Source organism: Crassostrea angulata, chromosome 6 (assembly GCF_025612915.1).
Source record: "Crassostrea angulata isolate pt1a10 chromosome 6, ASM2561291v2, whole genome shotgun sequence".
Lineage (NCBI taxonomy): Eukaryota > Metazoa > Mollusca > Bivalvia > Ostreida > Ostreidae > Magallana > Magallana angulata.
The window spans coordinates 8,189,108-8,477,465 of record NC_069116.1 but is presented as its reverse complement, the minus strand read 5'-3'; the positions used below and the strand labels follow the sequence as shown (position 1 = coordinate 8,477,465).

The 288,358-nt window shown below is 34.1% G+C and overlaps 16 protein-coding genes, 1 non-coding gene and 2 pseudogenes across 29 annotated transcripts; 7 read left to right on the top strand and 12 right to left on the bottom strand.

Moving 5' to 3' along the window:
* The first annotated feature begins 8,056 nt into the window (after positions 1–8,056).
* LOC128190907 (G-protein coupled receptor dmsr-1-like) lies at positions 8,057–30,007 on the top strand. Of its 3 annotated transcripts, none has more exons than XM_052863149.1 (2): positions 8,057–8,279; positions 24,592–30,007. In XM_052863149.1, the coding sequence occupies exon 2, from the start codon at positions 24,599–24,601 to the stop codon at positions 25,766–25,768; it is 1,170 nt and encodes a 389-aa protein (XP_052719109.1). In that variant the 5' UTR covers positions 8,057–8,279; positions 24,592–24,598; the 3' UTR covers positions 25,769–30,007. The 3 variants fall into 3 exon arrangements, with proteins under 3 accessions (XP_052719109.1, XP_052719110.1, XP_052719108.1); XM_052863150.1 differs by lacking the exon at positions 8,057–8,279 and adding an exon at positions 15,233–15,511; XM_052863148.1 differs by lacking the exon at positions 8,057–8,279 and adding an exon at positions 20,653–20,886.
* A 6,806-nt stretch (positions 30,008–36,813) lies between these two features.
* Positions 36,814–54,835, top strand: LOC128186626 (G-protein coupled receptor dmsr-1-like). Of its 3 annotated transcripts, XM_052856455.1 has the most exons (3): positions 36,814–36,947; positions 44,337–44,690; positions 53,490–54,835. In XM_052856455.1, exon 3 carries the CDS (start codon positions 53,506–53,508, stop codon positions 54,571–54,573), a length of 1,068 nt encoding a protein of 355 aa, XP_052712415.1. In that variant the 5' UTR covers positions 36,814–36,947; positions 44,337–44,690; positions 53,490–53,505; the 3' UTR covers positions 54,574–54,835. The 3 variants fall into 3 exon arrangements, with proteins under 3 accessions (XP_052712415.1, XP_052712418.1, XP_052712416.1); XM_052856458.1 differs by lacking the exon at positions 44,337–44,690; XM_052856456.1 differs by lacking the exons at positions 36,814–36,947; positions 44,337–44,690 and adding an exon at positions 52,239–52,615.
* Positions 54,836–64,320: 9,485 nt separating this feature from the next.
* LOC128186527 (uncharacterized) lies at positions 64,321–66,298 on the bottom strand. The gene is made up of 4 exons (XM_052856320.1): positions 65,525–66,298; positions 65,074–65,261; positions 64,567–64,720; positions 64,321–64,459 (listed from the first exon to the last, which is right to left on the bottom strand). Exons 1-4 carry the CDS (start codon positions 66,109–66,111, stop codon positions 64,321–64,323), a joined length of 1,068 nt encoding a protein of 355 aa, XP_052712280.1. The 5' UTR covers positions 66,112–66,298.
* A 505-nt stretch (positions 66,299–66,803) lies between these two features.
* Positions 66,804–88,803, bottom strand: LOC128188535 (uncharacterized). 2 transcript variants are annotated; one of them, XM_052859641.1, is made up of 4 exons: positions 88,681–88,803; positions 74,672–74,932; positions 73,470–73,625; positions 66,804–66,989 (listed from the first exon to the last, which is right to left on the bottom strand). In XM_052859641.1, the coding sequence occupies exons 1-4, from the start codon at positions 88,730–88,732 to the stop codon at positions 66,916–66,918; spliced, it is 543 nt and encodes a 180-aa protein (XP_052715601.1). In that variant the 5' UTR covers positions 88,733–88,803; the 3' UTR covers positions 66,804–66,915. The 2 variants fall into 2 exon arrangements, with proteins under 2 accessions (XP_052715601.1, XP_052715600.1); XM_052859640.1 differs by lacking the exon at positions 88,681–88,803 and adding an exon at positions 75,213–75,582.
* A 16-nt stretch (positions 88,804–88,819) lies between these two features.
* Positions 88,820–90,129, top strand: LOC128188536 (uncharacterized). The gene is made up of 3 exons (XM_052859642.1): positions 88,820–88,960; positions 89,143–89,258; positions 89,460–90,129. The coding sequence occupies exons 1-3, from the start codon at positions 88,820–88,822 to the stop codon at positions 89,575–89,577; spliced, it is 375 nt and encodes a 124-aa protein (XP_052715602.1). The 3' UTR covers positions 89,578–90,129.
* Positions 90,130–90,158: 29 nt separating this feature from the next.
* LOC128188534 (uncharacterized) lies at positions 90,159–92,609 on the bottom strand (annotated as a pseudogene).
* Positions 92,610–92,796: 187 nt separating this feature from the next.
* On the bottom strand, positions 92,797–108,996 carry LOC128188537 (uncharacterized). The gene is made up of 24 exons (XM_052859643.1): positions 108,746–108,996; positions 108,349–108,494; positions 108,155–108,247; positions 107,668–107,824; positions 107,480–107,519; positions 106,935–107,093; positions 106,761–106,816; positions 106,536–106,673; positions 106,140–106,311; positions 105,945–106,052; positions 104,903–105,118; positions 104,611–104,818; positions 103,855–103,962; positions 96,934–97,135; positions 96,610–96,687; positions 95,555–95,594; positions 95,238–95,396; positions 94,715–94,770; positions 94,457–94,594; positions 93,882–94,053; positions 93,688–93,795; positions 93,385–93,600; positions 93,067–93,274; positions 92,797–92,984 (listed from the first exon to the last, which is right to left on the bottom strand). The coding sequence occupies exons 1-24, from the start codon at positions 108,958–108,960 to the stop codon at positions 92,950–92,952; spliced, it is 3,228 nt and encodes a 1,075-aa protein (XP_052715603.1). The 5' UTR covers positions 108,961–108,996; the 3' UTR covers positions 92,797–92,949.
* Positions 108,997–116,400: 7,404 nt separating this feature from the next.
* LOC128188267 (uncharacterized) lies at positions 116,401–121,474 on the bottom strand (annotated as a pseudogene).
* Positions 121,475–127,093: 5,619 nt separating this feature from the next.
* On the bottom strand, positions 127,094–140,191 carry LOC128188264 (uncharacterized). Of its 2 annotated transcripts, XM_052859220.1 has the most exons (16): positions 138,344–138,446; positions 136,120–136,203; positions 134,577–135,176; positions 132,575–132,776; positions 131,897–132,042; positions 131,308–131,400; positions 131,017–131,173; positions 130,743–130,782; positions 130,205–130,363; positions 129,787–129,842; positions 129,550–129,687; positions 129,062–129,233; positions 128,373–128,480; positions 127,945–128,160; positions 127,353–127,560; positions 127,094–127,243 (listed from the first exon to the last, which is right to left on the bottom strand). In XM_052859220.1, the coding sequence occupies exons 1-16, from the start codon at positions 138,444–138,446 to the stop codon at positions 127,206–127,208; spliced, it is 2,520 nt and encodes an 839-aa protein (XP_052715180.1). In that variant the 3' UTR covers positions 127,094–127,205. The 2 variants fall into 2 exon arrangements, with proteins under 2 accessions (XP_052715180.1, XP_052715179.1); XM_052859219.1 differs by lacking the exons at positions 127,094–127,243; positions 127,353–127,560; positions 127,945–128,160; ... (8 more) ...; positions 131,897–132,042; positions 132,575–132,776 and adding exons at positions 138,508–139,929; positions 140,048–140,191 and having other exon boundaries at positions 133,541–135,176; positions 138,344–138,409.
* A 234-nt stretch (positions 140,192–140,425) lies between these two features.
* LOC128188265 (proline-serine-threonine phosphatase-interacting protein 2-like) lies at positions 140,426–151,695 on the top strand. 4 transcript variants are annotated; one of them, XM_052859221.1, is made up of 14 exons: positions 140,426–140,802; positions 141,151–141,251; positions 141,546–141,620; positions 141,896–142,037; positions 143,499–143,561; positions 144,563–144,667; positions 144,771–144,816; positions 146,675–146,754; positions 147,199–147,297; positions 147,431–147,527; positions 147,725–147,880; positions 148,310–148,378; positions 149,166–149,236; positions 150,827–151,695. In XM_052859221.1, the coding sequence occupies exons 1-14, from the start codon at positions 140,767–140,769 to the stop codon at positions 150,971–150,973; spliced, it is 1,287 nt and encodes a 428-aa protein (XP_052715181.1). In that variant the 5' UTR covers positions 140,426–140,766; the 3' UTR covers positions 150,974–151,695. The 4 variants fall into 4 exon arrangements, with proteins under 4 accessions (XP_052715181.1, XP_052715182.1, XP_052715183.1 ...); XM_052859223.1 differs by lacking the exon at positions 149,166–149,236 and adding an exon at positions 148,946–148,971 and having other exon boundaries at positions 140,429–140,802; positions 150,827–150,966; XM_052859222.1 differs by lacking the exon at positions 148,310–148,378 and having other exon boundaries at positions 140,427–140,802.
* Positions 151,696–152,415: 720 nt separating this feature from the next.
* On the bottom strand, positions 152,416–161,599 carry LOC128189273 (rab5 GDP/GTP exchange factor-like). 2 transcript variants are annotated; one of them, XM_052860826.1, is made up of 7 exons: positions 161,497–161,599; positions 159,933–160,136; positions 157,123–157,247; positions 154,583–154,843; positions 154,115–154,339; positions 153,643–153,899; positions 152,416–153,447 (listed from the first exon to the last, which is right to left on the bottom strand). In XM_052860826.1, the coding sequence occupies exons 2-7, from the start codon at positions 160,121–160,123 to the stop codon at positions 152,983–152,985; spliced, it is 1,524 nt and encodes a 507-aa protein (XP_052716786.1). In that variant the 5' UTR covers positions 160,124–160,136; positions 161,497–161,599; the 3' UTR covers positions 152,416–152,982. The 2 variants fall into 2 exon arrangements, with proteins under 2 accessions (XP_052716786.1, XP_052716787.1); XM_052860827.1 differs by lacking the exons at positions 157,123–157,247; positions 159,933–160,136; positions 161,497–161,599 and adding an exon at positions 156,195–156,613.
* Positions 161,600–161,709: 110 nt separating this feature from the next.
* Positions 161,710–163,476, top strand: LOC128189275 (uncharacterized). The gene is made up of 5 exons (XM_052860830.1): positions 161,710–161,918; positions 162,010–162,115; positions 162,362–162,457; positions 162,568–162,630; positions 162,724–163,476. Exons 1-5 carry the CDS (start codon positions 161,818–161,820, stop codon positions 162,826–162,828), a joined length of 471 nt encoding a protein of 156 aa, XP_052716790.1. The 5' UTR covers positions 161,710–161,817; the 3' UTR covers positions 162,829–163,476.
* An 89-nt stretch (positions 163,477–163,565) lies between these two features.
* On the bottom strand, positions 163,566–197,340 carry LOC128189274 (CDP-diacylglycerol--inositol 3-phosphatidyltransferase-like). The gene is made up of 7 exons (XM_052860829.1): positions 197,330–197,340; positions 169,044–169,170; positions 166,634–166,768; positions 166,231–166,384; positions 165,955–166,036; positions 165,626–165,707; positions 163,566–164,959 (listed from the first exon to the last, which is right to left on the bottom strand). Exons 2-7 carry the CDS (start codon positions 169,081–169,083, stop codon positions 164,808–164,810), a joined length of 645 nt encoding a protein of 214 aa, XP_052716789.1. The 5' UTR covers positions 169,084–169,170; positions 197,330–197,340; the 3' UTR covers positions 163,566–164,807.
* On the top strand, positions 185,738–210,015 carry LOC128189272 (dentin sialophosphoprotein-like). 2 transcript variants are annotated; one of them, XM_052860824.1, is made up of 6 exons: positions 185,738–186,052; positions 189,271–190,381; positions 203,411–206,131; positions 206,440–206,472; positions 207,170–208,246; positions 208,415–210,015. In XM_052860824.1, exons 1-5 carry the CDS (start codon positions 185,915–185,917, stop codon positions 207,202–207,204), a joined length of 4,038 nt encoding a protein of 1,345 aa, XP_052716784.1. In that variant the 5' UTR covers positions 185,738–185,914; the 3' UTR covers positions 207,205–208,246; positions 208,415–210,015. The 2 variants fall into 2 exon arrangements, with proteins under 2 accessions (XP_052716784.1, XP_052716785.1); XM_052860825.1 differs by having other exon boundaries at positions 185,911–186,444.
* A 1,912-nt stretch (positions 210,016–211,927) lies between these two features.
* Positions 211,928–225,151, bottom strand: LOC128188609 (PHD finger protein 12-like). The gene is made up of 15 exons (XM_052859776.1): positions 224,925–225,151; positions 224,378–224,559; positions 223,025–223,106; positions 221,188–221,419; positions 220,824–220,938; positions 219,092–219,224; positions 218,664–218,834; positions 218,405–218,545; positions 217,130–217,862; positions 216,861–216,998; positions 216,367–216,507; positions 216,078–216,173; positions 215,755–215,837; positions 215,015–215,236; positions 211,928–213,482 (listed from the first exon to the last, which is right to left on the bottom strand). Exons 1-15 carry the CDS (start codon positions 224,970–224,972, stop codon positions 213,258–213,260), a joined length of 2,742 nt encoding a protein of 913 aa, XP_052715736.1. The 5' UTR covers positions 224,973–225,151; the 3' UTR covers positions 211,928–213,257.
* A 1,629-nt stretch (positions 225,152–226,780) lies between these two features.
* Positions 226,781–232,912, bottom strand: LOC128190498 (protein pelota-like). Its single transcript, XM_052862572.1, has 12 exons — positions 232,748–232,912; positions 232,332–232,424; positions 231,961–232,111; positions 231,587–231,677; positions 231,157–231,320; positions 229,677–229,737; positions 229,374–229,414; positions 228,984–229,104; positions 227,954–228,074; positions 227,798–227,869; positions 227,561–227,667; positions 226,781–227,175 (listed from the first exon to the last, which is right to left on the bottom strand). Exons 1-12 carry the CDS (start codon positions 232,786–232,788, stop codon positions 227,093–227,095), a joined length of 1,146 nt encoding a protein of 381 aa, XP_052718532.1. The 5' UTR covers positions 232,789–232,912; the 3' UTR covers positions 226,781–227,092.
* Positions 232,913–236,103: 3,191 nt separating this feature from the next.
* On the bottom strand, positions 236,104–247,465 carry LOC128190432 (PR domain zinc finger protein 14-like). Of its 2 annotated transcripts, none has more exons than XM_052862476.1 (10): positions 247,357–247,465; positions 244,183–244,451; positions 243,986–244,090; positions 243,556–243,716; positions 243,198–243,468; positions 241,617–241,746; positions 241,312–241,438; positions 237,182–237,292; positions 236,762–236,924; positions 236,104–236,622 (listed from the first exon to the last, which is right to left on the bottom strand). In XM_052862476.1, the coding sequence occupies exons 1-10, from the start codon at positions 247,404–247,406 to the stop codon at positions 236,543–236,545; spliced, it is 1,467 nt and encodes a 488-aa protein (XP_052718436.1). In that variant the 5' UTR covers positions 247,407–247,465; the 3' UTR covers positions 236,104–236,542. The 2 variants fall into 2 exon arrangements, with proteins under 2 accessions (XP_052718436.1, XP_052718437.1); XM_052862477.1 differs by lacking the exon at positions 247,357–247,465 and adding an exon at positions 245,946–246,003.
* Positions 247,466–261,322: 13,857 nt separating this feature from the next.
* Positions 261,323–277,135, bottom strand: LOC128188519 (uncharacterized). Its single transcript, XM_052859620.1, has 18 exons — positions 276,835–277,135; positions 276,094–276,362; positions 273,502–275,686; positions 272,789–273,409; positions 271,262–271,428; positions 269,043–269,264; positions 267,575–267,623; positions 267,121–267,282; positions 266,256–266,309; positions 266,072–266,119; positions 265,881–265,945; positions 265,678–265,761; positions 265,088–265,432; positions 264,132–264,742; positions 263,800–263,933; positions 263,542–263,625; positions 263,095–263,148; positions 261,323–262,441 (listed from the first exon to the last, which is right to left on the bottom strand). The coding sequence occupies exons 2-18, from the start codon at positions 276,330–276,332 to the stop codon at positions 262,346–262,348; spliced, it is 5,220 nt and encodes a 1,739-aa protein (XP_052715580.1). The 5' UTR covers positions 276,333–276,362; positions 276,835–277,135; the 3' UTR covers positions 261,323–262,345.
* An 8,080-nt stretch (positions 277,136–285,215) lies between these two features.
* On the top strand, positions 285,216–285,287 carry Trnah-gug (transfer RNA histidin (anticodon GUG)). Its single transcript has one exon. It is a non-coding gene; the product is annotated as a tRNA-His (tRNA).
* Positions 285,288–288,358: the final 3,071 nt, after the last annotated feature.

Here is a 288,358-nt window from a genome sequence, read left to right as displayed (position 1 = left end):
GCTTAAATTTTTGGTAAATACAAGAAAAATCATGTTTTAAACAACAATTTTCAATGAAATACGAAGGATAAAAGTAACAAATCTCGGAGTTTTGTCCATTTTTGACAAATGAAATATCTAGAATACGTACAGTTTCTCCAAAAACGGCATTAAACAAGCTCTTGAACTCCTCTATAAAATGATGTCAAATTGAATGTAGGCACCGGGATTACTTTTCCCGTGATTAAATATAGAATGTCAAAATGTTTTTTTATTTTTTACATAATTCCTTTAAAGGGTAAAATACGGGAAAAGATTCATCAAATCAATTATGACGTCATAATGGTTCTAGCACCAAAAAGACAATCTGGAATCATTTACTAGATCTTATTCTTAATGTTATTTTGCTAGCCCTGTTTTTGTGAGTTCTGAAGCCTACTCTGTTGCATGTTGCACTGTTACATGCAGTTGTTGAATTAGGATACAAGAGTATGGGCAGCGGAAAGGGCAAAAAATACATTTTTACAAAATCAACGATAAACTAAATTCAGCAATCTAAAATAATATTATCAATGACCATAAATGCAAAACCAACAGTCTTCTTTGCAAAATAAATGTACATAAAAATCAACCAAAGGTATTTAAATACAAATCAAACACAAAAAGTAAAACCAACAGACATAAATGTAAAACGAACATACATCAACATGAAACAAGCGGACGCACAAATAAACGCCAGATGGCGTTTTTTGGGAAGCAATATACGTCATCGATTATTGGAATCCGGGATGGTTTGCACCTATTCTGTTTCGCCCTGAGATGTTTCCCACGTCAATGTTTCGCACCTGCCTCGGAGCAAAACATCTGACTGTAATATAATGTAATGTAATGGAGTGTTGATGTAATTAGAAATGTACATGCATAGATCTATTTTGGGGACCATTTAATTACATAAATTACCGGTATCTGCTTGAACTTTACATTACCCAACTGCATCCACTATTTAACTACGATTTTTACCAGTTTTATTCTTATAGCAAAGGTGGGGTTAAATATTATTTCCATTCCCATTTATTTATTATGATTTATTTAAAATTATAAATAATATTTTAATGACCTGTTTATACTCGTACATTTGTTCCAAATTTCATATTCGGATGAAAACATATGTATAATCAATTATTGTACAGTCTTATATAAAAAAAAAAAAAGTCATTTATTTGTTACCCATAAACATGATGATATACAAATATCTGAAAAAAACATTTTTAAAATGCTACAAGACATATGTACATTGTGAATTAAAATCAAGTGCATGTATCAGAATACTTCAAGCTTATCGACACATAGGCTTCGGAACCAGGGGGGGGGAGGCTTTTTGCAAAGTTAGACCTAACCATTAGGTACATAGCAGAATAGACGGTTCAGCCCCCCCCCCCCCACTTTTTCTCGCAGGAAATATAATTGTTCCTTAATGTACCTTGAACGATTGAGAAGTTGGAGTCTTAGGCATACTAGCCCACCCCCACCCCCCACCACGGATTAAGATTTTCATGATTTGGGGGAAAATAATTTTTAATGTAGGTTAGATTTTTTCTTTTGGAAGTATAGGTTTACTCCCCCCACCCTTACCCCCCCCCCCCTCCCCCACGGATTAGGATTTTTATGATTTTGGGAATTAGTTTTTTCTCTCTCAATATTTCTGAGGATCAGTCCCCCCCCCCCCCCCCCCCCCACTTTCAATTTGCTTCCGACGCCAGTGCGACATGAATACTGCCATGCCTTAAATTTTCTTCAAACTACTTGTACAGACAATGCATAAGACTGTAGGAAAATAAATCAAACTTCGTTATAGAAAACATTGTATGCATTAATTAATGCATATTTGGTGATAACAATTTAAACAAAATGTTTATTTTATGACTTTCCGTTTCCGTCAGGCTATGGCACATCTATATAGATATTTATAGCAAACCAAATTTTCACGCCTCTATTCACGTACAATTTGTCAGTCATTTGTTGCATTTCGTATCACTTTAATTTTACTGGGTGGAAGTAATGCAAAATTTACAACTTGACATCTTTGTAAATTTTGTATTTACTGCCATCCGGTAAATAAACAATTTATAGAATAAAAAAAAGTCGGATAGAAATAAAAATTTTAACGAGTTTGACTTTTTCCATAAGAATAAGACTGGCAATAGGCGTAGTTTAAAAAATGGATACAGGGGAGGGGGGGGGGGGGTGGGTAATGTAAAGTTCAAGCTGATAATTTATGTAATTAAATGATCCCCAAAACAATCTAGAGCTATGCTAACAATATAATATTTTACATTTGTAATTAACATTCCCAAATTTTTCATCATAAAAATACAGGTAATTCTCAAGTGAATGACAGGCTATAAATGTTATAACAACACAGTTCACACCTCTTGTTCTGGACCATAAAAAACGACATGGCTTAATAAAATTAGTAAATAAAAATCCTAATCAAGCAAGAACGCTCTCTTAATTGGCGGTGCATGCATAAAGACAAGCACTGTTTCAATAGGTTTTAAAAAAAAACCCATATTTCAATTCTTGTATAGGTAATAATTAATTTCAGAGGAATGATAATACGAGAAAAATATCTAAATACAGTGAGATGTTTCGCTCCGAGGCAGGTGCGAAACATCTCAGGGCGAAACAGAATAGGTGCAAACCATCCCGGATTCCAATAATCGATGACGTATATTGCTTCCCAAAAAACGCCACCTGGCGTTTATTTGTGCGTCCGCTTGTTTCATGTTGATGTATGTTCGTTTTACATTTATGTCTGTTGGTTTTACTTTTTGTGTTTGATTTGTATTTAAATACCTTTGGTTGATTTTTATGTACATTTATTTTGCAAAGAAGACTGTTGGTTTTGCATTTATGGTCATTGATAATATTATTTTAGATTGTTGAATTTAGTTTATCGTTGATTTTGTAAAAATGTATTTTTTGCCCTTTCCGCTGCCCATACAAGAGGACACACAAAATTTTTTAACTATCCTCCCACCAAGTATTTGATAGTTTATTTCCAATCCAATTACAGCGACGACATTGTGGGTCCCAAAAGGGGGGGGGGGGTCTTCGGTGGTGGGTTTTGGTTTATTTAGAGTGATGCCGACTGGAAATAATTCCTCGCCATTGTGTGTTTGTTTGATGTATGTTACAGTGTCAGTCAGTAGAGACCATTGGATGGATTATCATTATTATTACTAATTAATGTAGATCTGTTGATTGTGATCGTGCCTGAGAGTGAGTAGTGTCATGTTGTAATTTTGAATTTACTGGGTGGGTGTAAATACAAAATTTACAACATGACAACTGTCATAGGATAGGTACCTTCACCATACGATATTGATTCAAACGCCCGACCCAAAATGCGTACTTTATAAGTACACTATGTAAACATATTATGAAAACTTAGCTATTGATTTGCAGGTCATTGGTTTGAAACAATATGGGGCTTCAGCATTTTATAATTCTTTTTAAAATACATTCAACGGGAAAATATTGTACAGTAAAAAAATTTTTTTTTTGGGGGGGGGGGGGGGGGGGGGAGGAGGGGCGGTTATCTCCTGAAGCAACTGTGGTTACGTTCACTAACATTGATTTTTTAAGGTTGCATCAGATGTAAATTCCTGTACAACATCACAAAATCAAAGCGCGTAATAGACTTAAGATATATTACAATGTTTCTGGTAATTGGTTGAATGGACTCAAGTCTAATAATTCCTTTGTCAAATCTATAGATGGAATTCTCTTGCGCATCGTTGATGTGACGTCATATATATATGTCATGTTGTAAATTTTGAATTTACTGGGTGGATATTGTAAATTTTGTATTTACAACCTTAAGCATGATAAGTAGCTGAACATTCACCATAACTGTTTTGACGATTTGTCATTGACTGTGATATCCGATGGGAAATGCACTTGTCTAATTGATTGGTTTCAAATAACTCTTTTAAAAAAGTGTTGATAATCCTGTTAGATATTTTTCAGCTAATTTAAAGTGGTACGCGACATTTTGAAATATCAATGTGGATGAGAATATATCATATTTTAATAATAGTTATCTGATTAAAATTTTCAAATTGTAGATTTACAAATCCGAATATGATTCTTTAATTGTACCGCTACGTTATCAAATATCACAATTCTGAAAGGAAAAGTATATAACTGTATTAAATAAATTTATTAAATAATAAATATTTCGTAAGAAAGTGCTTAAAATAATTATGAAGGTGTTTCTTACCTCCTTAATTGCAGTGGAATAAGTTAGAAATGTGTTATATTGTTCACGATTTACTCTTGATAGAATTTATTGTTGATTATTGTCCTATCAGATTGTAATCAGTTGACAAATTGGTGTATAATAGCAAGGAATACACCTTAAATTCCCAATTCTAACCATTCTTTAATGTGTCCGTCACATCGGCAGGAATCCACGGCCACTAACCGAAATTGGCCGCAGGTCTCCGATAATTTCTTCTCCAATATTGTTGCCATCCCAATACATGTATCGACAATGTTAACTTTATATTATCATAACTGTTATCTATCATTTTGATTTAAACAATGCTACGTTGTATAAATTAATGTACTTTGTATGATAAAATGGTCAGAACCGTAAAAATGTAAAGCCATATAAAGTTTTAGAGTACATGTAGAACCATTTTAACAAAAGCTTGGACTTTCAGTAGGGCGCAGCTCTCTATTTCTTGTGTCAAAACAAGTTAAAAATGACGCGGTTTCAAGCGAAATATACACCGATTGCGTAGTCAGACAAATCTTGTTGATTTCATAGAGCCACGGCTGAGTGGCCAGCAATGAAATAGACAGGCCTACGTCACATTACTGTTTGACACAACTTTCCAGTCCAAGTCCAAGCTCTTGTTAAAATGGTTCTATTTGTAGCGGCTCCCTTGCAAATCTTGTACTTAGATTTTTCTGCAAAAGGCCAGTGGTAACATTCATCAATGATTACATTTTTTTTAATTTCTGTCTACTTGAACCAGCTTCTCCCTGTCTTGTATTTTTTTGTGTAGGTTATTTACAAAAGCTTTACCCAATTCAGTCAATGATACATCACCTGAATTTCGCACAAGAAGAGTAAAATTGAATTTATTTTGCATGAGTTCCACATGAAATTCAAACATAAATTCACGTGGAATTTCCTCGCAAATTTCTCACATAAATTTCATGTGAAGTCTTCACCGAATTATTAGGTATTTGACAATTTGTGTGAAAAATTTCATACAATGTTGGTGTTCTTTAGCTTGAAAACTTTGAGATAATTGCAGACATGTGTAGAATAATTTGCCATAATCATGTTTTATGCGGGTATGTTAATCAATACTTACAAAAAACCCCACGACTAAGCAGAATATGTAACCTTGTGACAATTGCCTAAGAATACACCGACATGCCGTGCATTGTGCTGCAATGGTTGAAGAGATCTTCCGTGTCTTCTTGTACGTCAAACAGACCTCCGTCGGTGTCTGCTGTTGTTCCGATGCTGACGAAAGTTGAGAGGAAAATGGAGACAACCGCAGCGTCCTGGATAGGTCCTTCCGGAAACTTCGAGGACACGGGACTGATTGCCACTGCAGAGAAACCTCTTCCAATCCACAGAGATGAATTACGTGATGTACAAAGTGCAACCATTTACTACAATGCAGCAGCACGGTATCTCTAGGGAGGGAAACAATTGACTCTATAGTTTCTAATTAAATTGGTTGATATTTTATTTTCATAACAGTTCGCTTTCAGAATCGGAACGACAAACTCTGAATAATTTAGCAGAATCTGGATATCAGCTTTTATTTTATTGCTGACTAAGATCGGGTAGCGTACAATTTTCACATTAATGATACGCCGACATGCCGGATTGTTCAGACAGTGAAGTTTTTAGAATCCAATATTACGTTTTATTAGGTGACATGGAGATTTATTGTTGGATGATTATTCGGTAGACGCATTTTCATTGAATGGTTGGCTTCAATTGCTGCACAGAGACTCCTCATCCCACGTGTACATCTTTCTTCGATATAATATCTCCATGTCATGTAAAAATAATTATTTTTAAAGTTTATATAACATAAGTTAGCGAATGTTGTGCCGTTTCTGTAACGTTGCATGTATAATTCATACCTAGTCTATGTCATATCTTAATCGAATAAAACACACGTATGCTCGTCTGTCAACGTTTGTGAGAAATCAAAATCCACTTTACACAAGCATGATTTCATTGCAAATGAAGTTTTCTGTGGGCTTTTAGTAAAGAAATGTGTCAATCAAACAAAAAATAACATCGTCTTTACCCATCATGGATATATTTTTTACATAGTTGTATGTATTTAAGAAATAAACAATGTTATTAAGTGAACTTGGCGTTATGAATAGCAATTGTTCTGCTGGCATATTCCATGATGCGCCTAAGAATTTGACTCATCTTTGCTGGCGCAACTAAGCCAAAATATGTTGGAGCAACCTTCGTTGATTTGAGCCATTGATCTGAATACAGGGTGTTGCACGTCCTTCGGATCTGTATCATGGGGGACAGTGATACTTGTCAACTCCATAAACTCTGTTAGAAATTTCAGCAGCATTCCGATTGCTGCAAATTCTCTAGAGTACGACATCATTTAATGACACACACTGAAAGTGATGACTGTATGGATTGATTCCTACCAATGGTGCAGCCCATAATCTAATTAACAATCGCTGTTCACCATCACCTTTTCCAAGACCAACACTGTAATTTGGAGCATTATCCTTTTGCTACTATCAGTCCTCGCCCAAGGCAATATTTTACAGGCCATATACTCACCCAAACCTCACACGGAACGCCGAGCGTTGTACTAACTACGGCCTCAAGTTTGCCAACATACTAAAAGCAAAGCTTGAAAACTTTCGGAAGTGTTAGCGCATCATTGCATTGTATGCGAACATTCTCTGCATACAATAATCAATTGTCATAAAACAATTCTTATATAATTTCTGCAAGTATGAAGCATTCAGGTTGTTTATCTTGTCAACTTTGCCAAAACAACAAAAATATCTTACCATTATCAATGCTTCACTATAACTAGAACTAAGAGGGAACAACAATAGCTGCTGTTTTAAATGAGGAGACTCTTACAAAATCGATTTCTATGTCAAGGACCACATAAATCTATCTGCTTTTAATACAATATAACTCTCATGGGTAATTTTTTTCTAAACTCGAGGACATAAAAATAAGTAATAACTTTATCAATATCATTTATTGAGAGAAATCGTCATTGCCATAATTTCATCAACTACTTTTTACTCTAGAGTTGATTTTTATATAATGCACTTATCAAATCACAATGAGATTTGTTATGCAAGATAAGATGCCGATGTCCCACATTACAGAATAGTACAGTGAATTTCGAATGATCGCAAACGACGTCCTACAAACCTTCAAGTACAATGAAGCCTAAATCCAATCGTCTAAGACTACGAATAAAGAATTTTACATGATGGTACTGACTTTTAATTATCATAGTGTTTTATAACCTGCGTAGAACTATTCAAACACCATAACCGCCAATCTTCTGATGAATACGATCACGAACCATTGATGCATATCATATATAAAACGGATCGGCTCCAACCTTGGTTTACGTGAGCCAAAATTGGTTCATTTATCTAGGGGTCAATCATTCTGTTTTTACGTAACTTTATGTACTTTATTTACATGTTCCATTTAATATAGACATGAATACAAAAACAAGTTTGTCAGTTCCTGATTTCTGAAATTAAAGAGTGCAGTTGTAATAAAGAAGTATATATATATATATATATATATATATATATATATATATATATATATATATATATATATATATATATATATATATATATATATATATATATATATATGTGTGTGTGTGTGTGTGTGTGTGTGTGTGTGTGTGTGTGTGTGTGTGTGTGTGTGTGTGTGTGTGTGTGTGTGTGTGTTTATATAATTTGAGTTTTAGGAACCAACGTGTTGATCAAAAAACGTTGCCCGCGTAACTACAAGGTGTATTAGATTCCAAGGTGACGCCGGAGTGGAATGGTTCTGGAATGAATGGATTGATCCAAGTTGTGATATTTACTGGAAAATGGTCCGGAGACAATTAATGTTTGAACATCTGATGGAGGCCATCGGGGCGTCATCTTTACCGTTGGATTCCATCATGTTCTTTACCATACTAACTGAGCGTTACGCAGTTTCAATGATTCTGGCAAAACAACAGGTAAGATTTGTGTTCTTCTAGATTTTAAAGGTATGAAATCATTGTGTTTCCCTAGTGATTTGTTATTAACGATTGTTCTTGCATCGGAGATTGGTTTATAATTAGTATCTTGGTCATCATAACAATTAATCAACTAAAAACACCCACTTGTATTCAGTGACTGCTCCTTTCAGGAATTTTTTTTTTTATTAATGATGACATTATGAAAACTGAAATTATTTCTTTAAAGTATATATGTCTAGATATGAAATGAAATTCCAATACAAGTAGTTTTTAATGAACGTAACTTAGTAAAGACATTTTTTACAATACTAGTATATGAATTACGAATGTCCACTAAATAAGCAAACTTCCTTTTTATGTACTAAGTTAAAAATAATCTAGGAGTTGGCTCACCGTAAGGGATATAATGTATTTTATTATTTTCATTCACAAGGAAAAAGCGATTGCGGTTTAACAAAAAAAATTGATCCACTGACTGCAATGAATTTGATGATAGAGAAATAGAAGCTGACCTTCTAATGGCATGCGATGTTTGTCTTTGTTAATTGTGATCACAACAAAGCTTTATCAGCCGATAGTCTTGAACCGTTATTGATCCAACGCTGTTTCGTTTCTAGGGTGTCCATTCTGATACATTGTCAGGAAAGATCTCGGCGAATCCGTTCCCATTAGAACTTGATATAAAATGGCACGACATATACTGCTTTCTTTTTCAAATGATTAATGAATTCTTTGACCCGAAATCTAATTTCTGCAACATTTATTGTTTTTTTGTCAATAGCGCATTCATATTTTGAAGCCCTTGAGCACACCCCGTTATGAATGTCAGGTTTTGGTGTGTGGCATTTATCAGAATATACCGTAATGTCAGAGTACTGGGGGTAAACATAAAAAATAAGTTAATTCATTATGAGATTGATCTTTCTATCAGGCAAGTATTTGGTTTTTTTTTTTAAATATGTGATTCTTAGTTGCCAAAGACAAAAACATGGCGATCATACTAAGCACGTGGGGTTATTTGTCTCAAAAATACCCCCTGCCTGTTTCCCCCTATTTTACCCTCTTTCTCAATTCATCTTATGCATTTAACAAATGCAACACATTTCTGTTTGTCCGTTTGTCGATTTATGAGAAATGAAGGCACAATAATTTCTGTTATTCGCAGTGTGCTGTAGTATTGCAAAACAAAAGGAAACACACGCCAATTTCAGATTTTTTGTGACAGCAAACTTGTATTTTGTAATTGTTCACGATATACAGACTTCAATACCTACCACAGAACATGAATAATAAAAGGTATTTTAAATATAATAAGATACAAAGCACCTAAGGACTTCTTTCATCGCCTTTGACGACCATGAGTTATCGCCAAGAGCGACGTCCTGTCGCGAGTCTATTCAATATTCCTCAAATGACATAAATTGTGTTAAGTTTCACTGTTCTTTCGTTTATTCTTTAAGACACCGTAAGTCCTTCGGGACAACACAAGATAACATCGAGAAACGCAATTTCACAAATAATTCAGACAAAGGATAGGATGGAGCGAACAAAACAAGTGTTGGCTTCGATCTTTCCTGTAGCCACGCTGAACCCATGGGGAAGCGACGAATTTGTTCCATCACGTAAATTCTTTGAAACCAAAACTTTTAACCAATTCAAATAAAGTCCCAGGTTCTAGTGTCCCAACAAATTAAGAACTATGCAACATTAGAGTTCTCCTTCATACATTTTTTTCATATTTTAATATTTTTTCTCTCTATTAATAATTACCAATATATACATGCAAATGTTTGTTTATTCACCAATCAAGGACCCTCAGGGGGCATATACATTAAAACAATAATATAATCACGATTATAACAAATAATGGTTCAAATGTGGAAAGAATGTTCATTATCAATTAAACACTTATTTGAAAATTCCTCTCATATTGCTTGTTATTACAAAGACAGCGAGTTTCAGTCAAAGAAGATTTTATATCTCCTTTTGATTTGATGATGGTTGGCTGAAATATATTGAATCGACTAAATATACAGCATAAAGGAACATTTCTGGATTTTTAGATAATTACTCCTCCCCTCCCAATTCCTTTGAAGATGTGACGATTGTTGTTGATCGCAAACTTGTGTCATGAAATGTTTGAATTCGTATTCGAAAAACTCTCGGAGAGCGCCGACCTTTTTTTAATGAAGGAGCATTTTTTACCCAGGATTCCACTGGGTTTAATAGTGTTCTGCTGTACACCGTAATAAGAAACAAATTTTACATCGTTCTTTACTATCTTTTAATTTTTTTTATTATCGCAAACAAACATGCAGCCCTTCACTTGCAATGATTTATAAATGATTTTGTTTTGTTCAATGAATCTTATCCAATTAACCCTGTTAGTTACTCTTGTTCCCCGCCGATACATTGAACGGGAAACGCGCTTTCCTGGAATTAATTTTTACATCTGTCAATTTTCACTTCTGATTAAAACTGAAAGTCAAGAGGGAAAACATTCATTTTAAAATTCCTAAAATTGCAAACGATGTGAGATTCAAGTGGTTATTGCATCACTGAATTGCAAAGAAATTCAATTGGATTGCAGCAAATCTAAATCCATTGAACAGTTTTAGTGTGACCTCTTCAACCATAGAGACTTTGACTATGGTACAACGGCCGAGAGTGCAATGAAAGGACGTTCCATTATTGAAAAGTATTAACTTACCCATCCCCCTCCCCTATTTTCTCCTCCTACGAGTTATAATATATGATGTTACAGTACAGATGAAACAATTTCGACAATACCTGAGTCCTCCAACAAAGAATTGCACACACACACACACACACACACACACACACACACACACACACACACACACACACACACACATATATATATATATATATATATATATATATATATATATATATATATATATATATATATATATATATATATAAATGGGGAGTTAAACTGCACGTGTACGCGTAGAAATTTCATAATTTCAAAAATTCAAAAATCACGGTAGGGTCAAGAAGAACTATTCCCTGCGTCACTGACGTGTTTACACATTCCGTTTAGCACTCTGACCGTGTAAAAAATGAAAGCAGAAACAACAACAGTATATTTTTCAAACAAACATTTGTTCACGTTTTATTTTTACCAATGATGAACTGAATTACAATACACAGAATACATTGCAGGGAAATCAATCATTTCTGATTTCTATGGGGAAATATATCCCAAAGCAACACAAACCCTATTTATCATCTCTTGGACTTTTAGCTCAGTTTTCTGTAAATTAAATACAAGTCTAAATTTTAAAGGATTGATGGTTTGTAAACATAATTATATGTATTTTTCTGACTTCATAAATATTTATTATACCTCTGGTTATTTTTCACCATATAAGAGTAATTCGATATATTGCGCTGATTCCCTGAGAATCGCCGTACACAGACTGATTCCCTGCAAAAAGCTGCGTCAGTTCGATAAACTGATATACACCCATTCGGAACACTGAGTTATTTCTTTTGACCATAGAAAAAAAATTGAAATATTCCGAAAAAATTCATGAATATTCATAACCATACCATTGAATTCTAGTTGCAACGTCCTTTTTGATTGGCTATACGTCTTCACTTTTTTCTTATAGCATAACTTGCCTACGTCACAGTACATCGTGCATGCAATTTAATTAATTTATTTTGACGTTATAACTTGTTGGACTCACGAAGAATTATATTAATTTGAACTTTTCCTGATTGTTTGTTTGTATCGGTATAATAAAACAGTTAAAGTATATCACTGAGGGAGTCAGCAAGACTCCAGTTCCCCTCAAGCTATCCTACTCCCTCGGCCTCTCCTCGGGAAATAGACTTGCTCTCGGGGAACTGGAATCTTGCTGAGTCCCTCAATTCAATGGTATACTTTAATTGTATAATATACTGACCTATACCACTATACCATGTAATTTACTCTAAGGTCCCACTGAAACAACCCTTCACTAAAATTTCATAATTTGTCTTGTTCTTTATTGGCTATAGTCAATTCCTCAGACTAGGATTTGTCAATGTAAAGGTTAAATGGTTTATGAGTTCATAATTTAATTCTGGTTGTAACGCGCTTTCTGATTGGCTAAAAAAATATTTTATATCGTATAAAGAATGTTGCCTACGTCATAGTAAGACTAACGTCAAAAACGTATCGCCTGACGTTACGTTTGAATTTTGCACAAGTTTACGTCATTTTAAAGGTCAAATGACCGTTTTTATCTACAATGAAGAGTAAAAAAATTAAATTATAAGCAATGAATTCAATATTTATTAGTTTTATACGATATAAAATGGTTTGAAACAGTTTACGCTTTTTTACAAACCGCTTCGGGGTTTATAAAGCGTAAACTGCCCCAAACCATTTTATATCGTATAAAAACAAATAAATTTTGAATTCATTCCTTAATTCAAGAGCCCATTCTTAACCTTGATAATACATATCAATGGCTTGGCGGTATCTCACTGCATTCCAATTTATTGACCCGATTGCATTTTTCACACAGAATCAGCAATTGTTTTCAAACCTTTGACATTTACATTGTGGCGATTAGGGTGCAGGTAGGTTGTTTTTATAAGAACACTTTTAAGTTTACCATCAAAAATCTTTTAAACTATATTTTGACGTCACCAATGACGTGAATCATCCCATCGTTGTTTTCTCTGGGAGATTTTGGGTGTTTTGGGTGTTTAAAATGTTTGATCACAAAAACACGTCACGATGATATGCTTTTGTGTGCGTCATCAAACCGGCAATTCAATACAATAGAGGGCATAAAACCCAAATTTGTGAAATTATCTATATCGTTATACGCTACGTGGTATAAAAATACTACTATTCACCAACAAAATAATAAGTGCATTGTGTGAAATGTTTCCAAAAGCTCAGATTGTTTTAATTCTCAAAACAACTGAAGGGGGCGGGTCCATGCCCCAAGTGTCTGTGCTTGATACAAGCTTTTTCAACTACATGGAAAATGACACAGAAATGTGAAGGACCAACGTTGAAAGTGATTTTGAGCGGTGTGTCTTTTGTTACATGCGGACAGTAATGCATTTGGGGGTGCATAAACGTGTTTCAAACCTCTGTTCACACCCGATAGAATGACACCCAACGATGTCACGCACGGCAAAGACCAGGCACATTGTCATTAACCTAATGCAAATCGGCATGGAAGATCAACATTCAGCGTTATGCATGATTTATATTTATTAAATAACTGAGGGATGTATAGTAATTGATATTTCCAATTGTTTGAATGTGCCCTTAATATCTGACTATGATTGGTATTTGCCGTCAATCTTATTGATGGTCAAATATCAGGCGATATCATTTCGTGCAAGGACGGGCGCCAGCGAATCTAGCCGGGATCGTCAATTATCAGTAGTCGGATAATGCGTTTCGTGTGTTCTCTTCGCTGCTCAATTTCACATCAAATCGCATGTTTCTCGAGTATCACAATGTTATATTGCTAATCTTTTTTTAGGAAATACAAATATTCGGATTATGATTCCCCGGAGGACAGTGCAGTAGGCTGTAAAAAACTTGGATACATAAGCTATATAAAAAAATATGATACAGAGATACAGAAATATGATACAGAGATAATAAATGATCGTCTAAATCCATGGTCTTGAGTCTGCATACAGCTAAGTTGCAACAATGTCCTCTAGCAGACTCTGAGATTAGAGCTAGCGCTGAAAAAGCCTTAAATCCTGTAATCAATGTTAACATCCTGTTCCTAAAGCAACGAACATTAACTTTTTTCGAAACTACAGTGAGAAGTATTACAATCGTAACACTGAGTTTGTCCGTGTACCACCATTGACCCAATGAGGCGATATGGAGAGGGAATAAATAAATATCTTCCTCTTTTCGGGGCCCTATTCATATTTTGCTACATGACACGATTGCCTTCCAAGCACAGTAATAGCGCTTTTTTTATTCATTGTCGTAGTACATGCGAGGATGTAGATGGGGAGGGGAGGTTTTTAAATATATTTTGTTTTCCTTTACGTCAAACTAATGACATTAAAAGAACTTATGAGAATAATGACAAATTATGTAGTTTATTTACGTAGTCAGTTTTTTTTAAAAAAAGATTACTGTTTTCCGCCTAAAACTATTCTCCTAAGACTTCAAATAACTTAACGACATTAAGAACAATATATATATATATATATATATATATATATATATATATATATATATATATATATATATATATATATATATTAGAAAAAATTAATTAAATTGTTTGTACATTCTGTTTACTTTCTGATTGACCTTCACAATGAACAAAAATGAAGTATGCTTTTTTCTTGATACATTTGAAAAAAAAGGGTGTTTAAAAAAACGTAATTTGTTAACCAAAAACAAATCATCGGGATGATAATGTGTATATACTTGATGTTCCGGTGCTATGCTAATAAGGATAAAAAAAAGATAACAGATAACGAAGTCATGAACGTAATCGAATATTCTTTTACAATCCAATATTCTTAAAATTGGATTGTCTGATCCTCAACAAATATTGAGTCGCAAACATTCCGTAGAACTTTGGGCTAAAATAGCAAAAATGCTTTTAGTTTGAAACGAAAAAATATATATATGGAAACAAACAAATGTATTGTATTTCTGCTCTAAAATGCTGCTAGACGGACGCTTTTCTGGTTAAACAAAACCAAACAAGGCCATTAAAGTTTCAAATTCCAAAGTGGTAGATAGCAAGTAAAATAATAAATCGATAAATATTATTTAATTACACGAATAAAAAGTAAATTATATCTTTAATTTATCAATATTATCAAGGTCTTTCACATGTTCCAAAAGACCCCCATCATTTTGTAATTATTTCAATTAATACGCCTACTCTGAACTTTATATTTGTTAAAATCGATGTGTAAATAGAGTTCTCGATTTTTCCCATGAGACTTCCCCGAGCTGTGATTTCATAAATGACAAAGGCGACACATCTTTAACTGAAATCGAAACGTTAATTATGGCGTCGTAGATACCAACAGAACCTTTCGGCACATCAATTTTCTGGTATCATCATTTCTGGTATCATCAATTCATAGGATACCTTTGTAAGTAGATTCAGTGTGTTAGTTGACATAACAAGTTACTCAAAAGTTTTGATAGAAACTTTGTGGATATTTCTCTAACAAGGATCTAAACTCTTGTACATGTAAGTAATAATCATTTTAGTTAGAGTGCAGGAGAGAGAGAGAGAGAGAGAGAGAGAGAGAGAGAGAGAGAGAGAGAGAGAGAGAGAGAGAGAGAGAGAGAGAGGATTTGCGTCTTTTCTGACACTTGCCCTCGATGTATTGAACATTGAATGTTTGGAAAACCTTTTTATATATCTTACTTGCAAAGCCACTTAACGGCGATCCTTTTCATTCTTTCTGTTTTCCCAAAGCGAAGTCCCTCTTGGCTGCAATAGGTATTCCCTCAGTGTATCAAATACATTAGAAAAAAGAAATTAAGTAGTTTATGCATTGATATAATTCATTAATACATTATATCTCTACTCTCAGTTGTAATTCATAAAGAAACCGATATAAAAACAACCTTTTCGTAAAAATGCGATTTTCGAATTTTGTTTAACTTTTGAAAACTACTTTCAAATACTAATTATTTAGCTAAGGGAATGTCAACTTTGATTCATGTAATTTTACATCCTTCATTGATGTCCTTTCTGTACGTATGCTGTGGACGGGATTAATTCTTCATTGATCAAAAAACTTAGGCCACATTGAGAGAACGAAATACACGAAATACACGGATTTGCACGGGCTGACTTTAAAGTAATTGTACATTTAGCAACCAACCACAGTAATCTTTACGTGCATGTGTTGTGGGACATTTGGTTGTTTCTTCTGTATAACGTTCTGGTGGAAAATAATAACAATGCATGTGTTGTGCATTTGGTCCTTTCTTCTGTATAACGCTCTGATCGACAATAATAACAATGCATGTGTTGTGCATTTGGTCCTTTCTTCTGTATAACGTTCTGATCGACAATAATAACAATGCATGTGTTGTGCATTTGGTCCTTTCTTCTGTATAACGCTCTGATCGACAATAATAACAATGCATGTGTTGTGCATTTGGTCCTTTCTTCTGTATAACGCTCTGATCGACAATAATAACAATGCATGTGTTGTGCATTTGGTCCTTTCTTCTGTATAACGCTCTGATCGACAATAATAACAATGCATGTGTTGTGCATTTGGTCCTTTCTTCTGTATAACGCTCTGATCGACAATAATAACAATGCATGTGTTGTGCGACATTTGGTTGTTTCTTCTGTATAACGTTCTGGTGGAAAATAATAACAATGCATGTGTTGTGCATTTGGTCCTTTCTTCTGTATAACGCTCTGATCGACAATAATAACAATGCATGTATTGTGGGACATTTGGTTGTTTCTTCTGTATAACGTTCTGGTGGACAATAATAACAATGCATGTATTTTGGGACATTTTGGTTGTTTCTTCTGTATAACGTTCTGATCGACAATAATAACAATGCATGTATTGTGGGACATTTGGTTGTTTCTTCTGTATAACGTTCTGATCGACCATAATAACAATGCATAACTAGAGATGACCATTTCACCATATTTTTAAAGTGGCAGTGGTTTACCACTTGAAGATGACTCTGAAAATTTCAGCTCTCAGGGTAGGAGCCCTTGATGTTTCAGGGCCCGATGATTAAAGCCCCATTATAATGATTGAATAGTGTTCTACATGTATAAGTAGGGACCCGAATCTCAAATTCTAGAGATGACCAATTAACCATATTTTCACAGTGATAGTGGTATACCACTAGTATATGACACCGAAAATTTAAGCCCCCATGCAGGGTAGGAGCCTTTGTTGTTTTCGAGCCCGATGTTTGAAATCCAATTATAAAGAATATGTATTTTTTGGGGCCCCATATCTAAAAAACTATAGATGACCACATGAACATATTTATAGGTCATTTAAAAGTAAACACATCATTTAAAAATACACAATCTCTTATATATTTCTTTATCAAAATGATTGAAAATTACGTTTTATTCTGCTGCTTTTTTTAAAAATTTACGAACAAAATTTTTAAAAAAGGTACGCGGGTAAAATTCATAATTCTTTAAAACATTTAATCAATTCATAAGATGACTAATGATATAATAAATAATTAGATAAATAAATCAATGAACTTTTATTCATAAAAGGAGAAACCGAAAATCAAAAATAAATAACCAACCTAAGCGCATATACGACTTTTTTACTTGTTTGTTGATTAGAAGAACAAGCTTATATTTAAAAAAAGTCAGCTCATCACAATATATGTGTTGGTTGTTTTTTGTTTTTGTTTTGTTTTTTTAATTACCCTTGTTTAATTGTTCGAAGAAATAATATGGTACACAAGTAAATCTTTATTGCAAAAATATGAAACAAATAGTATAAATTTTTTAGGTAATTGAATCGTATATCTTGATTTATATAGCATCGTTTTCAAAATTGTATATTTATAAATCACGTTGCAAACTTAAAAGTGGAAAAATTAGCAAATAGTGAGTGACAATATAAACATAAAGTTAGTTAAGGCTCCATTTCACATTTTCCAAAGTAACCAGCAAAGATACCGACATTGTTCTAGTTGTGAAGACATTTCATTGATTTTTAAAATGTTTACATCATAATATCTCGCGTTTCGTGGAAATGTGCTTTAAAATATGAATATGCGTAGCTTTATAAACGAAATCGGAAATGGTAAACACTAACTTTACACATGCTTTTAATACATAATCAAAATACCCCTTAACCATGATTTAGAACCCCATCAATCAAAGTAAAACTAAAACATTTCAGTTTCTCATCATATCATTGCATTCTGTCTCCCGTTTGATATTTAGAAGAAGAAATATAGAATTGTTTTTAAAATCGTCAATTCTAACGGTATTAATTTAAAATTGATAGCCTTTTGGACGAAGGGAGTAATACATTTCCACTTTTTATTCCATTCCTCTACAAAATTAAGTCAAGATTAGTCAGTTTGTTCCCTGGGAGAAGCTTATACATTGATGGTAATACATTGGAAAATTAAATTTCCAAACCGGCGTATTTTCACTCAAATGTGTTCTCACGTGTTCATAACGTCGAAGTCAAAACTGTAGATAAGCATCGATTAGATGAAAAAAGATTCGAGGTATTCCGAAATCCGTGTAAAAGGTGTTCCAAAAAGGGGTGAGAACAGGTGAAATAAACGATGATGACACATGCATGTTATGAAGGCGCATGCCTTAGTTCATATTTGGGGTTGAAAAACCATGTACTTTATTCTATGTATTAATAAATGCCATAATTATCCTTTTTTGTGAGAAATTAATATCATCAGTTATTGCAAATTATTGTCACGAATGGTACGCAATAAACATGGCCGGAAAGTAGAAATGGGGGAAAATCCACTATACAGTAGGTTTTCCGTGGGGGTAATCTGGCTATAAAAAGGGGGAAAGCCCACTATATAGTCAGCTTTCCGTGGGGGAAAAACTGCTATATAGCCATTTTTCCGGGGGGAAAGATGGCTAGGGGGAAAAGGCACTATATAACACCGGCTATTGACGAAAAGAACATATTTTTTATTGGCTCAATTATTTCTAATAAATAACCTATTGATCTAAGTAACCTAACAAACGAATTTTAAAAAAGTGATCATTATAAGGTGAATATATCTTCGCGTAGATCACTGGATTGAAAACAAACGCCAGCTTTACACTATGCCAATATCAAATTTATTCTATAAAATCTATCAATTCAACGAGCATGTACTTCATTTTCATTAACGCATACAGATTTTTTTGAAGATCGTATGAAATTGTAAAAGCATGTCGTTTATTCGAATAGCCTAGGCTATATGATTAAGAAAACATTCTAACTTTTCAAAAAATAGGACTGCATAACGAGACCAAAATCGGCGTTCTCAAGAGAAATTGTCACAAAATTGTTGAACCAAACGGCAAAATTGAAAATAAAAAAAAAATTCCCTGATTAATCCTGCGTATGGATAGAGACAAAACATCTACAACTCAGTAGCTCCCGGAAGCACTGTTAATCCTAATCAAGACCGCACAAAGCCCAAATGTAAAGTGTTTATCCCCAAAATCATTCCCACTTAATTCTCGATCTGATTGCGACACAAAAATCGTGGAATTGTGTAAATATTTTGCCAAAAAAACCTACGTTCTTTGACATTATTTTTCTGTCGTGTTCGGTCAGATACAATCATGGATTAGGAAGTGAAAGCTAGGTCTTTCACGCTGATTGCATAACAATCCAAACGCGATCAGTGTGTACAATTTAGGAGTTCGAGAGATTTTTCAACATGGCGTTCAACAAAAGCTCACAGATTTCCATTTGTTCTATGATTGGTAGAATATTATTGAAAAATAAATTTAAAACATATTACAGAGTTCAACTACTGTTTAACCGAGTTCGATTTACTGGATATATTGATTAGGTAGAACGCAACTAGAAAGAACAGACAGAGCAGGGGTTATCTTTTATAGTCACATAAGGACAGATCAATTTTAATCAAGGGTGTATCGAAGTACATGTATACGTAGTTAGGGAAATGGAGAAAACACCGGTTTAATACTTTAGTGCACAGGTGACGTCACGATTTGAAGGAACTTCCTGTTATCCTCAGGATATTGCTGTAAGATTGATTGAACATCGTAAGATGATTAATTTAGCGCATAAAACGCATGATATTTTGCAAACAACCTTTTTCCATTGTAATTTCCTTGAAATTGTCAAGCAGTTTACGCTCGTGAAAATGGACCATATCATTGTTCTTGTTAGAAAATGGATGGGGAAAAGAGACAAACACGGGTTAGATTCCGGGCTATACGTTAAATTCATCATCTGTCTTACAAAATAGCTCACACAGCATAACGCCTTGGTATCTGGACTGCTATCATTCAAATATTATATATGAACGTTTATTTCTAAACGTATAATCAATGTGTATTTTACATAAGATTAATGAATAACAACGAAAGCTGATTTCTGTAGTTCCACTATTTTTTTTATTATTATTTATAACTTAAAAAAATACGATAAAAATATTTTTTATTATTTATGATTGAAAAGAATAAGAAATAAAATTAAAATTAAATAATTTTAAAAAGGTGACCACAAAAGAGGAGCCCGGCCCCCACCCCCTCTAAATCCGCCAGTTATTTCAATTTATCATTCTTTCATTAGTTATTCAACAACAAAAATCGATTTCTAATCGGAGTTCTTATATGCAACATCTCTATGTTTTGGCGTGTAAGTTTGTGCGGGATTCGAAGTATTCATTACCGCCTCCCCTCCAAACTAACTTTTTATTATTAATTCGGTGAGTGAGTTACATTTAATTCGTGTACTCCTCTTATGATAATTGTTTGAGCCAATTGTCACCGAGATATCGATTTCAACCGTTTGGCTGTGTAGTTGGTCGAATCTAAGGCTATATAATGCTGGGATGTTTTTACCAGATGCAAACTCTAAGCTAATCGTCGTTAAGGTAGGTATATCACTTAAGATTAGAACATCCATTATTATTAGTTTATAGAAAACTCTTTGAGAAATAGGATTCAAAATAAATTCCCCAAGTATGCGGAGTTTGGTAAATAATCAGTTTAATGGAGGGTTTTAAATTTTAAATTCGATGATGATCATTTTTGTTGGCATAAGCATTATAATACACGTAATAGTGTAATATGTGAATAATGTATGTACATGGGTAATTTCCGATCTTAAGCCTTCATTTTGACTGGCATGGGTTTATAGTATGTTTCAGTGGAATCAAAAATAACCTGAATAAGTATTCTATTGATCTGCTTGATTGATGTTTGTTGAGATGTGGGCCAAAGATGATAAGGTAAATTTTTTATCGGAATTTCTAGCATGTCAATATTTTGAAAGTTTTGGGGGCTTTTATTTTAATAAAAAGTCCGTTTTGCAGTATTGTACTTTTGTTAACGTTTTATTGAAGAACGTGTTATGTTCTGACGTTTAAACATACATGTAGCATCAGCATGATAACATGTCCGCCTCAACTAATGTAAATTGAAGCTCATTTAATTGATCAGTTCACTTAGGTTTCGTTCTATCTTGTGCAGATTTGGCGAAATAATTTATCATTTAATGCATTTTACCATTAACAAGCGCAAGTTTGATGCTTGATGATTACAGAAGCATCAATATAGTACTAACATTTGATGAAACTTCATTGAATTCACACTATTCATGGGGTAGCTATGATTGATTGGAGAACACATCAAATATTGGTAAATATTTTTAAAATAGTTATTGTGAAGACACTCGCAGACAGGTTAATTTGGTCCTTTTGTTTAGAAAAGACACTCCGAGCTCGCTATGGAAGTCTAAACAAATAAACCAGCACCTACAGCATTGGGTGTCTACCTCTCCAAGTCTGTGTGTTTCTTCTTTAAGAAAAAAGAGAGAATAAAAATCAAATGTAGAAAGTGTGGTCGTCAACATACCAGTCACATTATCCTGAGTTTAAATATTATTTTGTAAAAGAACAAATCCCAAAATCTTTATTTCCTTTTCCCATGAGAATAGAATTGGTAAAAGACCATGCATTCCATTTCATGTGAATAGTTTGAGGAACTTGGTAAATAACTTAAACGTCGATCCGACCTTTGTTTTCTAAACCTTTTTAAATTGCATTCAGACGTGGATGATATTCATACATAGATTAATGGAAATTACAAAATTAAAACAGTTATTTTACACTAAAGGAAGTGCTATTAACTTGATTATTTATCAAAGATTATGGATCAAGAGACATCAAATTATTTAGTTACTAAAATCCGTATGGTTTCAAGCCAAATTGTATGAATTATGGAAACACTTTTCAATATATACATGTATTCTCTGCGAGAAGAGAAAAGTATAACCCAAATTAAGACACAAACGAGCCCAGTTTAATGGTATGACGCTGTATTGCTGCATTTTTTGTATTTTTTAAAAATCCTAAAATTTAGGACGAAGCCAGAATTCCGAATAACCGCATTCTACTGGAGTCACAGAGTCGTCAATGTTGGTGATTCCAATCATTTATCTCCCCTTACCACTGATAAAACTGTGAAGCCTTGCCCTGGAAGTTCCGCTATTAATGACTAATTTACAACAAAACGCCAAATTATATTACTAATCTCCGATAAATCCACGAACGAAGATTGAATGCACCGGGTATCGGTCCATTGGATCAAAAAACACATAATTTACGCGACTGCTCAGTCCCTTACTCCAAGTGGAAAGCAATTTCGGGGCTTATTTTCTATTCTTTGTTAGCGAAATTGGAAGCATCATTATTAAATTAGCAACAGAAAAATAGCCATACGAATAAATGACATGTTGGTGATTATTTCATCAGTCGTGAAAAAGACGGGTGGAAGGCACGGTAAAGGTCAACAGGAAATGGTAAAGGTCAACAGGAAGTGGATACCCAATAACCGTCCCTTTTAGGCCTGCGTTCAAGCGTTAACAGTTTATTATGTATGAGAAGTGTGTTAACTGTGATTAAAGCTGCATGGTCCGATTTTTTTGTTATTACAGAATAAAAATTTTTTTCTACACAAACCATTTATCTTAGAAAGCTATGGACTTTCTCCTATTTACATCAGCAGAATCAGCCTCCTTTCAAAGTTAGAAATATTCAAAGTAAATAAAAATAATTTCTTTTTGGGCAAACGAAATCACAAACCAAAATGCATCACGGGAATGTTTAGAAAAGGAAACCGTTTGGTTTCGTCTCCCGAATAATTGGGGTTATTCAACCCGCATGCTATGCATCGATTGCAAAGAAAGCAAACTTCAGAAATATTTGCAATTTGTCTGATCATTTCCATCTTTATTTAAAGCGATGTCAAAGTCGTAATACAACCATACCTGTTTCGTCGTCAGGGGTGAACTTTAACATGAGGCGAAATAACGCGGTACCCTTTTGTGTCGTTTGTTTGTTAGCAAATTTTGTACGTATTTTTCTTCATTGAAATCTGGCTTAATTGACTGGGAAAACTACTGCAAAGTCTATTACTATACAGATACGAAGCATAAACATCGTTTGAAAGCGTGCATAAAATTTGATATAAAATCGGACCAAGCAGCTTTAAAAAGTTGTCAAAAACTGAAATCTTACTTGATTGAAGAAGTGTCAAGTTTTATATAATTTAAATATGTTCAACCTTTGAACTTTATTTTTTTTAATGCTATATTAATTTCTCCTTCTCAATTTCGTCTTCTCGAAATAGACAAACTTTTTAATGTCCTTTTCTGCGAAAAAGAAAAGAACGTTCAACACAGCATTCCAATAGGATTTTGAATGAATATATTGAGTTCATATCTCTGATGAATATGAAGTAGACTTGAGTATACATGGCAACATCTTGACCTGATATTTTATCTGATTGAAGTATTTCACTCAATTTTGAATCTATCATTTGTGGCAGCTGTTCAAATATCGAGAACCCCAAAACTCAATATTCACTAATCATCAGTTCTGAGTAGTCTATTTACTGCAAACCAAACAGTTTCATTTGTACATTAGTGAGGCCTACCCTTTGTTGATTAAGCTGCAATATCCGGTGTATGACTTTAAGGAATTAGTTATCATTCTTTGATTATTATGAAATGATCAAATACGGTCGGAGTGATCGAATCCAATAAAGCCCGAAGGTCTTTATGATACATTTGATTAGCCCAGACCGTATTTAATCACTTCCTAGTATTCAAAAAGTGATTCCTTATTACTTATATATAATTTTCAGCAATTGTACGATAAAATATTAAGATAGTCATTGATGAAATGTATTGGACTATACATTACAAAATCGATTAGTAGTTTTTATCACAGACAAAGACACTGGAAAATGTAAATATTTGTAATTGATTTACTTTCACTCAACATTTCGTTATTTAATTTAAAGGCGTGTATTTTCCTCATTTAATCAAATGTTTTTCCTGCTCACAAGTTATCGTTGCTTTGAATATTAATAATGTTATGAAGTATCAAATCATGAAAATGAATTAAATAAAAGCCTCTTTCTGTGTTATCATTTTCTATGGTCTAAAATCATTTTTCATTAGTGCTCAAGGTGTCATTGAAACCAACTTTTATTTGAATCGATCGTTGCATTTGTGGACTTGTGCATATTAGTTAAACATCACTTATTGACATTATACTTGTGTTCTTTTCCAGTTCTGACATGGATAACGCAACGAATTCCTGTCTGCTTAGCAGACAATGCGATGACCAGGTTGGCTTACATGCTTACGCATGCGTTGTCAACAGGATTTATGGATACCTGATCCTAGTTCTCGGTTGTTTTGGCATTCCTACTAACATTGTAAATATTGCCATCCTTACCCACAAATCAATGCGCTCACCCGTCAACAACATCCTGACAGGGATTGCTATAAGCGACCTCATCACCATGGTAATCATTGTTCCTTATGGAGTCCATTTTTACATCACTAACGGCCTTGACATTACAGAGAATAAATACACATACGAGTGGTCCTTGTTTTTAGAGATATACGCCATGGTTACCATCACTACACAAACAGTGTCGATTTGGCTTGGAGTTTGTTTGTCCTTTTTTCGCTATATTTACATTAAAACCATGGGTTGTGGGCGCTATAACATTGATACAAAGACGTCATGTATCCTTGTAATATTCATTTTTTTGATAATAATTGCTGTATTTACTCCTGTTTACAATTCTGCTTCAATCAAAAGTATGTCGTGTGTAGACGAAGTAAGAAATACAACGGTTAGCTACTACCGAATCGCGCCTTTAATGAGCAGTGATTTTTTAACGCATGCTTATTCCATGTGGATATATGTCATTATAGGAAAATGGATTCCTTGTTTTCTTATAACCTTATTTGGAGGATGTCTCCTTCATTCCCTACAAGAAAACACACGACGGACCATACATCTGCACGGTTCTCACGCCACCTCGCGGCTCCAGCAGCACCGCCGGACAACCACCATGTTGTTGATTATCATTCTAATGTACATAGTGGCTTCTCTTCCACAGAGTATTTTACTCATCATAGCTTTCGCCGACAAAACATTTTTTGAAAATGAGTATGCCCTTCTAGGAGATAGCATCGACATTCTTTCCATGATTAACAACTCCATTAACTTTGTCCTGTATTGTGCAATGAGCCGACAGTTTAGGGACCTTCTCCGGCAATGTGTATGCCAATACTTCGCCCTGCCCCAACAGGATGCAAAGAGCTACAACACCGCTAGTCATCTTTTGTCCCAGAATAACTTACACAGCAAAGTGTTTGCGATGAACGAAATAAAAAAACAGGACAGTCCTCTTCTTGACAGACTCAGTAAACCAGTGGAAAAAGGCTTCTAATAAATGTGCCACATTTTTTTTCATATGCATACACATTATATTTTTATATAGTATTAATTGATTGTTGGACTTTTCCCCAAACATTAGTGTGTGTGTGTGTGGAGGGGGGGGGGTTATAATGATGTATTATGTACATAAAAAGTATTGCTGTCAGATGTATCGAAGACGGTGAAAATCTAAGTGCGTTATCAACTTTAGAAGAAAATAAAGGAACGATTCTAGAGAAGGTATCATAAGATACAGATAAGTCGTAATATGGAGCCCAACATACGGAGAAGTGCTGAATTTTTAGTTTATCGCCAATATCTGTATATGTGACATACTAGTTTTATCAAGAGGAATGTAAAACAGCTTAGAAACAATAAATATTGAGTCAATGGATCAGTCATGATTTGACGTTACCAAATCAGATAGACAAATTTGGAATATTTTAAAATCCTTGTAAACTAGACAATAAATTCAGAGTGAAGCAATACTATAGCCTTGTCCTTAACAATACCCGTGTTATAAGTGATTTCGGCAAATCAAGTACTGAGGGAGAGTCGATTTGATAAGAACAATATTTATTGTGAACAAAACATAAAAAAGAGTTCACAGCAGGAACTGCTCATACTTTAGGAGAACGAGAACATTTCCCGTGGGAGAAGGCAGAGAGACAAGGAATTGTGTTTCAGTGTAGTAAGATAATCTCCTCAGAACTAAGGTCGTGAATTTGTTATGAGACTCGACGGGGCTTTACGTTTTGCGTCGTATCTTTGTCAAAAGTCTGCATAATTTAACTTCCGGGCTAGACTAGTTTGTGTCACTGGTTGGCTACGATTTTATTGACTTGCAAACCATTGACTGTTTAGAGTCGTCGGGCCTTTGTCATCATTTGAAAACAAAAACAAATACATTTACTTTCATTTACGAGTTTTGGCATGGAAACACGAAACCCGCAATTCAGTTTTATAACCCCCTGAAAACTGGGTTACATTCTGCGCATCCGACCATCGTCGGATCCCCGTTTCAGTGAAATAAAAGCTATGGCGATATTGAATCGAACATTGGCAATAAAGAAGATTGGTTGTAACGGTGATACTTATTTTTTAAATATATAAATTATTTGCTGTATATTGATGTAACGCAGGAATAAGTTTCCAACCCAGGCTCGAAAACTTTAATAGGATGTGCGTAAGTTTTGTCATTACGTGTAAGAAGTAAACTGTTATTTAGGCTGCGAATGTTTCCTTGTAGAAAATTTCATTGGTAAGCCCGAATTCCTGAGAAATGTCCATTATTGCTAAAGGATTTGTAATCTGACGCTTTTGAAGAATATACCCTTTTAATTTCTTTACTTTGAATGCAGATCGGCTTCATATTTGAGGCTTGATATTTATACTGTTACAACTAGAATGTTTATGCAAAAGAAATGCTAATGCTTGAGTTAGGACATTAATGAAATTAGGCTTTACAACAGTGAAATTTTAACAAAAGCACATTTCCAATTGTTTAAGTATAATGTAACTACAAACTGAAATGCTTCTAGACCTCTAGACCATAAACTTGTACATTTTCGATATATACACAATCCATTAAAATAGAAGGGGATTTTGACACACGTAGTTAAACATTTAATTGTTGGAGACTATGTCTCGGTGATTGCCAGAGCGACTGTGGTATCCTCCGCTCCCTGGGGATCTGTCCAGGCTGCTCATATCTAGAACTATGCAACAACGAGACGATAACGAGACAAAAACGAGACATTGAACGAGTCTTGGGAATGGGTACACACTCGGAAAGAATTGAATTAATATTGAATGAAATTTACTATCGACTGCAGACGCGCCTTAACTTTAGGATTCAGATTATTTTTCAATTTTTAAGGATTTATTTATAAATAAATCACACCCACAATAAAACAGGTATGCGTTGTATGCAGTTCCGTGTGCATGCACGTATAGAAAAAGGATGCCATGTTTAAATGACATTGCGGAATATGGGTAATACAAGTCGTAATCAATAATATGCATAGCATAGGCAGTTTAAGAGCTGACTATCCCTTGAGTATTCAAAAGGTTAACACTCAGCTTCTCACCTTAAACAATTAAAAAAAAAAAGAATACCGTGTGAGGAGCTTGCACCGTACGGGTACTTATTTAGTTTTTAACAGCAGATCAACATATTTTACCACATGGATCTTTTGATTTGTCTCTTTTTTTTACGCAATGCAATTGCCGTTATTTATCAAATCATTATAAAATAGATAACATAACTTTTATTCCTTACATGTAATTTCCGTTCTTTTAGTCAACTTTTTTACTGGTGTTTGGGGCGCACTCAGTACCATGAAAAGATGCTATCACAGTTAGATTTATGAAAAATAGGAGGTCAGAAAGAGGCGAGGTTCCAATACAAAACCGTTGGTCTTTTTCTCCACACTGAAATTCAAAATAGCATATTCCTGAATCCTCTTATCAAAGTAGTATTGTCCTTAATTGCGAAAGGGTGATGTGCTTGCGAAGAAACTGTTTCGTTACAATTAAACGATAGTCGACATACATGTATGAATGATGTACATATTATAGGCCGAAAAACTGGTATACACTGTACCTTTATCTCAAGTAATGACATGTCAGAAAGTTCTATGTTGCCCCAATCGGCAATTAATCTGTAATGTACATTAAATATTAACTAACAGATCTTGTCTGCAATGTTTTTTTTAGAAATATCGCATAAACCAATCAGGGAGTTGATACAGAAATGAAATAAAATATGATTAATTGTAATACAGGAAACGCATCAGCATTATTAGCATTCTGTACTCTGACGTACACCTACACGTGCGACTACCAGTAGGCACTAATGTGAGTACGGCACAAAATATTTCCTCCACACGGACCTAGTGGACTTTATGGAGTTGTATAATTGATGAGGCGCCCCTCCTGAGAGAGGAGAGTCTTTGATGTATTTCAGGAGGATGCAAGGGTTTTCATCACTGAAGTATTTGTTGTAAAATGCTTTATTCTACTACTGCGTTTTCATACAGAGAAATAATTCCATAGAACTAACGGTCTTTGTTTGCAATCGGAGTACTATTTATATTTCATGCTCAAGATGGTTATGATAGTTTTAAGCGAATAATGTTCTATAGACTTTATTGGGTTTTCTGTCGGACCGAAAACGCATTGATACAGATATTATAAATCATAATTATGGTTATCAAAATGGATAATATACAAAACATCTTCAAGCGATGACAGTTTTACAGTTATCCACAAATGTATCAAATCCCAAAGTGTAAGCATGTTTTGCGGGAAAAATACTCTTACCGACCTCCCTTCAGTAACATGCCCTATTTAACAAAGCCCGGGCCGGGTCTCTCCTTGAGTCCTACTAACATGCAGAACTTTGCTCTCTCTTGAGGCAGTCACGGCATGTATGCACTGAGCAGTGGGTCCCTGATGCCTTAAACACCAAGTTGTCGCAAATATCAAGATTGATGAGCTATTTTTTAAAAAAAGAATGGGAAATTAAGTTTTAAAAAATATTACTCAAACTAGATTTTTATACTTGCTGCATCTCGACATTTTTTAAATATCTGAAATAAACTGAAATACTAGTAAATGTTTGTGTTGATACTTTATCGCTCCTAATGTTATTTGACATTAAGACTACGATTAAATTTTGCTTGATGCTTGATCCGAAGACCTAAACTGACAAGTGATACCGCCTGTGACCTAGAGTAAGTTAATTATCGACCAGCTCACTGGTGATCAGTATCATACCGCATCTAAACAGTAAGAGAGATAATCTAGTCAAAGAATCAGATAACATCGGAGAGAATTTGTCCTGAGATGACTTCTTTCAATGCTTTAAACATTCTTGTGATTTTGTTTATGATTAAATGCGCAAAAATCTGTTAAGAATTTGTTAAGGAATATTCTACTCAATAGGAGGTTTTTTGGTTTTTTTTACAAACATTTTGTATATTCTAAATAGCGTGAGAGCTCATCAAGGAAATGTTCTTTCTAGTCTTACAGATTTGCACCTTGATTGGTTTTTTGGCTTTTATATATTATGATTCAAAGTCCGTTTCCACTGCATTCGGTCATCTTGTGATAAAAGGTACATTTGTATTTAAAAAAAATAAAAATAGATGTCCATCAAATTGCAACAACTATAAAAACTTAAAATATGATGGTATATATAATACTGATTTGTGATTGTTGATGTTCATTTTAATAAAAGATAGTTTTCAAACTATTTTCAAATTATCAAAATTAACTATTATTAATAATAAATCAAATTCATTTTATATGCGAACGTTTAAAACGTGTGTGTGTGTGTTTTATTATTTTGTCTTGCCATTAGATATTAAGAGAATAAAATAAGCTGGAATTAGGTTTGTCACTTTATTTTATCATTACTATTTCAAGTTGATTTTTTCGATTTAACAGATTTATGAAAGAAAATAACAAAGCAATATATAAATGATAAGCTCAATAAAAATTTGTGAAAAATACGGTATCGGAGAGTAACGCACGAAGTCGATATTAGTTACAAATCTTATCACTGCATCTACCGCTCTTCATTTCCTGAATAATTCCATAAAGATCAGGCATCATTTGGTCCACACCAATAACAAACCTAACGAACCAGCGCCATTGCTTGGCTAACCTTATTTACTTGTTTAGGGATTGGAAAGAAACCATTTTGAAAAGAAAACAATTTTGGCTGGAAATGTACCGTATGCGTTTTTGAAATGACTGTCGACACAACAATATAAATATAATCGATTGAATTACCATAATGTTTTGACTATATTTAATTTCGTTCCTTCATTTAGATATGCAAAATACTAGCATAACTTCCTACAAATACCAGATGAGTAATAAAACTGAACCTTGGGATCTCAAACGCCAATAACTTGAATACCATCAATATATCTCGAAAGAAGTTGGAAGTCCAAACTATTGCTTTACAAACGTATGTTTGCTTTTGTTTCTCGAACTTTCATCTCAGTCCCAGGGAATTTTAGATAACAAATTCTCATTGAAAATAAGCCGTAGCCTATTGTTTTGGTGAGAAATTTGGAGATTTTTTCAAAATCATTCGATGTTAAAATAGCCGCTAATTAAACAAAAAAAAACTATTAAACTCTATTATTTTATTTCGATACTTAGATAATGGTATTATATACGTCCAAAAAATTATTTTAAATGTTGAAGATCAAATGACTTCATTCAATGCTTTAAACATTATTGAGGTTTTGTTTGTGATTCTGTGTGACAAAATGTAAGAATTTGTTAAGGAATATTCTACTCCATATAGGAGGTTTTTGTACAAACAGAGTAAGAGTTAACCAAGGAAATGTTCTTTTAAGTCTTACATATTTGAACAATGATTGGTTTCTTGGGTTTTATACATTACGATTCAAAGTACGTTTCCACTGCACTCGGTCATCTTGTGATAAAAGGTACATGTGCGATTTTTAACCCCCCCCCCCCCCCCAAAAAAAAAAAGTTATCCATTTAATTGCAACAACTTTAAAAACTTAAAATATAATGGTATATATAATACTGATTTATGATTGTTGATGTTCATATCATGCTCAAATCATGTTTGCATTATATTTGCATTATTCATAAAAAACTGAAATAACCTCACATATCGAAAAAGACCGTTTTCCCCATTGGCACTAAATTGTACAAGTTATTTTCAAACAGTACTTTCAAAATGTTTTGAATTCCAGAAATTCAAGTTATATTTAATCCGATTATCAACTGCCTCCTTTCTGCTCGGTTACATTATGTAGAAATCAATAAATAAAGATCGTTGTAATTAAAAATACCAAAATTGAATTAACGTAATAACGGGATCTTCTCTCGTAATTACGAGATAAAGAAATTTATGTGGCCCTGTTCGTCTTTCGTAAAATTTTTTATTAAGGAAATACTAAATTATCTAAATAAAAGAAGGCATATAAAATTTGATTTTTAATTGTAAGGGGGCTAAGAACTACTCTCTGATTCCAGGAAAACCCCACCGACCTCTTATAGCTTGACTAATTTCATAATGAAACTAGTCTTCATTACAGATGTTTGATGAATAAAACTTTAATAATGTATGTAGATTTATTACCAGGTATTTATATCGCAAAAACGAGATATCTAACGAGATGATTAGAATGAAGATAATGAAGTCGTTATAACGAGATTTTTAGTCACAATTACGGTAATATCGTGTTAATAATTAATTATGATTCAATATCTTGTCCAGTCAATCCGGGTTTTGTAAATAAGCATCTTCGGTTGATTAAAGCAGAGTCTACATTAATATACTCTGATATTAAAATTAACAAACGCCAAAACCCTATGGAAGTCTGTATTGATTAACAGAGCCGGTGATTGCATTGACATATTCCACTTAAACCTTCACATTATCTTTAATTTTATCCTCCAGATACAACTTTCTATCGAACATACAATTTGAATACAAATACTACACAGTGTAGTAACTCTCTAGGACAGAGAACTGCTGAGGGTGAAACAGTTGAGCTGTCCCACGGGACATCACGTCAACAGTGTTTGGTGAAAGGCCATTGGCCCCTTACAATGGATCATATATAGTTCATGATGCCAAATGTCCCAAAACAGATCGAGATTCCACAGATAGCATAGATATACCAAAGACTGACATAGATAAACTAATGTCAAGAGTCATGTATTTTCCTATTATATATATATATATATATATATATATATATATATATATATATATATATATATATATATATATATTTAAAATATGTCATACAATGAATAAATACAGAAGGGTTTAGGTCAAACGTCATTTATATAAAGACATTGTTAATGTTCAATGAATTGTTTCACTTTTATCTATTTATACCATAATATACTTTATACTTTGATTTTGAAACGAAAACAATACATTAAAGAATAAAAATATAAAGACAGTGCAATAATTGAAAAAACCAAAACAAAATCATTATATAAATTCAACCATAATACTCGAAAAAATAATAAAGCAAGACTCTTCTTTATAACGATTACCCCATATAAAAGCAAATAAAGAAAAAAAAGCATATACCTCATACTTTAAGGGCTATGGCGAACGAACACTGCCTTCGTAGTCAAAGCATTTCATCCTTAGTTAAACATTTTTAAATTATACATAAGAATGTGTGCTAAGAGCAGAAAGGTAATGGACTGAATGACTTTTATCGGGCGATAGTCGAATACTCGTTCATTTATTTTAAAATGTGTGTTTTTATTCTGCTGTCACATACACCGTATCTTAACCATAATAAACATTTAAAAACTTATGATAATACACACTATATATGTATTTGATTTCAAATAAATTGAAAAGCGTTTTACCTAGATATCTGTTAGCTAATGTCTTAGCTTTTCCCTTTTCTTGTGAAGCTTACACGTTATTGAGCTCAATTAATTTTTATAGTCAGATTACCCCCACGGAAAACTTACTATATAGTGGATTTCCCCCTTTTTTACATTCTCGTCATGTTTATGGCGGACCATTGGTGGCAATAATTTGCAATAACTGATATGATATTAATTTTTCATGATAAAGAATAATTATGGCATTTATTAATACATAGAATAAAATAAAGACCAATCTTGACTTAATTTTGTAGAGGAAGGGAAGAAGAAGTAAAAATGTATCGCTACCTTAGTCCAAAAGGCTATCAATTTTAAATTAATACCGTTAGAATTGACGATCTTATATATAATTATATATTTCTACTTCTAAATATCAAATGAGAGACAGGGTGCTATGATACGATGAGAAACTGAAATGTTTTACTTTGATTGATGGGGTTCTAAATCGTATGTAAGGGGTATTATAATTGATCATGTATAAAAAAGCACGTGTTGGCGATATTTGAGATTTTTTGAGATTTTTTATAATTCTCTTTTGATTGCAATTTTCTTGCATGTTAACATAGTTATGTTGCATGTTTACATAACTATCTTGCATGTCAACATATTTATCTTGCATGTCGACATATTTGATAGAAAAATAACTTGCATACAAGAGCAGATATATGCCACCATAATAACGAGTAATCGACTTAGAAAATTTTAGTCGATGTGACCGAGCGATAGTCGAGTGCTCGAGTACTCGTTGACATCCTTAGTCATAATGGTTTAATCAAGCGATTTATGAAAAAAAAAGCAGGTATGGTATTATTTTGACCGAGTAAAGCCTTATCTATGAAAACAACAAACATGTTTTAGTTAGATGCTTTTACTTTACGATTGGCCATCTTTGCAAGCAAAAAGATTACTCATGACATTCATTATTGTTACCCATTACACCCGCAGTCAGTGTAATTTAACTATTTTTTTTAAATTCTAGCAAACAGGAAACTAAAGGAGAATGAGAGCAAATATATAAAACTAGGTTACATTTAGCTAGTTCATTTCATTGTTAACGTTGATCGTTTAAATACATCAAATGAAGCCTTTAGTTGCTCTTCTCTCATTTTGACACTAATAGTTAGTCATGAATCATTGGTCCATTGTGAGACCTTACATGAATTCAAAGTGACATTCATCCGAGTATTAAGAACTGATAAGGAACATTTCCTAATGGAAAAGAATTGTCACTTCTCCGGCCTGTCGGGTCTCATTTACATCCCGGCAAATCATTTCTTATGGAAACGAGATACTTGCATTCATATTCTGAGAAACGGCATAAAATAAAATTAAAACATTGAAATTAGAAAGACTTAAATTTGATAGATTGAGAATCTAATGCAGAAAATGGTTTCGTGACGACAATACGCCAGAATGACACAATTGTATAAACTACACTATTCATTGTTCCTTTTTTTCAAAAACAATATTGCCTTTGACTTAATAATTGTTCATGGTGGGCCAATGGTCAAAACATTTACTTTGAGTGCAGAAGATGGTGGATTCAAATCAAACAGAGGTAAACCGCACAGACGCCTTAATATTCTTTCGCCAAGCAATAAAAGTTGTTGATCATCGTGATAAGCATTGGTGGCTAATTTGAAAAAAAAAATATCACTGCTCAATAGCTCTGAGCACCAAGCAAAGTTCAAACTCTGTATTCCTGTAACAACATATGCTGACGTAATTATTAAATTGAGATTGAACGTTTTTACACAATAACACTGATCAGTCAATAGATAAATCAGTTAGTAAACGCACAAATACCTTGTTAACTGCTGTTTTGGGTATTTTATTCTATGATATTTGCTTCAAGTGCAACTCAATTTACTATTAAATGGATCCATCAGTTGCATTTGTAGCTATTTTAATATGCATTGATTCTTTCAGTCACACTTTGGGTATTCTATTCTTCATGGACTGGTCGGTACAAATCAGTTTAATCACTTACATGTGTACTTTGTTTCTTTGCTTATAAAACAACACTTATTGTTCATTTAAAAGAAAACAAAACTTGACAGTGGTCTTTCAAATACAAATCTCGTACACACTACAAGAAATAAGGTGATTATTATGATAATTACATAATGATATGCTTTGGTCAACCTTTATAAAACACAATACGATTTGCTGTTTGTATATTTCAAATTTTATTTAATCAAAAAAAAGTTGACCCATAAATTGATTATTTTTTTCTTTTTCATGCAATCATTATCTGATTAAGGTGTAAAACTTGTCTGTCGTAGAGAAAATAATATTTACTTTTCTCTTCATATAATTATACAATGTCGAAGTAGGAAGGGTAAAGTTCAGAGTCAAAGTTATGGAGAAGGCTTACATAGGCGTTGCCTGCTGCCTCATCCATTTATGTAAATATATATTTGCTTAAAAATCTGTTCAAATCAAATCAAAATTCAGAGTCCTTACCAAGTAAGACTGAAAATAAAGATGACCCCCACATTTTTGATAAATAGAGTGATATAGGATTATCCCGAATTCAGCAATAGAAATAGCGAATTAATTATAATTGATTGGTTATAAACAACTTTGAGTGTTTCTACATGTCTATTTATATAAGGAATAAGGAATCATTCTTTGAGTATTATGAGGTGATAATTTTGGTCGGGGCGTGATCAAACCAAATGAAGCCCGAAGGGCTTTATGATAGATTTGATCACGCTCTGACCGAAATTATCACCTCATAATATTCAAAGAATGATTCCTTATTACTAATATTTATATAATTTAAAACCATCGTACGATTAAATATTTAAATATATATAAGCAAACCCCGCTGGCGCCTCAATTTGGCTTTATGAGTTATATAGTACAAAATCGATACGTAGTGTTATCACAGGCAAAGACACTGGAAAATGTAAATATATGAGAATAACTATCTTCATGTATTTTATAGTATATACCAATCGAGTGGTACGAAGAGAAAGAAACAGTCATGGTAAAGATTATTCATTAACATGTAATATTGGTGATAAACAAATGAATGTGAGATAAATGCACCATTACCGACAAGTCAGCTTATACATGTACTTTCAACACTCAATAACCATGTACTACTTTTGACCTCGTCACTGTTTTCACCTGAAATTACCTCAACAAGACGGCTAATGTCCATATCCGTGAACAACCGAACAATGTCTGACGTAAATTCAGTTAATTATTCAACAACAACATTGTTGTTGCTTTATTTAATCTATTTAGACAGGATAATCAACACCTCGGTTACTCTGTTACAATAAAAATTGACAACACTTTCCCTATAACTAAGTTTTTATAACTGAAAAACGACCTATGCAACATCGTTCAAAAAATAAATTTAAAATTTATTTTAGATTTTTAATCTAGAGAAATAAACAATAAAAGGTAACCTGATCAATAAAACACAACTAAAAGATGAGATTTTCATATTTGTGTTTAAACAAATACTTAACAGTCTTTGAAATATCATTTGGACCATGGCAAAATCGATTAATCTTTGCAATTAGTTTTTTTTTTGCTTCTCGGCTTATCTTAAAGAATTTTCAATAATCCAACATCATAAAGTGTAGGTACACTCGATGGACCCTCTACCGTTGTTCCTCTCGATAGCGCCCCGGTACGATGGAGCTTCCAAGCGAAGCTGCGATTCCGTGCCGTATTGATCTTGAGAGACATAAATAAGCCAAGAGATGATCAGCAGTCAGCAGCTTAATATCAGCCGGAGCCCGACAGATACGGTAAGCTCTTAAATACCTATATCAGAACCTTGCACATTCTCGCGCTTAATTGAGGTACAGACCCCCAGCAAAATAGTAACTAAACGCAGTCTATTAACTATGGTGTCAAAGCTGAAGAGCCGTGAATTCCTTTTACTTTTGTTTTATTTCGTTAACTGCTTTTTGTGCGCATTAATAATTTTAATTAGTTATTGGAAACATAGAACCTACTTTTGAATATGCCTACTTAGAAAGACCGCTTTTATGAAAATGTGCAAGCTTAGTTATAGAAATACAAAATTGAAGTAGTTTTAACTTGTTAGCCGTTTTATAAGTAATTATTTTTTAAGAACAAATTAATTTTGTTGTACATATGGTCAGGAAGTCCTATTTATATAACTTTTGGTGGCAAAGCAAAAGGAGGATTTTACTAGGTATACAACACAAAGGGAAACAAAACGTGCCCCCCGAAAATTGTAAGGATAGAACCTCCAAATTTTAAAACTCCAAATTTTTTACTGCATTTCTTTTTATAATCTTTACAGTGTGCCTACGCTGATTATCATAGCTCTGAGTCATTTTAGCCATAAAAAATAGTATATCATATTTTGTCACGTGTGAACGGATTTGTATTGTTTTACAGAAATATTCAAGTGTTGTATTACAAAATGATATTTCTTATGTCTAGTGTATCAATGTTTCATGCTTCCGTTAATTGATAACGGTTCCGTTTTCTGATACATAATTGAACCTTTACAAATTACGGAGCAAAGATCTTCTCTAAACACTATTCGACATTGCAGCTCTAAAATGATGTTACTTGAAGATTTTGGTGTTCTACAACAGTTTGTTGATAAGTCGCTAGAATAGATAAAAATCAGTGACCCAAATCGGTATTACATTTAGTTTTAACAATTCATTTTACTTCATTTCCTCTCAAGAGATAGGATGTCAGGTGACGAAACCCGAAAATGACAATAAAATAGTGATATGTATATTATTACTTATTTCTGTAAACAGTCAGTAACAAATCTAATAAGTGTTTTGTTTTACGTCCGCCATGTTGCCGTATAAATTTTGACGCCCGCCGTGTAAAGAATTTTATAAGACAATCACGTGACGCGATTCATCCAATGGCGTGAGACATTTTAGTCCGAGGCAAAACAAATTCTAACAACATGTTCGCACAATCTTTAATTTATATTTGGAAAAAACTGTTGTCTATGCAAGTTCTATCTAAAAAAAAAAATTAGACTCAGTATTGTCTCATAATCAAAACCGGCCTTCGAGGGCTCAATCGTCTCAGATACGGATTGAAGCTGACGTTAGGTAGATTGTTATTATGTTGTCACAACATTTACATTATACAAATTATTTGGTTATTTAAAACTTGCTTTAAGTTGTTTTTTTATATCTTCAATAGAGAGAAATTTATGTTGATGTAAATGATGCCTTTTTTTATTTGCTTTCCTTTGTATATAAATAACAATTTGATTTGAACTTGCAACTTAAGAACGAAAAACAACAAACAAAAACAACAACAAAAAAAACCCAAAAACAAATAAACAAAAAAAAAAAAAATAAACAAACAAAACAAACAAACGGTTCAAAACAAAATAAAAAGGCAGTGCATTTGTTAAATAAAAAAATTCCATTACAGATTCATTTTAGTTAAAGATATTAAGTTTATGTAACACATCAACCGCTGCGCTTCATGTTGAAAAAAAATGACAATGCACAATTATATTCGAAGATCGACAGTTTCATATTATAAACATGCATTTATGTGCATTCATTGTGGTTGTTCTGTTTTAATTTGAATGCTTGATTTAACACGTTATACTATATTTAAAATGAACTTTACAGTTAGAAAGTTGAATTTTCCATGTTTGTTTACTTTCTTCTGGTTGTTTGTTTTTAGTTTGCATCAAATTTAAATTAATTTCTTGGAGAAAAATAGGAATTTTATTTGCGTTAAGTTGAAAACATAAGCTGCAACAATAGAACCAAAACTTTAGGAAAAGCGTTTAAAGACGATTTGAAAAACTCCCAGATGAATACAAATATTTTTTTGATTGATTTTGGACATCAATTGTAACAATAGGAGGGATCAGAATAGCTAAAACGATAGCATTCCCACCTCAAAGTCTCCTCCAAGTGTCATGCTTATGAATAAATTGTTGAGTTAATAGCCTTGCCATTGTCGCTCATCCATACGGGTCACGTGCTTGCTTGTACACGAGCAGTGAACTCTTGCTGTAGTGAAGATCTTAAATTTTGCTTTCTCCGTAAGCATACACTATGTATTATTTCTAAAGAGCAGTGCAATAATATAATAATATTTGCTAGAATAGCGTTTGTTTTCATCTAAGAATTTAATTCTCTGCAAAATTGGAAGAAAGAGATGAATTATTGGAGCAGCAGAAGATCTATTCAACCCTACTTGACCATGTTCATTGTTTAGCTTTATGGGAAGAGTTGAAATAAATATCTAAACTCTAGAGAGACATTGACCTGCAGTCTAGTGCGCTGCAAACTGCTCTATAATGCACGCATTTGCATTATTGATGTAAATCGCTATAGACAGCTTTAGCTGAAAGTCCTTTTTTTTAACTATTCAAATCAGGACGTTTTGAAATCTTTGATTTGACTGAGTTTCTATATGAGAGAGAGAGAGAGAGAGAGAGAGAGAGAGAGAGAGAGAGAGAGAGAGATTGGGTCAGATGAGCAGTTGTATACCAATATATCAATACAAAACATGAACATGCTTTTAATGTTATGAACAAACCCTGTTTAACGTCTATCAGGACCAAAGGAATTTTTGAATAGTACTGATTTGATTTATTAAAACGGGGGTTTTCTTGCATGTCCTTTGCACTTTCTATATAGAACACTGGCACTAATGTGTGTAAACCGATAATTTTAATTTCCTGGGCGAGTCTTATTTCATACCGCGATAACGCATGGCTGGTATTATGTTATTTAAGGAATTAAGAATTGATAACAAAACCCTAGAACATTAATGAGCTATCGAAAACACTGTAGCAACATTTGAACCCAAACAGTCAAATAAATGTACATTCGCTGATAAAGATTTAAATGTAGTAAACAGTTTTCTTTTTCCATTTTAAGGCTTCCGTTTTATTAAGATGAGATATTCTTAAGGCAAACTATGTCGTTTATTTCTACTATCTTGCTCATATTTATAAAATTCTGTGAATGTATATAAAGCACAAAATGGAAACACACAATATTAAAAGGAGTAACGCACCACCAATAGCCTATCAAATGTCAACTGCATCTAATATTTATGACCTTTCTGTTCCGAACAAGATGAAACGTAAACATCAAAGACAAGTACGATCTTGCAGTACGATTGTTTGCATTTTTGTCTTAAGTTTGATTTTTTTGGAGATGGGTTCGTTTCTTTTATTATTCTGCATTTGGCTAAAAATAGAATTGGGTTGTTACTAAAAATAGAAACAAATGAGGAAATTTCAAAATGTATTTTTTAGATCCTGCAACACCATAGATCTTAAATATACAAAGTAAAATGAAAAATATTATGTACCCTCCTGGACGATTTTTAAGATTTTGGATGTTTTTTTCTGAGACAAGCTCTTAATTGTACATGCACTTCACTAATTTTATAAATTTTTAAATCATACGAAAATATCCATGCTTGATTTACAAACATATAATATTATTTCTATATCAGAGAAAATGAGTGAATGAATGAATAAAAGAGTGTTCGATCCAACCTGACCTTATTCTATAAGCAAGGTCAGCTATCGACATTTCATGGGAAGGCGATGCAAATGAAGAGCTACACTGTACGTCTAGTGAGAAGGAACCAATTCCCTTTCATTTGCGTGCATTGAAAGCTTAAGCAATCTTCATTTAAGACTGGATTACATTTAACCAAGCACCCACTCGCGGGACCATTCAGTAGTGGCGATCTCACAAAGTCTCCCCTGGCCTGGTGAATGCATTATTTTATAAGCAACCGAATTGATATGTAACTCAATGCAAATTTACATCTTCTGTGAATAGCTGCCTAAATAAATAAGCATGGGGATTTCATGATCAAATTAAAAAAAAAAACTCTTTACATCATTCCTGTTACCCAAGTTATCAAATGTATTTATAAAATACATTTGATTTTTTGTTTTTTTTTTTCTTTACAAATTTCACATTTAAATTCAACCGCGTGATGAAATTGTTTTTTGTTTCTGACTCATTTAAAGAATAATTTAACGCCATGAAATTAATCCAGCATAAACGTGGTCACGTACTTATACTTTGAATTACTTACAACAAAGGAGATGATAGATCGAGAGATTAGGTGAAATAGAAAGAGGCAAATGAAAATACATTGAATCAGATCAAAAACGTTATAAGTGCAAGTAAAGAAAATATGATTTCGATGTAATGACCAAATTTTAAATTAAAGCAAACTTGGACATGTACTGTTTCTTCCGGTGTTCTTGCATCGATGTGATAAAAAGTCAATTACAAAGGGATGTGTCAGAATATTGATTGATTTTGCTAAATCTATTTTTTAGTATGTCTTTGTTGGAATCCTTACTCGGTGAAATTTTGATAAACTAAAGAACACACGAATCTGCAACATGTTTAATATATTTGTGATCAGATAGGCAAATACCAAAGGTATGTCTTAAAATTTTATTTCGTGTTGATATATTGACAATCCGTACATACATGTACATGTATGTACATGTTTTGGCGGTAAATGATCTGGTATGATATGAAGTACTTGCTCTCTCAGTTCCCCGTTTTTACTAATTCGTGGAAGTCAATGATTTATTCTCACCCCCAGGTAACGCTAATTAACGGTTGAAGATTTTTCATCAAACGACAGCGTATGATATTCAAAGTCATTAATTAATCATTGTTTTCAAGTCGCTGCAGGTTTTTTCTGATCTCTATTTCATTATCATTTAATGGATCTAATCTTCTCAGCTGATGGCCTTAAGTTTATTGCCAAAATATTCTTCGATAAACACGAAGAGTTCAATGTTCAGTTTTATACCGATGTTGTTAAGCAGTTTTCCCCCATAGTAGAGTACCTGCTATATAGTAGCATTTCCCCCCGATGGGAAAAGATACTACATACATGATTGTTTCCCCCCGTGGTAAGGTTTCTCCATCACGTTTTTTGGTTGGGATTTCATAAGAATTATTGAAGGAAACTTAGTAAGGATAACAATCAATGTTTTACACCCTGGGTTGCAATTATATATATTTGCATACCTCTGTACAAGTTGAGTATCATTTTGCCAATATATTATTTTTATAGACAATGTTATAAATTAAACATACGTATCACAGAATACATAGAAATTAATTTTAGGTAAATATTTGATAAATTACATGACTTGACAAGATACACATCATATCATATTTTTGATAGATAACTCGTTTATATTTTCATGTGGAAAACTTTATCCAGCTTTATTCTAGTGTTCCAATCTCCAAACCGGCATACTTTCAAAGCTCAAAACTCGTGTTCTCTCTCTCTCTCTCTCTCTCTCTCTCAACCGTTGTATAAAATATAAACTTATATGCAAGACATTTGCTTGAACAAATGGCCGATTCATACGATTCTTATATCAGAATCTTACTTTTGTTCATAATACAATAGTACTGTAAACAATTTTATTCATCCCTAAAAATTATGTCTGCCTTAAAGCTTAAGAATGTTACACAATGATAAGACAGTAACTGATCATTTTCATAGTGAATAAATGCATGTACTTTTGCTTTTTAATTTTGGTTAGAGGTGGGTTGATCCCACTGTCAGGCCTAATAAATCAGTTCCAATTAGAACTCAAGTACATTTTTTGCGAGTGCATTACATTTTGTCACAGGAGAGGCGAGGCAACGGTACATAAATCAAATTCCCATTGACTATACAGAGATTGATATTGGGCACAGGATAACAAAACAAAACCACATTGGTTCTATTGTCGCTTTCATTTTCAGCTAAATGATGTGATCTTTGTCCTAGATGTGTTGTGTTTGCTAAATCTCTAGATAAATATCCATCTTATGGTTATAGCAAAGAGGATGGTATATCCATTTCCCCTGAGACTCGAACTAATAACCTATCTAGAATAAGAGATATCTATTCTGTGATGTTTGTACACCCGTCAGTTAATTCTGAATTAACCGCCCCACGTAGTTCTAGGCTAACATGACGTATGGCCCAATCAAAACAGCGTCAATGTGACATCGAGTGTTTACATGAAGTTCGTGTTTGTAGTAATATAGGTGGGCGAATATCATCATTAAGTTTACGATAATGGACAGGGAAAGACCAAATCAAAACAAAAAGATAGTTTGTCCAAAAAATTTAATAATGAATAATCTTACTTTGTGTTGCATACCTCAGGCACGTAGCATCGTTTTTGAAAGTGGGGGGCCAGACGCATCCCAAAATATCTTGACAAGCAAAAAAAAAAAAAATAAATAAAATAAAAGGAAATATAAATTTTTCCCAAAATCTTCAAAATCCTAATCCGTGGGGTGGGGGGGGGGGCTGGTGTAGTATATCATTTCAATTTCCTTATTTCTATATAAATTTTTTACATACTCCCACAAAAGTGGGGGGGGGGGGGCAACTCCATGATTATGTAAATGGCCCCCCTGATGCTACGTGCCTGTACCTGTAGCGAAAGAATATATAAGCAAGGAGCTGACTAGATACAAAAGACCATTTTCCATACAAAAGACTTGCGCGGATCTAGTACATTTTTTCCACTCAACCAAAAAAAACCCCAAAATAAGCCTCGGACCTCCCTTGCAAACACAATTATCCCTCCGACCTCCCTCCCCCCCCACCTCCTTAGGAAAAATTCTAAATCCGCACATTAAAAAAACTTATTGACTTTGCCATCATTTTGTCACCCGATATAATTACTATAGAAAACGCATTTAGTTTTATATGAGTGCTGTGCTTAATTGTGATTGTTTAAGATGATTTTTGATTGAATTTCAATCGCTAAATTCAATAATTTTGTGTGTTATCATGGACAGATGAAATAAATTATATTTGCATTCCGTGTTTCTTATAGCTGATATCTCGATAATCAAATCACGGCTAAAAGGATTGGTTTTGTTAGTTACTGTAGCATTATGAACAAGAATAATTTTTTCCTTAAGAAATAGAGAATCAACCTCATGCACGTTGAAAGTAATGTAAGTAAACCGAGGAATATGATACTCGGCCGGGTTGTGACGTCACTAGCTCATATAGCTGCTTTTGAGTTGTTTGGATACATGTTCTGGCTATAACAGCTACTTCCCCAGATTATAAGTCTTAACCTTACCATTGACAGCGTAAGTTCATGTATTCATCTTACGGTTATTGTGTATTTTTAATTTTAGACTGACAGCTCTGGAAACTAGCCTCCAGTAAATTGGAATACTGGTTTATTTCCTATAATCTGAACTGATTCTGGATTTTCCTGGCGGAAATTTGATGGAAAAACTATCCACAATAATCTAATCTCAAACACAATTTTAGTCCTCCTTTCCATATTTTAGTTGACAGTGATAAATTCCCTGTTGTATCTACGTGAACACCAAGGGAGAAATTCAATAAAACGTCTGAAATTGAATCCACCGATACTGGCAAAGAAATCATTGCGCATCCAATAGACGTGTCCTGCATTCTTAGTGTTTTTATTTTGACAAGTATGCAGTTTTCGTGAGGATACCATTACTTCTCTTGGAAATTTGGTGAGTTGTGAACATTTAATTATTTTCCATTTTTCAGTTCCGCACCAAAGGGTTGCTTTTGAATTCCTTGGTATCGATCAATTTACATTGAAACTGAATTTGAATTAATTCTTGGTGAGCTATTCCCCGCGTAGCTAAAGTCATCAAGTAACTTAAGTTAACGGCCAAAAACAAGAGAATGTAAGTTGTAAATTCTACAACCATGGCAAAAGACCACCTTAACTATGTCAGACAGGATTAAATACACGGTATATCTCTGAAACTTAAAACAAATTTTGAAATTAACTAATTTTAAAAAAATCCCAGATCTTTGAATTCGAGATTTCAATATGTTTAACATTGAAGTCTACATTAATTCCTCTTAAAGGGGTATGGTCACGATTTTGGTCAAATTCTATTTTTTTTTGTTTTTAGTATAATTTACAATGCTTTGGGAATTTCTAATGATCAAATGAAATTTGAGAGTCAGTCGTAAAGTTATTAGCAAGATACAGGACCCAAAACTCTTTGTCATGTAAACAAGGCTCGTGCCCTGTTTTGTTTCGTAGGTTCAATAAACATGTACAAGTAAAAATCTTTTTCAGCCTGATTTGTCTATATTCTCACTCATTTTAAGCATAAATTAACAGTTCCTAACGTTTAATACATTCATTCTAGGTCTAAAATTGTAATTTTCACTTCAACATTCATAATGTAAAAAAAAAGCTTTGTTTACATAGCAAAGAATTGCAAGCTTTGAAACTTGCTTTTTGGTTGCCTTTTAAAAATTCCTTACTAAAGCATTGTAAACATTAAAATCGTAAATATAATTTTTGACCAAAAATTTTAAGCACCTACACACGATATGCGATCATTTTTATGCTAAATTTACCGTCTTTATATTCATCTCCTTCTTAGATATCTTGTTTACTTAATAATAGCTTTTGGCCAAAAATAGCAAATCTAAATGTTTAAGGCAGACATGGATAATTTGTTGACTAACCAGTCTCCATTAATACGATAGAATATATTATATCTTTTTTTATACAACAGTTAGTTTATAGGTCAAAGAAGGTTGGGAGACAACAAATCAACAATCCAGATTTATATACGACTCTTTCAGTCGTAAACTAGTTCATGTATATGATTTAAAAAAACCATAAAGTACAGCTTGGATAATTAAATATTTTCCTTTAAAAGAGCTATATTTCTATTGCAGGAGAAAAAGATTAGCCCAATTTGCCATGATGACTAACCAGTTCTTTTTAAATCACTGTGTCGCCTGTTTAAGTATTAAACCCAAAGAAATGCGCAATTGCAATTATGTAAAAAAAAAAATTGTTTTGTAGTTAGTTTATAGTACTAGAGCCATTAAACCGTTTGCAGCATTATCGAAAACTAGAATAGTTTATTTTGTTTTTTGATTTCTCACATCATTAATTATTGAAAGTTTGCATTGCATTTGATAGGTATTTGTTTTCATCTAGCGAGAATTAAATGTTCTGATACAGATAAATCAGAATGCATCGCTGCTGCAGCTCAAAAATAGCAGGTGCCAGTAGGCTGATAGCGCATCTCATGTAAATCCAATCATCATTTTTGTTTGAAAGTGTTATGAGGTTAGACAGATAGTACACTTGAAAGAAAACAACTCACTGAACATTGCAAAATGACGTTCTCCGATTTCTCGTAACGACTCTTTTATGGATCAGAATAGGAACTAATTGTCATTATTAGACAAGACCATTAAGTAATTTGTCACGCGGTCTTTGTTCATTGATAGTGTCTGTCTGTAACCAACGTCACAATTAGGTGATGCAAATGTCCTTAAGTGTCACAGAGCGAGAGAGGCTTGGACCAGACAGAAATAATATTGTGGATTCTTATGAGACTCCCAACCTGAAGATAAATGCTTACCGAAAGAAACCAATTTTCACAGTCTCCGAACCCAGACAGATAATCGTCAAACTCTATAATAACCAACTCATTTTCTATTTAACGTGAACAAATTCAACTCATATAGGATCTGAATTATCGAAAGTATTTTGGAATTTATTGGACAGATTCCTTTTGATGCATCTTGTTCATGATTCCAAGGTCAGTGTTGTTTATGGCGAAGGGAATAGTATCGAAGAACTATGATAAATTCTATTAGATGGATACGTACTTGCTCATTGAATATCGTCAACACGTTCAACTTAGACATTTTTTTAAAATAAGTAAATAAATACAGTGCCCCTTTCTGACTGGTTTGTTTTTGGTTACTGGATATATGCAGTAACAGAGATTACCAAATCGTCTATCTGAAGTGTGGTTTGTTGAGCATACTAGTAGTTATTGTTAATTTCCCTACTCTAAAAAACCATGAAACACCAAAGAAAAAAGCGTTGTTTCAAATGCATTGATAAATATGATGTGTATATCCCGGGTGATGTTTTGTTACACTGATTTTGTTATTGGTAATCTAGCGTCTACCTTGTGTCTTAAATGTTAGGTCTGGTATGTTTTGCAATTAATTTTGAAATGAAATTGCAGACAAACGTGACCTTACTGTGGTATATTCAAGTCCAGATGATGATGAGATACATGTAAGGTCGAACTGCACAATTGTATTTAATGAAGGAGGCCATGCTACGCAATCAAGCAGATATTGTATACTTTGTAATAAGCCGCCATTCCCGCACGGTGGGACTTGTGTGTGTGTGCAGACACAGATGCTTCCAAAGGCTTAGCATTTTGAGACTGGAGATGATGTTGTGGAATGATTGGAGTACTTTGCAAGACTGTGTCCTGTCGTGACTGGCTGCTTGCCGGAACCTGGCCCACTGCTTAAGAGAAATTGAGTCAGCTACTATATTGTCCTTATCAGCTGTATAAAATACGCGACACAAAATATTTTATTTCATGGAAGCTAGTACAAAACTCGCAGAGGATTCATTACCCACCCTGATTTTGATGTGAGCTTATTTAGAATAGCAACAATTGCTTGATTATCTATGTGATGAATTCTTTTTTTTAATTTCTTAACCTGTTACCCAATAAGCTGATCGCAAGAACTTCAGGTACTTATTCGATGACAGTCATGTCTTTCAACGCCGAACAAGCTATAGAGGCCCAACTTTGTGACCAACGGTAAAAACACAATTCACCATTGAAATATGCACCACAAATGAAGTGAGATGACCCTGAACTAAATGTTTAAAAATATATGTCATTATCAGTCCACTACCGATTCAAAAAATATACGGCCCTATTAAACGACTCTAGAAAACTAAACCACATGTGTAAGTCGAGTAATTCTAATTTGATAATTATAAAGTATTTGTTAGAGTGTTTCCTTGCGTTGAACAAGGAGATGTTGTAAAGTCTCCTGCAACTTTTTCAAAACCTAGCTCCAAATGGTATAACAGTTGTTGAACCTTAAGATATCTTTTGCAATTGGAACACCAAATTTTTGTATTCACTTTGAAAAGCTATCATGATATCTCGGCAAGATTCAGCATCCCTCCCGGAAAATATAAAATCGTCAAGATAGTGGTGAATCGTTGTAAGTTTTGATTTTTGCATCGAAACCCACTGTAAAAATGTTGAAAACTCTTTAAAAACCATGAATGAAATTGCACAACCAATTGGTAAAAATTTGTCTATATAATAATTGCCAAAAAATTTAAAGCCAAGAGGATGAAGATCAAAATCCCCAGGGAATATTGGGAGGAGCCTAATTGCGGATTTTATATCTCACTTTCCTAAAATGCACCCTTTCCGAGTTTTGCAATAATGTGTATTACATCATCGAATGAAATGTATTGTACAGGAGTTTCATTGGTATCTATGAATGAATTTACAGAATTTAACTTTGGAAAACAGAGGTGAATAATCAGCAGGTTACTTTAAGTGGGGACTATTAATTTAGCTCTGTCCGCTTGTTCGTCTATATGTCATTCTGTTTGTGAATTATCAGATAGGTTTAACAAACCAACGTGTACGCGTACGTGTACGTATAAAAAGGAAAATATGTGCATTACGTCATCAGTTGGTAAAATGACAAATGTACCCGATTGAACATACGTGTAAATTGCAAAGAACCTGTTAGGTCGAACTTGTACCTTCTGTTTCCCTGTTGGCTATTTATTTTAACAAATATGTTTATTTTTCTTAAGCCCGAATATTTAATGCGAATACTGATATCATCAAACAGAAATTTTCATTAAAATTTAATATGTTATACGAGTTTTAATACACGTATATCTTCATCCAAAACATGCAATGGCTGTGATATTTTATTAATCTGTGATCAATAAAAATATACATATATAAACAATCATGTATAATAAAAAAAGCACCTGCAGAATTCTCAATTTTCGACTGTGACTAAAATTCTCAGCGTAGTAGGAGAGGATATCTAGAATTACATTAAAACATTTACATGTACAGGCACACGTTACAACTGCTAAACAAGAAAAGTAATGTGAGCCGGTGTTATATAGTGCCGTTTCCCACTAGCCATCTTTCCCCCCGGAAATATGGCTATATAGCAGTTCTTCCCCCCCCCCCCCCCCCGGAAAAATGGCTATATAGCAGTTTTCCCCCCCGGAAAAATGGCTATATAGCAGTTTTTCCCCCACGGAAAGCTGACTATATAGTGGCTTTCCCCCTTTTTATAGCCAGATTACCCCCACGGAAAACCTACTATATAGTGGATTTTCCCCCATTTTTACTTTCCGGCCATGTTTATTGCGGACCATTCGTGACAATAATTTGCAATAACTGATATGATATTAATTTCTCACAAAAAAGGATAATTATGGCATTTATTAATACATACAATAAATTACATGGTTTTTCAACCCCAAATATGAACTAAGGCATGCGCCTTCATAACATGCATGCGTCATCATCGTTTATTTCACCTGTTCTCACCCCTTTTTGGAACACCTTTTCACGGATTTCGGAATACCTCGAATGTTTTTCATCTAATCGATGCTTATCTACAAGAACACTTTTTAGTGAAAATACGCCGGTTTGCAATTGGAAATTTAATTTTCCAATGTATTACCATCAATGTATAAGTTTTTCCCAGGGAACTAACTGACCAATCTTGACTTAATGTTGTAGAGGAAGGGAATAAAAAGTGGAAATGGATTACTCTCTTTGTCCAAAAGGCTACCAATTTTAAATTAATACCGTTAGAATTGACGATCTTAAAAACAATTACATGTATATAGTTCTTCTAAATATCAAACGGGAGAGAGGATGCAATGATATGATGAGAAACTGAAATGTTTTAGTTTTACTTTGATTGATGGGGTTCTAAATCATGGTTAAGGGGTATTTTAATTATGTATTAAAAGCATTTGTAAAGTTAGTGTTTACCATTTCGTTTTAAAGATACGTATATTCATATTTTTAAGCACATTTCTACGAAACGCGAGATATTATGTTGTAAACAATTTAAAAAACATTGAAATGTCTTCACAACCAGAACAATGTCGGTATCTTTGCTGGTTACTTTGGAAAATGTGAAATGGAGCCTTAACTAACTTTATGTTTATATTGTGACTCACTATTTGCAAATTTTTCCACTTTTAAGTTTGCAGCGTGATTTATAAATATACAATTTTGAAAACGATGCTATATAAATCAAGATATATGATTCAATTACCTAAAAAATGTATACTATTTGTTTCATATTTTTGCAATAAAGATTTACTTGTGTACCATATTATTTCTTTGAACAATTAAACAAGGGTAATTAAAAACAAAAACAACCAACACATATATTGTGATGAGCTGACTTTTTTTTTAAATATAAGCTTTTTCTTCTAATCAACTAACAAGTAAAAAAGTCGTATATATGCGCTTAGGTTGGTTATCTATTTTTGATTTTCGGTTTCTCCTTTTATGAATAAAAGTTCATTGATTTATTTATCTAATTATTTATTATATCATTAGTCATCTTATGAATTGATTAAATGATTTGAAGAATAATGAATTTTACCTGCGTACCTTTTTAAAAAAATTTGTTCGTAAATTTAAAAAAAGCAGAAGAATTAAACGTAATTTTCAATCATTTTGATAAAGAAATATATGAGTGATTGTGTATTTTTAAATGATATTTTTACTTTTAAATGACCGTAAAAATATGTTCATGTGGTCATCTATAGTTTTTGAGATATGGGGCCCTAAAACATACATATTCTTTATAATTGGATTTCATACATCGGGCTCGAAACCAACAAAGGCTCCTACCCTGCATGGGGGCTTAAATTTTCGGTGTCATCTACTAGTGGTATACCACTATCACTGTGAAAATATGGTTAATTGGTCATCTCTAGAATTTGAGATTCGGGTCCACACTTATAGAACACTTCAATCATATGGGGTTTTAAACATCGGGCCCTGAAACATCAAGGGCCCCTACCCTGAGGGCTGAAATTTTCATCTTTAAGTAGTAAACCACTGCCACTATAAAAATATGGTGATATGGTCATCTCTAGTTTATGAGACATTGGACCCTAAAGAATATGCACTATAATTATTATAATAGGATTTTAAAAATCGGGCTCTGAAACATTGGAAACAAAATTTCTCTAAAACAGAGGTTTAGCCTGGATGAAATTTTCACGAATAGACAAACAGTCTGATAAATTTATCAAGAAATTCTTAAAACATTCTGGTTTAATACAATTTCAGAACACAGAATTATGCATATAAGTGTATAACTTGTAAATCCTTTTTCGATGAATTACCTAAATTAAGTTCTAGTTGTAATTCCGTTACACACATGTTCAACTTTCAGCATTGTCTATAAAAATAATAAATCGGCAAAACGAAACTTAACCTGTACAGATGAATGCCGATATCGAGTATGCAACCTGGGAGTGTAGAAACATTGATTTTAATCCTTACTGGATTTCCATAAATATTTTTTATAAAATCTGAACCAAAAACGTGAGGGAGAAACCCTACTATGGGGGAAAAGCTACTATATAGTAGCTTTTCCCCCCGGGGGGAAAGGCTACTATATAGTAGGTTTTCCGGGGGGAAAAGCTACTATGGGGGAAAAACTGCTATACAACACCGGTACGCGTAGTTCTAAATTGTAACTTGCACGTACAAGTAAGCGTACCCGTTGGTCTGCTAAATCTCTTTATTATAAATTTTACAGCGAACTTTAAAATGAAAAAAATCCTGAACACTACTTACTTTTTATTTCTAGAATGATAAAGTATACAACCCCCTTCCTCTTCTTTTGCGGGAGATAACTAAACGTTCACAACAACAAAAAAAGACACAAAATCATTGAATAAGTCCATTAAGTTATGTTCCAATATGATTTCGTTTCGCACTTAATAGTTATTTTAAATATGGCATGTAAACCTTCCATCAGTAAACTTTTTTGATATTTCTATTCAAAATCTTTATTCAATAAAAGACTTTTTCTATTTTACAAGTTAATGGGTTTTTGTTTTTACAGAAAGATCATACTCGATAAAAAATCGTTCTGATCACAAAATATGTCAATTTCAGACCTGTCAATATCTTCTCAGTTTCAGCCGCTGTAGATTTCGACCAATCGATAAACGGGGCATGTATATTTCAGTCTGGCTGTTTCTATAGAGCTATGAATTAACTATAAGTTTTCGTAGGAAATAGAGGGAATAATACTTGGTACATGTAAATATATTGTGTTCAAGTACACGATTATCTGAAAAACACTATAAAATGAGCCCTTCTATTTGAATATCAACTTGATGGCATTAATATGTATCTTATTTTTATGAATTATAATGTACATTTCCATTGTGATATCGCTATTGTTTCCGTTATAGATGAATAAACAGTTAGAACCCCAAGCCGTTTACCTGTGTTTGACTTTTCAATGTCTTCCGGAAAGGTGGATTGTTATTTCGAGCTCGTAAATAAGTTGTGATATTTTAGATGCGGTAAGGCGATATATATTAATATTTTCCGCGGTACGGAGATTAGCAGAAAATAATTGTCTTGTTGATTCGAGTAGAAAATTGTATCCAATGAAATTCATAGTTACGAGTCACGTGGTGACGAGTGTATGATTGGTGTTCGAATAGCACGAGAAATCAGTTCTAGCCCGTCTTCTTACAAAGACGCATCAAATTTACATCAATAAAAAATTACTTTTTATTTTTTATTACACTATAATTTAGAAGCTTAAAAATTTTCATATTTTTGTTGTAAAGTCCCTGCACTACCCTTGAGACGGCGCGCATTTGCGACTTTGACATGGTTTGGGACACAGGTTTCCAGAGATTTTTCTATTTAATAGTTTTTTTATTTCTGGTTTTTTCTGGCCGGTCACGTCGTCGATGAAAGGTTCAAATATTTGTTTAAAAAAGGGTGAGGCAGTGATTTTTTATATTACAGTATATGTACATGATACAATTTTGTATTGTTCAGCTTAAAATAAACTTCCGGCTCCCCCGTATGCATTCTGGGCTAGTCGGCAAATATATATTTGCTTGTCATTTTTGTAAGAATAGATAAGACTATATGTTGCAAGTGAAAGCAACTGTATTTGAGACATTTTATAAAGTAGCTCTCATTAGCTTAACAAATGACATATTTTCAATGGACACTTTATGAAAAGTATTAATTTTTGGTCATATATCCATGTATCTTGTTTTTTTCATACAGGTAACGGATATTTTCATATAATAATGTTCTTTCCTCATTTCATCCTACTCTTGGAGTAAAGTAAGGACAATACTTTAGTCATCATTTATTCGTATTTCGTACCAATTAAAGGAAATTTAAACCATTGTATTTGTTTTACTCATGCAGATTAGCTTGAAAAGTCATGGAATCAAACTTGACCAACCTGACCAATCACATTAAAGATCAATGTGAGAACCAGACCGGACTCTACGCCTACGCATGCTTCTACTACGGCGTCCATGACTACCTAAGCGTGATTCTCTGTTGTTTCGGAATTCCCGCCAATATTGTCAACATCATTATCCTGACCCGGAAGTCGATGAGGACCCCAATCAATATCATCCTGACAGGAATCGCTGTATCGGACATGCTTACAATGCTATCGTATCTTGTTTATGCCATTCACTTCCGGATTGTTTACGGAATAAACGACGAGCATGGAAAGTATACATATGGATGGAGTATGTTCTTGGCGTTTCACATTTGCCTGACTCTCACCACCTACACGATTTCTATCTGGCTGGGTGTGTGCATGTCTGTGGTCAGGTACATGTACATCTCCACCTTGGGGAACCGGCCACCGGGGACAGACGACAGGCGCTCGTGCATTCTCGTTGTCGTCGTGTTTCTACTGTCCATTATAGCCTACACCCCACAGTACGCCTTCATGTCAGTCCACCCAGTGAGTCCGAACTCGACCGAGGTATATCGAATAAAGAGCATCGACATCCGATCGAAGGATCGCTCGCCTCTAGAAACTGCTTTTGTTTGGATATTTATAGTTGTTGGGAAATGGATTCCAAGTATTTTGATAATTGTTTTTGGAATCCTTCTGGTATGCACTTTGCATAAAAGCAAGAAAAGAACTGAAAAATTAAAAGGCGCTCAAACGAAAGCGAGGCTCAAGCAGCATACGCGAACAACAGTTATGCTTCTAGTTATTATTCTTATGTACATTATTTCCGAACTTCCTCAGACGGTTGTATTAGTTGAAGGTGTGGCTAGTGACGACTTCCTGAACTATATATTGCTAGGAGACACCATCGACATGGTCTGTTTGATCAACAACTCAGTGAATATCATCCTATACTGTGCGATGAGTAAACAATTTCGGGATATGCTGTGGGCAAGTTTATGCTGTATATTTCATATTTCTGACCCTAAGAAATACAGATCCGTGCAGACGACTATCACTAACGCTAGTCCGTGAGATCAGCTGATCAACGAATCTAAAATAATACGCTCACAGGAGCCTGTAGCGAATTGTTGCGTGTCGTTAATCCGAGTCAACCCAGTGGCGCGTATCTATTACAGTATTGCCTAGACATGTATCCAACGTAGAGTTATATGGTGAAAAGTTATGTGTTTGTAAATCTAGCAAATGTGGTTTTATTGTTTGTGTATTAAGATGACAACTAAGACTTTATTGTTAAGAATACAATAAACATAAAGTATATGACCATATATCGATAGTTTAGTTTCGTTATGCATGATTTTGCATTGTCGTAAACACAAGTCTTAAACACGCAACTATAGAAAATCTGGGGCTCGTAACATAAAGCATGCTAAGATTTTGACTTAAGTAGGGTCATAAGTAGGACTTAGGCGGAATCTTAGGACCTACATAAGTCCTGCTTAAGTATGTCTTATATCGTAACATAAAGCAAACTTAGCAATGTCTTAGCTAAGTCATGTTTATGTTAAAAAGTAAAAACGTATTTTTCATTTCTTTGGTCGAATTTGAATGTATTGGTTTTTATAGATACACGTGCATGACATCTTTGATATTAGATGGGGTAGATGTAAATGTACAGACACAACAGTCAAGGTGGCATGAGTATATATATGTGCCTAAAATTTTTAAAAAAACTCAAAGCGATGGATCTCGGACAATACTGGTATATTCAGTCATTGTTGTTGCTTGTTTGTTTTGACGAATATTCACTATTTTAGTCGTTCTCGAAGACTGCCTGTGGCGTAATATTGCGATGCCTTAGAACTTGATATAATTATATAGTGGATTTCTTTTTATCTTTTGTTCTACCTCTTACCTCGCCAATAAAGCAATTCACATAATCTGGGTATAATTCCTTCATTAAGTCGATAAATTGAAATGAGGCAATCGTCGTCTTTAAAATCGCTTAGGGTTTTTCTGTATTTGAACGTCCTTTTTTTAGTTTCTCAAGTTTCGCGAGTTTATATATGCAGTTACTTCTTGTAAACCGACTATTACGTGTTTACAACCTATCTAGCAGTCCACTTGCATACTACCGGTTTATGGAAAATGTGACAGATTATTATGACCACTATTAATATTTATATCAATAAAATCAAAAATTTTATATTGGTGAATATTAAGATATTCATTCTGTGTAAATATCATAATGTGATTAATACTCTGTAATCATATGCTGAATTTAAATAATTAATAACAATAAAACACTTCTAAATGTGTGAAAACAATACTTAAGACATACTTAAGTCACCTCTACCGGCCGCCTAAGTTTTGAGTAAATTGTCTTAGCTAAGCACTCTTCTAGTTACGGACTTAAGTCTAAGAATGTACATAAGTCCTACTTAAGCACTGTCTTAGACTTAAGTACCCTTTATGTTACGAGCCCCTGGTGCCTAATTCAGCTCACCATAATGTCAGCACATTATTAGCTCTTCGATATATGTTATCCTAACACCATTTGAAATCAATCTCAGTCATTAGTATATAGTTACTATAGTTTTCAGCAATAACCGAGAAATTTGAAGCTTTTTTATTCTGAAAGACTTTTGTTAGTCAAATTTGCTTCAGAAAAACAATTTGTTTTCATATATTATATTACACAAAGCTAAAGATTTCAAAATGAACAACTCAAATTGGTTTATAAAATGTATCTTTGCAAAATTTTTCCAAACACCTTCATCACATTTATGTAAAAAATTTACTAAAATTTTTAAAAATAATGAGTAGCAGAAAATAAAAAAGAAAACATTTGCATCTAATTATTGAGGTAGAAAGATGCCAGTATGCTCAGGAGGTTTGAAAATATGAGAATACCTTGAACAAATGTCATTTTAGTCATCAATAAATATGAAGCTATGACAACTATACATGCTCATATATTGATTTTCTTACATGAATAATTTTTTTACCGTTATTAAATAATTTAGGTGTTATGTAAACATCAGCATTATTAGTCCCCTAGCGGTTTTCACCGGAGGGGACTATAGCTTTCCTCTGCGTCCGTCACTCCGTCTGTCTGTCCGTCCGTCCGTCTGTCTGCCCCACTTCAGTTTTCCACACTTTTTTTCTTTATGCGTTTGAGGAATATTATGAAATTTGCTGAATAGCTTCAAAATGTCAAACTACTGATCAAGTTTACACTTTTGTAGCGTCTGGTTGACATATTTTCGAGAATTTTTTTTTTTATATTCCAATTTTTTAATGTTCGGGTTCGATTTTCTGCATAACAGTGCATTGTTTTCACAATTTCCACAAACCGGTAGGGGACGTGTATTGCTTATGCAATACTCTCAGAATGCTTGTTTATTTTGTATCAATTTTGTATCAATAAAACGTGAATATTGTAAAGACGAGAATTCAGAAGGGCACAATGTCTAGAGTGAGTTATTAGATGTTACATGGAATCCCGCAATGCAGATTTACTGATATACGGCAACCCTCGTACATGATATGTGCTATGATAACGTTTTCCACAATTAAATAAAAAAATAAATAAAAGATGATTGAATATAGACATATCCTTTCTTTAAAAAACGCAAACAAAATATATTAATTTCTTCAGCAAATAACAGAATGCAGTTTTAACTGTTATATTTTAGGTATGAAATAAACTTATACGGACAAAGATTAGTAAGTAAAAAGTATAATTCCCTTTTAAGCTGTTTTTTTTTTTTAATAGAAAGCTTGATATGTTGAAGAGGATCCACATTTTTAACATTTTACCGAGTTTTTGATATAGATTTCCAAACAAAAAAGTGAAGCAAATAGAGATCATCTGCATACTGAATGACTTTGGTTAAATAGAAGCAATACCAGACATTAAGTAAACGGCATTTATTTTACAAAAGAGCTGCAAATCAAAGAAAATGCTGTGTACACTGTTCCCCGAGTAAACACGGCAATGTCAAACTCGATAAATAATGAGGAATCCCCATACTGCAGATGCTATAATGAATATTAGATAATAGACCTAACCAAGAGGAATAAAATCAAATTAGTTACCGAATTTCTCCCTCACTTGCAAAGTTTGCTCACCTCCCGCTGTCCCGAATCAATGCAAGCGCTGGGTTCCTGATCAAAATCATTGTGATGGTAAGTAAATAATTCCCGACCTCATCATGGTTTTCATTAGATCTCTCAACATCGTAATTTTATTTTCATGGAGAAGCCAACTCTGTAATGTAAAGTGTTTCATAGAAGTTATCGTAATATATTTGTTTATATTTTCAGAGAAAACAAGTATTACTGTAATAGATAGGGCGAAAACAGTTAAAAGATAGCTTCTTGTATTTTTGACGTCTTTAAATCAAGCCTTTATAAAAAGGATGACGGGTTTTCCCCCCAAAGAAAGCAATGTTTATTGACCACTAATTAATCTATAAATCTTAATCTAAAAACGAAAGTTTGACAAAATATTTCTACTTCAACTTTCTACATTCTACTGGTTTGACTTCTTTCAAAATGCTGTTGACATTTTATTTTACACAGGGCAGATATTTCCTTTAAAAGTGTTATGTTCATTATAGTTATATATTTACATTTTCCTTCCCAGTGTCTTTGCCTGTGATAACACTACGCATCGATTTTGTACTATATAACTCATAAAGCAAAATTGAGGCGCCAGCGGGGTTTGCTTATTTATATTTAATTATTTATTCGTAAGATGGTATAAAATTATATAAACATAAGTAATAAGGAATCATTCTTTGAATATTATGAGGTGATAATTTCGGTCGGGGCGTGATCAAATCTATCATAAAGCCCTTCGGGCTTTATTGGATTTGATCACGCCCCGACCGAAATTAACACCTCATAATACTCAAAGAATGATTCCTTTTTCCTTATTTATATCATATAGGATAAAAAACACTTTATTTATTCCATTCTGTGAATAATTTCAACGATATCAACAAAGCAATGATATCGGGCGTCAAAAGTTGTATTGGAAATGCTAGATTGACCTGAGGCAGCAGTAAATGAGCTTTGTCTTGCAAGAGAACATTTACTACCCTTACCGTTACCGTTGACAAATGTACGAAAATGAGTAAAGTAATTTACTTTTAAAGAAAAATAATTCGCACGTAAGAATGTTATGATATTAATTACTATGATATTTCGTATCAACTTATAACTTGCAAATACAGTTTTGACTATAATGTCGTATATATGAGAGAATGATGTGAAACGTGTATGTTTTTTTTATGTCGAAGGAATCCTATGTAGTCGATAGAAATATTGATTTATTTTATATAAAATGTGAACTAGAGAGTTATTTTAAAAAATTGGCTTTTCACTTTTCATGGGTCTATACCATGCTTAATTTAGAGTAACTATAATAAAGAATTGTTTGAAGTAAGGCCATCTTGTATATTTGAGGGTACAAATGTAAAAATTTCTTGATCTGGCTTGTTTCTGCCCGAATCGCATACAAGAACAGAACAAGGTCTTTTTGATCACGTAGAACAACTGTAGAACAGCGCAGACTTATTTCGAAGATTTAAAAATCTGAAAAAAAGAAAGGGGTGCATTAGTGCCCTCTCTACAATCGCTTGTTGCGAAAAGGTTTAATCTTGCACATTAATGCTGTTACTTTACTCAAAAAGGGTACCATATATTTATAAGTCGGCAAGGATCTATTTTTAGAACAAGAAAAATGCAGTCTATACGAAGGACTTCTGTGTCTATGGAGGAACATTGGCGTTATATTTTCACAGAGAAAAATAAATATCAATTCAAAACAATCTGTGTTGAAGGTAACAGATATCGACATATACCAGTTTGATTGGTTTTATTTTCAGTTCTAAAAGTATAAATCAAAGAAAATTTTCGTAGAAGTGGGGTAGGGGTCCAAAAACTTAATTGTCTTAATTAAAAAATATACACATTTTTTCAATGAAAATATACCTTTAATGTATCTCCATAGACACAGACAAATATGTCTCGGGAGAAATGATTGTTTCCGAGACCCATTTTAAGAATAGGGCACCCTATTTGGAGACAAAGTCACAACTTAAATAAGCAAACTTGGACATTTTTCCTCGACAGATGGTTGTAGAGTGGACATTAATGACCACCTTTCATATTTTTGAAACTTGAATTCAAATCCGTAGCTGCGCAGTTTTAAGTGAATAAAGAAAGCATTGTTTGGTTCATGCAAACATAATTTGTATAAAAAAAACATGTAGAACCTCATATTTTTGACAACAGTTTTTTCGGTCTTGTGCAGAAACAAGCCAGTTCAAGAAATGTTTACACTTTTTCCCTCAAATGTACAAGATGGCTGCACATCCCTCTTAAGCCTTTTTTTTTAAAATATAAAATCATCATTCAAATATGATATTTCCTTTTTTTATCAACATTTAGATTTTTAGTCTAAACTGCCCCATGACTACTTTGATGATACATTGTTCAATATGTGTTATGAAATATTTTCACTTTTATCTTATGTATTTCTGTGAAAAATTGCAACGCTCAACTGTAAAATACAATTTTTAAGCAAATACATGTATGTAAAGTTTTTGAATTAGTATTTTTTTATACAAATATATAGTCATATATTCATTTCGAGTAGTAAAAGAGCGAAGTAGGGACTACATGGGAATATTGATTTGCATAAAAATGTTGTGTCCAAAATTCTCAAATAAAGCAAAATTATTTCAAAATGATTTCTTTTATTTTTTCTATGATAATTTGTTTTTCTTACTTTGGATAGCAAGCCAAAGTAATGAAAATAGAGAGAAGTCATGGATGGAAACAAAACACCCATCTGGACTGTTAAGCTACTCCTTTGGTTTAATTTATTTGTTACCCAAATGACAAACATATCTGAAGAATATAACGAATTAAATCAATTCACGAATAGGTTTATTCATGAAACATGTATACAATCCACATCATGCTCTCACGCACGCACATATCATCAGCATGACCATTTTCCTGTGCTTAATCCCTGGATAATACTCTCAAACAATACACACAAAGAACCATAACTCTTACTCACATCATAATCATATATTCATACACAAACAGTTACTTCCCTTAGATCATATAAACATACTACAATAGTCCAATCCACACTTACGATACATAAGCGGCTACGTGCTCATGTCAAAGGTCATTGGGGAAAAGTCGCTTACGCTATTGCGGATACATAACTTCAAGAAAAAGATATTTCGGAAGATTTTAACGTAACCATGCACCGGTATGTATTTTAATTAAACTTTGTAGACATTTTTCACATTTTATCAACCACAAATAGTTCCAAAAAGTATTAATATGCATTCTATAATAACGGTAACGTTATATGTTGTACTTGATTATCAATTTGATATATTCAACTTTCAAGTTCAGGTTGATTACAACTGCTTATCAGCTGCTTATACGTATATAATTAAGTGCAGTACATGTATTAAAACAAATTCACCGTTTCCGGTGTTTTTTAAATTAATTCCCCAGGTTCTTTATGATTTGATATTGTGTTGTTTGGGCTTACTTTTAAATTTAGATTTTAGGCCTATAGGAAAAAAACCAAAAACAAAATATTACCGGGATAACAATTGGAAATTCCTGTTAAGTATAAAATAGAATGGAAGAAATGAAATGACTAAATGAATTATGACAAAACAAACAGTGGGGAACACAAGTGTAATCGTTTTTCTAGGTATCTTGTTATGTTTATTGCCTACTGCATTATTAATTATCATATTTTCCTATTCTTTTTCAAAATATTTCAAGTCTCTTGGTGACGGGTATGAGTTGATAATGCCATTGAGTGTTTTCTTTTGTTATTTACTTTTGTTTGCAATGAGTGCCAAAAAAGTTGCGCGAAGAAACTGTGCAATGCCAGGCTGTATAAACAGCTGGTACTATATTGAGCAGTGGATGAAAAAAACATGCATTATCCATAACACACACTTTGGTACGGGATGTTGCATCTGTGAGCCCCCTTTTAGACTTATACCATTTCCAACAGAGAGAAAAGACCCAGATGCTAGGCTCAAGTGGACAAAAATTGTCAATAGAAAAGTAGCTGGAGGGAATTGGTTACCAAACCAAGACTCAAGAATTTGTTCTGTCCATTTCGTTGATGGAGAGCCTACCCAATTACATCCTTATCCCTCTTTAAACCTCGGGTATATTCCGGACAACACTCTAAAACCTAGACCACCACCAAAGGAAAGAGAGCCTTATGTACCGGCGAAGAAAATCAAACAGGAGTTTCTTCCATCAGCTGATACCTGCAGCTTGGATCATGTTTACTCTAAGCCTGCTGATTCATCACCATCTGAGATTGAGAAAGATATCCTAATTAATGAACTTCAGCGGGAATTGAAAAGTGTTAAATTAGAAAATATGTCTTTGAAAATTCAAATCAACAAAAACAAAAACAAAAGCTTTAAAAGTTTGTGTACTGTTTCAAATGTTTTAAAAAGCGACAAAAAGGTTAAGTTTTATACAGGTATCCCAACACTTCAGTCCTTTAATGATATTTTCACAGTCCTGCAGAACAAAATTAGAAATATGAAGCACTGGAAAGGACCAAAAAGGTTGTGCAACCCCCTTAGCTATAAAAGAATTGTCAGCAAATCTAGGAAGTTGACAATGAAGGCAGAATTTATTTTGACCATGATGAAACTAAGATTAGGCTTGCTGTTGGAGGATCTTGCAGATCGCTTTGGAATTTCTTCCTCTTTAGCTTCCAATATCTTCACCACCTGGGTGAAGGTATTGTCTCAAACTCTTGGTGCCCTTGTTTTCAATCCTCCAAAAGAGGTGGTACGGTCAAACTTACCTCCGACTTTTCAGAATCCCAAATTTAATGAAGTAAGGCATATAATTGATTGCTCCGAAATTTTTCTTGAAAGGCCTTCGGATCTGAATGTGGCAGCCAAAACTTGGAGCGACTATAAACACCACCACACAGGCAAATTCTTAGTCAGCATTAATCCATCAGGCATGATTAACTTCATTTCTGAATGTTGGGGGGGTAGAGTTAGCGACAAAGTTATTACCAATCAAAGTGGCTTTTTAGATGTTGTTGAACCTTATGATACTGTCTTAGCAGACCGGGGTTTCCCCATCAGGGAGGAGCTGACATTGAAAAGAGCAAGGTTGCTTATTCCACCTGGTAGAAATGGTGTCAACCAAATGACCAAGTCAGATGTCATTCTTACCAAGCAAATTGCAAACAAAAGAATTTACATTGAACAAGCAATTAGGCGCATGAAATTTTTCAGAATTCTTAAATATGAAGTCCCAATATCTCTCATGCATCATTTGGATGATATCATTAGATCTATTGCAGGAGTTTGCAACCTTTACCCTCCTTTACCTTCTTACACAAAACAGTGAAAATTTTGTTAGGTGACAACCCAATGGCAACCCAATGGCTATGTTTATTTATATTGTTAATTGTTATAAACTTCCAAACAAAATCTAACATGCATACAATTTGTGGTTTCCTGTCAATACATTTCCATTTATTTCATACACATAGTTTAACTCATTATAGTCTGGTAACAGTCATGTCTAGACTTGAAAATCTCATTTTGAACATGCTGAATAAGGGAACACCACATAGAGATATATAACATAAATACGTTGGAGAATTTAACAAAAGAATCAACATCACACAGAAACATGTTATGATAACTGCTGCCTATCAGCATGCAACAAGATTAATAATCACATAATTAAATAATAAAGTTTCACATGTGAAACACATATTCACATGTACAGGTATTGTATGAATATTCATCAGATAAATATTTCAAGAACAAATCAATACTGATTGACAAACAAGATTAACATTTAGGACAAATCCATTTTTGCACATTTTTCAAGTTTGCCTTTGTCATTTTCACACATGGAAAGTGGAACCATAATTTGCAGTTGTCACATTGAATACTCTGAGCTTTGTAAGAATGGACAGTTTCTTGCACAACGTTGTTACATATTGGACAAAAATAAACACTTCCATCAACAAAACTCTCACCACTATCAGTCTCCATTGGCTCCTCCTCTCTCTCAACACTCAAACAATCTTTCACTTTTCTTGTTTTAATTTCAGGAACAATGTAACTCTTAAAAAATTTATCAAGATCAAACAACAACTCTTTGTAGTACTTGTCGTCAAATGTAATTCGCTCACAAAATATTCCATTGCAAGTATACACAAAAAAGTCACACCATGGACGACCAGTAATTCCCATTTGTCCTTGTACTTGAGCAAAATATGAATGATTGTGATTCAAAGAGAGTTGACAATTTTGAAAATTCAAACATGCTGGTAAATGACAAGTACAAAAATCTGTACAATCATTGCATTTTGATATCATGGGACACTTAAATTCTGCTACCCCATTTCCACAACAAGAACAAGAAACAAGTAAGTCAGGAGTAGCAGCTAAATAGGGCCGTACTGGGTCAATAAAAATACCGCATTCTGATACAATAACATTTCTGTGATTTTTTTTCATAAAAGAAACATATTCAGTCCTAGCAATAGGTTCCATCTCACGGCCATGTTTTAGAGGCTTAAGGTTAGGGTTGACAGATGTGTATCCCATTATATTACAAAGTAATGGTTTAACTACTGTTTCACTTCTATTATATTCAATTTTACACTGAACAGAGTGAAAATTTGATGATGTGATTCTACCTTTCCTTAAATTATGCCATGTACTGTTTGCATGCTGACCCATAGTAGCTTTGTTAAGTGCCTCAACAGTTTCCTGCCTCAGATTGTGAGCTATACTTGGGCCTTCTAGTCCATCCATGACCATTTTCTCTAGCATATACTTCTGTATGTTGACGGGCTCTTCTGTTCTGATTTTCACTTCTTCTTTTGGTATATCTATACCTATATTTTAATACATTATAGACTAAATTTTTATGCATACATAAAAATCAATTTGAAGTTATAAAAAAATTAGGTTAGATATTGCATTAAGGGGAACAGTTAATTACCATTTAGAAATAATGGTACCTTTAAAAACACATGCATTTGGTATCGAATTTCTTATCGCATCTGTTATGTCCTTTAAACAGTCCTTGGTTGTATTACCGGTATGTACTGGGTTAAACTCCTTCTTAATTGTTGATACAAGGGAACGCTTTTTGCCTGAAAGAGGAGGAAAATTAGATTTATATAATGCTGTAAAAATCATGCAACCAAATTAAGAGTTATTGAATTCGCATGGGTTTTTTTTTTATCAATGTTTATTTTTTTCAAATTTAAATTTGTTACATTAGTATGTTAAATATGATTGTATTCAGTTATATGTACAACATGTATTACACATGTTTATGTAAGTTATAGCAAAATATATATTGAAAACTATTTTCCCAGGACATGAATGAATTTAATAAAATTTAAATGTGTGTTAAATTTATTGTGGAGCAGTTTTTTTTTAGTCTGTCTGATTACATACAATATATTCATTTTGAAGAAACAATACTTGAAACAAATAGTACCACAAGTCAATGAATGAACTGGCTTTGACACTTCAAGTTCTTTTAGTTTTGAAGGTGGCGCTCTGGTGGACTTGAAAGCGGGCACAGTCCAAGAGCAGGGTAAAGAAGTGCATGCTGAGACTCCTAAGCGATGAGCTGTCTCAATGCGGAAAAGAACAGAAACAACATGGACACAGGGGGATCCTAACCTAAACAAAATTAAATTTGAATCCAAATAAAATGCTCGAAAACAATAAAATAAGCAAGCATTCTGAAAACATGATATCAATACAGAGGCAAATCTTGCCTGTTGCAACAAAAAGGCAAAATGGGTTATGTGCATACTATTTGCATTATAGAAATTTGTAAACAGGTTTGATTATACACATAAATCTACATATAGGACCTGATAACAACCAAATAAATTAAGAGTCTTTAATTATATATAATAACTTTACTTGGGCCTACTTACCCTGCTGTGCATGTACAATATGATGACCTGATGGTCCCTGTCTCTTTCTCAACGCATATCCATATCTTATGGGGATCGTCTTTAATGTGCTGTGAAGGGATGCAATCTGAACGAACCAGGCACACGGTTGATTCCTTGGAGATCTGGTGATGAAATATCTCCCCAGTGTGGCCCGCATCAACAAATGACTGTCCTTTACCTAATTTATATTGTTGGAGGAACTTGGTTATGTTAAAGTTGGTGTCACAAACACCGGCATATTCAATAATGTCACTCAGATAAACGGGTGGCCAGCTTTTCATCCCATCACGTTCATCTGCCCAGTTCTTGTGAAGAGTAAATGGATCTGGTATAGTGGTCCCGTTAACATTCAGTAAATTTTGATAATCGAACTGTCTGACCTTAACATTTTCCGCTGCCGATGGTATTTCTGGAATTTTCATTACATGTGCTGAATAACATAAAGCCGCAAGTTCTTGCTTGGCTTTGTCCTTCGCAAGTCCGCGTTTTCCAAGATATTCACGTAAAGCCTCCGTTTTCCAGGTCAAAAATGCATCAAAAGTTAAAGTTTGATCACTTGTATCCATGGTGTAAACAATTTATACAAATATATAAGATAAAAAGCTGATGTAAATATGTAGACACTCAAAAAATCCTAAACTGGCTATAGCACTCGGTATCGAAACTCTAAGGACGCCATTTGTAAACAACTCGGGTTTTCCCCTTTGACCTTTGACACCGACGCCATATTGGTTATATGACGTAAGTGTGGATTGGACTCCCTCATCTACTGTGTAGTTGATTGTGAACTAGCAATTGAGCATCTATTTGCCAGAGAGACTGGTTTGTCGTTTATGTTTTCCAGCCAGATCTACAGCGTGCAGCCTTAGAATGCCATTGACATAACAGTTAAAACTTTAATCCAGGGTTATCTCTCTTAGACTCACAGAAAAAAATTATTTATAAACTTTGTATAGATAATTAGAATATATAAGTCAATTGGTCACTGCAAGTTGCCAGTTGAATCTTAAGGTAAAATTCTTTAGTTTGCTTTTTGTAGAGCATCGAAGGATATCTCTTTCTAATTCGCAGCAAGATCCTTTATGGTCAGTTAGCATGTAAATCGTTGCAATATTTCAGCTCTATTACTCTATTTATAATTTCTTTTGCTAGTGTATGATTCTTAAATGCTATTTATTTTTACAAATATTTCAAAGAAAAGAAATACAATTCAATTTTCTTTGAATTTCTTTTTAAAAGGTTAATAATAAATAAAACAAATATTAAAACATTTTTATTTCTTCAAACATAAATACTCAAACAATCTGATAATAACAAGACATACATAAATAAAACTGTCAATGAATCTATTGTTTGTTCTTCAGTTCTCGCTACTGAATCCATACCACCAGTAAGACTAATAACGTGAGGAACGAAAGCTCTATCCTACAGCTTGAGGAGTTGGCTGAAAAAATAAAGATAAAAGATTGGTCATACAAGATATATACAAAAAGGGAAACCTTTACACACCCTTGTAAACCATGGCAAAAAGTGTACTATCCACCCCAATGATCTAATTTGAATAAAATAATCTAAATGGAAGATTTTAGGCAAATAAAGTGAAAAAATACAGGCTATAAGAAAAAGGAAAGTCAGAGACCAACGGCCACGATCGGGAGTGAAAAGAGATTTGATTGGCAAGTTGAAAAATGATAACAGAAAACAAATGGAAGACAAAGTCAAAGACCTGCACGCATGTTTACAAATATTTCATAAGATTTTTCTTTCCAAAGGCAAATCTTACGAAATATTATGTCAATCCTAATTCAAACTTAAAAAACAAAGTCATGTTAGGAGTATGCTAAACTATGATATCTTAAAACATTATTACAAAGAGATACACAACGCCTAAAGTCTATTGAAAAGGTTTCAAGTAGTTGTTATATATGTGGAAACGATAAGAATGGTCTAGTCAATATAAAGATAATTCATGTGTGTAAAAACTAAAAATGAAATGTTTTTATTCTTGATGCAGAGAGTATTAACTAAAATACTTGTATATTCAGTACTTTTCTAAACTGAGTTATACATGCATTTGTTGATATCACATTTATTACATTCAGATCTTAAAATATATTCCATATGATTGTTATATTTGATAAGAAACTTGAAAAGAAATTTTCTTGGTTCAGGCGGTCATACTTCCGCAGTGATTGTTAACACTGAAAGGGAACTATACTTGATTATAAAAAACATATAATTTCGCATAAGTATCAGGCTTAAAAATAAATCTAACAAAAACAAAAATGGTTTGAATTGGTAGCAAAACATTTTCAAAGGATGTATTTCATCATTCACAATGGAAACTTAGTTGGAACAATTTAAATTTTGAGCTTCTATGTATCAAATTTTCAGTTACATTAGATGATATGGAAGAATTAAATTATTTACCAAAATTATCTGCAATTAGGAAATTGATAAATCAATGGTAGTTAGGAAAATTAACTCCAATTGGTCGAATTACGATAATCAAGACACTAATAATACTTAAGTTAAATCATTTAATACTAGCATTACCCAACCCAAAAACTGAATACCTAAAAACTTTTGAACATGATATTTTTTATTTCCTATGGGGCTGTAAAGTTCATAAAGTAAAGAAAAGAACAATCATATAAGATTATAATCATGGGGGTCTCAAAATGGTTGATTATGGAAAGTTAATCACAGCACTCAAAGCTACTTGGATGAGAAGACTAATTAGAACTAACACAAAATGGGTAAAGCTTTTAGAATCAATTTTGAAAATTAGTATCTCTGATATATAGAGAAATGGTCCAGATCATTTGTACCTTCTATGTAAAAATTTAGAAAATTCATTTTGGAAAGAAGTGCTCCTCAGCTTGTTAAAAATAATTGAGCAAACTCCACTTAGTAAACCCCAAATTATAAATGATAATATATGGCACAATCCCAAAATCACCGTAGACAATAGATCAATATTTATCAAAAGTTATATTAATAAAGAATTTATTTTTGTTAGTGATCTACTTAATATAGATGGAACGTTCATAAACTTTAATGAATTGAAACACATTAATCCAAAGACAAATTCTATAGAGTATGCAAGTTTAAGAACTGCAGTTACAACCAGACTGTATACACAAGATATACACTAACCAAACTTACAAAACACAATACAATATGGAACAACAATCCCTAATCATATTCTATTGTTTATTAATACATGTATAGGTTGTAAACCCATGTACAACATACTATTAGACAAAAAAAAAAGAAATATGTACATCTATATCTAAATGGAGAGAAAATGGTTACAATTATTCACAAACTTCTTGGAATAAAATTTTTGAACTCCCTTTTAAGTGTACACAGGAATCAAAACTACATTGGCTGCAATATCAAATACTTCATAGGATTATTCCTATAAATAAATATCTTTTTAATATAAAAAAGCAGAGTCTGCTGTATGCACCTTTTGTAAAACAGATGAAGAAAGTATTAGTCATTTATTTTATGAATGTTATATAGTAAAAAATTGTACTATTAAGTAGAAATAGCTTAAAGATTATGTAATATGTTTCTACAAATGCTCCAATCACCTATTATATCATATATGTACATATGTGAAATGAATAACCGAATAAAAACAAGAGGCCCATGGGGCCACATCCTCACCTGGGCAACAATGTGCGTTCAAAAGATATTGTGCCATATGGTCCCTCGGTAGAATAACAAAAAATAAATATTGTAAAGTATTCGAATTTTACACTTATTTTTGCATACACGTAATCTTTGACATTGTACCTTCATTAAATACTATTTCTTACCAGAATAAGAAAATCCTACACAAGATATAAAACTAAACATTTGGTAGGGGTACACAGTTAAGTTGTTAAGTTCCAATTCCCTATATTTCGTTCTGCCCCCCCCCCCCCCCCCACTTTGTAAAGCGATCAAAATATATGAGAGCATATAGGTACATTTTTTTCATCAACTACTTACTAGTTATTGTATTTTAAAAATAAATATAATAGTTATTGTTTTTTATTTAAAATATCCTACATGTATAGATGTGAAGAAGAAAATTGTACCTCAACATTCAAAAAGAAGATGGGGGAATAAGATGGCGCAAATGCCCATTCGGTTTAGTAGTGAAATACAATTTAAAATTAATTTTTCCCCAATTAAATCTATTCAAATATATTATAATACAACTTTGCAAAAGCAAAATTTCTAACTATAGTCAGTTTTTATTATATTTAACAAAAATTAAGAAAAAAAAATATTGTCGGAAATTTTGGTGGTATCGAACCCGTAACATAGATATATACGGTTAGCTTATGCCAGGTACTCTAACCACTGAGCCATTTCAGACACAACAAAGGCGGCTTTTTAAATATTATGTATGACTAAGGTCACGAATTACCGGACTTGTATTATTTTTTCAATACGTTCAGTTGTTGGGATACAAAATGATATTTTTAATGTATAGTGGGTCATCTCTCCACGTTTTTGTTGATTGAAATCGTTTTGTTTTCCATTAGACTATGAGAAAAATAACAGACCCACTCTATAAAAGAAAATGCCTTGAAGTTCTAAAAATGACAATATTTGCAGGTTTTGATACGTATACGCCAGTTTATCAACATATTCCAAGTATTGAACATACCTACAGGTTACAAATCAATGATTCGTTAAATATATATTGTTTTAAATGATTTAAAAAACCCATCAGATTTGTTGATACTTTAATTTTTTAGTTGCCTGTCCGACCGCGTATGGGCATTTTACACGCCTTATCCACCCATCTTCTTTATATGTCTTCTCCATTATAATTAAATGACTGTAATTTACTTCGCGTACAAACCAGGATAATTTTCCGCTGTGATATTATCTAGGAATAGCAATAATTACTTTATCCCCGCAACAGAAATGTGTCAGAACTATGGAAACTGTTTTAAAGATGTCGTTTTTATTTACTCGTGTCTGAAAAACTATCAAAATTGATGTAGATTTCACATTATTTTTTGTATAAAGAGGGGGCCCCAGAGAGTAGGTATATACATAATATCTTTTAATTTGTTTGTACAAGTATTTAACATACTCTAATTCATATAGAATTTCTAATGTTCAACCAAAATTTCAGCGTCAATCGTAGAATTATAAGCAAGATACAGAGCTCACAGTTCGCCTAGGTTTGAGTCATATTTTGTTTATTAGTTTATTACATTCAGCTTAAGATTTTTAACTTGGTATTTCCTATTCAGCATTTAAAATGGAAAAAAAGAATGGCCTAAGATTTTTAATTCTTTTATTCACTCAAGACCAGTTCACTGGTATTTGAGGTTCAAAATCATTTTATACATATGTACACAAACACAGTCAAGGATCACATGTACAGAAGGAGTAATAATGGCGAAAAAAGGTTAAGTTTACAATTCAATAAGTTGTTAAAGTTGGTTTCTGGAAGAACAGACTTTGAAAATTTTCTTAATAAGTATTGACATTTTTTTTTTACTTTTTTAATCTTTACTTTTTAAGATCTGTGTACAAACATAGAATTGTGAGCAAATCTCTGTATCTTGCTTATAATTCGAAGCTTAACACTCAAATATGGTTTGTAAATAGAAATTGTAAACAATTAAACACACGAAACATGCACTATAACAAATAAAGAACACAATTTATTTTTTCGAAATGATTCATATATATACATGTATATACTTAATATTTCCGTCAACGATATCAAACTCTATTTAAACTGAATAAACTCGAGAAAATGCCGAGCATCTAAACAAAACCTATTGCATTAATCTACCATTACGCAAAAGATAATGCCGAATTACCGATAGAATGAATTGTATTTCAGTACTTTTTTGATACATCAGATTTTGCTTAATTTGCGCAGGTAAACAGTTAACTGTTTGATTTACCGAAGTCTCTGTTTGATTTGATACGTAAAAATCACGAAATACAGACGACAGTTCCCAGGTTACAAAGCATAAATAATAAAAACGAAACGAAAATCAGAACAAGGTAACACCAACGTCATGTGTGAAAACTGTCAACGCATTGAAATACTTAGCCTCAATTTACTTCACAAAATCGGCAACAATATATTTTGCATGTTCAAAAATTTCCCTTCATACGCGAACTGTTGCACAACAAGCAAATTCATCACAGTCAGATCGACCCTTTTTCGTCATGGCTGCTTTAAACAAAGAACCTCGTTTTAGAAGTAGGCCTATGGAATACGAGTCTTGGTAAAATGGGTATGCAAACCCGGGCCGTGGCCAATTAAAAGCCGGGGCAGATCGGCAATCGTCAATTCCAAATACGCATTATTTTGCAGCAATATTTACAGCGAATACAAATATACTGGTCCATCAAATATCCTGAAATTTTAATGAGATTGGCAGATTATGAACTGCCAATCTTTTGTTTTGCCCAGGCCAAGTCTTGCCTACCCATTTTACCGGATGCCGAACCCGAAGTTATTAACCTGATTGAATCACGCCTTTCCTTTATTATTATTTTCGTAATAACTCAGATTTGAAACAGAATTAGCACTTAATTTTTGCAATTTACATTTTCCTTCCCATAAGGATAATCTATGCTAAACTACGTTGAATTGGATTCAGTAGTTCTTGAGAAGAAGATTTTTAAAAATGCACCCCCCCCCTTTTCTACAGTTTCAAGGTTTTCTCCGCTTTGAATATAGATCGGACTTTTATTTCTGCAATTTATATTCGCCTTCCCATAAGGATGCTTTGTGCCAAATTTAATTGAAATTGGATAAGCGGTTTTGGAGAAGAAGTTCAAAATGTAAAAAGTTTACAGACGGACAGACAGACGGACAGACGGACGGACGGACGACGGACAAAATGTGATCAGAATAGCTCACTTGAGCTTTTAGCTCAGGTGAGCTAAAAACATATACTAGATATATGACGCCAAAAAAGGCATTCCACTAGGATCAATGTATTCTGTCATAAATTAAAAAAATATCGTTTGAAAAGAATATTCGAGTAAATAATGTATTTGTTTTACTCATGTATGCAGGTGAAGAAAACTGTATACAAGATTTCAGTACATAGACCGAACAAATCTGTGGAACATCCTAAATTAAAACTAAGGCATATCTAAATACTATCTTATAATAATTTAATTCTGATTGTAACACCTCATTTGATTGGAGGAACAAATTTATTTATATCGTATAACATAACTTGCCTACGTCACAATCCGACGCGCGTGCGAAACGTATTAATCCGCTTGACGTTACGTTTAAATTTTGTGCAAATTAACATCTTTCAACTAAATAATGGGCCTTATTTTCTGATTTTAGTAATAGAACATTACATTATAAGGAATAAATTTAATTTTTATCTAATAGTAGTATAATGGAATATCTTTATACATTTGTCTTTTTTTTAATCTTTTTTTTTTCATTATGAGTACAGGTAACGGTGTATATTAGCGTATGTCATAACCCTTTAGGATATTTGTAAAACGTGTAATATAAGTCATTCTCAAAAAGTAATCTAAAATGCATGTACACCTTAAGAAGAAAAATAGGAGTTGCAAAACACTGTTCAAAATAAAAGAAACCAAAACAATTTATTTAGCAGCAGTACCAGCTTTTAGATCAATAGTCGCAATTTCTTTGTTATAACACGAATACCTATCAATGTTTCGCTGAAAACAGTGATTGTAGCTAGATTAACATTCCGCACGAACAACACTGTAAAATAATGGTAATACAAAGCTGCTTCGGTCCCGCCCCAAAAGGAATTTACTGACTTTGTTAAAACTACGTTAGGTCAAATACACACCATGTACCTAATACAACATGCAACTATTTAGTAACAATACTTTCAACTGTATTCAAACATGAAGGTTCCCCTGTTATAATACGTACCATACTGACAAATGTACCCATACATCCAAAATGTTCTTGTACAGTCTGCGGACGTCAGAGTCGGCTCACCAGTCGACAGTGACAAGAGAACGCATGCGCCGGGTGGGAGCTCAGACTGGCTCTGGATACTACTTATTGGTATGGTCACGTCTTGGCCTATAAAAAGTAACTGTCACTATTATATTATTTATATTTTTAATTTTTTTTGTCTAATTAAATATATCTAGAATGCCCACAGTCTCTCAAAAAACGGCATTTAACAAGCTCTTGACTTCTTCTTTAAAATGATATCAAATTAAATATAGGTACGGGGATTACTTTTCCCGTGATTAGATATACATGTAGAATGTCAAAATATTGTTTTATTTTCTACATATTTCCTTTAAAGCCGTAAAATACGGGAAAAGATTCATCAAATCAATTATGACGCTCAAGATCTAGTAAATGATTGTATTTTACAAATCTGTAGGCATCTTTCGTCTACTAGATCTTGACGTTAAAATATATGATGGTGCTAAATAATAATAGTTTTGTATATTTTGATATTATGAAGAGAATGTATGAGAATTGTATATATTGATATTATGAAAAGAATGTATGAGAATTATACATATTGATAATATGAAGAGAATGTATGAGAATTGTTATATATTGATATTATGAAGAGAATGTATGAAAATTGTATATATTGATATTATGAAGAGAATGTATGAGAATACAATCTTGATATCCGTCCTTGTCCTAAATAGTATTTCCGAAGTGAAATGATAGTAAAAAAATGACGAAAAATTTGATATTTCGATTTTTTTTTTATCTTGATTACATGAACATGTAATCAAATTTACCCGTGACAAGTTGAAAACCTGATAAGACTCCTTCCTTAGAAATACAAACATTTTAGACTTTGGAATCTAAATGTACCGAAAGTAATATGTCATTTGCAATTATCACAGTTATTTGTAAGGTCTTGACGAGGCAAATAATATTATTATTTGATATTTTTCTTGTGCAATTTATATATATAAACATTGAAATTCTTTTTGGATGTTTAATACTGGCTATAAAAGTAATGGTTGTCGCAGAAAAAATGACAAACTCGTCTAATGATGGTTATTCACGTGTACGAAAGAGAGCATGTTATTGTTAAAGTGAGCATTTCTCTATAACATTTCCATTCACTCAAAGTTGAACAATAACAATACCATTATTAGATAAAATACGCCCTCTAGTGTTGTTCATTCCGAGCCAAAAAACACTGCTGCTGATCATTCCGGATTCATGCTCTGTTTTTACTTTATTCCCGACTGTTGTCAGACTAGCACTGGTCGGTAGAACCCCCAAGATTCCTCCGCCGGAAGTACACTTCTCCGAGGCAGTCTGTCGTGGCACACTCTCAGAGACTATCTGGTAGCAGGATGCCTCGTATGGAACCAGAACCCCTGCTGTTATCCCGTCAGCACATCCTAAACATAGAGAACAAATGCAATGGTGTTCTTTAGATGACACATTCCGTAGGCGTCTCTTTCTCCCAAATCATATTTATATGATAGGTAAAAAGAGGACGGATATCTAAGAGTTTTTATGATAAAACAATTAAAAAACAACTTCAGATTGAGTAAAGTAATGCAAAATTATGCTCTTCTATAGCTAGTGTTACTTTAAATAATGCTCTCTTATTTAATGATTCGTTCTTTCCTAAAAAAAAAAAAAGTATGTCATAAATAAAATATTGTAAAATGTTACCCAGGCTTTTGATAACACAGTCCAAAAAACATAAAAGAAATACAGGCATCCAATCCATCGTGCTTTTTCTGTACATAGTTAAGCAAGTATGTCTTAATGATGACTCTTGATGCAAGAGTATGTAGTGTCAGAGGAAGTGCGATGATTCGGATAACCTCTCCTCCTCCTCAAGCGACATCCCGACAACTCAATTATACGTCATACTGCTTTAACGTGACTGGTTGAATGGACGGGTGACAAACCTTACATTTTTTTTAATTGTTGTGAAACTAACACGGATCAATGCTGGTTCATAATATAAAAAAACTGGTTTAAACATTGTTTTACTTCGTTTCTTCTTTCAAGTTATTAAATCAGCGATCTGTTGAGCGAAATATTTTTGCAAGGAAGTAAAACTTGCTGTATCAATGGACTTGAAATTTTGATTTGAAATGCATAAAAAAAATCAAATCTCGTGCTCCTTTTTTCTTTCCCTTTCCATATATGCTTGATTTACTTCCGTGAAATCTTGAATCAAGCGAGTCAGTGAGGGAGGAACCTTAACCCTCTGAGTAATCGGTCTAACAAGCCTGCGTTTGACCCATCGACCCTTTGAATTGGTCTCATACAACATTGACTAAGGAAAACATACTTTGTCATGCAGTACTTATCATTCCTTTCACGTTTGTTAATACTCTTCATTACATGATTGTTTCAACAACCTCTTTAAACTTTGTCACAATTCGCGTGTCCTTCGTGATGTTTTGTATGCATTATCGTCTGACGACCATTTGATTTTATTCAACATAAAATTGAGCAGTTTTATTTTCTGTTGCATTTAGGTTTAAAGAGGATATATAAATTTATTAACAATACTGTCTTTTACTACTTTTACTGTGAGTTAATTAGTCATGAACTCATGGACAATTTTTAATTGGCAATGAGTCCATGACTAATTAACTCATCGAAAATTAAAAATTGTTAATTAGTAAAAGACAACACGTTTAAAATGTATTATAACATGATTACAGATACATTTTCAGTGTTGTTTCAATAATAAATTTGCAAATTAAATATTGTTGCACGTGTTCAACAGCATTTCGATATTTGCAACAAAAAACCTTTTGCCACACTTCCGAGAATATAACATAAGGAAAAACGTAATATGGTGGAAAGTAAACAGCGGAAAAACACAATCATGTCATCGTGTAACAGTCAGCGTTGAATACATATTGATCATCTCATCATTGAACAAGTAACACTGTAGGCAAGTGTGATTTTCTCTAGTGTTTAATCATTGTTGATACTGTTATTTAGACTGGAGCAAGTGATCCCCATTTTCATCCGTTTAATGATAAGTCAAAGAACCATGATGTTTAAGATATCAAAAACTGCCTGCACTGTTCTTTTGTTTCACTTATTTTATATTTGTTTATTAGATATGGATTGACTTGTGTGTTGTACAGTGTCAATTTCTTTTGTAATTTTTTTTCGAGAAACAAAACTGAAAAATTAAATCGATCGAAATGGAAATTAAATTTATGTTATATATGTTATATATTTATATATGATGGAAAAGAAACATTTACCTGTCCATCAGAGAAGACTAGACAGTGCTTAACATAATTCCGTTTTTAATTAAGGAATGAATTCAATATTTATTAGTTTTATACGATATATCATGGTTTGGAACAGTTTACGCTTTTTTATAAACCGCTCAATCCAAGAGCGAGAAAGTTCATCAGCATCCGCATTTCGCAGAACTAGACACAAACACATGAAATAACCTTCCACAAAGGTTTTTTCTTCAATCATGGGGTCTCTATTAGATGCTACTATTAGTGCAAATGGGGAACGTATCAGGTATTAAGGTTTTGATTTTGATATCTTAGGGTACCTGTACCTTCATGAATTTCGTATAGCCCTAGAATAAATTTTGATTGAGTTTTTAATAAAATGTTTTGTTATTCTTTATTCTTTATATCTTATCATTGTCAAAATAATTAGAATTACGAACCGTATAATACAAACACTTGCCTTGGGCGTTAGAAATTTGACTAGTAATACTAGACTCATCTGAAAGCAAAATTGGAAACGGCAGGGTCGCCTTAATATCTTGTATCAGATGAAACGTGAACTTAGCAATACTAAAACCACGTACCAAATGCTTATTTAAAAAAGTAGTTTTCAACAAACCTGTCAGATGAACTGTTAAAAATGTTTTCCTGGTTGGTCTAATGAGAGAGTTTCCTGGTGGATAACATGTCCGTCCCGTTTAATATCTAGGACGTAGTCATCAAAGAAACAAGTGGTGACCAGGTGTGTATACGAACTTATTGTGACGGAAAAATCCGTCGTCCGGGTTTTTCTTTCATCAAGATCAAGTTACACCTGTCCTGCTGCATTTGGATTAAACGGAAATATAAAAACGATGATAATAATCAAATGTCCTCTAAAATTTCCGTTGAAACAATCAGCTTATGAAGCTTAAGTTTCATGTGGATAGAATCTTAATTTGCATGTTCTGTTCGGAGGTGGAAATATTTTGTCATTGTATTTGTAGCATAAAATTTTGTCCTTCAAATTAAACAGCTTGACAAGTGATTTGTTCATTGCTCCATCCCAGAAACCCCAAAGCATTAAATCCTGACTAAAAAAAGAGTCATGAGCTTTTCCAGCGCGACAGCGTTTTTATTGGCTTCATTTTTCGACACAGTCAGCTCCATTATTTTATTCTAGCTGGTACTGTTATATTTTTCCTTAATTGATGCTTCAGAAACATTCTAGTCATATTTAATTTAAATCACAGAATGTGATCAAGGAAATCTTTACCTCAACCAAGTCTGTGTTTACGTTTTTGGTAGCGAAATGACCTTGAAATTCCAACAAAGGAGACTAACATACCCATACTGAGTAGTTGTATGAGTTGGTTTTGAGTTGCCTACGGTAGAAACTACACCCGATTCAGTCATCTATAGATATTGTTTTAATGAACTGCTATGTACAATCTCCTTCTCAAATTTACTGTCGTGCTTTGAGAGTGAGTGGCAACGCTGTATTCAGTAATAGTTTAACTTCAGGCTCCTGACTATGGATCCACTGAACATTCTGGCGGTTATATCAGGGTCACCGGCGTGTCGCTAAATTGGTTCTTTTAATGTACATCACAGTGTTTCGACCTTCAGTTATATGGAATACGTTATAAATGTTAATACTTGCCATGAGTTTGACGGCGCTAACGGTATCCCCTTTCTCGCAATATTAACGTGTCATCTTTAGAAACAGTAACAAAGCTATCCAGACTCCTTAAAGGGTACCTGAAGCCCAGCCGATGTGAAACATATGTCAAAGAGTTTATTTACCAAAATTTAATGCAAAAAACAGCATCGAAATCGATGCAGAAACAACGGAGTTACGCCGCTTCAAAGTTGCTATTTTCACCTGCTTTGGGAAATCTAATCAAGAGAAAACGGAATTAGGCGATAACGATAACGAGCATTCAGCGGAAGTGACGTCACGAGGTCAACAGGAGGGAAATTTCCTTACAAAGCTCTACGAATTGAATTCGATTTTTCAGCCAAAATGATTGATATAGGTCTGATCTTTTGATGTATCTAGTTATTTTCAGTATTGTAGATTTACAAATTTGTATCCGTAATTATTTTATTACAGTCAGATTTCTTTTTAAAGGATTTTAAAATTCGCTATTCTCGTCGCCTTTGGACCGATGAATACGATATCTTAAAACGATTTATGTTCATTATTCATTTTTTGATTACATAATATTCTTTCACACACTAGTGATCCGAGACAATGACACAGGTAAACAGGTAAACTAACGAAGCCACTGCTCCAGACACACGTGTATATGGGGTATGTATACACATGGTACACGAGTCTGGTGAACAAAGAGAGGGTTTCACACCTCTAGACTGGTAAATTGAATGTGTATAATTAGCTACTCAATTGTTAAAAGATAAAACAGAAAAATAAATTAGACTGTGAAAAATCAAGCATTTGTAAGCTAAAACATGTGTACAGTCCGTCAATCAGTGATTAAAGAATCATGCACGAGACTATCAAATAGTAAAACTAATGTTCGAAGTAAATGCCTTTATTGTTACTTATCTAATCACTTAAATAATGACCAAATTTACAATTCAACAATTTAAACCTTTTTTATGTGATGAAGTAATTATTTCGGTAGTAATTACGTTGATCTTAATTTCTTATTTGATAAAGTGCAACTTTCTTTCGAGCGCTATGGTCAGCAATTTTAACGCTTTAACTCCTTATAGCTTTAATTGTTATACTGACAACGAATCATTATGAAATCTGAATAAACTTGAACATTTTGACGAAGGATGTCAATAATGTAACATGAAATTCCATTTTCGTATTTTAAAAGAATACGAGAAAGACCTAATCATGCAGCCATATTGGACTTTCGCCTTGATCCGTTTTTAATCCCGTGTTTGTTTGTTAAAGAATGCATACTATTTTGATTGTTATTGGTCCGATATCAATATTATTGAATATAATCGGGCGACATCATTTGTAATTTTATGCCTTATACGAGGAATAGACCCTGCGTTACCTTTTAAGAAATATGAATTATCAAATGAATATTATTGATCAGTTAATAACGGAAAAAATCATTCGAAAGAATGACAATATTAAGAAAATATGTTTCTTTCAACAACAGTGCTTTGATTAATTGTCATTTTTGCTACATATGCTGTGCAATCAATAAAAACGTGGAAAGATGACCCACTATACTCAAAAATTATCATTTTGTATCCCAACAATTGAACGTTTTGAAAAAATAATACAAGTCCGGTAGTTCGTGGCCTTAGTCACACATTATATTTAAAAAGCCCATTTTGTTGTGTCTGAAATGGCTCAGTGGTTAGAGTACCTGGCATAAGCTAACCTTATATATCTAGGGTTTTTATGTTACGGGTTCGATACCACCAAAATTTCCAACAATATTTTTTTTCTTATTTTTTTGTTAAATATATTAACAAGAGGCCCATGGGCCACATCGCTCACCTGAGGAACAAAAGGTATGATAAAATCAGTTTAATGGAGTCATAATACAAACTATCTGGACAATGTACAATAATACATGTACATCCTGTATAAATAAAATCCATTTTCCCCGGGATATTCTTATGTTTATAATCAGTCCCTTTTCTAACAGGATGATTTTATAGTCATATCATATGTTGAGTATTGCAGTTCTCAAAAAGATCCTTAACAATAGTTTATATACGGGATATAAACGTACATCAAACTCTGAACCTTCTCGGGAGGCCAAAGAATTGTCCTGGGGCCAAAGTCTTAACAATTATAAAGAATCATCTGGCTGATTAGTTTCTGAGAAGATTTTTAAAGATTTACCCTATATATTCCTTTGTTAAACTTGGACCCCCATTGTGGCCCCACCCTACCCCTGGGGATCATGATTTTCACAACTTTGAATCTACACTACCTGAGGATGCTTTCACACAAGTTTCAGCTTTCCTGGCTGATTAGTTTCTGAGAAGAAGATTTTTAAAGATTTACTCTGTGTATTCCTATGTAAAACATCGGCCTCCCATTGTGGCCCCCACCGTACCCCAGGGGTCATGATTTTCACAGCTTTGAATCAACACTACCTGAGGATCCTTCCATACAAGTGTCAGCTTTCCTGGCCGATTAGTTTCTGAGAAGAAGATTTTTTAAGATTTACTTTATATATTCATATGTTAAACTTCGACCCCCCATTGTGGACCCACCCTACCCCCGGGGGTCATAATTTTCACAACTTTGAATGTACACTACATGAGGATGCTTCCACACAAGTGTCAGCTTTCCTTGCCAATTAGTTTCTGAGAAGAAGATTTTTAAAGATTTACTCTATATATTCCTATGTAAAACTTCGATCCTTCATTGTGGCCCCGCCCTACTTCCGGGGGTCATGATTTTCACAAATTTGTATTTACATTACCTGATGATGCTTTCACACAAGTTTCAGCTTTCATGGCTGATTAGTTTCTGAGAAGAAGATTTTTAAAGATTTACTCTATATATTCCTATATTAAACTTCGACCCCCCATTGTGGCCCCAACCTTAGGTGAGCTAAAAAGGTTAAGTTTACAATACAATAAGTTGTGAAAGTTGGTTTCTGGAAGAACAGACTTTGAAAATTTTCTTAATAAATGTTGACATTTTTTTACTTTTTTAATCTTTAGTTTTTAAGATCTGTGTACAAACATAGAATTGTGAGCATTGTGAGAATCTGTGTATCTTGCTTACAATTCGAAGCTTAACACTCAAATATGGTGAGTAAATAGAAATTGTAAACAATTAAACACAAGAAACATGCACTACATGTATAACAAATAAAGAACACAATTTATTTTTTTCGAAATGAATCATATATATACATGTATATACCTACATATTTCCGTCAGCGATATCAAACTCTATTTAAACTGAATAAACTCGAGAAAATGCCGAGCTATTGCATTAATCTTCCATTACGCAAAAGATAATGCCGAATTACCGATAGAATGAATTGTATTTCAGTACCCCTACATCAGATTTTGCTTAATTTGCGCAGGAAAACAGTTAACTGTTTGATTTACCGAAGTCTCTGTTTGATTTGATACGTAAAAATCACGAAATACAGACGATAGTTTCCAGTTACAAAGCATAGATAATGAAAACGAAACGAAAATCAGAACAAGCTAACACCAACGGCATGTGTGAAAACTGTCAACGCATTGAAATATTTAGCCTCAATTTACTTCACAAAATCGGCACCAATATATTTTGCATGTTTCAAAATTTCCCTTCATACACGAACTGTTGCACAACAAGCAAATTCATCATAGTCAGATCGACCCTTTTTCGTATAATGTCATTGCTGCTTTAAACAAAGAACCTCGTTTTAGAAGTATGGAATCATTTTACCGGATGCCGAACCCGAAGCTATTAAACTGATTGAAACACGCCTTTCCTTTATTATTATTTTCGTAATAACTCAGATTTGACACAAAATTACCCCTTAATTTTTGCAATTTATATTTTCCTTCCCATAAGGATAATTTATGCTAAACTACGTTGAATTTGCCCCGGTAGTTCTTGAGAAGAAGATTTTTAAAAATGCACCCCCCTTTTTCTACAGTTTCAAGGTTTTCTCCGCTTTAAATACAGATCGGACTTTTATTTCTGCAATTTATATTCGCCCTCCCATAAGGATGCTTTGTGCCAAATTTGGTTGAAATTGGATAAGCGGTTTTAGAGAAGAAGTTCAAAATGTAAAAAGTTTACAGACGGACAGACGGACGGACGGACAGACGGACGACGGACAAAATGTGATCAGAATAGCTCACTTGAGCTTTCAGCTCAGGTGAGCTAAAAACTGACTATAGTTAGAAATTTTGCTTTTGTAAAGTTGTATTATGATATATTTGAATAGATTTAATTGGGGAAAATAAATTCAAAGGTGTATTTCACTACTAAACCGAATGGGCATTTGCGCCATCATATTCCCCCATCTTCTTTACTATGAGGAATATAAAATACATTTCAGAACGAGAGAGAGCAAGCGAGCGAGTTAATCAGAGGGGTCCATTTCATCCAGTTTTTATTGAGCCTATCCATCTCACGTCTTCCCTTTGCACAGAATTGTAATACTTAATATAATTTTTTACATCATTTATAAGGGCGTTTACTGTTAGTTGATTTTCTGGCCTCTACTTCTGTATTTGTATTATTTCACATAATGAGCACTATATTGAACATATTTGACATTACACCTTCTAAAATATCAAAATTGAAAATTAAATGTGTTATCGTCAACGTCTTTTCTAATTCTTTTTGAGTTGCGAATTTTAACAAATTCTTCTAGTAATTATCGTACCTTTAGATAATCTCTGAAGAAGTGATATATTGTTTCCTCATGGATTCATAGATTAATATCTATTTTACTAATTTGTTTATGGTTAATATAATTGTTGATTCTGTAATCATTGAAATAATTTCGAGTCTGGGGTAATAGTAAAAAGGTAGACAAAAGCTTGTAACCTATTGCTTTTCAGTAATAACAAAATGCTTGCTCCATTTTCCTTTCTTGTAATTTTGGTGTTACATTAGTCTCTTATAATACAATGTATATCAGACATCGGGTTTGAAGCCATTTTGTTAAAACAAAGGTTTAAAAGTTTCATTTCGTATGATGTTGTGTCCTCTTAAATCTGACAATACAGCTTGTATTACTTACATACATGTATATGTGAATAATAATTAATTTGAATATTAAATTTCAGGTAGGAGTCTTTTCTGGTTTTCGACTTGTCAAACGTAAATCTGATAAATTTTACATTAAATCAAGATGAAAGGAAATTAAAATAGTATATTTTTCTTTCTTTTTTACTATAATACAACTTGGCATAGAAAAAGTAATCAATGTTTAGAATATAACAAGGACTATATTTTTGGCGTAATATTGGCGTAGGAAAATATCACATGTTTCGCAATTCAGAATTGCTGCAGATTAATGAGTTTGTTTTAGCATTTTAAAAACAATAACATCGATGTGGGATTTTTTTTTCTAATGTGAACTAATGATATGATACTTGGTTTTCAGAATAAGTTTTAAAAATATGATTTGCCTATCAAATTACAATTTCATAAGCTTTTTAAAGCGCCAATTCTATGCATTGATTTTTGTGAAAAAAATCACGAAAATCAGTTTTTCACTCTTAAAATGGTCAATATATTAGCTTTTCTGTGAATTCATATCTTTATATAAAGTCTTCATAATACATAAAAATCAGAAATATTTTATTATTGGAAGCATAAAAAAATAATCAAAATTTCTTCAAAATTTGAGAAAATTAGAGGAAATACGGGCTAAGCAATATCAATTTTAGTAGAAATATTTATTCCAATTTAGTAGAATAAGCTGATATAAAATTTTGATATTCTATCATTTCATTGAAGAATAGAATCTTCAAATCTTACACAAATGTCTACAAAACTACGAAGAGCTACAGCTATTTTATCATCCTTTACGTTGAGGAAAAAGGTATTGACCTTGGCCTGACCTTTATGCGAAAACAAAAAGGTCAAATTTGATTAAACTGATAGAATCATTTGGTAATATGATCCGTTTGGCTGTGTCAAAATTTCATGAATTTCTTATTATAAGAAGTATGTTTGATAACGAGAAGACTCCTTCCTTCAATTTTCAAACGTTTTCATTGTCATCGAATAAGTCTATTACGCATCGTACTCCTTTGAGATACCAAGCTTTATTAAAAAGGACTCTGATTTCCTTTTTGAATTTATTATTGTTTTGCAATAGCTTGCAATTGTAGTCCCGCCGAGATTAACCAATCGATTTATCACAAATTTCTTTCAAAGCTGTGATGACTTCTTTCCAAAATTAATTTCTGTAATTTTCCTGCATTTCCAACATACACTCTTATCCTGTATTTAATGGCTTTTCTATGTTAATGGTATTCTCCAATAATGTTTTCCATTTTCAATTATTATCCTTAGTTAATCTCCTTTTAAGTAGACTTCAGTTCTTAAATATAGGAATTTAATGAAACCATCCTTAACCCACCATGTTTATGCTTTAAAGAAAACACTGGTCTTTTAACTTTATTACATTTTCAATAAACAAAACTGAGTATAATATTATTTAATTATTCCCGCATTTTCTAAAGAAAGTTCGGGTATATTGTTGTTACCCTGTTCCGTCCGTCCGTCTGTCCGTCCGTCTGTCCGTCCGTCCGTCTGTCACGTTTTACTTTCTCAAACTGCTCTTACATCTTATAAACCAGCAAACCGAACTCTTGGAGTTTGATTTGGGTTGTCATGTTGTTTTGTAAAAAGGTTTAAAAAATTCTAATTCTAAAATTCAGTAAGTAAGTAAAGTAGTCCTGGGGGTCAAATAATTGGTAAAAAAATGACGTTTTTCACAAAAAATCTTCTTCCTCGAACTCCTCTTACAATTTCAACAGTAAACAAATCATCTCTTGAAATATGTTTTAGGGTATTATATAGATGCGCAATAAGGTTTAGGAATTTTCAATTTTGTCCTGGGGGTTATTTAATGGCTGAAAAATTGATACAAAAACTGGTTTCAAAACGTCATTTTTTTTTTTGCAGTAGCCAAATAATCTTCTAGAATATGATAAGGGGTGTCATATTGAAGTGTGATCCGGTTCCAGAATTTGTTTTTATTAAGGGGATTAGATGGCAACAAAAAGTGACGTTATTTTGCAAAAAAAGTATGGTTCCCAGAACTCCTCTTAAAAAGTCATCTCTTGGGATATAATTGGGGCTGTCCTATAGATGTGCAATAAGGTTTTAAAAATTTTAATTTCATCCAGGGAGTCAAATAGTAGCAAAAAATTGACGTTCATCAATCCCAAAAAAAACCATAGATCCTAGAACTCCTCTTATGATGTAATGGATAGACACATCATATCTTGGGATATGATAGGGACTGTTCTATAGATGTGCATTACGGTTAAAAAAAAATTAAATTTAACCCTGAGGCCCATTACCTCAAACCATTTTATGCCCTTTAAGGATCAAGAAAATATATGTTAAGGGGTGGGGTGGGGATCTCAACCGTTTTCGAGATATTTGTGCACTTCCTGTTCAAGGTGGGTCACGACCACCCCTGGGGCCCATGACCTACATACAGTTTGATGCCCCTTGACACAAGGAACAAGAATATATATGGTTTAGGGGTCATGATTATAACAGTTTCTGAGATATATTGTAATTTCCAATTCCTAGGGGGTGGGGATGACCCCAGGGGTCAGATCTAATAAACCCTATATATATATATATATATATATATATATATATATATATATATATATATATATATATATATATATATATATATATATATATATATATATATATATATATATTGCCAGTAACAGTCAATATATGATTATGAAAACCCTATATTATTATCTTTGTCCGTTTTCAAGTTACCATTTACGATTGAGTCTACGATTCTTCCTACAAGCCCCCCCCCCCGAAAAGTGGCTGTCTAACCCAAAATGAGAAAAATCAAACCAGGGTGCACAACTAGATATGGAGGCCAAATGTATCCTAGAGTTTTTTACAATTCTGTTCAGCCGTCTCTGAGAAACAATTTAATAGCGGGAAAGAAGAAAAAGAAGATGAAGTATAATAATACATGCAATAAGAACCTTACAAAAACAATAAGTCTCCAAATTATTTCATTCAGGAGACTTAAGAATAAAGATTAAATAGAGATAGGATCATAAAGCATCAATAATTCAAAGATAATTGACAATTTCTGATTCTAAGGGGGTCAGGATGACCCCTAATAGGGTCATAACTTACATGCCATAATGATCTCATGTGCCATGATCTAAGGAGGAATACTATCTTTGGATTAAGGTGGGGATCTCAATGGTTTTTATGATATTTGATAATTTCAGGAAGAGCACTTGGGATCATGACCTACATACCATCTGAAATGCCTTGAACAAAGAAACAATAATATATGTTCATGATATATGATTCAATTTAAAAACCCAGATATAGATCAATAATATATGTTTTGTAATGCTTCCTATGTATATATACATGTATTAGTTTGTGTTTTGGTCTTCAAGTCATGTTCATGACTGTAGTATGGCTTAGTCTTATTTTAAATTACATTAAGAAATTATTGTCAAATATATGACTTGGAACTCCCACCCCCAAACAAACTCAAATATAAACTGTTGCCCATCCCTTTTATTGTTGAATGATCTTTTAAAATAAAAATATAAATTGGGGTCTAAAAAGTTTGATAAACTGGTAAAAATGTTATTCTTAAAAACAATTTTATTACACCTTGCATAATTGACAATGATCTATTGAGATATGATCAGAAGTCATATTTCTACCTTGGGATCAATAACTAATTTTCATTGACAAGTTAAAATTAATAACAATAAATGATTCAAATTATAAATGTTTATATTCCACATCCACCCCCCCCCCCCCCCACCCCACCAATCAAACCTGGTTCTAAAGATTCAGTCTTCTTACATTCTTACATGTGTACAGTAGCAATTTCTTGATTGCTTTTTCTCTCCTAATGCACATTAACATTTTGGAAATTGCTTAATTCACTTTTTATGATTTAGAAACAAAATGTTATATGCATGTGTATTCGCCTATTTGGGGCATTTGTAAAGTCTCCTTAACAAAGCAGTGTCATCATTAGGCTATGAATTACCCACATGGATCAAACACTACATACGAATAAGATAAAATACTTTATCATATCTAGTTTAAGAATGTCAGGGTGTCTCCAAGGGGGCATAACTTATATACAACTTAATGCGCAATGACACAGGGAGCAAGAATAAATTATATGGTTTAGGAATGAGGATCTCAGAAGTTAACAAAATATACAGTGTATCATCATTTTCTATTTCATAAAGGGAAGGGGGTTTAAAGACAACACCTGGGGGTCTTGTAGCTTTACACCATTTGATGCATCATAATGACATTAGAAGATATTTTGTATTTTCCTGTTTCATGGGGTCAGAACAAACCCATAAAGTCATGTCCTACATTGTATTTGATGCATTATAATACATTAAGAAAGAAATACTCCTTCCTTCATTTCTATTATAACTCATATAAAAATGAGACTCTACACTTACTTACATGTAATACACAAATTTAATAAGTAATTATTTATAAAGGGTCAATATTGGGTCAACTCAATAGTGTAAGTCTGACAAATTAAAAAATAAATTTTGCAATTAAAATGTCAGAAACTTTAAAAATGCGATATGATAGGTAACGATGATAAGCTTATTAAAAGGGGCATGGTCACGATTTTTCTCAAATTCAATTTTACTGTTTTATTATTTACAATGCTTTGGGAATGTATTTCTAATAATCATGTGAAATTTGAGAGTCAGGCGTAGAGTTTTGAGCCAGATCCAAGGCTCACAATTCTTTGTCATGAAAACAAGGTTCGTTCCTTGTCTTTGTTTACGTAGGTTCAATATACCAGTAAAATATCTTTTTGAGGCTGATTTGTCTATCTTCTTTTTCATTTTAAGCAAAAATAAACAGTATCTAACGTTTAACACAATCTCAGGTCTAAAACTGGAATTTTCACTTCAACATTTAAAATGTAAACAAATGCTTTGTTTATATAGCAAAGAATTATAAGCTCTACTCACTTATCATCTTTTAATATTTAAAGGGGCATGGTCACGATTTTGATCAAAAATTATTTGTCAGATTTTAATGTTTACAATATTTCAGTAAGGCATTTTAATAGGCAACTAAAATTTGAGTATCGTCCGTTGAGTTATAATACAGTATGCTGTCAAAGGGAGATCAATTATTTAGAAAGTGAAAGTAATACTTATGTATGCTGGCGTCTCATTATATTGTGCTGCTAAAAAACATGTATTATGCTTACCTATATTGGTCAACATCAGAATGATAATCCAATATCCGCGTTTCGAGTTCATCCTGAACAACGTTTTTTTCGTTGTTTAATCTCGCCAGGTCAAAAATGTTCAGCAAGTAAACTTCCGGTTTTACGGCGTCTCATAACTATGACAGAACGAATTCATTTTTACGGGTTTCAAGTACCAGATCTAAAGAAGTATCTGCAAGACAGGGGTATAAGTTGCAGTATAGGCAAGAAAATAGATCTTGTGCGCTTGTGTGAGCTTGCAGAGGAACTTCGTCTGGAGGTAATCGTTCGTTCACTGAAGCCTGATTAAAAGCTAATTTTGACATTCGTAGTCAGAGCGACGAAAATAATAGTACCTATCATACATTTTATAAATAATTCAAATTCATATTTTTCATGGATTTTTGTTGTGTAGTATAACCGGGTTAAACACATAATCATTCTGTGCAATGATGGCTTTAGGTTTTGACATCTGCAAATGACGAAGAAGAGTACTCTGTGTTTGATGCAAGGCGTAGGACGGTGGCAGTGGGGAACAACAAAATTATTTTAGACCCTGTAAATGCCGTGACCGAGTGGTAAGACTTTTATTTACACACTTTTTATAAAATTGTTTCTATTGACCATGTTGACAAAGCTTACTAGTATTTATACATCAAACTTAACAAAATGGGGTTAACACACACTTAAACCCACTTTAGTTTTCACAAAGTGAACTGAGCATTTTCATAGCATTGGAAATTTAAATACTATCTATATAGTGTATACTACTTTTGCAGGAGTAAGGATTTGGTCAGTGGACCACACTTTGAATCGTGTGATGTGCTGGTATACTTAATGAGATGGTGTGGGTGGACTCACGAACGACTAGGACTTTATAAGCAGGATAATGGGTGACATACCTACCAATGCTTATAAGTATTATGTTGTTTCTAGGAGCTAAATGTCTGAGACTGAGCAGTTGGATTTCTTGGTTTCTTAATGAAAAATTCACTACAGTCAATAATATAATTTACATTTGGAAACTTAGCTCTGAAAAATGAAGGCATGAATTTTATCATTACATTTCTGGAAGGCCATTTCAATAATGGTTTGAATATTGTAAACATGAAATTGATCCAGGTGGCGAAGACTTGAGAAACTCTGAAGGTGTTTACGCCAAATAAATCTGCCATGACAAATGTAGTCAAAGCTAGTCGCAATCTGACTAGAGTTAAAACAAACTCCTGAAACCTGCTGAGCTTCCTTTTTGGGCCTGACTTTGTATTTAGACTGTCTTTCTGATATTTTTTCTTTACAGCACTCCCTTGTCCTGACCAATACTTCAATGTTGGTGAAGCCTTTTCGAAGTTATCTTAATAGAGAGGAAAATTATTTATAAGAAAATGTTACCTTATTATAGAACATTAGATTATGATTAAGTTTTGTGATATATTAAATAATAAACTACGATCAACTTTTTTTCATGTTGTAAAAAAAAAAAAAATAAGTATTAACATTTTCAATATCACTGAATTTATTATGCACCAGTCCATACCATATACACCATTTAGGATTTTCTTCGATGGTAGTCCAGTATACATTTGTACATTTTTGTCATCTTTCACAACTTTGTTGACAAAAAATTCTCTCATGAGTTTCTCAGGATCCTCGGGTTTGGTTGATTTCTCCTCCAGAACCTTGATATCTGCAGTAGTGAGTGTTGTTTGGATTTCTATATCTCTGGTTGACATGTCATTACTGCAAAAGCTGCCACTGATGTAACAGTGTTCCATTTCTACATGAGTACCTACAGTATATTTTCAATGTAAGTTTTTGTGTAATAAGCTTACCTCTATTTAAAAAGCCAGAATCTAAAAAAAATGTTATTTTTTCAAATCAAAATTTTCACCTGTGACAGAAAGAGATCCAACTGTTGGACACTCATGATCAGTCACTTCAATTTCTTGATTAACTGGCCAACTTCCATTCAATTCTCCACTGACTCCAGCAACAAACAATGAATTATCATTATTAATCTGTGATTGCAGAAAAATAATAATACTTAAATTAAAAAATAAATGAAATCATGCTTTCAAAAGTACATTTTAATTAATCAGAAATGCTAGTATTTTTATTGATCTACAATGAAAAATATTTGTGCACAAGTTTTGCTACTTAATTTTATATAAGCAAATAATCTTACATACAAGTACACTTTCACTGGCAGCCAGGGAATCCACTGGGGGAGGAACTGAGATTTCAAACTGAGTGTCGTTTACCATACACTGATCCCTCTTAGATATTGAAGTCGTTGAACGCATCTAAATATAACAAATTATAAGCAATCAAGACCAGCATGTGTGTCTCTAAATTGTAAATACTCAACACCTTATTAAAATGTTCAAAGCTCAAACAGTTCTCAATTTTGTGTTTAATCCTACAATATATCATAAATAATTAGCATTTTCCATCTAATTTGATGCAGGTTTTTAGACTTTATATCTTGATATTAACACAAGCCACTCGATATACATCCATGAAATTGATGAATCATGATACCAACGTTTGGATGTTTTAGCAATCAAAACCAAAACAAACCTTCAGACTTTCCTTAAAATTATTATATGCAAAGAGCTCTGGGTATGGATGATTTTCTGTTGGTCTGCCTTCCTTAAAATGAAGATAGCATACTCTGTGGTTTCTCTTTGGCTCGTAATTTTCTCTTCTCAAGAGGTCCAGCAAGCGTTTTCTTAGTGCAGGCGCTTTTTTCTGGGTTGGAAAGGGGTAAAATCTTACATCTTTCATGTAACCATATCTTCCTCTTTTTTCTCATCAGAATTACATTCCTCCGCAACACGAAAATAGGATTTTGTTTCAGACAACATTTGGTAACTATTGTAAACAATTTTTACCAGAAGTAAGCCTGCTAAACATTTTCTGTAAATCACGTGATCGGTGCGATAAAAAGCAAATAAAACCGGACGTTCCGGATGAACTCGAAACGTGACTATTAAAGCACAATAATGAAATCCTTTAGCTGATCATCACAAAAGAAATGTTTATGCATGTTAACTAATCCTTTTCTGCATATGGAAAACACATGTACATGTATACGTGAAACCCATCTTATCGAAGAGCTGGGTAAAACTAGTACCCGCTAATGAGACCTGCAGACCTGTGTTGTGTACGTAACTTCAGACAAAGATCAGTTATTTGTAACATGCATGTATTTTTATGACCTATTCTTCAAAACCCCTTGCACTATTTTATTAGGTAAATAACAGCTTTATGGTGGTGAAGGACACCTGCATATTGTGATGTATACTTCCTATTGAAATAAACAATAACGTATAAATATAATATTTACCCCCAAAATAATGTTACCTAACATTGAATCGCAATAGGTTAGAACGTCTACATGTCTGTAAGAGCATTGGTGTCCAAGGTGTATGTTTGGTAATTTTACTATTGATATAAATGAATTTTCATGGGGAGGGGGGAGGGGGAGGTCTGGACCCCTCACTCCCACCCCTTATCTAAATCTGTGCACACGATGATGTACATGTAGGCTCACAGAAGCAAATATAAAGCCGGCAACCGCAACCTACATAAATCACGAAAAATAGCTATCGGCACGAACAATTGATATTGTCAAATATTCGGCACCATTTTGTTGATTCTATTCAGTGCTTTTTATCTGGGCCGTACATAATACTACCAAAATGTTTACTATTAAAACCAAAATTAAAATAATTCTTCGTCATTGGATTGTATACGCTTTCCTAATGTATATTTAGTACCCATCCTATACAGCTCTAATTTTGTTTTGTAGACCATTTTGAATCTACATTAATATGAGTAATAACTGTAAATACTTGTAATTCTAATATAGATTTTCTCCTGAGGAAGAAGGACGACGACGGTCTTAATTCAGCTATGTAGAATATCAAATCAAAAGACTTAAGCTTTCATTACGAAAAGCATTTGTGTAAAAACAGTACTAGTAATTGTATCAAACACTTTGGTAATTAATACGCTTACTTTTTATTCTGGTATTTTTTATGCAAAGCAAAATTTAAGTTAGAAATTATGTGGATGTACACAATGGGACTATAAAAAGACAAAAGGCAACGATCAAAATGAGTTTCGCGATAAGCAAGAAAAAACTTTAGTTTTCGGTATAAAAGCCTTTAATGTATAATTGAAAAGTACCAATAATCCCTTCCATTTCTATATTGCCGTTACCTACTGCACTAGGTACAATGGTTTGCGTTTGTATAACTAGTCTCAACCAAACGCAACATGGGAAACGTCATGATCACCTACAATTTATCGCACAAATGATGATACTTCATAAAGGTTGGCTAAATTTGAAATAATTGAACAGTGGATTTTTCAACAAACCTGTCAGATGAACCGTTACATGTTTTCCTGATTGGTCCACTGAGAACGGTTCCTGGTGGATAACATGGTCATCTCGTTTAACATTGAGTACGTAGTCACCAAGGAAACCAGTGGTGCTCAGGTGTGTATGCGGACTGATTGTTTGGGAATAATCCGTTTTCCACGACTTTTCAACAAGATCAAGGTAAACCTGTCCTGCTGCATTTGGCTTTAATTAGATCATACCTTGCAAATTTTGTAATGAAACAAGCTTAAGCAGTTCATAAAGATGAGTTGCTCTATTTGTAATAGATTTTCTAATAAGATACAAGTATTTACCGTTAGATTTGGTCCTTCAAATAGCTTGGCTGGTGCATTATGAATTGCGCCATCCCAGAAACCCCAGAGCATGATGCCCTCTACTGCCGGATGACTGAAGAAAAGAGTCATTAGATTTTCCAGAGCGACAGCTTTTTTGTTGGCATCATTTTCCGACACAGTCAGCTCCGTTATCCAAATCTTGAGTCCGGCCTCAGCCACCTTGTCTAGCCTGTACTGCAATATTGTTTCTCAATTAACCTTTCCAAAATGGTTTTATCATCAGTTATACTAGAAACCCATACATGATTAAAGGATATTTACCTTAACTACATCGATGTTTATATCGCTGCTATGAAAATGACCTTGAATTCCAACAAAAGAGACCGGAATACTCATATTGAGTAGTTGTAAGGCTTGGTTTCGAGTTGCCTGTAGAAAAAATCAAAGTTTAGTAATCTATTGAAGATTTGTCTTTTACATTACTGTTATTGATTTCCATCCGTTAAAGATTTTACCGTTGTACACTGCGAGTTGGTAATGACGTTGTATTCATTAATGAAGAGTTTAACTCCAGGTTCTTGACTATGAATCCACTGGAACATTTTGGCGGTTATGTCGGGGTCACCTGTGTGCCTCTCAAAATAGTCGCCATGTTGGTTTTCATTATTCACATCCCAATGCTCCAGTCTATAAAATCATCGCGATAAAAAACACGTTGCATTTGCAAACTGCATAGTATTAAACCCACAAATGTCGTTAAGAATTTAATACTGAGGACTCATTATGATTCATGGTGGCTCAATTTTCATGGTATTCGTTGATTAACCTTCCCCACGAATTTGCATCTTCGACGAAAAAATATTTTGTAAGAGTTAGTTTTTTCAATAAACAAAATACCAACAGGTCCACGATATTACATTCCCACGAATAAGCAAAACACCCACAATCCACGAAAATTGACCCCCACCTCAAATTTAAATGATTTTACAGTTATGGACTTTAGGGAAACACAACTATTTCTATCTATGTATCTAATTGTATATATCTATTTATCTAATTTTTATATATCTATCCTTCCTTTCTTTCTTACGTTCCTCTGGTATGGCTGATGACTTGCTGAACATGAAGTTTCATTTCTGTGATGTATTCGGCTGGAGTCATCCCCTGAAGCCATGCTGGAGAATGTCCATCTACCCCCCAGAACATGTTGTGTCCCCGAATTTTGATTCTATTTTAAATCAAAGATTACGTTTATGTTAAGAAATGAAGAACATTAGAATTAAAAGCATATATTCTGTTTAAGTGTCGTCGGAAAGTCTATTATGTAATACTTTATAAGACATCTTACCCATGAGCATGAAGAACTTTAATAGCATTGACAGGTCTGTCAAAGTTGATATGACCCTGCAATGTAAATATCGATGATTCAAAAATATTTTGTCAGCCTATACTTTTAGATGTGTCTGATTTACATTGATTTTGTGTTGCCCTGCGCAAACTGTACCAATATTAATTTGTGAAATTTTCATGTCTCTTAAAATAAACATATGTGTAGCGTTAAGTTATTCTTTTTTCTTAGGTTATAGTATCCCTGATATGTTTTGTTTAACTTTTTTTTTAATTCATATTTATTTCTTGCATAATGTGAACAAAAAAAAAATTGTTTAAGGGTTCTAATTCTATACATAAGTAGAACCTGCAGTTTCTATTTGGGCAGTACGAAAAAAATTATATCGAGTGGCAACCAGTACACAGATTGTTGCTTATCTTCATTTTTTATGTACTTTGAACAATCAGACAGTAGAAATTCAGTAGTCTTCAATCATCTTTTATAACCGATACGGTGGACAGAAAGTAACAATAACTTTTACCTTTGTCCACTCCATGAGCCGCCATTTTAGGGCGTTGACAATGACAGCCCACTCAAAGTGTTTGTAAACGAAGTCTTGATAAGCCACCTGGTGTGTGTCTGTCATCATTGAAGCTACAACTCCTGCACCAAACCCAAAGCTGTGTTTTTGTTGCTTCAACTGTAATTAATGTGGGTTTTTTTTTAGGATTAATCGTTTTAAGTGTCTAAATACAATGAGTATCTACTTCAAAGTTCGTTATTTATGAAACAATGTTTATTTATTTAAAGTGAGATTTATAGATACAGTATTCGAATAAAAAACTATTTTCCTCTTACCTCTATACTTATTCCGGTAGCGGAAGCTCCGTTTGCCAGTCTTCGAATTAACAAATCAGTTTAATGACAATTTAAAATCGAGGAAAATTGAATTTCGTTACAAATTAATTTAAGCCTCACCTGACTGTAATGGGCGCTTTCCTTAAAGAGTTAATCCGTGCATGAGCCTCCGATTTCCAGTTGCTATTGGTCGATATTTTTTGCAAACTAGAAAAATCTTGAAGATAATTGACTGTTGCGTTGTGGACCTGGACGTATAAGTATGCACTGGTCGTACCTGTCTCAGAAATAATTTAAATTTCCTACATGTTCAAACATATTCAGATGTTTTAAAAAGTCAATATGGAATTATGGAAAAGAGTAATGTAATGGATAACAACCATTTCATAACATGAATGTCTTGGTGATATTATAAAGGAGTAAAGAATCGTTAATGAGTATGCCTGGAAATTTTCCAATCTTCGCTGTTGAATTTTTTGCATTGAGGTTACTGAAAAACATTAAGTTATAGAGACTTCTTTGTTAAAGAAAACATTTATTCTCCGATATAAAAGATTGTTGGTATTTTGCACACATTTAGTATTAGTAAATCAATAATATTATTGATAATTATAGAATATTTACTTTATTTCGTGAAAGATAAAAGCACTTAGTTGGTTAGAAAGGGTTGTCCGTCTGTTTGACTAGGTATTGTCCTGCTTTATGACAATTCGAAACTGTAATATCAATAAAACTTCATAAGAGTAAAAACGGTTTTGAACAAATGCTTAAGTATTGGAATTTACCATCAGGTGTAAGAAAATCTCCCCCGACCTCAGTCCAACCAAACTTTTCCTGTTGCATATGTATTTGACCGACTGTTGCAAATTTCGGGTGACCTGCACAAAAATACAGTGTGGTGCTTTTTAGTATTTTCCTTTTCCTTGAAATTTAATTTCGCAAACTTAAGTAATACTGCGAAAATATCAATCTTTGTTCACTTCAAACCATTAACAGTAAGATGAGCCATCAATTCCACAGTAATGTATGAGACCCCTGGCGGCATGTTTAGTAACCGGATGTAAGCCTTAGCAGCGTACCATTGTCCACCCTCCAGAACAACGCTCTGTCTAACTCCTGACCAATCATGGTGTCTTTTTTCGATCAAGGAAATGGAAAATAACTACATTTGAATGATTGAACAAAGTTAAACCAAATTATGCAATCATTGAACCAAACTGACCTTATCCTTGTTGGAACACAACGAGGTAATGATTACTAGTAATCATTGTTATCAATTTTTTTTAGTGTTGTGAACATATATTTTTTCTCTGCATTTTATCTTGCACAAGAATGCTGTTGATTAATAGGGGAAATAAAAATGAAATTATTGATATTACCTGTTGGAAATCATCACACACTGACTCCCGTGATATTTTTTCTCGGTATGCACTGTCATTCTACAGTCGCTGCAATGCCAGTTGCCGCTAAAAGAGGAACTTTCAAAATCTGCATTTTTCAATAATTCTACTTCAGCTTTGCTGGGAAATAAAACTCCAAGAAACACAGAAAATGTGATGACCAGCCGCATGTTCGCACGTCCTAGTCTACGATTCAACAAGATTACATTTAACGGTGCCTTATAAACCGTAGTTATGTCATGCAAGTCCGATTCCTAGGTCAAAATCTTTGGACATGACGAAAGTAAGACATAGTGACATTTTCTACAGAAACTGTAATCATTGTTATGTAAATGATTGCTGTTGTTTTCATATCTGTTGTATAATAAAAATGCATAATGCCAAAAAAAAATATTATATGACATGTAATCATTCTTTGTAAAATTGCTATGATGTGAAAACCGAAACCTGTAGTGAACACCATATAGTTCGATTGAAACAACCGATTTCTTTTATGCAAAAATCAATTTGTAGCTATCTTTTTCAAGAATCGACAACAACAGTTTCCATTGAGCAAATTTTATAAACTTTTGCAGATCTGGTTAATTATTTGAACATTATATTAGCTGCAATGATTAAAAGGTGCATGAAATAGCTTAATTTATGACGACGTTATATTCATTTCACTTCGTTGAATGTAACTGCAAGTTTTCAGTAGAATCTGAAGATAAAATTTCAGTTCCTTTATGCGTTGAATCAATTATTCCAATCGTGACTCAAGCTAAAAATAGTGTCCTAGAATATAACTTTAGTTCTTAGTATTGTAGTACTATTGTGTTATAGAGTGCTGGTAGAAAGCTAAAACGTGTAGAACGTGTACAAAGCGCAATGGGGGGGGGGGGGTATAAATATATGTAAACTTTTTTAAAAATAACTTAAAGAATTATTAGTTGAAGGTGTGAACCTTTTTAGGTTAATACTGGCAAAGCAAAGTTTCATTTCATTTCTTGCATATTGGTCAACAATCATTCATTTTCCTTTAATAGATAATATCAATATTGTTAAATGTTAAGTATATAAATATAAATCTTTTAAAGTCTACAATTAATAATAACATGTATCGGTTACTTATGAGTTTAAGGCCCAAATCTTGGAAGACAACGATTTTTTTCAAGTTCAAGTTCAAGTTCATTTATTTCACTCATAACATATAATGTTACACGAGGTGGCGAAAAATTATATACAAAAGTATAAGAAAAGCAGGATTTACAAAAAGAAACAGAATAAAGTAAACAATGAATTTGTTATAGTTGTTACGTAGGATGACCGACCAAATCAAATATTTTTCTAATTAAAGTACACATTTTCATAAGTATTACATGATTTGAAGATTACATAAGTGTTCTAGATTTTAAGATGTTTGGGTTTTTTAAGATAATAATTACTAAACAATTTTTTTCTTACATGTGACAGTGCACTACATTCTAAAACATATTGAAATTCATCGCCAATTTGATTGGCTTCACATAAGCCTCATTTGCGGTCTTCACGTGGAGTATTGTTCCACCTACCAATTTCTATAGGGAGGTGATGGTTTGTAGTTCTATATTTAACAAACAAGTTTCTTAATTTTCGTGAAAGTATTAATAAATAGTCTTCACAACAAAAATTACATTTAAAAATACGATATATAGCACCTTTTGACGAACTGTCTAATTCACTATTCCATTTTTGGACAAATTGATCTTTACGATTTTGTTTGACAATATTTTCTAACCATTTTACGCTAACAGGATTTTGCTGGTGCCATACAAAGGATAAGCCACAGCTATCAAGAATGTTTTTTATACAAACTAGCCACTTATTATTGATTTCACCTCTAATGTAACAACTGTAAAGATACATATACATACTTTTACATAACTTATTCTCCTGGCATAACATCATCTTTGCCCAAAATCCAATCATTCTCGTATAAAGTGTTATATATAATGGAAAACGACCTGTCTCCCCATAAACCATAAAACTGGGGGTACTACTTTTCAAGTTAAGTTTGTGTTTAAGAAACCTTAAATGTACACGCTCGATAACAACAATATTTTCGTAACCCCATATTTCACAAGAGTATAGTAAAACTGGTAAAACAACCTTGTCAAATAAGTCTAATTGAATATCAAAGGACATGTCAAAATATCTTATTTTTCTAATAATGCCATACATAGCTTTCTGGGATCGAGTACACAAGTGTTTCTTGGCTTTACAAAAAGAGCCAGATCGGGAAAATAATATTCCTAGGTAGTTATACTCTTTAACTAATTCTAATTTATCATTATTGTACATAAATGAGCACTTAGGAGCAGGTCCTTTGGAGAATATCATAACTTTAGGTTTTTTTCACATTAACTGTAAGTTTCCAGTATCTACAATATATACAAAATTCGTCAAGCGCATGTTGTAAATCTTGAGCCGATTCTGTTAGTATGACAGTGTCGTCAGCATAAAACAAAATAAAAAGGTTACTGTAAACAAGCAACTCTTCTTCTAAATCATTTGTGATACTACTTAACCCATTGACATTTCTCTCGTTCAAAAAGTTTTCTATATCGTTGATATACATGGAAAATAGAAAAGGTGATAAATTTTCTCCTTGACGTACACCAAGGTTACAAAAGAGTGAAGTTTCATCATTCAATTTTACTTTTGACTTGATACCGTTGTACATGTTTTTTAAGAACGTAAGGCATTTGCCAGTTAAACCACTTTTATGAATTTTAAACCATAAACCCTCACGCCACACAGTGTCAAATGCTTGCTTAAAATCAATAAAAGCACAAAACAGTTTCTTTTTACCATGCATTAAAGTATGTGACAAAAAATGCAATAATATAATGTTTTCAAGAGTAGAATATCCTTTCCTAAATCCAGACTGACAACCACTAATTAAGTTTAAATCATGAGAATACATTTCAAGTCGACTGCTTAAAACGCTTGTAAAAAGTTTTCCAAGACAGCTTAACAAAGTGATAGGTCTGTAATTCTCCGGTTGTGTTGGGTCACCTTTATTTTTTACACTGGTTTAACTATACCAATTAACCATTCATCAGTATGTATCGTGAATAATATTAAACAACATCACATATAGAGGTAAAAATATACATGTAACAATAGTTGATACAATATGTTCATTCAATACTTGATCACAACCCGGAGATTTATTGTTTTTTAACTTTTTAACTGCGGAGAGGATTTCTTCCTCGGTAATAGTACTATCAAGAAACTCACAACTAGTTTCCTCACACTCAAAACTTGGTTGCTCCATATTATAACTATCGTTGCGTTCAGTTTCATTCATACTACGCAAGATATGATACATATCATCAATATTGACAGAGCATTTACTATCTTGATCCGATTGATTTAAAATTTTCCAGAAGTCCCTACCATTTTTACTGCGAAGATTTTTTAATTTCTGTGATAAATTGGCCTTGTAATCTTTAATACATCGGTCTAGAGTTGTCCAAAATAAATAAATCAAGAACGCTGTACTCACAAGTTGGCCTTATAATTGGTTCGGGGTCGTGATTGGACAAATATAGATCTACTATTTATCAAGATAATTGTATTCAGTTAAAAATATTCTTTGAAAAAGTTTTCCAAAAGGTCTTAGAGATAGAAAAAGTTGTAATGTAATTGTTTATAAAAAAAAAAAGATCATACTTTAAACGTATATAAGCATTTTACACTAAATAATCTACATTAAAGCTTTTTTAGTCCGACGAAAGTTGGTTCTGAAAATTTTCGCGAGATTAGCAATATCCCGTTTTGGGGACGAATTGTTTCAAATAAAATCATATTTACTTTGATATTTACATTTACAGTATACACAACATAAACAGATAAACACTTAAGTATTTTAGTCAAATATAAATATGTACGAGGGTCAATCAAAAAATACGAAGACAATGTGGCTGTCTATCATATATTTCTCATGAAAGTTATACTTTGCAGATAAATCTGTGCACCAACACTTATGTTATTGATATGCGAAGTTTGAGTCCATTTGATGAGACGGTATTTTTGTTACCCCTTTTTAAAAACAACATGTTTTGTCACCACGGCGCACGGTAACGTTCAAAACATGACGTCAAGATTAAACACGCACAGTTCATAGATATACCCCATCTTTATATCACGCTTAGTCTCTTGTGCCTTTCTCCTTACAATTTAAAAATGGCACTGAACCACTTAACATCTTATTTGCACACATTTGTTCGAGAATCATAAGTTAGTTCTTCAAAGTTTTCATTTTCTAACCGTGTATCTCTTAGTTTGCAGTAAGGATAACACTGAACGTCGGTTTACGTTACTTATTTTTTGACCAAATATTTACAGATACTCTACTCTCTTTCGGACTGTTTTATATTCAAAATACAATTACCACCACCCCCACAAAATTTATTACAGTTAAACACAAACTTGCAAATAATTGTTGACTTATTTTTTGCACCATTGAGCATTTTTACAGCTTGTATCGGCTTTTTCCTGAGTTAAATCCATTTTGTTTGTACTTCTCGTTGCGCCGTGACGTCCGGCGTCGTCGATGTTTTTGGTCAATTCTAAAGAGGACTATCTGTCTTTAGTTACTAATATCTGTTCGACAAATCAATACATCCCGTCATTATTTGGTACATACAATACCATGACTATACGTAATATGAGGTTTCAATATTATTAGGTTTTTAGCCCAATTTAAAGAGATATAACTTTCAACATTATAGGGTTTATTGTAGACATAACACAAATTTTGACCGTGCGCCGTGACCTCATTTTTGCAGGATTAGATTCAAAATAATTCTTACATATAAATGAATTTATCAACTTTTTTTCTTGCAAATTGTTTGAAACTATTGCTAAATTATGTCTATCAAATTTAGTAATGATATGACGTTAAGTAACATAGCTATGACAAAAGTCTTCGTATTTTTTGATTGACCCTCGTATGTTGAAATTACATAAACATTTGAGCAGTTCTTCAGCACTTGTAATAATGAACAATTTACGTCTTTACGTTAGAAAATAATCGTAAATGTTTCTTTTGAAAAGGGTTTGTCTGTTTGTTAAAGTTTGCATTTTATTAACAGAATGCAGTAAATCTTGAACGTCTTCTCTTGCAAAATATGAATTCTTAAAAAAATATTTTACAAAAACGGTACCGATTTATATCATTTTCATTTGTTAAACAACTGCATAACGATATGCAATGGAATAAACCAAATCATTGTATTGATCAGTCTTTCTTCGCGATTAAACAATGACGTCCATGAGAGTAGAGCATGCTTCACCGCGGAATTTAACACCTAATTATCTACATGTAGAGCTATCTTTCTTTCTTCAGCAAAAAATCACATTACAATTTTTTAAAAGACTTGTTTATGCTCTTTCTACTTATGCATTTAGTTAATCTACTAAATTTCAAGGAGTGGAAATATGATTTCTAAATAATTTAACTTCTTTCAAATAAAACATTTTATTATTTTTAAAATATTCTTCGAGAAGCATTTAACTAATTACCCTTTGTAATGGTGGATCGTTTACTATTATTCTAACGGTACTTGTGAGCTGTTGTTGCCCTAAGTCATGACGTCAGGCATATTTTAGGTTTGTAAGTTGCATTTTTTGAAACAGTGCAAGCAATGGGAGCTACCAATATCAATATTTTTCATAAATAGAAAATACGATGTATTTTTAGTGTGTTTTTAAATTTGTATCTAACGAAAATGCTATTTGGGATGTAATAAGCATTGGTGAGCAAGAGTTTTTAAGTAAAAAGGAGAGATAATTTAAAGCATCGGGGATCCTTCTGTTGAAAGGTAAAGCAGTACTATAATGTATACGTATCAATAGAATGGAGGGGTCCAAAAATGGGTCACTTGTTTAAAAAAAAACTCTCCTATACTGTTGAAGAGCTACACAAGAGTTGACACTACTCTGGAACAGTGTACATGCAGCTTTGTTATAATAAAATAAATTCCGATTACTCTTGCAGTATGAAAAACCTTTGCTTGAAAATGACAGAAAGGCATTTGTTTTTCCTTTCCGCTTTCATGCTTAACAATAATTTGATACTTTCCTAAATAATCAGGATTATTTGTTTTTATATCAAATAGTCTATTTTAATGAGACACTCTGTATATTCGGAAATAATTCGAGTTAACCATTGGCTTATCCGGAAGCCCCTGCAAAAACCCTATAGTTTCATTGAATCTTAGCACCCACCCACACATCCCCCATTTTTTTTTAACTACTTCAAACTTAAATATCTTTATCTGTTTTTAACATATATTGGTGCCTTTGGTTTCTTTCTCGTTTTTCTTTTCTTAAATTTTGACAGGTCATCGAGTAACAAATCGAGAGCAAACTGGAAATCCGCTAGAAGACCAGAAAAATAGCCAGACAGGATGACAAGCAGCTCGGTGTCATCTGGACTTATGTTCAACAGTTTATCTTTGTTCAAGAGATTTTAAACCTTTTACTTGTACATGTTCCTTTTCTTGTCGTATCATATTTTTAGGGTGATGGGGACTGGAGAGTCCGCAGTGGTATGTGTTGACACTTTCTGCTCCAAAACCCGGGTGTCTTCCCCACTTGCTTTTAAAGCTAGGGGCTAGTACATAAGATAAATCATTCAATATGGTTTAAAAAAGGCAAAGTTATGACACAGTTAACTATGCCATGTTGTTACAATGTAATATTGATTTTTTTTGTATAGTGGGGCCTACATTGGGTATAGCTGGGGCCACATCAGTGAGGGGATGCTACAGGCTGGTGCATGTAATAATTGGTTGATAAAGTAGCCTTTGTCATGCTAAGTTCTAAACCATGTTGCACTGCAGGAGACAGGGTGAGAAGAGCAGGTCTCACTACCCTCCTTAGAACGCTGGGGGTCGTTCAGGTTCGGGCACTGATGCTTCATACTCGGCCAACAATATGTCCCTACATGGGTAGGTAAACTGGCGCACTGGTCGGCTCCTAGTTACCCCACAAAAATCATTATGCGGCCAACATCCACCAATTGTTTGTAATAGCGGAGTAATAAATATTTTTCATACTTTTTATTGTTAAGTTCTATTTTATAATTCCTGAATTTTGCCAGGCTCTATCTTTCAAGCAAATATAACGTATCGTGCTGGATTAGCTTGGTGAATTCAATAATTAATGAATTAAATTGAATGGAAATAATATATATGCCATAAAATTAGAGGAAAAAATACTTCAACTTTTGAATCTGCGTGTTCCGTTTATGAATTTATGAACAGCAGTTTAAATTATGATTTCTTTCTTTAAAAAAAGATTGAAACATACCCTCCATGAAATATTCCTTAGTCAGACAAGCTTTCTGGAAAGCTATTATTCGTAGTGGTGAATCGTTTACCTTTATTTTTATCTGTACTTGCGGTCAATATTTTAACGCAATGAAATAAATTGGCGTATAAACTTTATCTACTGTTTTATGCAATCCAAACAAATAACAATACATATTCCTACATATCAGCCAAACACAATATGAGATACGTGATGGTGGTCACCTTGAAATAAACAAAAAATAGTCAATTGTTTAGATATAAGCAAAAACGGTATTGTTTGAAATCAAATTATATATTTTACTTTGATGCTAACCTGTTAGATGCACTGTGAGGTCTTTCCCTGAGGAGTCTACTGTAAAATTTTCCTGGTGAATGACGTGTCCATTTTGACGGACGTGCATGACGTAATCTCCTTTGAACATTGTTACATTTACCGGGTGGTCTTGGTCTAACCTATGCTTGATGTGAGAACGCCATGATCCTTGGACCAGATCTAAATATTTTTGACCAGCTGCATTTGGCTACAAAGATAAACATAAGATATACAAAGTTTTCAACTACACAATTTCGACGTTTTCAACAGCTATTGGCTGCATAAGAGCTACCGTAATTCCCGGGCCGTTAAACAAAGCCTCGTTTTGATGCCAGTTGGATCCGTCCCAGAAGTGCCATAGAATGACCCCTTCTACCGCGGGGTGACTGAAGAACATGGTAAGCAGGTTTTCAAGAGCCGCCGCCTTCTTGTGTTCATCTGCCGCGTCCACCGTCAGTTCTGTGGCCCAGATCTTCAAGCCCGCCTCCGCCACCTTGTCTAGCCTGTACTGTGACGACACAAAAGTGCATAATCAGAGTAAAATGGCTCTAAATATAAAATGTCAGAACAGGAGCTAATTTTTTAAATGAAACTTGGACTGGTTAAAATAGTAAAAATAAAGTCATAAATGAACCCCTTAGATTACCATCATTTTTTAAATTGTATTTTGATGTTTTATTTGCACATATATACATTTGAAACTTTTTTACTTTTAATTTTGATCCAAATGCCATAAATTCCGAAATGTTACATCAAAATGTCAACCTTTTCCCGCATTTTTGGAATGTGCATAAAACTGCTTATCTTACATATATGTAAGTTATTTTTTATTTCAAATTCAGGCTTGAACAAACAAAATATTTATTCATCTAAGACTTATAATTAAAAGACAAAATTTTGCTTATTCAAAGCTGTGCGCTTTATTTCCCATTCGTAAAATAAAATAAAAATGCATATTTTTGACTGATTTTGATTTTATTCTAAAACCTGATGACATAAACTGTCAGTAGGTGAAATTAAATAAGATGGATAGATGAAAAGGATATCTTATACCAACTCTTCTTCAAAATACTGAAATCTGAAATATTTTAAAAATGTTGAATCATTGCGGCTAATTTTGACTCTTATCGTATATAGTCCTTTAGTGGAAGAAATCATCAATCAAAAGGAAATTTTTATCAGAGGCTTTGATGTTCCAGCATTATTCTTTTTTATGTAAAATTAAGTTTAAGAGTTATTCAATGCACGGTTAACAGATTATCAAAATCGATGTACGCATTTTGTCGTGGGTTAACTGATGTCGTTTTGTATTTACATCTGGACAGAGTGGTTACCTTTAAAACATCGATGTCAATATCTGTGGTGTAGAAATGGCTTTGTAGACCAATGTTCCCTATCGGCACCTGGCTTTTTATGAAATTCTGTGCCTGATTTTTTATCGCCTGAAAAAAATAAAAGATTTTAATATGGATTTGCCTGCAGTATCTTCGCCAGTTTACTTTAGACAAGCATGAAGTGTTTGTTCTGACCGTGGTCATGGTGGACACCGGAAGGACTGAGTAGTCATTGAGGAAGAGCTTAATGCTGGGATCAATGGAGTGAATCCACTGGAACATCTTGTGGGTAATGTCCGGGTCCGTCGTGTGACGCTCAAAGAAATCCCCGTGTAGATTCTCGTTGTTCACGTCCCAGTGGAGGAGTCTGTAAAATCCGAAAGAGTGCAACCTTCTTTTGAATCTCAAAACAAAAGTGTAGGGCATTGCTTTTTCTGACTGTTAGATTTTTAAGTACTTTCTGGCCAAGGTTTGGGGTCCGCTCTGACATTACAGGCATTACATGTACCCGTCGTGATTGATAGCATTTTTGCAAATCATGATACATGGAATTACCTACTTCATTATAGAATTACACGACAGCTTACTTACTTGCCCTGTGTATGAGACATGATATCTCGGACATGTGCCTGCATTTCGTGGACGATGTTTGATGGAGACATCGCTGGTATCCAAGAGGGCACAAACTTATCCTTACCCCAGAACATATTGTGTCCCCGCATGTTTATTCTGTGGAAAATGGGATGGATATTTTTATTCTGTATATACATCTTTACAGCAATACATTTGAAGCAAAACAAGTATATTGAAGCATACCCATGTGATTCAAGAAGTTGAATAGCGTTCAAAGCTAGCGTGTAATTGGTGTGTCCCTAAAGGTAACCATAAGAATACTTTTTAGGAGATAATTCGGTAGATGGATAAAGAATGTTTGTCAAAAACGATTTCTACGTTCTTTTACGCAAATCTGACAGCAAGTAGTTTGCTTACCCTTATATGTTCCACTCCTTTCCATTTTAGTTTATTTGCAATAACGGCCCATTCAAAATTCTTGAGGACAAAATCAGTGTATGCTTGATAAGAAGGGTGTCCCAAGTGGTCTGCATGCACGGCTGTTCCGAACGGAAACGAACTTTTTTGTTGCATAAGCTGTTTGCAAAAAATTTTAAACACTTTTTTACAGATAGATCAAGTGCAAAATCAGTATCAAATTGAATACATGTTTACTGGGATTTTTTTTTACTTCGATGAACATTAATTTGTCGTCATTCGAATCAATGATGAAATCCACAAAAACTAGTGTTAAACGAATATTGATGAAACAGTAAATCAGCGCTGGTAAATACAAATTCAATTCTATATTTAATTTTCAGATGCTTCTGTCATATTGTTTATATGCACTTAATAATTCTTTCTTTTTCTATAAACTATCACTGGGTTTAATTATTCACCTGTTTATTAAACTCTATAATGCAAACTTCGGGATTTTGAAGTTTTAGTTATCTAACTTTTCATTTTAACTTTTTTATATTTACCTCAACATACACCCCATGCGCGGATTGGCCAGGCGCCAATCTACAATACATCATAATGATGACGTGATACTACAGTTTATATCAATTGTCAATTTTCTGCAACAGCGAATATATAACACTTTGAAGATCAGTTTACGAAAATATCAACGCCTCCTTTTTATACATTAATTTGATTTTTTTTAACCGACTTGACAGTGACTGGTGCTTTCCGGAGAGTTTGTATGCGGTGGTGTGCTTTAGAGGACCAATGAGGGTCATGTGGTAAAATTTGGAGGCTCGCCGAGTCCATGAGGAAATCAATATCTACATCCACAATCTCAAGAAAAACTGTTGCCGAAGTTGTTCCTACAACAATTATAGTCTATGACCTACCTTTTTAATGATAGTACAGTTTGTAGAATTAATGATAATCAACTTGTAATTGCCATTCAAAGTTGTCATTCTTAAACTTTGCTTCACTCATTTAGCAAATTAACAATCACTTTTTCAATCTCTTTCCCGCAATGATGTGAAATATACATAGAATGACCAAGATTTATTTTTTTTTCTCTCATTAATATTTTAACCATATAAACGTTATTATATAAAACAATTAATCGTACAGTATTATCATACACATATAATTCTACAAGGACGATAAATGTTAAAATAAAGTTCATTAAGTTCGTTATTTACCATTCGGAGCATGAAAATCGCCACTTATTTCTGTCCAACCAAATTTCAACTGCTGCATAGGCTGTTCGGCAACTTTCTGATAGACCGTTTTACCTGAAATTGCAAAAGTAATATTTTCACGTTAACCCGTTCGTTAAAATGTAGAAATAAGATATGATATATTCACATAATAGTATCATTCATTGCTTATTTACCGTTTGTTTGTAAGTTGACTCGAAGAAAAACAGTAGTATACATTGTTCCGGGGTGAATGTTAAGAAGTTTGAAATATGCTTTTACGATGTAGTTCTGTTCTGGCGAAATAGAAACCTTTTGGTGAGGACTCGAAATACTGTGTGATCTAAATTTGAATGATATAATAAGTCAAGCCAGCAATAATTAAAAAGAAAACATTTTGTATGCATATAAGATACAAATCTTGTTATCCGATATGTTGATTCTCGATTAAATTATAGCAAAAAGGCAAGCCAGGTTTAATTTAAAATTTTTAAAAAATCCAAGCGCTAGTTTTTGTGATGATCAGATTTTGTATTGTGAATACATTTCATTTGGTGATTAAAAATAAGTTGAATAGTTTTGAGTGCACTTTACCTGTGTGTTACTTTGACTGAGCGAGTCCCCTGATAAACATCGGCGGTGTAGCTAGTAATGCTGCAGTCCTTGCAAAACCAGTTTCCATGGAAAGAAGAACTTTCAAAATCACCGTTTTGTAGCAATTCATTCTGAGCACTGGTTACACTAATCAGAAGTATGCTCACTATAACTGACGGTACAGGTAGCTTCATGTTCGGTTTTCTGAATACCATGTATGTGCTAAATGTCAGAAACTCGCATAATATAGATAAGGCACCACAATACGTTTAGTCCAGTTTAGTTATACATGAATTCAATATGAGACATGTTCTTCACGTTTTCCTTAAATACCGAGTGATTTTGCAATGATATTGGCGGGGGAGGGGGGATCTGAAATTTTTTTTCTCAACTTGTGGTGTAGACGCAATACTTTTTTTTAATAAATAAACAAATATAATAATAGTTAAAAATAATAACTATAATATTAAACTTAAAAACTGACACGTTGTCAGACTAAAAGATAAAAAGAACCCTAAAGAATTCAAACACCGGTTGTTTATTCCATCAGATTCGTTAACTCTCAAACAATTGAATTTTACTCTGTTTGCAGTTACAAAGACGCATCTATTATAATTATAACACAACGCATGCTAATGTTTCTAGTGAAACTACCGTTTAAAACTATTAATACCTGCATATATGTGCTTTAAATTCAAATTGACACACATTCATTATCTGTTTATAAGTGAATATTGATTTGTTTTATTCGAATTAGAATTAAACCTTGAAACAAAAAAAAAATCCCAATTCATACGTTATTTAATTTATGTATAATCATTTTGGTTCTTCATTACAGATACTCAATAAAATGATTCATTATCTAATCTTTGGAGTAACCACAGGCATCTGCCTTAATAATTTTTTTTCTCATAATTACAAAAATACCCTGAAACTTATAATACACAAGAAACCCATCGCCGCCATCTTGGATTTATTTCAAAATGTCACATCATAAGATTAGGTGTTAAAACACCAATCATCGGAAGACTATGATGATCGCAAATCAATTTTACCGATGAGTTAAAGCAAAAATTTCACCTGATGTGACAATTTGAAATTAATCCAAGATGGCGGCGATGGGTACCTTGACGTGTATCATTAGGTATAGGGTATTTATTTTTAAAATAAAAAAAAAATAGATGCTGTCATTAGACAGTAATACCCGCACCAAGTGTTTGCCCCTAAATAACACTGTTTTGTACCAGTTTAATTAAAGATGAAGGCCACATGCAAGCTCCGGTAATACATTTAAAAATGATAATTTTCATAACTGCATGAAGGATGAGATCCCTTCCCATATGATAATACACATAAGCAGCACTTTATGTGCAATTTGGGGGAACTGTTTGCAGTGAATTTTCCGGTAATCAATAATCTTAACATTTCATGTCATAGAAAGTATAATGGTCTATATAATTATTACAAACAAAATTAAAAATTAAATTATGCCCCCTCTCCCCGTGGCGGTTGCCGGTTTTAGATTTGCTTCTGTGTGCCTACATGTACATCATCGTGTGCACAGATTTAGAGAAGGGGTGGGAGTGAGGGGCCCAGACCCCCCTCCCCATGAAAATTCATTTATATCAATTGTAAAATTACCAAAAATACACCTTGGACATGAAAACGCTCTAACCCATTGCGCTTCAATGTTAGGTAACATTATTTGGGGGGTAAATATTTAATTAATATTTAATATACTTAATTCTTTATCTCAACAGGAAGTATACATCACAATATGCAGGTGTCCTGCACCACCTTAAATTAAAGTAGCTGTTATTTACCTAACAAAATAGTGCAAGTGGATTTGAAGAATAGGTCATAAAAGTTTATGCATGTTACAAATAACTGATCTTTGTCTGATGTTACGTACACAACACAGGTCGACCTGCAGGTCTCATTAGCGGGTACTAGTTTTACCCAGCTCTTCGATAAGATCGCCCGGTTCACGTGTTTACATACATGTCTGTATTTTCCATATGCAGAAAAGGATTAGTTAAGATCAGCTAAAGGAATTCATCATTGTGTTTTAATTGGATTATCATTATGATGTTGACCAATATAGGTAAGCATAATACATGTGTAGTAGCAGTAGCACAATATAATGAGATGCTAGCATACATAAGTTCTACTTTCACTTTCTAAATGTGATCTCCCTTTGACAGCTTGCATACTGTATCATCATCTTTTAATATTTAAATAAGCTTATCATCGTTACCTATCCTATCGCATTTGTAAAGTTTCTGTCATTTTAGTTGCAAAGGTTATTTTTTTCATTTGTCAGACTTGCACTATTGAGTTGACCCCATATTGACCCTGTATAAACAATTTCTTATTAAATTTGTGTATTACATGTAAGTAAGTGTAGACACTTATCATTTTTATATGAGTTGTAATAGGAAGGAAGGAGTAATTCTTTTTTAATGTATTATAATGCATCAAATACAATGTAGGTCATGACCTTATGGGACTGTTCTGACCCCACGAAACAGGAAAATACAAAATATCTTATAATGTCATTATGATGCATCAAATGGTGTAAAGTACACTTATGACCCCCAGGTGTTGTCTTTAACCCCCTACCCCCCCCCCCCCCCCCACCCCCGCCTTTATGAAATATATAGGAAATGATGATACACTGTATATTTTGTTAACTTCTGAGATCTGAGATCCTCATCCCTAAACCATATAATTTATTCTTGCTCTTTGTGTCATTGCGCATAAAATTGTATATAGATTATGCCCCGTTGGAGACACCCTGACATTCTAGAACTAGAAATGATAAAGTATTTTATCTTATTCATATGTTACAGTAGTGTTTGATCCATGTAGGTAATTCCTAGCCTAATGATGTCACTGCTTTGTTTAGGAGACTTTACAATAGGCGAATACACATGCATATAACTTTTGTTTATAAATCTTAAAAATTGAATTAAGCAATTTCCAAAACGTTAATCTGCATCAGGAGAGAAAAAGCAATCAAGAAATGATTTAAAATTTGCTATTGTACACATGTAAGAATGTATTAAGAAGACTGAATCTTTAGAACCAGGTTATATTTGGGGGGGGGGATGTGGAGTATAAACATTTATAATTTGAATCATTTATTGTTATTAATTTTAACTTGTCAATGAATACTAGTTATAGTGATCCCATGGTAGAAATATGACCTCTGGTCATATCTCAATAGATCATTTGTCAAATATGCAAGGTGTAATGTAATTTTTTTTAAGAATAACATTTTTTACCGGTTTATAAATGTTTTAAGACACCCAAATTATATTTTGATTTAATAGATCATTCGACAACTGGGGGGGGGGGGGGGGGGGAGCTTATATTTGAGTTTTGGGGGTGGGGATTCCAAGTCATATATTTGACAATTTCTTAATGTAATTTAAAATAAGACTAAGCCATACTACAGTCATGAACATGAATAGTATAGAACAAAACACAAACTTATACATGTATATATACATAGGAAGTATTACAAAACATAGATGATTGATCTATATCTGGGTTCTTAAATTGAATCATATATGATGTACATATTATATTATTGTTTCTTTGTTCAAGGCATTTCAGATGGTATGTAGGTCATGATCCCAAGTGCTCTTCCTGAAATTATCAAATATCATAAAAACCACTGAGATCCCCACCTTAATCAAAAGATATTATTCCTCCTTAGGTCATGGCGCATTAGATCATTATGGCATGTAAGTCATGACCCTAAGGGGTCATCCTGACCCCCTTAGAATCAGAAATTGTCAATTATCTTTAAATTATTGATGTTTGATGATCCTATCCCTATTTAATCTTTATTATTAAAGTCTCCCGAATGAAATTTGGAGACTTATTGTTTTTGTACGGTTCTTAATACATGTATTATTATTCTTCGTCTTCTTCTTTTTCTTCTTTCCCGCTCTGAACTTGTTTCTCAGAGACGGCTGAACAGAATTGTACAAAACTCTAGGATATGATAGGCCTGCATATCTAGTTGTGCATCCTGGTTTGATTTTTCTCATTTTGGGTTAGACAACCACTTTTTTTTTGGGGGGGGGGTGTCTCAAAAGGGTGTGGGGTCTAACATTGAACCTTAAAGGAAGAATCGTAGACTCTATTGAAAATGGTAACTTGAAAACGGACAAAGATAATAATATAGGGTTTTCATAATCATATATTGACTGTTACTGGCAATATATAGGGTTTATTAGATCTGACCCCTGGGGTCATCCCCACCCCCCAGGAATTTGAAATTGCCATATATCTCAGAAACTGTTATTATCATGACCCCTAAACCATTTATATTCATGTTTCTGATGTCAAGGGGCAGCAAATGTTATGTAGGCCATGGGCCCTGTGGGTGGTCCTGACCCCCTCAAACAGCAAGTCCCTTAATATCTTCAAAACAGTTGAGATCCCCACACTTAAACCATATATATTCTTGTTCCTTGTGTCAAGGGGCATCAAACGGTATGTAGGTCATGGGCCCCGGGGGTGGTCATGACCCCCCTCGAACAGGAAGTGCAAGAATATCTCGAAAACGGTTGAGATCCCCACCCCTTAACCATATATATTCTTGATCCTTAAAGGGCATCAAAAGGAATGTAAGTAATGGGCCTCAGGGTTAAATTTAATTTTTCAAAACCGTAATGCACATCTATGGAACAGTTCCTATCATATCCCAAGATATGATGTGTCCATTAAATCATAAAAGGAATTCTAGGATCTATGGTTTTTTTAGTAATAAACGTCAATTTTTTGCTACTTTTGACTCCCTTGATGAAATTTAAATTTCTAAAACCTTACTGCACATCTATAGAACAGTCCCTATCATATCCCAAGATACATGTATGATGTGTCTATCCATTAAATCATAAGAGGAGCTCATGGATCTATGGGGTTTTTTTAGTGATAAACATCAATTTTCTACTACTAGCTACTATTTGACTCCCTGGATGAAAGGACTATGTGCGGTTTTACACATTTTTTGCCCCCAAAATCAAAGTTTTATAAAGCGCTTTAAAAATAAGGGTGAAGATAGTTAGAATCATATTAAAAATAAGGGTGCAAAAGGTTATCACCACAGTGACGTCGTAGTGTAGAAATGACGTCATGAAGATTGCCTAATTTTGATAAATTTATGTTTTTAGGCAAAACATGGGTGTTTTCCGATGATTTTTCGACTGGGAAACATTGAGCGCAGGTTTGCTCAAGTACCATTTTTTAGAATAATGTGTATAATTACCTGAAGAAAAACATATGTTAAAATCTTACTTGAGCAGACTTGCGCTCTATACTTCCGAATGCAAAATATAAAGCAAAAATGAGAATATTTTCATCTGTTTGCAAATTTGCGGGAATAAGGTCATAAAGTTGACGTCATAGAGAAATAGCCAATGAGCAATTGTGGTTAAAATCAAGATTAAAGTGATAGGCGTCCACTGTACAATGATTTATGAAGACTTAATTTTTATACGACACAATTTAAAAATTGGTTAAAATTGGGGGCAGATATTAGACCATACCGCACATAGTCCTTTAAATTTTTAAAACCTTATTGCACATCTATAGGACAGCCCCAATTATATATCCCAAGAGATGACGTAGCTACTCCAAAAGTTGTAAGAGGAGTTCTGGGAACCATACTTCTTTTGCAAAAAAACGTCATTTTTTGTTGCCCACTGATCCCCTTAATAAAAAAAAATTCTGGAACCTGATCACACCTCAATATGACACCCCATTTATATTCTACAAGATCATTTGGCTACTGCCCAAAAAAAGGACGTTTTTGAAACCAGTTTTTTTTTTTTAAAAAACGTCATTTTTCAGCCATTAAATGACCCCCAGGACAAAATTGAAAATTCCAAAACCTTTTTGCGCATCTATAGGATACCCTAAAACATATTCCAAAAGATTATTTGTCTACTGTTGAAAACGTAGGAGGAGTTCGAGGAAGAAGGTTTTTTGTGAAAAAACGTCATTTTTTACCAATTATTTGACCCCCAGGACTAACAGAGAATTTTTGAAACCTTTTTACAAAACAACATGATACCCCAAATCAAACTCCAAGAGTTCAGTTTGCTGGTTTATAAGATGTAAGAGAAGTTTGAGAAAGTAAAACGTGACAGACGGACGGACGGACGGACGGAACAGAGTAACAACAATATACCCGAACTTTCTTTAGAAAGTGCGGGTATAATTATACTGTAAGGTGTGAGAGTAATATTCTTCATTCTATTCGTATTGTCAATGATCTTATGTATAGAAATCGTACATTATGCACAAAAGTAACAGAACATAAAAGGTATTATCATTTAATACAATATTTACATTTGAAATGTTACAAAGAAGTTTTCTTTTAACCAAATGTAATATGCGATACGTCTTGATGATCATCTGACGAAAGAAAACAGTATGTAAAACATCTATTAAAATTAACAGGACATCCTTAAACTTCATAATATATGTCACTTAATTTTATAACTCTACGATGATTTTTCGACTGGGAAACATTGAGCGCAGGTTTGCTCAAGTACCATTTTTTAGAATAATGTGTATAATTACCTGAAGAAAAACATATGTTAAAATCTTACTTGAGCAGACTTGCGCTCTATACTTCCGAATGCAAAATATAAAGCAAAAATGAGAATATTTTCATCTGTTTGCAAATTTGCGGGAATAAGGTCATAAAGTTGACGTCATAGAGAAATAGCCAATGAGCAATTGTGGTTAAAATCAAGATTAAAGTGATAGGCGTCCACTGTACAATGATTTATGAAGACTTAATTTTTATACATGATTTAAAAATTGGTTAAAATTGGGGGCAGATATTAGACCATACCGCACATAGTCCTTTAAATTTTTAAAACATTATTGCACATCTATAGGACAGCCCCAATTATATCCCAAGAGATGACGTAGCTACTCCAAAAGTTGTAAGAGGAGTTCTGGGAACCATACTTCTTTTGCAAAAAAACGTCATTTTTTGTTGCCCACTGATCCCCTTAATAAAAAAAAAATTCTGGAACCTGATCACACCTCAATATGACACCCCCAATTACATTCTACAAGATCATTTGGCAACTGCCCAAAAAAAATGACGTTTTTGAAACCAGTTTTTTTTTTTAAGTCTTTTTTTCAGCCATTAAATGACCCCCAGGACAAAATTGAAAATTCCGAAACCTTATTGCGCATCTATAGGATACCCTAAAACATATTCCAAAAGATTATTTGTCTACTGTTGAAAACGTAGGAGGAGTTCGAGGAAGAAGGTTTTTTGTGAAAAAACGTCATTTTTTACCAATTATTTGACCCCCAGGACTAACAGAGAATTTTTGAAACCTTTTTACAAAACAACATGATACCCCAAATCAAACTCCAAGAGTTCAGTTTGCTGGTTTATAAGATGTAAGAGAAGTTTGAGAAAGTAAAACGTGACAGACGGACGGACGGACGGACGGACGGAACAGAGTAACAACAATATACCCGAACTTTCTTTAGAAAGTGCGGGTATAATTATACTGTAAGGTGTGAGAGTAATATTCTTCATTCTATTCGTATTGTCAATGATCTTATGTATAGAAATCGTACATTATGCACAAAAGTAACAGAACATAAAAGGTATTATTATTTAATACAATATTTACATTTGAAATGTTAAAAAGTAGTTTTCTTTTAACCAAATGTAATATGCGATACGTCTTGATGATCATCTGACGAAAGAAAACAGTATGTAAAACATCTATTAAAATTAACAGAACATCCTTAAACTTAATATATATCACTTAATTTTATAACTCTATAGGAAGACAAGTAAAATAATTCTTACTAGTTAGATTAATGATGATATCATTCGCTGTAATATCCAAACTAAAATGTTCCTGGTGTATAAGATGGCTGTTTTTCTTAATGTTCAGAAGATAGTCTCCCTTAAAGGCATGTGTTTGTACGACGTGGCCGGGTTGAATGTTGTGAGTGAAGTATGTTTTCCACGTTTTATGGAAAGATCGAGATATTTCTGTCCAGCAGCATTCGGCTAAAACAAAATAAAATTTGGATATAATGCAGCAATATAATACTGATTATCATTCTTGGAATGCATTGTACTTTGCAATTTATTACTAAACTGTAATATTTGCTCCAGTAAATAGAGCGTCATCTTTGTGCCAAATCTTTTGATCACAGAATTCCCAGAGCAGGATGCCTTCTACCGCAGGATGACAACAGGGTCATGACCTTCTCCAGGTTTGCCGCTTTCCTGTTATTGTCTGTGTCACTAAGAGTGAACTCTGTAATCCACAATTTTAATCCAGACTCTGTAATTTTATCCAGGCGGTACTGAAAATTAAATAAGAATGTTCCTTATATGAGTCTTCGAAAATTTGGCCAGTGTATCGATGATTCCTTTAAAATCGTGCCTGTGGTCCTGTATAATCTTCAATTTAAAGAGACTAGATGGTCAACACATTACCCATTAGATCTACTTAACATTTTAAGATAGCAATTGTTTAGGCATAAACTATTACTGTGTAAATTAAAAATCCATCTATTTTACCTTTTAAATTTGGGTATTTCGATCCTTTTATTTCTTTAAAAAAATCTTCTTTTAAAAGAGACAAATACAGTCTTATAAAGGCCACAACCACTGAGCCCTTTTACGGGCAAATTATGAATGGTCAAAAATATACCAGTGTGTTCTTGCTGAAATGTGCATCAATGTCTACAGAATCAAAAATGAAGATATATTACCTTAAGAACATCCATGTCTATGTCATGTGTGTAGAAATGACCCTCAAGCCTAAGTCCATAAACTGGTATCCCGTCATTTTTGAAACGCAGAGCTTGGGTTTTTATACCCCTGTCAAAAAATCAAGTATTCGAATTGCAATTAAAGTTAAGCAAGCTGTGATTCTGTAGGTCTCGGTCTGAAAACCTTGGATGGACGACCTGGCAGCTACATTCCGTAGATGTTAAAAAATGCAATTTTTGGTGCTAATTTATGCGCTACATTTGGACTGACCTTCAGCTACCGTAAACCTAGAATAGTTATATTTGCATTTGTTTCCTTATATGAGCATATAGAATAACAATAACGTTCAATTCTCTGTGAACTTTTTCATTATGTCACAATCATTACCGTATGCGCTTATCGTTTGAAGAATGGGTTTTCACAACCATAAAAACACAGTAATTTTGAGGATTCTAATCAATTTGCATTTTCAAACGTAAATATAAGTCATAAACTGCATTGTTAAAAAGTTCAACGGGATATGCACTTAGTTGGTACGTGATCAAATCTTCTGAAATGCCCCTCGGGCTTCCCAGGATTTGATCACATCACCAAGTTCATCGGTGAACTTTTTAACTTGTTGTTTATTTCATAATTAAACCAAAAACTGAAGATTTATGAAATATAATAAAACATATTTGATAAAATATGTAAAATTTTGCATTCATGAAATTATGTCCTTTTACAATACATTTATCTTAATTTAATTTAAGGTAAAGGATAAATAATGAAATATAGATAATGCACGTGTGAAAGGGTGAAGTATAACGGTAGAAGCATCTGTCAATTCATCTTCTCCGTGATGTCCGGGTCCCCGGTGTGGCGCTCATACCAATCCCCGTGAAGATCCTCATTGTTAACGTCCCAGTGCTCCAAACCCCTCATGGAAATTAACTCAAACTACAGCTTACTATTTCTTTATACACTGGTGTTTTGACTGAATATAACGTCCAGTTTTCTTTTTCTTTTTTTCCCTTTTTATCTTCATTTTATTATTAATGAGAGCAAGTTTGTAAATTTAAGGAATGATAAATATTTCAGTGCAGAAAAATTGTAAATTGGAGAAATGATAAAAACAGAATTGGTCATACTTACTTTCCTGTTGTCCTTGAGATGACCTCATGTACGTGTTTTTTCATTGATGCTAATAATTCAGAGCGTGATTTTCCTTTTAGCCACTGAGGAACAAATTGGTCAACGCCCCAGAACATGTTGTGTCCGCGAACTTTAAGTCTTCAAAACAAAGAATCCTAACGTTTGTATAGATTGGAGACGTGTGCTGAACAAGGTGATCAAGTATGGACGGAAATAATCGAAGCCAAGGGGGGTTAGTATAGATTTGATCACACCCAACTGTATTTGATCACCTCATTATAATCAAAGAAAGATTACTTATTCTTTATATTTATATTATGTTTACCTACTGTACGAATAAATATTGAAATGATCATTGATGAAATGTATTGGACATTACACTACAAAATCGATTTGTAGTGTTATCACAGACCATGACACCCGTAAATGTAAATATATTGGTATAACTTACCCATGAGATCGCAATGCAGATACAGCGTTCATTGGCAGATCAAAGTTGATATGGTTATAAAGAAAATAAGAAAAGGTCACTTTTAAAAATTCGTAACGTGTTTACTTGGCATTTTTTGACGTCCCGTGAAGATATTGACGGTGAATGTTCACAGGCAGACGTTTTTAGTACATAAGTAATACTTGTTAGACCAACTAATAAACATAAACCCGAACCTCTGTCCATTCCATTTGCCTCCATTTGAGTGCGTTTACCAACACAGCCCATTCAAAATTATTGTTAACAAATTCTTGATACGTCTTCTGTGATGGGTCATTCATATACGAGGCATACACAGCTGACACAAACGCGAAGGCCCGTTTTTGTTAAACAAGCTACGTACAACATAAAACCACAATAAACTATTAATTCGACAAAAATATTAATAGCTCCAACCTTTTGCTTGATGTCATTTACATTATTAAATATATTGATCACAGATAATGGTTTCATCATTAGCGGCTAACTGACAATACACAAATTATGTTAGATTCTAACCTCAATGGCTATCCCGTGTTCATTTACTCCTTCATGAAGTCTGGGTTCAATGTAAAGATCATATCAATCAAAAATATATATTATAACGTTTTCTTTCTGATTGCCGAGGATCTTACTTTTATTAAAGCTTATGTAACCCTAAAAAAATGATTACTATCTATTCAAACTTTCAAATACATCACATGTTACATGTACGTATTAAAAAAGACAAGGTAAATTAATAAGCAACAGTAAAAAAAATATGAATAAATGTGAACTTAAAAATGTTATCCCATGATGTGTTTGACCCACTTGAACGAAACGGGGGCCTTCCGGAGAGTGTCGATTCTGTGGGTGGCATCTGAGAGCCAGTGGGGATTGTGTGGCAGCTCCATAGCACTAGCAGCGTCCAACAGGAAGTTGACCTCCGTGTCCGGTATCTCTAAATATATTCCAGCGTTGGTAGTGTCCATTTCTTCTTGTAAGAAAATCAAAAACATAATCGTTGTTTTGTTTTTTAAAATGTGTCATAAACATACCATTTGGAACATGAAAATCGCCACTTATCTCGGTCCATCCATATTTTAACCGTTGCAATGGCATGTTGGCAATAACAGGGTGATGATGATGTCCTGTTGTAAATAAAAATCACACCAATATCTTTTACCTATTAAAAATTGCTATTCTATATACTCAATGATCTATATGCTACGAACGGTTCGTTTCAGTGGGGAGTTATAATAGTGAGTACCATTCACAGTGAGATCCAGAATCATAATAACCTTTGCGTATGCATGTCCCGTAGGAAGGTTAAGGAGCTTAAAATGGATGCTGACCACGTAGTTCTTCCCGGGATTGACAGGAAATGTTTGGCGGGGGGACGACCAGGAGTGGTGTCTGCACAAAGATAGGTGAATCTGAATGAATTGATTACGTTTCAATAATACACATTATTTTGTGTATGGTGTTTATGTAATTGCCTGTTTCTTTTATGCTAGACATAAGGTTCTATATTGCATTCTTATATGTTGCCTGAAAATGTGTACGTATGTCTGCCTTTATGTGTACATAAGATATATTGCATATCATAAGTAAAGGAATAATTGTACTAAAATAGTGTATTTAACCTTTGAAAAGAACTGTAAATATGGTTATTTTGATAAGTTTATTAGAAAATATTAATACAAATGTTTGATGATATAAGTGATTAAGAAAATAAATTAAATATTTTATAATTACTTTAATATAATTATGGAATTATTTTTATAATGAATAAACGTTATTATAATGTTATTGTTTCTGTGAAACCAGTTTGTATAGTGGAGGTTTCTACTTGGACGCTGTTCGGTATTTTGTTTATTTTTCCGGTTGTGTTCTTTTAGGAAACATCTGCAGTTTGAACGCCTTTAGCCAAGCCTTTGCTTTCAGGATAACCTAACTAAAAACCTCTTGAAATTCATATTTATTGAACATGTTCACGATTAGTTTTATTGTTTAATGGTGCAAATTATCGCTAGTGATAGAGAGAAAGGTTCAACAGACATACAGAAAGAGTTCTCACCTGTTAGAGACCATAAGGTACGACTTCCATGGTAAGTGTCGTCTGTCCGTGATGTCAGTTTGCAGTCAATGGGAACCCAGTTACTGGAAAAAGAGGTGCTCTCAAAATCAGCATTTTGGAACAAGTTAGTCGCAGAATTGGTCTTTTTAGCTAAAACAAGAAACAACACTATACTGAAGAGGCGCCGCATTTTCACACAGTGTGATATGTCGTATAAATGTATCCTTATATGACTTTTCGCCTCTAGATAAGAAAATATGACCTTAAAACACATGGGCTTGGATTTTTAGGCTACACAATTGCTGTAATATAGAAGTTTCATAGTACTCAGGATTTGAGGGGTTTTTCAAATAGGCAAATTTTAATATCCTACGTTTAAAAATGTTTTAAATAGGTAAATAAACAATGTTATGAAAATATTGAATTTGATTTTCATGTTCATATATAAATTCAAATGGTGAGAAAAAAAAAGTATGTCCTTAACTTTAATGACACTTGAAAAAAATCTGAAATTTTCTAAAAATAACTGCAGTTGCTATGGAAATTTTCAAAAAGTATGAATTTCTGTGTGATTTTTTCCGCAACTTAATTTTCCATAGCAACAACACTTCTCTGTTACATAACAAAGGTTTTTCTGGTGTATTATGAAAATATAGATATATCTTTACAAGTTCCAACTAAAACAATTGCAAATGATTCTAAAATCAGAAATGAAAGCATATCAAAATAATCTTCAATTTCTCAGTTTTTCTTAATTTTTGGCCTTGTTGCCATAGCAACGGATGTCAATTTTCATGATAAAATATATATTGCATGGACATTGAAATGGATGTAAAAATTTAACAGTTTCCCATTTGGGATTATTAATAAACCGCAGAAAACTGATTTCAAAAATTTGTAACGGTTTCCATGGTAACATTTTAAAAGTGTTGGTTTCTCCATCAATTTTCTTATATAATTAAATAATTGAAAATAGGACAAAGGCTGTTTTATGTCTTTGATAGTTTATATTTCAAAGTCATTGTTTATTTAACATTAAGCTGGTACTTAAAAAAAGGAAAAATGTATGAAAATTTCAAGGTTTTTTGCAAGAGCTATTACCTGTGTGACTCATGTTGACCCACGTAAGGAATACATTATTTCAAATAGTCACGTGGGTTCTATTCAGGAAGATTTTTGGCAAATGTGCTCACTGTAAAACACTGACACGGTCTCCTGTAAAGTGCGAAACGAAATCGAAACGAAACGAAATCAAACGAAACGAAACGAAACCAATCGATTCAAAGCAAAACCAAACGAAACGAAACCAGAAATCGAAACGAAACGAAACGGAATTTAAACTAATATCAATTTTGACTACATAAAAGTGAAAATAAATTCATTGAAATAAATTTTTAAACCATAAAATTTTACTACCTGTATGTTTCAGATTGCTGCTGTTCATTTTTAAGCCGATTATCCGAAATTTGCAAAAATTATATAATTATGTAAATAAGTGATGTACATTCCTATACCTTTTAATGTTTCTGGTTTGTTTCATTAAGTTGAGAGAGAGAGAGAGAGGGAGAGAGAGAGATGCCTTAAAACTTTTCAGCGACATCACATAGCAAAATATATACGCAAGTTTGGGAGAAAGAGAGAGATATGATGATGATGATGATCCTGAAGGGGACATTCTAACAACAATTTTCTTTCTATCGATTTTAATTATTGTAAAAATGAAACGATCGAATACAATGTGATTTAGAGCATACTGGTTGGTTACCAGTTTCTAACATCATTATAATAAGAATTGTTTTAATATGTGTAGCATGAATTTGGACGTCGTAATTTGACAAAATTTACTTGCAATATAAAGAGGTTTTTACCTGTGTATTACCTTAAATCAAACATAATCCCCTCTTTCTCTCCCTTTCACACGCATCACATTATATTTGATTCATTTTTACAATATTTCATATCAATATAAAAAAATCGTGTGGTTGGAATGTCTACGTAAATACTGTAAACGTACTATAGTTAGGGTGTTCAATATTTGGCGGAATATAATTTTTCAACAAGTTAGCATGGATTTGATTTAGCGCATTTCTGAATTTTCATTTTTTTTTTCTACTTTTATATTTAACATTTGGCTATCTACTTGATTTTGCGGACGCCGTTTTCCGCCTAAATCGCAAAATAGAATACAAAGCCAAATGACTTAAGACAGTTTTTATATACGTTTACAGTATAATCATTTTTATATTGCAAGTTAATTTTGACAAATTACGACGTCCAAATGCATTATATACATATTAAAACAATTCTTATTATATGTTAGAAACTGGTAACCAACCAGTATGCTCTAAATCACATTGTATTAGATCGTTTCATTTTTACAATATTTCAAATCGATAGAAAGAAAATTGTTGATAGAATGTCCCTTTCAGTTTCATCATCATCATCATCATCATCATATATCCCTTTCTCTCTCTTTCTTTATCTCTCTCCAAAACTTGCGTATATACTTTGCTATGTGATGTTGCTGATAAGTTTTAAGGCATCTCTCTCTCTCTCTCTCTCTCTCTCTCTCTCTCTCTCTCTAAACGTCTGAATATCATTTAATGAAACAAATCAGAAACATTAAAAGGTATAGGAATGTACATCACTTATTAACATAATGATATAATTTTTTGCAAATTTCGGATAATCGGCTTTAAATTTACAGCGGCAATCTGAAACATACAGGTAGTTATTATATTTTATGGTTTAAAACTTTATTTCAATGAATTTATTTTCACTTTTATGTAGTCAAAATTGATTTTATTTTTGTTTAAATTCCGTTTCGTTTAGTTTCGGTCTCTGGTTTCGTTTCGTTCGGTTTTGTTTCGTTTCGATTGGTTTCGTTTCGTTTCGATTGGTTTCGTTTCGTTCGATTTCGTTTCGTTTCGATTTCGTTTCGCACTTTACAGGCGCCCTGTATGGCCAGGAATGCTTGTTTGATCACTATGTTTAAATTCAATTTTAAAGCTTTATTCGATATTTTTTTCGACATAAAATAATGCATATAGCATTATTCAGCAAACGCGCCAAATGATCCACTGGCAGAATAATTTCGATTTAAATGTCACTCCCCTCGGATTTTCCGTATTTAGAATGTTTATAGGTTTTTAAAAATCCTCAATTGTTTACAATGTTTGCTAATTTTGGTGAAATTGAATCAGAAGTATCCATCAGTGCCTAAATATTACGTAAAAAAGCAATTTTATTGATATTTTCTACATAAAAACGGCACTGAAAAGGGTCCATTTTCTATAGCTTAAGTGCACTCGTTCTTTGAATATGTGCGCAGTGTGGGTTTTTTTTAAATATGTTAGGACATCATAGTTTATCCAAGACTTTTAGATGTACTTCATCTGATTTTCAGCTCTGACACAAAACTTCAAATTTTTCATCTCATTTTACTCACATAATTAATTTAAAACTCTTTAAAATACATTGTATTTAAAACTAGATGATAACCCGCGCGAGCGCAGGAGTTAACACTTAAAAAATTAATGACATAATGCAATATTAATGTTGAATCATATTTTTTCCCGTATATATTGTGTCCGAATTTTCTTAAAGAGACAGTACGGCACATCTTTACAAAAAACCGACTTGAAAAAAATTTCCGATCGGGTTCTGTATTTTTGTGCTACTCATAAATGTATAAACTTTCAGAAAATTACAAAGTTCTCCATTAAATAAATCTAATTATTTCATTAAAATTAATAATTACGTATAACCTATCACATAAATACAATTGCAACATGTTACGGGGTCAGCCTTCTATACTATCAAGCATGCGTATTTACTGTAAACAAAACACATGCATGGCTAGCAAAGATTCTCCTGGACATGTTTGTTGATAAAAATATGTCTTTTCTACTTCTCACAGGTAATAGTTGTTCAAATTTTTTAAAATAACCACAATTATTATTTTGAAAGCATGTATTTTGCGTGCTTATCATAGGAGCTGATTTATTGTTCCTCGTTGAAATACCAAAGCTGTAAGCAGGTACTCTGATGCAGGCGTTTTGTAGTTTATTTGCAAAATGTCTAAATTTATAAGTATATAGATTTATTCATCAAACCTTTCTTCATCTTCATCACTTTGATTTTGTATTTACTTCAACACATACCCTATGCTCTAAATGTGCATGTGCCTATCCACATTATAGTGACAAAGTGATATTTTTTGTCCAGTTCTTATCTTATTTTACTAAAATATCAATGTCTTGCTGTATTTTTGTTACAAAAATGCTTATAAAAGGGGCTTTGTTTTTAAACCGACTTACATTGACATGTACCTTCCTAAAAGTTGAAATTCCTTGGTGTGCTTCGCAGGACCAGACGGGGTGTCATATGGGTAAATTCTATACGGAAAACCGTAGCCGATGTTGTTCAAACAACAAGCATTGGCTAGGACCAATTTTTCTGATATAGTTTGTGGAACTCATGATAAACGACATGTACTTACCACCAAATTTAAACTTACAGGGTTTACTTCACTCATTTAGCGAAGTAACAATAACGGTATGAAACTCTTCTCTGTCCCGATCTAAAATATATATACATATAATGACCAAGAGTAGCAAGACCCTGAACATTAATGTATAAAAAATAAATTCATTATTAACAATTGGTGGATGATAATCTCCACTTATTTCTGTCCAACCAAATATCGGCTGCTGCATCAGTTGCTCAGCAAGTTTCTGATAGACTGTTTTACCCTGTGTTGTGGTCATTTTTTATTTTAACCTGTTGGTAAAAATGTAGAAATAAGATTTAAAATATTTAAATGATAGTCCCATTCAGTTTTTGTGATGATTAGATTTTGTATTGTGAATACATTTCATTTCATGATTAAAAATAAGTTGAATAGTTTTAAGCTTACTTTTCCTGTAAGTGACTTTGACTGAGCGAGTCCCCTGATAAACATCGGCGGTGTAGCTAGTAATGCTGCAGTCCTTGCAAAACCAGTTTCCATGGAAAGAAGAACTTTCAAAATCACCGTTTTGTAGCAATTCATACTGAGCACTGGTTACACTTATCACAAATACGCTCTTTATACCTGACTGTACCTGTAGCACTTTGTTTTATTTTCAAGGAATACACGATATAATAACAATGTGTCGTACACCAGAGATACAATCAATATAGATAAGGCAACACCATAAATGCATTATAGACCAATGTGAAACTTGTCCTTCACATCTCATGTTATGTTCCGGAAATACCGAGTGAAACTAAACTGTTATATCAGGATGAGTCAACGAATTTTTTAAATCGGTGTTGTTGATGTTGTATTATTTTAATAATAAGATAGTTACTTGAATTTTTTTTTACTTCTTTTACTATAACCAGAATAAAAGTTCAAAAATATTAAAATGATGTTTGATCTAAAACCCAACATATTTAAGGACTTTAAAACGTAAAGCTATAGGGAAGTTACGCCAGATGTCAGTTTCGTAAGATTTGTTTGACCTCTAACATTGATAGTTCCTTCCTCGGTTTGTAGCTATAAAGGGGTTTCTGTAATAAATACAAAAATTGCTAATATTTCTAATCAAACTTCGCTTTAAAACCATCAGAATGGTTATTTACCGGTACATCTGTAGTTGAAATTAAATTGCCACAAATATCTGTTTATGAGTGAAGAGGATTTATCTACTCGAACGTCAAAACAAAAACATTCTTATTTGTAAAGATGTGATACACTGTAGATAATCTTCCTTTGTTTTATATGATAAATGCATAAACTGTAGATCAAGTATCTCCACTGAATGTTAAAGAAACATAGCTCAATGTATGATGAGAGCTATTCTCTAATGAACTCTAGTATTTGCACCTCATCTCTTACAACAGGAAAAGAACAGAAAATGAATTATTTAATAAATCATTTGGAAAATAATTCATTCCATATAATTATATCTTTCAATTTATTAAATATTCTACACATTCAATTGAAGTTGAATGCTGTTTTCTTTTAACCAAATGAAATATGGGATACATCTTGATGATCGTCTGAAAATGAAATTGTGAAAAATGCACCAACAAGCAAAATGAACAAAGAATAACTTTTACAATATATAACATAACTGTATAATTTTACATGAAGAGCTTTAACTCTTACTGGTAAGATTAATGATGATATCCTTCGCTGTACTATCCAAACTAAAGTGTTCCTGGTGTATAAGATGGCCGTTTTTCTTAATGTTTAGAAGATAGTCTCCCTTAAAGGCGTGTGTTTGTATGGTGTTGCCGGGTTGAATGTTGTGAGTGAAGTATGTTTTCCACGTTTTATGGAAGAGATCGAGATATTTCTGTCCAGCAGCATTTGCCTAATACAACATAAAATTTCGATGTAATACGTCAACAACATACTTTTATATCATTCTTTAGAACTACATGTAATGCATTGTATTTCGTTGTTCTTAAACCAAATACAATTTCGTTGGGATTTAATTTCGTCATATCATATCCTTGGGTTAAAACTTCGTCATATATTAAATTTCGTTGAAAAATACTGCCAACAAAATGAAAAAATGACAATAACAAACCGTCAACCATCTCAAAAATCCATAAAACGAAATACAAATTCAAAGCAGAGCAGCACGGATCTCCAAAGAGATAGCGGTATGATCAGGTGCCTAGAAGGAGTTAGCATCTCTGCTATCGAAATGAAATCCTCAACGAATATTTATGCTTCTACAGTATGACTCAACTGTAATATTTGTTCCAGTAAATAGAGCGTTATCTTTGTGCCAAATCTTTTGATCCCAGAATCCCCACAACAGGATGCCCTCTACCGCAGGATGACTGAACAACAGGGTCATGACCTTCTCGAGGTTTGCCGCTTTCCTGTTATTGTCTGTGTCACTAAGAGTGAACTCTGTAATCCACAATTTTAATCCAGACTCGGCAACTTTATCCAGGCGGTACTGAAAATGGAACAAAAATATGTTCCTTACATGATTTTTCGAATATTTGGTCAATTTATCGTGATTCGTTTGAAATTGTTCCTATGGTGCAGTAAAATCTTCAACCTGAGGTGTAATTTATCAAAAAATCTTTAAGTGCGTTCTTGAGGGCGTCAGTGTCTAATGTGAAATTTACGAAAGTTCAGCCATTAAATTTAATGAAGGTCTGTTACCTTAAGGACATCCATGTCAATATTGTGTGAGGAGAAATGTCCCTGAAGCCCAAGTCCATAAACTGGTACCCCGTCTTTTTTAAAACGCGCAGCTTGGACTTTCAGAGCCTTGAAAGAACATCTCGAGTTTCGCATATAATTAAGATTAACTAAGATCAATGAATCAAATTCAAAAGATTTATGATATATTATTAAGTAAAAAAAAATAAAACATATCCCATACAATATAGCTTGGCGCTTTCATAAAATGCTGTCTTTTTGGCAATTCATTTAATTTATGTAAATTTGAGGTAAAGGATCAAAAGTGCACAAATACTGGCAAGTTATTCTTTAAGAATCTATTTAATGATAGTCTGTTAAAATAACCAACATGCAATGTATAGTGCATTTGTTTTGTGGAATGGTGGTTAACAATAAATGAATGAATAATTGCATAATTTTTTTCAGTAAACAAATCAGATTTTGATTAAAAAGGAGACGGTAATTTTAAAATAGTCAGTTTACCCCTCTACGATCAAAATACGTTGAAACTTTCTTGTGGTTGGAATTTGAAAAAAATATGAGGAAGGTTTGACACTTATGAGTTAACAATTACCCCCCTTTAAACCACAATACGAACGTGAATTAAATTATTAATAAGATAGTTAACAAGTTGCAATGAGCGTGCCATTGGTAAAGTTTGAGCAAACCGTGGTTTCCGCTGAGCTGGTGATGACTTGGTAGTCGTTCAAGAACAACTTGACGCCTGGCTCCTGGTTGTGGATCCACTGAAACATCTTCTCCGTGATGTCCGGATCCCCGGAGTGGCGCTCATACCAATCCCCGTGAAGATTCTCGTTGTTCACGTCCCAGTGCTCTAATCTTGTCATTCAAATTAACTACGACTATAAGTTTCTATTTCTTTATACACTTGTCCTGCAAATTAACTCCGAATTTAGCTTACTATTTCTTGATACACTTGTCGTGCAGATTAATTCCGAATAAAACTCAATATTTCTTTATACACTTGTTATACAAGTTAACTCCGATTAAAGCTTACTATTTCTATATACACTGGTGTTTTGACAGAATATACGCCTCCATTAAAAATGTCATGGTTGTATTGCTAATTGATAAATTTCTGTAAAAAGTAATTATAAATTGGGACAATGATATATATGTGGTGGTCAACACTTACTTTCCAGTGGTCCTTGAGATGACCTCATGTACGTGATTTTTCATAGATGCTAATAATTCAGAGCTTGATTTTGCTTTCAGCCACTGAGGAACAAACTGGTCAACGCCCCAGAACATGTTGTGTCCGCGAACTTTGATTCTTTAAAACAAAGAAGAGTGAGTCATAATGTTTGTATGAGTTGGAGACGTTTTTTGAGTTTGTTCAGCGTATCTTGTAATCATTTGTTAACTAACTTACCCATGAGATTGCAATGCAGCTATAGCATTCATTGGCCGATCATAGTTGATATTGTTCTAAAAAAGACAACGAAATCACTTTCAAAGTTCATCACCTGGTGTTTTTTGTTGTTGTTTTTTTGACGTCCCTACGAGATAACTGATTGAATGTTCACTTGCTGGCGTAAATGATCATTTTCTTAAATCATGCGTGTTGCATTATCGTAGATTCATAATAAAACGTAAGGAATAATATTAATATCCGCGTAAAATCGCAAGAAGCACATCTTCGCGGATTTTTATATCTTGCTTTTATTATTCGAACAGATGAAAACTATATGAAACTATGAAAAAAAATCGGCCTCCGCAATTTCATGTTATTGCAATTTGATGCAAAACGTTTGAATAGTATCAAGACCAATGAATATACATAAACGAACCTCTGTCCATTCCATTTGTCTCCATTTCAGTGCGTTTTCCAACACAGCCCATTCAAAGTTATTGTAGACAAAGTCTTGGTAGGTCCTCTGTGATTGATCCGTCATATAGGATGCCGATACAGCCGTCCCAAACGCGAAAGCCCGCTTCTGTTGAACAAGCTACATACAACAGAAACAAACATAAAACTGAGAGTACTAAAGCCACATAGCTTCTTTCCTTTTGATTGATGTAATTGTTAAACAAAGTTGATTTTGGATCCAGGGCTGAATTTTACAAAAGAACTAACGACAAAGTCGTATATATTTACAGTCTTGTAGAATGATTTTAATGAACAAAATTTATATAAAACCATTTGTTTACAACTATTTCAATTCCCATAATTATTTTTTACAGCCACAAGAATGAAACATTGATTAGTTTGTAATTGATTAGAATTCATTAATTTGGTCGTACGTCGTAGGTTCTTTTGTAAAATGCGGTCCAGAGGTTTATAATTGACATCTTATTAACATTGGAAGGATTACATTGGAGTCTAACCTCAATGGATATTCCGTGTACGTTTACCCCTTGAGGAAGTCTGGGTTCAATGTAAAGATCACAAGAATAGAGTATAAATCATAACTTTTTTTTTTAAAATTCCGAGTATCTTACTTCTTTTAAGCTCATGTAACAATATTTTTAATTCAAACTTTGAATTACATTACAAGTAAGATAGTAAAAAAGTCAAAGATATTTAAGATAATAAGCAACAGTTTAAACATATTAATAAAGGTGAACTTAAAACAGCTATTCCATGATGTGTTTGACCCACTTGAATGAGACAGGGGCCTTCCGGAGAGTGTTGATTCTGTGAGAGGCATCTGAGAGCCAATGTGGATTGTGTGAGAGTTCCACAGCACTGGCAGCGTCCAACAGGAAGTTGACCTCTGTGTCTTGTATCTGTATATACACCGCGGCAGTGGTAGCCCCTTCAAATCATTTACACTTCCAGTTGTAAATTATTTAAACGTCCTTCTTTTTTGTTAAAAAGCTTCGAATTATCTTTTCGGTCTTTTTTATTGGAGAAAGGGGGGGGGGTAATAATGTTTCACTTTAATCTTACCATTTTGGGCATGAAAATTGCCGCTTATCTCGGTCCATCCATACTTCAACTGTTGCAATGGCATGTTGGCCAAAACAGTGTAATGAGGATGCCCTGTTGTAAAATACATACAGAGGAATATAGTATACTCACGTTAAAATATTAATGGACATTATCGCGCAACCGAAAAAAATTTGCCTAATTCTTCATCCATTGGAATTTGCTATACTATAGACCAATCCACACACCATCTTTGAAGAAAAACCCATAGATTTTTCACAGTAGCCTTCGTAGTATAGATGTTTGTTACTTTCTCATTTGAAGTTAAAAGTCAAGTCTGTTTTCCTTTTGATTTTGATTTCCACAGGATGGAACAACCCACAGATCGAAGGAATAAATTTAATTCAGAGAGATTTCATCACCGGAAACCCAAGTATTTTGTTGCATAAAGAAGGGAAAAGTTGATTTTTCTCTTCTCACCTTTTGGTTGACCCCGCAAAGGGAAGCAACTTTAGTAAAGTATGGATTGGACTATACACATATTGACCAAATGTAAAGAAAGTTGAGCGTTTTATTGACAAAAATTGATAATGGTTATAAAAAGGAATACCGTTAACAGAGAGAGCCAGCATCATAGAAACCTTTGCGTATGCATGTCCGGTAGGAAGGTTTAGGAGCTTGAACTGCATGCTAACCACGTAGTTCTTCCCGGGAGTAACAGCAAATGTTTGGCGGGGGGACGACCAAGGGTGATGTCTGCACAAAGACAGGTGTATCAGAATGAATTGATTAGGTTTCAATATTATACAATATTGTGTGTATGGTCTTTCTTCTGTCTTTATTATATTGTGTTTGTTGTGCTGGAATATTGGTTCTATGTTGCATTCTTTGAGTTTGTCTGTAAATTTGTACGTATGTCTGTTTGTACCTCTACAGTAAATGTATATGAGGAGTAAAGGAATTTTTGTAATATAGTATCAAAAATACAACTTATTTAATTATTTAATGCAACATATTAAACTAAACTTTTTTTTTAAACTGTAATTATGGTTATTTTGACAGGTCTAATGAATAATGATTTAATAATTCAAGTGATGGTTTACAACAACAAATATAAATAAAAAACTAAGTTCATATATAAATATTATAATACATAAAACTTTAAACGTTATCATAATGTCAGATTTAAAATAAGATTTGAACATGTACACGATTAGTTACATTTTTCAATGGTACATAATATTGAAAGTGAAAGAAGGTACAACAGAAGAACAGAAAGAGTTCTCACCTGTTAGAAACCATAAGGCTACGACTTCCATGGTAAGTGTCGTCTGTCCGTGACGTCAGTTTGCAGTCAATGGGAACCCAGTTACTGGAAAAAGAGGTGCTCTCAAAATCAGCATTTTGGAACAACTCGGTTGCAGCATTGGTCTTTTCAGCCAAAATGGGAAACAAAACTATGCTGAAGAGGCACCACATTGTCAGGCAGTCTGATATGTCCCAAAATGGTCTTATATAATATATATAGCCAATAGATAAAATATGACCTCAAAAGACAGGGGTCAGGAGTCGATGGCAGCACTGATTATTCAAGTAAAACGTAGTTATTATAGCATTGAATCATGATTTTTTGAAGTATACACTCTCATAACTGCAGCGGTGTGTGCATACAAATTGAGTAACGCGCGTTAGCGCGTTATGAAAATTTGTATGCACACACCGCTGCAGTTATGAGAGTGTATACTTCAAAAAATCATGATTTAATGCTTATATTTACATTTTTTTTAACTTCTTGCCTTGTCTGCAAATGTGATTCATACCTTAAAATTCCTATCTTATCCTAAGGGTAAGTTAATATTAATGGAAGAGCCACAGTAACAGCCATAAGCGTGAACTTTGATTTTAGCTTGTGACGTTGCAGATTACAGCGTTCAACGTTTGTGACGTCATAATAAAACTCGTCAATTTGACCTTTGACTACTTGTTGCATTTAGAGGCATTTAAACATCACGGAATTTAATGGAAAAACACAGTAGAATGTAAATATAATATTGTAGAGAAGGATCTTAGATAACTCCACTTCAAGATTTCCTTTACTCAGGATAAACAAAGAGATATGCAAAGTTGAATATCCTATGTCAAAGATTGTTTTAAAAACGAAAAAAAAAACACAGTTTTATAAAATCAAATTTATACTGAAACAGAGAATGAAATCTTTAACATCGATGTATATGACTTATATTTGCATGTGAGAGAGACAAATCGTCCAGAATTATTAACATAATCGTGTATTTAGGTTAACAATAATGCAACCGTGAAACGATAAGCGCGTGTAATAATCATTGTGTAGTTATCAAAAAGTTCACACAGATTTGAATGTATTCGCTATTCCAAAGGTTAATATAAGGACACATAGTTGCAAATGTATATATATTGTTATGTTGTCGTGTGTGAGTGTTCGTTTACTAGTATTTCATTTAATATCACTTTTGAAGTTTCCATATTGAGTAAGGTAGTCATGTATTTGATATATAGTTCATTGTGTTTATCGAGCAACATTAAAAATATCGGACGTTAAATCCTGTTATGTTTTCCGCACAAAAATATTATTCCTCTTGTCTCATGGGAATTTTCACAATTTCCTGTCCATTCTTTGATGGAAAATGTTTTCCCTCTGTAGATGGATCATATTAAGAATTGTTTCCTTTTAACTTTCATCCGATTTTACATCCTTTTTGGGGTATGATAATTATAATGGAATTCAATGACTGCTGTTGGATAAAAGAAAATGTTCATATTTGTCTGTCATTTTTGTCATGGGAAGAAAAGTAAATCATTATTATATGTTTTAAATTTGAAATCTTCGTTTCTAAAATATAACCATTTTTAATGTTAATTTTTTGAGTTACAATCATTTTGCAGTACCATATTGTTCATGTTTGACATTTTATATGTAATTATATAATTCACTGCAAGTGTTGATGTAATATGAATAAACGTCAGCTGCTCCCAATAAGGTAGTCTCGGTAACAGCACATTTGTTGAGTGTGTTTGTTTTCTCAAACGCAAGTGAATATTATACCGTTACTATTGAACAGTTTTGAAAAAATTTTCATAATGCCAAGTTTTTCTCCTTTAAAAATCAATTAAATTTGATTAATGGTTTTTGATCTATTTTTCAACATTAAAATGCAATGCATACAAAACATCAATAATAGTCATGATAAACAATAATGCTTGTGTTTTTCATATCGGTAAAAGATGAACAGGCATATAGTTTATTTCTTGACCAGTTTTTATCTTTAACTCAACGGTAATCTTTTCGGAAGGATTAACACAAAATGCTGGCCATAAAGGTTTATCAAACATGACGTCATTGAACTGTGCGATGAGGTCAGCTTCGGTACAGTCCACTAAAGATATGCAAGCGTTTGTGTCGTCGAGAAATATCCCAATAACCTTGTGCAAGGATGAGTTTCTGGTTACCAAACCAACAGGTAGATGACCAACCAGATCTAAGTGGTCCCAGCTCTCGATACACACCTGGTGACATTTTTCACAGAAAACTACAGAAAAGCTCCATCCAAACTTGTGGTGCCGCTGGGTGGTAGTAAACTCGGACAAGTCTTCGTTAGTAATGATGACGTCACATATGACATCATTCAAACAGAGATCTTTCCAGATGTCATACTTTATCTCCACCTCAAAGTAGGCTGCACACGGGGAAAAGAAACTAATTGACCCTGCAGCACCATTGTAAACGCTTCCCTTGTTTGTAAGTGTCGTGTGATACTGAGATAGAGCGGTAGTTGTGTTAGAAATAATCCTCTTGCATCCAGAAATATAGCAGTTCTTGTGTAGAGTCGATTCGTCAAGGTGAAAAGGAGGACCTGTCAATGACCAAAAAAAATACAAATGAGAGAAGCCAAGAGCAAACTAGACCACTATTTCAAGTACGTGTAATGGTTCAAAAGTAATGTCAAAATTGCATTGCGCTTCTCATGGGTGTTGTACTACAGAAAATCGTGTATCAAAAGCTTGATTACGTATTGTAGATGAGCGGTTCTTCAATTCCCCTAAGGCCTGGAGAGACGTTAGTCAAAATTTCAGTCAGTATTGAAATGATTGTTCATCATAAAATGATTAACAACGTTATATGAAGGCACTTTTAATAGCATTTCAATTTTGTTTACCATAAAGAGACAAAGGCAAAGTACAATTTTTGAACTAAAATCTAAAAGTCTAAAGTCTAAAATTGCTTCTTGATCCTGGGCCCTGTAAGAAATATAGAAATTGGGAAGTGTTCTCAAAGTTGTGGATGACTCTTGTGGGAGAGAAGTAAATAGGGGGATCGTAGTGTTTTTCTATGTTTTATGAAAGTCTGTGCTTCGCTAATAAATAAGTTTGATAATTATAAGAACATATAGCCAAATGAAATTAAAGCTAGGTTTGGACGCCATCAACGATGTTATAATTCTAAGTTCATGATATATTGTGGAGCCTACGATTAAACTTATCGCACAGTAAAATAACCTTTCTTTACAGTTTTATTGAACGCGAAAAAGAGTAAAGATTTCTTCAATTAATTTGATAACTGTTGTGAATAAAGCAATATGACATTTTTGTAAAAAAACGAAATTATCAACTTAATGATTAATGACTTTGGCATTATGAACAGAACGCCAGCGAATCCAGAAAGGACGTTACCCCAACCTCTTTAAAATAAGTTATCAAAGTGCATTTCTTTATGCCGATTTTTAACGATTTTATCGCATGTGTGGCATTACTTTTGGATTAACCCTCGTATTAAGGTTTGATGCGTGTGTCTCTTACATGTAAAGGTCATGCGACATCGCTCTGATCTTGTCGAAGACAAGCTAAAGGGTCTTCTTGGCGAGGCCAAAGGTTTCATGTCTCCTACAAAAACAAAATAGGTAGTTAAATTGACCTGATTTTTTGACTGCAAATGAAGAAACATTGTTGATTTTTAATTTTATAGAAATTTAGATCAGGATACGTAAGTTTAGTTTTAATCAGAATCGGTCAAATTTTGAAAATTAGCAGTATTTCTAAAAAACAAAAAATCGCCAATTCGATTCAATTTCTTTTTTTTTAAATGATCGTTTTATATTTCTTTTCTATAAGACACGTCTCTTTAAAAGATTTTATTCATAGGTTTGAAAAATATGAAACAAAGATGTTTTTTTTTATTTTCATAAATAATTTTGATCAAAAAATTTAAAATGTCTTATTAATTATTGGCTTTACTGGACATGATTTATTAGATGCTAATACATGTATCACGCATTTATTCACACTAAATTTCAATCTCTTCAGTGTGTTACAACCAAACCAGATTTTCCACTTTCTTAATAAAGAATACAAAAAAATTGTTAAAATAATAAAGAGCATGTTTGACCTTCGAAATCATGTTTTAGAAATGATACTTTAACGATCAATAAAATAAAATTGCGGTGTAGCATTCCACCTCAGAAATAAATATGGCAAAACTTTAACTTCTATGAGCAACAGGACAGTTCCTGTGTATTGAGCTTATACATTAACTTTAAGGTGGCAGGGGACAGTTTTTTTTTAATACAATTCATTGTAGCCAAGGGATGCATGTCTTCCGAACTCTGTAACTAGAATTTCCTCAGGTCCCATTCAGCACAAATACCTTTAATTCGCTCTTTATAAGGCCAATCACACATTTCTGAGGAAAATTACTAGTCAAAACCTGTAAAATTCTCTACATACTGGTTTTTAGATTTGAGATTTTAACCATTTCATATTCTGCTTATTTTTCATGATTTCTCAGCTTTTTAGACCTCCCCCAGCTAATTCCCTGCAGAGGGTTGACCTTCCGTACCGCGTGCATATTGCACTATCACATGTCAGAAACTTACCGGTGTATAGTTTACATTGTTATACTTTCATGTTAAATACTGAAATCTGATTGGTTAAGACGCAGTTAATAATATTTTCTATTACCCTCAGCGTTAGCAACGCACTTAGCAACGGGTAATATTAAAAAATGTTACATGCGCGAAAATTATGCGCGTACGGTTCGTTGTAGAATTCACGTTATTCCTATATAAGAGCGTAAAATTTTCTTAAAAATTAAGACATTCAGTATAACAAAATAAATAGTGCCTGTTTGGGAGGATAACAGTTGAAATTGACACCCCTCGGAAACCATTGTCAACCTCCGCTTCGCGTCGGTTGACAATGGTTTTCTCGGGGTATCAATTTCAACTGTTACCCTCCCAAACAGGCACTATTTATATAATGTCCCATCCACCTACTTTTCGTGTTATTTTACCTCCCGTCTGTAACTTGCAATATCACTGTGTAAAGTCAACACAACAGTCATAGCCGCAGGTTTCGCATTTTACTTCTGCTTCTCATGTACCTAACATATGGGGCCTACATGTTGCATATTAATTTCAACAAGAGACACCCCTCTAACTTATGATAATCATTAAAAATCATTTCATGAATTTTAGCAACACTCATAAGCCTTCAAGTACAGCAACTCTCAATTTTACAAAAATATTGACTGTCCCTTGCTACCTTTATCCGAAACTGTCCCTCGCTACCTAAGGTGGAATAACACATCATCACAACATGGATGACCTCTGATCGAAACGAGATTTCGTTTTACTGAAAGGATTTTATCGGCGGTAATATATAACTTACTCCATAGCCGAGTGAGTGTCGGACTTGTGATCCGTATATCCCGAGTTCGAATCCCACAGGGGCTTCTGTTGTTACTGAATTGAATTTTTTTTAAATTCATTTTTTATCCCTTATTTGACTTGTGTACAGTTTATTCATCATTACTTCTTTCATAATAAGATAATTTACTGTTTATTTGAGTTACTTTTTCCAGGTGTTTTCTCTCCTTAAGTGTATGAAATATCTCATTATGCAGAGTATTGATGTCATATTGTACATTTACATCCACAGACCCAGTAAATTCAATATAACACTAGTATATACTAACAGTTTGACAAACCGGACAGTCTATAAGGATTTACTTCAAATAAATACAGACCTTGTGATCGCACTAAATCAGGAACGGGACTTTTCATGGCATCATTGCAGGAATCATAACCATCTTCTGCAAGAACAACAAAATCAGAATGATGAAAAAACATGATTTCGAAAGGAAAGTCGTTCAGATTGTAGCGACATTTCTTTTCCAACTGTTAAACCAACCTGAAGTGAAGTGGAATCTCTCCATGATTTCCAGCTGTTGATTGTGAATATAGAACGGTCGTCCAAGAATGAAAACCTCCACATTGTAGATGCCAGCCAACTCAACGCGGAAACCTGTCCTCAGGCTCCCGTCCTCCTCCAGTTGACAAGGGTAGAGAGACCGGGTCAACTTCTCGGTGGGATCGACCAGACAAATTTGGACATCAATAGCTTCTTCTTGTGTGAGTTCATGGTGAGGGTTAAACAGTTGTAGTCGAATTTCAAATGTTTCGTCAACGTAACTTAGGTTTGGAACAGTCATTTTTGTAAAAGGTGCGAACGCATTTGAAAACACGATTAAACCCAGTTCGTTAATTAGTTCTTCAAAATCTTCAATCATATTTTGAAACGAAAATCGAATGGTTGGGTTTGTGCACGGAAGGCAACCATGATCCTCATTTAAAAGTGTTAAAAACTGTTTGCGAATGATGGGTTCAAGACAAAGAAATTCGGGCTTATTTCCATTTTCTAATAAACTTTTCAGATAATTTTTGCCATCTTCTATAACATTCCTACGCATCTGAAAGCCCTTCTCCTGTTTTCTAAGGAGCTCTCTTTTATCTTCCTGAACTGACTTAATGGAATTTTGGACATCTGACTTCCTTTTCTCCAGCAGCTTGATCAAAAAATCATACGTCCTTTCGGCATCTTTCATAGCATTATTTGCCATTTTGTCAACAACTATAGTTTCTTCTTCAATCAATCTTATTGCTTCATCAACTCTCTCCTTTTGCTGCTGCAGATCTGTTTCAATAGTTTTTATGTTTTTTAAACGTAAATCAAAAACGGTATCGATTTTAAGCACTCTATGGCTATGTTCTATGTGGGAAATTACACAAGAAGGACACAGACATAGCTCGCAATTCTTATCTGTGCAGTAGAATTTGATTAGTTCAGTAGTATGGCCGGGGACGCTGCATTTAATGGTGCTGTTCACGTAATATTGTAGCTTTGCATACTCTTCAATAGAAAGGACACTATGATCCTTGTATTTCTTGTACTTTCTGTGAATTTGCAGGCAATCCGGACAAAGGTTATCCAAGCAGTCCGTACAGCGGTGTGTGGCGCTGCACTCTTCGTCGCAGAAATCACAGCAGACATCCGACAGAGTTTCCGGATTTTGCAAAACCCGCCCCAACTTCACCGGATCTTTGGGAAAAGTAGTGACGTCATTATCCGGGGTTTTGTGAGTCGTTTTACACTCTGGACATGTCAGAGATTCATCGAACACGAGCTCGCACAGACAGTCTAAGCAGACGTCATGTAGGCATGGCAACAGACGTGGCTGGTGATCCTCGTCATTATACACGTGATTACAGCGCCGACAGGTGACTGAGAAAACCTGGGATTCTAAATTCTTTATCGCGTTTTCTGCTGACATATCTGTAATGTATTTCACGGAAAATGAGGATATTAACATTAACAAGATTTCTGAGGACGTCATTAACATATCTTTGATAAATTTAAGCGATTAATTGGTGCAATCATTTATAATACTCACTTGTTGAACAAATTTCCCACAATAAAACATCCTCTAGATAAAATTAACGTCGACTCCAAGTTTATAAGAACAGACAAACAATAATTTTACCAATGACAACGTGTACAATTGTGTCTTGTTTAAAATTTTATGCATGACAATGGGCCCTATATCTTTATTTAATTCTCTATAAAGCAATTATCGGCCGCGGTATCGCATTCATTACATCTATTATGCATAGGTGTAGCTGGGCAGTGTATTACTGATACGGGTGGTATTTAAATATACACGTTCTGGAATCCAGGAGCGGATCCGGAGATTTATCCCGAGTCTTTAACCAGGAAGCGGTTTCATTTCTTAGTTTAAATACGCGTCGAGCAATCTTAATTTTTTTTAAGAAGTGCTTGCATCAACAGACAACTTAATTCATTTTACTCGCGGGGGAAACACAGCGTTAATTTAATTGGAAGGAAGTTAAATTTAGTCTAATGTGAACTCTGGCCGTGGACCCTGTATCGTGGGGAAAGCACAGCCACCTAAAAGATAAAAAACTTTATCAATGAACACCGCGATCTTCAAAGGCCCTGTTTTATACTTCCTGGATTTTAGAAGTTTTACATACACTTATCTATTTTGACAGTTCTTGGTTGTTGCCTTTTTTATTGAGGTCGTGTTGTTTTTAGGGGCGTGTGTCGGATGTGCATTTCACGTGTAATTGAATTTAAGGGGAGAGTTTAAACATGACCAGAACAACCCAGTACGTCGACGCTTTTTGGGTAAGTGTTGAAACTGGTTTTCTTTTTATTCCTTTTAAAACCTGACGGTTTTCTTTAAAAGTAGACGGCGCGGTATAAAAATATCTCAATGTATGGTGAAGTCTGTGTACAGGTATGCATAGCGGAATGATAAATGGCTGGTTTCACTTTAATTTTCTTTGTTCTCTCGTCTAATTATTTCTGACGGCGACATAGAGGCGTTCAATTATTCTGAACAATATTAGACATAACATTTTATGTAATGTTTATGTACTTTTGTTTACTATATTTTATCAAAGAAATATGTACAAAGTACACGAACTTTAACACCTACATTCCGTGAGAACCCTGTTCGCCGTTGTTTTGTAGGAGCCCGATTTCACCAATACCAAGGGCTTAGATATATTGACCAAGAGAAACAAAGATATCAGAAAAGTGTCCAAAGAGCTAGAGGAGTACTACAAGGAAAGGTGAGAGTCCTCTCTCTCTGGGTCCCTGGCACAAAAACGTATAACGGGGTCAGGGATTTCCGTGTTAAACAACACGATTAGAGGAAAAGATACAATTTCTATGTTCTAATTAACTCACCTGGGTGACATAGCCGCGTTCTCGTTTAGAAATGTTGTGTTCTTTTATTAATTTGTGTTCTTTTTGACGTGGACTTTTATATTTATATTTTTTTGGGGGGGGAGGGGGGGAGCAATGTCATATGAGCATGAACATGACATTGTCCCGTTCAACTTTTTGTTGCAATAACATTGCAGGGCTAAAGCCGAGCAGGTCTATAGCAAGGCGATACAGGCCTTGGTCCGGAAACTCGAGGGAAAGGAAGAAATAGGGTAAGGCATGAAGAAGAACACGGTCTATCTTCAGTAAGGAAAACACCAATGATCACTATTCACTTACACATGCACATGCACAAAATCTCGTAGGGATAAGAATATAAGTTTGCAACATTAGAATTCAAAGTGAATTCAAAGTGAAATAAATGTATGCAACTTTTATAGAACTTGCAAGGTTGTTTGTAGTTATATTTTATAAATAAAATAAAAATTCATGGATATATAAAACATTAAATTCTATAATGGTGTTTCACCTCACATTTGTTTTTCAGAGACCTTGGTAAGGCACTAAGAGAATTGAAAATACAAACAGAGCGGATAGCAAGATCCCATGAGGAGGCGGGCAACAGTTTCCAAGTGTTGTACAATGAACTTAACAAGTTCAATGACGAACAGAAGGCCATCAAGCAGCAGGTGCTCGTTATGTAGTGTAACTGTCTAGTATGTAGTATAACTGTCCGTTTAGTGTAATCGCCCATTTAGTGTAACCGTCCATGGAGTGTAACTGCCCATGTAGTGTAAGACTAGTGTTCATGTAGTGTAACTTTCTATGTGGAATTGTTCCAAATTCTGAAGTAAAACTGTCCATTTTGAGTTGTTCCAAGTTCTGTAGTGTAACTGTCTATTCTAATGTTGAGCTATCCATGTGAAATTCTTTCTCAAGTTCTGTTGTGTAAGGGTTCATATTGAATTGTTCCTAATTCGTTGTGGAATTATCTATGTGGAATTGTTCTCAAGTCTGTTGTTTAATTATCCATGTTCAGGTTTAGTGTAACTATACATGTTTACTGGTTTCGAGTCCATCTGAACCATTTCACTGTTATATTAGCTTCTCCCATGAAGGCATATACTAGGATACTCGCTACTTCCGCAAACAGATCTCATCTCATCTTATTAGTAAGATGTTTAGCAAAATAACAAAATCTCAGTTTGTGTTTACATGTACCCACGTAGATAATTCAAAATTTACAACATGACAGGTTGGAGGAAATCAAAATGATTCCCTATGTATGTTGAAATAACAATGTCACACTGCAGAAAACACATCTTGTACAAAATGTTGCTAAATTTGTGTCAGTTTAAAAGGTTCCGAATGATACATAGTTTGTTTGCTGGTCAGGTGTCCCCATGACACAGTTTTATTTTAAAGGAAAGCAAAAGGTTCTTTGGTGTTTTATCATGGGCTAGTCATAGAGGCGCTATATTGGTATTGGTAATAAAAAAATTGCCAGGTTTTTTTTTTATTTTGAGGTATTGAGGCCACTTGAACAGCATCATGTTATTCTGTCGCGAAGATACTACTTATCATTATGAAAGTTTACAATTTTCATTATAAAAAAAAATGAATTCAACAAGGTCTATTGCTTAAAAGTACTTTAGTATAACTTTAAATATAAAGCTGTTCTTTTAACCGACGGGACAGAGTTAACTATTACCTTACTTTAGTTTTTAAAAAAAAAAATTTTAAAGGGATATTTGTTAGACCAGTTTTAACACCAATGAAATATTGAATACGCATGAAATTAAAATGTTTCAACATTCAGCACACGTCTCTCAATTTGAAGAGTCAAACTATAGGTGGAAATAAGAACTTGAGTACTACAATTACAGCCATTCATGTGGATGAACACTTGAATTCATCTGTGCAGTATACTTACATTTGTATTTATGTGCTTAAGTCTGCAGTCGGTACTTGGAGATTAGAAATGAATTTTATGATTGTACTTATCACCAAAACAAGGCAAAAACAGGGGCTGTATAAAAGGGATCATTGTCGTTAACGTTACCTCTTTGTGGGGGTGATGTGATGGTGATTATATTTCAACATTTACCTTTAGTTCTAGCGATAATATTGATCATATCTATTGTTTTCAGATCGAGGATAGGACTAAGTCTAGCCAAACTGACAAGATACAGAAATACAAAACATGCGTGTCGGTGAGTGAGCGAGGAACTTCTGCTCTCGGTTTGAATAGAATTGATTTTTCCTCTTACTTTGTAAGTTTAAAAAAAACTCAAACTAATTGAATAGAGAAACACTTAAAACTTATAAAAAGAATATAACTGAAGTTTATAGGGTAAACAAACCAGCTATATTTCCCGTTTATTTACATGAATTATGGACAATTTCATAATTCGATTTTATTCAACTTAAAAAAGGATGTTCATTTAATTGCATCAGACATTAGACACGCAGAATGTGTTGCTATCTGATTTGTGTATCAACAAAAACCGAGACGGTAGCTGGCCTATCTTGCGCAAAATAATGATTTTTTTTTTTTTTTATATCAGAACGCGGTAGTAGAATAAGATACTAGTACTTGTCAGCAATCATAAACATTGTACATATATATATATATATATATATATATATATATATATATATATATATATATATATATATATATATATATATATATATATATATATATATACACACACACACACACACACACACACACACACACACACACACACACAAATGTATATACTTACTAGTAACTGCAGACATTGCCAATGTCCTTAATGTTTTTTTAAATACACTTTTTCTATTTTTTTATTTATTTTTTTTTTCTTCATATTAGAATTCTTTTTTATCTTGAAAGCATACAAAACATAATTATTAAAACATTCATTTGGATCACACATTTTTTAAAAGTTATAAATAATGCGTGTTCTAAATTTTCTTCAACAAATGTGTTTGAAAATTGTTTGAAAATTTGTTATTTAAAATTGCAAAAATATAATAAGTTCAGTTGTTGCGATATACTTTAAATTTGCAAAGTGTTTTAATAGAGGTTATTCATCATCTCAACACAAATCATCTGTGTTACTGTTTACGTATGTATGCTTGTAATAAATATTTAACTTTTGTTTTAAAAACAAGCATTGCATCTTTAGTGCAAGGTGAATCAATTGCTGCATCGTTTTGTCTCTAGTGTAAAGAGAAATACATAAGCAAGTGTAAAGAGAAAGAAGCGGCAGAGGAAGCGTTTAACCAGGCGCGCCAGAGTGTTCAGATCACCTCAAAGGACCTCAGCAAGGTGCGTGCCGCAGATTATGACTGCATTCTGCCCTCACTAAAGCTCTATAGATGAAATGTTATTTAGATTTCCTAACGTTCTTATTTTTGTTTGCATATGACAGGCCAGTAAGGCAAAAGAGAAGGCGGACGATGCCCAACAACAAGCAGGTATCTATTATTCATTTCTTGTCGATTTAGGCATTCTCCTTCCGGCGGTCCGCCGGGGGGGGGGGGGGGTGTTTGGACTTAGTCAGTTCATAACTTAGTCTATTAATAAGTATTTCAATTTATCTTAATCATTTTGAGACCAAATGGTTAAAAGCCGACTGTCTCTATTTCTGTTAATGGTACTCCACCCCTCTCTTTTTTCCCATAAGCGGAAAACGGCTTAAATTTATCTGAATTCGATGTTTTTACCTTTTTTATCCGAATTTTTAAATTTGTTTTTTATCGTACTTTCCAGTCAAATTTTATTTAGATGAAAATGATATCAATCATTGCCTAATTATTGCTTTATGGCTGGGTATTTTATTTGAAGCGATTATCCTATGAAATTTACAGGATTTGTCAGTACTTTTAAAACTTTGATCGGGTTTAAAATGTAAGTTTGTTATATTCAATTGGAATTCATCCATTGTGATTTATGGTATAAGTACCATACTACAATATGAAGTGGGTTTTGTGAGCGTATATTGTATTAGTTTATTGATGGATCTATATAATTGCCACATGAATTTTGTTTAAGCGTCAACAGTTTCAGTCTTTGTTTGGTTTGCTCACCCGATGATTGAAGCGAGCATTGTCCTTCATCTTTAACGGTATTCTGGATGAGAATGGCGGATAATCGTTACAAAATACTCTGTAAGAGTATATAGAGGATTCAAGTCCAAAATTGTTTAAAGTTCTCTGTCATCAAATTTCATGATACAAGTGTTCGTATTTACCAAAGTACAACTGTATAATGGTAATTTGCCATACAACTTCCTGTATTTGGTAGCTCACCTGAGCTCAAAGCTCAAGTGAGCTTTTCTGACAAAATTTTGTCTGTCGTCCGTCTGTCTGTCCGTCCGTCTGCCCGTAAACTTACTTAGGAATATATAGAGAAAACCCTTTAAAAATCTTCTTCTAAAAAACCATTTGCTTAGAAAAGCTGTAACTTTAGTAAAAGCAACCTCAGATAACGTGGATTCAAATTCGTTGAAATCAAAATCTCGAGGAGTAGAATGGACACATTGGGGATCCAATTTTACAAAGGAAAACATTTTTATTACTGTTTAGTAACTGTTTTAGTTACTGCTTCTACTGTCAGATCCAAACTATTATCGTTATTGCTTCTACTGTCAGATCCAAACTATTATCCCCCCCCCTACGTGCCTGTTATTGCTTCTACTGTCAGATACAAACTATTATCGTTATTGCTTCTACTGTCAGATACAAACTATTATCGTTATTGTCTCTACCGTCAGATACAAACTATTGTCGTTATTGCTTCCACCGTCAGATACAAACTATTATCGTCATTGCCTCTACTGTCAGATACAAACTATTATCGTTATTGCCTCTACCGTCAGATACAAACTATTGTCATTATTGCTTCCACCGTCAGATACAAACTATTATCGTCATTGCCTCTACTGTCAGATACAAACTATTATCGTCATTGCCTCTACTGTCAGATACAAACTATTATCGTTATTGCCTCTACCGTCAGATACAAACTATTGTCGTTATTGCTTCCACCGTCAGATACAAACTATTATCGTCTTTGCTTCTACTGTCAGATACAAACTATTATCGGTATTGCCTCTACTGTCAGATATAAACTATTATCGTTATGGCTTCTACCGTCAGATACAAACTATTATCGGCATTGCTTCTACACTCTGATACAAACTATTATCGTTATTGCCTCTACTGTCAGATACAAAATTTTATCGTCATTGCCTCTACTGTCAGATACAAACTTTTATCGTTATTGCTCCTACTGTAAGATGCAAACTATCATCGTAATTGCTTCTACTGTCAGATGCAAACTATAAGAGCTCGGTGCAGGCCTTGGAAATTTCCAGGAAGTCCTGGGAGAAGGAGATGGAGGACGCCTGCAATGTAAGTAGTTCGCTCTATAAGTGGCTCTGTCTATATATAGGGCGGTTAAAGACGCTTGCAATAAACATTGTTATGAGTAAAGAGATTTTTTTAACTATCCGTTCAAGCCGGAAGAAAATGACGATTTTTTGTTCATAGAAAAAGAAATAAATCAGTTTGACAGATTTATTTGATAATGATTTGAAGATTATGTAATATACCAGACTGACTCATGACTTATGAAGTTTTGCCCCATAACAGGATAACTTAAGACTGTACATAGTGTGTTTATGATATTAATATTCACATAAATGTAAGACATAACATGTTTTTATTGATAAAATAAGTTTTAATGTCTCACTACCCCCTCAAACAAAATTTGGACACTAAATTTGATTACTAGACTATAGGAAATTATTAATGTTGTATATTGATGAACTACTCTTTCTTTTGATAATCTAACAGAATTTCCAGCGCCTCGAGGAGCAGAGGATTGACTTCTTCAGAGACAGTGTTTGGAAGTGTACTAATGTGGACTCTAAGGCCTGTGTAGACCACGACGAGGTGATGTCATGGTGACATAACACACGTCGCCGCTACTTTGTGTATTAATGTCATATATTAAAATGATGATATCAGATTCATGTACAATTACATGACACGTACATTGTACATTGATGTCAACATATCATTGCAGTGCGCTGAAGCTGTCCGTAATGTGTTGCAATATTGTGATATTTCCAAAGACCTACAAGAATTTATTGATAACAACAAATTATCTGGGAAACGGCCAGGTCTGTATACAGAGTTAATTCTCAAAGTAACTTCACGTGTGAAATTTGAAATTCCTGGGTGCTGCAGTTAGACTCCATCTTAAAGCTGTCAGATTGTTAATTGCGCATTCACGCCTCCGTAGAAAATGCACCCTCTGCAAACATTTGTAGACGTAGATGGGGTAATTTGTTAATATTAATGTTTATACATTATTAAGAGCAAATACTGTACGAGGACTATGACAGACGATCGAACCAAGGACCACTCTCCCGAACTCAGTCGCAGCGCCCCCCTCAACCAATCCCACCGGTGCAACATCCAAGAATCCCCCCGCCAAGACCCGCAGAGGGGCCACTTATATCATTTGATGAAGGTACAATAGGTGGTAGAGGTTGCATATAGTCTATAATCTATTTATTTATCTAAAAGGATACATGTATATCATTTCTTTGTATCGTTTAGCAAAAAGCACACGTGCTTGAGGACAAGACCCCCCCCCCTTCCTTTTCCATTCTTCTCTATATAGAAGGTCTGGTTTTTGTGTAAATATTTTTTTTAGTAGTTTTATGCAAGGAATGTATAAATCAGATTAGAAATATGTCATAAGGGATAATTCAGGGGGGGGGGGGGGGTGGAAGGAGAAAAGGCCTGGGGATCTATACTTGGGGCGAGCATTGGAAGGGGGTTCAGTCCTGTCTTTAAGCGCACATGGCAAGAAAAACAAATTAAGCATTAGTTTGGTATGCTTTTACTAACAGACTATTTACATTTGCCTTTTTTCTTCCCGTGCACGACCATGTAGCTGATGAAACTTACGCGCTGGCAAGAGCAATACCCAACGACGAGTATTCCTATGCTCGTGTGTTCCCAGGTAAAAATGGTGATGCTCCGCTAACAGTGCTTATTTTCCTGGGCTTTACGCTTATCTAAAATCGACTAACTCTTTAATGTCAGGCATATAGCATCGTTTTTGAAAGGGGGCAACATCATCCAAAAAGTCTTGACAAGCAAAAGCAAAAAAAGAAAATAAAAAAAGCAAATTCTCTAATCCCCTGAATCTTAAAAAAACCTAATCCGTCGAAGGGGGAAAAGAATTCCATTTCTTTTCATTTCTTATATGATCCCCCCAAAAGGTGGGAGAGCTCCACTATAATTCAAATTTATAAATGTAATTTAAAGAAAAATGTCTGCTGCGAGAAAAGTTGTGGGGGCAGCCCCCCTCCCACCCGCGCGAATGCTTCGTGCCTGAATGTAATGTCATATATTAGAGACGGGTCTAATTAATACATTTTAGGTCTATAATTACTGTAATAAAGAAGTACTTTGAAATTTTGAAAAAGACACGTAACACAATTTTAAGAATGACATGATAAAGACTATTTCATTGGTTTAGACATTAAAATAGAATTTTGTAAAAACCGTTTGTTGTTTTTTACAGCATCATTTAAGTAAAGCAAATTTCGGGTACGAATTCTGATTATTTCATCACTATGCTTTTTAAATGCACTTGAATACTTGTTTTTCTTTCCATATATTAACTCTCTGCATGGTTATAAACAAAAAATCAGTTGTTTTGTTCTTTCATGTTTCCTGAACTTTGTCAGTTTTTTTCTACCATCTGATGCATGCTGTCTTTTTCCGGTCACCTATCTAAATAGAACCTACGCCTTTCGGACCGGGCCTAACCATCGGATCTCAAGTTAATGTTCTCAAGTCCTACCACGCCAAGGTAATAATAATGAGTCTGTTTTCCTTGGCATCTAGAATAGTGCACAATGGATGAGTCTGGTTGTTCCAACCTTTTTTTCACATAAGAGATTTTTTTTCTTTTCAAACTATTTGCCTTCAAGAAGGAGGAAAATATAAGATGAACAGATTTTTTACAGTGAATACGATAGGGTTTTACCTCCTTAGGGCAATAAAGCTTAAGGGTCTGCACTTTCTATGAAAATGAACACAGAATATCACGGTTTGTTTTCATCAATGCGTATTGGTTTAGGTCTACCAGTAAGAACAAACTGCATCGCAAAATACCAGTAGATTGGTCCACTACTTTAATAGGCGAATTGTTTTAGAATCAACGTGAAAAAGCTAAATACCTGTTCTGTTTTCTATGAGGTGAATTTGTTTGTACATTTACTTTCTTAATTAATGCGGAAAATATTTTTTCAACTCGTAATATCTTATGTAATGAATTTTAATTGCGGAGATACATGACTTTTACTTTCTACAACGCAAAGTAGCACATTCTACAAGCTCAAGAATGCTGTCATTTGTTTTACTTTCTACCCTGGGGAATGGCTTGCGTTAATTTACTGTCTGTATCGTGTATCGGCGAGATGTTGCTTTACTTTCTACAATGCGAACAAAAAAGTTTGTTTTACTCTTTGCAAGTAAAGTTTAAGTTTTTCATTCTATATCGCGGATCAATTAAATAACTTTTTTCTTTGTTAATGCACAGTAGCTTATGTAATATTAAATTATTTTCTACAATGCGGACCAGGCAATGTTTTGTGGGTTTGGTGGGTGGAAGTCTTTTTATTTTCGTTTTCATTGGGAGTTGGGGAATTTTTGTATTTTTGGGAAGGGGGGGGGGGGGTAATTTTTGTTTGTTTTGTTTATTTATTTATTTTTGTTTCGTTTTGTTTGTTGTTTTTGGTTTGGGGTTTTTATTTTTGGATGCTTTCAACAAGATACATTTTACTCTACAACTTGGAGGTACTTATATTTAACTAATTATGACGCGAAGGAGCTTATATTCCACTCTCTTCGCTAAAATGCTAAATTAGATGATGTAGGTTTTACAGTTTGCCTCCTGCGAAAAATCTTCGTCATTTATATAGTATTCAGAGGAATAATTTAACACCAGGAAGCCACTTGTAGAAACAACTAGGAAATACAGTATTTGAGTTCAGTTACTTATTTTTAACACATTACTCTTAGATGTTTATCTCGTAATTCCACAAACTCTTTATCAATATGGAGTATTTTACGTATATGAATAGATATAACAGTTATGTTAACATTTTAAATAGATATATACTTGTATGTCCTAAAGAAGAATTAATTAACAATATTTTATTTATTTTTTTTTTTTTTTTTGGTTTTTTTTTTATTCGTACTTCAATTTTTGATAGAATTTGGGTGAAATAGATTGAGATTCGAACAACTGCGAACTCTTAAATTATTTACTGCATCTGCATGGTTTTATTTTTTTCGTGTATTTAACGAACTGCCTTTAAGATTGACAGTTTTAGAATGGGCGCCAGCTACACTGTTAGTATTACAGAACGCCTGATTAACTGTGATCCCCTTTCAGGGTCCGTCTGAGCTGACGGTTGAGACTGGGCAGAAAGTGGAGTTTATGAGGGAGATGAAGGGAGGGATGACCCAGGTCAAAGTGGGTGAGAGGTGTGGCCTGATCCCCACGGCCTGCATACGGATGGGGACCACCACCTACCTGTAATATACTTGTAGATTACCTGTACACAGATCGTACTTTTCTGGTTACTTTCTTTTCATTATTAAGTGCACATTTTTATGCATGTTGTGACATGAGAGAGAGAGAGAGAGAGAGAGAGAGAGAGAGAGAGAGAGAGAGAGAGTTAATACAAGCATGAAATGAGAGAAAGAGAATCAGTCAAATCAGTCAATTACAAGCATGAAATGAATAAATATTTTTTAATGTATATTTACGACGCCTTCCGTGTCCAAAAATTGCAATAGTTTTGCAAGGTGCTTTACAACGTATATAACATACAGAGTCAATAATCGTTTTCATTCTGTTTAATTTGTTTTCCCTGATTTATATTTTATTCGTTAGTGTATTTGTGTGCCTGGTTATTTTTATTTACGCGTGTCTTTAGCGGAAGTTCAATTATCGTTTGGGTTTCCGCTGTGTCTCAACAGTATAAATGTATTTTTAAAATTCACACTTGGTTTTATGTTCACATACTTATTATGAACCTAAGATACCGATATAAGCACAGTTTTTTCTTGTTGATATTTATGTTAAAAGAATTAGTTTTTAGAATACATTTATTGCACATCAAACGCTTGTTATTTAATATCCTTATTTGTTTGTATGTCTGTTTGTGTATAAACTGTCTGTCAGTCTTTGTTAACAGGGTAGACGGTTAGAAAACTTACATGAGATTAATTTAATTAAATAAACATACATGTATTATGTTACACAACGCCACTCTGTGTTATTTATTTATGTAACATTTTTTAATGTTACCCGTTGCCAAGTGCGTTGCTAACGCTGAGGGTAATAGTAAATATTATTAACTGCGTCTTAACCAATCAGATTTCAGTATTTAACATGAAAGTATAACAAAATAAAACATGTTCAAATCAAATCGTTGAATATTAATAACATCACTAAATTTTTGCTCATATTTAAGGCTTTACACATTTTTCCCAAAGAAATTGAAAGTTTATTTAATAAAATAAAATAGTAAATATATGAAAAATATACACATTATTTTTTGGTTCGGCAAACTGGGAGACAAACCCAAATTCTTCTCATATCAAGAATATGTACTCATGACGATATAATTGGGTCAAATCCAAACTATAATACAAAGGCTACTGAATTTTTACGTAAAAAACAAGTCTTTGATATGAACAAAAACATTTGGATGTCCTTCAATAAAAGCACTATAGAACCTTGGTAAGGATCATATGTCCTTTGATTTGGCAGTTTCAGCTAAGAGTTGCTCCCTTAACTGATGGCAAAAGCCAATTTATATATACGAAATGTGAGTATATGTACCTATTGGGAGCAAATATTAAGATTTTCACCAACAATTATAAAACACGTTAATAAGAATTTGGCCTTTTACGATCACTGGAAAGTTTGACAATTATTTCATATAAAATACTTTGAAAAAAAAGAAGACCAAAATTGTTATTATTTTTATTGAGTCCTTCTCATTATAACAAGTAAACAGATATTATTCTAATACTAAGCATACAGATCACACGCACATACACATACATACACCATTTGTTGATTTACACACATACAGTGCTTCACACAGTGCACTCTTTAAAAAAAACACAATACGTATGTAAAACTCCATTATTCTGTAACTGCGTACTGCATTTTAAAATTAAATTAAATAAAAAATAAGTAATATGTTTACAAATAACAAAATAAATACAAATGAAAACCAGTGGATTAAAGCACTATCCCTGCCACTCCCATTACTATCTAAATTTCTCTTTTACATATATTTCCGTTTCATTTTACTTGTTCAACACATATACTATCTCTTTACCATCATTACAGATTTTTGCTTTGCTAAAAAGGGGGCCTTTTTAGGTCTGCAGCACAATTTGGCTTAAATAGCTTTTAACAAATTCAAACAAATAAATAATTTCTCCTTCATTCATACAAAGTTTCATCCCTTACATTCTTGTGTTACAAAAATGCTATGAATCATGATCCAGTTAGCAGGTGTGAGAGAGTTATGTCTCCTGGCCAGAGACATCAGAGGAGGCGGGAGCTGCCTCCTCACTGGCCCCCAGTCCAACCACCGCCTGTGCCTTTGTTGGCATCAGTGGCTCTGGAAGAAGCGGCGTAGGAAGATTTGTCATGTTCTCTGTATCTGCATCAATGTCTATTTTCATTTTCCGCGGCCTCAACGCCCAGGGATTCTTCTCTAGAACAACCTGCACTTCCTGCCTGAAACTGTCTTTAAACTCGATCATGTCCTGCTGAAGCTGCAGCGTGTCGGCCATCACTTTCTCCTGTCGTTGTCGGAGCTCGGACAGAGTTCGTAGGTTCTCCCACATGATGCGCAGACCCTCACATGTATTGTCTTGTCCGGCCTGGGGAGGAATGGCCTCCCCTGACATGTAGCGATCGTACTCCTGTTGTGTCAGATTTAAAGACTCTGCATTGATTCCCTCAATGAAAGATACAGCACAGCACTGTTCAAAAGAAAAAAGCTTCATGTAAATATTGGTATATAAATTCTTTTTTGTGTTATGGGTTTTTTCAATTATATAGATCTGCTTGATGAATTTTTTTTCCTCCCTTTTTTTTGAAAGAAAACTATTACTGAAAAATTCAAATATTTTTTTCTACGCAAAAAAAAATAAAAGATATAGGATTTTTGAGCTTACCAAGTTTGTGAAGTAGTATCCTGCTTCTCCACTCATCAGCCGACTTGGATTGGCAAACCTTGTAATGTACTGAATGTTTGACTGAAGCAAAGGTGGGTTGGCCTTCAGAACAATGAAGATTAATGCTGGTAGGAAATCGTCTGCATTTGCTGGTCCAGTTTTGGAATGACGGAGGATTTCAAAAATATTCTTACAACATCGGGTGACACAGTCCAACTTGTCTGGGGGAGACTTCTTTGAGTTCATCTCGATTATTTCTGAAATATGAAATTCACAATGTAAAACTCTATATATACCGGTACATGTTTGCAGACACTTAACTAAAGGTACATGTATTTCCTTTATACATGTAAACTCTACTTAAATATTTCTTGGCAAATGTTATCATTCTTAAATCTGCTACAAGATTGTGTTCTGATGCCAACTATACACCTTGTAACATAGGCTTGTGTTGGATGTACGATGTAGCTACCTGTGATGGCACGGTCAACGAGCTGCCGTACTTCATCCTCATTGTCGTTGATGGGTGTATCCAACTGCTGAGCTGTGACCCAGTGAAGCCCACGAATACGGTCCTGGATCTGGAGGTCCTTCTGCTCATCCTCATTACTCTGACAGAATACCATGGAGTAGACTCGTACCATCACATACTTCTCTATGTAGTCTAACAGCTTCTCCGACATCTCTGGGCTCTGACCTACAAAGTGGGTGTCAAAGGTCAACATCTCATACACAATGACCCACTATAATGACTGTAACTTATTTTTTATTAATCAAGACTTATGAAGGAGGTTGGAGATTCCTTAAGTCAAGTGTCTCAGCGAATTTCCAGTGACATACTTGAATGATGTTTTAGTCTTATACTTTATAGTAGATTATTCATTATTCTATAAGCATTGGAAACCTGAAATATATATATATGTTATGGGCACACACTAACCTTTGTAAGTATTGTGTGAATTCATCCTATCAGACATGTTCTGGTAGAAGTCCTGAATCATCTCGGACAGTTCCTCCACTGAAGCGTCCGCATACTGACTCAGTTTGTCCACTATGGCTTTGGTGTGCTTGGATACATCAACAGCCACGTTTTTGCGAAGAGACTTCAGGTAGTCGGCAAACTCTGTTCCAAGCTGCTGGGTTTCCAAGCTGACACGTTTGATTTCTTTACGAGGGGGTGTGTTTTCCTGAATGGGGGAATCTGGAATTCATAGAAAAGCTTTTAGTCTTGCAGTTTGCTATGGAAAATATTGAAAAACTTTCATAAACCAATTATTCTACAGTATATATATAACTTTCGAAAAAATTGAATGGGAAAGTATTTAGTGATAAGTTTAAAATTCAACTTTTCCAAAAGGAACCAGTTATACTTGTATCAGTTTGTATTTTCCTGGACCCTTCAATTACATATTTGATTATTTATACATCAGTACCAGTAATTGCAGTTACTTAGTCACCACCTCTACAGCTGAAGCATATAAATCCTTAAATTAATTGGTTCTCAAAAGACTTACAAGATCATAAAAAGAATGCATAATAAATTCATTTCATAAAGAAAATTTGGAAAGAAAAAGGATTGATTATAACAATAGTTTTTCTTTTTAATTATTCTTTGCCCCTGGCAATGCAATGCACAATCCTGTTTGATTGTGTCACACAGATTAAGGATGCCCTAACACATGCCATTGATCTTTGGACAGTGTGGAGAGGGGGATTATCTGATTACAGGTTTTATTTTTTAAATCAGTTTGATCTGGTTTAGACCTAACAAGTGCAGTCAACATCTGTAAAATTTGGTGCATATGGCACTCTTAACTTGTAACAGGTCAATTAATACCATTCTATAGTCATTGTCAAGTTTTACTCAAAGGGTTAAATCACAAAAATGTTTATCTATCAACCAGCTTTGTGTTTATTTAAAAAAAAATTACCTGACAAAAATCGGAACCAATAAGTACTGTATGTACTTAGTACATGAAATATGTGTTTAAAGGTCAGTACCAGTACATATGGACTGTGACATAGATAAGTCACTTAGGAATGCAGGTAACCCACTGATCACTCAGATAAACAATACACAGACACATTAACCCAGTTCTCTCCCTTCATTAAGTGTTGTATAATTCTGGCCTTAGGTGTTCAAGCCTTGCAGAGTAATGACAATGCCAGGAAAAAAAAGATTGCATCACCCAACATTGCAATTTCATGTACCAAAACTGTATAAAAGGAAGTCGTAAACTTATATAATGTGGAAAAGCCCATTAAAACAATGGAAGTCTATAAACACAAATTTAATTTAAGTAATGTTGTAATTTTGGGATTTGCAATAATAATTAAGACATATTAAGACACATGTAAAATTCTAAAAAAAAAAAAAAAAAACCAAAAAAAACATCCTTCTCCAGATTACCGAAATAAGTACTTTTAATATGAGAAACATTTTAAATAACTGTAGTTTAAAAGAAGTTTATTAATATTTTCCTTCTAAAAATATGAATCAAGTAAATATCTGATCCATTGATAATTTATTTTGAAACCAGCATTTAACTTACCCCTGTAGCAAACTTTCCCATTCACTGTTTTCACATCAATAACCACAAATTCATCATCAAAATCATCATGTATTCTCATCACAAAGTTCTCTTTCAATTTCACATTGAGTTGTGTAAATACATTTTCCAAAGTCATGGCTACACATTGGCACTGGTAAAATATCTAACACAACTGGCCCAAATATCCACTATCAATTCATCAATAATGTCCAATCAATAATGACCTCTCTCAAAACAGACTAGACACATGCCACTCTCAATTTTGTAACAAAGGGAATAATTATTTTCAAATTTCCTGTAAAATAGTGTAATTATCACTAATACAAGTAGGCAGCCAACCACTGAGTACTGTCATGATGCAATCACTGCTGGCTTGGACAGGTGACACAAAGCTCTGGGCATGTGCTGGGTCATGTGACTTTGTTTGTAAACACCGAGGCTGTTACTAAACATATAATTTTGACAGAACAAAGGAAGACAACTCTTGAATGCAATCTGTCACCACTTCACAGGTGAATGACTATCTATCAAATTAAGTGAATTATGCCTGCATGATATCAAAGTTTTAGTATCTGAGGGGCCCTGCTATATGTATATTTTTACTAATGTGAAGTTTAATTTGAATATTGATTATAAAAATAAGGACTAACATTTATCTATTATTGGTAACTTACTTCACTGATGAAAATTCATTGATAAAGACTTTTTTAACCAGATTTTATTATTGATCTAACCAATTAACCAACCTTGAAACATTAAAAGTGAGTGATCTCACAAAACAATCTAAAATTAATCAAAGTGATATATCCAGTGCTTTTGTACTTTTTTTGCTAGATGGAAGAAAATGGAGTTCTGGTTTTCTCAACTATCAAAAACAAAATCCATAATCATTTTAACTTTGAAATTTAATTCCTTTTCCCATACTGACCTTTTGTTGGAGTTTTCCTGAATATGGATTTGACAGTGTGAGATCTTTTGTTGAACTGCAGCGATTTCTTCTCGGTGAACTTGGAGAAGAGGGGGGTACTGGCCTCTTCTGTCTCCCCCATCGGCCTGTCAACAACAAAGTTACCATCAAAACTACTCAGCATCAGGTCATTACTTCAGAAAGGACACACAGTTATAGTTATGAACTTTGCAACGATTTCTCAAATTTGTTTAAATATCTGTAATTCATTTTAGTTCTTTACAAATCTGTGATCAAATGTTGTATAATTTGTAAAGAAGAGTATTCAGATTCTATACAGCATAAAGCTTGCAACTTTATATACACTCTAAATGGTCTTACCTATAACAAATAAGATACTTCAATATACTCTCTTTTTAATTACATACTTGCCAACCTCCAACATGTGAAAATCTGGTCATGACCAGATTTTGAAAGTAAAAAATCTGGTCATAGCGCGTAACGACATTCACGACATATTTACCATGCATTTCATAGGTATATACAATAGAAATATGTGTTAAAACTTATGTGTAATACTTTATTGCAGAGAAGCATTTTAACTAACAGTTGCTGATTTTGAATTTTGTAAAGTGACCTGACACAGAAAATGGTAGGTTGTGTTCAGCTAAAAAAAAATGCAAAAAGATTTTCTGCTACATTAACCTTGCTTTTGAACTCTGTAAATGATGGCTTGAAAGTTGTAAGTGACTTGGAACACTTTTGTGTATTAAAAAGCATTCTATACATGACTTATGGTTTTTGAATGTTTAGGCAGATCATTTTGGGCACAAAATCCAATATTCAAATGTGCGTTACATAGAACACAAAATCCTCGTTTTGTACTCGATTACTTTGTTTTACCTATGGGAATTCATTTTCCCAGATATGTTGATAGGTACAAAAATATCGTTTTCTTTTTGTTGGTTTTGATTCCGCTGGCCCTGATGAAGACCTTTTCTTATTGGAAGCCATCACGCTTAATGATTTAAACCTTCGCTTAGTCAAAACAACTCACGATAATAATTACACTTAATGTGTCTGTTAATTATAGCCATCGGCATTGTTTACGCGTTACGTAAATCCAAGCTCAGCTTGGGTTCATAACTGGAAGTCAAACGCGCAACATAATTTACGAACCAAATCCGGAAATCGGGAGATTTTCAAAATCGGGTGAAAAGCATGACCCGCCGGGTCATAAAAAATAATCGGGTGAAGGGTTGAAAAATCGGGTGTGACCCGACGAAATCGGGTCAGTTGGCAAGTATGTAATTATGATGATAAACTATACTCAATTGAAACTATAATAAACAATAGTCTACTGTATTTTAAAAATACCTCCATACTCTATTCTCTCTTATTGCTCCCCCTAAACAGAACGTGTCAGCATGAGTTAATACATTTGACGATGTGCTCGTGCAATCAATACTAAGTTGCAAACTTGAATTTCGGGACAAGTGAAATATCAATCCCCTCCACAGTACAAAGACCTCTGATTAATCTCACTTACTCCTCCATTACTCATCCTACTGACACTGTAATACTAGACATGGTACTTCAGGGGGGTCAATTTCTTAGGAGTTTATTGTATGTTCTTCAATGACTAATCTATAACATCCAATTGCCAAGCTTACAGACATGGAAGTGTAACTTAACACCACCTGATGATGACAGCAGTATACTTTTTTCAACAACCTTTCTCCATGCAGCAGCAGTATACTTTTTTCAACAACCTTTCTCCATGCAGCAGATTTGATTTTTCTCAGAGGTAGTGGGATTCTTTTAATCATGAATAAAATTCTTAAGTTTTAAATGGGGCCTTGATTTTTACCCTTTTAAGCAAATGTTATTTACTTATTCATAGGATTCAATAGCTAGAGTAAATCTATTACTGGTGATAATAAACTTGTGCAATGGTGCTTAAAATCAAACTGGTTATGTTATTCAATAGTTTATCAATTGTGTATCTGTTCAAATGAAACTAACTTTTTTTTTAAAAGCTTGCTCATAATCTTAACAATTCCTATCCAAAAAGAAGTTATATAAACTTACTTAGTAAGGTGTTTATCTACAAGTTAAAATAAGTTTATAGGTAACAATGACTGAATTTTATAACTCCCAAAGAATAACATCAATAAGAATGTTGGAGAAGAGCAAGAAACAATTTCATCGGCAAACCCCAAAAATATGCAAGTATATTCAAGATATTGATATCATAAAGACTATAATTATATATATTTAATGGATCTCCTCATCCCTCTCCCTAGATGTGAGCTGTGCTTTCCCTATAAAGTACTGCGTGTCACTTCCCTGAGTCACCCTTTGGACCAGCTGTCTCCCTGCATCCCTCTACATAACATGTCTTATATTGATTTGACACCTTTATTCTAAACCTTGTCCTACCTGACTCACAACATCCATGTCTAATTATAGATGCTGACTTCTAAAGCCTAACAACAACGATTTCACGACTTCGTATCAATCATGATTTATTTAAAAAGAGTCCCCTCCAGTCTTCTTTTTACAGTTTTCTTTTTGAAAATTTTACCTTAAATCTTGACTGAGTCTTTGTATCTAAATGCACATAATTTTAGAAACTCTGGAAGCATTATTGTGGTGGAGTGAATGAACATTACATTCCTCCAAATCATGTAGAGTCTCCAATAGAGTGCGTAAAAAAAATTCAAGAGGTATTTATAAAGTAAAATGCGATGCGAGGATATCTTGGGACAGAGTATACACTAAAGCCATTTTCTCACCTGCATGCATGTACACCTTTGCTGTTTTCTCACCTGTGCTGTTGTTCATCATGCTGAGCCTGGGCCTGCTTAGCCGCTTGGTAAACCTCTCTGTAACACTTGGAACAAAACCCCTGCCATGCTGGGTTACCATAGAAACCACAGCCATTTTTACACAAAAGGTCCGACTCATCAACATGAAAGTGATGGCTGCCCTTCTTGGCAGATTTCTTGTTTGTACTCATTCTGGGAGTTGCTCTGTAAAACAGAATTATGTCATAGAAAGCCAAATTAGCAACTTCTCAATGATTACTGCCCATATATCTTTTTTTATAAAATATTTTAAATCATTACATCACTGACCTGCCATGCATCATTCATTTGATAATTTGGTTTTCAATTATCATGTCTTTATAGTTGTTACATATCAATATCAGACTAATTTGTCATTTTTTTATTCGTTAAAAACTGACATGGGTAGGTCTAAACATACAGAGACAATTGTATGATAGATGAGTTGTGCTAAGGCAATCCTAAAATGAAACTTGTTTTGTGCAAAAGTGTCAATTTTTATGAAATAAATTATTTAATTTCATTTGAATTCATATGTTGTATATACTGGTAGTTAATATATACTGCATACTGGGAAATATTCGCCCCTGTTTATTTCCCCCCTTTCGTCCTCGTTTTCAGCAGATAAATTTAAGACTTTTCGTGTATAATTTCATTTGAATTTATATGTTGTATATATACTGGTAGTTAATATATACTGCATACTGGGAAATATTCGCCCCTGTTTTATTTTCCCCACTCTCGTCCTCATTTTCAGCAGACAAATTTAAGACTTTTCATGTATAATTTTTTGTGTTGATATTCAAATGACCTAAAAATGCACTGGCGAGAAATGGTACTTGGCGAGAACTTGTCGAATGCCAGTACTAAGAGTACACAGAAAATGAAGAACTAAAGGGTAGATTTTACTTCAGAAATTTCACTAACCTTTAAAAAATATTCTTAAGGTACCTCAGGGGACATTTGGTACTGATAATCAACATAAAATGGGTTGCTTGGCGTGAAATTGCCTGCATTCTGTATTTCTGTACATGTGCTCTTAGCGCTTCAGATTGTCCTTTATTTCAAACTTGCATAACATTATTACAGTGCCAAAAAGGCACTGGAAAAATATTAGAGACCATTACTTAAATCGATGGCTTCTTAAAATCCAGCAAGATAAAATATAGCAGTTAAAATCTAATTCACACTGAAAGTAAAAACACCATTTGATTCTGGATTGAAAATCAATTATTGAAGCCATATCCTGTGCATGTCACTGACACTTACGTAATAGGCTATGTATTGCAGATAAAGAAAACATGGAACCCGTTACAAGGGACGTGTATACTACAATAAAGGTCTCTGATATCAGCAACAATTTATGTTACATGTCAATAAGCAAACTAACTCTTCACCTAATCGCGTAGAGTCCATGTAAATGTACGAAAGTATCTGTCAGCCTGATTGTCTGTCAGCTCACAACTGTGAAAGGGCGACACCAGTAATTGTTTTTCATAAAAATCATGGACCATATCATCTTAAATAAATACTTTTATCTACTTACACTTAGACAGGCAAAAAATCATATTAATCAATTGTGGTCATATGATGTTCAGTCCTCCTGGTTTCTTCTTACTCCATTGTGAACTAAATAGTTTCGAATTTGAACCCGTGCAATTATTTTCAAAACCATGAATATAAGAAATTGTACCTTCAAATAATCTTGTAATATTTATTTTATGAAATATATAATCAAGAGGTCAATAAGCACGCCAGATATATCAAATTCAAATTTATACGAAACTAACAAAGCAGAATGTAAACAAAACGGGGGCGTGTCTTGTAAACAAACGCACGTTATCTCGTAAAGGCCAAAACAGTCAAAATGGTTTCGTTGTCTTCTTTGTTGCAGTCACCTGTACAAGCAATTCTCCGACCTGCAATGTGGCTCCCTTTCATAAAAAATCTTCACAGCTACAAAGAAGTGTAGGTTTCATATATAAAACACACGATTCATATATAGTTTTCATACCTAGTCGATCAATTTGTAATGCTGTATTGAAATCTCCAATTTTAGGTGGGTGCATGAGAAAGAGAATGCAGAAATCTTGAAAACCATAATAAACTCTCTAGAATTATTACAGAATGAAGACAAAAAAGGCACTGTCTATGATATTCATAAGGTTTGTTTGAAAATCATCTGCTAACCAAACAACTTGTGTTTTCTATTAGCAAGTCAAGGTGTGAGGTATATTCACTTTAGAGAAGTGGACCCGATAAAAACACACATTATATAAAATAACAACCCATCACAAATTGCACAAAAGGTTTTGTCAATTTTTCACTTTGTCAAATAACACTAAGTTTTTCATTATTAAGATTTGATGTCTAGGGTGTAACACGACAGTTTATCAGAATTTACATTACAGGTAAGCCAAGACTCAACTTTCCTGAGGATTTTTGTCTTCACCTGGGCTGAGTGGTTAGATGTGATGGAATTCACAGTCCACAAGGACACAGTTGAAGTAAGACAATGGACTTCATTAAACAAAAAAATATTAAAATATTGTACACATGAACTACCAGATAGAGGTCTTCATTTTATTCTGGCCTATTTTTTGTTTGCATTTTACAGGCATGCTCCTTTTCATCTGGCCTGTTTCCACTTTTTATCCCTTTCACTAGTATTGTTAATTGTGTAAGTACAATTTGAACTTTTAAGTTTATCAATACTGTGACAATAATTCAATTACAATTAATCCCTTTAATATTCATTTTACAATTTTGTCAGGTTTTGTTTTGGGTACCCTTCCTGGATAACGGACTGAACAAAAACAGGATTGCCTCTTTAAGGACACTACTAAAGACATATATAAAGGAGTTCAAAGCATCCTGATGTTTTCTTTTTAACTAATTGCATGAAATAAACTTGGGCATTAATTTGATAAAACCATTTTACTTTTTGTAATGTTGTCTTTTAAAAACTATAGAATTTAACAACTAGGTAACAGTCAATATATTGAATACAGCTTTGTATCTGACATACACATATTCGCCTCACTGGTTTGTTAGCTGAATTTATTCATTAATGTGCCTCAATGTTCAAAGATTTGTAACAGGTTGGGAGAAAAAATGAAGGACCAGACCAGGATTTGAACCCTGGCCCCCTGAATCTCTAGTCCATCTGGCACTGTACTTAAGCTGGTCTGACCATTACATTCCTCCTCCCTTAAATGATCTTCACCATTAAAGATCACCATCTCCAGGCCCTTCTCCCTGGCAGGAGTAAACCTGTCAGTTCAAAGGGTTGGTCACGGCATCAAATGCAATTGGTTTGGAGAATTTGAAATAAAGACGGACTAGTCAGGGATATGAACCCTGCCCCCCCCCTTAATCTCTAGTAATGTGCTCTCTCTGGTGTCTGGCACTGGTATTAGAACCAATCTGACCATCACAGATGAAAGTTTCTGGATTAGTACAAGGATAACACCCAATCTGATAAGAGAGAATATACAAAAACTTGTACAAATGATTAACTGCTGGTAATAAAGTGTTTATGCATTCAGGGAGACGACAAGAACAGTACTTTATGTAGGTTCCACTCTCAGTCCTAGATTTATAAAACAAACTCTGTAAATTTACAACTGTATTGCACAATGCACCTACAAAATACAACACATTAACTACTCGAATCTGTAACATCATTCAGAATATAGCAAAAGCCATGACTTTAACAAAAACTACATAGCATATTAGCATACATGTGTTAAGTACTATTTTTCTTTGAAAGTGAACAAAGTTATTGGCTGGAATTCCAGCAAAAATCCCCCATTAAATGCTTTCCACCAAAAAATTGATTTAAATGTTTATATTTTCTTTATCCTCATTTGGAATGGTTTGAGCAGTTTGTCCCCTTTTTGTGAAATGCTCCAATATATTTTATTTCATGTATCTGAACACCACACTGTAATACTTTCAAAGTAAAACAATTATATTTTTCTGAGTTTTTCTATCAACCTTTACTGTTTGCAGTATTACTGTACACAGGGAAATATTCGCCCCATTTTATTTTCACCCCTTTTGGCCTGGTTGTTAGCAGGCGAAACTAAAGTCTGAGCAAATTCAAAACAATTTATAGTAACTGATTTATTAGAAAGAGTACCTGGTATCTATATTTAACTGTGTATGAACAAATTCAAGCCAGGGCAAAACTGTCTGAGAGGGTAGAAGGGGGAAAACATGGAGCAAAACAACCCTGTATACATTAGTCATTTGGGCCCACAGACACATCCTGTATACCAAGATAAAGCTAAACATAAAAACAAACAGTGTTATTTGGTACTTTAAAGGTACACTAGAGGAAGACTGCTTTTTATCAAATAGTGTACAGGAAAAAAAAAATTGTTCATTGCATCTTACTTTAATTTGATCTTAATTTTTTTACACACCATAATAATCTGTGTATACATAGACACTGTATCTGCAATTTTTATCAGTTTATTGAGAATTTCTAGCATACATTAAATGTAAAATAATCAACATCATTCAAATCAGTGTCTGCCTGTTTGTTTATCAAAGTCTATTATATATCAATAAATAATTTTAATGATGACAGAATCCAAATCAAGTATGAAATACTCTAATATGTATATGACAGGATTTCACAAATTCAAAATAAAATCTTTCTCACCTAAAATACTTAAATAGTATCAACATTTAAAAAAATATAAGATATAAAAAGACAAAACAACAAACAAGTAAAATACAGGACAGTATTACTGTCTGTAATCTCTAGGATTGCTTCAAGCTGTTCAATGCTGCAGAGTTTTCTCCTTACGATCACTTTCTCTCCAATCAATGGCCGATTAATCTCTTTTACTTGGCCTTCCTAGCCTCTCTGTCACTCTGATCAATGACAGCGATGTTATTGCAGGCAGCGATGAGCTGGAGGACACTGATTCCTGCCTTGATGAAGGATAATGGAGCACTGACATAGAGAATAGCCTGGAAAATCCCAACTCCTAGAACTGAAAAATAACACAGTTTCAGAGCAATCAATGGTTTAGTATATCTTTCACACAAAGTAGAAAAGAATACAAATACTTAAAACCTTGTGATGTTTTATGTAATAGATTGAACTTTACAAGGTTTCTCTTTTTTTTTTATCAGAATTAAACTTCTCTTCATTTTGGCTCTGATGATGATGTTTCTGGTCAAATCAGTAAACAAAACAAATGTACTGATGCATTTGCACAAAGATTTGGTGGGGTCTTAATGTTTACAAGTTCAAATTCAGACCCTGTTGATTACTGCTTGCTTTCCATGCATGGGAAATCTTCTTCAATATCAACCTTAGTGTGTTGGTTTCCAGTTTTTGTTTTGTATAGTTATACCCGTGTTCACTGAATCCATGTTTTACTATTGCTCTTGACTTATCCAATATACTTTATTTAAACCATATACATATTAGACCTTTCCATGCTGCTTAATTTCCACAAATCAATGTATGATTAAATCAATTTTAAATTTCATCTACAAGCTTGACTCCATATGTGCTAATCTATGATTACTTAAAAAAAATGTTGACTTTGTTAATTATGTAAGTTTACATATTCAGATGTTTTTGGGTTGTGTCTGTAGTATTTCATGTGTGTGTGTGTGGGGGGGGGGGGGGGGGGGTAACAAATACTCACATGTGGGCCCTGGAGTGAAGTATGTCAGGTACAGCATACAGAAGAACAGCTCATTGGCAGAACACATAATGAAGAGGATTATCTGAAATCACATTGAAATCACATGTAAACTCGGTCAGCATGCAAGGATATAAGATCTTATCTTATTAACTACATGTATTATGAGATCCACAAATAGCAAAGATTGTAACTTGCAGATGATATCATTTGTTTTGAAAAGTTTGATTTTAGAATACATGTAACCCTTTAAAAGTTTACAAGGTTGTCTCATCAAGTCTTGAGTTACTGAAGCTGTGGTCTTTAGATGGGTCAGTTATCCTCTCACTTACTCTATTGTGATAATAATGTCTAAGAACTGGATTGGCAGACAGGTCCAGTTTTTTGTGACTTTCTCCACCCTTCATCAGAGAGCTGTAAAAGTGGGAATGTATATAAATAATTGTATATGTAATTTAAAATATGAATTTAGTTCTAAATATTCCTCTTAATGTTATTACTGGCATATGTACTTCCAGAAATAATGGTAGATATATTAGGAATGATTCCTGATACATTGTATCATAATGTACATATTTCAACTGCGTAAAATTCAATGTCATTCCTACCTTTGAACATGGAACCAGTGACTGGTGATGTCCAATGCCATACTGAACTGGAAGAACAACATGTACTTTGGGTAGAAGTGACATAGGGCGGCCATCAAACACATGGTGGCACAGCGGTCAATCAGCATATCCAACATGCCACCCAGTTTGCTGCCTGTCCAAAATATATGTTTCGCCATCAACATTATGAAAACTCTAATCATATAAACTCTTAAAAAAAGATTTTGATCATAAACATTTCAAATCTCTGAATCTCTGCCATAGTTTTCATGATAGATCTTTACCATTAAGCTGGTCAAAATTCATTTAAAAGTGATGCCAACAGGAAATACCGGTACATGATATAATTCAAAAATTCAAATTACGGATACAGGTAAAAATACAATGCAAACTGAATTCTTACTTTGGTCCAACATCCTGGCAAGATGTCCATCAATGGCATCTAGAAACCCACTCAGTAAGTACCAGAACGAGGCACTCCAAGGGTCTGTGGGCAGGTAGTAGAAGGAAACGAAAGCAGTGATCACTCGCAGATAATCTACAATAAACAGGCAACTCTAAATGTCGTATAAAATGTTAATATCAATGGAGGCTGATGCATCATATTTATATTCATATACATGTATTATCTTTTAAGACTAAAGTTTCCATTATATTTTAGAGTTATAAGTACCGTAGCTTCTCTAAATAAAATCATCAAATGTAAATGAACAATGCACATGCCATTGTTTGGAAAATTTTAAGACAAAAATGACTTTGAAGGTACTTGTATTACATGTATTGACAAGTATATATATCATACTTTCAGTAAGTTGAAGCAGGGTCATATATACCAGGTACTATGTATATACTGGTATATCCCTGGTTGAAGGGTCAACAGTTTTGGACAGAAATGTCAAAAAGTTTTTTCTACATACCGTATGTATACAGAGGTATATATATAAACTTAAACAGTAAAATTTGGTGATAGCGAAGTCCTAGGGACCAATGGAATTACTTCATTTTATCTGTAATTCGTTATATCCGTGTAACGAATTCGTAAAAATAACTATAGCGAATTCAGGATATACATGTTTTCTCTCACCAGACTATAATTTTTGCTAATTGAGGCTTTAAAAAAGAAATCATTACTTTGATACCTTTAATATTTGGATTGTGAATTGAAAAAATTATATTTATATAAAAATAAATTCATTCAAACTATCATGTTAAATGGTAGTGCAAACTTTTTAAACTGTAAAGAAATTTTTATAAAGGTGTTAAATTTCATTATTATTCACCTCTACGTCACTCAAAATCAGTTTGCTATATCAGTAAATTTGTTATATCCAAAAATCGTTAAAACTGTAAAATTTTGCAAAGATATGTTAAGAATTTTACCAGGGACTCAAAAAAACTTTGCTATATCTGAAAATTCGCTATATCCGTGTTCGTACTAAACAAGTTTTACTGTATGCACAATTATCTTTCAAAGGATTATGTCCCTAAACATACACCAAAAGCCCCTTTTTAAATATGGATAGTTACATGTACGTCTTATCAAATGAATAGATGGAAAATTAAATCATTTACATCAACGATCTGATCTTTTACAGTTATGTAGACTGAGCACGCAACGTTTAGTTCAACTTTGGCTTATGATTTGAGAAGGCAGGTGGATCCTACTGTCAGCATTTCAAAGCATAAAAATCTGAAGCTGCAGGTTTGTATCTCACGCTCTGAAAAAATTTGAATGGACAACCTGGGAGCTACAGTGCCACCCACTGAAAAAATTGTGTATTGCACACACAATTAAATCATGTGATTTACTCTGTCCCAAGATAACATTGATTCACATTTTGCTTAATTACTAAATATTCATAAATATCTCAGGGTTAAAATGATCTTCATTCAAAAGTATGAAAATTTTTCAAGATTTCTTAGTTGAAACACCTCTTTTAACTTATCAGGTTTCAATACACAGCTAAAAATTGTGATGTTGCACGAGTGAATTCGGAATGGATGTAAACATTCCCCATTATAAATCTCAGAGTCTGTAAGTAATTAATCTATTTTCTTTACTGTGAATTTTTACGAGGGAAAAATGATAATGTGTGAATGGAGTTATCTTGGAAACTTTCCCTTTCATCGGTATCAATTGCATTTCTTTCACAGGTATTTTTATTTAAATTCATCAAAATGCGATGCATAAATACATGTATCTTTGGAGAGACTATAGTTTTTGACCGATTAACCATGTTTTTATGAAAATTCTATGAAAACAACTCTCCATTCAATTTACTAAGGAAATCGTCTCTTTACATGTTTTAGTGTGCAATATATACACAATTTTTTCAATGGGTGGCACCGTAACTCCCATGTCATCCATCCGAATTTTTTCAGACAGGGGCTATAGACCTGCAGCTAAAAAACTGTGCTCAGCTCAATGGTTAAACCATTTACATATTAGTCTTTTATCTTATTGAGTAAACATCTTTAATCTGAGGTATAATAAATGTCGAGTAATCAAGCAAAATTTGCTAAATAAATATATTGAGGCATTTTTGTACTGTAATACAGAACTCAGAAACAATTAAACGACCGATTTCCCGTATGATGGAGAGAGAGAGAGAGAGAGAGCTCGCATTAATTGACTTAAAAAATGTACACTGCATAATCTCCGTACCTGAGTATCCCGAGGCCATGGAATGACCACGATAAATTCATCCTCCTCTTTATGATTATGTACATAAACATATATATATATATACACAAGATAAAGTGTTATAATAATGATACTCCCTCTTTATGTTGAGATTAAATTGTAGACATACCCACGATATTTGGAATGAATAAGAAGACGTTCTCAGCCATCTTCCTTTTTAGCTTCTTTGGTTCAGCTTTAGATGGAAAGCTTGTTTAAAACTATGATATACCTTCTCGAAATTGCAGAAATCAATTAACAATTTGTTGTCAAAAATCCTACTCGGAACTCCTCGTTTCCGTACATATTAGGAAGAAACAAATACGATCGGAAAAAACGGAAAAGATATTCAGCGAAATGAAAAATTCCGACCCATGCCTGCTGTTCATGCTGACAGATCCGATAACATACATTTTTGGGAAAGAAAGCATGGTTACAAATTTCCTAAACTAAAATCCCAACATTTAACACAATAAATGTAAAATAGATGAAAAAATAATTAAGTGTGGCGGTAGACTTCTTTATTTTATGTGAATTAATTAATATTTCAGTAATTGAATTGTATTTATTCAGCATATGTTTATGTTTATTAGTGTACATATTGTTATTATAGTAATATTGTTCACGTATATCAAGTTGTCGCATTCGTTGTATAATTAACGTCATTTGTTAAATATGACGTCACAGTACGTCCCGGCCCGGGGTAGCCCGACGGTGTTTGTATGTTCTCCATATATTGTTGAGAAGCAGGATTTGAGAGAGTGGGGTGGAAAACATCTGAACAGTAAGCACTGTTATTGTTACGCTGTGCAAGTATTGTTGTAATATCTTAATAAACGGTTATAAAACTAGAATCGATTCCTGTGCTTAATTCGGGACTATATACAGTACTGTATAACATTGGGCAACCGCCCGTTACATTTTTTGGGGGCTTCGTCCGCGGGATATCGATTCTGGTTTTAGGCTAACTGTTTGTTTTGTATAGTTTGTTACAAAGGAAAAAAAACTAAAGCCAATGGCTTCGAATGAATCATTTTTACATAACTTGTCCAGTGGTTTTAATGGGTTTGTGAAATTTTTCACACCAAGTTTCTTGATGCGCGGATCTCCGCCATTATTGACAGCAGACGATAAGTCCGCTCCCTTTGATCAGAACAGATCTTTCGAGAATAACGGCAAATGTAGACATATATGTAACAAAGCAGTTAGTAAGAAAGCTCAGAACTTACCCCTAGACATTGACTGTTCAGAGACCGAATACGAGTCAGAGCGCTTATTTAATGGAACGTTTGATCCGCCTCTTGACAGTCTTGGAAAGCAGTCGTTAGACCTAAATCTTATCAAAACAATGATCAGTGTCTTTCAAAATCAGAAAGTGAATTTATCACTTGTACGTGTCCGCGACACAGAAATTGTAGGTCGGTCGCTGATCATTCATCACAGAAACATGATCCGTACCCCAGTACGTGTTGAATCAGGTTTGTTTTCACGTTCACAACAAAGTCCTCTCCACTGTTTCGATAGGAATGAAGAATTATCGTGTGATTCAAGACAACGGGTATCAAATAGGAGAATAAAGACTCCTGATATACTTGAAACATTCACACATAATCCAAATTATATTGGAAGAAACATAAATCCTCCCCTCGATTCTAAACATGTCGCGCCGTCAACTTTAACAAATCACGTGACTCAGAGAGGCCCAAATGGGGCAAATGCTGATTTTGACATGCATGCTTTTTACAATGACTTAGAAGGTACAAACTTTGGAGAAAAAGCTACAAATGTACAGAAAAGTACAAAGCTTATAAATAGGAAACCGAAAGAACCGGACACTTTTGATGGAAATAAAGTTGAATGGAATGATTATGTATGTCATTTTGAGCAAGTGGCTCAGTGGAATGAATGGAATGATCATGAAAAAGCGCTTCAGCTTGCTATGAGTCTTCGAGGCGTAGCTCAGCGCGTGTTAGGAGAATTACCCAGAGAAATTTTATGTCAGTACGAGACATTAAAGTCCGTATTAATGCAGAGATTCTGTCCACCTGAACGGGTTACAGCATATCGCTGTGAATTTAGAAATAGACGTCGCAATCGCGAAGAATCGGTAGTTGAATATGGATATGCGCTTAAGCGTTTAGCGAGTCGCGCATTTCCATCTATACCTATAGAAATGAGAGAGAGTTTGATCGTTGAGCAGTATATTTCTGGGTTAGGAAATCAAGATATCAAGAGACACATTCAGTTTGCACATCCGAGCACGCTGGATCGAGCTATATCGTTAGCTGTAGAATTTGAAGCTTTTGAAGGTTCGTACAATGTACTACGTAAACCATTCAAATGTTATGGCCTTGACAAACACAGGAAATTCTGAAAAGGATATTCAGAAAACCCCATGTCATTCAAACCTCGAGACATCTAGACTTGATAGGTTAGAGGATTCGATGAGAGATGTCAAAGAATCTCTAAACAATTTATTAAATAAACCGGAAAGACCCCGTCAGGTAGAGAAAACCGAACAGAGAAATCACACGCGTTCGCAAATTAAAACTAGAGACTCTCAAAAGTTTATTTGTTTTAATTGCAATGAAGAAGGTCATATCAGCCGTAATTGTCCTAAGAACAATTCAAATTACGCGAGAAAAGAGTCAGTCAGGACTCCAAGGACACAACAGTCCAAGGAGCATGCCAATTTAAACTAGAACGGGCTGAGATGGAGGCCACAGGCTCAGCTCAGACAAACAATTGTGTTGCAAATTTTGATAAAAATGTAAGGCCAAATACTAATAGTTTCAGATTAGCTGCTATTTCTCAACACTGCTGGTTTATAAAAGTTTCAATAGGAAACTCAGATATTAAAATGCTCGTAGATACGGGTTCCGCAGTTACTTTGCTGTCGAAGCAAATGTTTGATTCCTTGAGAAATGTTGAACTGGAGAATGAATCGTCAATTTTGACGACCGCTGACGGAGAACCTATGACCGTGTTAGGTCGCTGTACTATGAATTTATGTATCGAGAATGAAGAATTCAGTCAAACGGTTATGGTAGCTGATTTAGGAAATCTTGAAGGAATTCTCGGATTAGACTTTTTAGCTCGTAATCATGTTACTTTTGATACCGGCAAAGGTGTTTTGAAGTTCAAAAATTTTGACTTGGCCTTAACCAATGAGTTAGAATCGGAAAATTCGTGCGCTCGCGTACAATTAATTCAGACATGTAAAATTCCCGGAGAGTCAGAAATATTTCTGAAAGGGAAAATCAAAGGGAAATTACCCGAAATGGACAGTATTTTAGAACCATTTGAAGGTTATATGGGTGAAAAACACGTCATTATACCAAAGTCAATAATAAAATCAAACAACTCAGAAGTGGTATTTTCTGTTTTGAACCCTACACCAGAAACAGTTATATTAAAGAAAAACGCTTATGTAGCTTCTCTTGAGCCTATAACAGAAATTTATCAGCAAGAAACTCAAGCGTCTACAGACGTTAGACAAGACAACCACGGACTGTTAACGACAGACTTACCAGACCACTTAAGTCCTCTTATGTCTAATGTTTCTGACAGATTGTCAACAGACGAGAAAAATAAACTTAAACAAGTTTTAGTTCAGTATTCAGATATATTTGTCGGACCAGATGGACGAGTAGGTCAGACAGACCTAGTCCACCACAAAATAAGGTTACAAGATCAAACACCTATAAAAATTCCTGCTAGGCGATTGCCAATACACCAACGAGAGATAGCTAATGAAGAAATAGACAAAATGCTGAATCAAGGCATCATTGAGCCAAGTGAATCGCCATGGGCAGCGCCCATTGTATTGGTTAAGAAAAAGGATAATAGCACTCGATTTTGCGTCGACTATAGAAAATTGAATTTAAAAACAATTAAAGATAGCTATCCTTTACCGAGAATCGATGATTCTTTAGATTCACTATCAGGTGCCCAATACTACTGTACTTTAGACCTCGCTCAAGGGTTTTTCCAAGTGAAAATGTCCGAGGAGGATAAGCCTAAAACGGCTTTCGCGACTCACCGTGGGCTGTACAAATTTCGCGTTATGCCCTTCGGATTGGCCAACAGTCCTAAAACGTTCGAACGGCTAATGGAACTTGTTCTAAACGGGTTACAATGGGAACGTTGTCTCGTTTATCTTGACGACGTGATTGTATTTGGTAAAACATTTACAGAAACTTTAGACAACTTGAAACTAGTTTTTGACAGATTCAAATGTGCTAAGTTAAAATTAAAACCCAAAAAGTGTACATTTTTTCAAGATGAAGTTCGATATTTGGGACACATTGTGTCAGTCGACGGAATAAAATGCGATGAAGAGAAAATCAAGCCAGTCGACGACTGGTCGCAGCCCGAATCTGTTACCGATGTTCGCAGTTTTCTGGGTCTTGCGTCATACTATAGAAAATTTATTCAAAACTTTTCAACTATAGCCTTTCCATTAACGCAACTTACTCAGAAAAACAGAAAATTTTCCTGGACCGATGAATGCGATGTATCATTTCAAAGGCTGAAAGAAGCTTTAATTTCCGCACCCATCTTGTCTTATCCCACACGTGTCGGTCAATTTGTGCTAGACACAGACGCGAGTAATTTCGGAATCGGTGCGGTCTTGTCACAAATTCAAGATGGCGAGGAACGAGTCATCGCTTATGCTAGCAAGACTCTTTCTCGTTCTCAACGGAGTTATTGCACAACTTACAGAGAACTGCTTGCAGTTATAACGTTTGTAAAGTATTTCAGATACTATCTTAGCAGTAAAAACTTTCTTATCCGGACAGATCATTCGTCTTTAATTTGGCTCAAAAATTTCAAAGAACCGGAAGGTATAGTAGCAAGATGGCTCTCATTACTCGATACTTATAATTTTCGTATCGAACACCGCAAAGGAGTTTCGCATGGTAATGCGGATGCGTTGTCGCGTAGACCGCGACGCAGATGTTTACGTGCCGAGTGCAATCAATGTGGGAAAGAGCAAGTTTGCTCTGCGATCGTTACTGCCGTAGATTCGCAAGATAGTTCGAACAAAGAGACATCAGCACAAGATGCTGACCAGTCGTCTCACTCTACAGAACACGGTCTAATAAATCAACATGAACCAAATTGGTTACCTCACTGGAGTAATCAAAGTATGATAGAAGCCCAGACTAATGACAAATCTATATGTGAAATTCGAGAGTGTCTGAAAAATGGTACAGATATATCAAAGCTTAAAAGTACTAGCATTGAAATGACAGCGCTTATACGAGAACGACAGCTGTTAAAACTGGAAAATGACATTTTAAGTAGAGTATGGAAAAACGAGAACGGTTTGACATATTTACAAACAGTTGTGCCTAAAGTCCTTAGAACAGAAATTTTAAATCAATTACACGATGCAAAGTCAGCTGGACATTTAGGTCGAGAGAAGACCTTAGGTAAAGTTAGGGCTAGGTACTATTGGCCAGGGATGACAAGCGATGTATCTCGCTGGTGTCAGACCTGCATTCCATGTCAGCGTAGGAAACCCGGTCCAGGGTTGGGCAAGTCGCCCATGAAACGCGAACCAGTGTACCTACCCTTACAATGCGTCGCAATAGATATAATGGGTCCTCTCCCTATAACTGATAAGGGCAATCAATATATTATGGTGGTCGGAGATTATTTTACGAAGTGGACAGAGGCCTATCCTCTTCCGGACCACACGGCACAGACTGTCGCTGACAAATTAGTATGTGAATTTATATGCCGATATGGCTCGCCTGTAAGAATTCATACAGACCAAGGGCGCGAATTCGAGTCAAATCTTTTTAAACGAATGTGTGACATTTTTGAAATTGAAAAATCCAGGACAACGCCCTTTCATCCCCAATCAGACGGGATGATAGAGCGCTTTAACAGAACTTTACAACAAATGTTGGCGATGTTCGTCAATGATTATAAAGATGATTGGGATGAACATTTACCATTATTAACTATGGCATACCGAGCCTCAGTACAAGAAAGTACTAAGTGTACCCCAAATATTCTAATGCTAGGAAGGGAGACTTCACTCCCTATCGACATTATCACAGGGTCACCGACTCACCCTAATGACGCCCCTATAGAATGTCCCGTAAAATACGTCGAATGGTTAAAAGAAGCAATGCAAAATGCATTTGACTTCGCGCATGAAAATTTACAGAGTAGTTTCCAGAAACAAAAGCGTTTCTACGACACTAAATTAAAGATTAGGTCATTCGAACCAAAAACATTAGTGCTACGCTGGTATCCACCTGAAGCAAACCAAAAACTTGGTTTAGGGTGGACAGGGCCTTACGAGGTTGTCAGAAAATTATCAGATATAACTTATGAAATAAAAAGATGCAGTGACGGGAAACTAAAAATAGTACATGTTGACCATTTAAAGTTACTCAATCAGAAATTAGAGTCAGATGAGGGACAGGGGGTGGATTTTAATGATGATAGAAATGAGTATGAGGAGGAAAGTGATGATAGGGTTGGACCCAGACCCAAATCACCGCAATTCAGTAGAAGAGGCAGACGCCTCAAACCCAAAGTTATTTTCAGTCCATAAATATAATAAACTACGTTAAATATTGAAATTGAAAGCGATTCAGTAAAGAAATTGGTCTTGTTGTTGGTGTTGTAATTTCCATCGAGAGAATTAGAGTGTAATGAATATTCATTTATATAAAGTTCCGTGAACATACATGTAGGTACATGAATAAGACGTGTGAACTCTGTGACAAACATTGTTATACCCGCACTTTCTAAAGAAAGTTCGGGTATATTGTTGTTACCCTGTTCCGTCCGTCCGTCCGTCCGTCCGTCCGTCCGTCTGTCCGTCCGTCCGTCCGTCCGTCCGTCCGTCTGTCACGTTTTACTTTCTCAAACTGCTCTTACATCTTATAAACCAGCAAACTGAACTCTTGGAGTTTGATTTGGGGTATCATGTTGTTTTGTAAAAAAGTTTCAAAAATTCTCTGTTAGTCCTGGGGGTCAAATAATTGGTAAAAAATGACGTTTTTTCACAAAAAACCTTCTTCCTCGAACTCCTCCTACATTTTCAAAAGTAGACAAATCATCTTTTGGAATATGTTTAAGGGTATCCTATAGATGCGCAATAAGGTTTCGGAATTTTCAATTTTGTCCTGGGGGTCATTGAATGGCTAAAAAATGACGTTTTTTTACAAAAAAAACTGGTTTAAAAAACATCATTTTTTTTAAGCAGTAGCCAAATGATCTTCTAGAATATGATTGGGGGTGTCATATTGAGGCATGATCAGGTTCCAGAATTTTTTTTTTAATTAAGGGGATCAGTGGGCAACAAAAAATGACGTTTTTTGGCAAAAAAAATATGGTTCCCAGAACTCCTCTTACAACTTTTGGAGTAGCTACATCATCTCTTGGGATATAATTGGGGCTGTCCTGTAGATGTGCAATAAGGTTTTAAAAATTTAAATTTCATCCTGGGAGTCAAATAGTAGCAGAAAATTGACGTTTATCACTAAAAAATCAAACATTGATCCAAGAGCTCCTCTTATGATTTAATGGATAGACAATCATATCTTGGGATATGATAGGGACTGTTCTATAGATGTGCAGTAAGGTTTTCAAAATTTAAATTTCATCCAGGGAGTCAAAATGTAGCAGAAAATTGACGTTTATCACTTAAAAAAAAACATAGATCCTAGAACTCCTTTGATGATTTAATGGATAGACACATCATATCTTGGGATATGAAAGGAACTGTTCCATAGATGTGCATTACGGTTTTGAAAAATTAAATTTAACCCTGAGGCCCATTACCTACCGGTACATACCTTTTGATGCCCTTTAAGGATCAAGAATATATATGGTTAAGGGGTGGGGATCTCAACCGTTTTCGAGATATTCGTGCACTTCCTGTTCAAGGGGGGTCATGACAACCCCCAGGGCCCATGACCTACATACCGTTTGATGCCCCTTGACACAAGGTACAAGAATATATATGGTTTAAGGGTGGGGATCTCAACTGTTTTGAAGATATTAAGGGACTTGCTGTTTGAGGGCGTCAGGACCACCCACAGGGCCCATGACCTACATAACATTTGATGCCCCTTGACATCAGAAACATGAATATATATGGTTTAGGGGTCATGATTATAACAGTTTCTGAGATATATGGTAATTTCAAATTCCTGGGGGGTGGGGATGACCCCAGGGGTCAGATCTAATAAACCCTATATATTGCCAGTAACAGCCAATATATGATTATGAAAACCCTATATTATTATCTTTGTCCGTTTTCAAGTTACCATTTACAATAGAGTCTATGATTCTTTCTACAAGGTTCAATGTTAGACCCCACACCCTTTTGACACCCCCCCTCCCCCCCCCCCCTCCCCCAAAAAGTGGTTGTCTAACCCAAAATGAGAAAAATCAAACCAGGGTGCACAACTAGATTTGCAGGCCTATCATATCCTAGAGTTTTGTACAATTATGTTCAGCCATCTCTGAGAAACAAGTTCGGGAAAGAAGAAAAAGAAGATGAAGAATATATACATGTATTAAGAACAGTACAAAAACAATAAGTCTCCAAACTTCATTCAGGAGACTTAATAATTAATAAAGATTAAATAGAGATAGGATCATCAAACATCAATAATTTAAAGATAATTGACAATTTCTGATTCTAAGGGGGTCAGGATGACCCCTTAGGGTCATGACTTACATGCCATAATGATCTGATGCGCCTGCATGACCTAAGGAGGAATAATATCTTTGGATTAAGGTGGGGATCTCAATGGTTTTTATGATATTTGATAATTTCAGGAAGAGCACTAAGGATCATGACCTACATACCATCTTAAATGCCTTGAACAAAGAAACAATAATATAATATGTACATGATATATGATTCAATTTAAGAACCCAGATATAGATCAATCATCTGTTTTGTAATACTTCCTATGTATATATACATGTACATGTATTAGTTTGTGTTTTGTTCTATACTATTCATGTTCAGGACTGTAGTATGGCTTAGTCTTATTTTAAATTACATTAAAAAATTGTCAAATATATGACCTGGAACCCCCACTCCCAAACAAACTCAAATATAAACTGTTCTCTCTCTCTCCCCCCCCCCCCCCCTTCCTTGTCGAATAATCTATTAAAATCAAAATATAATTTGGGTGTCTAAAAACTTTTATAAACTGGTAAAAAATGTTATTCTTAAAAAAAATTACATTACACCTTGCATAATTGACAAATGATCTATTGAGATACGATCAGAGGTCATATTTCTACCTTGGGATCAATAAGTAGTATTCATTGACAACACCTGGGGGTCATTAATGTACTTTACACCAGTTGATGCATCATAATGACTTTTGAAGATATTATGTATTTTCCTGTTTCGTGGGGTCAGAACAGTCCCATAAGATCATGACCTACATTGTATTTGATGCATTATAATACATTAAGAAAGAAATACTCCTTCCTTCCTATTATTACTCATATAAAAAATATAAGTGTCTACACTTACTTACATATGAAATACACAAATTTAATAAGAAATTGTTTATACCGGGTCAATATGGGGTCAACTCAACAGTGCATGCAGTCTGACAAATGAAAAAAAAATAACTTTGCAACTAAAATGACAGAAACTTTACAAATGCGATAGGATAGGTAACGATGATAAGCTTATTTAAATATTAAAAGATGATGATACAGTATGCTGTCAAAGGGAGATTACATTTAGAAAGTGAAAGTAGAACTTATATATATACATGTGTATGTATGCTGGCAGGAATCCCATGCTGGCATCTTATTATATTGTGCTACTGCTACTACATGTATTATGCTTACCTAAATTGGTCAACATCATAATGATAATCCAATTAAAACACAATAATGAATTCCTTTAGCTGATCTTAACTACCGTAATCCTTTTCTGCATACGAAAAACACAGACATGTATGTATGGGTGTTGCTAAAACGCGGAACGGAAAACGGAACGGAATGGAAAATATCATCACGTTTATCCCTTAAAAAGGGTATAGACTGGCCAGAAACGATTTACTTTGTATCTTTTATTTATATCTAATGAATGATTATCAACATGTTGCTATCTTATTAATATTCATATGAATGTCTATCAATTATAGCATTGTATTCATTTGGCTTTAGTTGAGTACGAAAAGGAAAAATCAAATGTATACAAATTGTGAAACATTAACATGATAAAACGAGCAAATTAGCTATAACTTTTTACTTATTTCTCTTATATGGTATTGCTGGCATATTAGCGTAACGTACGCAGTTAGTGAAAGCGTTTTATGCGTGTTTTGAGTATTTTTATATTATTTTCAAATATGATGTACATGTATATACTTACATCAAAATTGAATTTTCGGTGTTTTAGACGATCTTTTATCATACAGACGATACAGTATCATTGAGATGGAAGAAAAAAACTGTAGGACTGACGACATTAAAAAATTAAAATACAGTAAACATTAAAATACCCGGTAATTTGTGAAACTAGTAATTTGTGAAACTAGTATTTTTAGCAATGCAATTTTGTTTACGTTTGCATTACAAAGCATGCAGTTGTTTATTCCAGCAGCTATATACATATGATCCGAATAGAGAGCTCTAGACGTTGCCTGGTTTGATTTTCCGATTATATATTGGGACTATAGTCTGTCGATCCCAAAATATTCATGCAGCACATTTGGACGATTTATAATGGAAAATGTTGACATCTTTTCTCCATTTGGAAGTCACTCAGAAGACCTTGCACAATTTTTCAACACCATCATCCGGGTCTGTTAAAATGCAAAACCCCGTAGACTTCTTTATTTTTAGCCGTGTATTTATACCAGCTGATAAGCTTAGGAGGACGTTTTAAAGAAAGAATAATGAGAATGTTTAATGCTTCTAAAAGAGAATCGCTTGAACCCTGAGGTATATATAAATATACAGCAAAAAGTGAATCGAGGATATTTTGGGACAGAATATAGTGGTCAATGCATGTACTGTTAATTTTGAGGAAATAAATATTCTTGAATAAATAATCTAATATTGCTAATCTTTCAAAAAAAATTAAAAAGGTACATAAAGTATATCGTTTTAGCATACTTAACAAATCTATGAGGTAAATAACATTAGATAAGATTTTCCGTTTTCCTTCCGTTCCGTTTTCCGTTCCGCGTTTTAGCAACACCCATGTATGTATACACATGAACCCATCTAATCGAAAGAGCTGGGTAAAACTAGTACCCGCTAATGAGACATGCAAACCTGTGTTGTGTACGTAACTTCAGACAAAGATCAGTCATTTGTAACATGCATGTATTTTAATGACCTATTCTTCAAATCCACTTGCACTATTTTATTAGGTAAATAACAGCTTTAAGGTGGTGCAGGACACCTGCATATTGTAATGTACATGTATACTTCCTATTGAGATAAACAATAAAGTATGTTGACTATTGATTAAATATTTACCCCCCAAATAATGTTACCTAACATTGAAGCGCAATGGGTTAGAGCGTTTACATGTCTGTAAGAGCATTGGGGTCCAAGGTGTTTTTTGGTAATTTACGAATTTTCATGGGGAGGGGGGGGGGGGGGTCTGGACCCCTCACTCCCACCCCTTCTCTAAATCTGTGCACACGATGATGTTCATGTAGGCACACAGAAGCAAATCTAAAACCGGCAACCGCCACGGGGAGGGGGCATAATTTAATTTTTAATTTTGTTTGTAACAATTATATAGACCATTATACTTCCTATGACATAAAATGTTAAGATTATTGATCAACTGAAAATTCACTGCAAACAGTTCTACCCCAAATTGCACATAAAGTGCTGCTCATGTCACGATGTGTATTATCACATGGGCAGGGATCTCATCCTTCAGTTATGAAAATTATAATTTTTACATGTATTACAGGAGTTTGCATGTAGCCTTCATTTTTAATTAAACTGGTATAAAACAGTGTTATTTAGGGGCAAACACATGGTGCGGGTATTACTGTCTAATGACAGCATCTAGTTTTAATATATTGTTTTTACACTCATATGAAGTGAGTTATGGTGGATATTATTCGTACATGATACATGCATACATATATATAGTTTAAAACCATGGGCTAGTGCTTTCGGTTGTGTATCGACTGTATCTGTACATGTTTGCGAATGTTGATATTCATTGAGTGATTTTGTTTAAGCTTGATTTTATTTGTTGTGAGAAACTTGGTGAATTACATTCACTTGAACATAAGACTAGAGAAAGGTCTTGTTCTTGAGGATATAGGTCGTTGTTTTGTTGAGTTTATGAACTTAACAGTTTATTTTTTTTTTTGTCAGGAATTATGTCAAGTTCACACATGGACGTTGTACCAGATGCATGTATAGACGTACTAGACATCATGGCCGATGATGATTTCAACTTCGAAGAAAGCATCTTCAACTTGGAGGTGAAGGAGTTTGGCTATGTTGCCAACATGGGATGCCCTGTTGCAGATTGCAACTTTCAAGGGACCTTCCCATCGAGGGCGAAATTCCAGCGCCACTGGGAAGAGCGTCATGTTCGTGAGGTACAGAAGTGGGCGTGCCCTCACCAAGGATGTAAGGCACTGGTCAGGAGGAAATCGGACATGAAAAGCCACCTTAAGTTTACACATAAGGAGACGGATTCTTTCATCCTCAGTTTGACCATCGCTAAGGCAACCAGCCAGATGGTGAGGGCCACCAATTTTATTGACCCCGGACTTCTGAAATACAACTTCCGCCGTGCAGAGACCTTCCCGACAGCCGGCGTCCTTTCCCTGCCTGGATTCCCCTCGATGGCGAATGTTGCTCCCGGGACTGTGGTCATTCCTCCCCCGGTGATTGAGCCGCCCTCTTCGTTGGAGCCATCTTCTTCCTCGTTGGAGCCATCTTCTTCCTCGTTGCAGACGTCCTCTCCCGAGTTGGACCCGTCTTCTTCCTTGTTGGAACAGTCTTCTTCATCGTTGGACCCGTCTTCGTTGCCGTTGGAACCTTCTTTGACGTTGGAACCTTCTTCTTTGATGGCAGCTCCTCTTCTCTCTACGATGGAACTTGCAAGTGTATCAACGCAGACCGACTCGAAGAAAATTTCCCTTGACGATTATTTACACAAACCACAGTCTTAATCAAAGCAGACTTATTCGTATTGTGACGACGATTTTGCTATACCGCCCATACCTTCAAGTGAGGACTCACTCCAGATGTATATTGTAAAATTGGGTAACCAGATCGACAGAATTGCACGTGTGCGCCTGTTAGCTAAGGAGCGCTTGGAACGACTACAGCGACCTGGATCGTCCCTCCGCGAACTAGAGAGCGAAAACCGCGCACTGAAGAGGAAAATTACTGAATTACTTGAGCGTGAGGAACTCTTCCCGGAACCGTGAACGTGAGACAATAAATTTATAAATGTGCTTAATTTCATTAACTTTAATTTGTGAACTTTGATAATTTTCATATTGTTTACTTTGTGATTTGACATGTGTGTATCCATTCATATCTTATATGTTGTAATATATGAAAATGTCGTGTTGCTTATTATGATATGTAAGTATTGTTATGTATGTATTATTGATACTTGTTCAGTTCTTTATGGTATGCACATTTGATGTTTGATAGTTGAGACTAATGTACATAGTACATTAGGTCTTGGGAAGGGGGGAGTGTGGCGGTAGACTTCTTTATTTTATGTGAATTAATTAATATTTCAGTAATTGAATTGTATTTAATCAGCATATGTTTATGTTTATTAGTGTACATATTGTTATTATAGTAATATTGTTCACGTATATCAAGTTGTCGCATTCGTTGTATAATTAACGTCATTTGTTAAATATGACGTCACAGTACGTCCCGGCCCGGGGTAGCCCGACGGTGTTTGTATGTTCTCCATATATTGTTGAGAAGCAGGATTTGAGAGAGTGGGGTGGAAAACATCTGAACAGTAAGCACTGTTATTGTTACGCTGTGCAAGTATTGTTGTAATATCTTAATAAACGGTTATAAAACTAGAATCGATTCCTGTGCTTAATTCGGGACTATATACAGTACTGTATAACATTGGGCAACCGCCCGTTACATAACCTATATACGTATAATTTACAAAACTGAACGTTTGGGAAAAAGTACTGAAAAATGTAACTGCGAGATAAAAAAAAAAAAACCCGTAGCATCAAGGTTTATCTTGTAAAAATGTTAATATGACTAATAGAAATTGTTATTTACAATATAAGAAAAGTCGTAATATTTAAAAAGGTAAAAAGTCTTTAAAATTATACAAGGTAACAAGACGGGAATTAACTAATGTTAACTATAGTTTAGCGCCAGTCAACAATAGTTAACAGTGATAAACCTAATTTATCATCTGTGAAACTTTATTTAACGTTGAATGTTTCAAAAGTGTAAAACTATAATTAAGACTGAAAACAACCATTTGCGATTGCAAAACATATTTTATCTGATAAATACTGTTAACGAATGTAAATTATAGTTTACAGATGTGAATCTATATTTATCAGCAAAATCTATTGCTAACGTTATTTGCAGACAGAAAAACTTGGATTATCATTCGTTAATTATACCGGTAGTTTAAAACCATTAGATAGAGTTTTACAAATTAAGACTATAGTCTATATATAGTTTTTGGTTCGTAAACTATAATTACCAGTCGATAAACCTAATTTGATGTATGTTTTGCTCATTTTTGTGAATTTGCGTGCCAAACTAACGAACACTGGCGGAAGCTTGGCTCTAGTACATTCAACTTCATATATAAATGTGCAGTTTATTTCAGTAATGACAATATCGTACCTTTGTGTATACAAACACAATGGTTTATACTTTACCTCTCTACTATTTTGAAAAGCCATGGGCCAGGTACCCCATCATGCCATGGCATTTGAAATCAACTACAATTTAACCAAGAGCGTTTTGAAGAATAAGGAATGAAGAATTCCTATTATTTCCGATACAATTATGTAGTATTATATAAATAGTGCCTGTTTGGGAGGGTAACAGTTTAAATGGACACCCCGAGGAAACCATTGTCAACCGACGCGAAGCGGAGGTTGACAATGGTTTTCGAGGGGTGTCATTTTCAACTGTTATCCTCCCAAACAGACACTATTTATTTTATTATACTGAATGTCTTAATTTTAGAGAATTTTTTTACTGCTTTACGGGAATTCTACAGCGAACTGTACGCGCATAATTTATGCGCATGTTGTAATTCGTTGTGTTACCCGTTGCTAAGTGTGTTGCTAACGCTGAGGGTAATATAACGGATCATCAACTGCGTCTAAACCAATCAGATTTCAGTATTTAACATGAAAGTATAATAATTCTAAATATTTCTGATTGTATCGTTTCAAATAATATACAATTCATTTTGATGTTTCAACAACATTTTTTAGTCTACAAAATACTATGTATATTACTTTTATATTTCTCTGTGTGTGTTTGTGTGGGCGTGCGCCTGTATATGCGTCGTGTCAGAGACATAAATAACATTATTTTATGTCTCTGGTCGTGTTTAATGAGAGTTTTCAAATTCATCAAACTACAGCGGAAGCGTATTAGCACCTCGTAATTAAAAAATTCCAAGTTTTAAGTTGGAAATTCAACTTTAAAGCTGATTTTTCCAACTTTTTTGTTTGAACTAATCTTTTGTTAATTAAACAGTATACATTTATCACAGGCAAAGTGGGCATAAACTTATTGTTTATGCCCACTTACGTCTGAACTAAAAGTTTCCATGTAAGTATGTAAGTTCAAACGTCTAAATGTGTTTAGTATCAGATATTAAATATCGAAACAATTTTGAATCAAATGTATGAATATAGATATGATAGTGTATATTGTCACAGGCAAACTGTGCGTAAACTTATAGGTGTGTGAGTCTGAACTAGAGGTTTTCATATAGATATATAAGATTAAAACGTTTAAATGTATTCAGAATCAGATATCAAAAATCGAAATTATTTTAGTCAAATAAATGTCATTTTAATATGTAACACAGACCATTTTCGATTGCAAGACATAGTTTATTTGATAAATATAGCTAAAAATACGATTGCATAACTATCATTAACAACTCTTAACTATTTGTAGTTAATATAACGAATTTAAATAAAAGTTTACAGATGTGAATCTATATAATTTATATTTATCAGCAAAATCTATTGCTAACGTCATTTGCAGACAGATAAACTTAGATGATCATTCGTAAACTAAATTACAAACGTAAAATATAGTTGTATTGATGAAAACTATAGTAATCGAATCTTAACTACATGTATCTACATTGTATATAGTTTGCGGTTTGTAAACTATGTACAGTGAAGTTAATAACAATCGATAAATTTAGCTCATTTTGTGAATTTGGCTTGCTCTAAAACATCACAATGTTAATTAACGTCGTTATTTATAGTCTGCTATCCTTAAAATACAATTAACAAACGATAAACCTGGTTCATTGACTGCGAAACTATGTTTTAAGCTATTTTTGTGAATTTTCCGTGCCCTTGATTTCCCCAAATGTCACTTTATCTTAGTGTACAACCGTTGGATATGGTCTTACAAATTAAAACTATATAGTTAACGAATAGTTAACTAGTTTAATATAGTTTACATTCGATTAACCTGGTTTATCAACTAATAAACAATGCGTCCAGCTCGATTTTTGTGTATTTGGCGTGTCGTAACTGTCATGTAATCACCCCACCTCTACATCCACCAATGAAAACGATCATATAATACACTTGATGTCTTTATTCATTAATTTATCATTAACCTTTGACATCAACAGATAAAATCTTGTATGTATACATGTTCATGACACAGTAGCCCTTGACACGATTTAAAGCAATTTTGAATTTCGCGCGCACAAAACATTCTCGCGATTCTCGTGGTTTCTTCTTGGCGACAGAATATCCAAAATGGCTTCACGATAAAATGGATAACGACGCCGAAAATGTGGAGGAAAACGAAAAGTATTCATTTCTCCTTGCTTCGGCAATAAGAAACGAAGACCCGGAACAATTTTTCAGTATATACGATTCAATTTTGCCAAAAAATCTCCCTGACATACAGGTAAACAAGCACTTGTACACTTAATTTGCGGTGTAATTTTATTTTCATATCGGTCTGAAGCACACATTTGTTTATGTAAGTCTATTGAAGTCTAATTATTTGTGATATGATTTTCAGAAATAAGAATAAATGTACAAAAACATATTTTCAAAATTTTCTTTTGAAAACAAACGTCGGAGTGAGACGACATCGAGTAATCCCCCTTTTTATCTGCAATTTGCAAACATTTGCGTGGGCCTGACCTGTGTGTACATATTCATTAGGTGTACATAGTCGAATGACAAATTGTAAACCTGAAGCAGTATATGACGTGTCTAAAGTACTTGTTTCGTCGAGAAACATGTTCATAGAAACAAAATACAGTTCAAAATGACTCCAATTTTGTTGAAACAGTAAGTGTATTTGCTGCAGAGCAAGTAGGGCAAAATTTTCAAGGTAGGCGGCAGTCTATCCAACATGTCTGCACCCATGTTGTAAGCTCTCAAATATGGAGACGACACAATTCTAGCCTCCTGTACATAGACAGCTTCACATTGCAAGCAGTGTGCATGCCAGGGTTGATTTTATTATGTTCACCTTCTTCTAATTAAAGAGATGAAAAGAATGCAAGAAATATATTTAAATTATGTATTCGAGTAAACAGACAGTTGAAAATGGCATGTACATACGTACTACATTGTTAAACAAATGAGTAAATAAGTAAAGTGAGCTGTCAGATTTTGGAATACTTTGTTCAGACATCAGTTATGGGATAATTTATGAAAATGCTAAACAGTATAGTATCACCAAATGATAGAATTATAATCTTTCTGATGTGTTATAAATACCTATTACTTTGTGTGTGTGCAAATGTTCATGGTTTAATTCATAGTTATTTGTCAGTGGAATTGATCTGTAATAGTTTATATCAAACATGTTGTGATTTTGTCTATCATAGTGTGTGTATGTCTATGTTTCCTTTAAATTAGAACTATAAACATATAATAGGTGAGAAAAAGTATTGATCGAGGAAATTCTGGCCAATACTTGGTATCACCAATCAGAGTATCTATTTATTAAAAAGTAAAGAAAAGTCAGATTTATTCTTAGATTGGTTGTTTTTTGTGAGGCATGTACATGTATTTGATTGATAATGATATATGAATTCCTCGATATGAGCTCAGGAAATTTTATATGACTTGGTATGTTAATCTGTCACTAGTCTTCTATAATCTGAAATATCTGTTGTCGTCCTTGCTTTCTTTAACGAGTTGGATACTTGACCTGCCAATAAAATGTTTTCCTGGCATATCATAAAATGAACCAAAAAAACAAAAAAAACTGCAAATATCTTAAACTGTATTCTATCGCTTGAACCCTAGTGTCAAATCCAAGGACAACCCCGATGAAGTATTCCAAATGATAGCCTCACAGCTCTCATCATGGATAAAAAACTGGTGTTAATTTTATATTTCCTTATTTAAAAAAACATAATGTTCACTAAAATATTAATAGATATTGTGTTGTTTTCCCACAATTTTACACTTACTACATGCCAATAGCATGATATCAAAGATTTTTTACTTACTATTTGTTGCAACACTTGCTTTAACGCACAAACTGAATCCTCTTCCTCTTAAGAGCAACAATGTCAGCATGTAAACATGGCTCTATTGGCATGATACTCCTGATCTATATATAATCATAATGCGTTTAATTTATTTCCTGATTTCTCAAATCCCTCATCTAGGTTGATAACCCTATTTACATAGGTTAATCAAAAATATATTATAAAATAAATAAATGAATAAAGGTGCATGATTCAATTATTCTTAGTGATTGTTTCTAGGGTCCTATTTTTTTTAAAAAATAACTAAATGACCTAAATATATATTGGGTTGCGCTAATTTTTTTTACTACATTGTGATAAATGCTGTGCAGCATTTTAACCAGTATACTGTTACACTACTAGTATCAATTTAATGGAAACCTTTCACATATATATTATCTATGTGATATCCACCTTGGAGTCACCATTCATTGATATACTGATACATTGAAAACATAACTAGTTTGAGTTGAGAGTTGGTAAATGTGAAACACTTTACAACTTTTTCTATCAGAATTTCCTAGTTTGTTTAATGTGTATTATGTAGAGACTCATTTGAAAACTTCCAAATGATCACGCATGTTTTAAAAAAGACGTTCTGAAACAATAAAACTATGTAAGGCATGTCAGTGATTCTTAAAGAGTAATCGTTTTGCATGAACACAGATAGTAGTTCGGGGGTGAGACACATTTTTCTGTATTCATATCTTTATATTACATCTACTGAGTATGATTCCTATATTTCTTATGAAAGCTTCTAAAATTAATTCATAGCTCTAGAGAAACAGCCAGATTGAAATCTACACACCCAGTTTATCAATTGATCAAAACCTACAGCGACCAAAGGAAAATCACAGACTGCAGGAAATAATCATGATGATGTCATACTCAAATTCCCATAGAAGACGATTTGGCTGTTCAATCTTTTAATAGCTTGCGTACTGATGTACATTAATAATTTGGTTGATTTTTCTTACTTTTTTCGATAAATTTATTCATAATTTTAAAGAAAGATGTAAATTTAAACAATAAAATGCTTTCTTTGGTGTGTCATGCTTATAAAAGTAGCGATCATTGCAGAAAAAAATTACATAACCCACGTAAGCGGGTTATACATATTTTCTGCAATGTTACCACCTTCATGTCCCACATGAATCACCAAAGCAAGCATTTATTGTTTAAATACCGGTATTAATAATATTTATGTCAGGATACGATATATATCAGGGTATCTCATTTGATTTGAAATTTTTTTTTCTGTGAAAAAAAACATAACATTTCCTCACAAATTAAACCAACTTGTTAATTTAATAAGTTATTTTTCTATTTAACTAATTGATGTAATCTTTATTGATGAGTGTTTTCAATTCTTATAAGATCATATCTTTAACCTTGATATGAAGATAAATCAAGAATAGGAAATAATTTTTGAGTGCAGTAAATTGTTAAACATTTGGCTAAACCATGCATGTGCTCCTGAGCTGCAAAATTGAAGCTTAAAAAAGAAAAAAAAATTAAACAGCTTGTAATGTGATCCTCATTTTGAATACACTGTAGTCTTTTGCTAAATTACAAGTCCTCATTAATTAATCTTGATTCTAAGATTTGATGATTTTTTTTCTTTTTCTAGGTAGAGTTGATAAAGAGCAGGGCCAGAGAGATTGCTGATTTTCCAGAAGACGAATTCAGTTCTTTGGTGTTGCGAGCCCGCAACTTTAGCTTGGCGAATAACAGAAACAAGATGTCCTATGATGTGACTGCCACAGGAGTGTACAAAACTGAGGACAAACCATCCAGTGAGGACAATGACGATGACTTGGACGGGGTACAGCTGCGGCCACACGGCGGATGTTGTCCCATGACATACCAGTCCTCGCCTTTCAGCAGGCACCAAGAGTCTTGTATAATTGACATGGAGCAGGTTGATAAACGCACGGACAATGATTCTGGTATCTGTAATTCTAGTAAGGCCACCACCAGCATTGGCAGTTACTCTGATCAGGACAGTGACGGAGATGATCGGGGCTGTTTCGATTACTACCCCTCGTCTACGGTCAAAATAACCACACCCACAACAACATATCATCTGGACTACGATGAGGCTCACGAAGTGGATTCTGATAGGAACGATATCGAGTCGCCTAGGAGCGGGAAGGGAAGTGATAGTGAACCAACATTTCAGGGAGTTCAGATGAAAACTTACTCTCGTCGAACTGTTCCCAATCATGACGATGACTTTGAAACAGATGACGACAGTGATAATGATTCTAGAAACCTGCATCAGCGGTTATATGGAAGGGAGAGAAGAAAAAGAAATATTAACTACTATACACCAATGACACATGAAAGATATGAAGAATATGATAATACTAGTACTTCCACTTTCTCTTTTGAAAAGAGTCAGATGGCACTTAAAGATCGATCAGGGTCATCTTTACGCGATGTGGACGAACCAATCAACTTTCCCATGTACAGCAGACATTCCAATTACCGTGGCAGCACTAGTAGTGACCGTGTAAGAATTGAGAAAAACAGTTATCGGCGAGATGGATACGGAAATGATCCGCCATTTGGCCAAGGATTGGACCAACTGAATAAGGTTGGAAGTTCTATTGGTGAGCTGATTTCTAGCACCAAACACACAGTCGATGGAATGCCAGAGGGCAGACCCATTTCACAGAGTCTTGATCTAGCTGCTGAGGATGGGAAGAAAAAGAAGAAAAAGAAAAGAGGATCGAAAGGTATTAAATTTTGGATCAAAAGTTTTTTGGATTTTAAGAGTTATCAAATCAGTCTTTTTTTTACTTTTAAGTCTTTATCTAAAAGACAGCAAATTTAGTATAATCACAAGAAACATAAGCTCTTTCAGGCTTGCATCATTTTTGTTTTTGCTTCTGAGTTTTAAATACGTATTCTGATTTCAGCTTTAACCATCACTTAATTTGCTTTTAAGCAATAGAAGACGTATTTTTTTTAATGAATAGATCCTGGAGAGCTTTTAAGGGATTTTAAAACTGAGGTTTGCCGTGCCTGAAGTACTTGTATACAGTTAGTACCAGTTATTTTGATGGCGGCCACATCATTTCCTGACTAAAACTTGAAGCAAATTTAGTTGTTAAGCCAAAATTATCACCCTGCAGAAAAAGGAAACAACTCCGTATGACTTGCCTTATAAATATATATATTTAAGAGTTCGGTCCATTCTGGATTGTTGATATTATATTATGATATATATAAATGCTGGTGATTTTGCATACATTTTTAGTGTTGTTAGATCTTTAAAGATACCTTTACATGGAACCAGTGACTTTGTAAAGAGTTTGTTTTACAAGATATGATCAAGATTGACAAGAATAGCTATTAACTTATTCCCTTTGTCAGTCATCTCATGATCTGTGTAGATATGCATTTAAGATCCGCACCTACCTATATTATTAAGTCAAAATTTATTTTTATATACATATTATAATTTCTTAACAATTGATCATCATGGATTTCTCAAAATTTAATGTAACAGAGGTTTTACTTATCTTCATAACAGTCCTCTCCCTTTGCTTACTGTACTGATATCCTTGTGAAATATCATATTGTGATATATTCTACCTCTTTACAGAATATTGGCTTCAAGATGGTCTGAATTTGTTTTTGTTGAAACGAACTGAAGGCTCTGGCAAGAATTTCAGATTTTCTGAAATAAAGGCTAAGAAGTTTGAATATATATATGCCTATATTTTCTATAACAAAAGAATTAAATCTGGTTCTTTTCAATAAGAATGGAAGTAGAGTTACTCAGTGAAGAGTCTAGAATAAACTCTACAGAAATATCACTAATCACAGTATGTGACACACACTTGTATACAAACAGCAATGGTGATTCTTGTCCCCAATTTCTGATTATGGTAGCTGGCCACAGTGAAGTAGGGTTTTCTTGATTCGGAAATCATGCAGGGTTTGTTTTTTATAAATTTGATGTCATTTTTACGAAATCAAGGTTTTTTTTGGCATTTTTTTAAAAACATGTACCAATCAGGAAATCATGTTTTGCCTCTTCCTCTGCTTAAAATCGTGGTAACCCTGTCTAAATTGGGAAAGTTGTTGTACATGTATGAGTTTATTTTAAGTCACAAAAATCTCTCAGATGTGTATGTGTAAGTCAGTGTATTATCAAGTTTCCTTGAATTGTAGACCAAGATTTTGAAAAGGAAACTTTAAAAAGAAAATATTTCCTTTTGATTTATCATGAAGACTTAAAATAAAATAATGAGTATTCAAGTGTTAATGTGTAAACTATGTCAGCTTTTGTCATAAACCAGTCATTTAAGTGAAAAGTGCAATATAAAACATGAAACATTTGTACAAATGAAATGATTGCAAAATCTTAGAAGATATACTGGTAGGTCATTAAGATTATGCAAAGAATTAAATTATCCACTGAGTGAAATTTACCATTAAAGGGGCATGGTCATGACTATATTTAGTCAAATTTTAATTTTCTATTTTTCTTGTTTACACTGCCTAAAGTAAGCATTCCCAAGGATCAACCAAAATTTGGGTGTCAGTCATAGAGTGATAAGCAAGATACAGAGCTCACATTTCTGTTATGTAAACAAGGCTTGTGCCATTTTTTTTGTTTACATTTATTCAATACAGTGGTAAAAGTTCTTTTTCAAGCTGATTTTTCTATCTGCTAATTCGCTTTGAACAAAAACAAACAGTTCCTAGCATTTGTCACATTCATTTTAGGTCAAAAACAAAAAATGACTTGAGCATTGTTTACATAACAAAGAATTGTAAGCTCTATATCTTGCTTATTACTTTACGACTGACACTCAAATTTTGGTTTACTATTAGAAATGCATTACTGAATCAATGTAAACATTAATCAAAGTACTGAAGATCTGACGGGAGTTGATTTTGTCGATGTTTATTTATTTTAAAATCAGTGATATGTTATTTTGCATGACAATGTACGTGTAGTTTTTAATTTGAATTTCGCAAATTTTTATAATATGGATTTCACGACTTTTTCGACAAGAATGTCGAGAAACCCCCATATGAATCATGTTAGATAATATTTAAAGATAAAATTAATTCAATCAAACTATGTATCAGTAATAGAAATATTTCTCAAAAATTGAATGGATCCAAGCAATATTGAACTTTAGTCTCGTTCAACCAAATGCTCGGCTGACACCGTAAATCTCCGACAAGGATTCACGGAGACAGCCGAGCATCGATATTGAACTCTGGCATAGGAATACATACGACTACAAAAAATATTTAAAATTGTTCGTACCATTTAAAATCTGATTATTTTCAAGGTATTTATAAATAAGTTTCCTTGAAAAACAATGCTTTAGCATACATTACATCGAATTTATTAATTATTTTCAAGAACTACGTCTTGTCAGCAGTAATTATTTGTGCTGAGGTCCAAACACTGTTTCACTTTCCGTTTGTCTGAGTAACTGCATAGGAGAGTTGATTAAAATCAACTCCCAAAAATGGAAATGATAGATTTTGACAACAATTTTTAAAAACCATAAGTCAGTTTGAAATTAAGCAATTTTTTCTTTAAAGAAGTGTTGAAGGTCTGATAAAAAAATCTGGTCTGTATTATTTGAGCTATAAGGAAGGAAGTATGGATGACTGTTTATATTCTGTTTTCTGTAGTGAACTCTTTGTTATTGTCTCCTATCTCTGCTCATTGTCTTAGGTTAATTCTTGTTTGATATCTACTTTAATACATTTGAATAATAAGGATAAAGATCTTACATAATCTTACCGAGTATTGAATTACATACAACTTGGACATGAACATGTATTCTTCCTGATCTTTGTATGGTAATGATGGAGGGTTTTTGTCTGTAATTTGACCTTGTGCATTATGAAATTCACAATGCTTCTATTGCTGATAGCTTTACCATAATTTATAACCTTTGCCAAAAGTTATAAATCATAGCTTTAACATATTAATGTAAAATATTTACCATAATTAGTATATCATAGCTTAACTATAATTTAAAACCTTAAACAAAAGTGAAAAACATAGCTATACCATAATATAAACCTTTAACAAAAGTGGTAAAACATAGTTATAAATACATAGTTATACCATTATGTCCATATACATAGGAAGGGCAACTAATAGAGCAGAGACATTATATTTGGCAAATAAGATCATTTGTACATTTATGAAATATGAAATGCAAGCAGAAAAGGAAATTAAACTGATGAAATTCAATAATTAAGTTCCTTCTTCCCTTATAATTTCTTTGTTAAGATATGATAAAAATAACATGTATGAAAGATATGATGAAAATCAAGCAATGATTAAAAACAAAGCATTTTCTTGCCATAAGAATATTTATGATTCATGTAGTTGAAAAAAACTACAACAATTAGGCCACATAAAATTAACATTTAGATTCTCATCCTGATTTGCAAAAAATATGGGGCGGGTGGGTGAATTTATTTTTTTTCAAATATCTATTTAAGTGTTCATGTTTTTGAAATAACTACTCTATTTTTTTTCTAATTGTTAATGCTAATGTGAGTACACAAACCAATTTGTAATCTTTTAATACCATTTTATTTGAACTGTTAATGCATGTAGATATTTGTATCCAAGATAACAAACATGTCTGGAATCAAACAACGATAATCCATATGTCAAGCAGCCATTGAACTTTTTTGACTGCATACTGAGCCAGATTTTTTCCCTCAAGTTTATTTCCACAATATTTTTTTAATAATTAAATTAAAATACATTGAGGATGGCCACTTTCAGAGGGGCAGGTGGGGATAAGAATCTTAAAAAGAATATTTTATGTGGCCATATCAATAGAAGAATACAGATATTCACTTTTTTTTTCCTAATTCACATGTGAAATACTTGGTATAAATACAGACTGTCCTTATTTTTATATTGTGTTATATGCCATATGTTAAACACAAGAACCTACTTTAAAGGAGGTTGCAAACATTGTCTAAAAACATAAACAGGAAGATGTTTTTATAAACATGTTAATGTCGGGATTTTTCTGTTATGCATGTGTAGGTGTCGTAGTCAACATCGCAACACAGGAAGGAAAACAATTTAAGCCTTTAGTACAAAATTAAAGTTACAAAAAATGATCTCCAAAATGTAACTCGTGCTAAACATAGCTGTGATAGCTCCAGACCTGTCCTGATCTATTTATAGACCTTATTCTGGGCTGGATATATTTGTGATCCCGATTAAGAGAGTATACATACATTGATCATTGTGTTACACATAAGAAGGAAGTATAGTGATCCGGGTCTAATTCACTGTGTTCGCCTGAGCCTCGGCGTACTCTGTACATTGTAGGCTGTATGCATTGACTGTGGTAGAGAGGTATTTCCTGGGTGAAGTCAGAGAGGATACAACTTAATGTCAGAAAGATTTGGATTTTATACCATTACATGTAGATAGACAAAAAATGTGGAGGCAACTTTGTTGAAAGTTGGGATTGTTTGTTGAGTTTGTGCCAATTCAGCATTCCTACCTGATGTGGTGTCGGCGTTGAGAATTGCGTCTGGTGACAGAAAAGAGGCTAGGGGATTCAGGATGAAGTTAAAAACCTGCCAGACATCAGAGGAAGAGATGGACATTGATGGTAAGGCTCTGACCCATCTGTGGCATGGATTACATTTTGTGGACAGGTAACATGAATAGACGATGCAGGTGTTGCTGATAGCATCAGGGGGATAAGTCAAGATACTGGATGTCCAGTGTGTTCACTTTGTTTGGTGTGTTCAGTGCTAAAATGGAAAGCAATACATGTCTCCAGAATCCAGACAGGTCATTGTATTTTGAATGCCATCACTTCTTTACATGTTGAACAGTTTTCAGAGTAGTGTATGTTACTGGTATGTAGCATGATTTTGGTGAATTAATTGTCATATACATGTAAGTGGCTTGTTTTAATGGTTCATTTCTGTGGAGTAGGGGTTATTATACTTAGTGTTCATAACAAAAATAAGATGAAGTTCAACAACCTAAACTCTATCCTGATGACATTGGCATTTGAGTTCTCAATAAAGGAAAAGATATGCGCAAATATGTTACTTTCTTCATTTTTCTAGATTGATTGGCTTTATAGGATTCAGTTGTTTGTGCCAAGTGCACTTGGAGTGTATCATACAGAAACTTGGCATCAGACAAGGTAAAATAGTGAGGAGTTCTACAGTTGGTGCATGTAGCATTGTGTGATGTGGCAGGGCATTGTGTATATACTGTCCTTGAACATTGTGAAACATGGACAGCGGTCCTTCACCATCACACTTAAGGCTTGGTTAATGTATTGTGTTTACACAGGCTAAATTTTATTTAGTCAGCAGTAATGCTGTTGAATTATTAAGCTATTTAACCAGAAAAGATGAACCTGTTGACTGAAAAAGCAAGTGTCGGATAGATAGAAACCTCAGCTGAAGTAGGTTTGAATGTCATTGTGATTTATATGATAACCAGGAAGAATGTCCACCGTATTCTAGCTTTTAAATACAGATTAGTCTCGCTTACTGATTCAGATTCTTTGAAATCTCTTTATACTGGTACTTTCAAGGCAATATAATTCAAAGTGAATATCCATGAATATGAAACACCAGTTTTTATCATTGAGCCTATGAAATGTTATTCATGTAATAACAATACATCACTATAAAGACCTCCATTGTTTGACTCTGTATTATGAACAATGAAGTCATCAATCTTTTCTTTTGACATGTTATTTTCTACCATGAAAGTTGAACACTAAATGAACTGCACAACTCAAACCTTTTGACTAATTGATGTAGTTTTGCGCAATCATCATAAAAATATTTTATCATGATAATGACATCATGTGAAAGTTTAATAATTTTGTTTTTAAGAAAAAGGATAATAGATATTTATTATTTATACTCTGTCCCAAGATGTTATCATATTTATGCAGAGTTTGAAATAAAAAAAACCCCACATTTCTCCTTTGAAATGTTCCTTCTATCTTGTTGGGTTGAAGAATGCAGCTTAAAAGAAAAATAAATTTGGAGAATTTGCCTTGCAAAGGACATGTATGCAAGTACCCATTTATTAATCGTTGAAAAATAAGACGAGATGTTCGAGAGATTCTGAACAGAAATGAGATGAAAAAGTTTACGAGTTGGTAAGAAACGGATTATAGATCTTGTTAATAGTTAATTCATTTCAATGAAGGAATCTTTTTTTAAGTCATTTCAGTGATGGAATCTTTTCTCTATGTACTATACAGTTGTACTTCTTTGACATGTTTAAAGACATATAGTAAGAGTTATCAAACCTTGGTGAACATTGTTTTGAAGTGACTTGATGATTTTAAAAAAAAATCCAGTTTATGTTGAGTATGTATAATTCATTAGTACTATTTGAAATATCCAATATTTTTAGTACAACTTGAAGGAAGGGACATAATTATGGCTGCCTTAACTGCTCTGTGCATGTTGTGTCAGCATTTGATTATGAAGGTAGAGGCTTGGATGTGCATGTCAATGTTTTGCCAGAAGCCTAATGAGGTCTCTTGCTGAGACTGGCAACTGTGATCAATACAGCTGATCAGAAGGTGCTGGTCAACCTATGCCTACTGAATCATTATTTCTTACTGCCAGTATTAAAAGACAGGGTTTTGATTGAAGGAAAAAAGGTACATCTCTGTTGTCAAAATTGTGTGTTGAAAATCAGTGAGGGACAGGTAGGGGGACAGTAACACCTAAGTTAATACTTTTAATAGCATTATTTAATGTGGCATATTGAATCAAATCAAATGAATACTCTTTTTGTTTAAAGCAAATCTTAGACACCGTGGAATTATTCAAATTCCAATTTTTGTTGATTGTGGGGTTTTTGCTTATTTGTGGGGATGCTAATTCATGGATGTGTCGGTTTTCAGTTTCAATAAGAACACTTTAACCTTTCAAAATTTGTTGTTGTCAAGGATGTAAATTCTTGGGGGAGGGCTACCCACGAATACCTTGAAAATTGAGCCAGCGTGAATTCTTATGATTCTACAGTATGAAAACTACAACTGAAAAATCAATTATTTACTGGATGGTTTGAAGGTTAATATATCATTACTGACAAATATTACTAAACAAATTAATTTGAGACGTGGGGGAGAGGGGTACAAGTAGTCCTGTCTGACAGTCAGACAACCTCTGCCCACAGACCCAATCTCAGCTATAGCAGCAGCAGTGCTGTAATGCTATGCAGGTGATATTGACTGATCTTCTGTGTATATATTATCAATATAGTAATGGCTGCCCACCAAACACACTAGTATACAGCCATGTTTCTCAGTTAGACAGTGGCTTAGGCTTCCTTCCAGCTGTCCAGAGGTGTTGATTTGTGGAGTTGTTTGATTCTCCTCCCACCCCTGTAGAGGACCATTGACTGTTAGTAGTGTTCCAAGAGGATGTCACTCTTGTTTTGTTGAGAACTGATGTTGATATTTGTGATGTGATGAGAACTCATGTTGATGTTTGTGTCATTTAGTAGACGCTTGGAAATTACATGAAATCTAAAGGTAAAGACACTTCTTAATGCTACTTATTTCTTTAGTCACTGATTGATTTTACACTAAATCGTATTTCGATATTATCAGATTTAACAAATTTGGAAATTTGTTTTTCAAACACTGATGAAAAGAAAATCTATAGAAAAGGTATTGGGGCTCAGAATGTTTGCATGACAATCAATCCTCTTATACTGAGGCAGATTTGGAATGACAATGACTATAGGTACACAGTGAAAAATTTTGTCGCTGCAGCTTAAGCTTAGATCTCATGGAATTACTGAAAGCTAGGGCTTGTTAGGCTCACATTAGTATTAATGGATGATATTAGTTAACCACTCTAAACGAGTCAGACTTAATTATCAAAATGCCTGCTGGGCTGAATTAATTCCAGTGCACTCCTGGGAACAGAAAAAAAACCAAAATTCAGCGCAACGGCAATGTGAATTGTTTCCATTAAAAGTACATGCACGACTCTGTGGTACTTGCAGTGTATACATGTATAAAGGATGCCTTGGGGGTGGTTCCAAGTGAGTGATGTTTTGATTAAGTCAGTAATCCATGTTAATTCATATGTCAACTAGAAATAAAACATAAAATACTCTTTACAAATACTAATGTCCTCTGAAAGTCTTCATTTAATATGTGAATCTAATGATTGAACATCTCTGGGTCTGAGCTTGTGAGTTGTTGTTGCTAGTGAGATAAACAGAACATCTTGATTAGCTCTCTGTTGACATATCTGTTTAGAATTCTTTTCCTCTGAGACTACAAAGTGGGGGATTTCTGCAGTGGTATAATGTGTTGCTGGGGTTGTATTTTAAGTGCTGATATTACTATCTCTGAGATATGCATAGCTCTGGGATTTATGGACATCTTGCAAGTATTGATCCAAACAGCAGCTGAAAAAGATCAATGTGAAAAGCATGCATAATGTTAGCAAACAAGTGGAGGAGAGATGGCCATGCAGGCAGTACAACACATAGGAACTGTAGAAATGTCCCTGTTATCAGGCAATGGTTGATTTTGTAAAGGGTTAGATGGTGGACTAGTGCTATATAACTAGAGCAGGTCATTTAGTAGGTATGTTGTATGTGCTAAATACATTGCCATGCAGTGTCATGTCTCTGGTGATGATTTGAATGTAACCTGATGTTGAGGGACGAAGAGTCCAATATCCTCATCCCAGAGAGGCCCCAGGTAGAGAGGATTTTCGTGTTTCTTAGGTAGTTTCAGAATATGACGTGGCCCTGTATAATCTCCTGAAGACTCACTGTGCACTTTGATCTACAAGGCAGTGTTATCTTTTAGGAGATGAATCTTTGTAGGATTGTGTCTTAAATAGTGTGTAATACAGGTGTAGACTTGAAGTGAATCTTGAGTATTGCCGAATGGATTAATGATGCATTGTTCAGGGGGAGGGATAAAACATGTATCTCCACTACCCTCGTGCTACAAGACTGGCTAATCAATTACGCTTGTGTGACCTCTATTTCCCCCATGCAGTATCTGGTACAGGTGAGTGAATGGGCCTTGTTTAATGGGATATGGCTGAGCTAGCAGTCCCAGCAAAAGGATACAGCAGTTACAAGCTTTATGTATTCTGACCTAAAATTTCATGTGAGGATACGACTCCATTTAGGGGTGGGGGATTTTTTGGGGGCATCAGAAGTTTTACTAGTTTCTGTGAAAGGATGGTTTTTCACATCCCTGTTATGATGATTGGTGTAAGCGAATTAAATCGTGTAATTTAATTTTACTTATAAACCTCCTCACTAAGCACTTTGCTTTTATATTATGCAATATGTAGCACGTCAGTCGATCCATCGCCTATTTACATAATGTTGGATGAAGTCCTAGATAATATACCTCTTAAACTGTGAAACCAAATAGAGAGAAAGACATACAGACAGACATTCAGACAGACAGAGATCGTTTTAATAATTAAGGTACCTAGGTACTGATGCAATCATTTTACTGCCAATACATAATTCAAATACAGTGATTTCATTTCATACATAAATATTTAATTATTCAGTTCCATTAGATTTTTATAGTTTTAGGATAAATTGCATTTTTAGGTAAATCCCTTTTGTCAGTCTGTAAATTGTGCGTTTTATTACAAACATGTCATACAGGTTGGAGATTTGTGCATTACCATGCGAGGGTTGACACAGATTATGGTTAATGTTGACTGTATGGACATAACTGTTCATTTGTAAGAAATAGGATATCCCTATTTGAAGTATATTGAAATTTATTTATTTTAAAGTTAAATAATATGCTTATGTCTGAGTTCAAAGTAAAAAGATACATTATGCATGTTTCATAAATATGATGACATGTGAAGAGTATCAAGAAGCAAACCTTCTACATTCTTCTGTAATTTTTCAATTTTGTGAGTGCCTTGTAAATACAAAGTTTGTTTTCTACAGTATTCTTTTACATCTGATACAGATAATACAGAGGTTTTTTTCTGATTCCTTTATTTGGTTGAACCTGTGCTGAAGTGATCCATAGTTTTGTCATACAAGTATGGTGTTTATCAGTACACCTACAAATTCTGAAGTGTTTTTCTCATCAGTGTTGGAATGTGGCGATGCTGGAGCATCTCCCATTTAATGAGACATTCAGCAGACAGCTACTACTTCTGGTTGTAACAACCTACTACTTCTGATGGTAACATGTGAACTGGTTGTATATGTGTGAATTATGATATAGATGTGCTGCACTGTACAAAGATTGTATAAAGCTGTGTAGGAGTAGTTTGTGTTTAATGATTTAAGTGGGCTGTGCTATTGTGGTGCAGTGTGAGGAAAGTGTATAATCTGGGTAGGAGTAGCTGTCACATGTGTATCAGTGAGCCAGATGTTATCAAACAGCATGGTAAGGTGAGGAAGGCTGTCAGATGGCCGGCCATGATAAGTGTACTGGTTTGTGATAATAGACATGGTGGTGGAGTATTTGTTGATACATGTACTGAGCTCAGCACTGTAAGTATTGACATGTTCAATTAGTGCACTGATTGTGAGCTTTATGTCTTGGAGACCTAGATTTGTTCATAATCCACGGGTAAGCCTGAGGGTGGGAATTTTCTTGAACCTGTTAAAATGTAGTGTGATTTATGTGTACCCTGTCACTGCTCCATCATTATCAGTGTACAACACCATGTGATCAGGACTCCAGACCTATCGCTTGTCACAGGCTCCAGTCCTGTATTGGCTTGTGTTTCTGATACAATCTGACAACTGTTAGTCAACATTAGTTTAAATGACGTACATAAACAATGAATGGAAAATAACCCTTGTTTTCAAACGTTTTTCCTCTCATAGTGGATTTTTTGTTATCATCCAGTGAATATTGATCGAAGATCTTGATTAACATAGTGTAATACACTAGAGGCTTGAAGTTGGATCCAGAAATCTTTAACCGGCAGAGATAACACTGACCCTTCGAGTGTTGTCCTTCTGTCTTTGTGGAAGCTGTTAGTTGTGGAGAGGAATTCCTCCACTGTGTTGCTGGCTATAACCTTGGTGACTCGTCAGAGTTCTATATTGTCTGCCATTGGTGGCCGTTCCACAGCAGAGGCACATATCCTATTGTAGTAGAGCCAGGAGCTGTGTAAACAAGCTATTCGGCTGACAACTTTTACCTGCCGGAATCGACAGTGTGTCAACAAGGTATAGTTGGGCTCTAACAACAGTGGATCACCCACTGGTAGTACAGATGTGGAGCTTTATACTTTGAATACTTCAGTGTGAGTATCTGAGTCATGTGAGTATGAATGTGACTCTTAACTTGTGTAATGTACTAGTCGGTTGTCTGGTTGTCTTCGGGAGGAACACATGATACAGGTGTAGCAAGTCACTGTACAGCTCCGTGGAGTTTTAATGTTATTTATAAAGGTGACCAAAAGGTAAGCCGGGCAGCTGTTTTTAAATTACGCCCAGGGTTTTGACATTGTGTTTTATTATTGTTATGGACAAGTTTTGCTTAGCTCCATTTGTAGTGGAATTTTATATGGTGTAATTAGATAGACATGTTTACACAAATTTGTCATTGTGGTGTACAAGGCTATTTGTTAATCCAAAATGGCTGCTACGTACATGTGAGGTTGAATAACACGCCCTATTGGCACACTATAATGTAGTGAAAATAGCAGTATTGATATTTACCTGGATGGAATGATAAAAACAGTAGTGAGAACTACATGTTTATTGATTTGTTCATCAAAGAATGCCTGATAGCCTACCGTCTTAGTGTATTGATGTCTGCTGCAGGTCAACTAGAGGAATCAGAGTGTAGTCTTTGAAAACAGTATGTCTGCTTGTTTAATCTTTTCTTCTTCCTTTTTTTTTGGGGGGGGGGGGGTGTATGTTGGTAATTTTGGTACCAGTACACATTTTGTTTCTGTCTGATGAGTAGGCCACTCATGTCAGGAATTTACTGCACCTTAGGCAATATGACGGACTGTCAAAATGCTCTAGTGTATGAATATTAATGTGTCCTGTTGTCTTCTTGAAGCTTTTATATGATCAATTATTAAGGTAATTTATGAAACCTGTTAATTGAAGAGGTCTCAACAAGCATGTGTACTTAACAATGAGTTTCTGTCAAAAGTATTCATGTTTTGTGATCAATCCGGAAATTAAGTCGTAACTAAGTATTACTGTCATGTTGAATTTGTTTTTCTTGTGGGTAACACACACTTTGTAACTGATTTTGGAGGATTAATCCCATTAGTTCAAAATGTTATACACGATATTAAGAGAGAAAGAGAGAATAAGTTTTGTAGTTGTTTGTTATGAGTGTTTTTTAAGATAAGATACTATAGTAATTGTCCTTGAGATCATATTAAAAGCTGGAGTTTATAAATGACACTTCATCAATTATTTTGTGATTCAGACATTATTTAATATTTGTGATAAAGAGTGGGGGGAGGGGGGTGTGAAAATATTACAGTATGTATATGATCAGAGACCTACAAGCAATTGATAAATTAATTCATACATTTTACACATATATTTATAATTGGCTCTTGAACTATTATAGACACTTAAAAAGTTTAAAAATTGTTAGAGAGTGCTCATTATTGAATTACAGTTATGTTTGATTATTTATTAATGTCCCAGATTTTATGGGAGAGTATAAGTCAAAGGTGAATTATGAGTACAGATAAAAGTGATATCCACAAAGTTCTTAAAACAGGATCTCTCATTGCAGATGATTTAGAAGACAAAAGCAAGAGAAGGGCGGATTATAGTGACACTGACGAAAATGGAAACCCCCGTCTAGAGTGTGCACCACTGCTCGCTGGTCATTACAAGCACATGAGAGAGCCACCCATCAAATCATCAAATCCTTTAAATGATCCGATGCGGTTTCGTCAAACATCTTATGGAACTAATACAAGAGACCTAGAAGAATCAACTTCCAATCAAGAAGGGGCCAAAAAACCTAGAAAAAAACAGAAAAAGGACAAAACTGTAGAGACCGTCAGAAGAGCAGAGGAAATAGAAAACTACCAAGGAAGGAAAGAAATAGACGAAATCTTGTCATTCATTGAAAATGATTGCACGGGGCGAAAGCCCAGAAAGGTACCCAATAACAACACAGTGGACATTAGCTCATCAAAAGCAACGGACAAAAATAACAAAAAGAATAAAGAGAGAAAGCCAAAGGTAACACCAGTAGATCTCAAACCTACTGAGAAGAAAGATAGTCAATCTGAGAACAAAGATTTCACTGAGGAGAGTCCTGAAAACTCAGAAACTAGTAATAGTAACTCTGAAATGGGAAATTCGACTGAAAAAATCAGTACTGAAGAAATTGTGACTACTGACTGCCAAAAGAACATTAAGGAACAAAATCACATTATTGCTGAGAAGTGTGTTGATAAAGACAGTAAAATGGAAGAGGAAATGATGAATGGTGATGTCATTTCTTGTGAGGAGGAGGATGCTATTGGGAGTTCTATCAGGAAACCCATGGAGCCAAAAGTGGGCAAAGAATTTGGATTAACAATCAATCACCAGGTAGAGAGGAAAAGCCTGGATATCATAGACAATACCGATGAAGTCATTAAAGATCCTAAAATTGACACCAGTCTGAACAATGTGAAACATAATAACATGAAAAACTCAAAAAGGAAACAAACTTCCACAGTGTCTGACAATAATAAAAAAGATATTGACAAAACTTATCTTGTAAAAGAACCAGAAAATCTGACTGATGAGGAGAAAATGGAAGTTAAATCAAATATAGTAGTAGACTCTGATGAAATGGAAAAGGAGGGTGACTACTATATTTTTACCGACCTTGATCTTCCCAAACCAGTGGAGGAGGAATTTCAAGTGGTCGGAAAAAAGAAAAAGAAAGGTGGTCCTGTTACAGCCAAAGAGACACAGAGCAAAGAAGCCAGTGCTGCCCAGCGTGTTCCAATCCGAGAGGAGAGGCGAAGACCTCAGAGGTCCATCACCCCACCTCCATCCTCCATCGTTACCTCCCTATCCATGGAGGCAGAGAGAAACAAAATGAGGGACCTCAGTCCATCCTCTTTCCCTGCACTTGGTGCAGGCAGACAGGGGAGGCAGTCTTTCAGAGACGGGCGTCGCAGTTCCACTGGAGATGTTCCAAAGGAAATTCTCATCAAACCTCAAGATGACAGTGATTTGGAGTCTGTAAAGTCTCTCCCTGCATCAGCCCAGGCTGTTTCCCCACGGCTCCAGATTTCTTATGCAAAGATGGCTGCCTCTCCTAAGCCAAACTGTTCTGTTTCCACTTTTCATAGTGACGACCCTGAAGATCAGAGCAATGTGTCAGTAGACTTAAAGTCTGCTGTGTGGAAGGGAAGTCACACAGAGAGGAGACACTCAATAGGTTCTAGTCCAGATGGAAAGGATAATGAAGCACCTTCCATTCGTCAAAAATTTGGAAGTCAGGAATTGGTTAAACTGGAAAAGGAAGAAAACTTGTTCAGTTCCTCCCAGTTACCTAGTTCTCCAGAGAAATCCCCTTCAGGAATAGAGGCTAGTAGATCAAACTCTTTCCAGAGTTCCTCTGTGGATAATAGTGCTGCAGTTGACAGTGTATCCAATACTGTGTTAAACACTAGTGTGACTAAAGCTAGTGATAGTGAATTCAATGAACCTCTTGAAAGTTACTCTATAAATATTACAGCACATGTGATGGCAAAAACTAATGGTGCAAACAATCAGGTGTCATCTAAAAGTCATGTGACAAAATCCTCTAGTTGTGAACCATCTAAACCAAGCAAATTACAGGTCTCCTCAAAACAGAAGGGCATTGCCAGAAGGCAAGCAAGATCTGTTGTTTTCCTGGACAGGAGTGAAAAAGACCACAAAAACTTAGATATACAATTTGGATTTGATCCTCAGCTGGATCATGAGGAACTTAAAGTGTCTGTATCAAATTCTGTTTCAAGCAGTAGTCTGCAGTCCAGTGTGTTATCCCAAACTAAGTCTAGTGAAAGTGTATGTGGTGACAATTCTAAAGAGTTCCCCCCTATTCCTGTGATACACTCCAAAAGTGTTTCAAACAATTCTAGTAGTACAAATACCAAGGACTTCAAACATTCACCAAGAAATTCCAAGTCAGCAAGTTTTCCATTAGAAGGAAAGAATGGAGTTAAGTCAATGAGTACTTTAATTTTCTCCTCAGACTCCAAGAACCCTTCTGGCCAGATGTTCTCGTTTATGAGTGAGGACACCTGTGCCCCCGCTGTAAGCGATAGCTCCGTGATCTCCACCCCCACCGCCTCCAGTGTTGAGGGCTGTGTGACAGTGATATATGGAGAGGAGTGTGGTGCAGTGCTAGGGGCAGAGTCTAAACCACCCTCAGGAGGACAGCTCAAGTACAGGAGGGAGACGGGCGACATTCTAGGGTGCTTTAATAGAATAGAAGTAACCAACTATTTAATCAGAGGTGAGTATTAAGTTTATGTTGTACTATAATATTTTATATACTTTATATAGTTATCTATCGGGCAATTATAATGTAAATACCGGTATATAAGGAAGTGTGATTTTCATCATTATTATTAGATTTCACTGCAGAGTATACAAGAGTTAATGATAAACAAATTGGAATGTCATGGTCAAATGGCTCATGTGAAGGTCATAAGCTTTTTTGTTTTGTCAGCTCTTAAGATGGTACAGATATTTTATGAGATTTTATTATGTAGCATGAGTCAGCTTATAATAAAAATAAAAAAAAAATTATTTTTTTTTTAGAATGGGAGAATGTAATGAATATGAAAGATAAAAGTAAGTATTGAGATGTGTATGTTGAGATGTGTATGTTGCATATGAACAGATACAGACACTTGACACGATACACCTCTTTTTCAACACACAGTACATGTCTAACACAACAAGGCAATGTAAACAGTGAACAAATCTTGTATTGAAATGTAAACGAGACGTGATTGAGATCCAATCAGATCGAGGAGTTTGTGTGAGATCTGGGCTTTTTTATTGATCTGTAGACTCTCACCAATTGATCGGGTCTGTACTGCCTCCATATAGCCGGAATTGTCTATTGATTAAGCAGCAATTGACATTAATTTGTTTTATGGATTAGAAAAATGAGCTGACAGCTTAATAAGAAATGCAGTCTTTACCTCTATGGAGTTATTTTGATTCTGTGGGGATGATGAGTACTGCGTAGCTGCTGATCTTAAAAATAAAGCAATTCTTCCAATATTCTGATGATATGGTTTGAGAAAGTGAATCTGCAAGCTTCGAGTAAATTAAGTATTTGAAACTGACAACACCCTCTTTTTAAGATAACACCCATAATGCAAGGGGGTGGCAAAAAAAGGGCAAGAAAATTCTCAAGCTAAACATGCACTCACACAAAAACACACATTCTTGTGTAACAGTAAATGATATTTGTGATTGTATCAGAAGTGGTTGACTTGTTGTACATGACACTTGTAATACTGATTTCTTCTTTTTGCAGATCCAGAAAGAATTCTTTTCTACAACCAGCACTAAACCTTGCTATGCTCCAAGCTTCATATTGCCTTACCTAGCCATAATGTGTTGCTTTTCTTCTTTTTTTAATATCCATTGTTATTAGAATCAAATATGTTAATAACTGACTTTTTTGATGTTTTTGTAAATAGATAGTATATTTTATATGTTCTGAAAACTTAACCTTTGATATAAACAACAGCTTTCATTTTAAAGCTTTTGAGCATTGACTTAACACCTTGAAGAACACAATAATGGGACTTGGAATTTTAGTGACATGCCCTAGTCTTGTGAAATGCTTCTTTTTCTTGTGTTTTACTTACATTCCAAGTGCTTATCATGTTTGGAATCTCTGATGGGGTAATTATAGGGTATGCTTCTGGTATTTTTCCGAGTACAATTGAATGAATGTCGGAAACTGTGCTATTTTGATGTACTTGGTTTAAATTTCTGTAATGTTTGTGTGTGGTCAGCTTTGAATGCTTTTTCATCCCAAAGATCACAATGTCTACCAAACTGTTATAAACTTTCTGTTTGAAATGCAAAGTTTTAGTTAAACACTTTTGTTTCCTAAGAAAATATGGGATAAAGGGGGAGAGCTTTCCAAGTTAGTTTTTGATAATGACTATAGGTGGTTTAAGGTTTAACATTCCTTAAAAATTGTTCATAAATGCAATATTGTCTGAAGAAATCTAATATTGGGTGCATAAAATGTTCTTTACTGTTGACATTTATGCAGAGCTTACACAATTTTAACGAATGAAAGGTTTAAGAAGCTGTGAATCCCTATTATGTATGTGTAATGTATGTATTGTTGATTGTGAAGAAGGAACGACATAGAGATAAAACAGTTGCAGGGGGGAAGAGGGGGATGTTCTATGTGTGGAATGGGAATCCCTGGGGTGTGCAGGACTGAGGGACAAGACTGAGTTCTGGATATGTGATTCAAACAATCCTCGTTCATATAGATTAATGTACTGTGAAATTCAGCGCTGACCACCAATTGGACATGTAGCTGAGAGAGGAGAGTGAGAAAAGCTGTAGTCTATACCAAGCACATCAGGTAAAGCTGCAGTTAGCCATACCCTCAATAACTTGTAAAGTACTGCTGTAAAATTTAATTAAATCTCAACAAAAGTACTTAGGTAGACATGAAACATACCGGGTACTTTGTTATGTACCTGCATGTATGTTTACTGTTTATATAATTGAATTTTTATTTCTTCTTTAGGTATAGAGATTGTACAGTTAAATGAAAAGTGTGAGAGGGACTATATGGTTGCCAGCTCCATCTTTATCAAGAACTGTTTTTCCACTGTTTGATATAGTTTTGTTTAAAATTCAGAAAAATGGAACAATTCAAAAGGATAAAAGCCACGAGATCATCCTGACTTTGTGCTTTCTTTTTCTGACCTTGCGCTCCATGTTATTTGACCTTATGTGGTTTGTGACCATCTGTGGGATGACTGGTGTATAGATGGATTTGTGGCCTCTTTTGTTAAGATCTAGTCGCCTTGTGGCACATCAACACTGGCTCCAATATCAGATTTATGTTGATATTCAAGCTTGATAAATGATCACAAGCAATGTTATTTTCATTATCTTTTTTTGTTGCATTGACTTATATTTATTTGATTTTTGCCATTGTTTTGAGTATGTTTATTAAATTCATAGTCCGTAATTGCCCTCATGTTGGTATTGACAGTCTTATTGTAGAAAAAAAAATGACAACTTATAAAATAAATATTTTTCATGTTTTTTATGAAACAAAGAATTCTGTATGTTTTATGTAAATTACCTGCAACACATGTACTGTTGTGGTTTGCAACTGGTCAACATTTCAGTAAAGTTCAGCATTTGATATCAGTTGGAAATGTTTGATGTTAGTGATCTCATGTTAATAAGCTGTCAATACCACTGTGACAATGTGTGAAAAGACACACATTCACTCCCACAGGCATTGTTATTCTTTGACACTGTTTGCTATGAAATGTCATTTTTGCGTGTTTTTTTTTTTTCTTTTTTATGCTAGTTTCTGTTTTGTAAGTGGTTTTTCCCCTCACATTATTTCATGTTAAAAAAGAACGAATGAAGGTATGTGAGGAGATGATCGTTCGAGTGAAAAATTCATCTCATAATTTGTTAATATATTGAAAATTCTACGATGGGGTTAAAATTCTATATTTACATGTACCGGTATTTGAAAATGGGGGGAATTGAAGTTTTCTATTTTTTTTAAAATAGTATATCTTTCAGTCCTAAATGTCTGATGGAAAAATGTTAAAAAGTAGGCTAAAACATAAAGTTGGAAAGGGGGTGTGTGTGAATGATGCAACAATTATGTTATACTGGTGGGTATTTTTTAGAATGAAAATATAGGTACATTGTTATTCCAATCTTTTTTTATCCTATTTATATGTACCTTTAATATTTAGAACATTGGATACAATTTTAGTATCAAATAAGTTTTGACATCTTTAAATTCATTATTTTTTTTTTAATTTTGCCACTCATTTACAGGTTTTGCCCATTTGTAATGAACCTGCAAAAAATGGATGAAAAATTATTTAATTTTGGATATGTTGATATGTTTGATAAAGAACAAACATTGAATTGTATTTTTGTTCAAGATAGTTAAGACTGCAACCAGTGTAACTGGTGTTATTGTTCCAAGTTCTACCATATTCTCAAGTATCTGATGATGACATCACTGCCAGTAGATTAATGGAAAACAAATGATCAATGGTACAATGTGAAACTTGAGAAGCTCAATATGCAGTGACACAGAGACAGATGTGTCTGGTTATTATCAATAAATGAGACCTATATCAATCAGTGTTCCGTCTTATTGATGCTCCGGGAGTGTTTGGGGGTTGTGCATTTAAAGGACAAACGTAATTAGAAAAGGAGAAAATTTCTTGAACTTTGAAGAAATCATGCAAAAATGGAGTGAGTACAACAGAGACAGCAGAAGAAGGCTGTTCATAACTAGATAAATTCTGAGTTGAGCATTGCAGATAACCAACACAATGCAGTTATTGTTTAAAGCTTGAAGATTTGTAATATATTGATTGATATATAATATTAACATATATATATATATATATATATTGTAATTGATCATTTAATATTTCAAGGACAGTTTGTTTCAGTCACGTTATACTAACCCCTTCAAGGTAACCGTGGTACTGCTCTTTTGCAGGGCAAATTAACATAATTTGATGAAATATGACGCAAGGTCAATTGTTTCATTTTTGTCATTTATTTATCTGCCTGCTAAAATTTCATCAAAGTATATCAATTTGCCCTGCAAGAGAGCAGTACCGCAGTTATCATGAAGGGTCTATTGAAGTAGACAAGGTAATTATTGTGAAACATTGTCAGGCAATGGAAAAGCAAGGGGTATGTGAGCTTGATCTCTTTTCTCCTCAACTACAAAGTTTTATTCTGTTTTGTGGTACATTGTATTATAAAGAGGAGTTGGGCAAACAAAGTAAGAAGATTGCCTGACAAATGTGTCAAAAACATTTTTGAAAATCCTCTGTAACAGTACTTGTAGATGATAAGGATATGTAAATATAATTTTACACATTTGGCAACTAAGGAATAATATAGCATTGGCGGATCCAGAGGGGGGGTTCCGGGGGTCGGAACCCCCCCTTTCTCTGGGACATATGATTTTTTTTGAAAGCGTATAGTGCCTATTTAAGACAATTTTCCCATTTATAATAGAAATACTGTAATTATCTCAAATAAATGTTTTAAAAATTGCTTATTTAAAGAATTTTGTACTGCGTCCCATAATTTTGTTCTTATGACGACAATTGCTTTTACCATTGTATTACACACGTACCATCTATTCAGCACATAAATTATCCCCATTTTTTGTCATATCCTATCATTTAGACCTTTATTTAAGAAGGCAATCGATAGGACTCAAAATCGATAAATAGTTCAGAATTTAAAAACATCAAAGACATAAAAAAAATACCTAAATATCTATTTTTATAATAGTTTGTCGTAATTAGTCTGAGTTATTTTTTGCTTCTTAGTGTTTCTTTTCAGTCAAGCATAGACGAACTTTCTCATTGCTGAAGACTTGGGTTTCTTGTGGCTAGATAGTATGCAAATCTTCCTTACCTAAACCAAAACGGCAAAACGCTCAATAATGCAGTGCACTCTGCTGTTGAAATAGATGTGAAATAGATAGTGATGAGATAAATGTTTATAAAATACAGTTGCATACGCACGGAAAACGTTCAAAAAGTCCTTGTTTATTGACAAATGACGAATTTTGCACATTTTGGTTTTCATCAAATGGAACCCCCCCTTTTCCAAATTGCTGGATCCGCCTCTGTATAGGCAGAGTTTTGTACAGTATGTAATAGAAGGGAATTGTTCCATGTTCATTTAAAAAAAAAATTCTTTCATGGTAATATTCAAAATGCCTATCCATAGATCATTTTAACAATTAAATTGCCCAAAATTCTTTGAAATCAGTGTCCTGAAAGTCAAATTGTTCTTAAAATTTGTCACATAAGTTAGTCTGACCAGAATGACGACGAAATCATCAATGATAATTCCCTACAGAATCAACTGACAGGAATCTTGGGATACACCCCTATACCTTCCTTATCTATTTGGGGAGGCAAGAATTCCTTCTGTCCCCATTTCAAACCACACACCAACGATGGACCATTGATACCAATAATTAAAGCTTAAAGTGTAAGAGTTAAAAGTTGAAGACTGTTTTATATTTGACATGATTTATTGTAACCATGCTTATCATCTAAAATATGCATAATGACTAAAAATATGAAATAGAATCCTGTTTTAGTGTTTACATTTCATGAACATGATTTTGCTTCCAACATGCATAAATATGTTAGTCATGATATAATATATACAATGTGTCGGGCTTGAAATGTACATTATCGTTACAGTTTGGTTAAAATATGTTCCAAAGATTTACCTTTGAGACTGTACACTTGACAATTAAAAATCTCTTGTACCACACATAACTGCATTGAATGCAAACAGTAACAGACAAACAATGCATTGTATAAATTGCAATAAATTAATTTTACTGAAATTCAAAAACAAAATTAATAAAACCTTAAACAGTGGCTGTAACAATTTCATAAGGACTGAACTTGAGATACATGTATCTGGACATTCATGCTCCTAGGTTGATATTTGGTCAGCAGTTAAGCTTCAAAGTTTATAACAATCCTGAAAATCAACACTCTATACTCAAGAAAACTACCTTATAACAAGTTTCTGGTTTCGTGTTTGCATGGTAAATACTACATGTAATATCCAAGGGGAAGATTCATACACAAAGAAAAAATATATTGCACAATGCAAATGTGCATCACCTTTAATTAAATTTGCAGGAAATGATGATACTAAATAAATTTCAGCTCAAAGGACCTGTATAATGACAACCCTGAGTGTTTTCCCAATGAACAATAAATACAGAGAAATGGGTTCTACAGCTGCCCTCAAGATGATGGTTCTTTAATGGAAGGTCTAATGTTGATTTTAACATCAGTCTTTCTAATTTTAATTTCTCATATTCATATACACAAATGTTTTTAATTTGTCTCCTCATTCTGTAGATTTGACAAAATTTCTAAAAGATAAGTATTTGGTTTGATTCAGATTCATAGCTGTCATTTTTTTAAAATTATGAATTTACAATACAACCCACCAGCCATCTATCTCTAAATAGAGTTTGTATCATGATGACTTATACAAAGAAATATGCTTCATCAATAATTATCTGATTTAATAACAAAAAAAAACAACCATCTATTATTTTCTACTAACTAATTTGTTACATGTGTTAGTTTTACATGTATAAAGTGTTTCTCCTATAAACTCATTTTCCATTAAAATTCCCTCAACAACTTAAACTTACTGGCCAAATTCTGAACACTTAACATCAGAAAAAGCCCACTGAAATCAGTTTACAACCTCTTCTTAAAAAAATGTTAAATTAAGACAATAATTTCTCATTTAATACTCAATAAACAATGAATTAAAATTCAATACAGATCACAATTCATCAACTAAGGGGCTGATGCTCTTAACGTCGACTTAAGTAAAGACATGGGTTCTTTCTTTCTGTCCTGTCCCATTGAACTTGTTGCATGGTCCACAATACTAAACACAAACTGTAGACATCCAACTTTTATATAACTCCCATGATGCAATAGTGCTGTTCCTTCCCATCCTGCACCACTCCCTCCAATCAGACTAGAGCTGCTGGCTTTGCAGTTGCATGGTTTTTTCATCTAAAAGTACACACGTTATCTTTTAGCAATATTCTGTTTTGTGGTTTTAAATAATTGATCTTCATTATCGCAAATACTAATTTGTAAAAAAAGAAATTCACTAGTGACAACTTCTCAGCCTATGTTTAACCCCCCTATCAGTCTCAGCCTACGTTTAACCCCCTATCAGGAATCCTCAAATATCTGAGAGTTTTTTTCACTTTGAATTAGAGATAATAAGTTATTTCTATTCTTGCATTTTAATTATATTTTTTTTTACATTTCAGTTAAGGTACGTGGCTCACTACACCATGAAATATTTTCTCAAATCAGCAGAAAATTACTTGATTATGAATTTATGATAGGTATCATAATGGATAAGAGGTATTCAAGACTAATAGGCAAAAAAATGTTTTATTTTGGATGAAAAATTACATTTTCAAAAATTTAATGCGGTTAACATGAACAAAAGCTCCAGGTAGATTCGAACTCATGATCTGCAGTTCAGAAGACCAATACTTTAAACACTGAGCTACAACGACATACAATCCAATCAACGATATAAACAGTTTAACAAAACATTCAAATCGCCATCTTGTGACATACTGTCTTAAAGCTGAACACCGCTCGTAAATAGGCACCGTCACACAGATACCTGGTATATAAACCCTTCGATTCCGATACACCCGATTGCACACCTGAAACTCGTGGTCGACGTGTAGTATTCCTTTCGTGGTCTTTCGATTTTATGCATTTATTTCTTATTCTATGTGCATACTCTGTTTGTAAATAATGCATTGACCAAATTATTTGATGTTAGTATTCTCCTGGCTTTAAAAAAGTGCGTAAAATTTGATAATTTCATCGCGACCGAATAACACAGCGAGGCGAGATGTACGTCCACACAGGTGAGACCTCTACAGCAAAGTACTTTGAACTGTTTAGAGGTCTGTGCCTTATATAGGGGTTGTAGGGACAGCAGTGATTAAAGAGAAATATGGCGGACAGTGCCTATTTACGAGCGGTGTTCAGCTTTAAGGTACTTCACTACAACAAGTCTTATACTTTTTAAGACACTAAGTCATAAGATGGCGATTTAAATGTTTTGTTAAACTGTTTGTATTAATCAATTCAGATTAGCATCGTCATAGCTCAGTGGTTAAAGTATCATGCTTGTGAACAGCATGTCATGAGTTCGAATCCACCTGGGGCTTTTGTTCATGTTTACTGAAAGACATTTTTGAAAATATCAATTTTTATCTAAATTTGAACATTTTTTTCGCCTATTAGACATTTATACTTCTTATCCATCATGCTTTCTATCATAATCAAGTAATTTTCTGCCGATTTGAGAAACTATTTCAAGGTGTAGTGAGACACCTTAAAAAGTATAAGTGTAGGTGTAGTGAGGTACCTTTAAGTTTAATTCAAAATTGTCCACTAGTCTGACAAGATAACAAAGAGAAGATAGTGATGGTATAATGTATGTACATGCATCAGTTATTGAAACTGTAATATAACATAACAACCAACATCCTATAGCTGCAATTCACCTCATTGGCTTTCCCACTCATTGTCAAGCGTTGCTCTTCCTTTATCTCTGACTCTGTGGGCTTTTCCACTTTCTTGTTTTTAATGATTTTGCGGACTGCTGCGACAACAGACGTAGGCTGTGGAGTGGAGGCGGGTTTATCACTGAAATCACACGAGTACAGGACATTGTCCACTGTTGTTCCATGCTCACTGTAGTTCAGTAACTCATAGTGTTTTGTTGTCTGAAACAAGAAATGAAATTAAGAACCCATTATTGAAATAACTAATGAATTGAATAGGTACAGGTTAAAACATGACCATATGGACTCAAGTAACAAGAACATTTTATTGAGCAATAGACAGACAGAGAGGCACATGTGTCCCCCCTGATTCTCTTTTCCATATCTTTTTTTATAATGCTCGTGTAAAACTAATATCATTTTCAAAGTTTCCATAAGATCTTATACACATAAAAATACAACTGTCTTAGAAGGAAATCCTGCACTGTGTCAATGTTAAGGATGATGCAACATTATTAAAATTTGTTGATAATCTCTCTGAGAATATGAGTCGGATTGGACCAAGGGGAGAGAATAAATGGTCCAGACAATGATTTTACACAAACTCGGTAGGTCTTTGGTATTACCTAGATTGCCAGAAGAGAGTATGATCCAGAGAAGTGAGGTACAACAAACTGATCAGTATAGGGAGCCCAAAGAATGCACTCTGGGGAATAAACGTCCAAAAAAGTTGATCTTACCTCATCATAAAATATATATGCATGTTTTGGAGAGATAAAATTGCAGTGTCCAAACTGGGTCAAACAAACATCCATGTCAGCTCCTACAGAAACAAGATATTTAATAATCTTTCTGCAAACCTGAACATTACATTTGGCCACATTGAAAAGTAACTAATTTAATATTAATGGTCTTGAATTGGAACAAATGTAAACTGTACCAGTCATTTATCTTTAACCTTTAAGGTCACGAATGCAATGTAAAATCTCAATCTTGAATGACTCAAATTTAGGATGAGATTAATTTTAACAAACCTACACTGTACATGTACACAAGGACTGACCTGTTCCAATGTTAAGGGTTCTGTAACACATGGATATCGGCTGACCTTTGCTGGTCAAAGGACACAAAACAGCTCTGGCTTTGACCTCTGTGCTACCTGTGGAAAAACAGCACTAAGCATATTCATAAATGTTCAAGTAATTACATGTACAAACATAGTAAATCATGACATAGTGTCCAACATTCCATACCAACTCCTCATCTGCACTAAACATCAATAGAAATTGACACCACAAATTCTGACCATGCATTCTAAAATACATTTCTGAATTGAGCTGACATGGACTTACCTGCTTGATTGAGCAGTCCGTTGAGCACACCTTTCTTGTTCGGTGTCTGTGGGGAGTTGGCTTTGGAGGGAAGTAACTGCTGCAGTCTCTGCCAGGCAAGGATCTGGATCAATTTCTCATCCAGCTTGCTCAGCTCCATATCTAAATGTATACATGTCTCATTCTGTAGGTTACTTAATATTAAATTTCATTAATTCTTAATTATATAGATACTTTTGTATCGATTTGTGGATTGGTATGTTCAAATTCATTTACTATAAGTTACTTTTGGTTTTTCAGATACAGGTGACTGGTTGCAAGTCTTTGCAAAACAAACATGGTTCTTGCCATATTTTTGTAAATGCATAGGTTGTATAATAGTAAAAGCTTTATTCTAGATTTTCTCTCTCTATCAATTGATATAAATAGTGATTTACTCTGGGCTGTATACACGGGTGTACAAAATAATACCAGTAATTCACTGATAAGACAGAGTAGTCCATGTAATGACTGACCTCCTGAGCCCTCAAGACACTGCTGGAGGGAATTATTGAGGGAGACAATGGCATTGGAGGAGTTCTGGCTGCTAGCGGTTGAAGACTGCTTGCCACCTGAGATCGTGATATTGCTACTGGATGTGACTCCAATTTTACCTGCAACACAACAGAAATGTTTCTAAAGCTTGTCTAAACCTGTAGATTTAGCATTAATACCGGTAATACAAAATAGCAAAAATATAGATGAAGTCAGATCTGACTTGTTGAGCATAATTGACTGGACTTACCAGAGGTTGGAGTGGAGACTGTGATGACTTTGGCAGTTGAGCCAACAGTGCTTGTCCTGCCCTGCACACTTGCCACTTTAATTGCCGACTGTCCCGACACACGCGGAGACAAAATGGAGGTGGAGTTTCCACCACTGTTTGCTGCCACATTGTTTGCTATCAGTTTGTTGCCCTGAGTGGGACCAAGGACTTTTGTGACTACAGTGTTGTTGGCTTTATTGATAGCACTAATAACAATGTTTTTACCAGAGGGAGTAGTAGAAGTGGAGGCCCCCGATGAAGCCTGTTTGTCCACGGATGCCCAGTTCACTCGCACAATGTTTGCTGGAGATCCATCCACACTTTTACTCCTGGATTTGATTAAAACAGTTTCTGGTTTACTTTTACTGGATTCCCCAATTTCACCGTTTACAGAGTTTTGTGATGTGCTAGGAGGATGTAGCAAGGAGATAGCTCCTCCTCTGTTTCCTTCAAGAGGACCATTAGATAAAGAGTCTGAGAGAGGTCCGTTGGGAGGTTTATCCACCTCCATACTAGTCACTTTAGAATCACATGAACCACCTTCATTTTGCTGAGAGTCACTGCTTTGAATCACAGGTTGAACGGATGCTGTGGGTTTTTCTGATTTCACATTCACTTCAGATTTTCCAGACTCTGTTGAGGACATCTGAATCTGCTTTTGAGCTAAATGTCTTGCTATACTGGTTTGTAAAGACACAACTGCAGACAACCACTGCAAAGTCAGAAAAACACTTGTCGTTACCAGTAATTCAAACAGGTCAGATTTCATCATCATTTGTTCTCAAAATATATTTTTCCAATCCTTTAACGCAATGTTAAAAGGCAAATACTGACAATTATTCAGAATAATTTTTGTGAATATACAGCCTTCTTTTCACAAGAAGCATAAAGAATCCTTTTCTATACTCAATCAACTCAAAGATTAAAGCAATCTTAACCATTAACAAAGTTATGGTTGTTATAGATATAATCACTTTTTTCCAACAACTGTGGGATCATCTAAATTCGTGGATTCGTGGATTTTGGGTTTTGTGCTTATTCTTTGGGGTGTAATTTCGTGGATACATCGATTTTCAGTTTCAGTAAGATAACTCTTTCAAAATTTGTTTCATCGAGGATGTAAATTCATGGGGGAGGTCTACCCACAAATAACACGAAAATTGAGCCACCACAAATTCTAATGACTCTCTATCGTAATGTCAACTTTAAGGAAATGGGCAATTACAATAATGACAATGTTTTATTATAGTTTACCTCTTCTTGATCCTCCAGTGTGGTTTCTGACACTCGCTCTGCCTTCTCGTCGGTCTCAGTGGCTGATGTGGTACCAGGGTCAGTCACACAGGGAAGCATAGGTGGGGGGTTTTGATAATGGAGTTTGATTGCTTCAGGAATCTAAATATTCAAAATAAAAAAAACCCATAACAATCTGAGTTCAGTAAACCAATGAAAACCAATATCTTTCAAAAAAAAGCTTCAACATCATACGACACACTAATTCCTGACGCCTTACCGCCAATGACTTGCGTTTCGAATGCTTCACTTTGATCCTGAATGGTGGACTTTCTCGGTGCATTTTATTCAGGAAGTTCAGCTTGACTGTGTGTTGGTTGACACGGCTTTTAAACTTGTTCCACAGTTTGATGCGTTCAGTCAGACTAACACTTTTCAACAAATACTCATCCTTCATCAAAGAAAAATTAGTCTTCATTCTTATGCATGGATTATGGTACACAATTCAAACATATGATATTTGCAGATAGCATGGCGCAAGGCATCTTATTTTTTGTGTCTGGGCCTTTCACCTAACCTCAAACAAATATGAGAGACATTGAAAACAGGTTTGTAGTGAAACTATTTTTAACAAAGACAATCCTGTAAACCTAGTAGAGATTTCTTGCACACATAACAAAGTTGATTTAGTTTTAGACTTTGACTTACAATGATATTCTCTGGGTGGTTCGGACACATCCAGCGGTTGGTTGGGAGAGATGTCAGGGGAGGATTGAGACAGTCCATGTGGTACAGAAGAGGACAAAAATCACACTGGATGAGTGCTCCTACACGACAGCTCCTAAAAAAAGCAAGGGGGAAAACTGTACTGCAGGGTTCTTGCGCAAATCATCATATCACACGAAATTTCTCTCTTGAACTAACAAGCTCTAGCTTTATTGACTTTCCAATGAACTCTACAGAGCATATTCCTCTACTGATAATTAGTATATTAACAAATTCAGCTTACCGTAATGTCTCGTGTATAACACGCACTTTTTTTCAGCCAAAATTTGATCAAAAGTGGGGGGTGCGTGTTGTACATAGGACAAAAATTTTACCCCATTTTTTCAAGCCGTGATTCTTGAAACCACGGGCAGTAGTGACTGCCGATATAGCGTGTTATGCAAGTTGTATGAGTGTATACTAAATTTACTGCATCAGAAATACCTCATTCTAAGTTTTTTTCCATGTATTGAAATATTTTTCCTCTCTTAACACTATTTCTTGCATCAAACAAGTTTAAATATTGCCAGTGTATTTGCCTTTACGTAAGCAGCCACCTGTTGACTCGGCGCATGGTCAATGTTTGTTTAACAATTTCCGGTGTCAGAAGCATGCACCTGTCTCGTGTCGGACATTACAGGGTGTTTTCAAGTGCATGTAGATAAACAATTATTCAGATTTTATTTAACTTAATTACTTTGTGTCCAGTTATGCGGCTAAACTTTATTACTTTACATAGACACTGCTTAAATTACATCAATCATTTGTAAGACCTGATAATGACGATATACGACATACATACGTTTCTTCACAATGTTTATTTAAACAACAATCAAAGGGTTTGACTTTACTTAATCAATTAAATCATTTCTTTTGATGTTGTTTTGGTTTATATCTGAAAACATTTTTACTTTTAAGCACTAAGTTTGGTTGCCGTTCTTCTCTACATATGATGATCTTCAACTTCTCCGATGTTGTATAAGAACACTTTACGAAGTGTCAAATGATATTTGATACCGCCCATGTAAATCATGCCATCCGTTTTTAGTAAAATTATAAGAACTTTGACTCTAATATCGCTTGGGCCATGTTCCGATCACGAAATTACAGTAATTACGCTTGGGTTATAAAATTATCATTAAACATCGATAGTTATTTTGGAAATGGCGGCAGTCGATTTTCATCGTCTGTGCAATGTTCCGATCACAAAATTAGCGCATGGATTATAAAATTATCATGAAACATCGATAGTTTTGGAGGAAATGGCGGCCGTTAATTCTGCCATTTTTTGGGTGCATGTTATACATAGGACCTGCTGTTTTTTCACCATTTTTTGGTCAACTTTGGGGGGTGCGTATTATACACGAGTGCGTATTATACACGAGACATTACGGTACATAACATGACAAAACAATGCTAACATCAACATACTGTAGAAGCAGAAATATTCGTTGAAGATTTAATTTCGTTATTTTCGTTGGCAGTAGAAATCAACGAAATTAAATCCATGACGAATTTTTAACCAAAGTAATAATGAATACAAAGATATTATAATGTGACGAAATTAAATGCCAACAAATTTTATTTGGTTTAAAAACAACGAAATTTTGACCCAACGAAAATATGTGCTTCTACAGTAATGATTTAAATAGGACTGTGTTGGGATCTCTCTTACTTGCTACAGTAGAAGCATATCTTTGCTGGTATAGGCACTAGCCCATTATCCAATTCATGAGCAAACTTCTTGTTCGGGTTTCTATCTTTACCCCACCATTTTCTTTTACTTGATCCTGAAAAAGCATAGCGCATCTCAGTTGCTGATAAAAATTGGATGCTTTTTCTACATAAAGCATAACAATAATATGTACAATTCCCCATTGTAGGCTAGTTATTATGAGTGCTAAGAAAATCCAGGTGTCTGGGTATTTTGCATTGAAAATTTTCAAGAAATTTGAATTAAATTGGAAAAATATTGTTTCATGCTAAGAATACCCCATCCCCAGTTCTGATTCAACATTATCTTGTCAGTTGTTACTGACCTGGTAAAGGTGTAGTGCATGCTATGTCCTTGGGTAAATCAAACTGTACAGGGTTCATCAGCTGAGCTGCTCTGGCTAGTTTCTGAAGTGGAGTGAGGTTCTCTGTACTAGCAGCTTCCATTACAATTTCCTCTAGGGCAGGAATCGGCGGCTGAGGCCGAGATTTCCCTCTACTTGCATTGCTGCTATTGCTTTTTGTGGAGGAGGCATCATCATCCTTTTCCTTTGGTTGCTGTATTTTAACCAGAAAACTCTCATTAATGCAGTTTAATAAAACATCAAGTATTTTTGACTATACAATTTAAGTAAATACCTATACAACTTGCATAAGGCCATAAAAAGTAATCATTTGGTTCTCAGGCAATATATTCAAAAACAGATGCGGCCGTGCAGTGGTATGTTTTCTTTTTTTTTCATAAAAAAAGGATGCAAGATGTTTTCTTTTCTTTTAAAAATGTGCAATTCTTATCCAAATCTAGAAAAAGCAATGCTTTAAAGCAAATAAATAGTTACCAAGCTATGAATACATAGGTCTTAGATATTTTAGCTCAAACTAAATGAAATAAACAAATCATTATGTTCTTCAGGAAACACCACAGCTCTGAGGCTTGAAAAAGCCCTGTGTTTAAGCATTATGAGATATTTAATACAGTACAAGCTGCAGGATCTCTCTTCCTAAATGCATTTGTAGTTATTAAACAATGCCAATCTTCATTTCTAAACTAAAAATCATCATAACTTGTACTTGAACACAGCGTCTCAGAGTTCCCGAAACCAGTCCAAAATCTGTCAGACAATTGTCTTGTAAATATTCAAAAATTACCGTACATTTGTAAAATTTACTGGACATTAAAACTATTGCAAAAATATGCAAACTAAAATAAAAAAAATTCTGGCCCTCCTTAAATTGTCAAGTTGTAAACGTTACTGTTTGCTGTCAACATCAACCGCACACGCAATTTCTCTACTTCTTCTACATCAACTTTTCTTTTCGCAGTACTCTTTGTTGCCCCCGGTCTCCATTTAATCGGCCACATTTTTTTGAGATCATGATCAAATAGGATATTGACTTACGTGTGTAAAAGAAAAAACACGTAAATCCGGATTCACAACAAAGCACGTTTTTATGTTTTTTATTGAAATACTCAACTAATAAATTATCTCTGAAATAAAATAATCAACAGTTTTAGACTTTCTGTTTTCTTTATACAGTGCCGGTCTGTAAAATTTATTGGACATTTTGACCGATTAAATTTAGATTTTACCGGACCCATTCAAATTTTACCGGGGATTCCCGGTGGACCGGTGCGTTTCGGGAACTCTGGCGTCTTGTATCTAGATTCCATGGCCATTTACAATTTGTTATAATTTAGTCTGGATCACTGCAATGTTTACAGTAATTTTCTTTAATAAAGTCGAGCGTTTTACTGAAATGTCATACTGAATCTGGAATTTTCTTTCAAGGAAATTTGCAACCACACTAAAAAAAATTTCATTTCATTATTTTACTGACAAAAAAGCAATGCACAATGTTAAATTAGATGTGTGGGCCTTAGAACCATTTTTGATGGCCTAACACGCTTGGGCATTGGTTTATATCACAAATCTTGATTGAAAATATAAGTGACAACACTACTTGATGTGGTATCAAGGATTGCAGTTTATAAAAGAAGAAGGAACTCAGAGCATTAAATAATTTCCCCTGATATGAGACAATAAGTCAGTGATTTGTAAACTTGTGATTGCAGATAATAAAAAGTCAAGAAATTTAAATTTTTAAATACCTTTATGATCAAATTCTACAAATACATCATCACTTTCTATGGAACTACCATACCTCTGGTTTAGGGGGAACAACTTTACATCTGTGGCATCGCCATTCTCCAGGAGGAACATCATCTTCCTCTAATGGGGGATCACTTTATAAAAAATAAAACTGAGTATAGAATTCAACTTTCATGGACAGAAGTAAAAACCACTAGGTAAAAAATGAATGGATAAATATCTGAAGAAAAAAGTTTTTCAAACATAACAATGTTTGTGAATAAAATTTTAAACCTGCATTCATGCTTATAAGTTTTAAATATCTATAATTTCCTCAGAACAATCTTCATAAAAATGAAAGAAAAAGAGAGCAAGCTCACATACCCCACACTCCTCTTTTACTTGACAATTACACATTAAGAATGGCACGGAACGCATTAAATACACAAATTAAGTTGAAAAACAGTAAAACTCTAAAAAAAAAAAAATCATCTGCTAAAAACTTCTGCAAATATGCACATCCATTCCTTTGTCTTTAACAGCTAAAAAAAAATTTCCTTGCAATGTACATGATATATTGGTCATTAATGCCTACAAAGTTTTGCTAAATTCAATGCAACAATTTAAGAGGAGTTGCAATTACAAACTGTTAATCACTATATTAAATGGGCATGGTCATGATTTTGGTCAAAAAATATTTTTCGTTTATAATGTTTATAATGCTTCAGTAAGGCATTTTAATTGGCAACCAAAATTTGAGTGTCATTTGTTGAGTTATAAGTGAGTTTCAGAGCTTACAATCCCTCGCTATGTAAACAAAGCTTTTGTTTACTTTTTGAATGTTGAAGTGAAAATTCCAGTTTTAGACCTAAAATGAATGTGTTTATGGTTAGGAACTGTTTATTTATGCTTAAAAAGAATAAGAATATAGACAAAACATCTTGAAAAAGATTTTTTACTGGTATATTGAACCTATGTAAACAAAAACAGGGCACGAGCCTTGTTTACATGACGAAGAATTGTGAGCCCTGTATCTTGCTTAAAACTCATCAACGGGCACCCAAATCTCATTTGATCATTAGAAATGCATTCATAAAGCATTGTAAATAATAAAAACAGAAAAATAAAATTTGACCAAAGTTGTGACCATGCCCCTTTAAGTTTAAAAGGGCCAAAATTCCTGGAAAACATAATGGAATCTAAATTTCCTTGTAACATGTACATCTACACATTGTATCCTAAATACCCTACAAAGTTTTACAAAATTTGGTGCAGCGATTTAAGAGGAGTTGCACTTGCACAAAAGCAGGACTGACTGAAAGACTGGTCAAAACATTATACCCCGCACGCAACTTTGTTGCGTGAGGTATAACTAGTGTATGGATCACTGATGATGATCAATGAAAGTGTGACATCTGGAACTTACTGGCACTGTAAATGGAAAGCTGCAGGACACCAATCACAGCACAATAAATCTCCACCCTCTTTACAACTGTCACAGCTATCATGGTTTACTGTTCGTCCTTGTCTCCTATTCTCTCGTTCTTTTCGTCTCTGACGACGAAGAACTTCATCACTTACTGGTGGAGCCACAAGTTTTTGAATTTGCTAAAAAATAATATAAACTTTTTTTAAATAAAATTCATGATTTTTTAAAGTTATATACACAAAAAAATATTTATTTAAAATTTAAGTTCATCAAATTTTGCAAATCACCATTTATTCATTATAACAAACAAATTATTTCACGTTCATAGTAAAATTCATTTAAAAAATAAAATTCACAAAGTTGCGTCGAACTGACAGTTTACATGAAATAAAACATGAATTGTATTTACTGACAGAGCAGTAACCTAGATGTTTTCATTACAGATCGACACCATGGCCGCCATGACGGTCATACCGTTTATTTTACACTCGCACAATTAGTCCACGAGTATCAATGTTTAAACTTTATTCAAATAAAGACAAACCTCCATAAGTCCACCAGAAGTATCCAGATCATATTCCACCGTTGCCATGGTTAATAAAAATTCTACGAAGTAGAACTTTGAAAATAATTTTTTCTTGCCTAGATACCCCAAAACACCATTTCGTCGTGCAATGGCACAATAATTTACAGTTAAATATCCTTTAAACTAAGATAAACAATTCATCCGTGACAACTAAATTTATATATGTTATAAAACAATCGTTGAACTTATTCAAGACTTGCAGAAGTAAGTGCAGAAAGCTTGCATATGCACAAAAATCGCGTAAGTTTTACTTCTTCTCCAGAAACTTGGCGCAAAATGTCGGCCATTGAATAAGCGCATGCGTTCATCCGGGAGATGGCTTGATGCACAGGCGCAGATCCCAACGGAAGTAACTAAGGTGAAGGTCATTCTCGGTAAAAATTTGGCGGGAAAAGTTACTAATTTGAAATATGAAGAACGAACCACGGGCACTTGAATTTTTAGCATGTGCCTGTGCATGAACGTTAGGCGTTTTAATGTGTCTTATTGATGTGCAAGAACTAAGGGGTTAAATACTGATATATCTTTACTATCTTTACCATTCAAGACAATTTTGTTAATTTGAGCAAAAGTACTTAATGTTGCACCAAAACAAAATAAAAGATTATTTAAACAATGAACTTTTTTTGGTGATTTATGCAGGATATGAAGGTGCAGACATTGCAGAATTTTTTTTTGCAATGATCGCTTCCTTCACACCCACCATTAATCATCATAGAAAGCATTCTGTTGTTTATATATTTACATCTTTCTTTAAACAAATTGATTGTAAAAAGTATGTTAAATTAACTAATTTACTGTTAATGTACATTAGTAAGTTAGCTATAAGAAACAGCAAAATCATAAATAACAAATAAAATGTTATTTATGTATCTGCCTTGACCTTGTGACCTTGAAATAATAACTATGACAACGGTGATCAACCCAAATCTGTATTCAGCCAACAAAGTGTTGATGACATGCTAGGATCCTGAAAAAAAACCCATGATTTTCCAAAGGGGGGGGGAAGAATACCATAGTGTTGTTTCTCCATGCAGGGTCAACCCAAAGGTCAATCCCCTTCTTCATGCAATGAAATATTTGGGCATCGTGATGAAATCGCTTTGAATTTAATAGTTCTAGATCTGTGCATGGATGAATTAGACTATGGTTGACTATATATGGCATTCTTGTCTTCCCCTTATGATGGATATGAGCTAGATGACCAGAAGGCATCTGGCAGAAGCACCAAGTCATACCAAAGAACCATGCATATGTTCATCTGTAGTGTAAACATAAAATATATTTCAAACATGTTGTACAGAAACAGAAAAGTTTACTTGTCATTAGAGGCTGACATTGGTGATCTAAATAAATAGAACATTTAACAGTTGTAAAAGTAGTTACCGGTACTGTAATTAATAAAAATTTATTAAATATCTAATATTGAATTTTTTGCCACTGTGATTTGTTCTAATTTCATGTTTAGCTTTAAAACTAGCATTTTTTTTAGGAGAGATAAACCCTTTTTAACTTGATAAAGTGGTAACTCTGCAATCAAAATCTAATAAAAGAGGTTTGATTTTAATCAGAATATAAATTCTGCAGCTTCATTATCTGCATGTGAATTTTTATTGCACACAGAGATAATTTGAAAATTGCTTGAAAACCTACGGTATATGAAATAACCATATCTTTTTTTTTTTTCTTTTTGTTTCTCAATTTTGTTTATCATCTCATTAGTTAAATAATGACTGGAATATTTCCTAAAAATACCTTAACAGTTCAAAATTGCAGATCTATATATTGTTTAATTGTAATAAATGATACACATGAACAAAGAATTTGATTGCAATTTTTAATAACAAATAAATATACATACTCATAGATGAAGAATGCTATTGTTAAAAATTCAACATGGTTTGTTAAAAATTTAACAAAATACTTAATAATCAGTTCAATTCAAAGTTTCAGACATCAATAAACTTGGTATTTCTTTCCAGAGAAATACATCAATGAGATTATTGAACAACACAACTACACTGACACCAGTCATGTGACAAATTCCATCGTTTGACATCACCGAGATTTTGCTGAGAGTGCCTCAGGTCCAGTGCTCAATTAGATTAATCCTAAATCCCCAAACATCAATCATCATCAGAATCTTCCTCTTCGTCATCAGGTATAGGAAACCTTAGAATTGCAGCTATCCCAGACAGGAGTCCAAGCTCTGCAAATTACAATACAATCATTAAACAGACTATCTCTTACAAGGTTTTGATAGTAGATAGCCTTTTTCTTTCATTTTTACCTCCAAACGAATGAGTTCAGTGAATTCTAGCTCAATGTGATGTTGAAATAAATGTGAACAGAATGCAAGTACTTCTTACTATATACACGTAACTATAGACATTGACTGATAAGTTACGTATTATTGAAATCATCTTGACCAAATTGCTCACAACAGAGTACACATACAACAATGCTGCACGAGTACCCAGGCATGAATACCTATTATTTTCAAATATTGCATCTTTTTTAATAAGATTAAAAGATATTTCCTATATACAATATGATTGTAGTGGACAAGTGCTGGTAAAGCATTAACAACTTACGTTCGCCTGATATATGCATGCTGGAAAAAATCTTCACATCTCCACCACATTCTCTCACTGAGTCTACAAGCTTCACAAAACGTTTTCTCTGAGCAACATTTTGGGCTCTACAAAACCAACAACATATATGTATAAAAATAAAAAAATCTTTCTTAATGAAAGTTTTCAAGCATTCATCAATAATAATAAACAAAATTTGCAAACTGATTTCCAAAATTCTCATTACAAATGCCTTACCTGAACAATTCGTCTGAAATGAGGAGGACTTCCACAGCTTGCAGTTCTGCAGCTTTTTCTACATGTCTGGCCCTATAAAACATTGAGGATAACTGATTACAACAAGCTAACACGAACAAAATAAAACAAGTATTACAGAACTACAAATGCACTCACCCATAGAAAGCTCGGTTTGGATCGTTCTGCAACATCTGGTAAAAATCATCTAAAGCTTTCACCTCTCCAGATGCTTTGGTATCAGATAACTTAGAGGCGACAGAAGGATCTTGTAAAATCTCTGTAAAGAATGTCTCATTAAAACTGAGTTATGAATACTTTATTTTGATTAGTTAATTGTTGTCAAATTGAATTATATTTAGTAACCGGTTACTTGTTTTTTTTTCAGAGCAAGTACTTGGTTACTCGGATGATCTTTCATTAATGTTTTCATATCTATTATTTAGTCTCCATCACCATTTTTACAATGGCTTTCATTGCATTTGCCTTTGCAACAGACCCTGTTTTATATCATGTAAAGGTGAACAAACAGAGCCAGTATTTGCTAGTTGTTTTTGCTGAGTGTCCAATATATTATAAAACGCTGGTTTTCGAATTAGGTTTTAAATTTAGATGATTTAATATATTTGATTTTGAATCCTCTTGCTTTTAAAATATTTTCACACTTTTGATGTTTGCGTAGGCGTCTTGCTAAATAATGTCTTCTAACTAGCAAAGGTAATTGTTACTCAGGTGTTCAGGTATAAACCCCCGGTAACCAAATCTATTGTGAAAACCAAAATAACACTACAAATTGATTTTGTACCCGGTACTGTAAAGTCCAATAAATTTCATCAATATATTGAATCTTTCAATTGCTGAAAATTATAAAAATATATGTAATAAATGATCATTCTTTGAATATTATGATGGAATGGTAGGGTGAAATCAAATGAAATCTATCATACACCCCTCTGGGCTTTATTGGTTTTGATCACCCTTGTGGCCTTGACCGTATCTGATCACCTCATAATACTCAAAGAATGATTCCTTATTCCTCAATTTTAAAATATTGTCAAGTCTTGTGTATAGCATGCACCTTTGTATAGTACATAGTAGTTATCTATAGATCATTTTATATGATTCCAAGGTATATCATTTTATATGATTCCAAGGTATATCATTTTGTTGATGGCCATTGTTGTCCTACCTTTGAGAGAATGTTTGAATCCCGAGGAAGAGTGAACCATTACAAACTTAGGTTTGTTATCAATTAGAACCTTGTATTCCATCTTTATGGCTTGGTCCATCATGTATGCCATGAACTGGTCCTGAAACAAAATCAAATTGTAGTCTGAATAGAAATATAAGTTCTTTATAAGTTCCAAGGCTTTCTCCCTGTCCCTGACATCACTGACCCCCTCTGTGCAAATGTGTGACATTAATTTTACTTGTTTATCAATTATTGAAACATAGATAAAATTTTCATTATCTTTAATATAGAAATTTTTTCTTCTTCATAAATCTTATACCTATTGAATTGGATGTTAGCATTTCATTTAAAACTGGTTCAAATTTAATTCATGATTATCTTTCTTACCTTCACAAATCCAGGACTGGCAACTAACACACACTTTACAACTACAACAGAAAAATATCTTGTTTACTGAATAAAAAAAAAAAAGAAAAGTCCAATTACAACACACATAAAAAAAAGCAGATAATTTTTTTCCTTCCTTATGGTATCTTTAAAAACATATTACTGCATCAATCAAGAATGGAAAAAAGTTCAGATATAGAATTACACTGCTTGGTAAATTTGTTAAGATTTTTTAAAATAAATTATCATGATTCGTAATACAAATGTATATTAAAAGAATAAAAGTTTAACATCAGTGCTTACCATCAAAATTTATATGGCGTAATATTGCTTGCACGATCTGGTCATAAAACTTTGTTAAACCCTACAAAAAAATTAAAGTCAGCCGACAATCAAAACTTTGATAATAAAGAGGATTCACTAATATTTGTGGATATCAATTTTGGTGGAAATAGTTAAATCACAGTTTAAAGTGAATGTAAATTTGTGAATTGTACTCCAGATTTAAAAACTTGTTGCCAGGTTTTCTCCTTTCATGAATACTGTTGGATCATTAGAATTCCTGGAAGCTTAATTTTGATGGATATCTTGGGTACCCCTTCCCTACTGTGAGCGAGTCACTTACGTATTTTTATGATTTTGGAATGTATTCCGGGTTTCGTCCTATTTCTGTAGTTCCGGTTTTGTTTTCTATTGTACGCCAGAAAAGCGGAAAAAGAACGCTGGCACCACCATTGTTAGTACATCTTCAGCATATATATTTGCTGAATTTATAGTTGATACATTACATGTTGTTTAGCTATTATCGTTATTCATACATATTTTACTGGAATACTATTTTTATATATCTAATCTGTCAATGTAAACATGCAGTCTTTATTCACGGTCGATCATTTGTAGAGTAGGTTTATTCTGATTTGTGTACCAATTGCATGTTGTTACTTTAATACATATTTTGCATATTTGCGCTCATTTGACCTTGTTTTAGGTACCCTATCCATGAGATGTATTTGAAGGCATCAGTGTTCACAGTTTAATTTGTAATGTGATATTTTGTACATGTGTGTGTACGTCATTAGGTAACCCATCATTTGTGCAAATGTATGGAACATAGATCTACCGTAGTCGTAATGTTTTGATTAAGTAAACTTCATGTAAAAGATCAGGTTTAGGATGTTGTTCCACCTATGTATCTTTTGAACTACCGGAACATGTATAGTGCTGTTAATACATGTAAATGCAATGTAATGTTGTCATGAGTAGGTTCAATTAGACACGTGATGACCATTTATTTTAGTTGCGCACTTGACAAGAACTTCTTAACTGAAACTTGTTTCTTGTGAAAATGGATGTTTATTGTACAATTTATCACATAATTGTGTTCATTGTTAAAAGTATATGTACCTGTACCTTGTATATAGCTTTATCACTTATTGTGTTCTTGTTTATTCTGCAGATTGTTTTCCTGCCACCTTTTTTATTTGATCAATAAATATGGAAACGTCTTTTGAGTCTACTTATGAACCTCTTTAACTACGATACTTATGTTAAATATTCTTTTATTATAAAGTGAAACTAGGAAATTACATTTACATTCTCACAAACTTTTAAAAAATTTACAATCAACAAAAACTGCCCCACCCCCCAATACATCAATTCTACAGTGATTCTTTCCATAAATAGACTCCTGATATATACATGTACATGTAAATCAGTGTAAAACAATGGTGAAACCACAGTATTCGATTTCATTCATAGAAATAACACTTTCAGTCTCTGATACCTTATCATGTTGGGTACAGCTTCCTTTTCTTTTGCGTGGAATGTTGGTTTCTATCTTGGCCCTGACTATTGTCATGTTGGATGTGATGAGGCACACATTGGCCAGGCCTTCCTGCATAATGACAGCTGCTAGGTCTGCATGCTGAGTAGGATCACAAGCCATCTCTAAAATCAGCAGATAGATGTACCCAGTCACAGACATATTTTGCAGTAAATTGAGCGTATCATACATATAAGTGTACAAGATAAAGGAAATGATTTCAATCCATAAACATTTGATGGAATCCAATTTGGAGTTTTATTAACCTCATAATTTGATCAGTCTATTACCTGTGTCCATACCAAATTACTGACCTAGCTTAAAGCTACACAAAATCACAAAATTTTGCCTACAGTTTATTCAATTGACTTGGCTGTCAGTCAATACATACCGATTCTTTCTAGAGCAATGCTGTCCCATTCTTGCTTTCCTAGTGTGAATTTTCTGTTCACTTCTAAATCTAGAGTATGGTAGGCACCCATCTGTAATGAAATAAAGTAAATCATATCATTATGTCTGTTAAAGTTTTGCATTAATATCAAAATGAGAAAGAATCAATCATGAGAAAGATTCTACTATGTTTAAAAGAGTTGAGTGCTACAATCTTTTAAACTTGAAGTCCCTTTATATTTACTTTGACCTTTGTACTAAATAAACGCATCATATTAATAAGAAAATATTGTCTTAGAGATTTTTACTAAACAGCTATTAAGAAGAGAAATGAATGATTTCAGGTAAAACACTTTGAACCATAAATAGCAGTACCTTCACATATTGGTTTTCCTGAATATTCCGACCTTTGAGCCTGAGAACACATCCTTGGGTATCAAAGTCGATGGCCTCTATTTTAATGGTCAGCGTCGTTCTTACTTTGTTCACACTTACACTTCCAGTAGCCGACTCAGTCTGCACTTTCCTATTTAATGAAGTATGATAAAGTTCATTAATAAGTCCACCTTAAAAAGGTTTTTGCTCTCTCCTGATTTGGATAATAATTTCAGTGACAATGTCAATAGGTGTGTTTATTTTTTTTCATTCTAAATAAAAAGTTTTAAAGCCTCTTTTTCCTCTATGATGAAAGAGTCTTTTTTCACATCAGACAACACAAATATAATCTCCATTCATTCACCACTAACCTAATTGTGGTCGACCTGATGGTATCGTCCACCATTATCAAATTGTACGCATGCCACAAGTCCTCAGCTTCATCTGGGATGAGGGTCACACACCTGTTAAAGATTAATTAAACATAACTTTTAAAAGTTTAATCAAATGTTTGATATTTTCTTCACTCGAATTTTCATAAAACATGACAGGCTTCCAATCATGGATCATGCATAATGTCTGGACAAAGATGTGTTCTCGAGAGTCAGTATGTATATAGATGGTCATAAAGATGGCATCCTCTTTAATCTAAATTCATGAAAAAAGTGGGTAATCTGTCGTAAAATCGTTCAAAACGGGACTTTTTTATTAAAACTAGTCTTAACTGAGGAAATTCGAAAGAATAATGTAAGGGTGATAAAAAGAATATAAATACAGAAATCATTACCCTGCATTGTTCTTATCGATGTCTCTTGATACCAACTTCATGTTGGTTCAAATATCAGGTTTACACTGTTTCTGATTCAGTCATTATTTTCGTCTGCAATATCTGTCTACATCGTCACGTAGATATCACGTCTTTCCGCATATGGTGCAACGTATGCGCCATAAATTCTTTGCTAAATAGTAAATGATTGGTCAAAAGTTAAAAGCCAGCCAATCAAATCATTTGTTCCAAATCTCGTTTAAGGGGCAGTAACTCATACGCAAATTAAAGGAGCGGATCCAATTTTTCACTATTGCGGACACGCAACCATAGTGTGTTAATAAAAAATTGAATCAAGAATCAATCATCACATTATAATTAATGTATCTCACTCTTATACAAAAGATCCTCTTATTCGATGTATTTCACAGTCGCAGGTTTTAAGAATTCTTTCACCGACCACTTTTACTTCTGTGCTGGATTACGAGTAACGTTACTTATTTAATATTTCACATATGAATTTTCTTTTTTTTATATTTTACAAATAATACGTTTGTATAATTTCTCTGATTTCAAAATTTATGAAGAATAACTTGTAAGTTTACCAGACAGACAATTCCGTTCTTTTTTCAGAAATTACTCGGTCTCTATGATGATAGTTTTCAGACGTTCTTCAAAACAGAGATAACATGTTATGTTATAAAATAAAATGTTATTCGTGTCTCTGTTTAAAAATATATTTTATTCAAACTTTTTAAATCATGCACGTAGTATACCATTTTTTTTTAGAAACATGTTACACATGAAAACCAACCCGCCTACAGTTGAACTTCGATATCTCGAAGACTGATATCTCGAATATAATGGATATGTCGGAGTGATTTGTAAATCCAAACCACCTATATTTTGAGTATATCTCAAAGTTTTAAACAGCCTCATCCAGTTCGAGATAACGAAGTTTGAATAGTATTAATGAATATTAATATTTATTTATCTTTCATCTTTCATATAGCCAAGGGTCTCTGATCTAGGGTTCGAGAGGAGCGGCGCGGATCAGTCTAACCCTTGGCTAGCGAAGATGTTTAGGACGTGTTTTCTCTGTTTCATAAAAAAGGCCATAAGGACCTTTACTTATACTTTCTTATTCATTGCATAACCAATCGTTCTCATGATCAGTTGTTAGTAAGAGAAATATAATATTGTAAAATACCGATAGTCTACCAAGCTCTGAAATAGCTTTTTAAAAAATTGTAATACATATGTAAACAATTATGAAAATAATGACAAATACAATGTGTTTCTGACACATGTATTTCTGACGCTTTGTTTAAATGTAAATTTAGAACTTCTTTTCCTTGAATAAAGTTGTAAGAAATTCAAAAAAAGAAAGACAAAAAAAAAGAAAATGAAATTTGACTGAACAGGTGTTATGAAAAAGGGGTATACTTATTGTGGAGATTCTGGTAAGAACACTAAAATGTAAAACCATGATTTTTGGGGGGTTTTTTTCGGGGGGGGGGGGGGTTAAATACAGAAGGAACCCATTAAAGTGCTGAGTAGGGACACTCGAATGTAGGCAAGATAATATTACAACGGTCAAACAATTAATCCTGAGTTTAATTTTGTTGCTGTCATTTGATGAAACTTTGTTTTGTTTATTGAATCTGTCTTATCTAAGAGAGAGAAATGCATATAACTATTTGACAGTGTGTTGTTTGTCTTGCTGAAAAATACTGAAACTAGTCAAGTAAGTGCGTTTATAATCTAAAACCACGCACATAACAGGACACACCGTTTTTATAGATTATCAATCAATCGATTTTGTTCATGTCAACTTTCTGCTATTGCTTTAGGAATTATTAAATTAAGAACCCCTACCAATTAATTTTTTAATTGCAATAGCCCCGTTCATTGTTCATTCAATCTATAATGGTAGACATTAGAGATGTCAAGATATTGATCTTCATCCTTTGTTAATGCCCACCATAAGTCACCCACCTACCCCCGGGCCTCAATAACTTACTGACCCCGAGAAATATGGCGGGAAGTATTAGCATCGGTCCACGTCCCTCGACGTAGATAAACTACATCCCAGGTAGACAGACGTCACAGATAACGGAGAACCGACGAGTCGCTGAAATCGCTGTCAGGGAATTTACCCCCATCTCGCCGATTCTGTACGTGGCAGCATCGAATTTAAATGTATAAGTAGGATGACTATCAGTAAACAGAAACTAAATATATTGTATGTTGGAACATTTATATTTTAAACAATGTTTCCTAAATGAAATAGGATTGAACATCAGGCGAAACTAATTTATCCTCTCTACTTGGAATCACTTGTTTGTAATTTTCGCGCATGTTTTAATTTCACGCCCATTGAATTGGAGGTTATCCATGGAAAAAAATCAGATAATGCCTGTAAAAAAAAGTGGCGTGTAACAGGTTAAACCTCATATTATTTTGTTTTCTTTCCGGTTTTAACATGACCAACAGTTTTTCTCTCCAAATTTTGCCTGAAATCAATGGAATACAAAAATTAAATTAATTTTATTCAGTTAATTTGCTACTTGGTATTGAAGCAGGATCAGAATTATCTGCCCAAATTGAAAAAAAAAAAATAAAGAAAAATATTAGACCTAAAGGGCTGGAAAGAGAAAACTAGACTTAACAAATCCAAAATTTCAATGTGCCAACTGCTGCTTGGGATTTCCAAGGACAACTAAAATATCTATCATTGCATATGAATGTAATATTACGTAACCAAAATATTTATCAATGCATATATGAATGTATTATGTTACCAAAATATTTATCGTTGCATATGAATGTATTATCATCTAACCAAAATATTTTCAGGATTAGTTTCTTTGAACTATGCGCTAATTTTGTTAAAGAAAATTAATAGTAAATCAGAATATGATTGGCAGAAACAATAGATACTACATGTAGTATCTCTATGATTGGTTGAAATGTCTCATTCTTTTAGGTTTGCGACGTAAACACTTTCCATATACGCAAGGTACAGAACATTGCATACCTGCATGGAAATGATGAAAAATATTCCGTTCATTTTTTTTATATATCAAAATTAAACTTATACCGACTAGGAAGTACTGAGCAAACCAGTGGCCTTGCGTTCCTCGCAGGTGCCGGGGATTCCACATTAAATACAAGACATTTGGGACCGCGAAGGTTGGAAGAACATCTATACCCTGTTTCCGGCGATTGCTTCTGTTTATGATACAATAACACTCGAGTACTCCAGGACTAAGAATAAATCGATCTTTAAATGATGAAATTAAAACCAGAAAAAGTATTTATTACTATTCGACAAATAACTACATGTATAACAAAGTGGAATCAAATTTTTTTCTGACGATCAGAGAGCCTTATATTCACAATGTAAAGACACATCCAATGAAGATTGAAGTCCTTACATTGTTTTTGTGTGCTTATTGTGTTATTAGCGACAGAACGAACATGGCGACTATGTTGTCAACATTCCACTTGAACATTTTAAAAATGATTTCTCAACCATAAACTATTAATCAATAATAACGTAAAAAATCTATAGATTTAAATACTTTATATGTAACCGACATGTAATTCTTAAACATCTCTATGTGGAGCTCTTAGATCATTACCGAGAAGGTTAATGTTATATAATTGGACACGACTACCCCTGTATAAGAAAATCAGACAAGAAAACACAATATTTTTTTTTCCAAAACAAAAGCATTTATTTGCTAAAACAAAAACATAATCTGGCTACAAATGAAGTCTTAATAACTTAAAATGGACGTCCTCTGCTGTCTAGACCGGAGGGAGGATGGGAAGATGAGCTTGGACCGGAAGTGGGGGTTCTACCACGGACCATGGCGTCACACTGGACTCTGGAAATGAAATTTCGTGGGTAAGTTTAATGGCCTTGTTCAATGCTACTAAGTTTTGATTAATTTAATTCTTCATAAAGGTTTTCTTTTCAGATATTAAATTTTTAAGTTGACGACCCCCTCCCCGAGTGATACTGACCCGCGCCGCTGTGGTGGGTCCTGTAGTGGACCTTCAGCTCGTGCTGGTGATTGAACTCCGCCCCGCAGTATTTACACTGGATGGACTTTTCTTTCACGTGCGTTCTTCTTACGTGACTGTCATGTGCGGCGTGAGACGCAAAAGCCTTACCGCAAAACTTACACTGCGATAGAGGAAAATAAAGTTCTAACTTTAAACCCAATATTGGTGTCAACACAAAAAGATAAATCGTTTAGTTTAATTTTTCAAAGAAAAAATTCTGGTTGGACTGAAAACTGTTTATTAGATACTACTTCTGATAATCTATACTGACGAATTCCTGAAAATATGTTAATAGATTAATTTACTACTGTCCTTGTATATAAGAAATAATTTGTAACAGAGAAAGACATTTCATTTCGCATTGTTTTTGATCATTACCTTGAAGGGCCTCTCCCCCGAGTGTTGTCGAATGTGCGTCCTGAGAATACTTGAGGCAGTGAAAGACTTGCTGCAGTAGACACACTTGTATGGACGCTCTCCGCTGTGAACCTACGGGGATATACCTACATGAAGTTCTGTTGGTCCTCTACTTATATGATATATAATACACGCATATGTTTTCATGTATGCGAGTTAATATAATTTTAATTTTGTCACTATTACGCTTTCCCAACCCCCAAAAATTTACGTCTTGACAAATAGAAAGACCTATACAATTTCAATTTCTTTATTAACCAATTAAGGGCCCTCAAGGGGCAACATGAAGACTGTATACATGTAAGGCATTTAAAGCAATATGAGCTGTATCTTTTAGAATATTACTTTGCTGCAAAAACCTGCTAGCATGATAAGTCTGCATATAACTTAATCTTTTATGATAAATAAGATTTGAAAAAAAACATTACTTTTTGTCAGAGGAAAGATTTCTCTTCTTTGGAATATATAACAAATCAATTTTTGTACAGGATGACAATAATTCATTTTTGGTCCAATTAAGGCTTCCTAACAGCCTTTACCACAAAAATATGGCTAACAGAAATTTAACAAGAGGCCCATGGGCCACATCGCTCACCTGAGGAACAATAGGTATGATAAAATCAGCTCAGTGGAGTCATAATACAAACTATCTGGACAATATACAATAATTCATGTAAATCCTGTATAAATAAAATCCATTTTCCCCTGGATATTCTAATGTTTATAATCATTAGTCCCTTTTCTAACAGGATGATTTTATAGTCATATCATGTGTTGAGTATTGCAGTTCTCAAAAAGATCCCTAACAATAGTTTATATATGGGATATAAACGTACAGTAAACTCTCAACCTTCTCATGAGGCCAAAGAATTGTCCTGGGGCCAAAGTCTTAACAATTATAAAGAATCATCTGGCTGATTAGTTTCTGAGAAGATTTTTAAAGATTTACCCTATAAATTCCTTTGTTAAACTTTGACCCCCCCCCATTGTGGCCCCACCCTACCCGTGGGGATCATTATTTTCACAACTTTGAATCTACACTACCTGAGGATGCTTTCACACAAGTTCCAGCTTTCCTGGCTGATTAGTTTCTGAGAAGAAGATTTTTAAAGATGACTCTGTTTATTCCTATGTAAAACATCGACCTCCCATTGTGGCCCAAACCTACCCCCAGGGGTCATGCTTTTCACAAATTTGAATCTACACTAACTGAGGATGCTTCCACACAAGTTTTAGCTTTCCTGGCTAATTAGTTTCTGAGAAGAAGATTTTTAAAGATTTACTGTATATAATCATATGTTTAACTTCAATCCCCCATTGTGGCCCCAACCTACCCCCAGGGGTCATGATTTTCACAACTTTGAATCTTCACTACCTGAGGATGCTTCCACACAAGTTCCAGCTTTGCCTTCGAATTAGTTACTGAGAAGAAGATTTTTAAAGATTTACTGTATATATTCCTATGTTAAACTTCGATCCCCCATTGTGGCCCAACCCTACCCCCGGGGGTCACGATTTTTACAACTTTGAATTTACACTACCTGAGGATGCATCCACACAAGTGTCAGCTTTCCTGGCTGATTAGTTTCTGAGAAGAAGATTTTTAAAGATTAACTGTGTATATTCCTATGTAAAACGTTGATCTCCCATTGTGGCCCAAACCTACCCCCGGGGGGTCATGATTTTCACAAATTTGAATCTTCACTACATAAGGATGCATCCACACAAGTGTCAGCTTTCCTGGCCAATTAGTTTCTGAGAAGAAGATTTTTAAAGATTTACTTTTTATATTCATATGTTAAACTTCGACCCTCCATTGTGGCCCCACCCTATCCCCAGGGGTCATGATTTTCACATCTTTGAATCTACACTACCTGAGGATGCTTCCACACAAGTTTCAGCTTTCCTGGCCGATTAGTTTCTGAGAAGAGGATTTCTAAAGATTTACTCTATATATTCATTTGTTAAACTTCGACCCCCCATTGTGGCCCCATTCTCAGGTGAGCTAAAAAGGTTAAGTTTACAATTCAATAAGTTGGTTTCTGGAAGAACAGATTTTGAAAATTTTCGTAATAAATATTGACAATTTTTTTACTTTTTAAAGCGCTAAGCATAGCTCAGCCCTTTATGGTCGTTAGACTTCAACTTCCAGTGCATCGAATAACCGCCCCCTCTAAGCAAAAGTATACATCATTTAAACTGGTTAGGGAACCAGTTTCAGGGGTTTATGCACATAACTGCACGGGCTATTGTGAATCTAACTTACGGGTTATTGTGAAATTAATGTACGGGGCTTACAAACATCATTGCAGGGACTGTCATAATATAATATAGTGCGTATACAGAAGCTGAAATGCTATATACATATATCTGTTATATACATACAGAAGCTGGGTTAGCGCTTTTCAGTACTATCAGTACTTTGATTTAATCTTAAGCTTTTAAGATCTGTGTACAAACATAGAATTGTTAGCAAATCTCTGTATCTTGCTTATAATTCGAAGCAAACACTAAAAAATGGTTAGTAAATAGAAATTGTTAACAATTAAACACAAGAAACATGCACTACATGTATAACAAATAAAGAACACAATTTATTTTTTCGAAATGAATCATATATATACATGTATATACCTACATATTTCCGTAAGCGATATCAAACTCTATTTAAACTGAATAAACTCGAGAAAATGCCGAGCATCTCAACAAAAACCTATTGCATTAATCTACCATTACGCAAAAAATAATGCCGAATTACCGATAGAATGAATTGTATTTCAGTACTCCTACATCAGATTTTGCTTAATTTGCGCAGGTAAACAGTTAACGTAACTGTTTGATTTACCGAAGTCCCTGTTTGATTTGATACGTAAAAATCACGAAATACAGACGACAGTTTCCAGGTTACAAAGCATAAATAATGAAAACGAAACGAAAATCAGAACAAGCTAACATCAACGTCATGTGTGAAAACTGTCAACGCATTGAAATATTTAGCCTCAATTTACTTCACAAAATCGGCACCAATATATTTTTCATGTTTAAAAAATTTCCCTTCATACGCGAACTGTTGCACAACAAGCAAATTCATCATAGTCAGATCGACCCTTTTTCGTATAATGTCATGGCTGCTTTCAACAAAGAACCTTGTTTTAGAAGTATGGAATACGAGTCTTGGTAAAATGGGTAAGCAAAACCGAGCCGTGGCAAAATAAAAGCCGGGGCAGATCGGCAATCGTCAATTCCAAATACGCATTATTTTGCAGCAATAATTACAGCAAATACAAATATACTGGTCCATCAATTATCCTGAAATTTTAATGAGATTGGCAGATTAATAACTGCTTATCTTTTGTTTTGCCCAGGCCAAGTCTTGTCTACCCATTTTACCGGATGCCGAATCCGAGGCTATTAAACTGATTGAAACACGGCTTTCCTTTATTATTATTTTCGTAATAACTCAGATTTGAAACAGAATTAGACCTTAATTTTTGCAATTTATATTTTCCTTCCCATAAGGATAATTTATGCTAAACTACGTTGAATTGGAATCAGTAGTTCTTGAGAAGAAGATTTTTAAAAATGCACCCCCCTTTTTCTACATTTTCAAGGTTTTCTCCGCTTTGAAAACAGATCGGACTTTTATTTCTGCAATTTATATTCGCCCTCCCATAAGGATGCTTTGTGCCAAATTTGGTTGAAATTGGATAAGCGGTTTTAGAGAAGAAGTTCAAAATGTAAAAAGTTTACAGACGGACAGACGGACAGACGGACGGACAGACGGACGGACGGACGGACGACGGACAAAAAGTGATCAGAAAAGCTCACTTGAGCTTTCAGCTCAGGTGAGCTAAAAACCATGATATTTTTTGTCAATTTAGTAGAAAATAACGTTTTCGTAAACAAAAAATTTGAAAAAAACATGAAAATTGCAGCTCATATTGCTTTAAGTATATAATTTGGCCGTTAGATAAAAAATACACCGTAAATGTCCGAGTTTGAGTACAGTGATTCTGCATCTAATGGTTTATATAAGCTTGAAGAATATTGGAATAACGTTTTTCTTATATCAGTGTTCGAGTAATGGTTACCCTCATGTGTTTGTTGAGACTGGAGCTCTGACTGAAGCTCTTGCCGCACACCGCGCACTTGTGGGGGCGATGCTTCTCGTGGACATGGAGAATGTGGATCCTCAGGCGGTCCCTCTTCTCGAACGACCTGGAAACCAATGTTTATTGTAATAACTATAATCAACCGTGACAAACAATCAACCATTATTGAAATCAATGCATATTTTGCAGTTTTCTTTCTTCGATAATACGGCATGAAGAAATGAAGGTGATACTGAGAACAAAGGGGAGGAAACTCTGAGTTTTATGTCGGGGTGCTTGATTACCTCGCACATAGGTGACACGGGAACTTCCTGTTTCCCTGGTCCACGCATTTGGTGTATTTGAGGTGTTTATCCCTGTAGTATTTGTAGGCGAACACCTTCCCACACCTCTCACACTGATATCCTTCCGCGTCTAAATAAAGTAAAGTAAAAGTAACCGGATTTTTTGGTTGGAAAATTAAAAATACAATATTCATCATATATTCCACTAAATACAATAATACCTGACAGAAAAATAAGAGTCAATCTATTTTCTTAGATACATGCAATACCAACTCTCTATTAATTACTAGTATTTCTTTTGATTAATACATTTTGGATGGTTCTTTCCCCTTTTAATGTCTTATAACGTAATTAAAAATCTAAATAAACAAATCTTTTTTATTGCAAATATACTGAAAAAAAACTTGTTCACTTTTATTGTATAGTGTATACCAACTTAATTCGCGTGCAAGAAAACTTCACGAGATTTTCGAGAATCTTGTCCGCGCGAACACACTCTTTAATGTACCTCTTATATGTTAATTAAACATTGTCTTATAATTCACACTTGAAATACACAGTAACTATAATTAATGGCCGCAAAGAAATTTATCTGTAGAGTCATCGCGAGTAAAAGTTAGTTTACAAACTATGTTTCTTCTCCGTTTATAGACCTTATATATAGATGCACAAAATCATCGTCTCTTATTGACTAGGTTTTTTTTTTCTACACAACAAGACGTGTCTGGAATTATAAATGACATTTTGCAAAATAAAACTCTCAGATTCTTGAAATCTCTACATCAGGTTGCCGGCTTTAATTCCATTTAATAGTCTGATAAGCTTGTCAATCAGCCCCTTAAAGCCATTGTCGTAAAAGAGGCCGCAAACAAATCGCTTCATTTTGCTGCTATTCTACGTCTGTAATTGGACAGATACTCTGCATGGCAGACTCTTCCTAGTTCAGCTTCACTTATTTGGACCACCACAGCAATAAAACTATCACTAAGTTAAGAAGATTGCAAAGTTCTACTCCCCCGAGCCCCCCTTTCCTAAATCTTGGACTATTTATGGGGGATTAACGGAGAAAGAAATCAAACTCGAGACCTGAAAATAATCTCTAAAATCTCTTTTTTACCACAATTAAGACAGTGTCTTTGTTTAAGCCTCACAGTAAACCAAGAAATATCAGGAATGGCATTAGTCCCAGGTACTTTAGTTCCATAACACGGGTCTTTTTTCCTACACATTTCTTCCTGCATTCATCAAAGATTGCGACATGCAGATACATGTATTAAAGCTTTACGAAAACAAAGGTGCTTGAGGACATACAAATGATACAATATATAATCTTTATATAATAGAGGGTATACGATTTTTTTTCTTCAAAAAATGTTTGTTTTAAGTAATTATGTGCAATGAATGTAATCATAGATTATAGATATGTCATAAAAGGATAATTTAAAGGAGAAAAAAAATGAGTAAAGTCCCGGGGTCTAGACTAAGAGGGTCTAGATAATTTGGGGGAGGGGGGGGGTGTCGGTCCTGTCCTCAAGCACATGTGCATGAAAATACGACAGAGTTACTGGTAGGTGCACTTACTCTCTGGTTCGATGGGAATGTTAGCAGATTCCTCTAGCTTCTGAAGTGTAACGGGGATCCCCATAAACTGGGTGTACATGTCTCCGTACCATACCAGCAGTTCTGTTCCCATCGGGATATCCTTGCACACTTCATAGTAAATGTTTTCCCCTTCCTGAACAACCACCAGGTTCTGTTCTCTGGAATACCTCGCGCAGTTTACGTACGACATCCAGTTCCCGGTAGCACCGCGGCCATCGATGAAGTGACTCAATCTACCGTTTTTGAAAATCTAAAAAAAAAAAATGTTGATTTCATTTAAGAATGTCTGTTAAGCCTGTATTATTTGGTCAGGATATCATAATGTATGCTATACTACCTCCCACATGAAGCTGTTATCGTCAAACGTTTTGATTTCGCTGGTGTTGACAACTTTTCCCTTAAAAGGACCAAACTTTGCTCCTTTCAATATCGCTTCCTTGCGACAGAAGACGCCATAGTGAATAATGCCAGCAAACGTAGTGGGGCAAATACAGAGTTCTGGTGAAAAGACAATATTAATTGAAATACATTTTAATATATCATCAATCCCCCCCCCCCAAAAAAAAAATCTAGCATATCATTTATACGTTTTTATGATGCTATACATATATAAAAACTCACGAACAGCTTAAAAATTTTATTTAACCTTAACCCTAACCCTAACCCTGACGAATACGCACTAAATTATATTACTATACATCGGAAAATAGACACTGTGTAATGAAGATGATAATAAATTCTTCAATACAAAAATCTCGCGGCCTCACCTTCCGGGAGTTCGTGCGGGGGTGGGTCTGTGCGGGAGAGCTTCCAGGAGGCCATGGAGCAGTGGGGGGACAGGCCGTTTTGGTGATTCAGAATCCGCTCTATTCCTGGTGTAACAGAAACTTTTAAAATACATTGAATCTTTACCTTTAAAATGTATTAAAATGAGTGAAAATTCTGAGATTTTATAAAACTATACCATGACTTATCTCCCCGATCTTTAGACCGCTGAGGGCGTGAACGGGAGTTCCCCTACATCCGGAATGGGAAAATCCGAACAAGACGTAATCTAGTTGCTCCTGGGTGAAGAAGAAAGAGGGTTGCCTTTGGGTCGGGGTGGGCAGATTGTGCTGGGCGGGGTACATCCGGTTTGAGATGTCCGCAAGAGCCTTACACTGAAGAATTGTGGAGCGCAAGGACGGGAGACTGTCGACATTTTGCCCCGCTTGGTGGGGGTAATAACCCGACCTGTAATTTGCATTAGATACCATGTCAGGGTACCCTACATCTCATGAAAAGGCGTTGTCAAAGGAGTAACTATAGATGGTTAGTAGGCATAATTGTAAAACGATAATTCCTTCTAACTTTACTGGCCTAGGACCAATTCTCGACTAGTACGTTTCAGTGGTAAATTAGGAGAAATGTTACTCGGCGGAAATTGTTCTTTGTTCACTATCTAATTAGTTATACCACTTGGTGAGGGAAGGGGGTTAAAAGAGAACTATCAACAAAATATTTAAATGTTATTTCTTTCTGATTCAACACTTATAATTTTTAAATGACGTTTACAAGTAGCACATGTATACTAAAAATTGCCTAAATTAATTACGATCTTCATACATTTACCGTTTTATAGTTGCAGCTCGATAGATAGTAATAGAACGCTTTATCAGAGATAATACAGAAATATACCGTAGATCATTCCGATAAATGTACACACATTAAAATGAGGAACATAACCGGCGAAAAAAAATTAACTAGAAAAATGACGGTTGAAAAAAGTTAAAATGCATGTCAAGGCATGAGAGAATCATCAACCATAAAAATAACATGTGAAAAAGGTACTGGAGAACAAGAGAAAAGATCAGTTACAAGAAGAATATCAAACTAATCCTATCGTAAACCATTACCGGTAAATCAGCCCGAGAACAACGCAATTACCTGTTGTTCTTAGACCGTTACCGGTTAATCAGTTGTATAATAAACGACCAAATTCTTCTTCTTTTTCAAAGTTCAAAATAGCACATATCTGATTAACAGAAATCGGCGGTAATCGCCGGAGAATTTAGGATTTGAGTTTCCCAATTACTAGTACATTAAGAATTTTACAAACAATCGGTTCGGTCAAAGAGAATTTCTTATTCAAAGACGTATAGATTAACTTTTTTTTCAACAGCATATAAGTAATCAATTGCTTCCAGGAAGGAAGGTTATTAAATCAATTTTTAATTGCAAAACACAGCAATCTGAATACAATCTCCTCGGTTTCTATAAATATCAATTATTTCCCCGAGTTCACTATGGTTTTTTACCAGTAACACAAAGGAAATACAAAATAAAGCATCCCATCTCAATTTGTCACTTATAAAACATTAATGGAAAAACAGTCTGTCTTGTAAGATATCACAAATAATTTCGTAGAAAAGGTCCACATAAGATGCTGTAAATGATTCATTCGGCTCGCTTTGAGTCCCTCATTTACCGGGTTTACCCCTAGTGTTCGGAGACTGTGAAATGGATAAAACCGTTTGAAGTGTCTCACTGCCTATCTCAAGTCGATGGAGTCGAGATTTCAAAGAAAATACCATCTTAAATCCCTGATATATTGTAAGACTATTCAATTTTAATGAGTTAAGCTGCACATCTGAATAATTTCTACGGTCCAAGAACATCGTCAATAATGTATGAAAATAAAATAAATTCGATCTTCTTATTTTCAAGTTTTTGATTTTTACAACTTACTTATTGGAGCGGTTTCTAAGAGGCCTATTTTCCTTTTCCACGTTACTCATTCTAACTATCCGAGGCTCATAAAATAAAGTGAGCAAGCGGGGAAAAGTTTTCTGCTTATAAATCTGATCAGTCAACTAACTTGCTTAAAAGGTCATTAAACGCTTCAGTAGTAATTATGGCGCTTGTATTACCATCAAAGTGATTCAGTTCTTAGTATCAGCGAACACAGGCGAGCGTGGAAAAATTAATGCGCCACGCTTGCCGGCCGCCACCCGGCTCTCGCTCTGTTGTTGGGCCTTTTATTACGGGTCGACAGTAATAGAAACACCTAGCACTTATACTCATGTTAATGCGCATCCTAACAAAATGCGAATTAATTTTTAATGAACGCGGGACTATAATTAATTCGTTTGATTTATTTCATCTTCTCGTCGGTCATTTACATACAGGGCTATAGTTTTGTAGATCTGTGTGTGGTTTTTTAAGTATAGGGTATATATTGTTAAGTATAGATTAAAAATATGGGTAAAAATAAAGTATATAATGCAACAATAACCTAAAGCAATAACTAAAAAAATCATACAAGCAATAGTAATCAAATATAACTGAGCATTTAAATAAAGACAGTGTACACTGTATAAAGGTTATGTATATAACCAATTAAATTTGTTTTTAAATTGATGCACGCAGAGGAATAATATTAACTAAGATACGAATATATATATGAAATATAAAAAAAAAAAAACTTACGAACGTACACCCCTTCCCGGCATACGCTCTGAGTATTTGCAACCTGCCGATTTTATTTTGTATATGATTCAATAATTTTGAATCAAAAGTTATGAACCATTAATACAGTAATCTCGACAACAGCGAAGGGCACCTGCTTCTGTGGACTGTACTGCTTCAACAGTTTTCAGATTATAGTAAACAAATTGTCGTCAATAGGCATCTGTGAAACCTATTTTCGATGGTTCAGGTGAATGAATATTAATTACAAGTTTTTAAAACTTAAAATTCCAAAAATGTACAAATTCAACAAAGAGTTTTAAATTTGAAATGCACGATAAACTTTTCTAAGCTAGCAACCATATAAGCACCATGTGCAGTATGTGCGCTATGCTATTACGTTAAAACTAATAACCTTGTATCACATTTATTTAAGCCGTTTCCCCTTTTGACCCTTAAACTTGCATTTGTGTAAAGTTTTCGTATGGAATAAAGAAATATCAATTATTGACAATATTTCTATATATATATATATAGATATAGAATAAACTTATAAATTTATTTTATATCAATATTTCTATTAATATTTTCATAACATGCATAAAATAGTTCTTATTTCTCGAGATATGAATATTGAATTTAACAGATAATTTTTTCTTAGTTTTTATAGAATATTTTCAGTGATACTTACCCAAAGTGCATTGGATTCTGAAAATAATTATTAGATACTGTGGCGTCCATTGAAGAAATTTAGAATAGCAGAACAATGACGTAGAGACTGAATATGAAGACAATATGAAGACACGGACTCGGCCAATCACAGTTAAACAATGAGGGATTGTCTTTGTAAGGACCAATCAAAAAGCCGGATTTATTAAAGATCGGTGTTGGTCTTCCTGCAAGATCGATTATTATAATACTGATGAAGAACTAATGTGAGGATAGAACTTTAAAGTATTTATAAAAGAAAGCTAGATGTAGAAAAGGTTTAAAATATGGAATAAAGAGTAGGGAAAGATATGCGGCAAATGAACATGTTTATAAAACCATACATACAGTTAATTTTGTATATTTTAACAGGAAAAAAAGCTTCGTTATTAAAAAATATTATTAATATATATGTTCAAGTTCAAGTTCAGATTATTCGCTCAAACCAAATAATTTGGTACAAGAGGAACATATATATATATAATACACATAAATACAAATCGTCAGAGGTACATACAAACAGGTTCATTTTCATACAGGGGAAAAATATAAATAAAAAAGGACATACTATATATAGAATCACTATTTATGTAAGATTATTTTGGTATAAAGGATCAAAATAGGAAAACAACTAAGAGGAGCAGATAGCATCAAAAATATTTGAAATAAATGCACACAATTTTAAGTAAACAGAGGATTACACCTTGAAAGATAAAGATTATTTTTCTAAATAATTAAATATAAAATGATATAATAGCAACTTCGCTGTGGAAGTGAGTTAGTTTTAATAAATTGATATTGTATATTCTCTTTGTCTGGGATGAAAAAATGCTATCTAACGTTTGTCATACATCATGATATTTATACGCACTCAAATATATTTCTTTCTGATAAAGTTAAAACGCTGAAAAGTCAGGTGACCACGAAAAACTGGCGCTCTTTTATAAAAGGAAACAGTATTTGTATTATACATCAGACAAATGCTTGAGAAATTACAACTAAGAATATGGTTGTTGTAAAATAATAAATTAAAAAATTTTAAGCAAGAAGTAAAAATAGCACAGAACTATTGTAAGAGTGCCTGGACAGATATTGAATTCAATCGATTTATTCATTTTTGCATTTTAATTCAGCAAAAAATATATCTAATATGTATAGTACACTTTGATTTATTTCTATTCTTTAAAATTTTTATTTTCACACTGATAACACAAAACGTTTAATTACTCAATAATTCAATCCTATGGCAATAAAAGGTACGTGTGATACATGTAAAATATTACCCACAATTAATATATCTATGTTTTATTATGATTGGTTCGGTTTTTACATCGGACTCCTGTATCCCTTTCTTTAAAAAATATCCATAACAATTTCGTGCTGTTTGATTTTGTTCGTTTATTTTTTATCAACAGTCTCTGCCTTCACATGGTAGTGACTGACGACTAACTGTACATGGCTGATTCCGGCTAATTGTCGCTCCATCCATCATTCAGTGTGTTCCACGGTCTGATCATTGCTCCAGCATTGTGCTTACATTGGTTCCAGATATTCTAATAGTCATGGCATAACGGAGGGCCCCCGTAATGGTGCTTTCAGGAGCTGTGAGGACGGCGCGTTATGAGGGATCAGAGCCTTAATGAGACTGATATTGGGCCAATGTCTCCAGATGCATCTGATTGGTAGAGGCGACAGATTAGAATAAGAAAAGTAGAACATCGTCAGTTCTTTGAATTGCCATCAAGTGAGTGTAAAATCACAAATTAATTTGTGAGCTAGTTGTTTCTGCGCCTATACATCAGATATCATGTCTTGATAAGAGGTTTGTTGATTTCCCAGGTAGGGTTACCTTTTGAATTGACATTATTATTTTCAAATCAAAGGTGGGTTTTTGTGATGTCCAGGGAGTCTTATTGCTCCATAAAGAACAGCATTCAATCTGTTGAAGAAAGCCGGCCTCGGTCTGGGAGACGTCCGTCTTGTGATTAAATGACATCCCTGTGAAGATACGACCGGATTTATGGCACAAACTTACTGTCACCAATAAAGAAACCCGAGCATGCATGTGTAACGACTTTGATTATACTGATTTGATTTTAACAATTGTCAAAAAATATTGGACACATTTTGTCCTCAACAAAATTTATACAAATTGAGCACGTTGCATGATATATTTTAAGAAATTGAATGTTAAAACTGATCAGTGTAAAAGAACACTGAATTACGAAACCTTAATGAGTTGTATAGCCACTAATTTTGTTGTTTTTTCTTTTGGTGTATCAAATACCGTTGAGCAATTTTTTCATAAAATTAAACTTTTTAAGTTTTTTATTTGCTTCTATATACTAGTACATGTACGTTGCATTCTCTTAACTCTCTCTTTTTTTGCCATTTGTAGAAAAATACATAGGCTGTAATTGAGTCTCCTAAAAAACAGTTTTGTATACATTTTTCTAGAACATAAAAATCAATAAAAAGTCAAATACAATAGAAAACAAATGAATATTATAAAAATGAATTTGTAAATAATTTTTTACCGTAATTATATAGCTAGATGTGCGTTTCATTTTGTTTTCATTAGTTACTTGAAATATAAATCAAATTACTTCATATAATTTTTTACCGTATTTCTACAGCTAGATGTACGTTTCATTTTGTTTTCATTAGTGACTTGAAATATAAATCAAATTACTTTAACAAATAGCATTGATTTAAAGGTTATTATCGAACATTATTTTATTCGCTTTAATCTACACTTCTATCATTAATTATTTAGAATACGAAAAATGCTTATCATAACAATACATTTATAGTTCAAGAAACAAAAATCAAATAACTCTTGGTTGTAAGTATCAATATCTTAGGGAATGTCATGTGAACATTGCTACGAAATGACGCTGCTTGAAATTTAGACAAATGTCATCCTCTGTTTCCAAAATACTATGAAACACCCCCCAAAAAATGGACACACGGTTTGAAGACAGATATTTTTAAAAATCAAAGAAGAATATGAGACAGGGACAATAACATTCTAATCTTATTCCTGTTTCATCTTCCAAATCTCTTGGCTTATAAGAAATGTTTAGTTAGGTAAATCAAATATTTGTGATTTGTATAAGTATTCGTGCCATTTAGGGACAGTTTTCCCAAAGAAGAATATTTTAAATGCACTCTACTGCCAGATGGTGTTTATCTTATAGATATATACGACTTACTTTCATCTCAAAGCAACCCGTTTCTCCTTTCATCTTAAAGATTGAATTAATCAAATCTATAAATAACAAGGAAGAGTTGTCTATTTAGAGTGTTGCATTATGCAATAAATAAGAACAAGGTAGAAAATGGACTACTGTCGTAGAGAAATACGCGAAAGAAATCTGACAATTATCACATCTTTTGTGAAATAGAAAGGTCCAATGTTATTCTAAAATAATATTTATTATATTATAGATCTCCTATTTAATTTTTTTGATAACGTTTAATGATAATATAAAGAGTCATTTATTTAGTAAGATATACTTAACAGTACTCTTGTTTTGTATTTGGTTGTCTAATATTCTACATTATTATAATTTCATGTTAAATACTGAAATCTGATTGGTTTAGAAGCAGTTGGTAATCCGTTCTATTACCTTCAGCGTTAGCAACGCACTTGGCAACGGGTAACACAACGAATTGTTACATGCGCGTATATTATGCGCGTACGGTTTGTCGTAGAATTCACTTCATTTTTATATAAATGCAGTAAAATTTTCCTTAAAATTAAGACATTCATTATAATAAAATAAATAGTGCCTCTTTGGGAGGGTAACTGTTGAAATTGACACCCCTCGAAAACCATTGTCAACCTCCGCTTCGCGTCGGTTGACAATGGTTGTCTCGGGGTGTCAATTTCAACAATTACTCTCCCAAATAGGCACTATTTATATATTACAGTACTGGGTGTACAGTTGTCACATGGGGACACACGTTATACATATCGTATCTAGTTATTTCAGTTTGTACATCACAGATTCACATGTTTTATTCAATATTTTTCTTAGTGCATACATAACTTACCTGTTAAATATACAGACTAGATTTACTGCAAAGCAAAATGATTGGATTTGTAAATCAAACAACTTATTATGGATAGTGTTTAATTTCTTTCTTATCCCTTTTATTTTATTTTTCAATATGATATCATAAAATAATTATGCTATAAGACGTATGTTTTCTGCAATAAAGAAATTTGAATAAGCTGAATCATTTTTACATCCACTCGTAAATATGAATGTAAAATTCAAGAAAATGTTGGTAAATGATACAGAAGCATACATTAATTAGAAACGTTTTGTTCTAAGAAGAATTTAAAAATGGAGTCTTATCTATTGTTTCTGGATGCGATTGATGTATTATTTTTAAAGTTGAATACTTCCAATTTGTTTGATATATTTGATACAGGTATACACATTGGTGGGTTTTACCTTCTTTCGTGATCAAATCTATTCTTGTTCCCTAATACCAACTGTGAAATATGTGTAGGCAATAAATTTCCAACTAAATGTTATGAATAATTAATCCTAGCTAGAATGTATCAGGAGATCCGTTAGAATTATAAATGACCGAGCATAAACATTACGAGGGTTTGACATTGGTAAACTCGTAAATCACCCGTATAGAATCGAGTGGAACGGAAAAATCTAACTGCTCCCCTTGCCGCCATCGGCGTATCAAAGTCTTCGCGTCATCACACATCCCTTAATTGTGGAATAAAATCGCTCAGACCTTGTACAATTGCCTATTACCTTAATTGAAAGAAAGGAATGCCGTAGATGTTCAATTAGGTGATTACGGGACTGTTTTATATCTCTGGAGTGATTGAAGTCAACTTTCACTTTCTCTGGAATTAATATTATGTTATTATGAGATGCGATGATAAGTGCTTCGCAAGAAATCTCGGACGAGCGAGATGACGGGACCGCTCTCTGTAAAAAGCAATTGACATGATGAATTCCGAAAGACTAATGATGTTGCCAAGACCCGGGACCGTCTCCAAACCAAAATACCGACTTAATGAGAATTAGCACGAATGTTAATGAAAAAATAACAGATGTTAAAATCAGGGGTTAATGATTTTTTGATAGTGCACGGATTACATGTAAAATTGGTGCAATGAAAATTTAATTAATGTCAATTTGTTAAAACGGATTTCATAATTAGGACTAAAAAAATCTGTTACGAGATGCATTTGCAAATAAAAGATTTGCTCCCGATATTGTGCACAAGAAGACGGGTACAAGTCAGATAATACCATTGTGACATGACTTTATTGCCGTAGTTATCTCAGTTCAAGTCTAACAATCTGCAATAAAAAGGAAAACAAGCACCCAATTGTATAGTTTTAAATTAAGCGATGGTGAAAAAAAGGGCATGGTAACCTTAATAAAGTTATAACATTAAAATTATTAATTTCTAAGAACACTCGTACCTAATTCTAAATATCAGAGAAAGTTGCAATTTTGAAATTCTTCCCAATATAAGGTTAATTTACTGTTGATGAATTTGCAAGTATTTCGTTGTAAATCTGTATCTCTGAATCGGTGAAAAATATTACCCCGGCCCTGCGCATTGAATTTTCTCCCTGCCAGATGCTCTTCCGAATGCTACCTTTTTGCACTTAGAATTCATTTAAATATCCTACCATTTTCCAATGTATAGTGGCAATTAACAAAATGAATGTAAGAGCAACAAAATTAGCAGAAATGGGTATTTAATAAAAGTATTTTCATGTTTGTATTTTAAGGAATATGTTAATTTAGCTTACTCTGGGTTTGAGATTTTAGAAATTATTTTAACAAAGCAGTTGCGGACTTAAGGGGGGGGGGGGGCATCCGGTGCTCCCCTAAAATTGACAAAATAAAGTTAAATTATACTCCTTATGGCATAAATAAAAAAAATTAATGAACAACTTGTGAGTATTTATTATCAGTAACGCATTTATTCGCGTTAGTTTCGCGTTTATTCAGGAAACTAACGCGTTTATTCAGGAAACTAACGCGTTTATTCGCGAAAGCTACGCGCCCCAGAGTAAACTAATAAAAACGCCCAATATTAACATTATTTACCCCCAGACTCAGCTGTTTCTATAACAGAATAATACATTATCTGCTTAATTTGTCTGAACCTTTATAATCTTAAAGAAATTTTTGGGAGATTGGGTCTTCCTTTCCTTGTCTAAACAGATATTCATAGAAGCTTTTTTTTTACTAAATTTTTTTTCCATAACCAAGGAATATTTAACTTTATACAGTTATTCTCTAAAATAGCATAGATTTCAATTCTATTAAAAGAGGTTACTAAAAATCAAGATATTGATGTGACCAAGAACCGTCTTGGAATACCCCCTCCTAAGTAAGTATCTCCTACAGGGTTGAAATAATATAAATTTGGATTCAAACCGTTCGGATAAATATTATAGTGTGAGTTGTAAAACATCTAATTTTTAATGTAATTTTTGAAATTATTGAAAAATAACAGTAATTCGAAAGGAAGAGTTGGAATATTATAGATTTAAAAAGAAATGTCGCCAAGATCAAGTCACATTTAAAAGAATTTATATTTTTCTGAGTTATCAACCGTCTAGTTCAGCGAATACCCTTTTAGAGGCAAATTTTACATGTTCTTATAAAAAGAAAAAGAAGGCATTAAAAGTACATGTATATATATGAGCTAGATCAAAGTAAGTTGAATTCATGTGCGGATCCAGAAAATTTTTCCAGGGGGGGTCCGAGGCATTTTTTTGATAGTTTTATACAGTGTATATGAATTTAATAAATTTTGATTTTCCAAGGGTTGGGGTCCGGACCACCCCCCCCCCCATTAACATAAATTTCTTATTTTGAACGACAATGTAAATACCTGTAGGATAGGTATAAAGGATATAGGTCTAGGATAAATTCTCATTGCCGTATGTTTTAGAGACGATATATAGAGTTCAGCATTGCTTTCTTCAATCCAGACTATGCCCCCCCCCCCCCCCCCCCCCCCTGTTGTTGGAAGAAAGACTTTAATTTCATGGGTTACCGCAGTGGAAATACTTAACTAAAAACTCGGAAGATTTACTATTTTAATACATTTGATAAAATTCACTTTCAATAGCTGCTACATACATTAAAATTAAAATTATATGATAGAAATGCTCAAAGCGTTGTACATGTCACATGACTAGTTTAAGATATACAGCAAAACCCATTTATAGTGAAGTACCATTGATGAGTGGCTTTGATTGGTTGTAACTGTAATTTGTTATGCATGTCTGGTATGTTGACGATCCGTTTGAAGACTAGGGAAATGAAACTGACTTTATTTATTGTATTCACAGTGAATCTGTATTGGGCGATGATTTTTGAGCACATGCAAACTTCTGATCATAGTCTATAAACAGGTGTGTTACTTGAAATATTTTGATTTGAACATATTTGATTGTATACATATATATAAAATACATATACAAATAGTTTGGACACAAGTTCTGACAACTTACTAGGTCTTTACCATTAAATAGCAAAATAATACAAAACTTACAACTGTTATTTCATGATGTAGAATTATTATTACGATAAATGAAAATAAGTGATATATACGAAAATAAGAAACATGCACATAAACTATATTAAACAAATCTACCAGTTTCGTTGATGTACAATTGAACTAATGAGAATAACCATTAACTCCAAATATCACTTGGAGGAATTCAAGGATCAAAATGTACAAAAACATATTTGAATCTAGCCAAACGGTAAAAAACAATACAGGTATTGAGTACCTGTAAAACTCCATATTTCATATCAAACGACATATGCGTGTAACCTATGCGACATCTAAGAACAGATGTCCCGCAATGTGTGGTGTCTTACTACCATACTGATTGGTAAAAGTTTATGTACAATATATTCAGATATATATTTGTTTGTAGATTGAACATTACAGGTACAGAGTATTCATTCATTTCTCCGGAGTTAAGTAGGTTTGAGGGAGAGCACATGGCTCAGTGGCCATGCCCGTAAGACTAGTAACCGAAAGGTCGCTGGTTCAAATCCGCTGTGGTCATTTGATGTTGTGTGTTGTGCACGTAGACAAGGCACTTTATCTACGTTGTCTCAATTCATCCAGCTGAAATTGGGTACTGGCTATGATGGGAGTCAGATTGCGATGGGCTGGTGTATCCAGGGGGAGTCAATGACTTAGTCTCACCCGCTTAGCCCCACGGAAACTGGGTTTACGCACCGGCCTTATAGCCTGATTGCACGGGAAAGGATCTAACTAACTTTAAACTGAGAGAGAGAAAGAGAGAATTAGTTAAGGGTGGTTTTTTTCTACAATCGCGACAAATATGCCGATATACCTTGTCCAAAAATTAAGAGTTATTGATATTGTTGCTCTGAGATACAGAAATACAGAACTTAGGGGAAACACTTACACTGTAACGCCTCCCAAAGTGATGAATAATCTCTCTCTCCATCTCTCTCTCGTATTTATAGTACTGTCATACTGTCGGTAGCCATGCCGTAGATTCTCTGTAAATTATATAGAGGTTATAGAAATTGGGTGCGACTGGCGCGTGTTTACACCATTCTTAGTCATTCTTTAGTCCACCCCAAGGACAGAGTTACATAATCGCTACAGACTGCGAGAAGCAGCCCGATTACCGACACAAATTTATATCAGGATTTTTTTTTGCCTACTCAATTCAATTTTCGTTCTGCTTGGAGAATTTTATTTCAATACAAGGACGTGTTTATATGAATTTAACGACAGGTTTGAACACATTATCATCGTCTGAAAAAGACATCCACCGGCAGAAGATTGGTGGAGTAATTCGCCATTTTGTATTCATGACAGTTTTCATTTGAAGAGCGCGCTCATCGCAAGAGCCTCATCTCATCGCCACACTATTAACCCCCCGTCACCTAATTGAATTCTGCCGATTATGAATTGTTCAGTTGTGCAACCTATTCAGTTCATTAGATTAGACTTGCGCAATCTGACGGGCCCCGGGGACTGTCAGATGCGTGAATACGTTCGTCTAATAAGCCCTCGCTCCTGTAAGGTGTTAGTCCCGCGCTAATGTCAGTTTAAAGTCGCAGAGGGCGCCAAAAGACTGGCACGGATTCTTGCCCTTTATAGGATTTTTTGAGCTCCAAAACCACTCCTTGTCAAAAGTTATGAAGGGATCACCGAGCATAGTGCTTTTTAAAACGTAATGATGCATGTTAATGACGCCGATTTCATTGTTAATTGTAGCTTTGTTAAGCACAAAATGTCAAACGTTCCTGTGACCCTTCCTTTGTGTTTTTAAAGAAAGGGATATCATTTTGAAAAAAAGTTTTGATCACTCTGGTATTTTTACACACTTAATCTTGTTTTTCACTGTTATGTCAATGTATATCTATTGGTTCGGTGAAAATAAAATTTGTCACAGAAAATTTATTAAAATGTAACCTAAGAAGATGAGAGCTATTTTTCACTCGTCAAAGCGAGTAAAAGTAGTTTTCATGCACTTTTTTAGATTCTGATTGACGGACAAACACTCTATCCTTTTTGGGAGGAATGAAAAGCAATGAATAAAGAAAGTAGAAATCATTGCAAATCTTCAATAGCCAGATTGGTATTCAGGGTTAAAAGATCGGGCTTGGCTTGTGAACAACAGACCATGAGTTCGAATCCGCCTGGCGCTTTTGTCAAGTTTACTGAATTAATTTTTGAAAATTTAATTTTTTTACCCCAAATGGCACATTTTCGACTAATTGACTTCCTAGTTTTTATCCATCATGTTATCTATCATAATCAAGTAATTTTCTGCTGATTTGAGAAACTATTTTAAGGTGTAATGAGCCACCTTAATGAGACATGGTGACGCACCATCACATGACTTTTACCAAATATCTCATTTTTACACGATTTTCACAATGACGTATTTTTTATATCATATTAGAAAATGAACTGAGAATTACGGTGTTCAAAAGTAAATAAATTAATAATTTATTAAATTATTTCATCAAAATATTAATAATAAATAACTAAACTAATGAGTTCAAATTCATTTGAATTATTAACTTAATTTAAAATAAATCATTTAAAATTAGAAAAATAGAATTATTCATTTGGCCAGCAAATAAATATTCCGCTTCATAGCCATGCAAGCGCATGGGAGTGTAAATACTGCACTCATATATCATGAGCTAGCGGCCACGCCTCTCAGTGAAACCTGATGTTATTCAGAACTAATAATATTTATATATTTTTAAAGATTCACTCCAATTCCATTTACTAGTTTTAGACAGCAATTACAATCACGTGGCAAATCAATGTAAACTGATAAGTGATGAATCATAATACGTGAACATAAGGAGATCGTAAGATATGAAGTTTGGGGCCTTTTAATCTTTCTTTTTTTTAATTAAAAAAAAAAAATAATGAGTGTTAAATAAATATAAATTTGATAAATTAATAAAAGAATATATTCAAGAGAGGCAGCTTTTAATTATATTGAATTTAAACGAAGTTTGCATCGCTTTTACTGAAAAATTCTGCCCCGATACATCTTATTTAAATAAGCTATTCCAAGCGTCGAATCCATATCTTAGATATGAGAAACCTATAGACTCCTCTTATTTCGATCTTGATCTTATGAAATAATTAAGGTCTTCCGTTTCCAACGGAAGACCTTATAGTTTTCGTACGATTTCTTCTTATTATTATTTTTTTCCACAAATTTTGTGCACGCGATTTCTCGAAAACTATTCGACCGATTTCAATCATTTTTTCACAGAAGATGGGACTTGATGTAAACTTCATACATTTTTGAGATTTTTTCTGTCGTCACTTCCGGTACCGATTTATCGGCCATTTTGCACATTTGTGCAGAGCTGATCTCAGAAACTATCAGAGATATGACTATGAAATTTTCAGGATAGGTAGTCTAGAGTTTGAAGTTGTGCACTATTATGTTGTTTTACGCCAGTGGCGCCATTTCTTGGAGCTCGCCTGGGCTCGAAAATTGAGTACGAATTTTCATTCAAAATTTTCATACGTTTTCATCTGTATCTTTTTATCAGTTGGTAGTTTGTTAAGACATATATAACAAAAGTAGTAGATAATTAAACGTTCTTTCCAACAAAATCAAGAAAAAGGGGCTGGCCCCTTAAATTAGGGGCCAAGACACTCGTAAACTCTATTACAAATAACTTAAAAACGATCAAAATTTTGTAATGCAAGATAGAAGCAAAGTTGTTGATTGTAGCAATATTTATCAGGTAAAATCATTTTCACACCCATTTATGACGTAATTAGGGATTTTAAGGGACCAAAGTACTTAAACTTTGATGCAATATATCTTGAGAAGGAGACATATTTTGTTAGGCAATGTAGAAAAGAAAATGTTTGCATTGATGATTCAAATCGATTCCACTAATCAAAACTCTAAAGTCTGTCCCCATTAAGGATCTAGAGGGCTGGCCCCTTAAATATTCAATCATTTGTATCTCAAAAATGAACAACAATTTTAGATGGGTGTAAGAACAAAAAATGTTAGTATTCGTGAGACCTTTCGATTGAACTCAAGAAAAAGGGACTGGCCCCTTAAATGAGGGGCCAAGACACTCGTAAACTGTAATACAGATAACTTGAAAACAATCAAGATTTCAAATATCTTTGGTACCTAGCCTTTTTACAAAATTGATACCAGCGAGATTTTAGTCACTGTAAGTGATTGAGACACAAACTTTTATAAATGATAGACAATCGATTGAAGATATATTTAACGGGTTTTCTTTTGTCAACCGTCACTTCCGGTACTCACCAGAAGAGTTCAAACAATTTATTTTTTTCACAAGTTTAACTGGTTATCTTTGGTGTTTCATCTTCCATGATTAACAGTGGTGTACACTAAACAAATGTATAAAAAAACCTAGCTTTTATTTTCATAAACCTCTTTTGTTCGTCCGTTTTTGGTCTCGAGACAAAAAACCTAGATTCACCAAGATCGCAGATTTGGCAGAGAATATCGATTTTTCATCGTATCATATAAAAACAAAATCGGGCGGAAGACCTAATCGTTACTCGTAACGAGATCTAGTAAAAGTATACTTTCATAAATGGCGATTATTTTAAGATCTCATTAACTATAACGGTATTCTTCTTTCTTACAATAGTACAACCCGGCAAGAAATAATCAAATTAGCTTAAATTCAACCGAGGCTATACTTTTGGTGCTACAGTGGCATAGGGAAATACTACAGCTGTCCTATTTCGTATTTTCTTCATAATGTTCTGGGAATTTACGTTCTGTAAAAGTTGCTCAAATCAGAACGGAGAAGGAAGACAAATTAATTCCATTTAAATTCTTATAATTTTTTGTATCTATTAATCAATATTAAACGATATATTAAATTCCAGACAATCCCTTCTTGGTTTTTTTTAAAACCTCCATTGTCTGCAGGACTTTGTATTTAACAAGAGGCCCACGGGCAGCATCGCTCGCTTGAGATTCCTGCTACTGAGGGATTTTCTTTCTAGTCTTAAGTACAACTTATATACTTGAACACAAGGAACTGGAAAATATGGGTTAAGGGTGGACATCCTTAAGATTGATTAAATATGCCATCCTCGACAATGTATGAAATGTGATCTCCATGTGCCCTCCTGATATTAACCATTAAATGATCTTGTCAAATTATCAAATATATACTGGTATGCATATATAAAGAGTGGGATCTCCATAGTTTAATAAGTGTCCGATACTAGAAATTGTTCTTTTAAAGGTTCGGATTAGGTTGATCTCTAGGTACACTACATATGGGATTATGGATAAAAGATCAAGATAGGACGTGCCACGTGGTATGTTGAGGTCTCAAGGCGGTTCTCAAGGCGTCAAGCTTGAACTTGAAGATAGGGACCTGATCTGATTCAAAGGACCCTTCATAGGCCAATAAAATTATCTGAACAATTGGATTAACAGTATATCTTCTCGGTACATAAATTCTAAAGCATCGGTACGTAACGCCCCCCCCCCCCTCCCCATAAAAAACCCCCCACCAACCCACCACGCACCACAATAGGCCCGAAGATCCACAAAGTTAGACCCCGTGTATAAGGTTCCGATGGGAACAGCCATTGTTTTATGCACTTTTACATTTTGCATCATAAATAACACAAGAAGATTTTTTTTTGACGATAGATCTATACTAAGGATTTCTGAAATCCCTATGGTAATAACAAGACAAAAGCCGAAAAAGTCTAATGCAGTTTTAAGACCATACGATCATTTACTGTCGCAGGATCTGGACGTGAGAGCTCGGTCACGTGGTCTCTTTTTTAAGCCCCCTCTTCAGGAATTCGTTATAAAGCACGCAATCCATGCAGATTACGTGTCGGAGGAGAGTCTCCCAAGACACATTTCCCTCAAAACAAGTTGTGAAGTTGACGCCTGCTACCAGCGACCTCATCACAACGGTCCGCAATTTGGAAATCGTATGACAGAATGCCTACTGCCATGTCGAGATAAATAGATCACTAAAAGAACGGCTCCCCGGGGGAGCCGCGGAGCTATCTCACAAACACAATCCGGGGCCTGCTCCTCCCGGCAGACAGAACTCCTGCTGGATCCTCACTTAGAGGGAAAGTCGTCTACAGAATACGTTACCATCACTCTCCGCTAAATCAGAGATTTGTTGACAGTCTCAGAGACTGTCTAATCGGCAAGATGGGGTGTGGGGATTTATTTCAAATCTTACACAGTTGTACAGCTCGACATCTTCGTTTAATATTTTTTTTTAGGTTCATCATGCAAAATTCGTGACTAGTCCGCTTCAATAGTTCAGCTACATTCATATGTATAACCTTTTATCTAATTACATATTTGGTTTCTGTGAAACTACACAAACTACAAAAATGATAGACTTCAAAAGTAAGTTATAAACTTCATATTTAATTCGATAAATAAAAAAATACATAACTGATATTCTGCAGTGAATACAGTACACGTGTAGTGCAATATAAAATATCTTGTGATATCTGTGAAGTTTGGTGAAGACTCCACGTCCTACAAATATCCAGTGATTGGTGCCAATGGCTATTTGTGCAGTCCTGTGACGTCATTGTATACTATCAACATCTCAAGGAATGAACTTTGGTGCCATCTCTGAGTAATGGTGCATTAGTTAAGGCAATGTGAGGCAAAGCACTTGCAGGTTTCTTCCTCTAGATGCCTACACAGAATCTGATATAAGGTCTGATATTGTAGAGCATATACTACATGTATATATACACTGTACATGTATAAAATCTGCTCTAGCCGTGCTATAAACAAAGAATATCAAACAAAATAAATAACATAGATGGATCTGGACTAGATTCTAGTTGATATATAAAATTGATACATGTTTGCAGATCTACAACCAGAGACGGACTGCAATGTAATGTGTCAGTCCTGATATTCTGCACCAAAACTATTGAAACATAGTCATCTAGTTTACAAGTACAGAAACCCTATTTAATATAACAACAGACGTCTTAACAACCTAAATCCCCTACACCATCAAGTAACAAGTAGCAAAAAACAAAACACAAATATCTGAGCAAATCACTGAACGTGTGATGTAACGCAAAATACTGAACAGGAGGTGACCCCCAGTCTTCTTCCTGGGGTTTGGGTCGGGCGAACTAGAACACGCTCGGTACGGATGTACTGGCCGGACCACGGACGAGGAGAAGACTACATCGGCTTGTCCATGGACTGTCATCTAACGAAACCACTGACAGACTAGTTCCACTAAAGCTGGACCATAGTCTTAGTGAACTGGTACAGGACATTTGGCTGTATACTTTTCCATTCACAGTGAAGGTTCATGGTTATTCCATCCTCTGTCTATAATCTAACTGCTATCTAATAGAATGGTGCACAGTGTATTGTACCATGGACCATCATCTATCTAGATGGAGGTTTTTAGCACATGGTATCTTTTCAGTGACATCCGAACAGATCCAAGCTCTTTCTCCACAGTATCTAACTTGTTTTCTAAATTCTCCTACAAACAATAAATAAAGATATTAGATATGGAACCAATATCTGAGCAGTGACAAATTATTCATACGATAGAGCAAGAGAGATAACTCATGCCAATATTAGTGTAAAATTGACAAAAATACGGTCAGTCTGAACAACGTACACATAAATTTTATATTTAGAGAAATAAACTTTGTAAATGATAAAAACTTTATTAAAGCCCAATGTTCATAGAAATTGACAAAAAATAACCTTCAGTTTTTCACTGATGTTAAGGTTAGCAGATTTTAATATACTTCAAAATATATCTCTTTGACTTTGTATAATGTACAGAGGTCAATTTTATGAGAAAAAAAATCACACAATCGAGTGTCATTACATTGTGGAGATTAGATAAGATTAAAAGATTAATTATCATTCAAATGAATTTTATAACATACCGGTACATTTACTGACAATTAGAAGGAGAAATATTTACAAACCAAAATCTACATGTGTTTTCCATCTCCCAGAAACTAAATAACATTACCTCAGTGGTTTATATATTAAACTCCTGTAATCGCCATCAATACAACTTCAATGAATTCCCTAAGAAGCCAGGATTTTCTTAGATGCATAAACACATCCATGTACTAATTCAAAACAAACAAACTTTTGGTGTATTGTAAACCTAACCTGTTCCTGTCTTCCTTTCCCATGAGAAGGTACTCTGCTCAGTTTGGACTCAAGCTGAATAAAAAAAAATGACCATTATCAGTATGTTAACATGTAAAACAGCAGAGATTCATTTAATGTTGTAATCTCATATACATTAATAAGCACATATCATATATAGACACAATGAATCTAGCTATGTTTGCATGTTAATATTGTGTGGCTAATATATTAATTCTCTATGACAAAATAATTATCATATTAAGCAGGTCCACTGTATTGTTTCACCAAGAATCTGGTTTAAAAAGGAAAATGTTCTGTAAAATAAACTTTAAAATCTTCACAATGTGAACATTTCAAAATTTACTGAATAAAAAATGCATTTATTCAATAAATCTTGAAATCTTCAATTAATGAAGGGGATTTCGATTCAGAAAAATTTTCATTTCAGATTTTCTATGCCCTTACTGTTCTTTTCTCGGTCTGAAGTTCATCATATCTAGCCTCCAAGTCTGATATGTTGTCCATCCGATTTTTCACTGTCTGTTTAACCTGTACAAACAAACAAGCAACATGAGCAATTTAGTCGCCCCTTGCAACATCTTTTGGTTTACAAGTAGGAAATTTTATCTTTGGAGTATGACTTCAGGGTTGCTAACAAATACAATTACTGATGGCACACAAAAGTAAGTAAAGTCTAACTTTGGATAAGTGTACAAAACTCACTGGGGTTGCTTTGGAGTCTGACTTGGGTTTGGCCATTGATGTGTAAACATCCTCCCAGCCAGGTCTGGACACAAATTCTCCCTCCTTCATCTTGGCCAGTGTGTTCTCCACTGTTCCATTGGGGACTTGTGTATCTGAAGCCAACATAAACCACCCAATAAAATTACACATGTAGTTGTTATTTATACCACGTAATACTTCAATAAAAATGTCAAAATTGTTTTCATTTAATTCTTTACCTTTTTAAATACAGCACTTTTTTTACACTTGGACTTTTATTATTGGAAATCAGTGTATAAATATCCCTGGTTTACACCAACAGTAGCCCCTACCTTTTTCTGCCTTTAAGGGTTTCCTGTCTCTGCCTGCTTTGTTTCCTCCCCTCACCTCTCCGTTTCGTTTATCCCTGGTGGCGGGACTCTGTCTGGGTTTAGATCCAGTGTCTCTGGTTGGCAAGGAATCGCTGTGCTGCCGTCTGCTTGAGGATCTCTCCATTACACCGATATCAAAACGTGTAGGAGTGTCAAATTCACCGGGACTCGTCTCAAACTTTGCTTTGGAGGGCGGGGACAGGGGATCAGAATCTTGAAACCTTGAGGACATTGAAGTTCTTACTTTGGGAGATTTTACTGGGGAAGTGTTGACAGATTTCTTTTTCTTGAGTTTCAGACTTGATGAAGAATCAGATTTATGAATTGACGACCCCGAATCTGATTTACTACTGGAAAGCGCTGACTCACTGCCATAGAATTTCTTCTGTAGCTTGGGATGCTGTGGGGGAGAGGCTTCCACCACCTGCTCAGCCTGTCTCATGATTTCCCGTAGTTTATACAGTTCTCTCTCTGCCCTCAGCACCGGTGATGTCTGGTCCACTCCAGGGCTCATCTGTCTCTCCGGAGCATTTCTGGAGCTTGGGGCAGATCTTGGTCTTTGATGAGATTTCCTAAAATTAAATGTCAAGGGTACCTTCAAAAATATAACACATATACCTTCAATACAAGACTATTTAACATTAATAAGCTTGTGGTTTAGAGAGATGTTAATTTTATTTCATCAGAATGGGGCTATGAATCTTCGAAAGGGCATTTTCCTTTCTCACCATTACTTGATATAAATCATTAGATCCGTTTTGGGGTCATTTTGCACAGCAAGAGTGTATAGTAAGGTGAACAAAAGTTTTTATTGTTCAAATTTCATCTGTCACTCTTTACTTGGAGAGATTGAAGGACTGACATAAATCAATGAATATACAAAACTTAATGATCCATGGTATACATGTAAGACTTACTCAATTTCTTCCACCTCAGCATATGTATTACAAGTGTTCTTTGGGCGCCTTTCAGTGCTCTGCTCTCTCACTCCTAAGCTCGTTTCCATCTCCTCACAAAAACTGTCAACCTGACTCCGTGACCTGACCTGACGGTCCTGATGAAGGTCACGGTCCATTGGTCTGTCTCCTAGCAATCGGATGGGGATCTCTTGACTCCTGCTTCTGGCATGAGCAGACTCTGGACTAATGTCTGTCATTTTACCGTAGGACTTTTGCAGGCCACTTTCTCTCACTGGTGACTGATGACGAATTCTATCTGGGCTAGAGTAAGAGTCGTCAGCATTCCCTTGCATTGTTACAGCACTGAAACATTGTACATATATATATATAATACACTCAAATGGCTCTGTATCTATTATCAAATACATCAGATATATTCAAATACCCATTTGCACTGTTTGTAGATTTTTACGGTTTATCTTTGTAATACATTACTGTAAAAGTGTTTACAAAATACATGCAATTTATGCTCACTTTTAATACAAAAAAACCATCTACTGAATCTGAAAGCCCTATATTCACTGTTTAAAAATGCTGCATGCACGTACTTAGCACTTTGGGTAAGCTTATATCGGATGTTGTCGTTCTCTCGGCCAAGTCTTTTATTTTCCAGTTCCAACTTTGATACTGTCCTGCAATACATATAAAGATACATGTACATGTGTATATTTACTCCAAGCACTGAACATCATTAATAAACAGCCATCATCAGAAATCCTGAGACATGATGGCCAGCTCTAATGGTCCTCACCTGTTCAGCTCCACAACCTCAGACCGAGCATCATACAACTTGTTTTCTGTGGAATTGAAGGATTCCTAGGCAGAAAAACAAATACAATCTTAAAAGCCTGGTCAAAATGAAAGAGGATGGGTCCTAGCATTTCTTGATTTGACTTTGTAAAATCGCACAAGATTGTATGTAAGAAAGTGTTGAACCCTGACCTTTAGAATATTGAACTCCCTCTCCAAGTTATCATACTTATCAGAAAGCTGCAATAGAAAATAATTACATTCTTCATAAACATTTAAATATAGAAATGATTTATTTGTAAACAGTGATATAAATATAAATATACTCCAAGGCAGAAAATAGTAAAGATATAATCTAGATATTACATATTGTTACCTTGTGATATGCATTTCTGTCTTTTTGTAAAACTTCCATCTGTTCATCTTGAGACTGATGAAAAAATAAGAAAATCAACAAATGTACAGATATTTCATTATTGCATTTAAATTTCAGTTAACATATTTTTTCTAACATGAAAATCTAGGGGTTTTTTAATGGCCTGGTTTTGTTTAATCCTTAAGTAATGTGATATATCCATTTGAAGTGTTATCTGAGATGTACTTTTTAAAGACATACACAATGTACATGTATGTTAACCTGTTGTAGCTGGTACCTTTTTGTAGTGACTGACACATGGCCATGACTGTTATGTGCTCACACGTACCAATGTATAAAGTTACCCGTGTCACATCTTTATGCATTCATAATGTTTGTTGGTGACCTAACTTATTTAGTGTTACCTGAGACATACCTTTTTTCTTTTGGTGTTACCATTTAAATGTTACATGTGACCTATTTTTTGTAGTGTTTGTTAATGACGTACCATTTGTAGTGTTACATGTGACCTACCTTTTTGTAGTGTTACCTTTGACCTACCTTTTTGTAGTGTTACCTGTGACCTTCCTTTTTTGTAGTGTTACCTGTGACCTACCTTTTTGTAGTGTTACCTGTGACCTTCCTTTTTTGTAGTGTTACCTGTGACCTACCTTTTTGTAGTGTTACCTTTGACCTACCTTTTTGTAGTGTTACCTGTGACCTTCCTTTTTTGTAGTGTTACCTGTGACCTACCTTTTTGTAGTGTTACCTGTAATCTACCTTTTGTAGTTTTACCTGTGACCTATCTTTTGTAGTGTTGCCTGTGATCTATATATTTGTATTGTTACATGTGACCTACCTTTTTCAGTGTTTGATGGAGCCATACCTTTTTGTAGTGTTTGATGGCATCCGCCTGGTTCTTGAGCTGACACTCCAGATGCTGCACCTGGTCCTCCATCGTCCGGTTCTGGTACTGGAGCTCCTCCACCTTGTTACGGAACGTGGAGATCTTGTCCTGGGCCTCCTTGTAACAGTCAGCGTACTCACTCTGGTGGAACAACACAACCATATCAGTACTCCAAATAGTTAAATCACTCTGGTGGAACAACCCAATAATATCAGTACACCAAATAGTTAAATCACATTGAATGGTCATCAGTGAAAATATTGGTCATTAATTGACTGCATTGAAAACCTTTATGTAGATTTTCAGAATCATTTTATATATTGGTAGTGTGTTAGAATAGCATCATTATATCAAAGTTTAGTAACTGAAATACAGGTAATGAATTCAATAATTATTTCACAGATAAAACAATAGTTTAATGAAACAGACATACTGCTCGTCTTTCAAGTCCATGGACCTTCTGTTCAAGCTCACGGTTCTCTCTAAAAGTAAAATATTTCATTGATTATTTAACATGGTCTACAAAATATAACATCAATCGAGGTGCAGAATTGCAACCCAGAGATGCTCTTATTAACAGCATTGCATAATGATAGAAAATAGAAAACATCCATGAATGAACCAAGTATCACCTTCAGGGATACATGTTTGATCAATGTGCTTTATTACTCACATATTACAGGGATACATGTTAGATCAATGTGCTTTATTACTCACATATTACAGGGATACATGTTAGATCAATGTGCTACAAGTATCACCTTCAGGGATACATGTTAGATCAATGTGCTTTATTACTCACATATTAATACACCAGTGAATGTTATTGGTAATGAGATGTTACTAAAAAAACATGAACCAAAAATTTACTGTTCTCATTTAACTTCTGGAAAAATAAATAGGTATCTACTATCTAGATACCTGAGTACTTTGTTGTAGATGTTGAGTATTTTGTTGTAGGTGTGAATACATACCTGAGGACTTTGATTTAGGCATGAATACATACCTAAGTATATTGTTGTAGGTGTGAATACATACCTTAGTATATTGTTGTAGGTGTGAATACATACCTTAGTATATTGTTATAGGTGTGAATACATACCTTAGTATATTGTTGTAGGTGTGAATACATACCTAAGTATATTGTTGTAGGTATGAATACATACCTAAGTATATTGTTGTAGGTGTGAATACATACCTAAGTATATTGTTGTAGGTGTGAATACATACCTAAGTATATTGTTGTAGGTGTGAATACATACCTTAGTATATTGTTATAGGTGTGAATACATACCTAAGTATATTGTTGTAGGTGTGAATACATACCTTAGTATATTGTTGTAGGTGTGAATACATACCTAAGTATATTGTTGGAGGTGTGAATACATACCTTAGTATATTGTTATAGGTGTGAATACATACCTTAGTATATTGTTGTAGGTGTGAATACATACCTAAGTATATTGTTGTAAGTGTGAATACATACCTAAGTATATTGTTGTAGGTATGAATACATACCTAAGTATATTGTTGTAGGTGTGAATACATACCTTAGTATATTGTTGTAGGTGTGAATACATACCTAAGTATATTGTTGTAGGTGTGAATACATACCTTAGTATATTGTTGTAGGTGTGAATACATACCTAAGTATATTGTTGTAGGTGTGAATACATACCTAAGTATATTGTTGTAAGTGTGAATACATACCTAAGTATATTGTTGTAGGTGTGAATACATACCTAAGGACTTTGTTGTATGTATTCACACCTGATTACCTGGTACTTTGTTTTAGGTGTGAATACATACCTGAGGACTTTGTTGTATGTATTCACACCTGAGGACTTTGTTGTAGGTGTCAATGCATACCTGACGACTTTGTTGTAGGTGTCAATACATACCTGACAACTTTGTTTAGCTGACTTTCCAACTCCTCATTTGTGTGTTTTAGCGAGTGGTTTTCTGTGATCAGTGCTTGGTTCTCATTGGCAACCCTCTTAAATGGCGACCTACTTGTGATGTCATCAGACCTTGACAATGCCAATCTCAAATCATGGATCTCCTGCTCATAGTATTCTCTCAGATCTAACAAGTGCTTGGCATGCTTCTCTCGTAAATGAGCTCTGAAAATATCAAACAAAATAAACATGGCTCTCATTTTTTTAATCAAAGTACTGAAGAACTGACGGGAGTTGATTTTGTCGATGTTTATTTATTTTAAAATTAATGATATGTTATTTTGCATGACAAGTAAATGTAATTTCTAATTTGAATTACGCACATTTTTATAATATGAATTTTTGGACTTTTTCGACAAGAATGTCGAGAAACCCCTACATGAATCATGTTAAATAATATTTAAAGATAAAATTAATTCAATCAAACTACGTATCAGTAATAGAAATAATTCTTGTATGGATCCAAGCAATATTGATTTCTAGTCTCTTTCAACCAAACGCTCTGCTGACACCGTAAATTTCCGACAAGGATTTACGGAGACAGCCAAGGGTCGAGCCGAACGAGACTATATTGAACTCTGGCGTAGGAATACATACAACTACAAAAAATATTTAAATTGTTCGTACCATTTAAAATCTGACTATTTTCAAGGTATTTATAAATAAGTTTCCTTGAAAAACAATGCTTTAGCATACATTACATCGAATTCATTAATTATTTTCAAGAACTAAGTCTTGTCAGCAGCAATGATTTGTGCTGAGGTCCAAACACTGTTCCACTTTCGGTTTGTCTGAGTAACTGCATAGGAGAGTTGATTAAAATCAACTCCCAAAAATAACAGACAATTTTTCAATTAAAAATATCGTCAAAAATTTGATCAAAATTGGCTGGAAACAATTATGAATGACTATTGAGCATAATGAAAGATATGCATTACCAGTAATTGATTCAAAATTACAACTGATTCCACCTTAATGTGGTATGGAACATGTTGATATGAATTTGGATAAAAGTACATTTTAATCAAAACATTTTCATCATTCTAGAATTTTTCAAAGTTTGCAATATTTGACCAAAAAAAGGTTTTAAAATTTTTTGAAAAGGTAAAAATTTTAAAAGCCCCAGCAGGACTTGAACTCATGACATAAAGATTCATTGTAAATGCTTTTCCTCATTGCACTATGCTGTTTGGTATCAATTTTGGTAAAAAAAATAAATAAATTTTTAAATCATACTTGATTTTGTTTAATTTGATAGGAAGTATGTCACAATATGGAGGTGTTCCATACCACCTTAAAACACATTAATAAGGCACTGTTGGACACACTACAAAACACATGACCTAGAACAGAAAACTTCATGTGTAATCTTGCTTTCTTTTCAACTGAACTGTTTATATTAATATGTTTATATCAATTGTCTTGTATGTCTATCAGCTGTTTAGCTGTTGAGTAATAAACAATACATAGAGAATAATACATACCCTTTTCCATATCACAGCTTGTATCAGCCCGAGACTCCAATATCAGCCCGAGGGCCGAAGGCCCGAGGGATGATATTGGTCGAGGGCTGATACAAGCTGTGATATGGAAAAGGGTATCTATTATTATATTTATTACATACTTAGTAATAAATTTAAAAAAAACCCATCAAATTATTTTTGAATTGATTATTCATATTATTTGAAAAAAGTCTGCACGTGTACATGTATTTAATAAAAATATGAGTTCTTCTTGTTTTAACATGAAGCTACAGAACAGAATTTCATCAGATTTTAAAAGTTGACTGCTTTAAAACATTTGCTAGCATTTTCAACTGCACTTAAAAATGTCGACTGTAACTGAAAATATTTTTTTTTCGTCTGTAAACATGCAAAAATGCCGAAGCGAAAAAAGGCAGAGGAGTTCCGAAAGGGGTGTGATACGGATCCGTATCAGCCCTGGAGGGCTGATAACCAATATCAGCCCCGGAGGCCGATAAGGATTTTGTGATGTCATCTGTATCACATATGCCAAAAACCTGTATTTATTACCAAGTATGTAATAAAATACAATATTTGAGATAATGTTAAACATCTACAACACGAACATTGACTAGGACCACGGACTGTCTTTGTAATGTCAGACATGTAGCAGCTTTTGAAAGTCTTGTTCATACTGACCTCTGAGAGGCTGACTCCTCTGAGGTTAAACTTTCCATTGGAGCATCAGCTATGCTGTCCAACAGTCTGCTGTCTGTCCTGTCACCCCTCTGTGAAAGGTCGTTGCCGCTAGCAACACGAGGTGAGTTCCTGTCTGCCTGCCTTGGACTTGGAGTTCGTGTTGAGCTCTACAATTTGTAAATTAGGAATAAATACCAGGTGCAAAAATTAGAAATTTAAAACTCTACAAATAATTGAAGTTATTGTATGTAGCTTTCAAATTTAAAATTCATTAAAGTTTTAATATTCCATTTCTCTTTTTTGATTTTCAGCAATATACCTTTACTACACTCTGTCCTAAGATGATTTTAACATGATGTTTTTCTTAATAATCTAATATTCATAAAAACACCAGCATCCATACTATATACATTATCTAGAAATATTTACATTTTTCACTGTCTCTGCCTGTGATAACACTATGTATTTATTTTGTACTATACAGTCCAATGAGTTCAAATGACGTATAATTAGGGCGCAAGCCTGGTTTGTGTATTTATTTTCAAATATCTAATCGTACAAATGCTGAAAATTATATAAATTTAAGTAATAACGAATCATTCTTTGAATATTATGAGGTTATAATTTTGGTTGGGGCATGATCAAATCTATCATATAGCCCTTCAGTCTTAATAAGATTTTGATCACGCCCCGACAGAAATTATCATCTCATTATACTCAAAAAATGATTCCTTATTCATTAATGAAAAACATTCTAGGATCTCCATAAAATAGAAGAAATCATTACTTTTTCCTTTATGTCAATATAAATTGTTTTTGATTTATAAGTACAAGCATGTTTGTGCATTTATTGAAAACAACAAACACTGCCTAAATTTGAAACCTAAAATAGAGTATAGTTATACATATATATAAATATATATTTATCACATGTTTAGCTCAATATAATGTGGATATCACTCATGTAATAAATTTTTGATATTACACTGAGTATTCTTACCCAATAAGACATCACAATAAAACATGTAGGTTTAGGCGGTCAACACAGAATGAAAATTTAAAAAAATAATTTAGTTGAAAAGTGTTGAGTTGTAAATGTGTAGCATTTAATGCTGTTTTATCATTTTTCATGATTTGATAGAAAATATGTTCTAAAATGAAATGTTTTTTGGTAAAACCTCAAGAACTTTTTCCATGCATAAAGTTGTTGATGTCTTGTAGTAAATGTGTTGTGCAGCTCACAATAATAATGTTTACAGAAAAGATTGAGGTTTAACTAAATATGTGGTAAAATGTGACAAAAAGAGTCTTTCGTTATTTGCAATGGTATTTGATTTTAATGTGTTTTCTAATATTTTTATATATTTTTTATCCCCTCGCAAAGGCTCGGGGATAGAAAAAACACAACTCACTGGATGAAAATTATATACCATCCCATACCATGAGAGATCCTATACATTTATATACATTAAACATATATAATGGGATAGAGTATAGTTGTACATAAACAAGTCACAAAATGCATACCTGAGATATGTTACTTTTTCGTAGAACAGGCATAGGGCTACTGTACACACCACCCCTTGGGGATTCTGAAGGGAGTGGGTCAAAATATTTCTTTGGGGTAGGCCTGATTTCCTCAGACAATGGCTGCCTCAGCATGGAGGAGGTTGACATGAAATCATCCTCCAAGGAGCGCCTGATTGGAGTTGCCTCCTCCTCATTGTCCTCTGTTTCCCGATCACTGTCAACACCCTTCCCACGAATCTCTCTGTAGATGTCCTTCCAGGGGGGAGAGGCGTGCCTGTCTGAATGGTGAGACCGCTCCATGTGTCTAGCATTGGGGGAGGATTTAGGTGAGCCTGATTTCTTGTAAGAGCTGTCTCCCCGTGAGCTCTCCAGCATTTGGCCACTTAGTTGACTGTGGTTGAGTCTCCTGTCTTGGTTTGGTTTGATGGGACTGGCATTATTAGAAAGAGCCTCTTTATGAGCTGACAGCTTCTGTTTCAGGGTTTGCTGTTGGTTGAGGAGTTCACTCTCAATCTGGTGCTGCATAGAGAAGATGGTTTCCTGATGTTGTCTGTATTGGTTCTTCAGCTCATTGTGATGCTGCTCCTCTAGGGTTTTAAACATTCGCATCCAACCAATCTGAAATTCAAAATCTTCATTAACATCAAAACCAGATTTTACCTGATGTCACGTAAAATATAATCTGAAAATTAGAAAAAAACCACACATACCTGTTGTTCATGGAGTGTTTTGAATGGGGGCACTGATCCAGACTTTGGGGGAGTGGCTTCTAGATCTGATGAGGTATGGGAAGAGTTCTGAGCTCCAAAGGAGGTAGACACATTATACTGTGGTGGAGGAATGTTATAGCTGGAATAAACATTTGATGGCATCCCCCGATCACTCCGATTTATGTCTGCATAAGACATTCCCTCCATTCTGAGTGGATCGTCAAGTGAAACACTTTCATTGCGATGATGCTGGTTTTGGAGAGTAGCATATGTGTCTATTCCACTGACATCATAATGTCTCTGTTCAGAGCGGGATAACTCCCGCTGATACCGTCTTATGAGTTCCTCTTCCGAAACTCGAAAGTCAGAGGAACTTCTGGTGGGCATGCTACGGGATCCAGCATTGATCGAGGACCTTGAAGAACTTTGGTCTGAATATTTCAACCTTGAAGACTCAGTTATATCAATTTCATTTGATTGGTCATATGGATTCATTGACAGGTCATTTTCACTTCTGTAATATTCTCCTCCATTTGATAAAAGCTCCTGCTGTAATCTAGCTCTTTCCATTCTCTCAGTCATTTCTCTGTCTATCTGTCTTCTCATCTCTCTCTCCTTAGCTGCCATGTCCTTCCTTACCTTGTCTAGTATCAACTGCTCTCTGTGCATCTCAGCCTCTCTCTGGTGTTGTTGACCCTGACCTCTGACATTTGAACTTGGGTCTTTCTCTGAGCGATTTCCACTAACAACAAAATCTTGCTTTGTTCTCAGCACCATTCTTGGTGGGGTTTGTATAGGCTTAGCAGGTGAACTGTTTCTTTCATATGAAAGTTGAGAGTCTGTTTCTTGGGAGGCTAAGAATCCTGAGGATTGATCAGCTCTGACGGAGGAAGGTTCAGTATAGCCTGGAGAGGAAACAGCTGTGTAAGCCAAATTACTATTCTCCTTTTGATCTGCAAAACTCTCAGGAACACTGATTTCAGCTGAACTTATCGTGGCTTCTTCAGGCGTTAAGCGTTTGAAAGTTGAATCCTCTTCATAAGGCTTTTCTGCCATTGGTTCATTGACATTGTCTGAAGGTCTCTGTGTGTCATACTCTTGTAAAGAGTCAGACAGATTTCTCCTACTTGGGATAGTGTCACTGATTCTATCTGAAACATTTGAACTCGTAGAGGCAACAACACCTGCCGACTGGGAATTTCCAATAATTTCTCCAGCATAGCTCATTGAAACTCCACTGTCTTTAGACTTCAAAAGTCTAGTGGATCCTCCATTATCTAACTGTTTGTCATCTACATTCTCTTCGTCCACTTCTGGAGTTTGTTCCGCCCCTGGGACTTCAGACTCGGATGAAAGCTGATCCATGGCTTGAGCCCCCTCTACTGCCCTATCCTCAGAGTCAAATGCCGTGTTGTCTTCTGGCAGTCTCACTTCTATCTGTTCATCACCTCCATCTATCACCTTCTCATCATTTTCCTCCCTAACCTCTTCACCTATGGGCTGCGGGTCATTTAGTTGGAAATCTGTCATGGCTTCTTCATCAATTTTGAGATCAGTATCCAACTCCATCTTAGATGCATATCCTTTGTCCTCTAACACCTGTTCTTCTTCTCTCTGGTCCATACTCTCCTCGTTTTCTTCAGTCTCTAAAGCATTTTCTAGATTTTCCACGATTTGTTTCAGGGAAGAATCTGAATCACTCTCATCTTGAACTGAACCCACCACATTTTCTAGGACATGGTCAACAATTAACTGAGCTAGGTTACTGGTGTCAGTACAAGAACTGACAGCTTCGCTTTCATTGTCATCTTCATGACCATAAACCTCTCGCTTCAGTAGCTCCTGACTCTGCTCTGCCCCAGGAAATGTTTGATATCCTTCCTCGCTGAATAAACTCCCAGAGCTGGGTACGGTCCTGAGTTTGTTAGAGGAAGGTAGGCTCTCTAGCAGGGATCTCTGCTCCTCTGGAGATATTTGCCTGGGACTCTGCGTCTTGTTGTTGTTTACAATGTCACTCGTCTCACTCATTGTCTCTGAGTCATTGTCTTTATCCAACTCTCTCTCTGTCACAATGAACTGTCCTTCTCCCTTGGCATCACTGTTTGACTGGTCAGTATCCATGTTAGAAGGGTCAATGGAATGAGCACCAGGGGCATCCTCACCTGTCTGAGTTGCATCTGAGTGACTATAAAAGAATAAAGTTTGATATTTAAGAACATTTTTGTCATGGGAATTGTAACTTAACTTCTAGCAAAGTATCTCAAACTATAAAAGAAATATGTGTTCATAAAATTGCTATTTTTCTCTGACCAATCTTTTTTCAACCTTCATTTACATGTACAATATATTACTTGGAAAATAGTAGACTAATATCCTCTTGACTATCTGAAATGATGTTAAATACATGTACATGTATTAGTGATAGTGTTCAATTTTAAAACTTAAACTATGCGATAACAAAACCCAGAAAATATCTGTGGCCAGAGAAATCAACATACAATAAAAACTATGTCAATAACAATGGTGAATTTATAAACTCTTGGGACACACGTGGTTTTAAAAAAGATCAGAGGAATATGAGAAGACGTCTACCATTGCTCATTCATTTTAATGGTGCTCCCTCCATCGCTGTCAGTAAACATGCTCTGGTGGACCTTCTGTGAGCCGTCTTTGCTGGATTCTGACTCTTCTTCTTCCTGAGCAGTACTTCCTGTCAAGTTTCCATCAGGAATTGTCCAGCCAGGACCATCATTGTCCTCTGGTAAGTCATCCATTTCCCTCTCTACTTGTTCTTCATCATCAGATGCTTTGCTTGCTGGTATTTCACTCATGGTGTTTACACATCAACCATCAATAATTATCTGCCATATGATAATTAAATAAATTAATTTAAATATATATAAATATTAAATATTGTGGCAAAGAAATATACATTCTAAGTCACAGTGCTAAACACGCATTAACTGGGACTTCCTATATAACTGCATGTTTTTCTTTCAACTTAATATGAACCTTTATATAGAGATATATTTATAAACAAAAGTTTATCAACTTACGAGGTGTTCATAAAGAAAACCATGAGACTCAAAAATGAAATTAATAACAGAAGTATTTAAGCTGATCTCAACTCATATAATGTACAACTTTATCAGTCTATAGAAAGTATGCCCTGCTGGGTGCAATAAAGCTTCTGTTTCGTTTTTAAAATTAATATCTGTTTGGGCCTCATCATAATCATTATGAACACTGGTTGTTCTTATTGTTATATTATAAACAAATCTTTAAACAGTCTGACTAATTACACGACCTTTACGTGTATTTAACGATACGCACTGTTAGTTTCTCGCCATTCAGACACCGGTTAGCAAAACATTGGTCACAGTTTTGGAATCACGTCAAAACATGAATCACGGTAGCGGCGCAAACATTTATAACGGAAGATATTCCATGAATTCACTTCAATTTATGCCACTGATCGATGCATGAATCTATCCGTAAATATGATTTTTTCAACAAGATCAAAAACTCTCTTGAAAAGCAATATACGATGTAATAATTTTTTCGAATTATTCACAACAGGAAACACCGTATCTGTTTACAATCCACGCGTGGAACAAATATTCTAGCGTGATACACTTCGGAAGTTCTCGGTTATCTTCGTTTCTATTTTTATGTGGAGAAAATTCGGGATTTGATTAAATTGGGGATTCTGAAATTTCTTACAGGTCTGATTAAAACTTAAACTACAATTTGATATAACAAATTTTAAATAGTTTTTAAATCGACTAGTTGGCATATACATAAAAATGTTTACAGAATTGGCCCCTCCAGGCCCCTCTTAACTTTACAAATAGTTTCATCAAAGATTAAATGTACTTGAGGCAAACTTGTACTTTGAATGCAAAGACTTTTTGAGATTTGCTTTTAAAAAAAGAGTAAATCCAATCCAATAGACTGGTATCTGTTTACATTGCGGAAGCGTACATAATTTATGGCCGCAATTTAACATTATCTTTTAATAATTTTTTCAAAACAAATAAGTAATTTGTGATTACAAACCAAATATAATTTCTGTCAAATGTAGTTTCATGATTTGTGAAACTCTAATTAACAACTCTTAACTATAGTTTACGATTGTAAATTATAATAAACAAATGTGAATCTATATTCATCAGCAAAATATTTTGTTAACGTTTTTACGGATAGATAAACTATGATTATCATTCGTAAACTATAGTTTAGATTCGTGAAATATAGTTTCACAGATGTGAACTATACTTAACGAATCGTTAACTATAGTTTAGGATCTGTAAACTATAGTTAACAGCTGATACACATATAGTTTATCGACTGTGAAACTATATGTTTAGTTCATTTTTGTGAATTTGGCGTGCCATACCCGAGTCATATCTATGACACGACAAATTTACAAAAATGAGCTAAACTTAGTTTCACATTTGATAAACTTGATTAGGTTTACCGACTGTTAAGTTAACGAACCGCAATATAGTTTTCCATCTAAAAGCTATATTTAACGGTTGTAAGCTATATAGTTTACAAATGATAATCTAAGTTAATCTGTCTGCAAATAACGTTAACAATATACTCTGCTGATATCTGTAAACTATGATTTACATGATAAGAGTTGTTAATCATGGTTTCACAATCGTGAAACTATATTTATCAGACAAACTATGATTTGCAATCGCAACTGAATGAATGTTTTCAGTGTTAACTATAGTTTTACACGTCTGAAACATAGATGATCCCGTTAACTATGGTAAACAGATGTAACTAGGTTTATTGATCGATTGCTAAGGTCAAGATCTATTAAATGAAAGGTGCTTACAGGTTTACAAAATTTAAGATATGAATTTTTTCAATGATGCTTCATAACAATAGCTTTGTTTGATATTGTGTACCGGTGTTATATAGTGCCTTTTCCCCCTAGCCATCTTTCCCCCCGGAAAAATGGCTATATAGCAGTTCTTCCCCCCGGAAAAATGGCTATATAGCAGTTTTTCTCCCACGGAAAGCTGACTATATAGTGGGCTTTCCCCCTTTTTATAGCCAGATTACCCCCACGGAAAACCTACTATATAGTGGATTTTCCCCCCATTTTTACTTTCCGGCCATCTTTATTGCGGACCATTCGTGACAATAATTTGCAATAACTGATATGATATTAATTTCTCACAAAAAAGGATAATCATGGCATTTATTTTTTTCAACCCCAAATATGAACTAAGGCATGCGCCTTCATAACATGCATATGTCATCATCGTTTATTTCACCTGTTCTCACCCCTTTTTGGAACACCTTTTACACGGATTTCGGAATACCTCGAATCTTTTTCATCTAATCGATGCTTATCTACAGTTTTGACTTCGACGTTATGAACACGTGAGAACACATTTGAGTGAAAAAACGCCGCTTTGGAAATTTAATTTTCCAATGTATTACCATCAATGTATAAGCTTTTCCCAGGGAACTAACTGACCAATCTTGACTTAATTTTGTAGAGGAAGGGAATAAAAAGTGGAAATGTATTACTCCCTTCGTCCAAAAAAGCTATCAAATTTAAATTAATACCGTTAGAATTGACGATCTTAAAAACAATTATAATATATTTCTTCTTCTAAATATCAAACGGGAGACAGGGTGCAATGATATAATGAGAAACTGAAATGTTTTAGTTTTACTTTGATTGATGGGGTTCTAAATCATGGGTGAGGGGTGTTTTGATTATGTATTAAAAGCATGTGTAAAGTTATTGTTTACAATTTCGTTTTAAAGTTACGCATATTCATATTTTTAAGCACATTTCTACGAAACGCGAGATATTATGATGTAAACATTTTAAAAAACAATGAAATGTCTTCACAACCAGAACAATGTCGGTATCTTTGCTGGTTACTTTGGAAAATGTGAAATGGAGCCTGAACTAACTTTATGTTTATATTGTCACTCACCATTTGCTAATTATTCCACTTTTATGTTTGCAACTTGATTTATAAATATACAATTTTGAAATCGATGCCATATAAATCAAGATATACGATTCAATTACCTAAAAATTTATACTATAATAATTTGTTTCATATTTTTGCAATTAAAATTTACTTGTGTACCATATTATTTCTACGAACAATTAAACAAGGGTAATTAAAAAAAAACAAAAAAAAAAAAAAAAAAAACCAAAACAACCAACACATATGTTGTGATGAGCTGACTTTTTTTAAAATATAAGCTTGTTCTTCTAATCAACTAACAAGTAAAAAAGTCGTATATGCGCTTAGGTTGGTTATTTATTTTTGATTTTCGGTTTCTCCTTTTCATTGATTTATTTATCTAATTATTTATTATATCATTAGTCATCTTATGAATTGATTAAATGTTTTGAAGAATAATGACTTTTACCCGGGTACCTTTTTAAAAAATTTTGTTCGTAAATTAAAAAAAAAAGCAGAAGAATTAAATGTAATTTTCAATCATTTTGATAAAGAAATATATGAGTGATTGTGTATTTTTAAATGATGTTTTAACTTTTAAATGACCGTAAAAATATGTGCATGTGGTCATCTAGAGTTTTTGAGATACGGGGCCCTAAAAATACATATTCTTTATACCTGGATTTCAAACATCGGGCTCGAAAACAACAAAGGCTCCTACCCTGCATGGGGGCTTAAATTTTTGGTGACATCTACTAGTGGTATACCACTACCACTGTGAAAATATGGTTAATTGGTCATCTCTAGAATTTAAGATTCGGGTCCCCACTTATAGAACACTATTCAATCATTATAATGGGGTTATAAACATAGGGCCCTGAAACATCAAGGGCCACTACCCTGAGGGCTGAAATTTTCAGAGTCATCTTCAAGTGGTAAACCACTGCCACTATAAAAATATGGTGATATGGTCATCTCTAGTTTATGAGACATTGGACTCTAAAGAATATGCACTATAATTATTATAAAAGGATTTTAAAAATCGGGCTCTGAAACATCGGAAACAATTTTCCTCTAAAACGGAGGTTTAGCCTGGATGAAATTCTCACAAACAGACAAACAGTCTGATAGATTTATCAAGAAATTCTTAAAACATTCTCGTTTAATACAATTTCAGAACTTGTAAAACTTTTTTTCAATAAATTACCTAAATTAAGTTCTATGTGTAGTTCCATTACACACATGTTCAACTTTCAGCATTGTCTATAAAAATAATAAATCGGCAAAACGAAACTTAACCTGTACAGATGAATGCAGATATACATGTATGCACCTTGGGAGTGTAGAAACATTGATTTTAATCCTAACTGGATTTTCATAAATATTTTTTATAAAATCTGAACCAAAAACGTGAGGGAGAAACCCTACTATGGGGGAAAAGCTACTATATAGTAGCTTTTCCCCCCGGGGGGAAAGGCTACTATATAGTAGGTTTTCCGGGGGGAAAAGCTACTATGGGGGAAAAACTGCTATACAACACCGGGCTTAAATTTTTGGTAAGCACAATGAAAAATCATGTTTTAAACTGTCATTTTCAATGAAATATGAAGGAATTGAGGAAAGAATTTCGGAGTTTTATCCATTTTTGACTAATAAAATATATCTAGATTGCCTACAGTCTCTCCAAAAACGGAATTAAACAAGCTCTTAATTGATCTCATCTTTAAAACGATGTAAAATAGAATATAGATATCAGGATTACTTTTCCCATGATTTAATTCAGAATGTCAATAAATTGTTTGACTTTCTACACAATTCAAAGCCGTAAAGTACGGGGAAAAGATTCTTCAAATCAATTATGAGGATATAATGGTTCTAGCACCAAAAAGACACTCTGGAATCATTTACTTATAGATCTTGACCTTTACCATACTTCACGAGCGCTAAACTATGGTTAACAATACTGAGTTTATTCTTAACTACAATTTACGAATCGTAAATCATAGTTAATTATTCCTTAATTATAATTTACGATCCGTTAACTATAGTTTTTAGTTTTCATTTGCAAAACCATTTTTAACCTTTGTAAACTATAGTTTACGAATATTAACCTACGTTTATCTGTCTGCAAATTATACATTAAAGTCAGACGACACGTTCCTCAATTTTATATAACTTTTTCCAGGGATTTGTTATTGATTTACTATTACTTTCACGTCTGTAACATTTATTTGCATTCATTAACTATAGTTGTTAAAGGAAGTGAAGATGAAAAAATTATCAAGGGCTAAAATTTGTCTGTTTGATGTGTATAATGATATCTGAAAACCGTTTAGACAGAGCTTTCCTCAGTAAAAAGATATACCACTTAGAATAACTAATTCTTGCAATCCATGAGCGCTGCCATATTGTTAAAATCATTACCTCCCTGCTGGGTTATCTCTAAGCATCTAAGAGAGGGCAGCACTGATGCTGCCGTCAGTGAGACACATTGCATTTTTACACACGTTTAGTAGCAGAGATAAAATGCAATCATCAAAATGTGAATGGAAACTTTAAAAGGATTATGTAAAGAGTTGTCTTTTTAAACAGTGTTTATTGAGGAAGATTTTGGATCTCAGAATGATGCATTCCCACCAGCAGTTAATGTGACATGTAACTAGAATGGAATGTCCGTGGATCAGTGTTATCATGACCTATTTTTTCTTGCACTCGGGAATTTCTTGTTTATGAGTTTGAGCATTATGTGTGCTAGATAAATGAGCACACAAGGTACATGCACAGCATCCTGACTTTTAAAAAGTGTCTTAGTCCTGCTATTCTTCTGACAGCATAAACAAAACCGGCGTACATGTCATCAAGATCTTATGTATAAAAAAAAAAACAAATCAGAAAAATTTCCAGGGCATTTAAATAAAAAGTAACGGTAGGAAACCCCACAAAAAAATGGAATTACAATTTTTTATTAATTTGAATTGAAATCTAAAAACAGCATTTTATTTTTGTAAACACTGACTGCCACATGCATATCCGTACAAACATCTGGAATGTGATGGTCTTATATTTCACAAATTAATTTATCTATATTCATTTTTGTACAAATCATATATAGTTATCTGAGGTTCATTTATAGAATTGTACTAAATCCTTGTCTCCTCATGACAATACACAAAATTTTTCTTCACATCAAGGCATATTTTTTCTTCTTAACTTTTATCAACTCTGTACATAAACACTGGCCTAGTTCCAACATTGACCCAGTCACCAGCAGCAATGTGGCTTATCTACGTCAGAGAACAGATGCATGCTGGGGAATAATGGATTACCTCCATAAACCTTTCACTGAGAGTGTTAAATTGATAAAATCTCTTGATATAAATAAACAAAAAAGTAACAGACCTCATTTTTAAGTTTCAAAAGGCTTTTAAAATTTATTAAGCAACAATTATTATTTTCATGTTCACTTCCTTTAATCATAGTTTCACCATGGTGAAACAATAGTATTACACTTCTTAAACATAGGTGATCGCGTTAGCTATGGTCAACGGGTGTGAAATATAGATTTTCGTCGTTTTCTGTCCGTAAACTATAGTTTATAACCGTTCAACCTAGTTTATCGACTGTGAAACTATGATTAGCCAATTTTTGTTAATTTGGCGTGCCATATACATATACATGTATGTAGTACAAATCGTGAAACTATATATATCGGGTGAACTATGTTTTGCAATCGCAAATTGTTGTTTTCAGTGTTAATTATAGTTTTACACTTCTGAAACACACACGATCGAGTAATTATTGTTCACAGATGTGAAATATAGGCTAACGTCGTTAACTATAGTTTTTTGTCCGTACTCTACGGTTTACAACCAATAAGCAAAGCAAAATGTTACCGAATATTAAACAGCAGTAATAAATATCAGATAAGAAAAAAAAAACCCCAAAAACCTGCACATATATGAATTAATACAATGTCTTCTCTTGTTGCATGATGATAACCTTATCGCCTACATATGCTGGACAAGGTCTAAATCAGTCGGTGATATTTCCAGCAATGGAGTCCATGTCATTCGATCCTCACCATGCTTCCTCTCTAAATAGTTTCACCATGTGATGTTGTTTCGTTCAAAAACTTAAAAATACCAATATCTAGACAAGCTGCTGAAAAACACCATCGGTTATCAGATGAAATACGCGCTGTTTTTTAATTGGATTATCTAGGATAGACATCATTGGTCATTAAATACATGCATGTACTATACGTAACAGAGCCACCAAGATGAAAGGGTCCATTGTAAGACAAAAGTCAGACAAAGAGTGGACCAAATGCTGTTGGTAATCGTATGAGTGGTTTAGATGGTGCTGGCGATCAGATACACTGTACTTACTAACAAGACGCATCGTAAAGTAGAGAGCTCATCGGAAACTATTTAAGACAGCAATAAACACGAGAAATGTTACTGGTTGTTTTATGATGAGGACAACACAGCACTTGTCATCAATTTAACTGATAAACAAGTTACAGGTACCAGAGGACACTGACACAACACATTTTTCATCTAATTATCTGGGAATTAATATGCAGTTGATGCTTTGCCAGATACTAATAAGTATCTTGGTAGATATTCGGTTTGTCTTGATAATTGGACTGACGCATTCGCCGGATGAATTATATTTCTTATACATAATCGAAGTTGAGGCTGAATTTGCAGACATGAAGTATTAAGCATTCTCTCGAATTTCGGGACAATCCTTCATACTTCATGTCTGGAAATTCAGCCCCGACTTCTGTTATGATCGGAACACCAGTATCACATTACATATTTGTTATTCGATGACAGGAAAAAACCCAACCTGGTCTAAGAACTAAGTATGTGGAAAAGAAGAACGTTAAATTGTTACAATACAGAAAAAAGACGTTTCTCACAAGATAATACATGCTTTTCATGTCTTTAAGATATCAATTGATTGTAAACTCCTGTTTTCTCTTCAACTTCATCTTCACAGATTCCCGGTCACGGCAGTGGCTGTGCAGTCGCTGTTACGACAGAACAGTTTTTATATCCAATTAAGAATTCCCACTGTGTTACCCCTTTCTCTCCACCCATTCAATTCGTCTTAGCATTTTCCTGGGCCCGTTTTTGCAATTTTGCAGATATTTATCGGCAGAGTTATGATCTTTTAACCCTAGAGTTTCCCAAGTTTTATTTTCACTGTGTCTATGTGACTGTTTATTATAGTATGATTTATATGATATATGAACTTCTATAAGAAAAGAGGTTATTAGTAAAGATGCTGATTGTCATCATATAATAATTATTGTGCATAATTAAGACGCCAGGATAATTTCATGATTTAAAAGTCAATTTTTGACTTTTATGGGTTATCATTGCAGTCCGGCACGTGATCAAATCCGATATGGATATTGTACTGCTCTTTAGTCAAGACTATATTCGGCCAGAAGATACCTAGTATTCTGCAAAGACTTCGGATCTAGAAGGTGTCTTATCTTGTTTGAATTTGCTTTAGTCATATCATTTTGTAAGACTCGACACCATTTAGGAGGATTACAATCATATAACTCTTGAAGATTAAACAAATAAACATAACTACATGTACTTGTAGTTTCTTTACACCTGTCGCACACCTTTGTTTTCCCTCTTATAAACAGCTTTCGCCCGCAAACATATTTTCAAAAAGGATATTAATAAATAAAAATATACAATTTAATAACTCTATTATACCTTATAACCTGTTCATATGGCCGTGATCGTATAGTGGTTAGTACTTCGCGTTGTGGCCGCGACAACCCAGGTTCGAATCCTGGTCACGGCAGTGGCTGTGCAGTCGCTGTTACGGTAAGACAGGATATTTTTTAGCCTCGCTATGAATTTGCCGACACCTTACACTTTACAGTGCTTCCGTCATATAATCTATTCAGAACCGGATATAACGTCAGACCCCTAGAGGCAAATATGTATAATATCCAGGTATGGAATATAAGTTTTTCGCTTAAAATATACTTTCAAGGATAACAGTTATGCTACTCCTTTGAGTATGCATGGAACAACAGCGGTATATTTTCATTGCTCCATGTCCATTTCATAATTGTGCCATTTATTTCATCGTTACTGCTTATATATATGATATACACATGCATAGCCAGATGCAAGGGATACTGCAATCGACTTTTTTAAAAAATTGTACAGGTAAAAAATGACCTGTCGCACATCTTTGTGTTCCTCTCAAGAACAGCTCACGCCCACAGACAAATTATCAAGGATGTTAATAAAAAAAAATATACAATTCTGTACCTCTGATAATTCAAATAAGTGTTCATATGGCCGTGATCGTATAGTGGTTAGTACTTCGCGTTATGGCCGCGACAACCCAGGTTCGATTGTGGTGGAACGACAGTAGTTAAGGTCGAGACCAATCTTATTTACGTTCACTTATGGATTCACCAGTAACTCCCTCGTATTCAATGAATCAAAAAATCTGTTAAACTGATTCACCATTAACTTCACTTGGTAAGACTAAACTCTTCCCAATTGATGGCATCACTAAACCTGTCACACTGAAAACCAAAATATGATACAACTGACTGACTGTGGTTTCTCTCGACAATCGGTTTTTGTGTGGCATTACTAACAAACAAAAGTACTTCAATTTGTGACGTCTTTGATACATAAAACTGGTATGCAAAGAGGTACGCAATCAATAAGACATGGTATTATACCGGTATGCCTTGCAGTTGGTACCATCAATTTATCTCTCGTGAAAATCTTGTTAAGTCCAAATCCATTGTGTCTTTTATCGTAGGAATGTTTTATGGTTTAGATGAGTTAAATAACACGATGATAAGCACAATCCTTTTACACCTTGATGCACAGTCACAACAGAGACGGGCTGTTGCAGTGAAACTTTCGGGATTTGAAAGAAAGAATTTCAACTAAAATGCTACTCCTTTGATAATAATGAACACAATCTGGGTAGTGCAATTTCTCTACCTTATAATTGTGCTTATTTGTTAAGTTTTGCTGCTAAAATACTAATAATCGCGCTGCAATGTGTATTGTCTGCCTCCGATGTTTTCTGCAACATTCCTTGTGTACGAACGACAATATTTCAGTTCAAGACCAAACTTAATTATGTTGTTTATTACTAAGTCACGGACTCACCAGAAACCACATCAATTCAATAAATTCAAGAAGGCGTTAAATTGGTTCATCATTAACTACATATCATATCATATTATATGAAAATACCAAACTTTTCCCAGCTGATTTGAAAACCAGAATATGGTATAACTGATTGACTTGTTTTCCTCGTCAATTGTGTTCGCATCGATCAACTAACACAGAAAAACAATTCAACTTGCGACTCTTGGTATACATTAAACGCATTTTACTTACCCGACTGTTGTTGCGTTTTCAAAACGTATTCGAAATTTTAAAAAGTTTCCTACATTTGTTGGCCACGCAGCGAATCGTATTTTTATAAATTCGAGGGTCTTATACTTATATCTTATTTCGTGCTGGTCAGCACATAAGACCGTCACCAGAGAATCCCATGTGTTTATGTATTGGATCCTTTTTAGGACATGTCCCCATGTCCAGTTGTAATCCCTCATTTCTTTCTCTACTAATCTCCTCTAGGTCTCTGTTGGACTTACTCTCTTTTTCTTTCCGGTTGGTACCCAAGTCATCTAACGTTGGAATCGCTTAGTTAAAATATCCTCGCAGGGAGACACACAAATGTTATTCCTTTGAGTATGTATGGAACAGCAACATTCTCCATCTTATATCTGTGCCATATATTCCATTGGAACTGTTTATGTGATGGTTAACAAATGTATGGCCAGTTGCAAAGAACATTATCATCTACATAGTGCTGCAACGGCAATTGTTTTCATCCCATGTTGTCTAATCATTGTGTTTGAACGACAGTAGTTTACATCGAAACCAGACTTATCAGAGGGTTCCAAAATTGAGCCTCACCAGAAATTCCTTTTCATTCATTGAATTCAAGAAGCTGTTAAACATGTTCTACATTAATTACATATTATATGGCAATACCACGCACTTCCCATTTGATGGTATATCTTCAAACTTGTCACAAACTTGGTACAACTGATTGACAGTGGTTTTCCTCGACAATTGTTTCTTTTAGGGATCTATTAACAAGGAAAAGTAATTCAACTTCTGACGGTTTTGATATATAAGTAGCATTCTACTTAACCGATTGTAGTTCCATTCAAATCATGGTCGACATATGACGCAAAAAATAAATTTTATTTTTAAAGTTTCCTACGTTTTAGGTTCACAAAACGTGAGACCTTAGTGCAAGTTAAAAAAAAAAACCCAGTGGCCACGCATCAAATTTTACGTCGAAAATATGAGGGTTTTTCTTTTCCTTATTTAGTCCTCTTCGTGCTGGTCAAAACAAAAGGCCGTCACCAAAATCGTCCAATTGGGTCTGTCTTGGATTTATCTCTGGACCTGTCCGCATGCCCATATCGTTGAAAATCATGGCCAATATTACGATCTCTCAAACTTCCGGTTGTTGAATAAAAGGAGTGTATACTGTAGCTTCCTTATTCTTGCGAGTACTTAATTCAACCGTTTTGCATCAAACCGCGAAATTATAAAATCGCGACCACCAATTTTTTATCATCGTTTCAGTTAGTTTTCATCTGTCAGAAAAATGAAAGTGAGATTTTAAAATCCGCGGGTTTTGCTTCTCGCGATTTTACGCGGATATTAATTCCTCGCGTTTAATTAGGAATTTACAGTATTTAAATTAAATTATTGCTATTGACAAATATATGTACGAATATAATATGGTAGAAAAGTGACATGTGATTTATTTTTCCAATCGCAGTTTACATGAAATGATGCTATCAC

Excerpts from the sequence above, each read along its gene's own strand:
- LOC128188537 (XM_052859643.1), bottom strand. The coding sequence starts at position 108,960 with ATGGTATTCAGAAAACCGAACATGAAGCTACCTGTACCGTCAGTTATA. Across the intron at positions 108,495-108,745 it reads TCAGTCAAAGTAACACACAG|ATCACACAGTATTTCGAGTC; the intron begins GTAAAGTGCACT and ends ATTCAAATTTAG. Across the intron at positions 107,520-107,667 it reads AAAGCACCAGTCACTGTCAA|ATTGGCGCCTGGCCAATCCG; the intron begins GTCGGTTAAAAA and ends GATGTATTGTAG.
- LOC128188536 (XM_052859642.1), top strand. The coding sequence starts at position 88,820 with ATGACAGAACGAATTCATTTTTACGGGTTTCAAGTACCAGATCTAAAG. Across the intron at positions 88,961-89,142 it reads CAGAGGAACTTCGTCTGGAG|GTTTTGACATCTGCAAATGA; the intron begins GTAATCGTTCGT and ends TGATGGCTTTAG. Across the intron at positions 89,259-89,459 it reads GTAAATGCCGTGACCGAGTG|GAGTAAGGATTTGGTCAGTG; the intron begins GTAAGACTTTTA and ends CTACTTTTGCAG.
- LOC128186527 (XM_052856320.1), bottom strand. The coding sequence starts at position 66,111 with ATGGATACAAGTGATCAAACTTTAACTTTTGATGCATTTTTGACCTGG. Across the intron at positions 64,721-65,073 it reads AGTTCATTCATTGACTTGTG|GCAAAAAGCGTTCCCTTGTA; the intron begins GTACTATTTGTT and ends CTCCTCTTTCAG. Across the intron at positions 64,460-64,566 it reads GGTACCATTATTTCTAAATG|GTATAGATATACCAAAAGAA; the intron begins GTAATTAACTGT and ends ATTAAAATATAG.
- LOC128190907 (XM_052863149.1), top strand. The coding sequence starts at position 24,599 with ATGGATAACGCAACGAATTCCTGTCTGCTTAGCAGACAATGCGATGAC.
- LOC128188519 (XM_052859620.1), bottom strand. The coding sequence starts at position 276,332 with ATGAGTGAAATACCAGCAAGCAAAGCATCTGATGATGAAGAACAAGTA. Across the intron at positions 275,687-276,093 it reads ATTAAAATGAATGAGCAATG|TCACTCAGATGCAACTCAGA; the intron begins GTAGACGTCTTC and ends ATTCTTTTATAG. Across the intron at positions 264,743-265,087 it reads GCTGAGGTGGAAGAAATTGA|GAAATCTCATCAAAGACCAA; the intron begins GTAAGTCTTACA and ends ATTTAATTTTAG.
- LOC128190432 (XM_052862476.1), bottom strand. The coding sequence starts at position 247,406 with ATGGACGCCACAGTATCTAATAATTATTTTCAGAATCCAATGCACTTT. Across the intron at positions 244,452-247,356 it reads CAGAATCCAATGCACTTTGG|GTCGGGTTATTACCCCCACC; the intron begins GTAAGTATCACT and ends TGCAAATTACAG. Across the intron at positions 243,717-243,985 it reads CCCGCACGAACTCCCGGAAG|AACTCTGTATTTGCCCCACT; the intron begins GTGAGGCCGCGA and ends TCTTTTCACCAG.
- LOC128188609 (XM_052859776.1), bottom strand. The coding sequence starts at position 224,972 with ATGGCAACGGTGGAATATGATCTGGATACTTCTGGTGGACTTATGGAG. Across the intron at positions 218,835-219,091 it reads ACCACCCAGAGAATATCATT|GATGAGTATTTGTTGAAAAG; the intron begins GTAAGTCAAAGT and ends TCTTTGATGAAG. Across the intron at positions 216,174-216,366 it reads CGGACTGCTCAATCAAGCAG|GTAGCACAGAGGTCAAAGCC; the intron begins GTAAGTCCATGT and ends GTTTTTCCACAG.
- LOC128188264 (XM_052859220.1), bottom strand. The coding sequence starts at position 138,446 with ATGTTTTTTCATCATTCTGATTTTGTTGTTCTTGCAGAAGATGGTTAT. Across the intron at positions 130,783-131,016 it reads AAGGCCCCTGTCTCATTCAA|ACTTCCTCAAGGGGTAAACG; the intron begins GTGGGTCAAACA and ends CATTGAACCCAG. Across the intron at positions 128,161-128,372 it reads TTGACATGGATGTCCTTAAG|TACCGCCTGGATAAAGTTGC; the intron begins GTAACAGACCTT and ends TTCCATTTTCAG.
- LOC128188535 (XM_052859640.1), bottom strand. The coding sequence starts at position 75,288 with ATGTACAGAAAAAGCACGATGGATTGGATGCCTGTATTTCTTTTATGT. Across the intron at positions 74,933-75,212 it reads CTGTGTTATCAAAAGCCTGG|GATGTGCTGACGGGATAACA; the intron begins GTAACATTTTAC and ends CTCTATGTTTAG. Across the intron at positions 73,626-74,671 it reads GCGTATTTTATCTAATAATG|GCCAAGACGTGACCATACCA; the intron begins GTATTGTTATTG and ends TACTTTTTATAG.
- LOC128188265 (XM_052859221.1), top strand. The coding sequence starts at position 140,767 with ATGACCAGAACAACCCAGTACGTCGACGCTTTTTGG. Across the intron at positions 144,668-144,770 it reads CCTCAAAGGACCTCAGCAAG|GCCAGTAAGGCAAAAGAGAA; the intron begins GTGCGTGCCGCA and ends TGCATATGACAG. Across the intron at positions 144,817-146,674 it reads CGATGCCCAACAACAAGCAG|ATGCAAACTATAAGAGCTCG; the intron begins GTATCTATTATT and ends TTCTACTGTCAG.
- LOC128189274 (XM_052860829.1), bottom strand. The coding sequence starts at position 169,083 with ATGGCTGAGAACGTCTTCTTATTCATTCCAAATATCGTGG. Across the intron at positions 166,037-166,230 it reads CACTGGTTCCATGTTCAAAG|CTCTCTGATGAAGGGTGGAG; the intron begins GTAGGAATGACA and ends CCACTTTTACAG. Across the intron at positions 165,708-165,954 it reads GACATTATTATCACAATAGA|ATAATCCTCTTCATTATGTG; the intron begins GTAAGTGAGAGG and ends ATGTGATTTCAG.
- LOC128189272 (XM_052860824.1), top strand. The coding sequence starts at position 185,915 with ATGGATAACGACGCCGAAAATGTGGAGGAAAACGAAAAGTATTCATTT. Across the intron at positions 206,132-206,439 it reads AACCAACTATTTAATCAGAG|AATGGGAGAATGTAATGAAT; the intron begins GTGAGTATTAAG and ends TTTTTTTTTTAG. Across the intron at positions 206,473-207,169 it reads AATGAATATGAAAGATAAAA|ATCCAGAAAGAATTCTTTTC; the intron begins GTAAGTATTGAG and ends TTCTTTTTGCAG.
- LOC128190498 (XM_052862572.1), bottom strand. The coding sequence starts at position 232,788 with ATGAAGTTGGTATCAAGAGACATCGATAAGAACAATGCAGG. Across the intron at positions 229,738-231,156 it reads GCTGTACCCAACATGATAAG|GGTTTAACAAAGTTTTATGA; the intron begins GTATCAGAGACT and ends ATTTTTTTGTAG. Across the intron at positions 227,870-227,953 it reads CCAAACCGAGCTTTCTATGG|GGCCAGACATGTAGAAAAAG; the intron begins GTGAGTGCATTT and ends AATGTTTTATAG.
- LOC128186626 (XM_052856458.1), top strand. The coding sequence starts at position 53,506 with ATGGAATCAAACTTGACCAACCTGACCAATCACATTAAAGATCAATGT.
- LOC128189273 (XM_052860826.1), bottom strand. The coding sequence starts at position 160,123 with ATGAGTACAAACAAGAAATCTGCCAAGAAGGGCAGCCATCACTTTCAT. Across the intron at positions 154,340-154,582 it reads TTCACACAATACTTACAAAG|GTCAGAGCCCAGAGATGTCG; the intron begins GTTAGTGTGTGC and ends CCCACTTTGTAG. Across the intron at positions 153,900-154,114 it reads CGTTGACCGTGCCATCACAG|AAATAATCGAGATGAACTCA; the intron begins GTAGCTACATCG and ends TTCATATTTCAG.
- LOC128189275 (XM_052860830.1), top strand. The coding sequence starts at position 161,818 with ATGGTTTCGTTGTCTTCTTTGTTGCAGTCACCTGTACAAGCAATTCTC. Across the intron at positions 161,919-162,009 it reads CTTCACAGCTACAAAGAAGT|GTGGGTGCATGAGAAAGAGA; the intron begins GTAGGTTTCATA and ends CTCCAATTTTAG. Across the intron at positions 162,458-162,567 it reads TCCACAAGGACACAGTTGAA|GCATGCTCCTTTTCATCTGG; the intron begins GTAAGACAATGG and ends TGCATTTTACAG.